This window comes from Schistocerca piceifrons, chromosome 1 (genome assembly GCF_021461385.2).
Source record: "Schistocerca piceifrons isolate TAMUIC-IGC-003096 chromosome 1, iqSchPice1.1, whole genome shotgun sequence".
Lineage (NCBI taxonomy): Eukaryota > Metazoa > Arthropoda > Insecta > Orthoptera > Acrididae > Schistocerca > Schistocerca piceifrons.
In genome coordinates, this window is record NC_060138.1 from 513381347 (window position 1) to 513669704 (window position 288358).

At 41.3% G+C, this 288358-nt stretch overlaps 2 protein-coding genes across 3 annotated transcripts in view; both read left to right on the forward strand.

Moving 5' to 3' along the window:
* Window positions 1–20936: 20936 nt before the first annotated feature.
* Window positions 20937–148361, forward strand: LOC124797560 (inter-alpha-trypsin inhibitor heavy chain H4-like). 2 transcript variants are annotated; one of them, XM_047260795.1, is made up of 17 exons: window positions 20937–21018; window positions 33746–33912; window positions 34029–34139; window positions 35853–35991; window positions 38002–38113; window positions 38663–38823; window positions 41728–41931; window positions 51299–51449; window positions 52942–53297; window positions 60890–61162; window positions 68032–68125; window positions 75535–75573; window positions 103895–103939; window positions 136503–136574; window positions 139696–139814; window positions 146459–146595; window positions 148123–148361. In XM_047260795.1, exons 1-17 carry the CDS (start codon window positions 20938–20940, stop codon window positions 148175–148177), a joined length of 2316 nt encoding a protein of 771 aa, XP_047116751.1. In that variant the 5' UTR covers window position 20937; the 3' UTR covers window positions 148178–148361. The 2 variants fall into 2 exon arrangements, with proteins under 2 accessions (XP_047116751.1, XP_047116752.1); XM_047260796.1 differs by lacking the exon at window positions 103895–103939.
* A 40485-nt stretch (window positions 148362–188846) lies between these two features.
* Window positions 188847–288358, forward strand: part of LOC124743198 (inter-alpha-trypsin inhibitor heavy chain H4-like) — a 106549-nt gene continuing 7037 nt past the window's right edge. The window contains exons 1-8 of the mRNA XM_047248839.1: window positions 188847–188915; window positions 202930–203096; window positions 203207–203317; window positions 223433–223571; window positions 244682–244793; window positions 250052–250212; window positions 280959–281162; window positions 286100–286244. Of these exons, the coding sequence (XP_047104795.1) occupies window positions 188847–188915; window positions 202930–203096; window positions 203207–203317; window positions 223433–223571; window positions 244682–244793; window positions 250052–250212; window positions 280959–281162; window positions 286100–286244 (1108 nt within the window). The remainder of the gene's footprint in view (window positions 188916–202929; window positions 203097–203206; window positions 203318–223432; window positions 223572–244681; window positions 244794–250051; window positions 250213–280958; window positions 281163–286099; window positions 286245–288358) is intronic.

Below are 288358 nucleotides of genomic sequence, written 5' to 3' on the forward strand. Positions count from 1 at the left end.
GCAGAAGTTGCCGTCGAAATTCGCTGTTCGGTGGCCAGATGGCCACGAGAAGTCAGCTTCAGCAGCGTGTTGGTCGCCACTCGGTGTAGCTTGTCTATGCTACTGAAACTCTCACGCAGCTGGAACTGGTGCTGTGTCGAATCACTTCCTAAATGACGTTCTTTGACGTGGCTGCTGGGCTACTCTTTGTCACGTTACTCAACAATAACATTAATCTCTCGTATTATTGCCTACATATCAGTTTATGAGTGCACATCAGTTTGCACGACTTTAAAACACTTTAAAGCCGGTTTCGTGCGTAAAGTCATAGCACAACACTTCTATCACAAGCTTGTAATGAATATGAGATCGGTTATGGTTCAAATGGCTCTGAGCACTATGGGACTTAACATCTATTGTCATGAGTCCCCTAGAACTTAGAACTAATTAAACCTAACTAACCTAAGGACATCACACAACAGCCAGTCATCATGAGGCAGAGAAAATCCCTGACCCCGCCGGGAATGGAACCCGGGAACCCGGGCGTGGGAAGCGAGAACGCTACCGCACGACCACGAGCTGCGGACTGAGATCGGTTACGTCACGATTATGTCTACACATGTCTCTAGTTAATATACACTTGGCACTGTTTTACACACGAATTTCCGTGCTTGTACTCCATAATACAGTTTATTAACACTGTGCCTGTCGTCCGACACGGCCAGTTACTTTTAATTATTAGGTGATAGAACGTTCTATTATCCTGGAATTTTGCAGTTACGTCGTAATACAGTGTCTGAAGTTTCTTACACAGATTTTCACAATGAAAACTATTATAAGGTACTGTTTATCAAAGACCGTTTTTCACACAATTTTTCAATTGTTCCTATGTATGTAACCTAGTGTGAAGTTTTTGTTACCATTTAAACTTTTGCTTAATGTCTTAACACTGCCAAGGTTCTTTCACGATAAGCACACTTAAATCTTTTATTGTTATTCTCCTCCTCTTATCGTCTGTCCGAAAACTGCACAATGTCCCTTCACAGAACGCCACAATGAAACATTCCCTTATTAACCACTGTATTGACTAGTGGATTATAGCCAATCAGTTTAGAATAAATTGACCATGTGCAAATGATAAATGCTGATTGGTTAATATTTTATCGAGGGCTGTTTCGTATCAAATCCAACAAAGCTAATTAGGATGTGATTTAGCAATAATTGGTACATACTTTGTTGTTAATGCTCTATTCTATTGTCTAAACAGCATGAATGAGGCAGTTACTTCCCTCACCTTATAAAGCAATAACGCTTAACTCATCACTGGTCACCCATTAATGTCGTCACACGCCAATATTCCTCATGAGGCACTGAATGCACCGTCCTCATGCAACCCAAATGGTGGGTGCCTGGCGCAGTTGTCGCGTAATCACTGTGAACAAATGAACACTTAAACACATCAACAAATAACTCAGTTAACGCCATTTACGTATTTGCTGCAGGTCAGGCCCCAGGCGTAGGGAGACACACACAGCCGTTCAACAATTGTAAATGCGGTCGTCTGTCCTGCCGAAATCCGCCCTGCTCGCTTAGTACCCAACAACTTACTTGTTCGGAGTCTCAACACTGGCTATTTCCTGGCGCACTCGACTCTCGACTATCGATAGTACCTACTGCGACCAGCGTGAGGCAAAAATATACTGTTCTCCGTACTTAAGGGGCGGCTGACCCCTTACAGTATACAGGGTGTTCGGGGAGGAAAAGTCAATATTTTATACAGTGATAGTATAAGTAATTCTGAACAAAAATGTTACATGAACATAGGTCCGCAAATGCTTGGTTAGGAAAGTATGGGTACTGAAAGGAACTTTAATTCTGCAGAATTGATGTGGACAGCGTGAACGTACACGCAATACGACTATGTTGTGATTTTCTTGAAAAAATGTTACAGAGAAGTACAATTATGTTACACACTTTTACATAATGTTTATTTACTTTGCATTTAGTACATAACGCATTACAATATGCATGATACATGTATCCAATTGAAAAAGACGAACCACATCTTTTACAAACGACCTTAACACTTATCGTACAGCCGGCCGTTGTGGTCGAGCGGTTCTAGGCGCTTCAGTCTGGAACCGCGCTACCGCTACGGTCGCAGGCTCGAGTCCTCCCTCGGGCATGGATGTGTGTGATGTCCTTAGGTTAGTTAGGTTTAAGTAGTTCTAGGTTCTAGGGGACTGATGAACTCAGATGTTAAGTCCCATAGTGCTCAGAGACATTTGAGCCATTTGAACTTATCGTACAGATGTTGAACAGTTCAGAGAACAGGTTCGAATATCCCACCACGAACGTCGATGCACTTTGGCACTCTAGCGATAAGATGTTGTGTTGCTTGTTCAGTTGCCTGTGGTTGGTTCGTAAGCAATTCAGCAGCGTCCATGATGCGACGAAGCAGTTCATCTCGTGTATTCCCTTCACTTCGTGCATCTATGATCATCCAACCCCATAAACAGAAATCAAAAGGTGTAAGGTCAGGTGATCTTGGAGGCCAGTTAATAACACCGCCACGGAAAATCCAGCTATTAGAGTGGGTGCGGTTGAGATGGTCCCTCGCACGTAATGCAACATGTGGAGGGGTACCGTAATGTTGAAAGTACGTTCCACTTCTCTTGGCTAAAGGAACATCTTCCAATAGTTATACAAATGAATTTTCCAAAAAATGCAGTTACCTCTCTACCGTCAATCGCTGATTGATAATAAATGGACCTATCAAAAGGTTACCGATCATGCCGCACCAAACATTTATGGCAAAACGAACTTGGAACTTGCTATCCACTGAAGGGTATGTATTTTCCCGTGATCATTGATGATTATTGGGTGTGATGTTTATTCCATGTCGTGAATAGTATGCATGGAAGCAAATGACTATTCTCTATTACACACTGACAGAATTGAAGTCATTGGGCTCTGAGCACTATGGGACTTAACTTCTGAGATCATCAGCCCCCAGGACTTAGAACTACTTAAACCTAACTAACCTAAGGACATCACACACATCCATGCCCGAGGCAAACTGTAGTGCCTAGAACCGCTCGGCCAACCCGGTCGGCGAAGTCATTGGGTATTGTCGCCAACGTGGAGATTTTGGACACGGTGCATGTGAAATGGATACAGGTTTTCAGCGTGTAATGTTTCCTACACACGTGTCTGTGGGACATAAAAAAAAATGTCGTGTGACGAGGGCCTCCCGTCGGGTAGACCGTTCGTCTGAGGGACATTCTTCGTACGCTACTACTGGGACTTCGTTCAACACTTGCGAGAATTTCTCCCTGTTCTTGCGAAGTTTGTTGACGTGCACACTCGGACGAAAAAATGTGTACCTAGAAGAGAGCCTATTGCACGCAAAGTCATAAATACTTTGGTAAAAACCCTGCGATCAGGTAATCGTCGATTCGGAAAGCGCCTGTGGTATTCTTCATTCGCAGCGGTAGAACTACCGTCGCAGAAGCAATAAACATACACCATATCTGAGTATTTCTCATTACTGCAGACCTATGACATTGTTAGCAGCGCTTGTACGAACACAGTTAACACCATACACTACACAGCTAACCGATCCGTCGCCATTACACTACACAATGTGGCTTACACGGCACAACTGCGCAAACAACGGGTGATTGTACTACGTACGTCACATAACCATAATACGTAGTAGGTTGAATAGAGTAAACATGGCATGTACCCGTGCATTGTTTGCAAGAAAATCACGTTACGGTCCAGTTGGATTGCTTAAACGTTCACGTTGTGCGTGTACGTTTTGCTGAATTAAAGTTCCTTTCAACACCTATAACTCGCCGCCCGGGGTGGCCGAGCGGTTCTAGGCGCTACAGTCTGGAGCCGCGCGACCACTAGGGTCGCAGGTTCGAATCCTGCCTCGGGCATGGATGTATGTGATGTCCTTGGGTTAGTTAGGTTTAAGTAGTTCTAAGTTCTAGGGGACTAATGACCACTGCAGTTGAGTCCCATAGTGCTCAGAGCCATTTGAACCATTTGAACCTATAACTCCCTAACGATGCATTTGCGGACCTATGTTCATATAAATTTTTTTTCAGACTTACGTATACTATCACTCTTTAAAATATTGACCTTTGCTCCCCAAACACCCTGTATACCCATCTCTGGGTTTATGGATCGCCGTCCGTGCGGCTCCCCCCGTTGGAGGTTCGAGTCCTCCCTCGGGCAAGGGTGTGTGTGTTGCTCATAGCGTAAGTTAGTTTAAGTTAGATTAAGTAGTGTGTAGCCTAGGGACCGATGACCTTAGCAGTTTGGTCCCATAAGATCTTGCCGTTTCGTTTCGGTGCCAGTGTGGTCGCTGAAAGAATGAATAGATGATTTTGACCCACTTACTGATGCTACATACGACTATATCTCTCAGGGTTTTTACTCAGGTCGGTCGACAACGTCTTTCTTTCAAAATCATTGAACGTTACTCTCATTGCTCTCCTTACACTCATTTACGCTTCGTTCAGCTTTTGTTTGTCAGTTAGGATTTTACTTCTCTTGAATCTGAGACGAAGTGCTCTTTGTTGACAGCGCTTTTCTAACACGACTATTAAACCATGGTGGATCTTTCCCATCCCTTAAAACCTTACTCAGAACATACTTTTCTAGGGCATATTGGACGATGCCATTGAATTTTTTACATTTGTTCTCCAGATCATATTGGATGCTGACTGCTGAGATATTATGAAATTTGTATCCTGTCACCCTTGCTGAGAAAATATATCTTCCCACCTTTCCTAACATTCCTTGTAGGACCCGTCATCATAAATGCTGTCACAAGCATACGATGACTGATACCGTCCTCTACGTTAACTGATTCGATAAGTTCAGGTCTGTTTGTTGCCAGAAGATCTAAGACGTTACCCTCACGACTTGGAGCTCTATCTGCTCGAGGTAATTTTCGGACAAGACATCCAGAACAATGACATACGATTGCCTGTCTCTGGCACCAGTTTTGATGGCATAACATTTCCAATCTCTGCCTGGCAAGTGGAAGTCAAACCCTATTACAACGGCATGATCATATGTACTCATATAGGCCATAGAGAGCCATACTTCCATATAAGCCTACTATTTATACACTTCGTTGTAGTGAAAGGCGTGTTGAGTTACACATTCTCATTATGAATTACGCTAGTTATAGGTAAATGAAATTTTATGATACTTTCTCAGCTTTGATGTTTATTCTGTGTAAAACTAGGCCACCTTGTGCCACAAAGATATTTTCTGTCACATTTTTGCTATTAAGGTCAGCATTTATTTCATGTAAAACCAGGTCACCGTCAGCATTAAAGAAGATATTTGTCGCATTTTAGTTATTAAGGTCAGCAATTACTTCATGTAAAACTAGGCCACTTTAAACAACAAATATCGTTTCTGTAACATTTTTTTAGCTACTAAGATCATCATTTATGTATGTATAAAAGCCACTTGGAACCTTTGATTGATATTTTCTATTCAGTTGTTTTAGATGTTTAGATCTGCATGTATTTGATGTACAAGATCACTTGGAGCCCCTAACATTTTATAGTTACTAAGATCAGCATTTATGTATTTTCTCAACAATTGTTTTCGTTCTTAAAATTTGCTTGCATTCCAAGTACAAGGTCTGCTGGAGTCATTCAGTTCTTCATTATATTGTTCGGTTCTCAATAGTGCATCTACACAAGCATGGCCGCCGTGGCCGAGTGGTTAGAGGCGCTTTATTCCGGAAGCGCTCTGCTGCTACGGTCTTAGGTTCGAATCCTGCCTCGGACATTGATGTTTGTGATGTCCTTAGGTTAGTTAGGTGTTCTACCACTATACAGCGAGACCTTCAGAGGTGGTGGACCAGACTGCTGTACACAGCAGCACTCTAATACCCAGTAGCACATCTTCTTGCACTGATGCATGCCTGTATGCGTCATGGCATACTATCCACAAGTTCATCAAGGCACTGTTGGTCCACATTGTCCCACTCCTCAACGGCGATTCGGCGTAGATCCCTAACAGTGGTTGGTGGGTCACATCATCCATAAACAGATAAACAGCCCATTGATTCTATCCCAGGCATGTTCGATAGGGTTTATCTCTGGAGAACATGCTGGACACTCTAGTCGAGCGATGTCGTTATCCCGAAGGAAGTCATTCACAAGATGTGAACGATGGGGACGCGAATTGTCGTCCATGAAGACGAATGCCTTGCCAATAAGCTGTCGATATGGTTTCACTATCGATGGGAGGAGTGCATTCACGTATCGTACAGCCGTTACGGCGCCTTCCTTGACCACCAGTGGCGTACGCCAGATCCACATAATGCCACACCAAAACATCAGGGGATCTCCACCTTGCTGCACTCACCGGACAGTGTGTCTAACGCGTTCAGCCTGACCTGGTTGCCTCCAAACACGTCTCCGATGATTGTCTGGTTGAAGGCATATGTGACACTCTTCGCTGAAGAGAACGTGAAGTCAATCCTGAGTGGTCTATTCGGCATGTTGTTGGTCCCGTCTGTACCGCGCTGCATGGTGTCGTGGTTACAATGATGAACCTCGCCATCGACGTCAGGAATGAAGTTGCGCATCATGCAACCTGTTGCGCACAGTCTGAGTCGTAACAAGATGTCCAGTGGCTCCGTGAAAAGCATTATTCAACATAGTGGCGCAGCTGTCAGGCTTCCTCCGAGCCATAATCCGTAAATGGCGGTCATCCCCTGCAGTAGTAGCCCTTGAGCGGCCTGAGCGAGGCATGTCATCGACAGTTCCTGTCTCTCTGTATCTACTCCATGCCCGATCAACATCGCCTTGGTTCACTCCGAGACACTTGGACACTTCCCTTGTTGAGAGCCCTTGCTGGCACAAAGTAACAACGCTGACGCGATCGAACCGCGGTGTTGACCGTCTAGGCATGGTTGAACTACAGAAATCACGGGCGGTGTACCTCCTTCTGGTGGAATGATTGGAACTGATCGGCTGTCGGATCCCCTCCGTCCAATAGGCACTGGTTGTTTACATCTTTTGGCTGGTTTAGTGACATTTCTGAACAGTCAAAGGAACAGTGTCTGTGATACAATATTCACAGAGAACATCTATCTTCAGGAATTCCGGGAACTGGAGTGATGCTAAACATTTTTGATTTGTATACAACGCAATTAAGAGCCACGGTATAATGTTATGAACCAGTGAAGTTCTCTGTCATCTTAGGTTATTTAATGACTATTTGGCAGCCTGATGCCACACTTATTGATTTTGTCTTATTCGGTGCTAACTTCCAGTTTTGCCTATTCCCTTTGATGTAAGGCATTGTTGCTTCATCCAGTCTTTAACCATAATTAGAAACGGTCATGTTCCACTACCTTACCTTTGCTACTTTTTCATACCTTCCATTATCCAGTCTCCTACCTCTGTTCATGGTATTGGAGCAATTTATTACTGGTATTCATACTTCGACATAACTGACTATATATGTCTTTGGATCTCAGAAGGATCTCCACTATGAAGAGCAATGATGATGCTGGTCATCACATTACTGACAGTATGATAATCACCAACTATGGTTGTTGGCAATTTGTTCCCGAGATCCTCTTGTATCTCGGCACATGACTGAGGGAAATTATATGGAGTTCGGATGTCTTGGTACACTGAATGCAATCCACATTGGTCACTACTAAGTTGTTGAACCTGCACAAAACAAAAATAAAGAGACTTTGTGAGGCAGTCACTTCAACATGCTCTTAGGCTTCAGCCATTACTCTTCCTTTCCCTTACCCAATCCTATATCATTATCTTGACAGTTAGGATTGTATACTGATTCTGCTTTACATGATTTATTTGTGAAAATCTTGTTTATGCTACAATTTACTCATAACCAGATTATGATTTATATTAGTGCACCTGAGCACCATCATTTCTATCAAGTTTAATAATGTTATACAGTTAGATATTTACCACACATTTGTTGTACAAGGTACTTCCAAATATGTCTCTACATCTGCATTTGCGTGATTACTCTGCTATTCACAATAAAGTGCCTGGTAGAGGGTTCAATAAACCACCTTCAAGATGTCTCTCTACCGTTTCGCTCTCGAACGGCACGCGGGGGCAGAAAAATTTTTCTGTGCGAGCCCTGATTTCTCTTTTTTTTATCGTGATGATCATTTCTCCCTATGTAGGTGAGTGCCAACAGAATGTTTTCGAAATCGGAGGAGAAAACTGGTGATTGAAATTTCATGAGAAGATGCCGTTGCAACGAGAAACCCCTTTGTTTTACTGATTGCCATTCCAGTTCACGTATCATTTTTACAGCCTTAACATTTGTGTCACGTATCGCGCAAGCGAAATTTAGTGGATTTCTTTTAGTACTCATATAAATAACTTCACACTTTTCTTTATTCAGGGTCAATTGCCACTTTTCGCACCATACAGATATCTTATCTAAATCATTTTGCAACTCGTTTTGGTCATCTGATGACTTTACAAGACGGTAAATGACAGCATCATCTGCAAACAATCTAATAGGGCTACTCAGATTGTCTCCTATGTCATTAATATACACTCCTGGAAATTGAAATAAGAACACCGTGAATTCATTGTCCCAGGAAGGGGAAACTTTATTGACACATTCCTGGGGTCAGATACATCACATGATCACACTGACAGAACCACAGGCACATAGACACAGGCAACAGAGCATGCACAATGTCGGCACTAGTACAGTGTATATCCACCTTTCGCAGCAATGCAGGCTGCTATTCTCCCATGGAGACGATCGTAGAGATGCTGCATGTAGTCCTGTGGAACGGCTTGCCATGCCATTTCCACCTGGCGCCTCAGTTGGACCAGCGTTCGAGCTGGACGTGCAGACCGCGTGAGACGACGCTTCATCCTGTCCCAAACATGCTCAATGGGGGACAGATCCGGAGATCTTGCTGGCCAGGGTAGTTGACTTACACCTTCTAGAGCACGTTGGGTGGCACGGGATACATGCGGACGTGCATTGTCCTGTTGGAACAGCAAGTTCCCTTGCCGGTCTAGGAATGGTAGAACGATGGGTTCGATGACGGTTTGGATGTACCGTGCACTATTCAGTGTCCCCTCGACGATCACCAGTGGTGTACGGCCAGTGTAGGAGATCGCTCCCCACACCATGATGCCGGGTGTTGGCCCTGTGTGCCTCGGTCGTATGAAGTCCTGATTGTGGCGCTCACCTGCACGGCGCCAAACACGCATACGACCATCATTGGCACCAAGGCAGAAGCGACTCTCTTCGCTGAAGACGACACGTCTCCATTCGTCCCTCCATTCACGCCTGTCGCGACACCACTGGAGGCGGGCTGCACGATGTTGGGGCGTGAGCGGAAGACGGCCTAACGGTGTGCGGGACCGTAGCCCAGCTTCATGGAGACGGTTGCGAATGGTCCTCGCCGATACCCCAGGAGCAACAGTGTCCCTAATTTGCTGGGAAGTGGCGGTGCGGTCCCCTACGGCACTGCGTAGGATCCTACGGTCTTGGCGTGAATCCGTGCGTCGCTGCGGTCCGGTCCCAGGTCGACGGGCACGTGCACCTTCCGCCGACCACTGGCGACAACATCGATGTACTGTGGAGATCTCACGCCCCACGTGTTGAGCAATTCGGCGGTACGTCCACCCGGCCTCCCGCATGCCCACTATACGCCCTCGCTCAAAGTCCGTCAACTGCACATACGGTTCACGTCCACGCTGTCGCGGCATGCTACCAGTGTTAAAGACTGCGATGGAGCTCCGTATGCCACGGCAAACTGGCTGACACTGACGGCGGCGGTGCACAAATGCTGCGCAGCTAGCGCCATTCGACGGCCAACACCGCGGTTCCTGGTGTGTCCGCTGTGCCGTGCGTGTGATCATTGCTTGTACAGCCCTCTCACAGTGTCCGGAGCAAGTATGGTGGGTCTGACACACCGGTGTCAATGCGTTCTTTTTTCCATTTCCTGGAGTGTAGATCGAGAACAATAGAGGCTCTGTAACACTTCCTTGGGGAACGCTGGATATTACATCAACTCGATGACTTTCCGTCTATTGCTACGAACTGTGACCTTTCTGACAGGAAACCACAAATCGAATCACACAACTGAGGCGATATTCCATAGGCACGCAGTTTGGTTAGAAGACGCTTGTGAGGAAGGTGTCGAAAGCCTTCTGGAAATAGAACTTTTTAAATCCCGCTGGAGGGTTGTTAAAGGAGTCTACTGGGGCACATTTGTATGTGGCACCCGAGTGTGTTTTTATAAATGATGTATGTCTTTGATAGGCTTTATATCGCTGACTGTGACCAGAGATACTGATTACGGTTTGAGATTATTATGGTGTTGGATTAAGAGAGCACTTGACGCGCAGTTGTAGGTAGCTGTCTGTGAGCGAAACTTGATGGAATAGGCAGTTTTTGAGGTGTGCTGTGTGACGCCCCAAGTGTTAGATTAATCTAGGTATGTCAATATTTTTGAACTTGGAAGCAGAAGTCTTCATGTAAGCAAGGTAAAGATGTTAAATAATTATCATTTTTGTGTTTTCCAGCTCATTATTATTGATGAAATGGCTGATAATTTGAAATTGTTGAGTAACCCCAGAATGTACGTAAATTGTTTTGATAAAAAGGCTAGTTAGATATTTCGCTTTTGTAATGCTTCTAAGATTTGTTAGCAGAGCTATATATAATTTGATGATTTGCATGTATGTTAGATTAATGAAATTAGGTAATACTTGCTGTTTAAATCTCATTGTTCGTGAATTAATTGTGAGTAATGTAAGTTCAGTTGTCAGATGTTTTTGAATAGACAAAATATAATTTTGCCAAAAAAACCTCAGAGTCAGTAATTCAACATAATCAGTCCAGGTCATATATTTTTGAAAGACGTTGGATTTTGTTAAATGTTCTCGTTTATCAACCAAAAGAATTTCATGTGCATTTCGAAGTATTATGGCCAGCATTGCACACTGTTGAGCCTGTAGCTGGCATATATTTGTTTTTCGTGAGAGATCAGAATATACCGCGTCACTCCGTTGCTGCTTTGAAGGTAAGAGATTTTAATTTATTTGTTATGTGCACAGGGACCAAAGTTTTCAGTTTTGAACAGGCCAGATGATTGAATGCCTAAGGAGCTGAATGTATTTTCGAGTGCTGTATTTTTTTAGTGGTATTGGGAGTTGCATTGCCCTATCAGTTCTTGTAAAGTTTTGCTAACAATAACGCAGAGTAAGCACACGGCTTGCAGTTACAACACACTCCGCGATAATTTGAGTTCTGTACCCATTCCACAGATCAGACATTTATTCAATGTAATCCTATAGTTTTCATTTTAAAAAGAACATTCCAACGTCCTGTATCTTGTTTAATGAGACTTGTGGAATATTGAATAAAAGTTACCTGTGCTGCCATAATTATGTGTAACATACTTTTTTGAAGTCCCCTCCAACATTGTCACCTTTTCGTTAATAGCGTTACATTCGCTTCTCCAAAGTTACAGTTAATCTTTCTATACAATGTATCGATGTACTCTACATCTACATGGATACTCTGCAAATCACTTTTAAGTGCCTGGCAGAGGGTTCATCGAACCACTCTCACAATTCTCTATTATTCGAATCTCGTATAGCGCGCGGAAACAATGAACACCTATATCTTTCCGTACGAGCTCTGATTTCCCTTATTTTATCGTGGTGATCGTTTCTCCCTATGTAGGTCGGTGTCAACAAAATATTTTCGCATTCGGAGGAGAAAGTTGGTGTTTGGAGTTTCGCGAGAAGATTCCGTCGCAACGAAAAACGCCTTTCTTTTAATGATTTGCAGCCCAAATCCTGTATCATTTCTGTGACACTCTCTCCCATATTTCGCGATAATACAAAACGTGCTGCCTTTCTTTGAATTTTTACAATGTACTCCGTCAGTCCTACCTGGTAAGGATCCTACACTGTGCATCAGTATTCTAAAAGAGGACGGACAAGCGTAGTGTAGGCAGTCTCCTTAGTAGGTCTCTTACATTTTCCAAGTTTCCTGTCAATTAAACGCAGTCTTTGGATAGCCTTCGCCACAAGATTTTCTATGTGTTCCTTCCAATTTAAGTTGCTTTTAATTGTAATACTTAGGTAAATTAGTTGAATTTACTGCTTTTAGATTAGACTGATTTATCGTGTAACCGAAGTTTAACGAGTTCCTTTTAGCAATAATGTGGATGACCTCACACTTTTCGTTATTTAAGGTCAAATTTTGAAATGTGTGTGAAATCTTAAGGGACTTAACTGCCAAGGTCATCAGTCCCTAAGCGTACACACTACTTAACCTAAATTATCCTAAGGACAAACACACACACCCATGCCCGAGGGAGGACTCGAATCTCCGCCAGGGCCAGCCGCACAGTCCATGACTGCAGCGCCTTAGACCGCTCGGCTAAATTAAAGGTCAACTACCACTTTTCGCACCATTCCGATATTTCTTCTAAATCGTTTTGCAGTTTGTTTTGATCTTTTGATGATAAACGACAGCGTCATCAGCAAACAACCGAAGATGGTTGCTCAGATTGTCTCCCAAATCGTTTATATAGATGAGGAACAGCAAAGGGCCTGTTACAGTACCTTGGGGAACGCCAGAAATCACTTTGTTTTACTCGATGACTTTCCGTCAGTTACTACGAACTGTGACCTCTCTGACAGGAAATCAAAAATCCAGTCACATAACTGAGACAATACTCCATAAGCACGCAATTTCACAACTAGCCGCTTGTGTGGTACAGTGTCAAATGCCTTCCGGAAATCCAGAGATGCGGAATCGATCTGAGATCCGTTGTCAATACCACTCAACGCTTCATGTGAATAAAGTGCTAGGTGTGTTTCACAGCAACGATGGTTTCTAAACCCATGTTGACTGTGTGTCAATAGACTGTTTTCTTCGCAGTAATTCATAATGTTCGAACACAATATATGCTCTAAAACCCTGCTGCTTATCGACGTTAACGATATGGGCCTGTAATTTAGTGGATTACTCCTACTATCTTTCTTGAGTATTGCTGTGACCTGTGAAACTTTCCAGTCTTTGGGTACGGATCTTTCGTCGAGCGAGCGGTTGTATATGATTGTTAAGTTTGGAGCTAATGTATCAGCATACTCCGAAAGAAACCTGATTGGTATACAGTCTGGAACAGAAGACTTGCTTTTATTAAGTGATTTAAGTTGCTTCACTACTCCGAGGGTATTTACTTGTACGATACTCATGTTGGCAGCTGTTCTCGATTCGAATTGTGGAATATTTACTTCGTCTTCTTTTGTGAAGGCATTTCGGAAGGCTGTTTCTAGTAACTCTGATTTGGCAGCACTGTCTTCGATAGTATCTCCATTGCTATCGTGCAGAGAAGGCATTGATTGTTTCTTGCCGCTAACGTACTTCACATACGACCAGAATCTCTTTGGAGTTTCTGCCAGGTTTCGAGACAAAGTTTCGTTGTGGGAACTGTTACAGGCATCTCGCATTGAAGTCCGCGCTAAATTTCGAGCTTCTGTCAAAGATAGCCAATCTTGGAGATTTTCGTCTGTTTAAATTTGGCATGTTTGTTTCGTTGTTTCTGCAACAGTGTTCTAACTCGTTTTGTGTACCAATGAGGATCAGCTCCGTCGTTTGTTAATTTATTTGGTATAAATCTCTCAATTGCTGCCGATACCATTTCTTTGAATTTAAGCCACATCTGGTCTACACTTATACTATTAATATGGAATGAGTCTAGATTGTCTCTCAGGAAGGCGTCAAGTGAATTATTATCTGCTTTTTTGAATAGGTATATCTTTCGCCTATTTTTCGAGGATTTGGGAGTTACAATATTCAGTGCTCTAAGCACTATGGAACTTAACATCTGAGTGCAGCAGCAGTGCGGTTCCGGATTGAAGCGCCTAGAATCGCTCGGCCACAGCGGTCGGCTAATCGGTTTTGATGTTCGTTATTAACTCAGGATTATTTGTTGCTAAGAGGTCAAGTGTGTTTTCACAACTGTTTACTATTCGCGTGGGCTCATGAACTAACTGCTCGAAATAATTTTCAGAGAATGTGTTTAGCACAATTTCGGATGATATTTTAATCGTACTTCCGGAATGAAACGTGTATTTTCGCCAACATATCGAGGGTAAATTAAAGTCACCACCAACTATTATCGTATGAGTCGTGTATATGTTTGAAATCAAACTCGTTTTCTTTGAACCTTTCAGCAACTGTATCATCTGAATTGGGAGGTCGGTAAAAGGATCCAATTATTATTTTATTCCGATTGCCAACAATGACCTCTGCCCATACTCTAACTCACAGGAAGTATCTACTTCACTTTCGCGACAAGTTAAACTACTTCTGACAGCAACAAACGCGCCACACGCCAACCGTGTTTAGCCTGTCTTTTCGGGACACCATTAGGTTCTTCGCAAAACTTTCGGCTGAGCTTAAATCCGGCTTTAGCCAGCTTCCAGTGGCTATAACGATTTGAGCATCAGTGCTTTCTATTAGCACTTGGAGCTCTGGTACTTACCCAACACAGCTACGACAATTTACAATTCTTATACGAATGGTTCCTGTATCTACGTTCTTCCTGTGTTCAGCCTGCACCCTTTGTGACTGAAGCCCTTCTTGTGTTTTCCCGAGATCCTCTAACCTAAAAAAACGACCAGTCGACGCCAAACAGCCCCTGCTACCCCTGTAGCCACCTCCTGCGCATAGTGGACACCTGACCTATCTTGTGTTTTCCCGAGATCCTCTAACCTAAAAAAACGTCCAGTCGACGCCAAACAGCCCCTGCTACCCCTGTAGCCGCCTCCTGCGCATAGTGGACACCTGACCTATTCAGCGGAACCCGAATCCCAACCACCCTTTGGCGCAAGTCGAGGAATCTGCAGCCTACGCGGTCGCAGAACAGCCTGAACCTCTGATTCAGACCCTCCACTCGGCTCTGTACCAGAGGTCCGCAATCGGTCCTGTCGACTATGCTGCAAATGGTCAGCTCTGCTTTTTTCATCTTGCAATCAAGACTGGCAGCCTTTAACACTTCTGTTAGCTGCTCGAAACCACAGAGAATCTCTTCTGATCCAAAGTGACACATATCATTGGTACTGACGTGAGCATCCACCTGCAGTTGGCTGCACCCTGTGCTCTTCATAGCATTCAGTAGGACCCTTTCCACATCTGGAATGACTCCACTCAGTATGCACACAGAGTGCACATTGGTTTTCTTACAGTTCCTGTCAGCGAAGGGGCCCCATACCGCGCCTAACGTTGGAGCTCTCAACTACCGGATCTTGCAGGCTGAGTGGTTTCCTCTGAAACAGGACAGGCGACAGCATCTGGCTCAGCGACAGTGTCAGCCACAGACAGCACCTGGAACTTGTTTGTCAAACCGGGGAGGCCTTACGTGCGGCCGCCTGGGAAGTCTTTCGCCGCATGCTTCGCCCCGGGACTACCTCCCACTCGACCACAGGTGAGGCGTCAGCCCCAGTGCGTACAGTAACTGGTTTGGCCACCTGTGAGGACCGATCGGAGGACTCTGATGTGCTGACGTCCGTTGGATCCCCACGGCCGGCCCACAACAGTGGTGTCCATCCACTGCAGTCTCAAGTTGTGTAACCGAAGCCATCATAGCCTGAAGCTGAGAGCGAAGTGTGACCAACTCAGCTCGCATCCACACACAACAATCGCAGTCCCTGTCCATACTACAGACCGTGGAAAACTAAACTATGCAGATAAAAGGACTATCGGCACGTGTTGCGCATCTCTACTGTAGACCGTGATGAAAACGCACGAACTGTGTCTAGTAATACGCAGATATTCATAAACCTAAGTACCAAAGCGCTCAGGTAAAACTAAATAATTTGCCCCTGATTAGGAACTTGTAATGTCTCACAAAAACGGTTTACTCTCCGACGCAAACGAAAACGCGACAACTGTGGCTATTATATATTAAATTTACACGCAGAAACTCAAGAAACTAAACTATTAAAGCACACAGATGATAAAATAAAATTCGCTCCTGGTTAGGAACTCGTAAATGTCACAAAATCGGTTACTTCCCTGTTACTGCATCTGTGTCGGTCGGCTACTGCTGCCTAACTCATGTCATGACTTTCTTAATATCTTGATGAGTTACTCTCAATCACTCTCATGTTACCTTTTTGCGCTAACTTTTAATTTCGTTTCGAAACAAGATGTACTACTGCCTTGCTACATCATTCTGAAGATCCTTATATTTGCTTTTATTCCGGTAAGCACGAGTATTTCTTGCGTTTCAGCCGTCCTTCCACTATGTCTACCAAGATGTGTTGGCCTTAATGGTTTCCTTTATTTGTTGTACCTCACTCTCCTGCTACAAAACTACCATACACGTGTTTGCTTCGGCAGTTGGTCACTGCCACCGAGAATTCTTTCTACGTCTCATTCTGCCGTAAATGTTTAGAGTTTCGCTACATCGTATACTACTAATATCTTTTTAAATTTCATCGTGCTGCTCGTCATTACTAAGTAACGGTGTTTGTTACGGCTAATGTTGGCATGCTTTGCTAAAAGTACCACTAGCTAGCAATTGATGTTCTTGCATTGCTGTGGCAATCAGAAGACGGGAAGCTGGCGAAGCTTCTGTTTAAACGCGTTATCCCATGACTTGCGAAGCTGATGAGTGCTTCATAGCTGCAAAATAACTCCACACAGACGCAGCAACTAGAGAGGTCACAGAGAAATTCAAGGAAGAGTTGATTGATGTGCAGAAACAGGCGGCCTTGTGTCCGCGCCGTACCAACCCACGACCAGCGCCCGCGGCGCAGGGGCAACGCTAGCTCCGCGCCCTACTCCAGCCTGCGGCAGGAAGGTCCTGTTCCTGGGCACCTTCGAGCAAATTGGCGCTGCTATTAGGGGAAATCTCTTTCCTCCCAGTGACGTCAAAACGGTTTAATCGTGCACGTCATTTCCTGCGATTTCGATGTTATGAACAGTTGACGCAGACGTATGAGATGAATGAACTTTTTACGGAGACATTCTATCCACTTCCTTGACACGGGTATTCAATCAGACATGTAGAATACGGTCATTACTAAAACCTTGAAGAACTGTCCAGAATTACATTTATATTTCTGTTAATTGCTGGCCGGCCGAAGTGGCCGTGCAGTTCTAGGCGCTGCAGTCTGAAACCGCGAGACCGCTACGGTCGCGGGTTCGAATCCTGCCTCGGGCATGGATGTGTGTGATGTCCTTAGGTTAGTTAGGTTTAACTAGTTCTAAGTTCTAGGGGACTAATGACCTCAGAAGTTGAGTCCCATAGTGCTCAGAGCCATTTTTGTTAATTGCTTTTCACTCGTACTATTGGTAAAATGCAAAAGTATGTAACATTAATAACTTGAAATGACAATAGTTGCGAAATATATGTTATAATGACTCTGACGTAATAGGAAGCATGCAATCATAGGACTTTTTGAACTTAACAGATTTTATTTTATTTACTTTTTCTTAAAAATGTACATGCGCAATGACAACCGCAAGAAACTTCTTTTTTCAGGTGGTTACCGGTTTCGATCTGTTTTAGACCGTCTTCAGACCTACCACCATGACGCCAGATGGTGGCGGTAACCGGAGCAGGCGCTTCGACTCCACGAACGCTAGCTGTTTTGTTAGCGTTCGTGGAGTCGTAGCGCCGGGTACAGTATTTGAGATTGAAGCAATCATGTGCACTAAGGATGGGAATAGTTTGCCTTCGCTCATGACGGTTTATTTACATTGCTGTGGGCACTTGGAACTATAATTTCAGCCTATATTTACCTGTTCTTAGTTTGCATACTGAAGACATGCAAAAGGAGTGGTCCTAAGCATAACCGAGAATGGAAATACATTTTATTGGATTAGGCGCTACGACTCCAGGAACGATAACTGCTCAAGCAACGTTCGTGGGCTCGTCGCGTCTGCTCCGTTAACCGCCATCGTCTGCCATCATCGTGGTAGGTCTGAATATGGCCTAAAACAGACCGAAACCAGTAACCTCTTTAAAAAAAGAAGATGAAGAAGTTTCTCCAAGAGAAGAGAAATGTTCTCAAAAATTAATATTTACTTTTTCGTTTAACTGACGTATATAAATGTAATAATATATAATTCTGACCTTATGCTCAAAATTTAGCACTAAATATGACTTAAGAGATAACGATATTACGGTGAACCACAAAAGAATATTAATCTGGTTTAATGATTTCACAAAAAGTTATTAAACAAAATTACAAGAATTATTATTACAGCTTTACAGAATTAACTACCAACTGCACCGTGTGCTTCGCGGCGGCAACGGAATTTAGTTACTGTCTTAAGCTGGAACAATAAACTGAGAAACAAAAGATAAATAGTAAGTGCATAAATAGAACAATGGTTTCTCAAAATGCTTGAGTGATTTTAGCTCGCTAATGACGTTCATGTTTCAAGATTTTTATGTATGACGTATCCCCTCGTGAATTTGCTCCAATATAATGTTATTCAACTCTCGCTTATGCTTAAGAGCTTATGCTTTTACATGCCTTCAGTAAACAAACTAAGAAAAAGTAATCTAGGCTGAACTAATAGTTCCAAGATCCCAAAGCAATATAAATAAACCGTCATGAGCAAAGGCAAACTATTCTCATCCTTAGTGCGCGTGACTGCTTCAATGTCAAACATTATAACAGTTAAAAGTACTATTTATTTTCCTGAGAGCTAGTAGTGGTTCTTAGTTTATTTATTTTCTGAATGATACTGCCGTCATTTGACTGTAATAATTTTTTATTTTTTGTCATATGATACATATTTCAGCCATGGACCATTTTCAAGTACAAAAACTTATTTATGTAGACTTAAGGATGGCCTAAGGCCAAAGTCTGGATGGTATAACAATAAAATAAAAATTATTATACTGAAAGGGCGGTATCATCATTCAAAAAATTTACCATGACTGTGGCTCCAGCCAAAATAAACTTTATCATTTTGGAATACGTTTTATCATAAAGGAGGGAAATGATATCAGGAAGGACAGCCATAGAAAGAGCTATGAAATATAACGTATATTTTTGTTGCATTACAGCATTCCGTCTGTTATGGCGTCATGAAAGATGTAGCGCATGAGCAGACTAAAAGAGAGAACCTCCCATTCTTATGTTTAAAAACTTATTCTAACATTTCGATAAAGCGTGTCAGTGAAATCGTGAACAACTCATGCCTGGCAAGACTATTATTTTTAAAGCTCACACCTTCATTGTTAATCTGTATTAAACAGCGCTGCTTGATAATAAACAATCACTTGGAAGGATTTTCGCAACAGCAGACACGTCAAAATTCAGGGAGTTCTGTTTACTGAACTCAGTATGCAAAAAATAAAAATTATTTTGGTAGGGGGCACAAAAGATCGTAAAATTGAAATTGTATTTAATGCAGCGTCTGAAGAAATAAAAGAAACGGGAAAAAGCTGCATTTAACATATAATTTAAAACATATCCTAATATTAACAGATCCTCGTGAATCGGACCGTATATCAACAACTCACGCTGATAGAGCCCACTGACTTGCTAAACAGACATTCGCAGTTACACATTATGTTGTGTACCACATTGCTAGAAAATGTCGTCAGTTAATGATAATAATCCGTTATTGCTAGACAACAAAGAGTAATAGAGCATAATATGTAATTCAAAATATCAGCATACCTGGAAAGGAAAAATAAGTTTTTCTCTTGCTAACGCTACGTTGAGAAAGAATATCCAGAAGGTGGCTGAACGCAGTGTGTGTGTGTGTGTGTGTGTGTGTGTGTGTGTGTGTGTGTGTGTATGTGTGTGGGTGGATGGGTGGGTGTGTCGGTGTGTAGACTTAACTGTCGTGAGTGTCTCAGTACCGAGACATGCTGATACTGAAACACTTGTACACACACAGCAATCTGATGAAGTCAGGCAGATATGTATGTGTGATATAAATGCAGTTATTTGCAAAAATCAAGCAGTTGCAAATGTACACGTAGTTATTTTTCATACGTAAGCATGTTTTTACATATACTTGTTCCTGCAGTGCGTACTGCTTGTCCACGATAAGCTGACGATTCGCGCGGTGGCTGTTGCAGGCAGTGGGAGACATGGCTTTCTCCACGTTAGGACTGTCGAGAGGAGAGGATCAGTGACATAAAGGTACCACAGAATATGTACCGCAGTGTTCGCAACACTATCCGTGTATTGTCCCTATACGAAACGAGAAGTGACACAGGCGGAAACATTGGTAGCGCTCTGTACAAATGAATATCTTTACAACTAATGCCGATTTTCTGCACTACTGGCGACATCCACAAACTGGTCGCCTTACCGAGGTCAAACTGTACCAGTCAGTTTAATTATCTACAGCAAGACGAGTCACATACTATTGTTCAAAGCTGTCCTACGATAATATTTATCTACTTCGTGCAAACGATGGTCGTTTCCAGCGCTTGCTGTTATGTCGTCTCATTTCTTATGGAAAGTGTCAATTTGAACTCATAAAGTCATACTTGTTGATGAAATGGGGATGTGGTCTAAATCAGACCTTATAATGTGAAAGTATCGTATGTTTTAATCTTCGTCTTAGCTCGCTGTGGAGCTCTTTTGAATACTTTTTTCTAGCAGTTGCCATATTAACGTTTCGTCCTCTTCGAGAACTGTAATCTTCAATGCATCTTCCAGCACAGAAAAACAAGTTGCTGAAAAGCGACATTTCGCGAGGGGATCAAACGAAGTGAATATAACGTGCGCCCATTGAGCATGGCAGAAGCTGCAACAGCGGTCAGGTGTTTCCAGGAATCGGCGTCTGGAGACGTCACGTTCTGCGAAATTGACATGGAGTCGGCCGCTTCTACTGGTTTATATGGAGGCGGCGGCGCGTTCCCGGCCAGTTACAGACAGCATGCGCACCTGGGAGGCAGTTGCTACCGCGGCGCTCGTGGCGGTGTTCGCGCTGGCCTTGGCCGCCGCTGATGACGCGCCGGTGAGTGACCGACTCATTCTTCGTTCACGTGGGGGAGGTATTCTCAAGGAGCTTCTCAGCGCGTCCTGGCACAAAGCCCTTGCACTACTAGTAGGGACTTTCGAAACGTAAACGAGATAAATTTCAGAATCTCTCCGTACAAGATCTCTTGTTTCTCCTTAGGAGTGTGCGAAGTATCTGAGTCACGTGGATATGCTGTGCGTTCGGGAAATTAAATAATCTGTTGTAAAGGAAGCCAAAAAAAGAAAAAGTCGTGTGGTATTGCTGGCTGCGTGACCCCGAAAGCTAGGTTCAGTCGCCCAATGGGAAAGCATTATTTTCCTCCGTGTGCATTAGCCTCTTTCCTCGATCTATATGAGACTTGTGTCGTAAGCGTATCTGTTGAGTGTTTGAGTGTAGGTGACTGTAATGGATGTGTGTGATGTCATGTTTACCCGTATACTGTTTGGTGGTGACAGAAGGGAGACAGTGGAACCTGGTGTGCGCAGTCAGCATACTACTCTAGAATAGCAGTAATTGGCCCACCGAGCTCAACGTCCTCATCCGGGGAGAAGATCACTATCATGATGTGTCACATGCTATCTCACCTTGAGACTCTGCGGACAAGTTTTGAATTTAATCCAGGACATTGGCGCAATATCCTGTGATAAAAAATGTTCACCAAACTGTCTAGCCTCATTGCCCGTAAAAAACTGGTCGTGAAATTTCCTTCTACCAACGAGAATCTCACGGAATGCATCTGAGTCGTGCGCCAACGCACACGCAAGCGTTAATGACCTTGACTAAGTAGACGAAACTCACATTGAAAAATGGTGTCCAATGATAGTTCTCAGTTATTTATCGTTCTAGTGTTCTTTAACGTCAGTGTCTAGAAGTCAGATACAGTAATTTAACTCTGTCGCATTATATTCGTTACATATTCCTAAATGATTATTTCTGTTGTTACTTATTGCTACTCTGGACAATACACAGGATAAAGGGTCTTTCATGACCCACCCCAAACGCGAGGTGGTTTTCAAAATAGCAGCCTCCAGCTTATGAGCCACCTATACATTACCCTAGTCTGATACAATAATAACGCACTGTACCGATACCCGGGAGTTCAAATGGTTCAAATGGCTCTGAGCACTATGGGACTTAACATCTGTGGTCATCAGTCCCCTAGAACTTAGAATTACTTAAACCTAACTAACCTAAGGACATCACACACATCCATGCCTGAGGCAGGATTTGAACCTGCGATCGTAGCGGCCATGCGGTTCCAGACTGAAGCGCCTAGAAACGCACGGCCACACCGGCCGGCGATAACCGGGAGTACGACAGCTCATACCCCCATACGGCCGTCTCTGTTGTTCAAAAATCCGAGTTTGCTGTCCTTCTCAAATCACCTTATGGTCGTTGGGACTTTGAATCCTTATCTTTATTCCTTCCTTCTTTTGCTCTTCTAACACCGCTAGAGTGACAAGAAGGTGCCATGCTACTCAAGTTTACAGCAGACGGGTCAATCACTATTGTTGCGCCATATGATCACTCTCCTTGAGATTTTGAGGTGAGATGAAGAAATAATTTCAGGACAATGACGCAAACTGACGACGAGAAACTTCACGCTACCTTTGTCCCCTCCCTGTTGACCAAATATCAAATTCTAGCGATGCAAATTTCTTCGACCAGCAAGGTTCTAACTGGCTATCTCACAGTCCAGAGTCACCGTACTAGCGGCAGTCACTGAGTTCGCGAATATACCCAAAACACTGAGGGATAAGTTTATTATTCCATTTACTTATTTCTTCATCAAGTTCCGTGGCACCATGTGAGCCACAGCTACTTGGTCGTGGAACTGAGCACTACAAATGTTACAGAATTCTGATTACAGCATTTGTAGACAAAGAATTAAACATTTAACAAAAGACAAAAAGGGAGTTCAGAAATAAATAACACATTACCGAGAAAAGAAGGGTGTTGTGAGCTGTCCTTAGGTTAGTTAGGTTTAAGTAGTTCTAAGTTCTAGGGGACTGATGACCATAGATGTTAATTCCCATAGTGCTCAGAGCCATTTGAACCATTTGAGAAAAGTTATCAACTACAGTGAGGAACTCCTGTACAGAATAGGAGTGTACCGAAAGGAAACCTTTCAACTTCCATTTGAATGCTTGGGGTTTATTACTCAGCTCTTTCAGTTCTGAATAGTGCATACTTTTCTGTACAGTGCATACGGAATAGTTATCCAAGGGTATAGTGTTTTTACGTCTAGTGCTCATGTTGCGGTTCCTTTTCAAAGAATCTCTACTGTCAACAACGTATCTCACGAAGGATATGCGCACGGGGCAGCAGTGTTAGAGTTCGCTAACGTCTGAACAACGGCATACCCGCAGTCCGAGACCTGACGCTGCAGATATGTGTCACTTCCCTTTTCTGCGCTTGATAAATGCACAGAATTGACCCACAATGTAACACCGTACTAAGAAGTAAAGTGAAAGTCAATAAAGTAGAGAAGCCTTCGTGTTCCAGTATCAGAGACAGTGGAGGTCACTTTATAGTGAAGGTAGCAACGTTTAGTTACTGTACAAAATCTTGAATGCAATACTTCCAAGAAACTCTTACACCGATCCTTTATCCTAAGAATTTAAAATGAACGACTTCACTGTCTGATCACTTTCGGACAATAAAATTTCTCTTTTTACAAGAGTTTCGCTACGGAAACTCTATGCACTGTGCGTTGTTACAGTTAAGCGTTAATCTGTTCTCTGAATGTCATGTCGTGTTGTTAATGACTACTTTGTTAGCTATATCATTTATATTACGTTCCACGTATTTTACAATAATACTTGCATCATATGCAAAGAAAATAACTTTTGTGTTATCGTTCACGTTTAGTGGCAGATGATGGACATACAGCAAGGAAAGCAATGGACACAGAACAGAACCCTGCGGTACCCCCTTTCACCCCGCCTCCACGCGTGATTCAGACGTCTTCCCTCTTTGTGGCACTCGAGAACAACATTCTGCTTCCTATTTCCCAGGTATGAAGTAAACCACTGATGAGCTTTCCCCTAAACCTGTACTGTTACAACTTGCGCAAATCTGTTGTGCTGTTCACACAATCAAATGATTTTTGTGACATCGAAGGAACGCCTGCTGTCCTCAACCTGTCGCCTAACCTTGATAGTGCCTCATGCACAAAAATAAATACCGGCTGTATTTCCTGTGGATACTTCCTTCCTAAAGCCAAATTGACACTATGATACAAATTATGTGTATTGATATATGGCAATACCCTCATAGGGACCGAGCGAGTTGACGCAGTGGATAACACACTAGACTCACATTCGGGAGGACGACGGTTCAATCGCGCGTCCGGCCATCCTGATTTACGTTTTCCGAGATTTCCCTAAATAGCTTCAGGCAAATGCCGGAATGGTTCCTTTGGCAGGGTACGGCCAACTTCCTTCCCCATCCTTCCCTAATCCAATGAGACCGATGACCTTGCTGTTTGGTCTCTTCCCCCAAATCAACGCCCAAATTTCATAGACACTGCTTTCCCAAAAGGTCTTGAAGCCACCGGTAGCATAGAAATTGGACAGCAGTTGTCAACATTATCTGTTTCATACTTTTTGTAATGTGTTTTCGCCAACGAGTGTATCAAACCTTCAGGAAACTAACCACACCTGAAAGATCCATTGCACCGGAAACTTAGTAGAAAACCAATATACGGCGCACAGTTCTTCTCAGTCCTATTTGAAATTTCATCACACACTTTGGCATATTTACTCTTTAATGGTGGAACAATTGAATCAGTTTCGTGTTTGCTTGCTTCATGTAACTACATGTGGCATATTTGACTCGGAGCATTAGCTTTCAAGAATTCTACATACTTACCTGTGCTGATAAAATTTTGATTTAACTTGCCAACTGTTCACAAGAAGTGATAATTAAATATTTTGCACAACTCTGGTTGGTCACGAACAATTTCATTCTAACTCAAAATAGGTGTAATATGTCGAGCACCACTATTCTGCCCTGATACCTCTTTCTCGATTGACCATATAGTTTAATTTCTGTTGAGAGTGATTTATGTTCTCTTGGTGTAATACATGGTGTTAGCCTGCCTAGCAAAATTTTGTTACTGGTCTCTGACAGTCCTTTACCTTATGGTACTGCCCCTTTTTCCTCTTATCAGTCAGTTATTAACTGTACATACACTATGTGATCAAAATATACGGACACCCCCAAAAACACACGTTTTTCATATTAGGTGCATTGTGCTGCCACCTACTGCCAGGTACTCCATATCAGCAACCTCATTAGACATAGCGAGAGAGCAGAATGGGACGCTCCGCGGAATTCACGGACTTAAAACATGAGTAGGTGATTGGCTGTCACTTGTGTCATACGTCAATACGCGAGATTTCCACACTCCTAAACATCCCTAGGTCCACTGTTTCCGATGTGATAGTGAAGTGGAAACGTCAAGGGGCACTTACCGACAAAAGCGTACAGGCCGACCTCGTCTGTTATCTCACAGAGACCGTCGACAGTTGAAGAGGGTCGTAATGTGTAATAGGCAGACATCTATACAGACCATCACACAGTAATTTCAAACTGCATCTGGATCCACTGCAAGTGCTATGACTGTTAGGCAGGATGAGAGAAAACTTGGATTTCATGGTCGAGCGGCTGCTCAGAAGCCACACATCATGCCGGTAAATGCCAAACGATGCCTCGCTTGGTGTAAGGAGCGTAACCATTGGACGACTGAACAGTGGAAAAACGTTGTGTGGAGTGACGAATCACGGTACACAATGTGGCGATCAGATGGCAGGGTGTGGGTATGGCGAATGCCCGGTGAACGTCATCTACCGGCGTGTGTAGTACCAACAGTAAAATTCGGAGGCGGTGGTGTTATGGTGTTGTCTTGTTTTTCATGGAAGGGGCTTGCATCCCTTGTTGTTTTGCGTTCAACTATCACAGCACAGGCCTACATAGATACTTTAAGCACCTTCTTGCTTTCCCCACTATTCGGGGATGGCGATTGCATCTTTCAACACGATCGAGCGCGTGTTCATAATGCACCGCCTGCGGCGGAGTTGTTACACTACAATAACATCCCTTTAATGGACTGGCCTGCACAGAGTCCTGACCTGAATCATATAAAACACCTTTGGGATGTTTTGGAACATCGACATGAAAGCTAGGAGTGGGTCAACACCATTTGAATTCCATCATTACTGATGAAGGGTGCCACGAACTTGTAAGTCATTTTCAGCCAGGTTTCCGGATACTTTGATCACAAAGTGTATATACCTGCACTTTCGTAATGGGAAAGAGGTACTGTAGAAAGTGATTAAAGATTTCGAGAAATGTAATTATTATACTTTCCATTGAATTCGTATGCATTATAGACTTCTTTCCACGCTAGCTCTTGGATATCGGTTTTAAACGTATGCATTGCAAATGGACTCATATCTCTAAATATTTCTTTGCTACTTTTGAATATGACTCTGCTTCGATTCTTTTCTGAATTACAATCTGTGCCTCGTGGTCTGATAGTCGGTTATTAATTTTCCTTACACTATGCTCATTAAGTAGAGAGGAAACTACGAATATATTGTCTATGACCATGTTGATGTTTTCCTTAACCCTAGTTGGAAAGTATACTGTCTGCAACAGGTTGTCAGATTCACGTAAATCGATTTACATTCTTGCTTTTCAAGATCAGTCAGAAAGTTTATATTAAAATCGCCATACAAAATCTAGCCTTTCTTAAGAGCCGAGCCTAGGACATCGCCAAGTCTGGAAAGGAAATCTCTGTAAACTGGGGGGAACCGCAGAGGCCTGTAACGACAAGTTTTCCCCTGGAAATTGAAACTCTCCTGCTAAATCTTCCAATATTTGGTCTTTGTAGTCTTTTGATATATATCATTTACCTTGAATATGACTTTGAATTAGGCATAAATGACCACAGTTCCCCTTTGCAAAGAACTCCTTCCATATAAATCAGTAAGATGTACCCCTCTGATGTAAGCGCTAATATTTCGTCCCTAGGTAAATGACTGAGATACAAACAGTGTCAGTATCAAGACCTACTGGCAGTTCGTCTTCTTTGCCTTTAATTTTCGTAATATTTTAGTGAAATAAACTCACTGCACCTTCTGATCTGTTTTCCCATTTATTCAACTATTTCCAGCATCAATGATCCTTAGTCACATAGAAAAAACTACTACATTACTCCATCCTAGGAAGGATCTAGTCCTTCTTCGCACTGTCGCCGGCATTTCACCTCGAATGAGCGCATGCCCAACTAGTGTATTGTCACTTGTAAGATTCGCTAACCATCTCTTCACAATACTTTGTAGGTGAAGGCTGTGTGTCGTAACTCCGGACTTAACGGATTCAGCTTGCACCAGCGCAATGTGTGTCGTATGAGCAGTGATCATCGCCTTCAAGAGCCCCATATTAATTCAGCTCACAGCACTAATGTTGCTTACTACATAAGCCCCTGTGACGAGATTAAGCACTAGAGACAGTTGGGCAATGCATGGATCTCAAACGGTTCTATATGGTCGTAGGATCGGACCGTACATTAGCATACTTTCATATCCAGCAGCTAAACTTCCTTCGGAAATCTTCAGCAAGTTATGCGAATTTAACTAAGTGCAAGTTACAATAAAAGAAAATACCAAAAAAACAGTAAAAAGCGATATATTCTCCTGAATAACTAATGGAGCCAACACCGAAACGTTTATACTGCGATAAACTTGCGATTCTTACATCAGTTAAAGCGTACGTCGTTTGATACTTTAATTCAATACAATTCTAATGTTAAAACTATATTTTTCTCGAAAATAACAGGGAACAACTTAAAGGTGAATCCAAGGTCATTTATGCATTGCTTAAGTGTCAATACGGTTGAGGCTGCACTATTCTGGCACTCTCAGCCATCATGAAAAGAACGTCTCCACGTTATTTCTGCAAAAAGTGTCATCGTTAATACACAAATCAACAAAAGTTTTGCATCACCTCAGTTCCGAGAGTTCCGGAGCCTGTAAAAACAATTGGAACAGAGATCAACATAAACATCATTTCCGCCCTTCTTATTGCTCATGAAAACCACACATTGCATGTTGTACCACCATAGAGCGAGACCTTCATAGGTGGTGATCCAGACTGCTATACACACCAGTACACCTAATATCCAGTAGCATGTCCTCTTGCATTGATGGATGACTGTATTCGTCGTGCCATACTATCCACAACTTCATCACGGAAGTGTTGGTCCTGATTGACCCCTCCTCAACGGCGATTCGGCGTAGATCCATCAGAGTGGTTGATGGGTTACGTCGTCCATAAACAGCCCTTTTCAACCTATCCCAGGTATGTTCGATAGGGCTCATGTCTGGAGAACTTGCTGGCCACTCCATTCGAGCGATGTCGATCCTGAAGGAAGTCATTCACAAGATGTGCACAATGCGGGTGTGAATTGTCGTCCATGAAGACGAATTCCTCGTCAATATGCTGCCGATATGGTTGCACTATCGGTCGGAGGATGGCATTCACGTATCGTACAGCCGTTACGCCGCCTTCCATAACCACCAGCGGCGTACGTCGGTCCCACATAATGCCACCCCAAAACAACAGGGAACCTACACCTTACTGCACTCATTTGACAGTGTGTCTAACGCGTTCAGCCTGACAGGGTTGCCTCCAAACACGTCTCCGATGATTGTCCGGTTGAATGCATATGCGACACTCATCGGTGAAGAGAAGGTGATGCCAATCCTTAGCGGTCCATTTGGCATGTTTTTGAGCGCATCTGTACCGCGCTGCATGGTGTCGTGGTTGAAAAGATAGACCTCGCCATGGACGTCGGCAGTGAAGTTGCGCATCATGTAGTCTATTGCGGACAGTTTGAGTCATGACACGACGTCCTATGGCTGCACGAGAAGTTTTATTCAACATGGTGGCATTGCCGTCAGGGTTCCTCCGAGCCCTAATCCACAGGTAGCGGTCGTCCACTGCAGTAGTAGGCCTTGGGCAGGTATCAGATGTGAGGCTCCATTCGTTCTTTGATTGCCTCAGCAGTTTAAACTTGACACCACTGATAGCCTAGCATTAGGCAACACAGTCACGTATATCAAATTCTGGAGTACAATATACGTGGACTTTCTGAGTCAAGATGATAATGAGGGCGAGGACGGAAAACGTTAGCAGTTAGGTAGCTGAACCAACCACCTGTGTCCACCAGTTTCGGATTACTTTGCCGGTACCTACGCTATGTCACATTAAATTTCGTTTCATATGTAAAATATAATTCAATAGATACATTAACAACTGACAGTCAGAACGAAAATTTAAATAATATAGTACGACACTCTCACTTCAAAGAAGTATACCTGGGCGACCGACGATACATCTGCCACATTCCTTAAGCAAGCAGGAAAACAAACTGGCGTTTAGGGAGGCGCAAGACTATGAAAGAGAGTTAAAAACGGACTCGACTCGTTGAAAATTGTAGCTAGTTGGCGTATAAACCCCTTGGACTGGTGTATGTTCCAGGCCTTTGATGCTTTGGAGAAATGTACATCTACATCTACATCGACATACATACTCCGCAATCCACCATACAGTGCGTGGCGGAGGGTACCTTGTACTACAACTAGCATCTTCTCTCCCTGTTCCACTCCCAAACAGAACAAGGGAAAAATGACTGCCTACATGCCTCTGTACGAGCCCTATCTGTCTTATCTTATCTTTGTGGTCTTTCCGCGAAATATAAGACGGCGGCAGTAAAATTGTACTGCAGTCAGCCTCAAATGCTGGTGTTCTAAATTTCCTCAGTAGCAGTTCACGAAAAGAACGCCTCTTTTCCTCCAGAGACTCCCACCCGATTTCCTGAAGCATTTCCGTAACACTCGCGTGATGATCAAACCTATCAGTAACAAATCTAGCAGCCCGCCTCTAAATTGCTTCTATGTCCTCCCTCAATCCGACCTGATAGGGATCCCAAACGCTCTAGCAGTACTCAAGAATAGGTCGTATTAGTGTTTTATAAGCGGTCTCGTTTACAGATGAATCACATCTTCCCAAAATTCTACCAATGAACCGAAGACGATTATCCGCCTTCCCCACAACTGCCATTATATGCTTGTCCCACTTGATATCGCTCTGCAATTTTACGCCCAAATATTTAATCGAAGTGACTGTGTCAAGCGATACACTACTAATGGAGTATTCAAACATTACGGGATTCTTTTTCCTATTCATCTGCATTAATTTACGTTTATCTATATTTAGAGTTATCTACCATTCTTTACACCTATCACAAATTCTGTCCAAGTCATCTTGTATCCTCCTACAGTCACTCAGCGACGACACCATCCCGTATACCACAGCATCATCAGCAAACAGTCGCTCATTGCTATCCAGCCTATCCAAAAGATCATTTATGTAGACAGAAAACTACAGCGGACCTACCACACTTCCCTGGGGCACTCCAGATGATACCCTCACCTCCGATGAACACTCACCATCGAGAACAACGCACTGGGTTCTATTACTTAAGAAGTCTTCGAGCCCCTCACATATCTGGGAACCAATCCCAAATGCTCGTTCCCTAGTTAGGAGTCTGCAGTGGGATATCGAGTCAAACGCTTTCCGGACGTCAAGGAATATGGAATCCGTCTGATACTCTTCATCCATGGTTCGCAATATATCATGTGAAAAAAAGGCGAGTAGCTTTTCGCAGGGGCGATGCTTTCTAAAGCCGTGCTGATGCATGGACAGCAACTTCTCTGTCTCAAGGAAATTCATTATATTCGAACTGAGAATATGTTCGAGAATCCTGCAACAAACCGATGTTAAGGATATTGGTCTGTAATTTTGAGGATCCGTCCTTCTAACCTTCTTATATACAGTCGTCAGCTGCGTTTTTTTCCATACACTCGGGACTTTACGTTGGGCAAGAGATTCGCGATAAATGCAAGCTAAGTAAGGAGCCAATGCAGTAGAGTACTCTGTAAAACCGAATTGGAATTCCATCAGGACCTGGCGATTTATTTATTTTCAACCCATTCAGCTGCTTCACTATGTCCTCCATACGGGAATCTGTACGAGTCTCAAACGGCGGTATGTTTGTACGATCCTCCTGCGTGAAAGATTTCTCAAATGCTAAATTTAAAATTTCAGCTTTCGTTTTGCTGTCTTCCGTTGCCAGGCCAGACTGATCAGTGAGTGACTGGATGGAAGCCTTCGACCCGCTTTCCGATTTTACGTAAGACCAGAATTTCATTGTGTTTTCTGCAATATCTTTTGCTAAGGTATGACGGTGGTAGTGGTTGTATGTTTTGCGCATCGCTCTGTTTACAGCAGCACGAATCTCTACTAACTTTTGCCTGTCCTCATTCTCCCGATCTTTCAGGTACCGCGAGTGCAACTGTCTTTGCTTCCTGAGCATTCTCCGAATTGCGCTGTTAAACCACGGTGAGCCTTTTCCGTCCGTAACCAACTTTTTCGGCGCATAATTTTCCAATACGTGATTTACAATGTGTTTAAAATTTGCCCATAATTCTTCCACGTCCATCGTACCGGAAGTAAATGAAATCGATTCATTTACTAAGTGGGATGCTACCAACTGCTTATCTGCTCTTTCTAGTAAGAATACTCTCCTAGCCTTCTTGACCGACTTTTTAACTTTCGTAACCATAGTCGTAATGACAACATCATGATCAATAATCCCTGTCTCGACACTGACACCGTCGATGAAGTCTGGTCTGTTCGTGGCTACCAGATCTAAAACATTTCCATTACGCGTTGGCTGTCGATTTAGCTGCTCAAGACAGTTTTCGGATAATGTGTTCAAAAGTAATTCACACGACAGCTTGTCTGTACCACCTGTAATGAATCCATAGACATCCCAGTCTATACTAGGTAGGTTGAAGTCGCCTCCGACTAATATAGCATGGTCCGGGTATTTCTGCGATACAGAGTGTAGACTCCGTTTGAATGATTCTAGAACTGTCACGGTGGAACGTGGTGGCCGGTAATAACACCCAACAATTAACTATATATCTCCTAGCCCTGTTAAACGTGTCCAGATAGCTTCACAATCACACTCTACTTGCTTTGGTTGGTCACCGCTAGTGACGAAATTAATAAATCCGAAGACAACTTTAATTGAACTGGAAATACGAAGGCTGATTCCTGTTGATGATCACAAGCGTATCTGCAACTCGGTTCGTATTCCTGCAGCTTTAGAGACAAATTATGGTTGACCTGTAAATACTGTGTCCCTTACCGTTCAGAATCAGAGTTTGCAATCTACAGTAGGTATTACAGTACTGGCCTGTTCGAGCTTCTTAGGGACAGGTGGAAACATTACAGAAGAAAAACGGAGGTTCTGCACTTTAATTCAGAATCTTTAGTTTGACTTCGTACACATCAGGAATGGTGCGGCAGGTTTCACAATGAGAGAACTGTCACGAATCCACTGTTCTGGACGATTATTGATCCCATTAAAATACCCGATGGAAAAAAAGTGCATGACATACAAGAAAGTAACAAGATTCGTTTCAGCCCTAAGGAAAAATTACTGAGCAACGTGTTTGGAAGAGGCAAGAACGAGGGCTCAGGCGCAGAAGCGCATTGCTAACCGCAAAAAGCATCGGTGAGCTGGTGGTCGGTTACTTTCAGAAACATACACGAGCGCGCATGTTACAGAGATAGCCGAAATATCGAAGACCTTCTAGACAAGTGAGCGAATTACGATCCATGAGTTTCTCATTTACATCTAACCTTAACGTAGTGAAGTTCAGCATAAGTTGCATCTAAGATGGGGGCAGACTTACTCGCCAATTTTCACAGTGCACAGAAACAAAGTGACTGCAACCAGATACTGCTTCCAGCTGTGTTTAGTATTGTAGGTGCCTGGATTTTATTTCTTCGGTGGAGACGAAGTGGAGTGATTCCAGTGGTAAAAAGTCGTTTCTTGTAAGCAATGTGACCAAGGAATGAGCGATGACCATTCTGCGTCGTGTCAGTCAGAGTGTTGGGGAAACTTAGAAAAAGGTCACCATGTACAGAAGCATGAAGACGGACGACGTTGGAATGCAACAGCCGCGGATCGTTATCAATAAACGTGCTATCTTACGATTATTCAAATAAATTGATTTCTAGAAGTCTAAAACTTATCAGACCTTCTCACCTTGTGATCCTGTTCCTTCGCATCACGTCGTTTTTAACTGCGGGGATATTTAGTATTGTAAGGGAAATTTGTCTATCAAAATTACCAATTCATTAATTATGTACAGAATGAACCCGACTTTGCGATTGTTTGACTGGTAATCTTTTCTACAGCTCAAATCTGCACTTGAAATCAACATTAACTAAAAGTTTTTTAAGACTTTACAGTCTGGACTGGATGCCAGAAAAGGCTCCTATTCACTGAACAGTTACATGTGCGATAGCAGTATGACCAAGAGACCAGTTGCCAACAAAGAATCAATTAGTCCATTGATCAGTCAAGTAGCGCAGTCAATAAGATCACATATCCACTGAAGTTCTATTCCATGTGAAATATATTTCCTTTCTATAAAAACTGAGTGAATTCGGATTAATTGAGGGTGAAAGTGGGGGAAATGAGGGGGAAGAATGGGACAGAAAATGAAGAAAACAAGGGGAAAGGGGGAAGCAATGAGAAAGCTTGCTACAGTACTGAAGTTGAGCCTTGTTGCAGGAGTATCCACCGCCGGACGTGTACAGCCTCCATGTGGTGAACCACGTGCGGAACCGGTACGCCAAGACAGTGGTGACCAGCAGGGTGGCCAACACAGCCAACGTGTCCAGAGAAATCAGCTTCGACGCCGTCCTGCCGGAGACTGCCTTCATATCGGGATTCGTCATGTGAGTTGCAGACCCGCTAGCAGCCTGCTATCAGTGAAACTTCTCTTATGTGTGGTGTCACGAATAACGCCAGTGACAGGGTGTGCACTGTAAGGTGACGTGTTGTGTTGTTGCAGAGAGATGGACGGCAAGGCGTACGAGGCGTACGTGAAGGGGAAGGAGGAGGCGCGCGAGGAGTACCAGCAGGCCGTGCAGGCCGGGCAGGGCGCCGCGCACGTGCAGCTCAGGTAGCGGCGGCTGCTCTCACAGCGCTCAGTCGTAATGCGTGGGCTCGCGTGTGTGCACAGCTGAAAGCTTGCCCACAGGTAGCAGTGTTTCTCTTGTTTTCATCCTTAGCTCATGCTTTGAGAAGTCCTAATGTTCACCGCCACAAAGGTAAAATCTCGTAACAAAAATTAGGAAACAGAACAAGAAACAGGATCATTGTCATAATGATGATCCGCATGATAGGTGTAACAATTGATTTGTTTTGCAAAACGTCTGTGGCCATTTCCCCATACCCTATCATGAAAACCAACTATTGAGATATCACTAATTTTGGAGATATGAAACTGCCTGTTTGAGTTTACACATATCACTTAATATGAAGCCACAATTGGTGTTAGCTTAACGTATTACGTTATAAAGGTGAAACACATGTATGAAGTGCATGGACCATAAACATGACTATGCAAGCTATACATATGGGGTTATCAAAATTCCTAGTACGGTTTTCTAGGGCCTGCAGAGGGCACTTACATAAAGATTTGAAAAGGAACCCATCTCCTGAAATGTACCAATAGGTTATAAAACAACATTGGAGATTAAACCACTTAGTTTGTATGTGTGTGCGTGAAAGGGAAACGAGCAGATGACAGAGAAATGATAGCAAACAAAAATTTATTGAATCATTGCTTCTACAGATTAGAATAGAAACTCAAGATTTAGACAATAACCTTCATCAAAAGGAGCTGACTGTAGTAATTGATTCTGAAATGGGCTATTCTATGTAACCTCACCACGTCGTGAGCCCGATTGAGGGCACAATTAAAATTGTAGTTGTTGTTCCAATTATAGTTATTCTTGCGTCTTCCGATCTCTATGTCCTCCTTCATGACAGACCCAATAGGTTGATGGGATAACATTTTGTCCCATCAAACACAGGTTGGTGTTAATTTGTGTTGCTGTGTTGAGCAACTGCTTTTGTGAGTCATTACGATTTGTATTGTATCATTGATGTTCTGCATAACGCTTATGAACAGATTCTGCACTGACAAGGGGCGTTGAAAACTGTATAGACCCTGAGACCAAGTAAATTCGTTATTTTGCAACGGCAGCGATATTCAGCAGTATAACGAAAGCAGTCCGTATAGATCGCAACTAATATTTATTTATCGTGGAGCAGTTGTTGACAGATACCTTTTGGTACGTACAGCGGCTCTATGTACCAGTTCTACAAGTCACCTTGGAGTTATAGGTCTAAAGGTTACCGGAGTAAATAAATATTAAATGATGTCTAGACCGTTGCTGTTGCATCTGAGACCTAAAGTGCCCTCAACCAAGCACAATGTTACAAACTTCGCCAAGAGTCTTTGTCCACAACAACTGAGACATTATATGGTATGTGCAGTGCTTTCCGTTATCTCTGAATCTCGACCTCTTCGGAGGAGACGATTTTCAGTTTGTGGCAGTACCTTGGGGCTATTTGCAGTGATTCCTCCACTCCTACTTTCCAGGTACCTACTTACTCAGTTACTCGCCTTTTTAACTTTTGGTTGCTACTGTGTTTCGCCAAAAATTTTCTTTTATTCTATGCTCTTAAGTCACGAGAGATAGAAAATAGACAGTTTTCTTTCCCTAATGGATGTAATCAAAGCATCTGAAATTTGGTTTGAGACAATTTATTTCTAGGTTCTTATTTTAATCGAGAACATATAAAAATTTACTTATTTTCATTTCAGTGCAAGAGATTCGAACGTGGTGTCCGTGTCGGTGAACGTGGAGGCGCAGAAGAAGGTGACCTTCAACCTGACGTACGAGGAGCTGCTGCAGAGGGAGCTGGGCGCCTACAACCTGCGCATCAACCTCAATCCCGGACAGGTACGTCTGCCCTGAGTAGGTAAACACGAACTAAAAACCGCGAATCTTCAACGTTCCTATTTAGCCGTGACTGCAAAACAGAAACTTGGGTGCTGAGCAATAATTTTTGCTCTTCTCCATTCCTAGTTTTAGTTCTGACACTGTACAAAGTCCTCTCTCCCAGACATTAGCACAGTCTAAAGTGTCTATGAACGCTTTCACATTCTATGGGAACCTAAAGGTACATACACAAATAACATTGTTATTGTTCTGGGAAGAGAAAAATCCGCAAGGCGTCCTAAAGAAAGAAAAATAAATGAAATGATAAAAAGGAAAGAGGTAGGAACGTCCATGACTGAAGGAGTACAGAGAGTGTTCAACCCAGTCGATACCTCATTCATAATACTGTAAGACAAATGTTTCGTTGATTACAATTGCTGCTTAACTTATAAAATCAGGAGGTGATTGCAGAAGTGAAAGCTTGGAACAAGAGCAAATGTAATTAGGAAATGGAGTAACGCGTATTTTTCCTGAAGAAGTTGTCTTTCTGCAGGAAACTAAAGATGACTCTAGGGAAAATAGCAGATATACTACAGAATGAAGAGTTAGGAATTTGGTGCATAATCTGATTGGAAATTCCGTTAGACTAGCATGACGTGACTAAATTTGTGGAGGTACTACCAACCTGGCAGCTAAGGCATGATCTTAAATATTTGCAGGATAGTGACAGAATAATGACATCATTTCTTATAATAGTTATGAAGTGATACAGAATAGCAGATAAAAATAAAACGAAATCGGTATCAAGCTAGTAGATGGGCTGAATATTATAAAAAAAATTTTGAACCTCGTTAGGTTTCCCTAGTTCTAGCATTGTTGTTGCCTTCGGCCCTAAGACTGGTTTTACGCAAATCTCCATGCTGTTCTGTCCTGTGTCTTCGTCTCTGCACGACTACTGTTTCCTACATCGATGTAAACCTGCTGATTGCCGCCCAGCCATTACCTCAGTTACCAAAGTCAATATTCCTTGATGTCTCAGGATCCGTCTTATCCGCCAAATTCCTTCTTAAAGAAGTAGCATAATAACTTCCTTCTTTCCCCATTCCGATTCAGTTCCTCCCCAGTAACGTCCAATCTACCCATCCACTCCCCGGCACTCTCATGTAGTAACACATTTCGAATATTTCTGTTCTCTTCTTATGGTCCGCATTTCAGTTATGTACAAGACTACATTCATAATTCTTTCAGAAAAGACTTCCTAACCATTAAATTTATATAAAATGTTAGCAAATTTTTTTCCGATCTGAAGCACTTTTCTAGTCACGTCTGCAACTTTGCAACCTCGCACAGTTTGCTGTCCAAATAATAAATCTCATCGAATACTTTTAATGTCCCACATCTCGACGTAATTCCCTCAGCATCATCTGATTTAATTCGACTACATTCCATTAACCTTGCACCGCTCTGTTGACGTTCATTGCAAAACGTTTCGACGTTTTTGATACTCATCGTCTTCGTCTCTTCGCCTGAAAATGACGAGTGGTAAACTGTCGAAATGTTCCCACAATACGACGAGAAACATACGATTTACCGAGAAGATTTCATCAATGAAATTCGCAGAGGAAATCAGAGGATCGATCCACTCCTTCCAAATGCCTTTCAAGTATTTTGCCGTCTCTCAGAAAATTACAAGGTAGTCAGCACACCTGAAAGTAACTGAATCTCCTCCCTAAGCTTTAAAGCCTTTTCCTCCACACATTTCTCAGTCAACAGGCTGAACAGCATGAAGGATACGCAACAACACTGCCACTCCCTTACCAACTACTCGCATACTTTCCTGGTTTTCGCCCTTGGTTTCCGTACAAGTTTTAGATTAACTTTCCTTCCTTTACTTTTATTCCTGATAGCTATAGGCTCTCCTAGAGTGTTTTCCAGTAAACATTGTCAAAAGATATCTGTAAACATATGAATGCTGTAAACTTAAGTTTGCCTTTATTCAGTTTCTTTTGTAATTTTCTCTCTTCGCTACAGATCGTGAACGACTTATCTGTGGAGGTGCACATCAACGAGACGAGTGACATCACCCTCCTTGAAGTCCCCAGCCTGCAGCAGAGCAACGACGTCTCAGACGAAGAGAACTCTAGTGAGTACACCGCTTGTCTCAGGCTCAACACACCATTGACGTACTTACCACAATTATGGATGTTTAATCCATGAATACAGGATTTACCCATTCCTTATCTCACGTTGTAGAGAATTCCATCATCTTACTGTATGACGTAGTATTTCAGAAGTATCATCATATACAAAACAAAGCCTGATCAGTTTCTTCGATAGATATTGAACAGAATTATGAATAGTGACTCTTGAAATTTTTCCAACGTAATGAGTATTTCGTGAGGTTTCAATTTACAGCTGAATAAGTCGACATCTCGCCACGGTATTTCGGCTGACAACGAGGTAGCCATCCATGTTCAGGTGAGATTTACAGTGGTAAACTCACCTGAAGATGGCTGCATGTTTGGCAGCCGATACATTGTGGTCAGATGTTGACGACTTCCGGCAGAAATCCCGAAACTTTATGAAGGATTCAGAATCATCAAAACTTTGTACTGAAAATAATTAAATTCTTAAGTCTATTGAGATACCGGCACACGTGTGAATCACTAAAGATAGTAATGCCTGCACGCAGCTAACCCTCTGGCGCACACGGAGAGGCCTTCGCCCACGACAGCCGAGGTGCGGTGGTCTCCCAGCAGGGAGGAGCAGGCGGCGCTGAGGGCGGAGGGCGTGCAGGGACAGCTGCTGGTGCGCTACGACGTCGACCACGCCGCCAGCCCCAACCAGATACTCGTGAGTCAACCCTCTGCTCACTTCTTCCGTATATCACATGTAGTGGACCAACTAGCTCTAAGTAATCCAGTTGGGTATCAAGTACTTCTATACGGACTAACCTACGAATGAACACTAAATGATATGATGAAAACCTTATGTTCTCATTTCGACAGACTGATGCCATTCCACATTTATTCCTACCCTTTGTCAGTCAACTAATGACGACTGCATTCCACATAATAAAATAACAAAACTTCGTGTATCATGCTTCATATTTCCATCATTAAATTAAATAGACGTCAAAGCTTAGTCTTTTCTTATTGTAAGAACTTTACATGCACTGTGATTAACACCTCTTTTATTTCATATTTTAACTATGTTATTGACATACAATATTCTGCAGAAAAACGTCACTCTTCATTTCGTTCATAATCCCCTTTTAGATCAACTCTCTTACTCATATTTGATTCGTACAGAAGAAACAGGTTTTATGGGTGCATCTAGAAATGTCCAACTTAATTCCAGTTAAATGTTAATATCAGCTGGCATCTTCTGTTGAACAAGCTTTGGATGCATGTATCAGTCTTTTATTTTTCTTAACATCGTCTTCTTGTTATTTCAGCTTGTAGTAAGACACGGGCTGTGGGAAAACCGGAACAGAAGGGAACGTAAGCGTCTGAGATGTGGTGCTACAGAAAAATGTTGAAATTTAGGTAGAGTGATAAGTTCTTCAGACATCAGAAATTCTTTGCCTTTGCTTACAGTGCACTTCTGATTTCGTCAATGTTTCAGTTTCATTAATTCATCTCACATTGTGAAATCTTTCACAACTTCCATTACCGCTATTTATGTAAACCCTTTTTAAAAAAACTCTTCTTATGAAGAACAGATACAAACTTTTTCTAAAGATGTGATAAGAACTTTTTCTATAAATCTGATGACGAATATTCAAGTCATAGGTATCAAAGACTATCTGAAAAAAATCGTGGATGCTATCACCACTTGAGTTATGGATTCCTGCTCCTAACATATTCCACGGAATCAAATTTTCAGAGAAGACTCGGCTTTTCAATTTTCTCAAATTATGTGTATACTAGTGGTAAGGATCAAACAAGCAATAAGAATGGTTCGTCACAATAGTTATCAATTTATGCTACAAATTACTAATAATTACACAGATTCTCGATTATGGTTTGATATAAATGCAGCAATATTACAGTCACGAAAACAGGTTTTTATTAAGCCATCCCAAACCGAAATAACCCCATTCTATCTTCCCTGCGTCACCGCAAATAATACTTCTTCCCAAGCTTTCTCACTAGAATTCAGGTGCTTGCCTTCCGACGACGGGCCTACAATTACTCGGAACCTCACACTTCTACATCACATGTTGCTCTCATTTCATTTCCAAGTGGTAGACTAATATAATTCTAACTTAAATTATTTATTCGCATTGAAAGCCTCCCACGTCTTGTAAATGTTTTGAACACGTTGCGCCCAGATTTTTATTTTAAATGTTCAAATATGGAACCCTGGATAAGCCAATCTGACTCGTAAAATTTAGGTAATGGTGTGGTAGAACGTATGAATGCGCAATGGGATGGTTTTCTACAGAGTATTTCTAACTAGAACGGACTGAATATTATGTGTTCTCGCTATCTGAACCAAGTCCAAACTCATCTATCTTGGCTTATGTATTATACGCTTAACGGCACTTTTAGATATCAGTTCAACAATTATTAATGGATGATCTGTTGTGGCCCTGAAAATTATCGAAAAACTACTCCAATCTGCATATCAGGAATTGCATCATAGCGTCCTTGCCTGATTGCTGAAAACTCTTACGGAAGATGAAAGACACGTGCATTAAAGAGTGAATAGGTGCCTTTCTTTCAAAATAATCCACACAGGATAATGGGGTTAGGTCACATGAAGTCACCAAAACAAACTGACTATATGGGTGATAAAGGTAAGATCTCTATCGCAAAAAATATGCGTACGAAAAATCTGAGAAACTGAATATTATAATTTTTCAAAATAAATGCTACAGCAATGGTACTCTGACATGGACACTATTCATCATCAATACAACTCATGCACAAGTTCACATACCACGAAATGACTCCTAAACATCTGTAATGGTAGCAAAAAATGTCTTTGATGAGAGAGAGAGAGATATCGCAAGCCATTTCTTGTCACAGATGAAAACTTTATGAAAGGATATCGTCACCCACGTGTATACCTGTATTCCAATAGCTCACAAAGGAATAATGAAGTCCCCCAGCAAAGCGTCAATACTTTGAATGAAATTTATTTGAAATGGTGTTTGAAACACGAAAACTGTGAATGGGTCATGGATGAAAGAAATGGCTTACGTTTGCAACAAGTAGCGGTCTTACCCCATTGTATGAAACGGCTTGCTGAAACACCAGAACACCATCACCTTCGTCCAGAACATCTAAACTACACCGGAACGACACAAAAGGAAGTGTGTAACTTCCTCTGTTCAGAGGAAGTCGGTACAGCTGAATTTTTGCAGCCTGTGCCCTCACTGGCTCGCCCGGACCAAAATTTCTAAGCTGAAGTAGATACATATGGCACGAGATTCAGAGCGGAGATCTTTGCCGCTGACCTACCAACGCCCAAGGCATGTGATTCGTGGCGAAGAAGCGACTCGCGCAGGATGCAGTTGCGCGGAGTATATGAAACTGCGGAACAGGTCAGACTGCACGTCTCAGATGTGTTTCAACACAAATACTAGTGGTATTTTGAGTTATTTTTAACTGATGATTTCTTCTCCACCTGAAACTTTTTTCTTTAACTTTTATTCAGCGTTGTAACATCGTTGAATGGTGCCATGTCAGTTAGCTTCAGTTTTCGTAATGCCTTCACTAACGGTTTTGAAACATTTCTTGTGTGCAGGTGACTGAAGACGGATACTTCGTGCACTTCTACTCGCCGCCGGACCTGCCACCGCTGGAAAAGTACATCGTGTTCGTGCTGGACGTGAGTGGCTCCATGAGCGGTCACAAGATAGACCAGCTGAGGCAGGCCATGGTCTCCATCCTTGATGAGCTGAGTCCACGTGACAACTTCACGCTCATCACATTCTCCTTTGGATCGCAGGTGAGAAGCAGGTTCCCTCGTTTGTTTACATCATGTTAGTATCCAGCATGTCATTCAATAGACACAAGCAACTAAAGAATGGGAAATAGACAAAAGGCTTTCTCATTTAGAAAGAGAAGAGGTGGCACAGAAGATGAGGAATGAAATCTCATTCAGGTCGAGTATGATTCAAAATCCCGTCTATTGTCCCTCGTACACACACTCACTAAGCTCGTAACCTAAGTAGCATTTGTTCAGTTTAAGTCCATTGAGAGCAGCAGAGCTGCAGTCATCGCCACTGAGTCCATAGAAAATTCATAGTAGATTGTAACCCAAATAAATTGGCAAATAACACAAACAGATCAAATCAGTAAATAATGTTGTTAAAATGAGAGAAGAACCATTAAGGCTTACAGTATATCCATTAAAGAGTATGGAAACATTGTAAAAGAAAGACTATATTTAAAATTTCTATTTAATATTTACGTTTTGTATGTTCAGATAAAATAACAGTAAGCCCATTATTAATAAATAACGCTTCAGGTTGCTTACCAGAGTTTTAGTCCTGGTTCTAAAGAGTCAAAAGCAACTGGGAGGCAGACTTTGATGTTAGTGCTGTAGGGGAAGCTATCTACCGGGCTATAATAGGTCTGCTGGTGACTTGGGCGAATGCGCGCTGGAGTCGGCTCACACAATCTCCCGGCTGCGGCACGGATACGACGGGCAGTACTTACCGTTTGCCAGCATAGCGGGAGCCATATCCGGAAACCAAATTTGATCGAGGCCATCATCGTCTACAAATGAATCTAACTGGGAGTGTCTCCTTTTCTTTGTCGAACAGGCGGTCTCTGCTCTAGCATTCTGGACAGATCATTTCCTGGACGTGGCCGTGCATCCGCCTGACCAGCTCGAATTCTTCGGACAATAAAATTATTTTGCAACATCTTAATTGTTACATACTGCCGACGATTCTCACGGTAGAAGGAACACCCACTCACGAGGAAGTCATACTTAGAGGACATTTCCTTTGCTTGACGAACTGCATCTCGTCCATTAATTGATGTACTGTGACCTCTGGAAGTATCCATTTGTCATCTCTGCCTTCGAAAGCCACATTCACATCTGCAAACACTAACAGTAGCTTGGCAACTTAGGTACATATCGACGACTGGTCCGATTTACATTCAGATACAAAATAGAGACTGCGTGAGCGTCCTGTGGCTTCACTCGGCTTGCCTTTCCAAGTGCCAAGATGTTATTGTAAATGGGGGACTCGCCTGTCCATTATATTACAATTTGAATGAAAAAAAAGGATATTAGTTCAAGAAATAAGCCATTAGTAGAGGCTTTTTTAAAATAGGGTAAAACGAAGTTTCAATAAAAAAAAAGTTTCAAATGGCTCTGAGCACTATGGGACTTAACATCTATGGTCATCAGTCCCCTAGAACTTAGAACTACTTAAACCTAACTAACCTAAGGACACAACACAACACCCATTCATCACGAGGCAGAGAAAATCCCTGACCCCGCCGGGAATCGAACCCGGGAACCCGGGGGCGGGAAGCGAGAACGCTACCGCACGACCACGAGCTGCGGACAAGTTTCAATAAATGTTAACCAATTTTTCCATTAGAATTTTTTACAGTACTTTATTTCTTAGACATGTTAAATTTGTAGCACACTACAATGTTTATCCCATTACAGTTGGGCCTCAGAAGATCCACACTATCCACAAAGTTATTTATAAAAATACTGCTCACAAAACAAATGCACTCGCATATCAGTACTTTTATTATGATGAGTGATGTTCAGTAAATAAGCTGCTGTACGTCCAATAACATCGGCTGCCCTCACATATCTGCTTGTTTGGGTTAGCATAGCTCGTGACGTGTGCGCCCTGCACTCCCACCTCCCAGTTGTCGCAATGCAGGATGCGCCGGCATGTACAGTGTCGTTGCCGAGCAGTGTGTACATAAGGGCATGGCAAAGAGTGCGCAGCTATGCGTCTTGCTGTTGAAGTATTATACAACGTGTACATAGTGTGGAAGTATCAATCAAACACAATGAACATTGTGAAAGCAGTATATTCAATATTTCGAATCGTATCACGTAGCACATATCAACCTATGAAAGTGTTTTCACAAATATGAAAAAAATCGGAAGCCAAAGAGCAAACAGCTTTTTCGAAGAGTACATGTTTTACCCTGATTTGTGCACTATTCTTCAAATCAATAAATATCTCATGCTACGCACTTTCTAAAGTAGCTTTCGTTCTTCCTCAGGGTTCAGGCTATCTCCATAACAAATGTCTTCGAAATTAGTTGAGCGGGTTAGTCGTTAAAACGTAACAGACATAGTTACTTTCACATTTAAAACATCAGGATGGATAAACCTTTAAATTTTTTCTATGGTCCGCTTTTAATAAAATAAAGCATGTACGCTGCACCAACCTATACTTAAGTTGCCTGAGAAAACCTCATTAAAATTCGTCTAACAGTTTTATAGAAGTGTGTTCAAACAGATAAACTGGCAGGCACGACAGTTTTACAGATCTGTTATTAGTAGAGAAGATAATAATATAAAATCATAGCTGGGACTGAGCGTGACTTTAAGGCAGCTGACTGTCTCAAACAAAACACAACAGTGTTTATATAACAAATCTGATACAGCAAATTACATTAAATAGTTTGAGCCATGCGTAGACAGATACTACATCATTATCGGGGAGAGTAGTTATAAACCGAATTCTACTAGTTCATACCTTACTGATTCTAAATAATGTACAATTCGTTTCTATAAAAGAGGGTATAATTATTTCTTTCTATGCACAATACAAGTATTGTTGTTAAACCATGCACAGACACAAGAAATTGGATAACAGGAATTACTCGTTTGTCGAAGTTGTTACCTGACGGTTCACAAATGCTTAAGATTTTGTAATGAAACAATTCAGTTATTGGTACAGTGCAAAAATAGAACACATTCAGTAAATATAGTGTAACAATTACAAACATGGCTGAAAATTTTTACTTATGGACCGTCTGACAGCAACTGAATGAAACACAATTGTAGTGCCATACGCTTTTCGCCTTTATTTTCTGCAAGACATTATCAATATTCCGTAATATTACACGCAACTGAGGAGGACAGGACTACAAAAGTTGAAGATGGCTCAAAATTTTACTTCTTGAGGAAACATGATTATGAGTGTTTCAATTGAAACGTTTCATTAAGGAACTATGATTATATTACTCATATATTTCCATAGCAATAAATGTCTACTTCGTGGAAAACAGCACCAAAAATTTTTGATTTCTTCATTCAATTATATTCTACAGTATAATACAGTATTTAGACGAAATCCCTGGAAAATAAGTATTCACTGACCAAAGGAATGTGATAAAAATTACGTGTAGTACTTCAAGAATAAACTGAACGTACCAATTTCAAAAATGGAGAGTGCTAACATTGATTTGAACTGTGCAGCTATGTTAATCGGGCTGTTGATTTAAAATGCCCGACAAACGGCATGAAACGGTTTAAGTTCAGATGAAAGTTATTTTCTCTGAGTTCAGGCTTAGAAATATGTAGGAAATGACACACCTCTAAATATCCAAAATTTGTGTGGCAATTACATGTAACTGCTTTACAAATGACAAATATTACACCAAAATACTTATTCTGAAATAATCAGTGGAACATGTACGCATGGTATAAGAATGTTATTGGGTTTTTTATGGAATGTTATACATTTTTCTATCAAAACTTCTTTGACAAGTCTTGATAATTATGCAAAAATGGGAATACGCCCTGTGAAATACAGGGTGAGGCAATCAACCGGGAAGATATGAAGACTGCTTGGCTGCCGTGGTGCAGTTTATGGGAGTGGGGGAATCGACATTGGAGTTGTAGACAGGTGGAATTTTAATACCATGGAGCGTTGGTCAACTGTGCAACGTGCGATTGCTCTAACCGAATTACAAAAACGTGAATAATTTTGTTGATGCTCTATTCGCTTTCCGTTTTCCTACGCTATGAAGTTTCGGACGAAACGTTCTCAATCCACTGTTAGCACCACAAAAGCAAAGAGGTAGTAGTGAAAAAAAAGAAGAAAACAGGATCCAAGTGTATATTGATCGGTAGCGTTTTCTCTGCCTGAAGTCTATGAATATCGTCCAGATGAAGAAACACTTTTCCAGCAGGATAGTACAAACAAGCCGTACTGCTGCACTGCCAGTTGATTTGCTTAGATTCGCACCGGAAAAAATGGTGACATTCGGTGGCATCCTCGTTCACCAGATTTGTCCATTCCAGGCGTTTTCCTTGGTTTAGTCTGCCGTTTTCCAGGAAAGCCATTCATGAATCAGACGTGATTGTAAAGGGCCAAATCGCCATGAAATAAACAGTTACATCTGCATGATATTCCGTAAGCCACCTAATGGTGTGTGGCGGAGCCCTCCGACCCTGTTCCAGTCGCGAAGAATGATGGTCAATAAGAATCTGTACTGGCTCTAATTTCGCGAAATTTCTCCTCGTGATCATTACGCGAGATGTACATTTTTCTCCATTAAAACTGCTACACCAAGAAGAAATGCAGATGATAAATGAGTATTCATTGGAAAAATATATTATACTAGAACTGACATGTGATTACATTTTCACGCAATTTGGGTGCATAGATCCTGGGAAATCAGTACCCAGAACAACCACCTCTGTCCGTAATAACGGCCTTGATAGGCCAGGGCATTGAGTCAAACAGAGCTTGGATGGCGTGTACAGGTACAGCTGCCCATGCAGCTTCAACACGATACCACAGTTCATCAGGAGTAGTGGCTGGCGTATTGTGACGAGTCAGTTGCTCAGCCACCATTGACCAGATGTTCTCAATTGGTGAGACATCTGGAGAATGTGCTGACCAGGGCAGCAGTCGAACATTTTCTGTATCCAGAAAGGCCCATACAGGACCTGTAACATGCGGTCGTGCATTATCCTGCTGAAATGTAGGGTTTTGCAGGAATCGAATGAAGAGTAGAGCCACGGGTCGTAACACTTGTGAAATGTAACGTCCACTGTTCAAAGTGTCGTCAATGCGAACAAGAGGTGACCGAGACGTGTAACCAGTGGCACCCCATACCATCACGCCGGGTGATAACCCAGTATGGCGATGACGAATATACGCTTCCAAAGCGTGTTCACCGCGATGTCGCCAAACACGGATGCGACCATCATGATACTGTAAACAGAACCTGGATTCATTCGAAAAAATGACGCTTTGCCATTCGTGCACCCAGGTTCGTCGTTGAGTACAGCATCGCAGGCGCTCCTGTCTGTGATGCAGCGTCAAGGGTAACTGCAGCCATGTCTCCAAGCTGATAGTCCATGCTGCTGCAAACGTCGTCGAACTGTTCGTGCAGATGGTTGTTGTCTTGCAAACGTCCCCATCTGTTGACTCAGGAATCGAGACGTGGCTGCACGATCCGTTATAGCAATGCGGATAAGATGCCTGTCATCTCGACTGCTAGTGATACGAGGCCGTCGGGATCCAGCACAGCGTTCCGTATTACGCTCCTGAACCCACCGATTCCATATTCTGCTAACAGTCATTGGATCTCGACCAACGCGAGTAGCAATGTCGCGTTACGATAAACCGCAATCGCGATAGGCTACAATCCGACCTTTATCAAAGTCGGAAACGTGATGTTACGCCTTTCTCCTCCTTACACGAGGCATTACAACAACGTTTCATCAGGAAACGCCGGTCAACTGCTGTTTGTGTATGAGAAATCGGTTGGAAACTTTCTTCATGTCAGCACGTTGTAGGTGTCGCCACCGGCGCCAACCTTGTGTGAATGCTCTGAAAAGCTAATCATTTGCGTAGCATCTTCTTCGTGTCGGTTAAATTTCGCGTTTGTAGCACGTCATCTTCGTGGTGTAGCAATTTTAATGACCAGTAGTGTATATGAGGGGAGGTAATATGCTGTCCGACTCTTCCCGGAAAGTACTCTCTCCAAATTTGAGTAGTAAATTTCTCCGTGATTCCTCCCTTATAACGTCTGCCAACGGACTTTGTTGAGCATCACCATAACGCTCTCGCGCCGGATAAACGCCCTCGTGATGAAACGCACCGCTCTTCGTTGGATCTTCTCTATCTCTTCTATCAGCCCCACCTGCTAGGGATACCACACATATGAACAGTACTCAAGAATCGGCCGAGCAAGCGCCTTATAAACCACATCCTTCGTGTATGAGTTACATTTCCTTAAGAGCCTTCCTATGATTCTGAATCTGGCATCTGCTTTTCCACTATTTGTTTTATGTGGTCATTCCACTTATCGCCGGTCTTGATAGTTACTCCTAGACGTTTTACTACAGATATTGTTTCCGGCGGTTTGTCATCAATAGCGTAGCTGTACGGTAATACATTTCTTTTCCTGTGTATGCGCGATATGTTACATTCATTTACGTTCAGGGTCAACTGCTGGAGACTGTGCCATTAATCAGTTCTCTGGAGGTCGTTCTGCAAATCGTTACTATCTCCTGGCTTTGCTGGTTTGTTAGAGACAACCGAATCATCTGCGAACAGCCTTAAAGAGCAACCGAAGCGTTCCACTGAATCATTCATATATCGTACATAAACACATCAAAAAGAGTTTTGCATCGCCACGGTTCCGAGAGTTCCGGAAACTGTACAGAAAATTAGAATAGAGATCAACATAAAAATCATTTCCGCCCTTTTTCGTGCTCATGAAAACCACACATTACATATTGTACGACCGTATAGCGAGACCTTCAGAGGTGGTGGCCCAGATTGCTACACACACCGGTACCTCTAATTTCCAGTACCACTTCCTCTTTCATTGATGCATGCCTATGGTCGTCGTGGCATACTGTCCGCAAATTCGTCAAGGCACTGTTGGTCCAGATTATCCCACTCCTCAACGGCTATTCGGCGTAGATCTCTCAGAGTGGTTGGTGGCTCACGTCGTCCATAAACAGCCCTTTGATTCAATTCCCGGCATGTTCAATAGGGCTCATGTCTGGAGAACATACCGGCCACTGTAGTCGAGCGATGTCGTTATCCCGAAGGAAGTCATTCACAAGATGTGAATAGCTTTTGTTGAAATTTCGAGAACATACCTTCACCGAGTAGTCAAGCAATATATTGCTCCCTGCTACGTATATCTCGTGAAGAGACCATGATAATAAAATCAGAGAGAGTAGAGCCCACACAGAGGCATACCGACAATCCTTCTTTCCACGAACAATACGAGACTGGAATAGAAGGGATAACCGATAGAGGTACTCAAGGTACCCTCCACCACACACCGTTAGGTGGCTTGCGGAGTATGGACGTAGATGAAAACATGCACGGCAGGTGCGTGAATTGTCATCCATGAAGACGAATGCCAAACCAATATGCTGCCGATATGGTTGCACTATCGGTCGCAGGATGGCATTCACGTATTGTATAGCCGTTACGGCGCCTTCCATGACCACCAGCGGCGTACGTCGGCCCCACATAACGCCATACCAAAACATCAGGGAATCTCCACCTTGCTGCACTCGCTGGACAGTGAGTCTAAGACGTTCAACCTGACCGGGTTGCCTCCAAACACGTCTCCGACGACTGACTGGTTGAATGCATATGCGACACTCATCGGTGAAGAGAAGGTGATGCCAATCCTGAGCGGTCCATTCGGCATGTTGTTGGGCCCATCTGTACCACGCTGCATGGTGTCGTGGTTGCAAAGATGGACTTCGCTATGGACGTCGTGAGTGAAATTACGCATCATGCAACCTATTGCGTACAGTTTGAGTCGTAACACGACGTCCTGTAGCTGCACGTAAGTAGTATTCAACATGGTGGCGTTGCTGTCAGGGTTCCTCCGAGCCATAATCCGTAGGAAGCGGTCGTCCACTGCAGTAGTAGCCCTTGGGTGGCCTGAACGAGGCATGTCGTCGACAGTTCCTGTCTCTCGGTATCTCCTCCATGCCTGAACAACATCGCTTTGGTTCACTCCGAGACGCTTGGACACTTCTCTTGTTGAGAGCCCTTCCTGGCACAAAGTAACAATGCGGACGCGATCGAACCGCGGTATTGACTCTCTAGGCATGGTTGAACTACAGACAACACGAACCGTGTACCTCCTTCCTGGTGGAATGACTGGAACTGATCGGCTGTCGGCCCCCCTCCATCTAATAGGCGCTGCTCATCCATGGTTGTTTACATTTTTGGAAGGGTTTAGTGACATCTCTGAACAGTCAAACGGACTGTGTCTATGATACAATATCCACAGTCAACGTCTATCTTCAAGAGTTCTCGGAACTGGGGTGATGCGACACTTTTTCGATGTGTGTATATTGTAAACAGTAAAGGTCGTATCAGGCTTCCTTGGAGTACTCAGGAAATTACCTTTACATCTGTAGATTTTGTTTCAATAAGAACGACGAGCTGAATTTTATCTACAAGGAAGTCTTGAGTCTAGTCGGAAATCTGCCCCAATACGTGAAAGCTCGTTTTCTTTTCCACTAAACGGCAGTGCGGGACGATTTCAAATGCCTTCCTGAAGTCAAGGAACACGGCGCTGTGGTTCTCGTGGAGAAACAGACCGAGCTGAGTTTCGCAGGATCTCTGATTGTGGAATCAGTGTTTACTTTAAAACATGAGATTTTCATTCTCCAAAAACGTCATAGTTCTTGAGTGTAAAACATGTTCCATAATTCTACAACGTATTGACGCCAACGATATAGGACTATAATTGTGTGTATCTGTCCTACATCCCTTCTGAAAACTGGAAATGACATGTACCCTTCGTTGCTCAAGCGATCTACGACGGATTACTGTTAGAAGGGGAGCAAGTTCTTCAACATAATCTTGGTAGGATCTTATAGGTATCTCATCTGGTCCTGACGCCTTTCCATTACTAAACGACTTTTGTTGTTTTTGTGTTCTGCGATGGGTTATCACGATATTTGCCATTTCGACATTCGTTCGACGATTGAAAAAAGGGACTGTGTTACGATCTTCCACGGTGAAACAATATTGCGTTGGAGATACCACGAAATGAAATGAGAATATTCACCTTCAGACTGCAACAATGTGTGCAAAACAAAGAATGTCATCTTAGTGATATTATATTCAAAAAATGACAACTTTCAAGATAAACTGTTATTTCCACTCATGTTCACTAGATTCATGTCAGGAAAAAATGGTAAAACTTCTTTAAATCTCTTGTTAGTTTGACATTTTTTTTAATCTTCTGTTTGACCTTTTCAACCTGTGTTTTGTTGGTCACATCTTGATAACGTCTGAAGATGCATAGCCAAAATCTTAAGAAGGTATTTCTTATCTGGAGATATGATTAATGTATCATTTAACCGTCCGTAGGTGTGGTGGCCAGTTACCGGGAACAAGACCTATACATCCTGGTACGAGTGGCCCAACGGACCAGAAAATGATGCTGATGCTGTCGTGCCTGCAACTCCAGAAAATGTTGCTAGTGCCAAAAATTTCGTCAGAGATCTCCATGCAGGAGGAGGTGAGTTCAACATTCTAGATAGTGAGACTCACCATGAAAGTGACAGCCGAAGTTAAAAGTATCCTTGGAATACTGGAGGTTGGATAGAACAAAAGTATGTGGTACAGCGAAGTGCTCAGCATTATGTGTCAGATTCTTTATCAAAAAGGAAAGAAGATGCAAATTGTCAAAGAAATTTTTGAAGTACTATCAATCTTGCTGTACAATTTAGTAACAATACCGTCAGTAAGGTAGCTTCTTTAAGGTAAGTAAAGGATTTTATATTATCATGTTACAGCTAAGAAATTCACTTGTTTGACTTAGGGGTTTCGCAATTCGACAGTGGTATCAAGATTACTGACAGCGTCTGAAACCGAGCACATCAATCCGTTTCACTGTAAACGTTCTTTTGTAAATTTTCCAAACCTTCTTTGTTAATTATAAAACTGAACACCAAAAAAGACATAAAAATAGATTTAATGTAAGGAAAAATTTCCAAACATGCTTTTGACGATTTCACTTTCCCCATTATCAAATGATCAGTGTTTTTAAAACCTACTACATAGTGAAACGTTAACTTCTAGATCTAATATTAGACTGTAACTTCAAACTTTCTAATGACTTGCCTATCAACTGTTTACATCAAAACTGGTACTTATTACTATAGAAGAAAAATGATACGAACTCTCTAACATCAATCAACAAGTTATGAGACAACCAAGAAGACCAAATATAAAGTAATTCTTATTGTCCTTTTTTTAAAGCTGTAAACATTTTCAGCGCCAGGTGTTCGAGAGTGTCATAATGAAATGTCATGTGACATGCCTGTTAATGAATTTTAAGAGTATGTTCTTTGCAGCTTCCATGCAGAAGCAGTTGATATCGAGAATATCGGTTGTCAGTATCTACCGAGCCCAGGTGAACCCATAGTCATAATACGAGTAACTGTTTCTTCAACACCATACTTGGAAACATATGCTGAAACATTATTCTCAATCATACACAACAGCGTGTAGGTGGATGCATAGGAAGATGATTATGCACTTAAAATTATTATGGTGTGGGCATCTAATGTGATTTGACGGATGACCAGGCAATGGTCGTTCAAACCAATGTGTTTTTCAGCGTAGTTACCACAACTGATCCCATCTATAGGAATTGCTTAGGGTAGAGATATTAAACATATGTACGAATATGAGGCATAAGTACCGATTGTTTAGATAAAAAGGGAGATGTTATCTTAGACTTTTTTTAGTGTGTTAGGTGACATTGTTGACAAAAACTGAAAGTGAATGGGGACTTTGGTTGGTACTTTCTTGAAGCATGTAGTTCGATCTGCAGTGGAGAGTCGTTGGTATGTTTCATCTCACTTGGGTAAAGACTTGTTGCAGGGTAAAAACTTCAAAAACACTATGGCTGGATCAATAATCATAAGGTACATGTACATAAAGACGTGAGGCCTCTCAGAGAGCGTAAAATAAGCCTGATGATAGGATGGACCTGCTTGCTACAGGGACCGCGATGCACGACGCGCTGGACACAGCACTGCGAGTATCCAAGGCAGGTGTTTCACGTCCGGATGCGCCACTTGTGATGGTGCTTCTTACGGATGGACTGCCTAATGGAGGGCCAGAAGCCATCTTGCAGGACTTCACCGCCGCCAACTTGGAGCGGGGAGCAGCACTGTTTACGTTGGCGTTCGGTGAAGATGCAGACTTCGGATTTCTCAGGAAGCTGGCGCTGCGCAACGGCGGCTTCGGTAGGCGCATCTACGAGGCGGCGGACGCACACCTGCAGCTGCGCAACTTCTACCGGCAGGTCGCGTCGCCACTCCTCTCCAGCGTCAATTTCACATACGGGGATGGACAGGTGAGCTCGAGTGTCTGAGTCTAAAAGGGCTGAAGGCGTTAACTGTACAAGTCACATGAGTTACTTTGAAATTTGCTAGAGTCATTCTTGTGTTCCCTTTTCAGTCTCAAACAAAACCTAGGATTCTATATAACTGTAAACCAAATTATTATTATTATTATTATTATTATTATTATGGCTTAATACAGCCCACCACGAATTACTCTCCAGTGCCAACCTTTTCTTCTCAGAGTAGCACTTCCAACCTACATCCCCAGTTATTTGCTGGCTGTACTCCAAGCGCTGTTTTCCTATAAACTTTTTACCCTCTACAGCTCCCTTTACTACCATAGAAGTTATTCCCTGAAGTCTTACCAGATATCCTGTCATCATGTCCCATCTTCTTGACAATGTTTTCCATATACTCCTTTCCTCGCCGATTCTGCTGAGAATCTCCTCACTCCTTGCATTATCGATTCACCTTATTTTCAACTTTCTTCTATACCACATCTCAAATGCTTCGATTCTCTTCTATTACAGTTTTGTCACAGTACATGTTTCATTAGCACCCATTCTCAGAAATTTCTTCCTCATATTGAGGGCGTATTTTGATACTAGCAGATTTCTCTTGGTCAGAAATGCCCCTTTTGCCAGTGCTAACGTGCTTTTTCATATCCTCCTCGCTCCATCCACTATGGATTATTGTGCTGCATATGTAGCTGAATTCCTTAACTTGACCTTCTTCGTGATCAACAATCCTGAAGTTAGGTTCCTCACTGTTCGCATTTCTGAATTCATTACTTTCGTCGGTCTTAGATTTCTTCTCAGTCTGTATTCTGTACTCATTCGACCGTTCATTCCATCCAGCACATCCTGTAATTCTCCTACATTTTCACTGAGGGTAGCAATCTCTTCAGCGAATCTGTGATATCCTCCCACCTCGAATTTTAATTCGACTGTTGAACCTATCCTTTATTGCAGTCATTGTGTTTTCGATGTGTAAATTGAACAGTAGGGGCGAAATACTGCACTATGCGATCAAAAGTATCCGGACACCTGGCTGAAAATGACTTACAAATTCGAGGCGGCCTCCATCGGTAATGCTGGAATTCAGTATGGTGTTGGACTATCCTTAGCCATGATAACAGCTTCCCCTCTCGCAGGCATACGTTATGTCAGGTGCTGGAAAGTTTCTTGGGGAATGGCAGCCCATTTTTCACGGAGTGCTGCACTGAGGAGAGGTATCGATGTCGGTTGGTGAGACCTGGCACGAAGTCGGCTTTCCCAAACCTTCGAAACGTGCTCTACAGGATTCAGGGCAGGACTCTATGCAGGTCAGTCCATTACAGGGATGTTATTGTCGTGTAACCGCTCCGTCAAAGGCCGCGCATTATGAACGCGTGGTCGATCTTGTTAAAAGATGCAATCGCCATCCCCGAATTGTGGGGGAAGCAAGAAGGTGCTTAAAACATTTATGTAGGCCTCTACTGTGATAGTGTCACGCAAAACAACAAGGGGTGCAAGACCCCTCCATGAAAAACACGACCACACTGTAACACCACCGCCTCCGAATTTTACTGTTGACACAACACATGCTGGGAGATGTTCACCGGGCATTCGCCGCACTCACATTATGCCATCGGAACGCAACATTGTGTATCGTGGTTTGTCACTCCACACGTTTTTCCACTGTTCAATCGTCCAATGTTTATGCTCACTGCACCAAGCGAGATATCGCTTGGCATTTACCGGCGTGATGTGTGGCTTATGAACAGTCACTCGACCGTGAAATCCAAGTTTTCTCACCTCCTACCTAAATATCATAGTACTTGCAGTGGATACTGATGCAGTTTGTAATTCCTGTGTGATGGTCTGGATAGACGTTTGCCTATTACAGATAACGACCCTCTTCAACTGTCGGCGGTCTCTGTCAGTCAACAGACGAGGTCAGCCTGTAGTCGTTTGTGCTGTACGTGTGCTTTCACGTTTCCACTTCACTATCACATCGAAAACTGTGGACCCAGGGATGTTTAGGAATAAAGAAATCGCGCGTATAGGCGTATGACACAAGTGACACCCAATCACCTGACCACGTTCGAAGTCCGTGAGTTCCGTGGAGCGCCCCACTGTGCTCTCTCACGATGTCTAGTGACTACTGAGTTCGCTGATATGGAATACCTGGCAGTAGGTGGCAGCACAACGCACTTAATATGAAAAACGTAAGTTTTTGGGGGTGTCCGGATACTTTTGATCACGTAGAGTATATCCCTCTTTCACATCCTTTTTAATCCGTGCAATTCTTTCTTGGTCTTCCAGTCTTATTGTTCCCTCTTGCCTCTCGTACACACACTGTATATTACCCGTCTTTCCCTATAGATTACCTCTATTTTTGCGAGAATTTCGTACATCTTGCACCATTCAACACTGCCAAACGCTTTTTCCCGGTTGACAGATCCTTTGAACCAGTCTTCATTTCTCTTTAGTCTTGCTTCCATTATCAGGCGTAACGTCAGAATTGCCTCGTTGGTACCCTTACATTTCCTAAAGTAAAACTGGTCGTCATCTAGTAGTTCTTCAATTTTTATTTCCATTCTTCTCTATATTGTTCTTTGTCAGCAAGTTGGATGCATGACCTGTTAAGCTGATTATGCAATAATTCTCGCACTTGGTAGCTCTTGCCATCTGCGGAATTGTGTGGACGATGTTTTTCATAAAGTCAGATGGTATACTGCCAGACTCATACGTTCTACACATTAACAACAAATAATCGTTTTTTTTTTCCACTTCCCAGTGTTTTAGAAACTCTGATGGAAGGTTATATACCTTTCCGCCTTATCTGATCTCAAGTCCTCCAAAGCACTTTTAAATTCTTATTCTAATACTGGATCCCCTATCTCTTCCATATCGACTCCTGATTCTTCTTCTATCACTTCATCAGCCGAGTCTTCTCCCTCATAGATGTGTTCAGCATACTCTTTATACTCTTTCCTCCTATCTTCTCTCTCCTCTGCATTTAACAGTAGAATTCCCAATGCACTATTTATGTTATCGCCTTTGCTTTTAATTTTATCGAAGGTTGTTTTACCTTTTCTATACGCTGAGTAAGTCCTTCCAACAATTATTTCTTTTTCGATTTCTTCACATTTTTCATTCAGCCGTTTAGCCTTAGCTTGCCTGCGTTTACTATTTATATCATCCCAAAGTGACTTGTATTTCTGTATTCCTGAATTTCCATTATCGTTTTTATACTTCCTTATGTCATAGATCAACTGAAGTATTGTTCCTGTTACCTATGGTTTCTTCGCATTTACCTTGTTTGTACCTATGGTTTTGTTGCCCTCTTTAGAGATGTCCATACCTCTTCAACTGAACTGCCTATTGAGCTCTTCCTTATCGCGGTATCCATAGCCTCAGAGAACTTCAAGCGTATCTCTTCAGCCCTTGGTACTTCCGTATTACACTTCTTTAAACACTGATTCTTCCAGACTAGTCCCTTAAACTTCAACCTACTCTTCATCGTTACGAAATTATGATCTAAGTCTATAGCTACAACTTACTGTCCAGTATCTGATTTTCAAATCTCTGTCTGACGATGATGTAATCTAGCTGAAATCTTCCAGTCTCTCCTGGCCTTTTTCAAGCACATCCTCTCCTCTTGTGATTCTCACAGAGTATTCGCTATTTCTAACTAAAATTTATTACAGAACTGAATTAGTCTTTCTCCTCTCTCATTCCCAATACCAAGCCCATATGCCCCCCATAACCCTTTCCTCTTCCCTTATAACCCTAATGGAGGTCCCCACGACTATTCATTTTCATTTCCCTTAACGTAATGAACTGCCCTTTCAGTATTGTTATATATTGTCTCTATTTCTTGATCAACTATTGTTGTTGGTGTTTGCTGTCGAATCTGATGAGAACAACTCTATCAGAGAACTGTTCACAGTAATTTTCTGCTCAACCTTCCTATTCGTAACGAATTCCATTCCCGTTTGCTGCTACTGTTCATGTTACCCTATACTAATCTGACCAGAAATTATTGTCTTATTTCCATTTCAATTCACTGACCACATTATATCTAGATTCTGCCTTAGCGTTTCCCTTTTCGGATTTTCTAGCTTCCCTACTACAATCTAATTCTGAAATTCCAGGCCCTGACTCTTGGAACGTTATCCTTTCCTTGATTACTTAATCTTTTTCTCATGGTCACTTTCCTTTTGTCAGTAGCCGCCCTAGAAACCGAATGAGGCTAAACCGGAATTTTTTGTCAATGGCGAGATCATCATAACACTTTTTCAATTAGAGACTATATATCCTGTGGATAATCATTATATGTCTATAGTGAAATGGTTTCCATTGCCTTCTGCATCCTGATGCTCTTGATCATTGGTAATTTTTCTTCGTTTAGAGGCAGTTTCTCACCCCAAGGACAAGAAGGTGTCCTGAAGCTCTGTCCGCTTCTAGGCCGTCTTTGACAAGGCCGTTTGCTGAATGTGAGTGACTTCTTATGCTAGAAGTCTTTGGTCACCAATGCTGATGATTTTCGTTCAAAATTAAAGCCATGGTGAGGTTAGAACCCGGGACCGAGGACGTTTTAATTATTTCTGTTAAAAACTGTTAAGTATCTACAACAAGTAACAAGGAAACCTCAAATACCTCCATCCAAACCAGAAAAACCAACTTTTACCTGAAAACGACTGCAATATCTAAGTTTTAATCCATGGAAGATGAAAAACTGATTCCTCACGAATTTTGGAGCTAACTACCAATGGGGAGTGGAAACGAAACGGAAAAAATATTTCTTGCAAAAAGTCGTTGTTTTGAGAACGTCCATAGCATCTCAGAGAGCTGCTGGGGTGAAGATTTGTCGATTTTCAAACCAAATTAGTTTAGTAGCTAGTTTAGCCCAGGGAGATATAAAACATTAACACGAGTCTGGGATAAGACACTGAATCATGTGAAACTTCTTGAAAACTAAATTCCGTCCCAACAGACCTCAAGAGGTCAAACGAAACCGACCGACCGCTGTGTTATCCTCGTTCGAAGCCTGTCACTGGATGTGAATATGGAGGATCATTTAGTCACACAGTGCTCTCCCGGCCACTGTCAGTTTTCACGACCGAAGCCGCTACTTCTCAATCAAGTAGCTCAGAAATTCGCCTCACAATGGCTGACTGCACCCCGCTTGCGAACGGCAATCAACCTTCTCTCCACTGCATAAACCTCACGGTCAGCTGGACCTAAACAAAGGAATTAGCGGGGTGTGGGTCGAAATCCTCCACAGAAGAGGACATGTACACCAATCCCAGAAAACTATTATTAACAATTCTGAGGCGGCCAACTGACGGTGGCGAGTGGGAGGTGAGTGCTCAAGGACACAGGAAAAATACTGGGAGAGGAGAGAAAGTCATTGACAAGAAAGGAACAGCTGATGAATGTGTGCATCGATAGTGAGAGAATGGAGACCTTGGAGAAATGAAGAAGAGTTCAGGCTTGGAGGGTGAGAGTCATCTCATCATTAAAGACAAAAGTAAAATACTAAACTATTTCATCTGTGTTAGACAAGAGTGTCTGGGCATCAAATACTGATGCATTCTAGCATGGGGAAGAGATAGTAATAGAGCCTGGCCTTTTTCATCACTAACTGTAAAGACGCGACACACCTTAAATATGTTTGCAGTGCTGGGAAGATATCCAGAACTGTAGCTGAAAGTTAACGTTGTGCTGAGGAGGAACAGAATCCAATTGCGTTGAATTAAATAAAAATTATTTTATAGTTCTATTTAGGTGTTTCTTTTGCTGTTACTAGCCTATCCTTTCGGTCCCTTTAAGTATTTTTATGCTTTACTGTCACTAAGCTTGTCCACTTCATCACCTGCCTCCACTTAACAATCCAACAAAAGGCGTCTCTGATCGTTGAGATTGAAGTGATTGGAGAGGTTAAGAAGACATAGTAGGTTGACAGCATTCGTCTTTTTGGATGTACAGTGGGACTGGTGACAATAATATACAATCTACTGGTTATGGAGAAAGTGAAACAGCTATAGAACCTTTTTGTTTTTTTTTTTTTTTTGGTGATGCCCCTGAACGGTGTTTCAAGGGAATGTGGCACTGTTTGAAAATCTTAAAAAAATGCAGAAGATATAGTCAAATTACAAGACCCATTCAGATTGTGAAGTGGGTGTATCACAGGACTCAGATTCTTGATCTTATTTATATTCTTTCCAATTCAGATACAACAAAACAGTTGGGTTTTCATTCTTCTAAAACTGAAACAAAATTTTGACATTCTGTAGTGTCAACTACTCCAATTCTTTCTGAAGCAAGTTACTCAGCTGCAGTTCTTCTAAGAACCTCTGCTCTCCCCCCCCCCCCCCCCCTCCCGCTCTCTGCACCACTCCTTCCAACAAGACTCAATCCACTCATTATTCCAAGCCACACACTCTATCGAAAATAAGCACCTAACTTTTATGAAGTCGATGCTGTTTAGTGGTTTCTTTAATTTGATGATATTGTATTCACAACTGGAAGATACCTCTTTGGGTTATATGATATCCATTATCACAGTAATTGTCCAGATATATCTGGACACATTGCAGAACCACCCCCCTTCGAAATTTGTCTACATATATGGGTTGAAAGTCGATGCTCAGGCATCAGTCCTCTAAACACTCAATAACTATAATCTAAAGGTTTTTGGATGTTTTTGAGTATAAAAAATTATAACGGAGTCATCTCTAGCTGGGTGAGTATTCTAATTTTGTAATCACAAGTCTGCTGGTTTGCTTCTCAATACTGTTCCATTATTTTTATTTGGATTCTATATTTATTATCAAGTTGAAATGCTAACTTACAAATGTTGCTCATAATTTTCTGATTAATGTAATACATTTAATTTTTAATTACTAATTGTACTAAAATATAACATTATATTTCAGTTTTGTGCAAGACTGTGAAACATAAAATAGAAAAGAAAATACTTTTTTATTTCCACAGATTATGAGTAAATATAAACATAATTTTAAGAGAGTAATAAGGGCATATGCATATATTCATTTAACAATATGACATTTTGTTTTTGCACCAAATTTTAATTTATTAGGAATATTTGTACTTCCACATGATCCATAATTAAGAATGAAAATTATTATCAGTTTGATTGTAATTACAGAATTGTCAAATAAACATTGAAAACTTTGTATCTAACGAGAATTTATCCACCAACCATGGGATTACAAGACTGGATCGCTCTGCACAGACCTTTTAAAAGCTCTGTTAAAAACACCACCAAGTTTTTTACACATAACACCTGTTATAATGCTTAAAAAGTAATTTCCTTTGAGAATTATTTTAGGAAATTGATGTCAAAGCACTGACCTTAATATACTATAAGTATAAAGGAAATAAAAGAATACAGTCTTCGTCTTCTTGTAAGACACAACACATTAGGCCTCTGTTCAAGTATATCTGTTCACTTCCACCCTTGTCTTATAACATACATTTCAGTTATACAAGTCAAGGACGGAGGCTAATGCACAACCTAAGTCTGTCATTTCTAGAACTGTCCAACTTCCTATGGATTTCTCCTATAGTAATGAGTGTGTGCCTGGCAGGTGGAGGAGGAGTCCCTGACGCAGACCAGGTTCTCGACGCTGTTCCGCGGCAGCGAGCTGGTGGTATGTGGCAGGCTGCAGCCTGCAGCGTCACTGCTGGAGCCCGTGGTGGTGGCGGAGGGCCGCCAGCGCCACAAGTCGCCAGCCAAGCTGGAGAAGGCCTCCACTGGAGAGCGCCTCTGGGCCTTCCTCACTGTGCGCCAGCTGCTGGACATGGACACCGCCACACCCAACCAGACGATCAAGGACAGAGCCAAGGACATCGCTATCAAGGTGAGTGCACTGAAGAGTGCCTGTATTTAATCTTCATCTGTGTTACTGTGGACCTGTGATCAACACGAAGGTTGGTTTGAACACTGCAGTGTATTCCTGTACATTTTCCTGTTGGAGGAGGTACACATTTGCCTTGCTGAAACTTTTGAATTGACTTCCTTTGCCAGACAGTGTAACATGGATTCTAAGTGGCGGCACATTAGGCGTTTTTCCCTTTAGTAAACATGGCCAGAATGTTGTGATAAGCGATGCAACAAAAGTCTCTAACTATCTGGAATCGAATTCCAGAACTGTAGATGATAGAATGGTGCATGGAAAGAACTGCAGGGGCAGATCAAGATATGATTATAAAATGAAGGTTGTTTAAGCTGAAGGGTGTAGCAGTTACAGTGAAATGGATGACTCTTAAGTAAGAGGACTGGACAAAGTGTTTGAAACAAAATTTTTTTTAAGTTTTAAAAATATTCCATAAAATGGTGGATTGGCAAGTGTGCATCTTTCATTTGAACGAGGAGTTCAACATAACTCATTGGAAAAGCATCACATACACACCCTGACAGAAAAAGTGAAATATCCAGAAGACATGATCGTATGTCAATGTAGCTTCAAACACACTACCAGTGTGATTGATTAGAGCTGCAGTTCTCTATGACAGGTAGAATAGCCACCAGAGGACATTAGTGTTATTCATCTTTAATGTTGTTATCAGGACTTGGAGGGTAGATAATGGTGCAAACAGCTTCAGATATTGAATGATCGCTAGAAGGACTAAGAGATGCAGCCTATTCATGTAATACAGCTTTACCAGCACCTGATCCTCATAGTGGCACTCCATTCTGTCGGCTAGTAGAATCGTGCAATTTCCAGACGTGAAGACGATACGGACGTGACTGTGGGGATGTCAAACTGTGATCCCTTCAACGTTCCAGTCCCCCCCCCCTCCACCCCCCCCCTCCACCCCCCCCCCCCCCCCCCGCCTTACCGTCACAAGGGAGGGGCGGTGTAATGTGCACCAAGCACCTCTAACGATTTAAGATTCTGAAACTGTGAATAAGTAACACACTCAATGCGGCATTCTGTGCCATCCGATACTATTGTTTGGAGACTAGTCCTAGTCAGAATCAGGAAGCACCATTGTATGCATGTGCTGCCACTAACACCATAACACGAATGACTGATCTAGAGTTGTGTCGTTGCCGACAAGCATGTTCTGATGGTAAATGTCGTCGCATTGTATTCAGCGATTCTACACCAACCCTGAAAACCAATGTTGGCAGATATGATTTGGAGAGTCCCAGTGGTGTTACTCCCAGCGTCATGTTGTGGGAAGCCGTCGGGTATGACTTCAGGTCAGGTCTTGCAGTAATTGATGGAACTTCCTGCATTCACTTGCCTTACATCCCATGCTAATGTATTGCGGTGCCATTTTTCACAGGACAATGCTCATCTACACAAGGAACATGTCCCTCCGAGCTGTCTGCATGATTCTGAAGTACACCTGTGACCAGCAGTATCCCTGATAGACTGTGTGTTGGATGAGCTTGGAGGTGAACTCCGTCTCAGTATCAATACCCGGGGTATCAAGGAACAGTTATAGCACTTGTGGGACAGGGTGACTCACGAGAGGATGAAATGTATTTATGATACTCATCCCAATGAAATCAGTCCATGCACCTAGGCCAGAGAGAGATTGCAACGCCGGCCGCTGTGGGCGAGCGGTTCTAGGCGCTTCAGTCCGGAACCGCGCTGATGCTACGGTCGTAGGTTCGAATCCTGCCTCGGGCATGGATGTGTGTGATGTCCTTAGGTTAGCTAGGTTTAAGTAGTTCTAAGTCTAGGGGACTGATGACCTCTGATGTTAAGTCCCATAGTGCTTGGAGACATTTGAACCTTTTTTTGGATTGCAATGTCATACTGATAAGTGGGCACCTGCCACTAAGTTCTTTGTAAATCTGACTCGATTTTGTAATCACAGAAATAACATCATATTCCGTTTCAGTTCGTTTCCGTAGCGCATTCTGTTTCACTTTCTTTGTCGCCCAGTGAATTTAACATGTTTCAGCACTGCTCTATAACTATTTGGTGTCGACCTTCTGCATCTCTCGTCTATGACCAACATCACATCCAGGAGGATTGTACTCATTTCACTTTGAGCGTTTCCAACGTCTTCGTATTCTAGACGGTACTGCGCGACTGGCACACAATAATATATCATACTTTTGTAACGTTTATGTGTTTATTTGCCAATGAATATGAAATGCGTAATGTTTGGTTATTCAAATGTAATGTGTGATGTCTTGTTGAGCGAATTAGTTTTACTGTATTCCAAAAAACTTAAACAACTTAATCTGGAAAACCAATTCGCAATGCCCATAATGAAATCAATCTCTCTGATATTTAGGTCTCGTGAGCACCGAGTTCTATGGCCCTGTGCAATAAACTGACAAAATTCCCTGTACAAATGCTGGCCGGTGTGGCCTAGCGGTTCTAGGCGCTACAGTCTGGGACCGCGCGACCGCTACGGTCGCTGATTCGAATCCTGCCTCGGGCATGAATGTGTGTGATGTCTGTAGGTTAGTTCGGTTTAAGTATTTCCAAGTCTAGGGGACTGATGACCGCAGAAGTTAAGTCCCATGGTGCTCAGAGCCATTTGAACCATTTGAACCTGTGCCAATAAACAATGACATACATTTTCCTTAGCTCTAGAGTCGCAACGGATGCAATCTTGGTATTCTGTTCTCTCCACAGTAGGCACAGAAAACATTCAATCTTGGCACAGTGAAGTACAGTGCCGGCCGTAAAACAGCTTTGTACAAATAACATCAGTAGATTGGCTGATAAATGAATAACCTTGTAAATACTCGATAGAGATACTGACTCAGCGCTGTGCAATGCTGCCAGCGTTGGATTTGTTGCAAACATTGAAACTTTTCTGATTCTGATTGAAAAATGATTTCTTTTAGAAAAATATTCATTGGATTTAAATAAATACGACATGGAAGAGGATGAGGTACTGATGAGGGGATATGCTAAGAACAAATGCTTCAGTTTGAAAGTAGCATTCAAAATAAAGTTTCACCTTCACAAAATCTGGTATGAAACATTTTACATTAACTTCAGAATCAGTGAACTTCTCAACTGTTCTACAATTCTCACTTACTGTAGTAATTTAAAACACTTGGATTGTTACATGAGAAAAAGTCTGACATCGTTTGACGAAATAAGTTCCAAAATTTAACTTCCCTATATCAGGATCACAAAACACACAAAATTTTACAAGTCGGATATACCTAATCGACCTAGACATTCAATATGATGGAAAATACTTGGTTCCTACATTCAAGTGTCAGTATTGTAAAATTCAGCCAGATCCACATATCGCGTTGTTGCATACTTAAAACTACATGTACAAAGTTTCATTACCTTACAAATTTGTTGCAGTTGCTTTCTCTTTGAGTTAAAGAATAAATTCATTACTCTTCTATAATTGCCATGGACAATGGTCAGTATTTTTTACGACCAGTATCACTTCAATTCTTGATAGTCTTATAGACTCACAAATTAATATCACACACTTAACACTTTTATAGAAATAACTATTGCCTAACATTTACTGGCTCTGTGTAAGCACAAACAATATCATTCATCACTTCATTTTATAAAAACTGTAGTATGCTGCGTCCGTATACCAGTAACTAAATTCTACCAGCTAGCCACTAGCTTTAGGTCCTGCATCCTACTTATAGCAGAGTGCAACGGCAACTGCTAGTGCGCTCCGCGCGCTCCTACTTCATTCGATTCTGCCACTCAGGCAACATCTTTGCTTCAGTAGCGTCGAAGATACAATCTCTTCTAGACTTGGCAACTGTTTCATGTAATTTTTAATGAATTATACTACAAAAACGGGCTTCGGGTACAAGTGTACATCCCACACAGTGAAACCTTTTATATTAATGACTAACCAAAAGTTGTCACGTTTCGGTGGCTCAGTTTTAACGTGCCAAACTTCGGAACGAAAAATATTGGTTTACAATACTGTTAGTCTAACGATTTTCATCTGTAGTTTACCTCTTCTTTGGTTTCTGGTTATGTTTGTTGATGTACATAGTGCTGACTGGCACCATGATTCGGAATCAATGGCAAATTGATAGTCCCCCTACAATTTCCCTCGTTAAGGCAGTTCTGTACAAGCTGTTATATTCCTGAAGTTTTCGTCTTACTTTCTGAAGCAGAAACTAAGGTGCCTACGCACCATCAAAGCTTTGTAGAAAACCAGTTCAAAACTGTTACCTTTAGAACAGAGATCATTATAACAGTTTGCCTTCTTGAAACTGCCAAATATTATTCTCAGGCTGTTAATGTCCTCTGGAAAGAAGGGAAAAATAATATTTATTCAGAAGGAAATTTCTACATGATGGAAGGATTGTTATTGCAATAAATCATAGAGTGGTACTTCGACATATGGGATGTTATACTTCACAGGCGAGTTTATTCTCTTGGTGGTTCGAAAAGAGGAAATGCTATCATAGAAAATTACATAATCGTATAGCACAGGACCCACACTGTTTTCTTGTAGTCTACAGCACTGCCCTCATATCATATATTATTTCTATTTTGTTTACTGTGTTTTGTAGTGAGTGTTTTACTGTGTTTGAAATCGTTCTGCTTTTTAAAATGAGTATCGCTACTGTTCTTTTGCTCCTGCTGCAACCTCTTTCGGTCATAGTGTCCTCCGAGAAACATTTCCGTCCCATCATAACCTGGTGACTTTCATTGGAGTCCTACCGTACGTAACATACAGAAGTAACCATCACGTCATATTCACTGCTTCTTCTGATTCTGCGCCTCCACTGCTACAAGTAACCTCTTCTTTTATTGGCATATTTACCTACAACTACGCATACTGTTTTCCAACTTAACCAAGTCAACCTAATATTGGAGATACAAGACATGACGTCTTATTTTTAGGTGGTTGCTATAATGTGTCTGATGTTGCTCTGTATCATTCACAATGTAATTCACAACCCATTGCCGCTGTGGTGTACTAAATAAATGAAAGGAAAGAAACTTGTTGATGCTAGAATAAACGGGACATTCTATACTACCTCACTAAAGTCTTTCAACGAGAAAAACCGCTGTTGCCGGCCGATGTGGCCAAGCGGTTCTAGGTGCTTCAGTCTGGAACCGCGCGGCCGCTACGGCCGCAGTTTCGAATCCTGCCTCGGACATGGATATTTGTGATGTCCTTAGGTTAGTTAGGTTCAAGTAGTTCCAACTTTTAGGGGATATGACCTTAGCTGTTAAGTCCCATAGTGCTCAGAGCCATTTGAACCAAAACCGCTGTTAATCATAGTAATTTCCCGGTCGTGATAGCCTTGTAGTTTGGTAATCTGTCGTTATTCTCTGTGGATGTATATTTGCTTCTGATATACGTGGCATTATGGTAGTTCAGTAATAAGCTCAACATAATTAAATGCGTTTTGACTGTTGGCTTGACACTGAGCGTAAAACTTGTACATAACTTCCGTGACTCTCGTTTAGCAACCCAGTTTCACAGAGTAAGACATCCAAATTCATGTTCCATATCACATGTTTCCGCACCCTAGCATAAGGTATTCTGCCAGTGACTCATTTCACTTCTCCTGTCTGTCATCCCTTCGCTTTACCATGACACACAACAGTTTCCTAGACACGTTTCTGCAAAAAGGTTGACACAGTTTCTTCACAATAATGTACAACCAATTACCTTCCATGATTTGTCACTACATTAGGAAAGTACTTGTTTTGTCCATGTACATGTCGAATAATTTCTTGCATACTGATGTTTTCAGTTTAAAGGCCGTCGAGAATCTAAATGAAACGGAATTTCAGAAGAGGTACAGTGACGTTGTTGCACATGCGCAGAATCTGAGAACAAATTCATACGCAACTTATTTTAAATTATTAACGGCGTTTCCTCGCAGTTCACGTAATTACATTTGTGTCTCTACTTGTGTTTATGACCGGTGGCTAACCCAGTATAACACAGGCCGCTAGTCTTTCTAATGACGTTACGAGAACTGTCTTGTAATAATGTCCACTATGAATCGAAAGTCAGTATCTTTTCCCTACGTTTTGGCTGGTACCTCTCATATTTTTCAGTATAGGTAGAGAAAACTGCTTAACTGTTTTGCTCTTACTAGATTTCTTGCTCTGTTGAGTGGATTATTTATTTGAATATCAATTATTTCTACCTTTCATTTATCTGCTTTTGAATTTTAATGGCAGTGGCAATGGCGCCAAAAGAGACTGGGCAGTCTATGTGATAGGCTGAACACGGAGAAAAGATAGTGCCTTCCCATAATAAGCCGTGACTACAATTTCAAGCAGAGCTTCAGGAAAACTTCAAAAGTTGTATGCAGGCGAGCCACGTCATACACCAACAGCCCTCCCAGCTGTTGTATTATTTTCTCAGATCTTAACCCTCTTGTTCGACTTCCTAAAACTACAGATAAAAAGTGAACTGATATTTAATAGGACTGGAGTGGTTACGCAGAGAAGGAACAACTTTCGATAGATAATGCAAATAACGTTTCTCCATCGTGCACGTAGTCCAGAAAATGTCGATTACTTGCGCTGACCACCAAGCTCTACTGTAGTGCTGTATTGTTCATTGTTGTACAGAGATTTCATTGACCATGCTTAAATGAAATGGACATTCTTCACTTGTTTCCACATCCAATGTTCCTCTTCGCGAAGCCTATGGAATAAGATTCATATAGCATAATGCAGCGTAATTATGGCATGATCGTTCACACCAGAGAAACATGTTGATAAACAACCATATAAATTACCAAGGCCTGGAACTGTGACCCCGTGATGTGTTTCAGTACTCCTTTGTGACTCCTGTGACGTCACTGGTCGTGGTGAAACCTAACGACACAGCAGCTGTGGACCTGGAACGCGCTGGTGGAAACGGCGAAGGTAACTATTAAGTATGAGCAACGCTTATTCAGTTAAAATAAGCTATTTTCAAGTTTCCAGGTACCGTAATAACGTCTGTTCCTGTTAGTGCGTTATGATGTAGCTCTATGCACCTGGGGAAAATTTTGTTACTTTCTTAAAGGGTTTAGATTTTCGTATTATTTCCGTTGTTACTGCACTCTGTATATATAACATCTTAAACAGAAACGTAGTTTTTCCTGTCAACTGTGGCCATTGTACGACAGCGGATAACTCACCACGCCATTTTACAAACTACGAGGCCTAATGCTATGCGCAAGGATGCAGCATGCAAGGTTCAATTTCGTAGCCTTGCTTGTTAATGACGGTATCTCAAATTGTGACGAGGGAACTCGTTCTCGATTTGTACGCTATGCAGTAGAGCGATAAATGGCTGACGATATCTCCTGCAGTCCCCCCCTTTTTATGCCCCCCTTTTTTATCCTCTCCCTTTTTTAGGTGTCCTCTCCCTTCATCGGCTCCGCCCCCTTTTGCTCTTTCCTCTCGTCCCCCTTTTTTTTATTTTCTCCTCATCTGTACGGGTCCTCCCCCTCCCCCTCCCCCCCCTCCCCATCTGCCTTAGGCTGTGGTGTGTCATCTTCGGCTGGTCCCGGCGGAGGTTCGAGTCCTCCTTCGGGCATGGGTGTGTGTTTGTTCTTAGGATAATTTAGTTTAAGTAGTGTGTAAGCTTAGGGACTGATGACGTTAGCGGTTAAGTCCCATAAGATTTCACACACATTTGAACATTTTTTTTGTCATCTTCGTGTCTACTCTGTAGTGGAATGTTTCCGTGAGTGTTCATTGTTGTGCAGCCCCTTTTTCAAGTGTTGCGAATAGAAACCAGACTGTCGCGGTGTTTTTTAATTGTGCATGTCTCTTACTGTGTGTCTTCATTAGCATCGTCAACCCCGTGTTTTTATATTTTAACTTCCACAAGTTTCCGCCATTTTACTATTTTTAAAAAGTCACCATTTTATCACCTGTTTTTGTTGTTTGTTATCTTCTCATTACGTTTTTTAACTCTTCAGTAGGGTGCATAGCGGCATATTAAGCTGCTGCCAGCCCGCCCCTCCCCCCTCCACTCTGGCGGGGGGGGGGGGGGGGGGGGGGAATCGAAATTCAATAAAGGAAAAAAGAATTCGTGCAGTCGATCGCTCCCCTCGATACTGCCACACATGGGTGGTTTTCCTAGTGATTTCCACCACTGTTTCTAACGGCGCCCTGTCGTGAAGTTCTGCTACGGAAAACGAAGTGCTGCGCGACATTGGGAGCTGACCTCAATATGTCGACTGATAATTGCAGCTAAATAAATAAATGAGATGGTCATTGAAGCTTGTTAAACTTGTTTTGGAACACTTTTCTTGGGGCCTGTAGGCTATTTTACAGAACATATAAAATTTTTCATCGAGGTCAAATGGGTTCGGTACATCTTCCCAGTTCGTTCTGGCAAATACAGCTTAAAGGCTTCGATTCTTCTTTACATTTTTAATCTTGTAGTGTAAGTACAAGTGTTTGCACAACGCTTTTGCAATGCCTAAGCGTCCATATAGAGTGACTGACAAAAAATAATGCACACAGACACACTCAGATGCGAGTGGAACTTCATGCACGGCGCGTATGTAAATGAGTAGAGTCGCAGTGCCCCGTAACATTTACAACGGCCACCAGAGTACATTATTGTTGTTCTTGTTTATTGTTGCTACCAAGCCTCGGCGGATGCACAACGGACGTGAACAGCATCGGATGGGGATCACTGCGATGGACGTGGAGATGCTGTAACCCTTGTGAGACAGCATTATCAGCAACAGGCTCAATTCAGACCGCACCACTGATCAGAGACTAACAGCAGCCGGAACAGGGAATTATCCATCCCATGTATATGCTGCTGCTAGCACTACACCACAAATGGGTGCGTCTGGAGCGGTGCTGTGAACGGAAAGCATGGACTGCTGTTCAGTGTCGTGGCCATGGCGTGTCGATGTATCGAGTTTCTGCACCACACCGGATCAGCCTAGCCGGCGAGTTTGAAATCGACCTGCCGAGATGTAGACAGGGAACTCTGACGGCAGATCGCTATGTCACAGACATCCTGCGTTCATGTTCTTCACGTTACAGTATCGTGGTGCCCTTTTTCAACAGAACAATGCTCATTCACACATGGCACGCCTGTATATGAACTGTCTATGTGATGCTGAAGAACTCCCATGGCCAGTTAGATCCCCTGATATGTCTCAAATAGAACGTGTGTGGGAGCAGCTCGCATGTTATCTCCATCCCAATGCCATTATCCAACATATCAAGGATTGCCTGACACACTTGTGGTCCTGCTTGCCTCAGGAGAGGCTGCAACGGCCTTATGACGTCATTCCCTACGGAATCGGTGCGTACGTCCAGACCAGAGGGGCGCAACTCCACGCTGTTGAGGAGACTCACACTGCCAAATTATTTATAAATTTGACTCGATGTACTCACTGAAATAACACCACGTACACTCTCTACCCGTGCAGATTCATTTCGTTTCTTCTTCTCCTTCTGGGTGCTTTGTTTTCTTTTTTTTTTCTTTTTTTTCTTTTTTCAGTAAGATTAATGTTGTCAATGGCAGAACTTCTGGTTTATACACGTAAATTACATGAAAAACTTACATCAAATGACGAGGGAGTTAAGTATGGCTGTAGAAAGGTTATGCACTATAGTTTTAATTGAAAGTTCAATTAATTTTAACACTTTCTGTTTAAAAGTTAAAAATTTTAATAAAGTGTCCAGTTATTTCAAAATCACCATCTGGTGCCCAGTATATTTTGGCTGTTACTATGGATTTTCTTTTCACAGCATATCCTTCAAAATGATCACGTCAAGATCTAAGATTGCCAACGTTTTTTAGGTTTGTATTCAAGTAATACAAGTGACAACTTCACTTTTCATAGTGGTTCACGCTCAATAAGTAACTATAAATCTAACGTAAAGTCCTTACGCCACATGGGCATAACGAAAAGAAAAAGAAGTCCATGACCAAGCATAATATCTAAACAAAGCAATCGCAGCGTGGCAGCCGTATTGCCACAAATGTCCGATTCTTTGTTTCTGGATTATCAGATTGCTTGGCGATTACGAGCGATCAACGATCGGTCGCTGCCACCTGCGATCTGCCAGCAGACTGATCGCGTGACCTGGCGACGGACTGCTGCGAAATGTCACTCATGTGTAGGGACCTTGAGGAGACTTTCAGTGACGTCGCTGACGGGAGTAGGTGAATCGACAGAAACCGAAATACGTTAACGGTCGCTAATTGACTTCCAGGTGCTGCAGATGTTAACCAGCAGGCAACGCCGTCCACAGAGTGTAAACCATCATCCAACGCAATATGGAGATAATGATCGCTGAAATATGTATTATTCAGTTCGAAATCATCTTTTTTATCCACATGTTGGAAGGAGTTCTCACTGTGTCGCCTGCTACCTAATAATGTTAGCAACCTGGAAACATCCAAAGATCCAAGAGCCCACAGTATCTTAGTAATGAAAATGCCTACCCTTCAAATTAATCATGACGGAACTCGGAGAGTTATCTGTGTAACACTAAGATATGCGCTTTGGTGTAAACTCGGGGAATAGGCCTTTCTTCCGAGGTTACTCGTGCTCTTGCAGTGTCGTTGTCGCCGCACTGACAAGAAAACCTACTTTTAGGGATACAGTTCGATTTTGATCGCCTTTGAATATGTTTCACTGTAGAGCAAAATAAGACATTTTTTTATACGTGCCCATATGGCCATTAAGAGGGTGAAACACCATCTTGAAAAAAATTGTGTGTATTTCTGGATGAATACCAATGAAACGGTATCAAATACAAAAAGACATTTCAAATAAAATTACTGTCGTTATTTACGAACATTACAACGGTGCACCCAGATTTGTCGAAAAAGTCTTAATCGCCTGTGCTCGGAGTGAAAAATTAGTCAGCATTTTTTGACCAGAACTATTCTGCACTTCCTCATTATTCTAAATATTTACAATACTATTACAACAATAAACTACAAACAATTTCAAATATAAAGTAATTAAATCTGGAAATGTTGCTACTAGAAAACAAAAAAATACGGCAAATGTAAAAGGAAAACACGAGATTAAAAGATAATACATACTTTTGAGTATATTTATCGTGAAGTACTTATGAAACACTCCAAAATAATAATTGACATTGAAGCAGATATATATCAGTTGCGTGTACATTGATATGAAGATATTTCTAGCTTATTTCTGACAAAAGCGTCTTTTGAATACCACAAAATAGTGGGGGGGGGGGGGGGAGGGGGGAGCAGGGGAGAAAGGGGATTTCGGTAAAAATAACTTTTGCGACAGCTCTAGGTGCGTCGTTGTAACGGTCGTTAAAAACGATGGAACTTTCATTTGAAGTTCTTTTATATCTGTTACCGTTTCAACGGTATCCATTCAGAGATATTAAACTCAATTTTTTCAAAGCGGTGTTTCACCGCCTCAACGGCCATATGTTGCGCATAAAAAAATTTCTTTTTTTCCTCTACGTTGCAACATAGTCAGAGGCTATCAAAATCGAAATGTATGCTTTGGATAGATTTACCTCTGAGTAACCGAGTTGGACAATTTGCAACTGAAAGTTCACAACACCCCGAAAGTTGTGGAGAATGTCATTCCGAAGAGAAATATCAAAATCATGTCCTCTTTTCCTAACCACCTTGATGTCAAAGTTATATTTTCATTCATCTCTCTTCATCTTGACACGGGGTGTCTTCAGTTGACTAACAGTTCCTCTACGCAGCTCACTGATGCAGTGTGGCGGTTTTGATGTGTGTTCATGGCGAGAGGCTAAAAGTAATAGGCTCACCTGAGCACCGTGTCAATGAAAATTCTTACATGTTCTCCCTATATGTTGCCTCCTACAATCACGTTTACCACAACAGTTAACCCCTGAAAACTAATGGAATTAATTGATTTTAATGGGAGATGAGAACAGCAGTTACACCACTTCCATCCCATTTCCGGACCTATGTCTTCCGTTACCTACATGGCTTCTGTTTCGCCTATGCTGCGAATGGTTGCCGTCGACTCTCTCTACAGTGAGAATAGCAGGACGCAAGACTCCGATTGGCTGTGTGTCTGGGGTGCTTACGACACCTACAGTTGGTCTGAATTCACGACGGGAATCGTTCCCATTACAGTTAGTTTCTTTTCTCGGAAGTCCAGCGCACATAGTTGCTCGTAATCATGGGAGTGGCACTACTTTTTTGTCTTCGCCAATCTACGGGTCTATCCCCTTCACGAACACAGCTCTCAGCCCTGCTTCTTCAAGGAGTACATCAGTTCTTCCTTTGTTCAATCCCAGGACACAAGTAAGACATACAATCGACTGGATGCAGTCGGCAAAAGCTTCGAAGTCTTCTCTGCTCGCGGATCGTCGACAGCATGTCGGTTAAAAACTCACTCTCTTTTTGTCTTTGCAACAGTTGCATAACCCGCTGGACAATACATCAATACTCAATTATTCGTCTGTCTATACCTAGGGTCTTGCGTCTCCAGCCGACTTTAGCTGCACTATATTCATGTGGAACCAACCAGGCCAAAAACTCTTCCGTCCAAAATTGAGCACGTTTTTCAAGGATGTGGTGATATTTTCATAGTCTTTTCTGAAACAGAGGTAAGAAAGCAACAGCAAGAAAACAGTATCAGATTGGAGTACAAGAGGGGAAATCCCGGCGTACCTGAACGCGTAAGTCTACTTTTCGGTTAGATGGAGGCACGTCCTCTGTTTTCAGCTATTCCCACAGTTCTAAACTCTTCATGGCAATGGCTGTTAATCTGATTTCGCAACGCTTTAAGCGGATCACTACCACTCACCTCTACAGTGCCTATCAGTTTTGACCGGGTAGCAGCCACTTCGTCCACTACAATTAGTGGCAAGGCATGCTCAGAATAAGTTTAGACATAAACACGAAAATGTGCTACGAGTTCTGTCTTAGCCACGGCAGCTGAAAATGTATCAACTGAAAAATATTGTTTTCGTCCCTGAAGACTGTTGCAAACCCATCACCCCTGGCTGGCCAGACTGGCAGCTGTGAAGAGACGATTTAGCTCCACGTACGATAGTCGTCTCGTCATCGAGATGACACGATGTGGCGAATCGTCAACATCTAGGGCGGCGAGGCGTGGACCACCTGGCCACACGTGTGCTGGGACTGTATCTTGCGACATACAGCTGCCGGCTATGTGTGGCGTGGAATGCGCTGTCACGGTACCTGGCTAAACTATGGCGAGCGGCGAACTGACTGCTTGCCGACTCGAGACTCAAACTATCTCTCGCTGTCGCCAGAAGATTTCTGATACTTAACTCACGGCAGATGTTGCCACGGAAGTACCGCCTCCCTTACAGAGCGAAGTCCGACGGTCCAGCAACAGCCAGCACCGAACACATTTCTCTCCCACCCTCCCTATTAGCTACTCATAGGAGTGCGCAGTGGATTGTTCGACACATTCCACACGAACAAAAAACCCCTGTTGAAGCGGTGATCCTACTCGACACGTAGCCCTCTGCAGACATACATTTAAGTAAAAAAGACGGAAATATTGAATATATGTTACACACCCTCGAATGGCTGGACGACCATGAAGGTATCAAAATGTCTCATAAACATTTGAGAAACAATTATTCGGCCTGTCTTGCCCCCTCTTACAAGGGGTGCTTCTACAAAAAGGTTTGACGTGAAAATCTCGTGCCTGTTGCCTGCGCGTGAAGTTACAAGCATTCGTTTTATTTTGATCACAGGAACCATCAGGACTATCCCGACAGCCTTAACTTTGGACTAAATTTTGCTAACTCGTACGTAAAAGTGGTATGTTTAGCCATTCTGTTTAATTTCAAGAAAAAATATTGGAACCTGAGAAACTTTTCAGCATCCCCAGCTTCCCCAGTATCTAAGGGTGTGCATTTCATAAAATTCCACTGAGCAAAAACATGAGCTGTGAAACTTTTGCTGTAACTATAATTCAATACCAGTTTCACATAGCTATGCGTCAATTTAAATTCTAGTATTCATGGCGTTGCAGACGAAACGTCCTGGGAAATTAAATCTGTTATATGACGTGATCCTTACCTGTCACTTGTGATGAACTTATTGAGTTGTCTGAGCATGACTTACGTCCCAACTCACAGTTTAATTCAGAGAATACCTCGCCAATTATATTCAAATTTAATGATCAGCCAGGTAATTTTAATGTATTAGATTTTGTAAGATATTGCTGGTGTTTAGGCATGTCATCAGTTGTAGCAGATATTCATTGTTGACTGTACGTAAGATTTCGTATCTCTGTGTTATCAATAGAGAAAAAGATAGGAACTAATTTTATTTCCTGTCTCTTTTGCAGATTACTTCGCATCAGGAGCGCCAGTATTGTTCTTGGCAGGTGAGATATTGCATCCTTTCATTATCTTTCACCACACTCCTAGCTCAGAAAGTGGTGAACTTTTTTTTCCAACTATAGCTTGTTCACAGGTGAAATACCCGTTAACAACGGGGACTTTTATTTTCAGTAAGAAACTAAGATTTTCAGGTGACAATGTGAGTAGTCTGACTCGTATCCTGAAGTTGCTGGAGGTAAATGCCCAAGCAGACATTCTGATTAGTATTTTTACAGAGTTTCCCGAAAGTTAATTTACACAAATGCCGGTGTGGATGTTTCAACGGCTACCGTTGTCGCCTCGTCCAAATAAGTTACTGCTCAGTCTCTAACGGTCTAGACATCGGCCAAATGTAAACTTCTAGACTTCCCCTTCCTTGTACTACCATTTACCAAAAACGGTTAAAGGAAGATATTAGTACGGTTTCTCTAGACACGAAGGTCTTTATTCGTCATTTGAAGCAGCTCCACAAACAATCAACTGAGCTTATGAAGTAATTTCTTGTTCAAGTAACTTACGGGTTTGCTGCCGGGTGTCGTCGTTGACCACCGCCGATATTTCTACAGGAGCACACCCTGCCATTCTCAAGGCACAACTGCAAGGAGGAAGCAATGTCCAAGAGAATTTAATACCTCGGTTCACAGAGGAGAAACAAGGAAGATACCAAACACAGAACAAGTAACCGCAGAGTCAACACACAGCCAAAGATAACCAACATCAGAAATATCGATAGTTCCCATTAATCAACAGGTGAGGTAGCACTAATTCTGTCCCTCTGTTTTTTGATGAGAGACGGAGCCGGATTCGAAGCAGCATTTAAACAAAATCCATCATCTATGTTTATAAGTTTGCTTGATAGTTTGATTTCAACAGCTTCCTTAATAACACTATCCCAATAGCTGGCGTGCAAGCCAGAATCTCCGTGTTGTTGTATTCCATAGGATGGCCGGTCTCAGGGCAATGTTCTGCAATAGCAGATTTGCTCAGCTGTTGTAAGAGTGTGTGACTCTTATGTTCACTACACCGGTCTTCCACAGTCCTGATTGTCTGACCAATATATGACATGCCACAACTGCAAGGAATACGATAGACGCCAGCCTTACGCAAACAAAGATCATCTTTTACGGACGTCAACAGGGCCTTAGACTTAGAAGGTAGCGAAAAACACATTTCACATCACATTTCCGCAAAATACGGCCAATCCTGTTGGAAACGCTTCCTGCGTAAGGCAAAAAGGCCGTAGACTTAGGTGCCACTTCGTTGCTGTCGTCACTCACCCGTTGCACAGAAGGCTGATAGCGCAACGCACGTTTGATCTGCCTCTCACTATAACCATTCTGACGAAAGATTACTTCGAGATGTCATAGCTCAGCTGCCAAACTTTCAGTGTCCGAGATAACGTGGGCCCTGTGAACCAAGGTACGAAGTACTCCTTCACGCTGAGCTGGATGGTGACAACTATCAGCTCGCAAATACAAGTGTGAGTAGGCTTCCTATAAACAGAATGTCGCAGCGTACCATCAGTCTTCCTTCTGACCAACAGATCAAAGAAGGGAAGGCATCCATTCTTTTCCACCTCCATAGTGAACTGAATATTCGGGTGGATTGAATTCAGGTGTTCCAAAAACCGGTTTAAATTCTCACTACAATGCGGCCAAACAACAAAAGTATCGTCTACATTTCTGAAAAACACACAGGTTTCAAGGTCGCTGACTCCAATGCTCGTTCCTCAAAGTCCTCCATAAACAAATTGGCCACAATAAGTGACAACGGGCTTCCTATTGCAACTCTATCAGTCTGTTCGTAGTACTAACCATTGAATAAAAAGTAGGTGGAAGTCAGCACATGTTGAAACAAATTTCTTAACTCGTCACAAAACTAAACCTCAATTAGCTGCAATGAATCGGAGAGAGGAACGCAAGTGAAAAGAGAAAACACATCAAAACTGACTAAAATATCAGAGTCATTCAAACGCAATCCCTGCAGTCAACGTAAGAAATCTGCAGAGTTCTTAATGTGGCACCGCAAAATCGCAGTTTCGGCTATTGTGCCATTCACAACATATAAAATACTAGTTCAGTTTTAGAAATGCCTACTTTATCATTTTCACTTTCATGCTACATCCGCTTACATTCACGGAAAAAATCGCAACACCAAAAAATGTTTAAACAATAGTAATGAAATTTCGGTAATACATTTGTCTAGGTAAAATATCTAAGTGATAACATTGCAAGATCACAGGTTAATGTAAGCGCGAGATACGCCACTGCAAAGGTGAAATGCTGGTACATTAATAACCGATGTAGCCTTCAAAATGTTGAATGAAATCATGCAAACGGGTACAGACTGCTTTGTGCAGGTGCCGTATGACAGTTTGTGCAATTGAGTTCCATGCCTGTTGCACTTGGTCGGTCAATACAGGAACGGTTAACACTGTTTGTGTATGACGATAGAAGTGTCTGACGACGTCCCACACATGCTCGATTGGAGACAGGTCTGGTAATCGAGCAGGCCAAGGCAACAAAAAAATGTTCAAATGTGTGTGAAGTCCTATGGAACCAAACTGTTGAGGTCATCGTCCGCTAAGCTTACACACTACTTTAACTTAAACTAACTTACACTAAGTACAACACACATACCCATGCCCGAGGGAGAGCTCCGACGGGGAGGGGGGGGGGGGGGCGCAAAAAGTGACAAGTGACAAGGCCCAAGGCAACATGTCGACACTCTGTAGAGCATGTTGGGGTACAACAGCGGAATAGGGGCGAGCGCTGTCCTATTGGAAAATACCCCTAGATCTGTTGCTCATGAATGGTAGCACAACAGGTCGAATCACCAGACTGACGTACAGTTTTTCAGTCAGGGTATGTGGGATAACCACTTGAGAGCTGCTGCTGTCGTACGAAATTGTACTCCAGACCATAACCACAGGTGTAGGTCCAGTCCGTCTAACACGTAGACAGGCTGGCAGCAGGCTCTCAACTGACCTCCTAAACAACGCACGGCCACCATTTAGTCACCGAGGCAGAACTAGTTTTCATCAGAAAACACAACAGGCCTCCCCCCCCCCCCCCCCTCCCTCCCGCTGCCCCCTATGAGCTCTCGCCTGGCACCACTTAAGTCGCAAATGAAGGAACCGATTGGTAACAGTTCGTTGTGTCAGTGTGTGGTGCCAACAGCTGCTCCTATTGGTGCTGCAGATGCAGAACGATGCGCCAGAGCCGTACGCCGAACACGATGACTACCCTGTCGGCACTGCTACGTGGGCTTCCGAAGTCCGGTTTTCTTGCGACTGTACATTCTAATGACCACCGTTGCTTGCAGTCATGTACAGTGGTTACATTCCCGCCAAGTCTTTCTGAGAACAGCGCAGAAGGAACATTCAGTTTGTCGTAGCCGTATTGCACGACCTTTTCAAGCTCGGTGAGGTAGCGCCACTACTATCCGATTGGCGCGAAATTTGAATAGACATATTTCAGATTTAGAAACATGCCTACCAACTTCCGTTTGTATCGCATAATTCTTCTTGTAGTCACGATGTTTTTTCCGTCAGTGTACATACATGACGATGAACCACGGTGGCCGCGCGGTTTAAGGCACTATGTCACGAATTGCGCGGCCCCTCCCGCCGCAAGTCCGAGTCCTCCCTCGGGTATGAGTGTGTCTCTGTGTGTGTGTGTGTGTGTGTGTGTGTGTGGGTATGTATGTGTGTGTATTAGCATAAGTTAAAGTAGAATGTAAGTCTAGGGACCGATGACCTCACCAGCACTTTCGTCCCTTAGGAATTCACACACATTTGAACATTTCTTTTCAACCACGTTGTGCTACTCTTCTATCCATATTACAAAGTCCAGCACTTCATTGTACAGCTGGAAATGGCATAATTTAAAATTTGAATTGGTTTTTACAATTTCTTTAGAACAGACTATATCCCTAAAACTGAATTGATCATTTAATAGTCTCAAACTGCACTCTAGCGTAAATCCTGATCATAAATAAATAACTACATTTAATAACAGTCAGCGGGAATCGTCATGCCTAAAAAAAGTTATTACATGTTCCATTCTGTTTCTATTTCGTCTCTCTTGTCTAAGAATGTTGAAATCTTGTTGAACAGGATATACTAACTGCATGTCCATTGGCATTTTACGCTAAACTGCACCAGTACAATATTCGTAGTTTCGAAGATATTACCGAAAGTGCGCTTACAGAAGGTCTCTCTCGTGGATGTGACGTTATTTACTTTTTTTGCGGCGTGTGTACAGGAGTGCAGGAATCTATCATTCTCCGTTTATTGTTATGTTAGATGCGGTACATGCTGTATAGTCTGATAAGCTAACGATGTTAGTGCTGCGTACGACTTCGTACACAGTGGTAAGAGAGGTGGGCTACAAAGTGGCGCGGCAACAGTCGTCTTAGGGAACTTGGAAGCAGAAATAATTAGCGAACAAATCAACAAAGCAAACAGGAAATTCATGTAACTTTTATTTCTTGAAGCGTACGAAGATTCATTACAAATATTGCATCAAGAAATAAAGTCCAGCTCTCAATGTCAATAAGGATGATACTCTCTGTACTAATGCCCGAACGGTGGAGCTCGAGCCGCAACTGTTCGGTGTCTGCATAGCATCACGTAGCGAAGAGCCTCTAGACACGATTGGGCTGAGTGGCGGCTGCTGCTGGCCGTCTTAAGTTGGGGCTGCAGAGGGAGCCCATGGTACGGAGCCGCTGGAGGCGTAGGCCAGTAGGCGTGGCTCCATTGGGGCCACCAGATCCCGCTTGACCGCTGTCGGCATCTGATGGAAACTTACAATTATGTTGCCAATTTTTGACGCCCATAGGTTGGTATCGATATGTGATACCACAGAAAGCATCCAATATCCGTCAATGAAGTTCGATTTCTATCGTTTCAGCTAATCCCATCAGCAGCCTTGCTGTGAATCTTCTTAAGAGTACGCATGTAGTACGCCACTCGTGGTCCTTATACTGGAACTGCACTGTGCCTTTTCTAATGGTCATTCCTCGAAGTCTATCAGACAGACTGGGAAGTATTTTGAAACTACTCTTCAATAACTTCCATCGACACATTACACTATAATAACGGACACTGTGACAAAATGCAGTTAATAAAGAAATAATGTTTACGGAACCAAGTGTTACTAATGCTTGAGAAACAATTAGCTGGCGCATCTGGCCAGCTCTTGCAAAGTGTGTTTCTGCTACATGGTCTGAGCTCCAACTAATGTGGCCCTACTCTGTGCCTTGCAGAGTTAGAGGCATTCGCATTCTTTTGGTCATGGAAACCATCAGGCGTGACTTCCGACATTATTTTGATAGTCTTTATGTATACGTCATATGTTGAGCGACTTCTTCTAATTTCAACAAGTTTTCCAGCCCAATAACTGATTTTTCATTGTCTTACCTTCCCCAGTGACCCACTACAAACAGCAATAGTAGCGCTTTTCGTTAATCGACACTGAGCAACCACATGACTCGTGAAACTTTTGCTATAATTATCAGACAATACCAGTTTCACATAGCTATCTGTCACTCTAAATCCTGTTATTTCTGGGTGTTGCAATCGACACACTCTGCAAAGTTAAATCTGCTTTGTTACGTGACCCTTACCTGTCGCTGCGAATGAACTTAAAGTGTTATCCAAGCACACCTTATGTCCCAGTTCCCAGTTCCGTTCAGACAATACCCCTCGCATGAATCCAGATTTAACGAACTCAAATGTAATTTTAATAGTTTATATCTCGTAAAATTTTACTGCTGTTCCAGACACATCTTAAATTACACTATATGTTCTTTATTCATTGTATTCTGGAAGTGACGATTAAAACGTTTCCTATGCAGCAGCGAATATGCAAGGTAGCGCGATTCCGATGCGATTATATAAGCAAGATTCTAATGTGGCATTCGTGTCTTTCCGAAGTGCGTGCGGTAACGTGAACTACAGGGCCAACGTGCTGTTTTTCCTTGGCCCCCGAAGTACAAACACTGGCTGACATGCATCGGAGAACTTTGAATGTGTATGGAGCAGCATGTCTGTTTCAAATCACCTTTGTGGAAAGCTGCATGGCAACGCACGTCGCCACATCGCAAATGTCGCAAGACGGGGTTACGCCAACTCAAGAGGGAGACACTCGTGCACTCGGCCCATAAGCCTCTCCCTATGCCATTATCACGCCTGTAGTCCCTTAAAAAAGCCTTCTCGACAGTTCCAGTCGGACGAGGATTTGCAGATGGTAGTTACGGACTTCTTCACATAGCGTGATAGGGTGTGTTTACCGATTGGGTGTCTTCAACTTGGTGCACCGATGAGATGATTGCATCAATGTACACGACGATTTTGCCTGATTGACATACCGAGTTTGAACTGTACGACTTTTGAACGGAAACATTTTGATCGCCCGTTATATGATTTCGTATCTCTATCCAAGAAACAGATAAACGACAGGATCTAATTTTGTTTCCCTGATGTTTTGTAGGCTACTTCCCACCCTTAGCGCCTCCCTCATTGGGCGCACGCATTTCATTCTGTTGCACAGCACTCTCGCTCAAAAATTAGTGTATTAGTTGTAGTCTTATCCACTACGTCACGTACAGGTAATATACCCATTGACTACGGAGAGTTTACCGGCCGAGGAGGAATATGCTTAATTTGGCTCTTGTCCTCGAGCTGCAGGAGGCAAATGCCCATGCTGACATTCTCATTAGGTCTTTTCATCGTGGTGACGGAGCAGCCCTTTCGACAGGCTACTTCGCTTCCTTTCCCAGACCTCGTCCAGGTGAATAGGTATTCAGTCACTAAAGATCTAGACGTCGACGAGACCTTAACCTCTAGCTTCCCTACCTGTTGCGCATATGAAATGTGTAAATATGACTGACACGACGACAATGTTGTTTTAAGATGAATGAATATGCATTGACGTACTTCAGTCAGATCGGAAGTAGTATACCTTTAAACAATTTATTGGCCTTTACAACATTCGAATAATGATGTACCTAGCGGCAGTCTCACATATAAGTGGAAAAAATTTAGTTAGCATACCACAGTCCGGATTCCAGAAGGGTTTCTCGACTGAGAATGCTATTTACTCATTCACCAACCAAATGTTACAAGCCTTAAATAATAAAATGTCGCCAGGCGGTATTTTTTTGTGAAATTTCTAAGATGTTTTTGTGGATCTTTTTACATTCTTAGAAAAACTTAAGTTTTATGGAATTGATGGCCTTGCATGTACACTCCTGGAAATGGAAAAAAGAACACATTGACACCGGTGTGTCAGACCCACCATACTTGCTCCGGACACTGCGAGAGGGCTGTACAAGCAATGATCACACGCACGGCACAGCGGACACACCAGGAACCGCGGTGTTGGCCGTCGAATGGCGCTAGCTGCGCAGCATTTGTGCACCGCCGCCGTCAGTGTCAGCCAGTTTGCCGTGGCATACGGAGCTCCATCGCAGTCTTTAACACTGGTAGCATGCCGCGACAGCGTGGACGTGAACCGTATTTGCAGTTGACGGACTTTGAGCGAGGGCGTATAGTGGGCATGCGGGAGGCCGGGTGGACGTACCGCCGAATTGCTCAACACGTGGGGCGTGAGGTCTCCACAGTACATCGATGTTGTCGCCAGTGGTCGGCGGAAGGTGCACGTGCCCGTCGACCTGGGGCCGGACCGCAGCGACGCACGGATGCACGCCAAGACCGTAGGATCCTACGCAGTGCCGTAGGGGACCGCACCGCCACTTCCCAGCAAATTAGGGACACTGTTGCTCCTGGGGTATCGGCGAGGACCATTCGCAACCGTCTCCATGAAGCTGGGCTACGGTCCCGCACACCGTTAGGCCGTCTTCCGCTCACGCCCCAACATCGTGCAGCCCGCCTCCAGTGGTGTCGCGACAGGCGTGAATGGAGGGACGAATGGAGACGTGTCGTCTTCAGCGATGAGAGTCGCTTCTGCCTTGGTGCCAATGATGGTCGTATGCGTGTTTGGCGCCGTGCAGGTGAGCGCCACAATCAGGACTGCATACGACCGAGGCACACAGGGCCAACACCCGGCATCATGGTGTGGGGAGCGATCTCCTACACTGGCCGTACACCACTGGTGATCGTCGAGGGGACACTGAATAGTGCACGGTACATCCAAACCGTCATCGAACCCATCGTTCTACCATTCCTAGACCGGCAAGGGAACTTGCTGTTCCAACAGGACAATGCACGTCCGCATGTATCCCGTGCCACCCAACGTGCTCTAGAAGGTGTAAGTCAACTACCCTGGCTAGCAAGATCTCCGGATCTGTCCCCCATTGAGCATGTTTGGGACTGGATGAAGCGTCGTCTCACGCGGTCTGCACGTCCAGCACGAACGCTGGTCCAACTGAGGCGCCAGGTGGAAATGGCATGGCAAGTCGTTCCACAGGACTGCATCCAGCATCTCTACGATCGTCTCCATGGGAGAATAGCAGCCTGCATTGCTGCGAAAGGTTGTAACCTCCCCACCGTATTTTTAAAGAAAATGAAAAGACAATACTTAATAGAAATGGGAGCCAAACGTAACCTCCCTAGCAATTAAATTTAATGACAATAAAAGTGAGAATCGCAATCTGACTTAAGTATAAGTTTTTCATAAAAAAATTAAAGTCCATTCAGTGACAAGAAAATTCAATTAAACCGAAATATCGGTCTTTGGCCCTGTGCAAAACAATCAGAATTAAAGTCTTACCTCAGAATAAATGGATGTCACATTTCTGCTCTTGTTGTTGCGCACCGCTTGGAGGAACTGCATTGCAAATAATAATATTCTCTTTTTTTGTGATTTTAGTGAAATTTTTCTTCAAAAGAAGTGGAGTGAAATGGGAAGTGCAACGAAATCTTTAGTTCAATAAAAATTAATTTTTTAAAAAAATGCTTTTGAAATAAAAATTATTATTGGGCGACTTGTTGGACAATAATTACAATAAATAAAATTTTTCATTATCTAATGATTATATTAATTAACAGTATACCTTATCCACCATCTTGACCAGTGTTGCCGACCGCCTACATCACCCGCACTGGACTGCTATCACTGACCGACCGCTCTGCATGACGGCTACTAGCGTACTGCACTGCACGACTACTGACAGAGTACTGCTCTCAACTAGACAGAGCTACAGACTCGCAACGACTACTGACAGACTGAGAACCGCTCGCAACACTCGCGCGGTCAAGCGCATACCCTCTGGTCACAGATGCTACAATGCCTCGCCATCGCTGCTGCGTTACATACGTGTTTCATAACCCTCCACTGGGGGGGCAAAAATTTGGCAGCGATGGTGAGTCATTTGGACTTGCCAATCGCGGCAAAATTTTTAATTAACTAATAAACTTCTACAATTTACAGAATAATTAGATGTAGTACATAAAGTAAATGGTGTGCACACGCACTAAGTACAAGATATATCAGACAAAGACAAAATGTGAGTACAAAACATAGTAACAAATCAGAAAAATGTATATACAAATTATTTGACAGATAACAAAGTGCAGAGGCACTGAAAAAATTCTTTGGCATATTCAGAACAAATAAACAGACTGGCAAAAAATATTATGTTGACAAGTTACATGAGTGCAGGTGCACTGGAGTTGAGAACATATCAGCAAATGATGAAATGTATATACAATTAGTAACAAATGACATAAGTGCATACGCATTGAAGTATTGAATATACAGAATGAGTACAATCATATTGAAAAATGAGAAAAATGCACAGTCACTGAAGTTCAGTAGGAAACATATTAACACCTAACATAAGTGCACATGCACTGTAGTTCAGAACATATCATAAAAATAAAAATGTATATACAATATAAAAGACAAGAGTGTACATACGTATACTGTATACTGTACTTCAGAACAAATCGAAAATTGTCTTTAGCATTTTCGCAATAAATAAATATAATGGCAAAAAATCATGTCGACAAGTGCCATAAGTATACTCGCACTGGAGTTCAGCGAATCGAAAAAAAATGTATAACCCATGAACATAAATGATGCTACCAAAAAAATGATTTTCACTATGTGACAAGAATTAGGATAGGAAAGGGAAGGATTGCATCATGGTTGTAGCACTTTAGATAGCACACAGCTGTTCTGAAAGTCCATATCTTTCCACAGAAGTACAACACCAAGTGACACAACTTGAAGTTCTTTTCCCATCAGAATTTATCAGTGTAGCCAAGACACTGAACTGTCGTAGTAATGTTCCATATTTTCATTTTGGCAGTACATTAGGTACACCAAACAGTGGGACCATAATAATGTCTTCATCGCTCATGGTGGTGGACAGCATGTCGTGTCAACACCACGCTCTTACAAGGCACACCAACGTAGAATTAGTGCAAAAACCAAATATAGTGCTCCATGATCACTGGGATAAACAGGACAAAATGGACATTGCAGTAATTCAGGGTAGTTAGCTCATGAGGTGAAGGACATCAAGTCACATAATATTGACAATTACAGACTTAATTAGTAGTTTGTGGCATTCATAGCCCAGTTATTGAACATTTCTGTACCAAGTATGTAGTATTACAGAAAAATGTTCATTAATTGTTTTACATGGAATCAGTAGTCTTCTTTTCCTAGTTACAAAGCATTATGAAATAATCGCATTCTTTTCAGTTACAGAGTATAATTAAGAATCATTAACCTTCTCCTAATTACAGTTAATCATTTGTCATTCCAATAATAATCATTAGCCTTTTCCTAATTACAGTTAATTAATCATTTGTCGTTAATTAATCATTTGTCTAATTACAGTTAATTAATCATTTGTCGTTAATTAATCATTTGTCATTCCAATAGTAAGAATTATTAGTCTTCTCCTAATTACAGTTAATTAATCATTTGTCATTCTAATAGTATTAATTATTAGCCTTTTCCTAATTACAAAGCATTATTAAACAGTCACATTCATTTCCAATTACAAAGTATGAACATTGAAAACAAGAGCTAATTAATGGCATAATTAATAACAATTCATCGAGTGACATTAATTATTGGCACTCAGTGGCCAGCAAGTATTGAATAGAATAAAACATAGTTCATCATTCAGTATTATTCAGATCATTACGAAGTCATTATTAAAAACAGTTAATTACAGTCATAGCATTAATAATCACAGGCATTATAAGTAGTCTCATTACAATAAACAGTGTTTCTCCTTCAGTAGTATTCAGATCATTACAAAGTCATTATTAAAATCAGTTAATTAGTCATAGCATTAGTAATCATAGGCATTATAAGTAGTCTCATTACAATAAACAGTGGCAGTTATTAACTAGTGACAAAGCATTATTTTAAATACATACTTTTTTTTGTCTCATTAAGAAGTCATTACTCAAGCGACATACTATTCAGAGCTAATCAGTATTATTCAGAATTATCATAAACTAGTGACATTATGTGGGACTGGTAATACATTTTTTTTTTTGTTAGCAATGCATTGCGTTGGGATCGATAATTGATTGCTGAGGCATAACACTATTTGTTTTTGACCTATTGCTGCAAATGAGGATAGGTAACGTCATTCGTCATGAGTCAGCTGTACCAAGGTTATGTAACAAGGCAGTATATGTGATCACATTTATAAATGATAGACACAAATGGGTAAAAAAAAATAAAAATGCAAGTACTAGAACAGGTATAATAACTAACAGGTTTAGTAAGTACCATGAAAAGCTTCTCCTGAAAAAAAATACAAAATGTATTATTGACCTGAAAGAAGAAACGCACACTATGCTGAAAAGTAGTGAACTTCGAATTAACAGGTAGTGAAATGTGTATAAAAATGTGTTCCATAGCTGTCCTTTCCAAAACTTTCCGTCATCCTACTACGCAATATAACACCTGCTGTCAAAACAAACTGCAACAAATACTTAAATAACTACGTAGCATAACTTCAACATTATCCTCATCTGTAAAGAAAAAACTTCATTATCCATATCATCATAACTTCACTATTATCATCACCTGTAAAGAAAAACTTCATTATTCATAATCCTTCATCATTATTCGTCAGCATTCATTATCATCTGCAAAAATCACTTCATTACTCATTATACAACTATTCCTTATCTCTAGCATATTTCATCACTAAAACTAAGATGTGTAGTTCTGTCTGACAGCCTGCATCAATCACCTTGTATTCTGAAAGAAAAAATTAGTTAAGACTGCTATTCTGTGATGAGTATAGTATATTCTTGTTAATGCCTGCCAATCCTGATCCATTTACTCTTCCTCATAAAGTTATTGCATCTTCTTTCGTTTATTCCGCAGGTGAAATTCCCATTTCTGTTGAATTTATTTCTTACATGCATCATTTCTTTCTGAAATTCATGAACAAAGATTAATGTCTTGCATTTAAATCCTATACCCACTAAATAATGACTGGTTTATGGTAACATACTTAAGCATACAGCATATCATGACAGAAAACGTAATATGTCAAAGACATTGACAGTGTTCAGATGCAAAAATGTACACAGAATAATACAATGCAGCAGCAAAAAATGTAAAACAGTCACGATGTTGAGATGTCATAAGGCAAAAAAAAAAATGTCAAAGTCAACTGGTGTGTGTTATATCTTAACTATTTAACTATTTCACAGTGCATACAAACAAAACTGGAATACAATCATACATAAAAAGACAAAAATGTGACGTTCGTTGTGTTCAGCTTGTATAGACTGTAGTTAATAGAGACGAGAATTAAAGCCTTTAATGAAAAAAAAAATTTAATGAAATTAACATGTCATTAGCTAATATTGCATAATTAGTCATAAAATACGTAAGTGTGTCTGAAAAAATATGCACGGTCTGATGTGTAACGACAAGAAAAGCGACCTGCTAACCTTACCTTGTCGGGCACTTGCCAAGAAAAAATACGATAATCATCAGTAATTAGTCAAGTGAAATAATTGCATTAGTAAATGGCATCATCAGTGTGTTGAATCATACAGTGGTTTCACTCAATAAACGGTTTAATGTTTGAGATATGGTGATTGCCTTTCGATTTTCTGGTTCTCAAAGTTTCGACGTGTACAACAATGGGGTGAGGGATGCTGCGAATCCGATATGGACCTGCGTATAGAAGTTCAAATTTACTGCACTTACCTTTTAATTTGCTGGATAAATAGTGTGTACGTATTAGTATCTTCTGTCCAACGTGAAAGACGCGGTGTGTACAAACCTGTTTTTGCTGTCTTCTCCGGCGCTCTGCGGCACGTTTGATGTTGTTCAGCGCAATGTCAATTATTTCGTGGTGTCGTAATCGACGAGATGTAGGAAATGTTATCAATTCTTTAATTTTGTTAGGTGGTTCAGCATTTTTCAGTATAACAGACGGAGATAGCATAGTGGATTCATTTGGAATGGAATTAATTACATCTTGGAATGAGAATATGTGTGTGTCCCAATCAATATGTCTTTTGTGGCAGTATATTCGGCACAGTTTACCAATTTCTTTCATTAATCGTTCACAGGGGTTCGAAGAAGCGTGGTACTTGGATATATAGATCGGAGAAATGTTTCTGGCTCGTAACATGCGTGTCCATACGCTACTACGAAATTGAGATCCATTGTCAGAAATTACTTTCATCACATGCCCTACATGAGATAGAAAATGTTTTACAAATGCTTTCGAAACAGTTTTAGCAGTAGCTTTGCGTAATGGAGTGAAAGTAACAAATTTTGAACTGAGCTCAACAGCGACAAATATGTAGCAAAAACCTCTGTTAGTTCTCGGAATCGGACCAAAAATATCTACAGCGGCCATATGTCTTAATTTAACAGGTATAATGGGATATAATGGAGGAATATGCAAAGTGGTGTCTGATTTAGCTTTCTGGCAAATTTTACAAGACGCTAAAACTCGTCGTATACGTTTCTCCATGTTGCTAAAATAACAGTTCTGTCTCAGTATAAGAAAACATTTTCGTGCTCCGTAATGTGCGTAACTTAAATGAGTGTACCAAATTAATTTGTTAACCAGTTCGTCAGGAATGCATAATAACCAAATGTTGCTGTCAGGATGAGAGCGGCGAAACAGAATGTCATTGCGTACAGTGTAGTGGTTCCTAATCGTAACATTATTCTTATCTTGCCAAAGGTGTTTAATTTCTTTCCACATATTGTCTTTATTTTGTTCTTGTGCTATGTCCTGTAATGACGATGAAATAAAGTTTTCAAATGCAACTTGCTGAATGTACATGACACTGAAATTTGTTTTGCAGAAGTTGGTTGCTACGTCTTGCTGATTGTTGCCGAGAGAACGCGATAGTGCGTCTGCTATAACATTTTGTGTGCCGGGAATGTGAACAATCGTAAAATTAAATTCCTGTAAATAAAGTTTCCATCTACTTAATCTGTCGTGAGTAAATTTAGCTGAAAGCAAAAATTGTATAGCTCTGTGGTCTGTATAAACTGTGGTATGTCTGCCATAAAGAAAGTGCCGAAATCTCGTAAAAGCCCATACAACACATAATGTTTCAAGTTCTGTAACAGAATAATTTCGTTCAGCAGGTGACAAAATGCGACTTGCAAATGCGATGTTTTTAATTACTGTTGAGCCTTCTTCTTCAATTTCCTGGAAAATGTGTACGCCTAAAGCGGTATTGGAACTGTCGGTGGCAATGGAAAAATTTCTGGTAAGATCTGGGTGCGATAAAAGTGGAGCATTCAACAGAGCATGTTTCAGGTTCATGAATTCAGAATGTGCTTGCTTATCCCAAGACCAAATAGTGTTTTTACCTGTTAATTGGCATAGTCTAGGCGTGTCTAAAGCAGAATGGTGAATAAATTTACGAAAAAAGTTAATTAAGCCCAAAAAACTGCGTAATTGTCTCTTCGTCGTAGGAACACTAATGTCACGTAGAGCCTGAAGTTTTTCCGGATCAGGTGCAATGCCTTCTGCTGAAATTACGTGTCCAAGAAATTTTATAGAAGTTTTGCCAAAATGCGACTTACTAAGATTAACTGTAAGTCCTTGTGCATGAAAAGTTTGTAACAGTTGTTCAAGAATCAGATTGTGTTCGGACCAGTTAGCTTCTGCGATAAGAATGTCGTCTACATACGTCGTGATTCTGTCTTTAAGCTCTGTCGGAAGTATTGTGTTCAAACCGCGAATAAAAGCTGCAGAAGAAATAGTTAAGCCGAATGGTAATTTGCAAAATTGATAACAGTCGCCGAAACAGAGAAAAGCTGTATATTTTCTGCAATTTGGATGAAGTTGAATTTGCCAAAATCCCGATTTCAAATCTAATGTAGAATAAATAGCAGTACCATGAAATTTCTGTAAAAGTTCCTCTAGTGTCTGTGGTCGATCTGTTTCATTAATAATAATGTCATTAATGTGACGTGAATCAAGTACAAGGCGAAGTGAGCCATCTTTTTTCTTAACAATATGCAGCGGGTTTATGTACGGACTAACTGCTGGTTCAATAATTCCTTGATCAAGCATATCCTGCAATTCTTTTTTAACTTGTTCTCTGTGAATATATGGAATGGGATAATGCTTTGCTTTAAATGTGTCGTGCGGTTTGACTTGAAATTCATACATAAAGCCGGACATAGTACCAGGAATGTTGTCAAAAACTGGAGCTTGCTGTAAAAGAATTTTATGTAATTGCGTTCGTTCGTCGTCTGTAGTTGCACTGCTTTGTCTAACTTTATCGGAAATCATTTGCATTACGTCGAAGTCAGCTTCGTCTGGAGTATTATAGTTGTGCACGTACGTATCCGTGAACAATGTGGGATTACAGTCTATGTTACGTGTTGCGGAAATGACCTCTGTGCGGTTAATTGTTTGTTCTTCCGCAGATAATGAGTGCTGAAATTCTAAAGCAAGTTGTACGTTTTCATCCTTTAACATTAAATAAGAATTCTGAAAATCAATAACTGCGTCGTGTTGTACCAGAAAATTCGTACCTAAAATAACGTCTGTTGTCAATAAAGGAACAATCCAAAAATTAGAGTGAAAAGTATGACCTCCAATACAAAATGATAAATGCGTCTGTAATTTAACGTCTACACCTTTACTCGGTACTGCTCCTTTCACTTTTGTTTTGCTTAAAGGTAGTGTCGGATAGGTATTCTCTTTGTTGCACTCATTAAAAGTCTCCTCATTTATTACTGATATTGGTGATCCCGAATCGATTACTGCTGAAAATTTCGCTGAACCAATTTTAATTTCGATGACAGGATGTGAAATGGTTTTCTGAATAACTGGTCTTTCCTGCAAGAGAGTGTCTCTGATATCGTCAAAAGTAATTACATTTTCGTGAACAACATTTTGCGTGTCAAACGTAGTGCTTGTGTTATTGGAAGATGTGTCCTGTGCAGTATCTAGTCAGATTCTATCTGACGTGTTATTATCATTAGGAGGATTCTGTGGCATTTCTACTATTTGAACTGTCCTATTACTTCTTCCAGACGGGTTACGCTCTGGATGATACCTACTGTCGGGTTCGTTCATGAGAATATGTTCTTGTTGATTATTGTGTTGCTGGTAAGACCGACTGTTATTAAACGTATGTTGGTAATTATGCTCATTGTTTTTACGTCTGTCGTAATAGTCATTCCTATACGGTGCATTACGATAGGAATTGAAATACTGTCTTCTTTGTACGTAGTTGTTTCCTTGCTGACGTACGTTATTATTTCTTGTATCAGGGACTATACGTGCACGCGGCGAAACATTGAAGCCTGGTTGACCTTGTGCATTCAATTGTTGGTTAGGTATGCTAACCGGCTGGTTTTGATGTTGTTGTTGTGAAACACCTCTATTGTTACTAAAGTGTTGTTCCTGTTGCTGAAAATTTTGACGGTATTGATAATTAGAATTTTGCCTGTTATTAAAGTTTTGGTAGTTGTCGTTCCTATAGCGTCTGTTATCTTTCCGATTGAAATTACGTCCCTGATCATAATTGCAGTACTGTTGTTGACCTTGGTTGTTACTCGAAAAGTTTTTGTTTACAAAAGAATAATCGGATTGCTGTACTTCTAAGAGCTGTAAAAGATCTCTGAACGCTGAAATATTTTCTTTTTGCTGACCTGTTAGGAGTGACACTCGTAATGACCGTGGTAATTTGGAAATGCATAATTGTATCAGTGCGGATTCACTGTACGGTTCACTTAGGTACTGGTTTTGTTGTACCATGTGCTCAAAAAATTGCGTTACACTGGGAAAATTTGAGTTTTCATAGTTTGGCAAACTAATTAGTTGATCTTTAATTCCGCGCTGTGTCGTCTTCGACCAGTACGCTGACAGAAAAGCATTCTGAAATTCCTCTACCGAGTAACACTGTCTCGCGATCGGTCTCATACGAGTTGCCGGTTCGCCTTCCAAAAAACTGCAAATAAATTCAAGTTTATGTGTTACAGGCCAAGTCGGTGGAAGAGCAAAACTAAACTGTTGAATCCAATCCAGTGGGTGAATCTGCGTTCTATCGTTTTTAAAAACTTTAAACTTTCTCACTGACAGAAAATGTTTGTAGTCGAAATTATCATCTCTGTGTAATGGAACAGGTTCAGGATCGTAAGAGAATCTATTGAACTGCGGTTGATCGGAATCTAAGTCCCGTATTCTCTGTAGATTACCCAAATTATACGCGCTGCGTGAGTCTGACACATGTTCATAAAGTGGCATCTGTTGTGGTATATTATTAACTGAAGTGTTTTTCATCTCTGTTACTTCTTGTTGTAAACTCGACAATTTTCTATGCAAACTGTTATTAGACGAATCGATCTCATTAATTGTCTGCTGTAAATTTTGAAATTCAGGTGTTTGGTTAAATGAAACCGGTGCAGTATCGTCTGATTTATTGTCATGAGTATTTTCGATAACATCAATACGACTGGCCAATTCATCACATTTTTCAGTCAGTATTTTAACCTGATCGTCGGTTTTAGAATCAGACGCATTAATCTGTTTTTGCAACTTACGCGTAGTTTCGCTTAGTTTTTTAACATCAGCTTTAATGACATCGCAATCCTGTGTTAGATCTAATTGTTCGAATCTATCTGTCACTGTTTGAATATTTACTGTGTGTGTATCTGTTTTTGATTTAAGATCAGAAATTTCATCCCGTAATTCCGCGTTCAACTGTTCTATGGTATTAATTTTGCCGGACACTGTAGTAATATTATTGTCTACATACGTCTTCGCTTTCGCGAACATTTTACGTTTGTCCTCTTGTCTTTGTGCAGTGATTGTTTCCATAACCTGACGTTTGACTTTATTTTGATCCTGAATAAATTTGCGGAAACGCGTATCACTGTTCTGTATGTGCTGATTAAAGCGCTCGTTAATCTGAATGTTCTGCTGTTCGAATTTCGCGTCTATCTTTGCGTCCATTGTGCGCGAAAGTTCTACCGTCATTGCTTTAAACTCGTCTCGTAATTGTGTAGCTTTTTCAGAGCATTGTTTAGCGACTCCGCTAATTTCGTCTCTGAGTGTTTCTGTTGCAGCTGTTTGCATTTCCCTTAATTCTTGCGCAACAGACTTAATTTCTTCGCTATTTTTTTGTGAACAAGCCTCAATTTCCGTGCGCAACTGTTCCTTAGTGTCATGGCACTGCGCGGCAACGTCTCTAATTTGTTCACTAAGTTTGTCTTGTTTTTTGTCATTATTGTCAAGTTTTTCGTTCTGTTGTTTGAAATTTTCATCAATTTTATTAAATTTTTCATTAAACTGTTTGAAATTTTGCCGCAAAAATGCCATAATTGGATCCGATTCAAAATTAGCATTTCTATTCTCTGTGCTGTTCAATGGTCGATCTGGAATTGTCTCGTTTTGCGTGACCATTTGGTCATTCTGTAATTTACAAAAAGGTTTGCCAGTTAAACATACACTGTCAGACCCTATTTCGGAATTAAATAAATCCGTTGTAATTTCACTACACTGACCATTTTCATTCGAAAAATTTGTTTGTATGTTACTTGAATTTTCCAAATCGGGTGTGTTAAGCTGGACAGCGCTCATTACAATAGAGCGTCCCACGTCATCAATTGTCGTCAAATTAACAGACGAGACAATTGAGTTCGTTTGTTCATCATTAAGGTGAAAGTCATCATTAGTGGTTGGAATGCACTGATTGTTAGTGGACGCAGGATTGTCATCATTACACTGCGTGTCACATGTCCTATCGGTAAAATTGTTTGAGTCGGTAATTTCATTCATAATACCTCGCGATACACTATTCACAGTCTTTCGCGGCATTTTTACAGTAGTCACAAATATTCACAAAACAATAAGCACAATGCAAAAACAACACACAAATACAACAGAGCAACGAATTGCCGTTGACCTGTAGAAAGAAAGTCACAATATTAGTAAAAGCGTTGCGCCAAATCCTAATTATACTTAAGCAAATAAGAGCAGATATCTGACTGTTGTTCAAAAGACTCTCAACGAAATACGATCCTGGACTGGGTGTCGCCAAGTGTAACCTCCCCACCGTATTTTTAAAGAAAATGAAAAGACAATACTTAATAGAAATGGGAGCCAAACGTAACCTCCCTAGCAATTAAATTTAATGACAATAAAAGTGAGAATCGCAATCTGACTTAAGTATAAGTTTTTCATAAAAAAATTAAAGTCCATTCAGTGACAAGAAAATTCAATTAAACCGAAATATCGGTCTTTGGCCCTGTGCAAAACAATCAGAATTAAAGTCTTACCTCAGAATAAATGGATGTCACATTTCTGCTCTTGTTGTTGCGCACCGCTTGGAGGAACTGCATTGCAAATAATAATATTCTCTTTTTTTGTGATTTTAGTGAAATTTTTCTTCAAAAGAAGTGGAGTGAAATGGGAAGTGCAACGAAATCTTTAGTTCAATAAAAATTAATTTTTTAAAAAAATGCTTTTGAAATAAAAATTATTATTGGGCGACTTGTTGGACAATAATTACAATAAATAAAATTTTTCATTATCTAATGATTATATTAATTAACAGTATACCTTATCCACCATCTTGACCAGTGTTGCCGACCGCCTACATCACCCGCACTGGACTGCTATCACTGACCGACCGCTCTGCATGACGGCTACTAGCGTACTGCACTGCACGACTACTGACAGAGTACTGCTCTCAACTAGACAGAGCTACAGACTCGCAACGACTACTGACAGACTGAGAACCGCTCGCAACACTCGCGCGGTCAAGCGCATACCCTCTGGTCACAGATGCTACAATGCCTCGCCATCGCTGCTGCGTTACATACGTGTTTCAAGGTGGATATACACTGTACTAGTGCCGACATTGTGCATGCTCTGTTGCCTGTGTCTATGTGCCTGTGGTTCTGTCAGTGTGATCATGTGATGTATCTGACCCCAGGAATGTGTCAATAAAGTTTCCCCTTCCTGGGACAATGAATTCACGGTGTTCTTATTTCAATTTCCAGGAGTGTATCTGTTTTCAGTCATACTTAAGAAGTAGGATGCAGGAAGTTGTGCTGAATAATTCAAACAATGTTGGAGAAGTGGAAAATTTTTGTGAGTGGGGACACATCACAGAGGGAGTCAATCTTGGATGCACTCCTACCTAACATTCAACAAGGAGAATCGTGCTTTTTGCAGACAATGCTACTATTACCATAAGTCCCATTACAAAGAAAGCAACAAAAGAGATCATTAATGATATTTTCGTAAGAAGTGTTAAGTAGATCTTTGAAAAACGACTCCCCCTTAATTGAGAAAACACACTACATGCAGTTCTGTACATCAGATAGTCATACCAACGACTGATGTAGCACGTTAAGAGAAGGTAATAAGGTAGAATGCTGCAAAGTTTTGGGTGTACATGTTGACGAAAACTTAAACTGGAAGAGGCATTCTACTGACCTTCTCATACAATTACGTTCAGATGCTTTTGCTCTGAATATAATTGCTAGTTTTGGAAACAAACCAATCAGCCTCATGACATATTTTGCATATTTCTACTTAATGATGTCCTATAGAATAATTTTCTCATCACTTAGAAAGTACTGATTGTACAACAGCGAGTATCAGAGTAATGAAATTCGCCGTAAATAATCCATCACAGTTTGAAGGTAATAAGGTAGAATGGTGCAAAGTTTTGGGTGTACATGTTGACGAAAACTTAAACTGGAAGAGGCATTCTACTGACCTTCTCATATAATTACGTTCAGATGCTTTTGCTCTGAATATAATTACTAGTTTTGGAAACAAACCAATCAGCCTCATGACATATTTTGCATATTTCTACTTAATGATGTCCTATAGAATAATTTTCTCATCACTTAGAAAGTGCTGATTGTACAACTGCGAGTATCAGAGTAATGAAATTCGCCGTAAATAATCCACCACAGTTTTAGAGGAGCTGTCATATCTCCACAGTTACAACTCTAGAAGTAAAAGTTACTTTTATCACCCATTAATCAAGCTGTCAGTGACCGAGAAAGGAGTCCAATACGCTAAAACAAAGATGTTTGAACAATTGCCCAATAACATAAAATGTTTGACAGGTAGCTAAGCAAGTCTGAAATCTAATCTGAAATATTTTTTCCTGGACAACTCCTTCTATTCCATGGACTAATTTGTATTTAAAAACTGGCGTCGATAATAAATAAAATAAAAAGCAACTAATTTTTAAGTGTGCTTGCATGAGTAGTGCTAAATAGTATTGTGTTTATTAATATTAACACTAAACAATTACACACTTCCTTTAAACTGATTCGTTGCACGGGAAAAGAATCGTTCATGATATATGGAGAACGTAACTAATTAACAAATTTTTGAGAACGTAAGGCATCCCTAAAACTGAATTTATGTTTTAGCAATTTACCTAGTAACAGTTTGTAGTCTTCGGACGTAGTGTGATAGTGATGTCTTTTTTCAGACTTCGTACCTCCGCTTGAATGTTCAAGTAAGCTTTGTGCAGATTCTCCTTTACATCACGGAAGTCTCTCGGTGAACAGATAACACAAGCAGAGCGGCAGTGTATTAAAAGCTATTGCTTCTGCAGTCTATTCTCTCCACCAACAAAACTTGAGTGTTATGAAATTGGTCCTGTATAAACTGCAAAAACTGTTAACAATTCTCTTTGTAAATAGAATGTAAGGAAACATTCGCAATAATTCTCTCTTGCAAATAATCTGGAATAAGTTCCTGTAAAGGCTGCAGATTATGAAAACCTTGAATCTCACTCAGTGGTTAGTTAAAATCTAACTCAAATTACCCTGACACTGTATTGTATTAACATTAAGAAGTTCAGAAATAATTAAAATGAAACTCTGTGCTGGAAAAGACCTTTACATGTCTCAAACATCTGTGATGAATACACGCAGACTGTAACAACGAACAAAAATTTTTACCAAGGCCAAGATTTTAGCCCAGGTCTGCTGCTCATTAGGCAGGTGCGCTAACCACTACGAACTGAAGTTTAAGATCGCTATTTATTGCATACCTTACTAAATGCGTGACGTATACTGATCAAGGGTGTGCCACAGACTAACTACACCTTTGTTAGTTGTCAAAATGAAAGTTCGCATAACAGTTATATAATTTTTAGCTCTCGTAAATTTCGTGGACAATGCATGCCCGTCTCGGAATCGCGACTGCCTTCAGCTTGCAGTTACTTTTGGTCAGATATACGCGGCCCAGCTCATGAAACAGAGTTAAGACATCCTTTTCTGTAGTAACTTATACATATAAAATACTAATAATAAACACAATGCGTGTGTAGTTCCCTCAGTAATGTCAGCACAAATAAACAAGTCGTACATTCAATCGGCTGCCCTGATAAGTTGGTGTCCTCATAAACCTGGGACACTGCAAGCTTTACTTGAGAATGACACTCCATATGAAATCGTGACCATAAATTTAGTGACAGTGGAGGCGGAAAATGTAATTTCTAAAAAAGTGAATTCTCACTCTACACTATTTCCACTTCGTCTTTCTGGTACAATTTTGGTTAAAACCAACACTTGAGATCGCAATAATATTTGTTCATTGGTTTCGGCTAATGTTAAAGCCATCTTCAGAATTTTTGGTGGCCCCTATGTCTGGTGCTGAAGGCTCCTCGATTTTCTCATGATATCACGATCGTACACTGTGACGAAGGTGATATCATGAGAAAATTGAGGAGCCTTCAGCACCAGACATAGGGGCCACCAAAAATTCTGAAGATGGCTTTAACATTAGCCGAAACCGGTAAATAAACAAATATTATTGCGATCTCGAGTGTTTGTTTTAACTTAACTGTACTCCACAGATAATTTTGTCTTAATTTATTTATGATACAAGGTGAAACTGTTTACGGAATGAAAAACTTGTTCAACAAAATGGACTGCGTGCATGCCTATTATTTTACATGATACCGAAACTTACTTGATATTCGATGTTTCGAAGATGTTAATGAAAAAAATGCCTGCAGAACGTCTCGCTCCAGAAAGTGACTTCAGGTTCCTTGTCACTACGATTGTACACGAGTGCAGGAATCTATCACTTCTTGAAATTCATTTTTTAAATTTTTTTATGGTTACTTAGTCAGCTGAGATCAGTCACCGCATTTTAAAGTTTCGTAATCCATGCAATCTAGGGAATTGTAAAAAAATTAGTTTCTTATATTTTAAGAAATTTATATTTGATTTCACTCTCCTGTTCTGGCCCTGTCATATGTTGTTGTTGTTGTTGTGGTCTTCAGTCCTGAGACTGGTTTGTACCTACTGCAGCCTACATCCTTCTGAATCTGCTTAATGTATTGACCTCTTGGTCTCCCTCTACGATTTTTACCCTCCACGCTGCCCTCCAGTACTAAATTGGTGATCCCTTGATGCCTCAGAACACGTCCTACCAACCGATCCCTTCCTCTAGTCAAGCTGTGCCACAAAATCTTCTTCTCCCCAATTCTATACCTCCTCATTAGTTATGTGAACTACCCATCTAATCTTCAGCATTCTTCTGTAGCACCACATTTCGAAAGCTTCTATTCTCTTCTTGTCTAAACTATTTATCTTCCATGTTTCACTTCCATACATGGCTACACTCCATACAAATACTTTCAGAAACGACTTCCTGACACTTAAATCAATACTCGATATTAACAAATTTTTTCTTCTTCAGAAACGCTTTCCTTGCCATTGCCAGTCTACATTTTATATCATCTCTACTTCGACCATCATCAGTTATTTTGCTCCCCAAATAGCAAAACTCCCTTATTACTTTAAGTGTCTCATTACCTAATCTAATTCCCTCAGCATCACCCGACTTAATTCGACTACATTCCATTATCCTCGTTTTGTTTTTGTTGATGGTCATCTTATATCCTCCTTTCTAGACACTTTCCATTCCGTTCAACTGCTGTTCCAAGTCCTTTGCTGTCTCTGACAGAATTACAATGTCATCGGCGAACCTCAAAATTTTAATTTCTTTTCCATGGATTTTAATACCTACTCCGAATTTTTCTTTTGTTTCCTTTACTGCTTGCTCAATATATAGATTGAATAACTTCGGGGATAGGCTACAATCCTGTCTCACTCCCTTCCCAACCACTGCTTCCCTTTCATGCCCCTCGACTGCCATCTGGTTTCTGTACAAATTGTAAATAGCCTTTCGCTCCCTGTATTCTACCCCTGCCACCTTCAGAATTTGATAGAGAGTATTCCAGTAAACATTGTCAAAAGCTTTCTCCGAGTCTACAAATGCTAGAAACGTAGGTTTGCCTTTCCTTAATCTACCTTCCAAGATAAGTCGTAGGGTCAGTATTGCCTCACGTGTTCCAACATTTCTACGGAATCCAAACCGATCTTCCCTGAGGTCGGCTTCTACCAGTTTTTCTATTCGTCTGTAAAGAATTCGCGTTAGTATTTTGCAGCTGTGACTTATTAAACTGATAGTTCGGTAATTTTCACATCTGTCAACACCTGCTTTCTTTGGGATTGGAATTATTGTATTCTTATTGAAGTCTGAGGGAATTTCGCCTGTCTCATACATCTTGCTCACCAGATGGTATAGTTTAGTCAGGACTGGCTCTCCCAAGGCTGTCAATAGTTCTAATGGAATGTTGTCTATTCCCGGGGCCTTGTTTCGACTTAGGTCTTTCAGTGCTCTGTCAAACTCTTCACGCAGTATCATATCCCCCATTTCATCTTCATCTAGTTCCCCTTCCATTTCCATAATATTGTCCTCAAGAACATCGCCCCTGTATTGACCCTCTATGTACTCCTTCCACATTTCTGCTTTCCCTTCTTTGCTTAGAACTGGGTTTCCATCTGAGCCCTTGATATTCATGCAAGTGGTTCTCTTTTGTACAAAGGTCTCTTTAATTATCCTGTAGGCAGTATCTATCTCACCCCTTGTGAGATTAGCCTCTACAACCTTACATTTGTCCTCTAGCTATCCCTGCTTAGCCATTTTGCACTTCCTGTCGATCTCATTTTTGAGACGTTTGTATTCCTTTTTGTCTGCTTCACTTACTGCATTTTTGTATTTTCTCCTTTCATCAATTAAATTCAGTATCTCTTCTGTTACCCAAGGATTTCTACTAGCCCTCGTCTTTTTACCTACTTGATGCTCTGCTGCCTTCACTATTTCATTCCTCAAAGCTACCCATTCTTCTTCTACTGTATTTCCTTCCCCCAATCCTGTCAATTGTTCCCTTATGCTCTCCCTGAAACTCTGTACAACCTCTGGTTTAGTCAGTTTATCCAGGTAGCATCTCCTTAAATTCCCATCTTTTTGCAGTTTCTTCAGTTTTAATCTACAGTTCATAACCAATAGATTGTGTCAGAGTCCACATCTGCCCCTGGATATGTCTTACAATTTAAAATCTGGTTCCTAAATCTCTTTCTTACCATTATATAATCTATCTAAACCTTCTAGTATCTCCAGGGTTCTTCCATGTATACAACCTTCTTTCATGATTCTTGAAGCAAGTGTTAGCTATGATTAAGTTAATGCTCTGTGCAAAATTCTACCAGGTGGCTTCCTCTTTCATTTCTTAGGCCCAATCCATATTCACCTACTACGTTTCCCTCTCTTCCATTTCCTACTGTCGAATTCTAGTCACCCATGAATATTAAATTTTCGTCTCCCTTCACTACCTGAATAATTTCTTTTATCTCATCATACATTTCATCTATTTCTTCATCTGCAGAGCTGGTTGGCATATAAACTTGTACTATTGTGGTAGGCGTGGGCTTCGTGTCTATCTTTGCCACAATAATGCGTTCACTGTGCTGTTTGTAGTAGCTCACCCACACTCCTATTTTTTTTATTCATTATTAAACCTACTCCTGCATTACCCCTATTTGATTTTGTATTTATAACCCTGTAGTCACCTGACCAGAAGTCTTGTTCCTCCTGCCGCCGAACTTCACTAATTCCCACTATATCTAACTTTAACCTATCCACTTCCCTTTTTAAATTTTCTAACCTACCCGCCCGATTAAGGGATCTGACATTCCACGCTCCGATTCGTAGAATGCCAGTTTTCTTTCTCCTGATAACGACGTCCTCTTGAGTAGTCCCCGCCCGGAGATCTGAATGGGGGACTATTTTACCTCCGGGATATTTTACCCAAGAGGACGCAATCATCATTTAATCATACAGTAAAGCCGCATGACCTCGGGAAAAATTACGGCTGTAGTTTTCCCTTGCTTTCAGCCGTTCGCAGTACCGCAACAGCAAAGCCGTTTTGGTTAGTGTTACAGGGCCAGATCAGTCAATCATCCACACTGTTGCCCCTGCAACTACTGAAAAGGTTGCTGCCCCTCTTCAGCAACCACACGTTTGTCTGGTTCAAATGGTTCAAATGGCTCTGAGCCTATGGGACTTAACATCTATGGTCATCAGTCCCCTAGAACTTAGAACTACTTAAACCTAACTAACCTAAGGACATCACACAACACCCAGTCATCACGAGGCAGAGAAAATCCCTGACCCCGCCGGGAATCGAACCCGGGAACTCGGGTGTTGGAAGCGAGAACGCTACCGCACGACCGTTTGTCTGGTCTGTCAACAGATACCCCTACGTTGTGGTTGCACCTACGGTACGGCTATCTGTATCTTTGAGGCACGCAAGCCTCCCCACCAACGTCAAGGTCCATGGTTCATGGGGGGGAGGCCCTGTCATATATAGATAGGAATTCACCGTTTTCCACCCATCATCTGTCCTTCCTCTGAACAGAAATTTTAATTTCGGTTTCTTCTTTTTTATTGTGTCATATGAAACCGAAAGCCTCTCTGTAAGATTTCGGGATAACTGGAACGTTATCATTTTCATCTTGGCACTCGAAATATTCAACAGCTAATTAATACTTTCTACTGTTAATTATTAGTTCTTATAAATGAAACGGTGGCTTCTGATAATGATAAATGCTTGAAATTTGAGGCAGCAAGAAACACCGAAATGATTTAATGATATGCCTACAATTTAGTGGCTGTTAGTCGCTTTGCAAAAAGACATTTTAAAAATAAAAATACATTACTGTAGTACATCACATATTGTTGCTTGATACTAATCCCAACAGTAAGTTATTCTAAATTTAATTTGTACATTTCTTAGTGACACTACATTTCATTGCTTCCAGTTTATTCCTTTTTAAGATTTCCCACGGACCAAATTTCACTGTAATTCATAGCTTTGTTCCACATTTGCTCCTCAACTCTATTTCAATGTTTGGTACCAGTAAAACTGTTTGGTTAAAGAATGAAAATGAAGGTGACCGAAGGTGATTAAAGTGAATTACTTTTCCTTCTCTAATGAAGAAACCAACGGACAAAATCAGTGGTTGGGTTTTGATATGTAACGTATCGAACTTTGTAACTGTTATTCAGAAATCTGTTGAAGAACGATATGTTGTAGTGTTGTGTCCATTGTTTCTCGGGTCTACATTTGATAATTACAGCGTTCTTTCGGGTTATGTTCTGTCATTAACAGTAAAAAATTAAGTTTATTTCAAATAAAAATAAACATTTTACGCAAAGAAGAATAACATACCAAAACTAATAGTTTGGAGATAAAATTACAGCGTACGCAGGAGAAAACATTTCCTCACAAGAAATTCGTATACAGTACACAAGCAAAGTATAGTTATTCACTGTTTGTTTCTCACTTCTTCCGAAATTCTATCTAAATACACAAATCATGATAAATTAAACTTTCGTTTAACGTAAAAATACGTTACCGTACGGAATCATTGGTCCAAAGAATGTGTTCCGTTATTTTAATAACGAATTGACTTAAGAACGTATGGACACGTTATTTTCTTATTCAGTGTATAAAAATGGATTATTCTTTCATTACAGGAATTGGTACCTCTTCTAGCCTCTTCCCCAACATCTTATTGTCAGGTAAATCGTTCACTCTACTTCTTATCTTTATATGTTGTTATTTCCAATACATAAGCTATAAATCTACGTTTTACACTTTGTATCCATTTAAGCGAAGCATATAGTGTGAACGGAATATGTGTTTTTTTTTCTGACACTTCACAGAGGGTTCCCAATATTATGCATTAATTTAGCTTAGTTCTCGTAAAACGGGGTTTACACAGTTCTGCTTCTATTTTTTACGTTTATAACCTTTCATTAATTTTGTCTTCGCGTACATCTCAGATACGCTTTTTGCAACACAGTCGCCCGGGTTACGATGCAAAGCCTTATAATTTTTAATAAATGTATTCGTAGTTTGCGAATAGTATTATACTGTACAAAAGATTAGTGGCTCATGAAAATATGTGCCTGGTCGTGATTCAAACCCTGATGTCCCGCTTATTGGAAGCTGTTGCGTTAACCGCTTCGGGTATCCGTGTATGTTACGCAAACTCCGTAAGTCGCTGTTTCCATGTCCTATGCTCGCACACCGTTTCATGTGATTGCTGCACAGGGAGGAACGTTATTATTCTCGTCGTATTTGCCTTGCTGGGCAAACGGTACAGGTTTGTAATGTCAGTATTTTACAGTGTCTATAGGGTACCATACACTGGTTCGAGTTCCGGTCTGACACAAATTTTCATGAGCTGCTAATCGTTTGTACAGCTGATGCATATTGGTAACTGAAAACTGCGGATACATTTCTTCAGTCGTCTTTATTGTCAGTTCCTCCAGAAGTGCATGCGTGTCCGGAAGGCATTGTGCAGTACTCTAAGGACACGTAAAATACAGACATTGCAAACCAGTCTAATAATTTTCTGCTCTTGGTTCTTAATACAGATATACTCAGTACGAGCTCCCCGGAATTTCTCTGACTGTGCTTGTAGTTTAGGAGCAGAATGTCAACGGGGCGCATTTGTCCCACAGTAGTTTATTAGAGAACCTATTGGAGTTAGTTGGTTGTTATTGCTCTGTATCAGTGCCCCACTGTAAAAGGGAGACCTACAATGGTTAGCAGAATTCTTATAATGACAGATTGCACCTGTATGTTGTCCTGCTCTTGAGTTTTGTCGTCAACCTTCATCACCGTGTTGTGACATCACATTCGTTCGGACGTGCGGATAGCCCACCCAATTACCATATCCGCAAAGCGTGCTGCATTCGAATCTCCCTAGACACGTCCGGCAACGACTTGCATCCACGAATTGACGCTTTCCACATCCCAAACGAAGCCCATATCGAGCACCTGTAGTCTCATTTATAAACTCTGAGAGACGCTCTCTCCAGTGATGTGTGTCTGTTTTCAATATTTCTTGTAGTTCTTGCGCAGGAGGTATATATGACTAATCCTGTATGTCGTACCCCTAAACCCCTCCACCCTCCCAATCTCCTTAAAAATGAAAAGGTGGGTAATACTCTTTTCTTATTGTTACTTCGAAGACACTGATTAAAATAATCCTTCTTTAATGTTTTTGCTATGAAAAAAAACACAAGGAAAATTCTAGACCAAATCGTAATATGTTATTTATCACAGTGCAATTTCCATTCGCACAATGGACATACATTCCATGCCGCTGTCTTCCATTGTCAAAAAGCACTGCAGTGTTGTGGCCCGAGTACATGGACTGTAATTCTCAAATTACTTCGCTGTTCATTAAAGTCTTCAGGCATTGTCTTTACTCGTCTGCAACAGATCTGCCATGTTTCACATAAAGGATTTCCCGTTCTATGTCCTTCTACAATATCTAAAACACGAACACAAAGAAGCGAGCATACAAAGTAAATTTTACATCTATGGATAGCTGTTGAGGATGGGTGAGACCACGAGTACGCGACAAGAAGTTGGACGCCCCCTCCACGTCACACCTCGGTGGGTTTGGACGGTTGCCCTCTCTGTAAAGCAGAATAGGCGGCGATCTGTGGCAGATTTGACGACAGTGTACAGTGCTGGTGTAGGCACAAAAAAGTGTTTCGGAGCACACCTCTCATTGTACGTTACTGAGCACTGGGCTCCTCAGCAGACGACTTCTAACTGTTCCAGTATTGACTCAACGCAACCATGAACTACGGTTGTAGTGGTCACGGGGTCATCGAGATCGAAGCGTAAAACAGTGGAAACGGTTCGCCTGCTCGGATGAGACGCTTCTTGTTGCACCAGGCCGACAGCCGCCTCCGGAAGCCCCGTCATCCAAGGGAACAGCAGTTCGAAATATGCAGCGACGGATAAACGCAGTCCGACAGGGGCAGAATTGTCCTTGGGGGACACTCACTTGCGCCAGCCTCGGGATGTGTGGTAATAATCGAAGGCACCTCTATAGCAGTGTACTACTTAAACACTATTGCAGACTACCTGCATCCCTTCATGGTTGATGTACTCACCGATGGTGATGACATCTTCCAACAGGATAAGGGTACATGCCACAAGGTCAAAAACTTGATACAATAGTTTGAAAACCATGATAGTGACCTCACATTAATGACTTGGTTACTAAATTCGCCTAAACTGAACCCGATGGAGAACATGTGTGACGCTATAAGCTTCCAGCTCTAAGTCCACAAACCACTGGACAATAACTTACGAGTACTGCGTGGCCAGAGGTAGACCAACATGCTCCTACGTAGGTGACAATAACGTTTTGGGCCATCAGTGTATGTGTGTGTGTGTGTGTGTGTGTGTGTGTGTGTGTGTGTGTGTGTGTGAGAGAGTGAGTGAGTGAGTGAGCGAGTGAGAGAGAGAGAGAATGTACGTGTTTGTGTGCATGTGTGTGTGTCCTCACGGCTGTTTGACGACGCCCCTACGATAGGTCAGTTGCAGCATGTCGTCTCCATCCAAATGGAAGTACGCAACGAATTTGTCTTGTTTAAGTCCCATGGAAAAAAAGTTAGTTGGGGTGATATTAGAGGAACAAAATGTTCCTGCTACTGAATCTCTCGGCAGAATCAACGCCGAGTAAAATGATGGTCCAAATGCAGATGATCTGAGCCTAGCGGCGAGGAGCGCCATCCTGCAAACAAATTACCCTGCGAATGTCTTCCGTCCGTGCAGTAGCAAATCATGTCTTTGGCGCAGGTCACCATGAAAGAAGCGTCACATCTCTCCGTTGGCAGTGAAGCAGCACCTTCGGAACTACTTCGTTTCATTAGCGTAGTTTTCTGTTCGCAATGTTGTGCAACCTTGTACGGTGTGATCAAAAAGTCAGTATAAATTTGAAAACTTAATAAACCACGGAATAATGTAGATAGAGAGGTAAAAATTGACACACATGCTTGGAATGACATGGGGTTTTATTAGAACAAAAAAAAACACCCCATATTGCTAGACGCGTGACTTGCGCGCTCGTTTGGTGATGACCGTGTGCTCAGCCGCCACTTTCGTCATGCTTGGCCTCCCTGGTCCCCAGTCCTTAGTCCGTGCGATTATTGGCTTTGGGGTTACCTGAAGTCACAAATGTATCGTGACCGGCCGACATCTCTAGGGATGCTGAAAGACAACATCCGACGCCAATGCCTCATCGTAACTCCGGACATGATTTACTGTGCTGTTCACAACATTATTTCTCGACTACAGCTATTGTTGAGGAATGATGGTGGACATATTGAGCATTTCCTGTAAAGAACATCATCTTTGATTTGTCTTACTTTGTTATGCTAATTATTGCTATTTTGATAAGATGAAGCGCCATCTGTCAGAGATTTTTTTGAATGTTTGTATTTTTTTGGTTCTAATAAAACCCCATGTCATTCCAAGCATGAGTGTCAATTTGTACTTCTCTATCTACATTATTCCGTGATTTATTCAGTTTTCAAATTTATACTGACTTTTTGATCACCCAGTATCTTTTAGGCCTTGTTAAGAGATCAGCTCTGGAAATATACAATATTAATTTGTCTGCCAAATAGATTCGCCTCATAACTTGGTGCTCTGCGATCAAATTGTTTTCAAGCCACTGTTCGTTTGTCAACCGGACAAATTTTTGCACTCTACAGAATTTATGCGGCTACATACACAGTCGTTCGTGTAAGAACGTGTCTCACTGATGTCCGTGCCATGTCGAGCTGATAGCTGGTAGTATTTGTAGCCTTTTTAGTCTCATTTCAAATCTTTCTTATGTTTTGATTCGGCGGGAAAATGTCAAGATGCGGCTAACGTCAACTACTTCCCGTCACATTACCTTGATTAGAGTTGATGTACACTCTTTGACATAAAACTCGACCGGCGGCCGGCCGCTTCACAGGCTAAGTCCGCGCCGATCGCGACATGGGACAAAAAAACTGGCCAACTCGCTAATTCTCTAAGTCCGGTTATCTGCACAATCTGGCAACACTGTAGACTGCGGCACTTTCTGGAGGAAAACTTGTCCCATGATAGAGAACCCCTACGCTGATTACGACTGTGGTCTACCGGTAGCGTGCGTTGTTTCTGTTCATAATGTCAGTGGATCGAGAGCAGCTAGCATAAATTTTTTTTATAGCCTCTTCTGTGTGAATGCTGGAGACGTGAATGTAATGGTAGCGCAGATTCAATCTGTTTCGCTTTCTGACACACCGATATCAAAATTGTATCCAGTAACGATTTTGCGGCAGATTTCCTGCAGACTGTCCTCTGGACGCCGTATGCGGCAAAGCTCCGGGCAGCGGCCGTGGCGACAGCAGCGGCGCTGCACTCCCCCGTTCTTTATCGAAAACGTCTGCTACCGCTCATCGCTTTTGATGGATTAAAACGCTTTATTATTAAATGTTGCTCCACAGAAAATTTCTACAATTTCCATTCACACTCAAAAGCAACGGAGACAGACGCCCTGATTACTAGGCGGGTATTATATTACATTAATCGGCAAGAGCTGAGTATGGCCCGAAATAGACTGGGACGAAATTAAACCGCCTCCCTACATTCGATGAATTTATAAATGCTTCATACCTCGTTTCTTTACCTTTCAAACTCAATTATTTGTGCAACTTTTTGCTCAATGTTCAGATGTTTTCGTCAAGCCAGAGTGAGCGTCTGTGGTGTAAAGTGTATTACAGTTCTTGTTTCACTCCTTATGGTAAGTCTATGCGATAAACTGTGTGAATACCTTGCAATGTATGCTCTGTAGCAGTGCAGGAACACTGCACATTTGGATTTCCATGTATGGGTTCATGAAGTATTTAATGTTGCTCGGAAGTGACAGTTAAGGTCATCAGATTTAAACCAGAAAAATTTGTCGTTTTGGAGGTTCCAGAGAACGGAAAGGACTTTGCTAACGCCGGTGTTAGAAAACGTCTACAGTTAAATGCTATTACAAAAATTTAGAAGAAGGGAACTGTATTAATCAACATGTGCACTTCATAAACAACCTCCTGACATGTTAGACCTATATGACGAACAAAGCTCAAATTTATATCGTTGACAGTCGGTTTGAATCTTTTCAGGATCTATTTTACAGTGAAGCACCTTGGCATTTGCAAAGCAGACATCCTTGATATTAACTTAATTTACTAAGTCGAAATCGGACGAAGATTGATGTTTAAAGGCATTGTTCAGATTTCGTATAAGGAATTTTTACTAGCAGTTTGCAACTCCATTAATTAAAATGGAAAATAAAAGGTTGTAGTCAGCGGCTTCCACCGAGATTGGAACTGCTATGTCATATAGTACGAGCAGCGCAACGCACAAGGGAACATCTTTTCTTTTTCAATTTTGCTTTTTTTCTTTTACTTTTTTTTTACGATTACCCCTTTTTTCTCTCTTATTTTAAAGCCCCTTAGGAAAATGGCACTAAAAATAGAAGCTAAGTGCCACCGCCACTTTTCATCCTATAACAAAAAAAAAAAAAAAAAAAAAAAAACAAAAAAAAAATCTGGTCCACTTCAGGCGTTGGCTCCTGACTAAACCTACCCCAGAGAGCTGCCTATATACCAGGGGAAATATGGGAATTCAAGGTTAGGACTATCCTTGCAAACAAAGCAAAATCTTCCTTTTTCTGAATTTTACTTTTATTTTCATTTGTTTTTTGTTTATTTTTGTTGTGTAATTGATCAGACGCCTTCTGCGCCCCGCTGGTAATATGTTGAGACACGTCTTCTCGAAATTGATGTGTTCCGTTCAATAGTTCAGAAATGTTCATTGGTTCAAACAGGAAACCTTCTTCACTCTTGGCTTAACACATTCCAGCTGCGAGACGGGTCGTGGAAAGCACTCCCAAGGAAGTTCGAGAAAAATTGTCTGTATTTTGGGTGACGGACAACGATATAATGACGGTCGTTGAGGTATGTCCAAAAAACGAGTACAGAGTCTACAGTTTGTCCAAATAGGTAGTAATGGCATGTCCGCGAATCCAATTCACAGCATTGGTCTTTGTCCGAGGAAAATAGTCACGTCCCGGAACTAATAATGAAAGGGGAGTATTCCGATTCAGAACGTCCCGCGTTAGAAAAGCCACAATACGACGAATAACCTCTGAGCTAACGACACACTGGCGACAACAGACGGACGATAGTCACTGCGATTTTGCCTGAGCCTCAAAACGCAACCTTAAAACACACAAACAGGTGTTACTTATGTGGATAACGCCATTCTTGGGGTCTAGAAATTAAATATACTTTCTAAGTGACTCATCTTACAGTGGATTATATCGTACGAGTCTTCGATGTGGAAAACGAATGTCAAGTGAATTTAGCGAGGTAATGCTGGCCTACACCCGGGAATAAATGCACTATCACAGTGTTGACAAATACTTGCTACGACGCTGCCATTTCTCGGCTCTCTTACGAGGCAGCTCTTCAGCGTAATGCTTGCCGTGATTCTCCGATACGGTTCTTCAGAGTGGAGACGCGCGCGCACATTTGGTTTTTATGCGGCGTTCTACCCTGATGGTTTCTGACGTCGGCTTGTGGGCTATGTATACATTTGAGACATTCAATTATCATTAATACAGAATGATAGAAGTTTCAGATTCCGGCGTGGAAGAAGGCTGTTGACGCCGACATTATATCATTTCAACGTAGGGAAAGCAAAACGGGTCATTCAATGTTTCTCATTCAACATAAAGCATGTGAGATAATTTTCCGTAACGTTCATAATCATCTAAAAATACAAACGAAGTAAAAATACATCGGAAGCTTATTCGAATTGAATATAATGTAAGATACCAAACGCTTTGCACCTCGATGTCGAAAGAAGAGGCAAAGCGGGATGTTACTTTCGTTAACACGAAAGATATGCCGCACATATTGATAACGAGGAAGTCTGCGTCTTCATACGTTTCCTCCTGGAAATATGTATGCTCTATTATATACTAAGTAGCCTGATCATTGTTTCAGTGATGTTATCCTCTTGTTTGACCCCGTAACGATGAACAGATTCCAAATGCATGTCTCTGCATGAAAGTAGCTGTTCGAACCCTTCCTGGGTTGTTTTTTGTGTTTTATTGCTTGGAATTCCTGAAGCAGACCACTGTGCCTTCCCACCTCGTGGGTTAGGTCTCAAAACTAAATTGCTTTTTATCCAATGGCGTAATTTATTGAGACAGCATCAGCACAAGACTATCAAACAAAGCCTTCCATTTACAGTTGCAACACTCTAACCAGGACTGACCGAAGTGTAATCCACGGTCATCGTCCGAAATTAGCAGCTGTCTGCTACTGTGGCAAAATCCGTACTACACTTTCGATTCCGCAGCACCATTTTATCTGGTAACACTGTGTAGTTGCAGAGTTGTGCCAGTATGTCTGCCCTCACACTGTCAACTTTATGTATCTCACTTCTCCTGTAGCGTTGATCACAAGGAGCAGAAGTAAATGAGTGTATTCTGCATGACGTAACATTCAGTATTCCCTTCTTTCATAGCCACTCTTCATGTGCACCGATACTAAATAGGGACGTGAAAACTCTTGAAAGTGAGAGAATGACAATAATAATCGTAACAAGAACAAGCAAATAATGAATGATGTTTATTCCAACGCAGAACGAGAATGGCTTTAAATATAAAAATCTATATCTATATCCATATCTATTGATCTTTGAGTTGGCACAATGCAAATATATTCTTAGCATTTAGTTACTGAATTTAGTTCTGGATGTTTGCAGAGAAAAGGAAAAGTCGGCACTCCTCACTAGTGTAATATAATGTGAACCAGCAACTACCCTTTCCTTAGAACACGACTCAAGCAGGTCCCCAAGTAGGTACCAAAGCACAGCTGCATTCTGTTCCCTGGCATTGTTCTGATGACGGTTAATGCAGATAGTCCCGATTATGAAATACAAAACGTATTGCAGATTAGTTCCTAGGATAGTAACACTAAATTTGCGTTGTAGACGGCACATGAACGTGACGACTATCCATATTACTCATCAATATAAAAAGACAATATTATGGGTATTTAGTAGGATTACTCAACATGAATTCTGAAATTGGGTGACTGACTGCACAGGTGCTAAACGTCGTCAAGAGTATACGATGTCCTAATCGCATTAGGAATATGAAGATCGTCTTCGACAGCTCGCAACTTTCACATTGCTATCTCCACCCTACTCCAGACAGCCCTCGGTGGAGTTGCACTACGTTGCCGATGTAATGGAAGGCCTTCAAACCGACAACAGACCACATATTGAAAAATACAAGCGAATTCTCTTGCAGCGTAAACTTATTGTAACTAATCTAAAAGTTATTGGAGAGGAACATTGTCCTATTCAAAAAAAGTAAAATGTTACATACTGGCCGGCCGCGGTGGCCATACGGTTCTAGGCGCTGCAGTCCGGAACCGCGGGACTGGGACTGCTACGGTCGCAGGTTCGAATCCTGCCTCGGATGTGTGTGATGTCCTTAGGTTATTTAGGTTTAATTAGTTCTAAGTTCTAGGCGATTGATGACCTCAGAAGTTAAGTCGCATAGTGCTCAGAGCCATTCTAATCGCTCCTTGGTACAGTCGTTTGACTGTTGAAAATGGATCCAACAAGTCACCACTAGAAAACACTGCTCTGTATCGCAATAACTCAAGATCTAAAGTAATACCGCGATACTACAAATATCAGGGAACACCTTATCACAGATAAGACTGTCCTTAAGGCTTGTAAGCTCACATTTATTACAATAAATGACATACCTGAGATGTTAGCACTCTCAATATTACGTCAGATTGGTAATGCACGTAGTACGTTCGTCGTATTCATGATTTCCTCTTCAAAGTAACATACCGTACTTATTATTTAACACAAAATGACATTAAAAATTTAAGTTATTCACGAGCAGCTAGTTGAGGATATGTATGAACTTCAAATGACACGACGAACCGTCTTGTTCCGTATATTTATTCAAACCCAGCTTATGCAGACTAAGTAAAGATTTCGTGACTGACGGAAACTAACAGTCATTCCTGATTAGGCATACAGAGAGTGATATACCTCGATTTTAGACAGTATCAGTTAGCAAATATCAACTTTAAATTGCATAACGGAAACATTTTTAACAGACGCGAATTCCTACCCAGCATCTATTGTCCCTGTTAAAGAACTACGAGAGATGTTAAATATTGCTTCTTCACAAGTAACTTACTTGAAATGCCGTGATTTAAAGCTTTGTGTTGGACACGGATTCGAACCCAGTACCTAATCGGATTGCTATCGAAGCACAGTCACATGTGACATATCGGATTTTCGCGGCAGTAGCTAGATGTTTCAACTGAAATGACGAAACGAAACATTAATTTTTTCCTTCCCAGGCACCAACCCGGCATCTATCGCTGTTATATTCTAGAGAAAACGAACGTTAAATATGGGTTTGTTGCACAAGCAGTGACATGTGAGCATGTTTGAACTAGAAATAATATGACGAAGAGTTCAGCGCTCACTGGGAATAGAGCCCCACACATATAGTTGTTGACTACACACAAAGAGACATGAGCTACCGAATTATTCTCCACCAGCTGCTCAGAATAACATCTTGAACTTACAGTCATCTCGCAAATAGTTCTGTGTCTCACTGGGAGTTAAAAACGTCGGATATCGTTAGTGCTGACAACGAATGAGAATACATTAAAAATCAAAATAATTACCCACCAGCAGATAGGTGTTCCCATGCTAGAGCTTGATAATACATAATTAAATCTTTAGTGCCGGGCCAGGATTCGATCCCATTGTGGAGATGTTGAGGAATCTGCATTTTGAACAAACAACAAATTGTAGCCGAGCAGTATTGTCACGAAGGGATCAAATTCCGCGTTAAGGGCGGTCTGAGTTGCATTCCCAGTTCAGAACCAATTTTATCGACATACAGAAGCTCAGATAAAAGATGGAATAAGTGTCCTGTGACCATACATAGCGTTCGTTTCGTCACTTGAAATAAATAGCTAGTATAAGAAAGGTTACTGGTGGTAGAGTTTCTGCATGTCGCCACTCCAGACTTTATTGTGGTTCAACCTACCGTCTTCTTGGTAAAGAAGGAATATCATCTTTAATGTGAATTTACAGACCACACTGCCATTATATCTTCTTCACTTGGTGTAGCCAGGAGAGAATGGAATCTGTCTCTCCCTATCTAAAATCATTGACAGAAGTGGGAATCGAAACCAGACCATAGGTATAACAACCTACCATCCGTCCAACAGACCACGAAATCCTCTTCTCTGCGACTCATTTTTCTATCGTAACGCCGTTGCGCCACACTGGATGAGAATTCTGACACCGGCTCCCTGTAGTAATTTGCAGCATGTTCAGTAAATTCATTTACTTGGTTGACCGAATCACCATGAACTAGCTGCCTCGGCTACCCAGTGCATACATTCGACTCTATTTTGTAATCACCGAAATAAAATCACGTAACTGCCACCTACACAGAACTGCCAACAGTGTATGATTCAGAAGTTTAAATAGGAAGTGTTCCTTTCCACTTGGGCTATTCTATTGCGCTGTCTGTTTGTAGAAAACGTCGTTCAGTCCAAAAGAAAAGCTGTAACTGTTTGTCTCTCAGAAGTCAAGACCTGGCCATATGCATAATCTCACAGTGCTGTGGAATCCAAAAGTTCTGGAGGAATAGTTGTCGAGCTCTGGAGCTGTTGTAGCTACGTGTCAGCTAGTATCGTAGATAAGATGTCGCGAGTTCGAATACATTCAGTGCTACATTTTTTAAAATGCAATTCTGCTGTCTGCTGAAGTTATCAATCTAATGGAACTTTGAACATAATTCCCTTCACTTCTCAACCCAAACTAGTCGCATGTGGAAAAAGGGCTAACTACTGTGACATTTTGTTCTATTCAGGTTTAATAGACACCAGGCAGCAGATGCATCTCGAAGATGTGTAGGGAGAGCGCATCGTGCCATAATATGTCAGAAAAGTATTTTCTACATTAGCTGTCGTGTGGTAGTGAGATTTTATTCTTCTTCAAAACTTTGTTTGACTGCTTTAACTGTATTATAAGAAATGAAATAAAACTAACCACGATAACCTTACGACGAAAGTCTGTTTTAATAAAACCCAGTATCTGTACACAAGCGTGCCTCTATCGACACGAATTAGTAAAATACTACTCACTTAGATTTTGATTGGGTCTGTGTTTAATTGGTATGCTATGTCATACTCAAGAGGTATGCAAATGTGGCATTTCATAAATATAGTTACATACTCCTAGAAACCCAAAATTCGCTTGTCAGCAGCGGAAAGAGGCGTTACCTGTTGTGCAGCATTGTAAGTTTTTCAACATTGCACTATGAGCCGAAAGTATTTTCTTGCGATTTCCTTATTGATGTTTGATCCGACTGCTTGTAGCTCTTTCACAGAAGAGATAAAAACGTTGCAATCAGTGAGACTGGAATTGCGAACCATAATAGACGCTTTTTCACCGGTCAGCACGTTACCACAGAGCTTGCGAAGAGGTATGGGTCTGAGCTTCCTCTTACGAGAGCAATAGTGCCTAGAACTCGTAAACCGCTATTTAAAGGTCGAGATTAGTTGCGATTTCCACCCCCAACGACTTTCCTGGGCTGAAAACCGTAAATTTACAATCTTTTGTTACACTTCAAGCGATAATAACTCAGATTATTCAATGGAAATGACAGGTAAAATCAAGTGAACTTTGAGGCTTAATTCCGTGCACACCAGGAAGTAACTCATCGATCACAGAGTTGCCAAACATACGTTGCCTTGTTGCCAAATCTCAGTTACAGTACCAGCAGGAAGAAGACGAACCGATGTGATCCTACAGCGGGCTGGGAAGTGACCATAGCTGGTGTCTCCAACTCGCGGCTGCTACAGCCTGGAATACGTAATGCGTCTGATTCGCATTTCTGTAACTAGGTTAACGGACTGGAGCGTAGTTACTAATAATACTCAGAACTGACTGCAAACTAAGCATCATAAATCAGTAACTCTCATTGTTGTTTTTATATTTCTTTTGTAAGTGTACTCAAAACTAAGAAACTCATTCACAGGCGTTTTCGTGCCTCGCCGATAGTCGAGCACAACAAACAAATAAAAAAAAAGGATGTGTATGTGTGTATGTGTGAGTTTGTGTGTGTGTGTGTGTGTGTGTGTGTGTGTGTGTGTGTGTGAGAGAGAGAGAGAGAGAGAGAGAGAGAGAGAGAAATAAAAAAGAATGAGAGAGAGTGTAAAAAATTGTTGTAAAGAAATTGAATCATGGTATTTAAAGAAATCTTCCATTAAAATGACACATTCCACATCATTACGAAATGTCGTATTCGTGATGTATGGAACAAGAATTAATCTAATCTAATCTAATCTAATCACATCATATTGATGACTAGCCATGAAGAGTCATGAATTACCGAAATTTTTGCCAATACCAGTAACCAAATCTAAACTTGAAAATAAAAAACGACGATTTTTGTAATAAACCGTGACTCCTATCAAGACCCTTTCGTCCCTGTTATCTAACCACGAAAGATGTCTGATATACCTCCATTCTGAAGTAACAAAGTGTGCATGCATTTAAATATGAAGTGCATGATGTGAATTTCTGTGACGGAGATACGAACCCAACACGTAATCGGATTGTTAACTAAGAAAAATCAAATGTTACGTACCGGTTTTTCTTACGAGCCGCTAGGTGTCTGAATCTAAAATAAGGATACAAACGTTTGTGCCTAAGCGACTATCGAACTGCACACCTACCGTGCATCCACGAATATAGTTTAAGTATCAGTTGCTTACTCACGAACAGTAAGATGTGTGCGTGTTTGACCAGAAATAACGACACCTGTTGCGATTATTGACAACGCATGAACAGACATTAAAAATGCGCGTTAATTTTCACTAGCAGGTGGGTGTGCACTTGATAGAGCTTGAAATGAAATTATGAATACTTTTGTACTGGATCAGGGTTCAGACCCACATACTTACCTTTGGAGGAGACCTAGAGAAGATTGTAGTCTTGGGAAAAGGAACGAAATGATTGAACTATACTGTTCCGAGAGATTCAGACCCTCGAAAGAGGAGATACGGATTCGAATCACAGTCCAGCACCAAATTTTTGAACGTCTCTAGTTCAATCAAGTACAAGTAAAATAAGAGCCCTGTCTCTTTAAATGGCCATCGGTTCATCAAACAAAATAAAATTTTGTAATGTAAGTAAGCTTACTGGCGACGGTATTTCTGTTTGCCATGACTTCCGCTATGTCATTTCCCAACGTAAACCGGCTCTGTCCAGTTGGTAATGAAGGAACGTGATGTTTAATGCGGATTCTGGGTTATAACGTCTTTCTCTTGAGGTTACCAGAGGTAAAATAAATCTGTTTGTGCCTCTTAAAAGTAAATGCCTGAACCCACGCATTGCACCTGTGATAGTTCGTTCCACCAGACCATTGTGGCCACATTTCCCAGCCCCTGGAGTGTGCTGTAACGGCTGATGTGCTTAGCTTACAAAATTAGTCACGGTGGAAAAAATGCGAGTCTATTAAATGGTTAAGTAGAAGCAAGCTTCTGATGCGGCGATTATGATATTCTCATGTCAGCAGGATGTAAAGTTTCTTCTAGGCGTCATAGCCTCGATTTGAAGCCTTTTTGAAATTTTCACTAATTCAGGAAATTTCTTAGTTCCATAAAATCCACTGTGAAGTGTGAAGTTACCGGATAATTTGATTATCACCATCATTATGACTATCATTTTCTTCATACCGCTGCTGTAACACATCTGCTTGAAGATCATTTGAGTCCTTTTGGTTATTATAGAAGTAGTTGCCCAAGAACAGGTTCTTTCCCTGTCTACGGAATCCTTTTCATGTTAATATCAAACACTAGTAATTACTCGTAGATTACATTAAAACTAAAGTAATTGATGAAGACGTTACTTGATAACAAAAACGCGCTGCCTTTCTTCATTTACTTGCGCCTAGAAATGGCTATCGAGTACTGCCAAACCAAAAGGCAAGAGATCTTACTGCCTTCCGATATACGTCACTGTCAGTTCTTCCATATGATTTTTCGACATGACCTGTTTCAAGTTGTGTATGACAGACAATGTTTTAGAAAATCAACTTTCAAAGATATTCATCTCTTGGTCTCCCTCCACAATTTTTACCCTCCACGCTGCCCTCCAATACTAAACTGGTGGTTCCTCGATGCCTCAGAACGTGTCCTACCTACCGATCCCTTTTCTAGTCAAGTTATGCCACAAACTCCTCTTCTCCCCAATCCTATTCAATACCTCCTCCTTAGTTATGTGATCCACCCATCTAATCTTCAACATTCTTCTGCAGTACCACATTTCGAAAGCTTCTATTCTCTTCTTGACCAAACTGGTTATTGTCCATGTTTCACTTCCATACATGGTTACACTCCATACAAATACTTTCAGAAACGACTTCCTAACACTTAAATCTGTACTCGATGTTAACAAAATTTCTCTTCTTCAGAAACGCTTTCCTTGCCATTGCCGGTCTACATTTTATATCCTCTCTACTTCGACCATCATCAGTTATTTTGCTCCCCAAATAGCAAAACTCCTTTACTACTTTAAGTGTCTCATTTCCTAATCTAATACCTCAGCATGACCCGACTTACTTCGACTACATTCCATTATCCTCGTTTTCCTTTTGTTGATGTTCATCTTATATCCTTCCTTCAAGACACTGTCCATTCCGTTCAACTGCTCTTTCAAGTCCTTTGCTGTCTCTGACAGAATTACAATATCATCGGCGAACCTTAAAGTTTTTATTTCTTCTCCATGGATTTTAATACCTACTCCGAATTTTTCTTTTGTTTCCTTACTGCTTACTCAATATACAGATTGAATAACATTCATTCTAAGTATCCAAATACAAAATTTTCGCAGTATTAGTTCAAATTTAATATTCGCTTCTGTGATGTAGGAAAGTATTTCACAGTTGCAAAACTCGCATCCGACTCATTGACCTTGCACTTAGTCGCTGACCATAAATCCTAGCTCAGAGTGACATCAGATTAAGTAACCTAATGTAGTGAATACTGTTTGTCAGTGCTCTTTCTCACCGGAAATTACGCAATTCACTCATTTGGCTCCGTAAGTACACTGTAACAGTAATTTCTGTGTGAAATTTGTCAGTAAGCTTTTGCCTTCCAACCGGCGAAATACGGCAGAGTACGGCCGGTAAACAATTCAGAAACCACGATTTAGTGGCGATAAGACGATTTCCTTAAACATTGTCGAAGCTGAGGGAATTTAGTTTCTGCTTAAATCGTCTTAAGCAGCAACGTTCACAGATATCTCAAATAGGAAAAAGCTCATTATCCAGGTACGAAGGTTGTAAAACAAACTTCCCACAGTTTGTGTCAGGGTGATCTTTTCGTCTGATAACACTGCTTAAGTATTTTGTCTAAGAGGTATCACAAGTAGTGTTCCTGCAGCTGTGGGAATCATTGGTTGAAAACGAGTTTAATACCAATGGGTACAGTGCTGCTGAATATTCAAAATTATTATCAACCTAAGTCAGAGTTCATCCACAAACTGAGGCGTATTTATAATTTTGAGCTAGACTGTGTATCCTTGTCTTCCTTGAGTGGCCATTGGGAGGCGTTTACACACACGTATACAATACTATGAATACTTCTAACGCTATAGTTAACGTTGCTCTCATAAACTACTTTTGTTTTTTAATTCTTCTGGGTCTTCAGCGTGCAATATGTGTTGTAGATACAGTCTTAGACCAAAAAAAATGACCGCCGAGTCGTTCACGTAAGGTGGGCTATACAGTCGTGCTCCTCTCAGGATCCCATGTCCGGCAATATGCTCGATCTGGCAACATTGTAGACTGCGGCACTTCCCAGAGAAAGTCTTGACTCCAGTCTTAGTAGATTACTCTTGGCTACGACCGTAGTCTTGAGGTAAAACGCGAGACCAGCTAATATGATATTGTAGATTTGCATGAATTACACTCATAGCTTCAGCACCGAGAGGAGAGGGGCGATAAAAATTTTGTCGATATGTGCTTTCGGTCGCCAGACGTCATTTTAGCTGGTCTCGCGTTTTACCTCAAGACTACGGTCGTGTTCCATCAGCGGTATGAATAAAATGATAGTAATAATGACAGTAATAATCGAATTATCCGGCAACATCACACTTCACAGTGGATTTTATGGTACTAAGAAATTTCCTGAATTAGTGAAAATTTCAAAAAGGCTTCAAATCGAGGTTATGACGCCTAGAAGAATCTTTACATCCTGCTGACATGAGAATATCATAATCGCCGCATCAGAAGCTTGCTTCTACTTAACCATTTAATAGACTCGCATTTTTTCGACCGTGACTAATTTTGTAAGCTAAGCACATCAGCCGTTACAGCACACTCTAGGGGCTAGAAAATGTGGCCACAATGGTCTGGTGGAACGAACTATCACAGGTGCAATGCGTGGGTTCAGGCATTTACTTTTAAGAGGCACAAAAAGATTTATTTTACCTCTGGTAACCTCAAGAGAAAGACGTTATAATCCAGAATCCGCATTAAACATCACGTTCTTTCATTACCAACTGGGCAGAGCCGGTTTACGTTGGGAAATGACATAGCGGAAGTCATGGCAAACAGAAATACAGTCGTCAGTAAGCTTACTTACATTAAAAAATTTTATTTTGTTTGATGAACCAATGGCCATTTAAAGGGGCAGGGCTCTTATTTTACTTGTACTTGATTGAACTAGAGACGTTCAAAAATTTGGTGCTGGACTGTGATTCGAATCCGTATCTCCTCTTTCGAGGGTCTGAATCTCTCGTAACAGTATAGTTCAATAATTTCGTTCCTTTTCCCAAAACTGCAATCTTCTCTAGATCTCCTCCAAAGGTAAGTATGTGGGTCTGAGCCCTGATCCAGTACAAAAATATTCATAATTTCATTTCAAGCTCTATCAAGTGCACACCCACCTGCTAGTGAAAATTAACGCTCATTTTTAATGTCAGTTCATGTGTTGCCAACACTGGGTTTCGATTCCCACTTCTGTCAATGATTTTACATCTACATCTACATCTACATTTATACTCCGCAAGCCACCCAACGGTGTGTGGCGGATGGCACTTTACGTGCCACTGTCATTACCTCCCTTTCCTGTTCCAGTCGCGTATGGTTCGCGGGAAGAACGACTGTCTGAAAGCCTCCGTGCGCGTTCTAATCTCTCTAATTTTACATTCGTGATCTCCTCGGGAGGAATAAGTAGGGGGAAGCAATATATTCGATACCTCATCCAGAAATGCACCCTCTCGAATTCTGGCGGGCAAGCTACACCGCGATGCAGAGCGCCTCTCTTGCAGAGTCTGCCACTTGAGTTTGTTAAACATCTCCGTAACGCTATCATGGTTGCCAAATAACCCTGTGACGAAACGCGCCGCTCTTCTTTGGATCTTCTCTATCTCCTCCGTCAGACCGATCTGGTACGGATCCCACACTGATGAGCAATACTCAAGTATAGGTCGAACGAGTGTTTTGTAAGCCACCTCCTTTGTTGATGGACTACATTTTCTAAGGGCTCTCCCAATGAATCTCAACCTGGCACCCGCCTTTCCAACAATTAATTTTATATGATCATTCCACTTCAAATCGTTCCGCACGCATACTCCCAGATATTTTACAGAAGTAACTGCTACCAGTGTTTGTTCCGCTATCATATAATCGTACAATAAAGGATCCTTCCTTCTATGTATTCGCAATACATTACATTTGTCTATGTTAAGGGTCAGTTGCCACTCCCTGCACCAAGTGCCTATCCGCTGCAGATCTTCCTGCATTTCGCTACAATTTTCTAATGCTGCAACTTCTGTGTATACTACAGCATCATCCGCGAAAAGCTTCATGGGACTTCCGACACTATCTACTAGGTCATTTATATATATTGTGAGAAGCAATGCTCCCATAACACTCCCCTGTGGCACGCCAGAGGTTACTTTGACGTCTGTAGATGTCTCTCCATTGATAACAATATGCTATGTTCTGTTTGCTAAAAACTCTTCAATCCAGCCACACAGCTGGTCTGATATTCCGTAGGCTCTTACTTTGTTTATCAGGCGACAGTGCGGAACTGTATCGAACGTCTTCCGGAAGTCAAGAAAAATAGCATCTACCTGGGAGCCTGTATCTAATATTTTCTGGATCTCATGAACAAATAAAGCGAGTTGGGTCTCACACGATCGCCGCTTCCGGAATCCATGTTGATTCCTACATAGTAGATTCTGGGTTTCCAAAAGCGACATGATACTCGAGCAAAAAACATGTTCTAAAACTCTACAACAGATCGACGTCGGAGATATAGGTCTATAGTTTTGCGCATCTGCTCGACGACCCTTATTGAAGGCTGGGACTACCTGTGCTCTTTTCCACTCATTTGGAACCTTCCGTTCCTCTAGAGACTTGCGGTACACGGCTGTTAGAAGGGGGACAAGTTCTTTCGCGTACTCTGTGTAGAATCGAATTGGTATCCCGTCAGATCCAGTGGACTTTCCTCTTTTGAGTGATTCCAGTTGCTTTTCTATTCCTTGGACACTTATTTCGATGTCAGCCATTTTTTCGTTTGTGCGAGGATTTAGAGAAGGAACTGCAGTGCGGTCTTCCTCTGTGAAACAGCTTTGGAAAAAGGTGTTTAGTATTTCAGCTTTACGCGTGTCATCCTCTGTTTCAATGCCATCATCATCCCGGAGTGTCTGGATATGCTGTTTCGAGGCACTTACTGATTTAACGTAAGACCAGAACTTCCTAGGATTTTCTGTCAAGTCGGTACATAGAATTTTACTTTCGAATTCACTGAACGCTTCACGCATAGCCCTCCTTACGCTAACTTTGACATCGTTTAGCTTCTGTTTGTCTGAGAGGTTTTGGCTGCGTTTAAACTTAGAGTGAAGCTCTCTTTGCTTTCGCAGTAGTTTCCTAACTTTGTTGTTGTACCACGGTGGGTTTTTCCCGTCCCTCACAGTTTTACTCGGCACGTACCTGTCTAAAACGCATTTTACGATTGCCTTGAACTTTTTCCATAAACACTCAACATTGTCAGTGTCAGAACAGAAATTTTCGCTTTGATCTGTTAAGTAGTCTGAAATCTGCCTTCTATTACTCTTGCTAAACAGATAAACCTTCCTCCCTTTTTTTATATTCCTACTAACTTCCATATTCAGGGATGCTGCAATGGCCTTATGATCACTGATTCCCTGTTCTGTACATACAGAGTCGAAAAGTTCGGGTCTGTTTGTTATCAGTAGGTCCAAGATGTTATCTCCACGAGTCGGTTCTCTGTTTAATTGCTCCAGGTAATTTTCGGATAGTGCACTCAGTATAATGTCACTCGATGCTCTGTCCCTACCACCCGTCCTAAACATCTGAGTGCCCCAGTCTATATCTGGTAAATTGAAATCTCCACCTAAGACTATAACATGCTGGAATGTTTATGTGAAATGTATTCCAAATTTTCTCTCAGTTGTTCTGCCACTAATGCTGCTGAGGGGAGGTCGGTAAAAGGAGTCAATTATTAACCTATCTCGGTTGTTGAGTGTAACCTCTACCCATAATAATTCACAGGAACTATCCACTTCTATTTCACTACAGGATAAACTACTACTAACAGCGACGAACACTCCACCACCGGTTGCATGCAATCTATCCTTTCTAAACACCGTCTGTACCCTTGTAAAAATTTCGGCAGAATTTATCTCTGGCTTCAACCAGCTTTCTGTACCTATAACGATTTCGGCTTCGGTGCTTTCTATCAGCGCTTGAAGTTCCGGTACTTTACCAACGCAGCTTCGACAGTTTACAATTACAATACCGATTGCTGCTTGGTCCCCGCATGTCCTGACTTTGCCCTGCACCCGTTGAGGCTGTTGCCCTTTCTCTACTTGCCCAAGGCCATCTAACCTAAAAAAACCGCCCAGCCCACGCCACACAACCCCTGCTACCCGTGTAGCCGCTTGTTGCGTGTAGTGGACAGACAGGGAGAGACAGATTCCATTCTCTCCTGGCTACACCAAGTGAAGAAGATATAATGGCAGTGTGGTCTGTAAATTCACATTAAAGATGATATTCCTTCTCTACGAAGAAGACGGTAGGTTGAACCACAGTAAAGTCTGGAGTGGCGACATGTAGAAACTCTATCACCAGTAACCCTCCCTATACTAGTTATTTATTTCAAGTGACACTTATTCTATCTTTTATCTGAGCTTCTGTATGTCGATAAAATTGTTTCTGAACTGGGAAAGCAACTCAGACCGACCTTAACGCGGAATTTGATCCCTTCGTGACAATACTGCTCGGCTACAATTTGTTGTTTGTTCAAAATGCAGATTCCTCAACATCTCCACAATGGGATCGAATCCTGGCCCGGCACTAAAGATTTAATTATGTATTATCAAGCTCTAGCATGAGAACACCTATCTGCTGGTGGGTAATTATTTTGATTTTTAATGTATTTTCATTCGTTGTCAAAACTAACGATATCCGACGTTTTTAACTCCCAGTGAGACACAGAACTATTTGCGAGATGACTGTAAGTTCAAGATGTTATTCTGAGCAGCTGGTGGAGAATAATTCGGTAGCTCATGTCTCTTTGTGTGTAGTCAACAACTATATGTGTGGGGCTCTATTCCCAGTGAGCGCTGAACTCTCCGTCATATTATTTCTAGATCAAACATGCTCACATGTCACTGCTGGTGCAACAAACCCATATTTAACGTTCGTTTTCTCTAGAATATAACAGCGATAGATGCCGGGTTGGTGCCTGGGAAGGAAAAAATTAATGTTTCGTTTCGTCATTTCAGTTGAAACATCTAGCTACTGCCGCGAAAATCCGATATGTCACATTTGACTGTGCTTCGATAGCAATCCGATTAGGTACTGGGTTCGAATCCGTGTCCAACACAAAGCTTTAAATGACGGCATTTCAAGTAAGTTGCCGGCCGCGGTGGTCTAGCGGTTCTAGGCGCGCAGTCCGGAACCGCGCGACTGCTACGGTCGCAGGTTCGAATCCTGCCTCGGGCATGGATGTGTGTGATGTCCTTAGGTTAGTTAGCTTTAAGTAGTTCTAAGTTCTAGGGGACTCATGACCACAGTAGTTAAGTCCCTTAGTGCTCAGAGCCATTTGAACCATTTTTGAACCAAGTAAGTTACTTGTGAAGAAGCAATATTTAACATCTCTCGTAGTTCGTTACTGTCTAAAATCGAGGTATATCACTCTCTGTATGCCTAATCAGGAATGACTGTTAGTTTCCGTCAGTCACGAAATCTTTACTTAGTCTGCGTAAGTTGGGTTTGAATAAATATACGGAACAAGACGGTTCGTCGTGTCATTTGAAGTTCATACATATCCTCAACTAGCTGCTCCTGAATAACTTAAATTTTTAATGTCATTTTGTTTTAAATAATAAGTACGGTATGTTACTTTGAAGAGGAAATCATGAATACGACGAACTTACTACGTGCATTACCAATCTGACGTAATAATGAGAGCGCTAACGTTTCAGGTATGTCATTTATTGTAATAAATGTGAGCTTACAAGCCTTAAGGACAGTCTTATCTGTGATAAGGTGTTCCCTGATATTTGTAGTATCGTGGTATTACTTTAGATCTTGAGTTATTGCGATACAGAGCAGTGTTTTCTAGTGGTGACTTGTTGGATCCATTTTCAACAGTCAAACGACTGTACCAAGGAGCGATTAGAATGGCTCTGAGCACTATGCGACTTAACTTCTGAGGTCATCAATCGCCTAGAACTTAGCACTAATTAAACCTAATTAACCTAAGGACATCACACACATCCGAGGCAGGATTCGAACCTGCGACCGTAGCAGTCCCAGTCCCGCGGTTCCGGACTGCAGCGCCTAGAACCGTATGGCCACCGCGGCCGGCCAGTGTGTAACATTTTACTTTTTTTGAATAGGACAATGTTCCTCTCCAATAACTTTTAGATTAGTTACAATAAGTTTACGCTGCAAGAGAATTCGCTTGTATTTTTCAATATGTGGTCTGTTGTCGGTTTGAAGGCCTTCCATTACATCGGCAACGTAGTGCAACTCCACCGAGGGCTGTCTGGAGTAGGGTGGAGATAGCAATGTGAAAGTTGCGAGCCGTCGAAGACGATCTTCATATTCCTAATGCGATTAGGACATCGTATACTCTTGACGACGTTTAGCACCTGTGCAGTCAGTCACCCAATTTCAGAATTCATTTTGAGTAATCCTGCTAAATACCCATAATATTGTCTTTTTATATTGATGAGTAATATGGATAGTCGTCACGTTCATGTGCCGTCTACAACGCAAATTTAATGTTACTATCCTAGGAACTAATCTGCAATACGTTTTGTATTTCATAATCGGGACTATCTGCATTAACCGTCATCAGAACAATGCCAGGGAACAGAATGCAGCTGTGCTTTGGTACCTACTTGGGGACCTGCTTGAGTCGTGTTCTAAGGAAAGGGTAGTTGCTGGTTCACATTATATTACACTAGTGAGGAGTACCGACTTTTCCTTTTCTCTGCAAACATCCAGAACTAAATTCAGTAACTAAATGCTAAGAATATATTTGCATTGTGCCAACTCAAAGATCAATAGATATGGATATAGATATAGATTTTTATATTTAAAGCCATTCTCGTTCTGCGTTGGAATAAACATCATTCATTATCTGCTTGTTCTTGTTACGATTATTATTGTCATTCTCTCACTTTCAAGAGTTTTTACATCCCTATTTAGTATCGGTGCACATGAAGAGTGGCTATGAATGAAGGGAATACTGAATGTTACGTCATGCAGAATACACTCATTTACTTCTGCTCCTTGTGATCAACGCTACAGGAGAAGTGAGATACATAAAGTTGACAGTGTGAGGGCAGACATGCTGGCACAACTCTGCAACTACACAGTGTTACCAGATAAAATGGTGCTGCGGAATCGAAAGTGTAGTACGGATTTTGCCACAGTAGCAGACAGCTGCTAATTTCGGACGATGACCGTGGATTACACTTCGGTCAGTCCTGGTTAGAGTGTTGCAACTGTAAATGGAAGGCTTTGTTTGATAGTCTTGTGCTGATGCTGTCTCAATAAATTATGCCATTGGATAAAAAGCGGTTTAGTTTTGAGACCTAACCCACGAGGTGGGAAGGAACAGTGGTCTGCTTCAGGAATTTCAAGCAATAAAACACAAAAAACAACCCAGGAAGGGTTCGAACAGCTACTTTCATGCAGAGACATGCATTTGAAATCTGTTCATCGTTACGGGGTCAAACAAGAGGATAACATCACTGAAACAATGATCAGGCTACTTAGTATATAATAGAGCATACATATTTCCAGGAGGAAACGTATGAAGACGCAGACTTCCTCGTTATCAATATGTGCGGCATATCTTTCGTGTTAACGAAAGTAACATCCCGCTTTGCCTCTTCTTTCGACATCGAGGTGCAAAGCGTTTGGTATCTTACATTATATTCAATTCGAATAAGCTTCCGATGTATTTTTACTTCGTTTGTATTTTTAGATGATTATGAACGTTACGGAAAATTATCTCACATGCTTTATGTTGAATGAGAAACATTGAATGACCCGTTTTGCTTTCCCTACGTTGAAATGATATAATGTCGGCGTCAACAGCCTTCTTCCACGCCGGAAGCTGAAACTTCTATCATTCTGTATTAATGATAATTGAATGTCTCAAATGTATACATAGCCCACAAGGCGACGTCAGAAACCATCAGGGGAGAACGCCGCATAAAAACCAAATGTGCGCGCGCGTCTCCACTCTGAAGAACCGTATCGGAGAATCACGGCAAACATTTCGCTGAAGAGCTGCCTCGTAAGAGAGCCGAGAAATGGCAGCGTCGTAGCAAGTATTTGTCAACACTGTGATAGTGCATTTATTCCCGGGTGTAGGCCAGCATTACCTCGCTAAATTCACTTGACATTCGTTTTCCACATCGAAGACTCGTACGATATAATCCACTGTAAGATGAGTCACTTAGAAAGTATATTTAATTTCTGGACTCCAAGAACGGCGTTCTCCACATAAGTAACACCTGTTTGTGTGTTTTAAGGTTGCGTTTTGAGGCTCAGGCAAAATCGCAGTGACTATAGTCCGTCTGTTGTCGCCAATGTGTCGTTAGCTCAGAGGTTATTCGTCGTATTGTGGCTTTTCTAACGCGGGACATTCTGATTCGGAATACTCCCCTTTCATTATTAGTTCCGGGACGTGACTATTTTCCTCGGACAAAGACCAATGCTGTGAATTGGATTCGCGGACATGCCATTCACTACCTATTTGGACAAACTGTAGACTCTGTACTCGATTTTTGGACATACCTCAACGACCGTCATTACGTCGTTGTCCGTCACCCAAAATACAGACAAATTTTCTCGAACTTCCCTGGGAGTGCTTTCCACGACCCGCCTCGCAGCTGGAATGTGTTAAGCCAAGAGTGAAGAAGGTTTCCTGTTTGAACCAATGAACATTTCTGAACTATTGAACGGAACACATCAATTTCGAGAAGACGTGTCTCAACATATTACCAGCGGGGCGCAGAAGGCGTCTGATCAATTACACAACAAAAATATACAAAAAACAAATGAAAATAAATGTAAAATTCAGAAAAAGGAAGATTTTGCTTTGTTTGCAAGGATAGTCCTAACCTTGAATTCCCATATTTCCCCTGGTATATAGGCAGCTCTCTGGGGTAGGTTTAGTCAGGAGCCAACGCCTGAAGTGGACCAGATTTTTTTTTTTTTTTTTGTTACAGGATGAAAAGTGGCGGTGGCACTTAGTTTCTATTTTTAGTGCCATTTTCCTAAGGGGCTTTAAAATAAGAGAGAAAAAAGGGGTAATCGTAAAAAAAAGTAAAAGAAAAAAAGCAAAATTGAGAAAGAAAAGATGTTCCCTTGTGCGTTGCGGTGCTCGTACTATATGACATAGCAGTTCCAATCTCGGTGGAAGCCACTGACTACAACCTTTTATTTTCCATTTTAATTAATGGAGTTGCAAACTGCTAGTAAAAATTCCTTATACGAAATCCGAAGAATGCCTTTAAACATTAATCTTCGTCCGATTTCGACTTAGTAAATTAAGTTAATATCAAGGATGTCTGCTTTGCAAATGCCAAGGTGCTTCACTGTAAAATAGATCCTGAAAAGATTCAAACCGACTGTCAACGATATAAATTTGAGCTTTGTTCGTCATATAGGTCTAACATGTCAGGAGGTTGTTTATGAAGTGCACATGTTGATTAATATAGTTCCCTTCTTCTAAATTTTTGTAATAGCATTTAACTGTAGACGTTTTCTAACACCGGCGTTAGCAATTCCTTTCCGTTCTCTGGAACCTCCAAAACGACAAGTTTTTCTGATTTAAATCTGATGACCTTAACTATCACTTCCGATCAACATTAAATACTTCATGAACCCATACATGGAACTCCAAATGTGCAGTGTTCCTGCACTGCTACAGAGCATGCATTGCAAAGTATTCACACAGTTTATCGCATAGACTTACCATAAGGAATGAAACAAGAACTGTAATACACTTTACACCACAGACGCTCACTCTAGCTTGACGAAAACATCCGAACATTGACCAAATGTTGCACAAATAATTGAGTTTGAAAGGAAAAGAAACGAGGTATGAAGCATTTATAAATTCATCGAATGTAGCGAGGTGGTTTAATTTCGTCCCAGTCTATTTCGGGCCATACTCAGCTCTTGCCGATTAATGTAAAATAATACCCGCCTACTAATCAGGGCGTCTGTCTCCGTGGCTTTTGAGTGTGAATGGAAATTGTAGAAATTTTCTGTGGAGCAACATTTAATAATAAAGCGTTTTAAATCATCATAAGCGATGAGCGGTAGCAGGCGTTTTCGATAAAGAACGGGGGAGTGCAGCGCCGCTGCTGTCGCCACGGCCGCTGCCGGTAGCCAGCCAGTGGATTCCGGAGCTTTGGCGCATACGGCGTCCACAGGAGGACAGTCTGCAGGAAATCTGCCGCAAAATCGTTACTGGATAAAATTTTGATATCGGTGTGTCAGAAAGCGAAATAGATTGAATCTGCGCTACCATTACATTCACGTCTCCAGCATTCACACAGAAGAGGCTATAAAAAAAATTTACGCCAGCTGCTCTCGATCAACTGACATTATGAACAGAAACAACGCACGCTACCGCTACCGCTAGACCACAGGCGTAATCAGCGTAGGGTTTTTCTATCATGGAACAAGTTTTCCTCCAGGAAGTTCTGCAGTCTACATTGTTGCCAGATTGCGCAGATAACCGGACTTAGAGAATTAGCGAGTTGGCCAGTTGTTTTGTCCCATGTCGCGATCGGCGCGGGCTTAGCCTGTGAAGCGGCCGGCTGCCGGTCGAGTTTTATGTCAAAGAGTGTACATCATTTTTCTGTGTATTTACAGGGACGTGGTACTGCATACGTTTTCTGTATATATTGTAACGGTAACACCGACCACCTCAAACGGCAGTAGATGCTAACGTTAAATCTCTGCGAGGAATTTTTGAGGAAGGTTGTGACCGTGAGATAACCTAATGAGAACAGAACAACCATACTGGGATTCGTTTCCGAACCGCTCCAGCACTCAAAAGCCTGTTGTAATATTACGTACTAATATCGTTCGCCAGCCTAAGTAGGCGTTCTTGTGTCAAGAAATATAATAAAGCAGAAAGCACTGCAAAGGCTAACTTAACCTTCCTTGGCACACACGCACTGAACTCTATATTTGTTCACACTACTACACAGTACCCTAACCTTGCAGATAAATGCACTACTAACTGGAAAGTCAGACAAACAAATGACCAAAGGGATAGAAAACCATAACATATGTCTCTCAACGACACGAGCCTTAAATGAACTAGACGCAGCAGTTTATAGAACCAATCACCGACACACATGAAACTAATAGCAATACTAAACAGAGAAGGGGTTGAAATGATTCTGGCTTAAATCAGGGGGCTATTAATGATCATACTCTATGACATCATTGCTTACTGCAGGGTCTCTATGCCTGTGCATTAACCAACTTACAATAAAATAGCTAACACAAAAAATATTTCTTTCTTAAGCTCAGTTTGAAGCAATGAAACACAATGCAAATGTAACTACACTGGCTCTGAAAGACCCTTTGCTTTGCTTTGCTTGATTAACTAACTAGCCTAGTACATGAGGAAACTTAAACTTTCATAGTTTGAAGAACCTTACTCATTAACAAAACTACATAAGTATGAATGAAAAATGGTAAGTTTTGTCATAAATAATTATTAATTAAATAAAGCACAACAAACTCTTTAAATAACAAACGTGCTTTGATCAGCAGTCTTTTAACCTACTCAAAATATGGTTGGCTGTGCAAATGCCAAGCACTCAAAGCACTCTGTCTTCAGGCCATGAGTGACCTACCGGGACCATCCGACCGCCATGTCATTCTCAGTGGACGCTGCTGTTAGGAGGGGCTTAGGGTCAGCACACTGCTCTCCCGGTCGTTATGATGGTATTCTTGACAGAAGCCGCTAGTATTCGGTCAAGTAACTCCTCATTTGGCATCAAGAGGCTGAGTGCACCCCGATAAATGGCAACAGCGCATGGCGGCCTGGATGGTCACCCATCCAAGTGCCGACCACGCCCGACAGCGCTTAACTTCGGTGAACTGACGGGAACCGGTCTATCCACTGCGGCAAGGTCGTTGCCGTGAAAATGCCATGACAACATTAAATTCAGTTTCGAAAACTTTCTCACGAAATGAGCACTGATAAAACTTTGTAATTCTGCATAAACGCAACAATTAATAATCTTCTTCACGTCACATCAATATCATTGTTCTTTTAACTAACAACTTTGCTATTTTCAGGCAGCTTTTCAAGTAAGGCAAATTGTTTAAGAAAATGACTGCAGATTGATTTAAAAATTCACTGGAAGTGGAGTATTTCTCAAACTATAAAACTGAACTTTCTACACTGTAGCTCCACATATTAGAAAGCAATCACAAATATTTTTACATCTGCCGAACAAGTCTTTTCACTCGGAATTAAATTCACTAGGATAGGATTCCTGTCCATGTTTGTGATTTTGGATAATTATAGGTGAAAGATTTTTAGAAAAGCCACGATTATTGTTACAATCAAACGAATTTCGCAAATACCTTAGTCCATTTACAGAGTGTCAAATATAAACAAATTAGTGGAAGGCTGGTGGCACTGGTGGCGTAATTTGCAGTGGTTGTTAACATGGCGGCGGTGCAGTCATGGCAGTACTGTTGGCTCGCCCTGTTACAGATCTTCATAGCGTCCGAATTATATTTTTGCAGGGCCAAAAACCATTCAATGATAATAGTATCACCAAATGCAGTATCTGAGACCCGTACATACTGCTCTTAAGCTCCTTTGGTCTCAAAATCCAAGAATATGTGCCATAATGATCCGCTACTGCTAGCGAGATGTTAACCACAGCACTGCTCGGCCCAGACTCCGTACCCTTCACGAAGGACGAGTTGCCACTTGCGCGTCATTACATAGTCAAAGAATTTCCATGACAGATACAACATTCTACATAAGCAATACTGCAAACCGACATAGAAATATCGATACACAGGTGTTACAATATTTCTAGGGCGGAGAAATTTCAAGAGTTATGTTAGTAACAGCGTCCGAAAAATCCTTAGTTTCTAAGGATATAAACATTTATTGACGCATGTGTGATTTTATGTTCAGATTCACAAGAATGTCATCAGATTCCGTTTTACAGCGGGCCCCAGGCCTTTGCATCCATCCCCACTCTTCTTCCACCCTCCTGTTTCGTGTGACTTGCATGTTAGTGTTTTTTTTTATTATTATTTGACTCAAAAGAAAAATAATAGCCAAAGCACATGAAATGTACATGATGGGAAACGCATTCGTTTTTCAGTTACTGTATTTCCGAGATCAGAAGTAGTACTTAGTGAAGACTGTAATCTGTATTGATATATGTACTACTAAAAGATGAAACAAGCTGGGTCTTACCTACATCTGGATCTACACCGGTATTCTGCAAGCCAACGTACAGAGTTTTATTAGTAAGATTCATAAGATGCACAAGTTCTTTCTTTTGGAGTCTCCCATTAGAGAAAGTTGAAAATTACTGTGATGCTCTCCGATTGACTTAATAGAGAAAAATATTAGGCTCTTCTCTGAGTTTTCTCTACCTCTTTTGTTAATTCAAGATGGTAAGTATCCCACGAAGATGGATTAACTCAGCAATCGTTGTGTTAGCTTTGTGTGCCATCTTATTCCCAGAATACGTCCACTTCTTTATTATTATTCGTGAGCGTCCCATTGCCGGTACAACTAGATCCACGCGGTCGTTCCACACGAAATCGCTTCGTATGGAGTCCAAAGAATATTTGACCGATGTAATTGATTCCATTGTTTGCTCGGCTAGGATGTAAAAACGTAAATTGGAAGTGTCTGGTTTCTCTTCGTCAGATGACAACTTACTTCATCAAAAGACAAAAGAATGTGTGTTTGGTACCTAATTCCACGACGCATGGAAAATTATAAAGCATTATTAGTGACAGTAATCGTTATAAAATGTCGAGAATTGAAATTAATTTAGGTTTAACTGAGATTTAGTTTAGTTTCTAATAATTATGCCCTTAAAATAAATTTCTCCGGTCCCCTGCCTCTCTCTCTCTCTCTCTCTCTCTCTCTCTCTCTCTCTGTATGTCTAAGATGCAGTGCATAACAAGTTTGACGCTTCATGGTAACACATTTTTAACATGCTTTCGTTTCCATTCAGGAACAGACTCAGGGGAAAGTAACTGCCCATGTATGTTACTATTAAGCTACTGTTGGCGTTCTTCAAGGGAGCTGTACATTGGGGGTAGAAGGTATTTGGAAATTAGGCACTGGAAACCGGTTCCCTCAATATTGTTACTGCAGTTTCGCGGACGTATCCGGGAGAGAGCGTTAGGGACATGATAAGCTCGTTAGGATGAAACTCACTCAAGTAAAGGCGAAATATTTTCATAAAATTTAAATCAATAACTTTTTCTTTATATTTGAATTGGGAGCAATGGCCATCGCGATAATAACAGAAATGGCCCAGGAACGGTAGAGGGTGTCTTGTACGTTGTAATTCTAAAATTTTAACTGCACAGAAAATATTTAGATGTATATTTACTCAGAATTTTTCCTATAATGTCTATTAATAAAAACATAGTTAAAAATTAGTGAAAAATTTCTAGCAACAAAATGAAAATGATGCCATTCCAAGGAATTATCCAGTCAGATCTAAAATTGTTTTAAATAACTCAGTTTTAGAACAAACCTCTCAAATCTTATATTTAGGTTGTGATTTTGACTCTGCCACTGAAAATAAAATACACAAATTCCAAGTTCCAAATAACTTCCGGGAATTCAGCCAGGTAACACTTTCAGCGACCGCCGACACTTCGGCGGGAGAACACCCCGCCATTTTCTCCCGCCGAAGTGTCGGCGGTCGCTGAAAGTGTTACCTGGCTGAATTCCCGGAAGTTATTTGAAAGTTGTATACGCCAGGAGAAACTCAGGTCTCAAATTCCAAGTTATCTGCGTTACTGTTAGCAGAACGTTGGGCCAAAAACTACATAAAGAGAGCACCATAAAATTTCATAAAGAGATGGCTGTTGATGTGATGGCCGATGGAAGCAAAAGCTTGTTTACCACGAAAAAACAAGAAAATAAATTTCGTACGGCAGAGATTCCTATTGAGGTCAAAATACTGCACGACAAGAGACATGATTAGAAATGACGACATTAGAGCAGAATTAAATATTTTTGTTTTGAAAGAAAAAATTCCAAAGTATCGTGAAAATTGGAGACACCTCATGTGAATGTCAGGTCACAGAATTCCCCAGAAGATCCTGAAATGCAAACCGAATGGGAAGAGAGATATTGGAAGATCTCGGGAAACATAGGAATGATTTTTTTCTGTGGGTTCGGAACAGGCAACAGCATAATTGTTGAAAGGAAGTTTATGATGATCATGATAATGTTGATGATGAGGACGTTGTCTGTTAGTGTAAGCCGGCCGAAGTGGCCGTGCGGTTAAAGGCGCTGCAGTCTGGAACCGCAAGACCGCTACGGTCCCAGGTTCGAATCCTGCCTCGGGCATGGATGTTTGTGATGGCCTTAGGTTAGTTAGGTTTAACTAGTTCTAAGTTCTAGGGGACTAATGACCTCAGCAGTTGAGTCCCATAGTGCTCAGAGCCATTTGAACCATTTTGTTAGTGTAAATTTTCATCACAGTTTTTTCGTAAGTCCAAGAACCGGTGAATTCTGTGCAACACCTCCTTTTCTAATCCTCATTTTCAAAAGTAGCATAATTCCTGACAATTTAGTATGAAACTATCACATAAACAGGCCCAGTGATCCAAGAAATGTCAGTCCTTTTCTTAGCCACAGTGGAGCTTCCCAACATCCTGAAAAAGAATTGCAATCTAATAATTTCACTCACGATGAAACTAATACGATGTTCAAGAATCAAAATTATGTTATTTTGTATTACATTGTATGAATCGTATCCCATGGATACCACAAACAGAAATCTTTATTATGTGGATAAGTGCCAAAGGCGTAAATTTTTTGAAGTGTAGCGTAATAGATTTCAATTAAAGAATATATCGCGAATATGAGCTAAACTGTAATGTTACGAATTCATTTTAAGAGACGTTATGAAAAGTTTCTTTCATTCAGTCGAAGATGCTGCACAGTTTAAAATCGTTTAATTGGGGCAGATTGCATGTGTATCCGTATATCTGATTCACTCAAATTCCAAATTCTCGGCATATTGTCAGAATCAGTGAAACACCTGCAGTTACAAGTGGCGTTAAAATAGACTAGGTGTATGTTCACTTGCTATAATGTTACAGTGTGGTGGGATAATGCATTCCTTATACATTCCGCGTATTTGATGATTTTAGCATCACACTTTGGCAGGGTAAGTGTACCTGTATGTGTCTCTGTCTAAATTCGTTATTATAGAGGAAATGTAACACTTTTGCTGGCAACAACATGAAAAATCTTTGTAGTTTCTAAGGGTACAAACAACTATTGTTGTATGTTTAATTTAATGTTCAGATTTGCGTGAATGTTGTCTGATTTTGTTTTGCAGACAGGTTTGAGGAAGCAGACGAGCCTTTATACTCAACCACAAGTTTTCCACCTGGTGCTGTGGCTTCTGCCGGTGAGTAAAATGTTAACAATTCCAATTACACAGAAACGAAAGGCATGAGTCAAATTGCGCGGACCGAAGATGCTAGAAAACGTGCGTGTACCATCCATTGGTATTAACGTGACCAGTCGTTGGAGAAGCCTGTGAAGAAACCTTTTTTTCTTTTTCAAAGCACCTGTCGCTGAACGGTAAAATCAACCTATTAGCGCAGATCTTTTGTGCTTATCGGAAACTTCCGTGAGCAGAGAAGTTGTGAAATCCTTAATAATTCTTCATTCATAATCCGTGATTCTATATTTCGAAATCACTGTTCAGAGGCAAGTCCTGAAATCCCGTACAATCGATGCACCAACAATTTTAATCATAGATAAATAGTATATTCCCAATATTTCTCACCAAGAACCCTGGGTTACTAAACCCTCGTAAAATATACGATTGCAATAGAGTATAAAACGGGATATTTTGTATTTATTTTGGTATTTAACGTACCAATCATAATAATAATAATAAATCTATTAACTGTAATAACTAATGCGTGGCCTACAAATTATGATCTCGTTTGAATGAAATACGGAGTAGTAAACTTGACGACGGTTTAGTAGCAATGCAACATTTTCCCCAATGCAGTGCTCTACGGTTAAATCGAAGTCACCCACCTACTTCACTCATTTACAGAAAAGAGAAACATTTGTATAAAAAGCGTTTAATTACTGTACGTACCACGAAGTAGTTGTCAAAAAACAGTACTTTACAACTCTCTGTGTAGAACCAGCATCAATTTAACTCTTCTAAAACCCCTCTTTTTTCAGATAATTCTCTCTCTGTACACTGAATTTTACCAAAAAATAATTCAGAATAAATTATTTTTTCATTAAATAATCTGTAGCTGTAGTCATGCTTATTCCAAATGCAGCTTAAATAATTCACTTAATTAAGCGTGAGGCGAGTTATCTATTTGAGGTTGTAATCATCATGTTTTTTTTATTTCATTCTACGAACAAATACCGTACTGGTTTTAGGTTGTAGCTGTTTGGTAGTTACTGAGCTGTTTGTGGTTAATCTTAGCAAATTCATGGAAAATCCTCTTTCCTTAAACTGTTTTCTAACGGTTAGTAGCATTTTGTTTGGTGCCTCCGTAAGTGGGCCTGTGATTATTTACACCTGCACTTGCATCACCTGCAAAAGGACAAAATTTGTGTCTGATGAGGACGTCATCCGTTCATGTGACAGTAAACAGAGTGAGACGACGAACTTTTTCACTTCAGATTTCTTTGCAAAAGGGTCCCAAGGGCATATTTTCTAATAACAAAGGTACCGTATTTGTCAAGAAATGTGTGTACTTTTCTCCTTTCAGTGTAGTTTACACATGGACGAACAGTGGCCAGGGACTCACAAAACAAATAGCAATGCGTTCTCGCAACTTTATTAATAACTGAGAAGGCACCACTTTGTTTTCCTTTAACGTAACTATGTTCTTTTTTTTGCGCCGGAATAGTAGATCTCGGTGACAGTAATTCAGTGACATCGAAGTTTCACTGAGCTAATAAGAAATCACGGAGTAAAAATAATTGAATTTAGGGATTTTTTTGTGCAGAAGGGCTCAAGATACACCGCAGAGGAAGAAATCTAACGGCTTCGTTCACGCGACCGTCCCGAGTGTCTCTGAATAAGACTGCCTCTTCCTACCCGCCAGTTTAGCAATTGATGGCTTATTAATGCACGTACTGCTACTGAAAAGTTACGAACAGGACATCCATCACGAGGGAACCACAACATCTGACTAGGTCCCAAGGGCATATTTTCTAGTAACAAGGGTACCGTATTTGTCAACAATTGTGTGTACTTTTCCCCTTTCAGTGTAGCATTAATGGAATGACTAATCACCACCTGTCCGATTATATTACACCACACATTCGCGCTCCACAGTCGGTTAAACACATGACAAAGCACGTGTACACCAACCGTTGCGCAGAAGAGGAGGAATCTCTCACATATAATCCAGTGAATTGTCGAAGTGGCCTCATCTTTAAGCATACTAACAGCAGAAAATTTATTGTCTTGCTAAAGAATCTACTGACAGCATTCAAAGTGATGTTGTAAATCGCTGTCATGTAGCACTTTATGTAGAGAAACGTAGAAACGTTTATATTTTTGTCTATGAAGAATACGCTGAACTCTTCTTTGGTTGTTACCAGTCACTATGTATTTGACAAGAAGTAACATAGGGATTAACTGTAGCAACTGAAAGAACAGTTACTTCTGCAGGTTCGTTGATGGCCGTCTTCCTTCGTATACCGGTACGTTTTCTGGGGGAAAAACTTCTATTCTCGCGAAGGCTTTTCGTTGTTTCAGCGGAGGTGGGACAAACTTCCAGCTTTTGGATGGGAACTGTTCTGCATACTCGACGGCAGTTCTTGATGTATTTACGTGACGACTCATCTCGGGTATCGGCCACACGTTTCCTTCGATAGTACCGTAATATCACATACCTATGCCTCAACGCCGCAAGTTTCCATGGCGAGAAGCGTAAACCTCCGGATGGCCGGCCATTCAATGGTAGCAGCAGGAGAACGAAAATCACTGTGTTCCACGTATTATTACTCCGTAATTTCTTCTCAGATCTACAAAAAAAGTTATCTCTGAATCTGTCTCATCGATATCTGCTATTCTGTCAGCAAAAGAAGTGTAGATCCATTTCAAAAAATTAAAATTGAGGCTTTGAGAATGAAAACATGATCCAAGTAGACTGTAATTTTCTTTTTAAGTAGAGCCTACTTCGACGATGTTGTCATTTTCATATCACGTCGAGACTGTGGACCCCCACAAAAATAAATTATTATGTTGAGGCCTTTATCACGGTTATTAATGAAGCTCAAGAGAGGTGTTGATCTTTTGTCTGATGAGCCCGCAGTCACTGCCGTCTTAGGTGGCAGATTACAAGTGTGGGTACTGCGTGAAAGTCAGTATTACATGAGCAATTTAGGCATCTCATTCTGTACATTAGCGTGACATGACAGAATTTTGTTGCTACTTGTTAATCATACGTAGAGCTTAAAACAGAAACAGAGTTGTGGCTTTATTTATTCTGTCGCTTATTACACATGAAAGATCATTGCTGTTGAACGCTTTACAGGACAACCGCAGGCGCTGCACATATCCGAGATCACCTGGCTAGGCGGTATCTCCAACTCCTCACACGTTACACTCGAAGTGAATGGTACGGCAGAGACCTACGAATTGGCCCTCAACAAGGTAAGAAAGTAGTTCAAACTAGACAGTACTGATATGGTCACGTATTTTTTTTAATTATGTGATGGTAGATTAACAGTAATCAAAGCAGTTTGTTTCTGTAGATGTCCAAAAGCATCACTTGCAGAAGATAGCTGTATAATATCTGGAGCAGAGAACCTAACTTTCCACGGAGAGGGTGAAATATGAAGTGTTTTCTTTCTGAGGGACATATGACGACGAGTTAGAACTGTAAATTTCCGGAGAGTTTCTCACACTTTTTATTTCTTACCCAAAAACATCATGTGTTTCATAGTTTTTACAACGTCTACGTTTACAGATTTCTGCCTCTGCCGTACGCACCACTAATCTGTGTTGATGAGGCCAACGGACGCCACCCTGAATACATTTTCTGTTAAATGAAGATAAGCATATAATGTGAAGACACAATGTGGAGGGTTGCCTTTCAGAATCAGTTCACAGGGGAAACTTAGTGTGTTCATTTGAAGCGTGACGGTAGGTTCCACAAGTTAGGGAATTCCGTCAAACAGAGTTTCTTAGATCTTGGCCGTACTCTACTAAATTGTACTTCACTATCTAGTCTGCAGAAATTTTTTTTTAGCTGTTACACCGTTGCAAATAAGTAAGCTGCCCTGAAAAGCTTCGTACTAACCTCGTAACTTGCGTATTTAGTACTTTGTTCATTGTTTAACGAGAGCTTGGCCCTCAATACTCTTTTGATCACACGAAGATGCTAAGTACAGCCACGTGTGAAATGAAACAGAAAGTAAATTTGCTTTCTCAGTGCAGGTGAGTAAAGCTCTGTGTCTCCAAACGTGAACTAGAGAATGCGTTTTTTGGTGACTGTCCCTTCGTGTGGTTGGGTGTAGTCGACAGAACATGCTGATAACTCAAACGTTTTGGGTTGTCAGTAGGTTGCGGCAGAAATGCGCGATGCCTGATTGGAGACAACTGGGAGGGCCATGAAGACCAAAACCGAACGTAAGTGGCTCAACTCGGTCATTACGGCCTCTAGGAGTCCATTACAAACAACAGTAAGAACGCCCTAATGCCGAAGTTCCAAGAACACGTCAAGGGAACACCTGGAATGGAATCTCAGTCAGTGCATAGGGTTCTCTTCGCCGACGAATGCAGGGTTTGTCTGACGTCAGATTATCGTGGTAGAAGAGTGCCCAGGCGAGCATGCACAGTCGCACTTCTCCAGGCAAGTTGTGTGTGTGTGTGTGTGTGTGTGTGTGTGTGTGTGTGTGTGTGAATTCCTAAAGGACCAAACTGCTGAGGTCATCGGTCCCTAGTCTTACACACTACTTTAACTAACTTATGCTAAGAACGACACATACACCCATGCCCGAGGGAGGACTCGAATCTCCGGCGGGAGATGCCGCGCAGTCCGTGACATGACGCCTCAAACCACGTGGCCACTCCGCTCCTACGGCCGCAGGTTCGAATTCTGCCTCGGGCATGGAAGTGTGTAATGTCCTTAGGTTAGTTAGGTTTAGTTAGTTCTAAGTTCTAGGCGACTAATGACCTCAGAAGTTAAGTCGCATAGTGCTCAGAGCCACTCCGCGCGGCCCAGGCAAATTGACTGACCGTGCTTTGGGCCAGTTGAAAATAATAGTGCATAGCCATAGGGGCCTTCCTCAGACACTGAATGACCTCCAGAGGGCTGCCGTCGAACAGTCGAACAGCCTTAAGCAGTGTCTTGATCACCAAACGAGATAAGAGTATGTTACAATGCACGGGTTAGAGGGACACGGTATTGAAGTTACCCGACAGCAGATTTTTATTTCAAAAATGTGCAAAGATGAGAACTTTTTAAAATACTTCCTCTATTTTATGAGCGTAAGCTTTCACAACCGGAGTCTGTTTGAGTAAGACTGTTCGCGGTGTGTGGCCGCGTTATATAAAACTGCAGAGAGTACGGCTGCTTTTGCAGGAGGACTGCATGCAGAAGCAGTTCAAAACTTGGTGGTCCTACCACTCAGGACGCGGACGCACGCCCAGAAGGATTTTATTGACGTACTTTTGTTTTGGCTAATTTTAAATTTTATTTCACATTATAACATCATTCTTGGTTTCATAAGGCTGAGTCTTTCTTCTCCTTGAATCTAATCCCACCTCATTCCCAGATATGTAGGCGGTGCCAGCCTTTTGCTGGGAAGCTGAGGTTGGTGATAGCAGAATGTTTCGAAATGCTGTAAACTTTGATCGAGCAGCAGTTTGCTAACCTCAATAGCATGCATAGTGGAAAGGTGGTATTCCATTATTGCGAGGCGATTACCCCAATCAGACCGCTTGTTTCCAAACCGATAGCACGATCGCCTGAACTGACGGCATTAGGCTTCTTCCACAGGGACCATGTAAGGCATGTGACCCACAACGGAGTCCCAACAAGTACGGAACACATGAGGGAGCGACTGACTACTACGTGTAAAGCGATTACTTCAGATATGTTAAGAGCAGTGTGTCCGTTTGCGACTGACAAAGTTGTTTTTGCAGTGACTCATACTACTCAGGGACTAATGGAAACGGACAAAACGTGTCCGAGCACTTTCCCCAGAAAACCTCTCACTGCAGACAAGGGCATGGTGTTTATTTACGTATCCGAGCCGCTAATGAAAATAAAACTTTGTTTCCTTTTTCGTTTTACGCCCCAGCACAAAAAAGTCGCGCTACGAAGGGCTTATTCAGATTAGTCACAAATTAATATTCATCAAGGTATCGGCAGAAAAAGTAAAATTTTAAACTTTGGCGGCCGATGGATGAATCTGTGCAGTGCATTTTCACCTTGCAGCTGGAAAGGACAGTAAACAGGGAACATGTCAATGCCAGGGCATAAAGTCTTGGCAACTTTCATCCCGCGTACTCAGTTGGACAATAACTACTCGTATGCCTCACAGACATACGCGTGAACAATATGCGCAGACGTCAGCATTTGAGAGAGGACATGTAGTTGGGCTCAGAGAAGCCGGTTGGAGTAACTGGCGAACCGCTAGACATTTGAATAGGCCCAATACCACTCGTCGACGACGTTGGCAGGTAAGGGTGAACCACTGCCGAACACAGTGTGAAGAAGGAAGCGGTCGACCCAGAGAGACGACAGAACTTGAAGGTCGGAACAATCGCCAGAGAGGAATTCAGACTTTGGATTCATCATTATCATCGATCCGACGTGCAACTGGTGTTTCAGTGACCATAAGGACAATAATAGGCGGTTTTGCAGAACGAGGGCTGAGTTTACGGTGCCCCCAGTTCTGACTACCACTAACCTCTGTACACCAACAAGCCCATTTGCACTGGTGTTGGGCACATTAGGCCTGCAGTCTCATCGGCTGGAGCAGAATTATGTTCAGTGATGAGTCCCGCTTCTCACTGAGCCCCGATAATCAGCGAAGACGCGTTTGGAGACGCCCTCAGCGTTGGTGGGACACCAGATTGACTGTCGCCAGCCATTCGGCCCGACAACCAGGTGTGGTGGTCTGGGGTGCCATTTCTTTTTGTAGCAGGTACCTTCTGCACGTCATCCAAGGTACTCTTACAGCACAGTGTTCGTCAGCGATCTTCTACGTCCCGTTTTGTTGGCTTTCATGTCAAGTCATCCTGAGGTTACATTTCGGCAAGATAAAGACTGCCTGCACACGGCGAGAGCCTCTACTGCTTGTCTTCTTGCTTGCCAAAACCTGCCATCGCCAGCAAGGTCGCTGGATCTCTCATCCAATTGAGAATGTTTAGAGCATTGTGGACAGGGCCCTCCAACCAACTAGGGATTTTCACGATACAACGCGCCAGTTGCGCAGAATTTGGCACGATATCCCACAGGACGACATCCAACGAGTCTATCAATCAATGCCAAGCCGAATAACTGCTTGTATATGGGCCATAAGTGGATCAACACGTTACTGACTTGGTCAATTTGTGAAGCTCTTCCTCTTGAATAAATCATTCAATTTTTCTGAAACTGTAATTATTTGCTTGTCTGTATATGTTCACCACATCTACCGATTTCCGTCTCATTCAGATAATTCGTTCATGGTACATCGTTTTATTTTTTTTATTTTTTATTTTTTCTTAGAATTGATGAATTTTTATGTGTTATGTTTTTTTGTCCATAACAAAAATAAATCATCGAAATTCGGTACGTTTCGGCATCTATCTGCATTTTGCCTCTTTCGTGCGCCTCAGTTTGTTTCTCAATGTGTGTTATGTCATCATTCGTCAGTTAATTATGCACTGACAGCATATTAAATATTATTTTCATCACTTTCGTTCTAGGTGTATGCAACACTCTTTATTCTTTATTCCCTTCACTTTTAGCTTGGTTTCGCTAGTAAGCGCTAAAAAGCGAAGGAAGACGTATTAGATGTTACATCTGCGATAGTTGTTTCCACTCTGCTGCTGATTCTGATTAACGCTTGTGAGCAGCAGAAGTAAAATAAACAGGATGGTCCATATGTGTGTTAGCATGCTTTTAAAATCAAAACAGGTGGATAATCAGAAATTTAATGTAAAGGAACATGAGATGGGAGAGGGGGAAGACCTGTAAGAGTATCGGAAGCTGCCCTCTTGGATTCAACTCTTAATTTTGAAACAGAAGTCCAAGTGACATTTCAAACAAAGAGATAATTACACGAGAAAAACAATTATGCCACAACTTTTCCAAACAGTCTCTGTGTTTTTGGTTTTTCTTTTCTGAGCCCACTCGTTGTGTCTGGATTTCTGGGACATTTTGTTTAGGGTTCATAATGCTGTACTCGAGTTTCGTTTGAAGTCATGACTTTGTGGAGAAAAACTTCACATTTAATCTCGTAACTTGTGAAATGCTGCTCACCAGATACGAAATAAAATTGTGGCAGCTGATGAAAAATGGATCCTAAGCGTCGGAAAGCATGGGTGAATGAAGGCAAGCTATCGACATCCACTGCAAGACCAAATCACTTTGGAATGAAGACAATGCTCTGTGTTTGGTGGGATCAGGAAGGTGTCATCTACTACGAGCTTCTAAACCTGGTGAAACCGTTAACACCTATCGCTACCAACAGGAAATGATCGATTTAAATCACGCATTACTTGAAAAACTACCGGAATATGGGAAAAGGCAACCAAAGTCATGCGGCTCCATGCTCACACACAGCAAAACGGCTCAGGGAAACGATCGAGCTGTCCGTTGGGAAATATTAGGTCAGGTGGCTTATTCTCCAGACTTGATTCCGTCCGATTACATCTATTTGCATCACTGGGACAGCCTCTTGCTGAACAGCGCTTGAATTCGCATGAAAATGTAAGAAAATGGCTCGCTGACTGGTTCGCTTCAAAAGAGGAACCGTTTCTTTGGGGTGGCATTCATAGCCTCCCGGAGAGGTGGGAGAAATTTATAAATGGCAATGGAGATTATTTTCAATAAAATACTGTTTATCAGTTTCAAACAATGGACATGTAATTATCGCAACCAAATTCTGGTTTCATACTTCTACTCCTGGTATATACGGGGGCAAGGAACAGCTCTGCGACAGCTTCCCGGCGCGTAGCCCAGCTCTGCTCTGTTGCGCCGCTCCACAGTAAGTTGCGACTCACACAGGAAGCAAAGTTGTCTAAAACAATAAATTAATTTGAATTAGTGCACATCATTGTTCTGAAGGGGTACTTTGTACTGAACTCACTGCATCCAATTCATTATAAATACATTTTATGCTATATAAACGTTTAGCTCTGAAAAGGTAGGGTGTTCATTTCACTCCTGCTACTCATCTGGAAGAGGTCAGTATCGTCATTTTGGGTTACGTATTGGTGTGTCTTCATCACAGCTGATTTGTCCTTTTCGTTCTTTAAACCTTCCTCTTCAATATTTTGTCCATGATTTTTCTACTTTCTTCTTAGTGATGCTGTATTTTATAACGCATTGCCATGTTGTGGGAGTGGTTTTCCCTCCCTCGAGTATGCCACCATGCATAGCATACATGAACACACAAATGCGTGTGTGTAGTGTGTTGGGGGGAGGGATGTGTCCACATGCAGAAAGAGATGATCTAAGCAAGAACACTAAAAACGGTGGTTCATGTAACATGGGCTTGTATATATATCAGCGTGGGTGTGTCCACATGCAGGAAGAGATGATCTGTGCAAGACGACGATAAAGATTGGTTCACGTACCATGGGAACATATATATGAGCTCATGGTTCATCAACCACTCTTTCTCGTGGTTTTGCACAGATCATCTCTTCGTGCATGTGGACACACCAAGCCCCCACACTAGATACACTCACACACACACACGCACGCACACGCACGCACACACACACAAACACACACACACACACACACACATACGCTTATAAGGGCGTCGCAGCGCAGATTGTGCTCAGAAATAATTGCTAAGAAAAAATTACATACGTTGCACCATTTACACGAATTAATTAGCGTTGAAATTAGCCATTCAGGCCCTTGGGGCGAAAATTCATGTGGAACTAAACGAAGAACGCGTTTGGCGACAGCGTCTCTGGTGGGCCGCTTGACTTAAGTGTTTCCATTTAGCCTCGCGGTAGACTGTTGTTTCATGAATATCGTTTTCGGGTAGCGTGCTGCGATTTTAAGTTATGAAGTAGGTCTGCTAGACATCTCAGAACTGAAAGGCTTTTTCTTTCCTTCACAGACGGAGACGCAGCTGGAGGAGTGTGTGACACCTGGTGGAGGTTCCGGGCAGTGCCGCCACCTGGCCAACTGCGTGCTGCCCAACTTCACTGACAGCCTGGATGACTTCCTGCCCTACCGCTGTATGGTCGACGGCAGGTCGGTACTTGCTTACAGTGTATGGCTATTTCGAAAAACGTTGCCGCGTTACTTGTGCAGAATAGAAACCCTCGTCTCGGTTGGCGATGTTGTCTGCTGAATCACAAAAGGTTGAGGCTGTTTATAAGGAAGCTGTGTAAATACAGTGGGCGGAGAGTCTCTCAGCTGAGGCGAGGGCTTCGATCTCGATAACTGAAGGAAACCAATCACTTCATGTCTGCGCTCTCGAATTATTCGTCTTCGGTTTCCGAGCTTAAACTGCCATCCATTATAATTACCAAGCACATAATTTGTAAGCGCTGACGATTTCCAAACTCGACGCTTCCTACATTTTCATGTCAAACACATAAGTTTCATCTAAGACTTACGCTGTTTTGCCAACTGACTTATATGTGAAACTTTATTATTTTACTCTACAGTATATCGATGTGTGATATGGTTTTAGAATTTTAGCACACTCAGAATTCTAAGTCACCAGCTCGTCTTGATGGCTGTGCGCTGAATAGCCAAAATATCGGAAGATGAAGCATTTCTGTCCCTGATGCGCACCCGAAAGATTGTGAAATAACTTTATGTTCATATTTTAACAATTTCCTGTCAAGTCCAGAAGAAAAATTAATTAATTTTACGCGAGCTCTCAGAAGAAAATATTTTAGAATAATTTAAAATCACAGTGACAACATGATCCCTAATCGTGTGCTAAACCGGGTATCCTGATTCGTTCTCTACAGTATTTCGGCTATCCCAAATAGTAAATAATCAAAAACATCTGAATATCGTCTCGAAAATGAACACTTCATTTCACTGAAAACATGCTATAACCAGTGAGGAACCGAGTACATGGCCATAAAAAGTTTTAAATTAAGAGTATCTCGCTTTCAGTTACTAATGACAACTTTTGATAAAGCGACAAATTCGTTTCATACACTGGGTAAATAAATGAAAAATTCGAATCTTTGGAAGAAGCCGTACAATAGACACAAGGCTGCTATTGTAGTTGCCTGATTTCTGGCTGTATTTTGGACTTTTAGCTGCTCAGGTCGCAGTCACATGAGCTTCTTATAAACATGTCATTTGAGGAGCTTTGTATATCAAAATGAACATTTTGTTACAGACGGAAAGTACAGTGAAATATCAATTAAGTATGACATTTTAACGTTACGTATGGCTTAGCGGAAAATGACATGATTTCAGCAGGATATTTGTACAAAAAATCTGCAACAGTCTATCAATGACGTCTTTACTTGTCCGTGCTGCGATCTGAATACGAACTGCCTCAACACGAAACCGCTCATTTTGTATGACAGCGTTTTCTTTCAATTCCATGACTCTTTAGAGTGTTGTAGTACTTTTACATATTCCTTAATATAGTAGTCTTGCGCGTCCGTCATCGGTTTTAGAGAAATTACTGAACTGGAAAAGTCTGAGATGCGAGGGAGTCAGAACTACTCAGACACCTTCTCTGTTCTAGTAAACGAGTGGATTGTGCACTTATTTTTTTGAACAACGTTTGTATTTCTGTTCCAGCTATGTCGGCGTTTGCTGTCCGAACGACGCATTGCCCACAGCGCTCGTTGAATGAGGCTCACGCTGACTGTCGAGACCGCTACTCTAAGCAGAGGTCTGCTCCAGAAATTGCCTTCCACAGCTATGGAGAGCAAAATATGAATTTTTGACGATCGTGCAAAGGCCAAAGCTTGTTGAAAAATTTGTGAAGTATTGTTCTTTTCCGGTTATTCAGAGAAATTAAATAATGTCACAATGGAGAGGTAGTTCCATTTTATTTTGATAATACTGATTTCTTTCCCTGAATAACGCCATTTCTCTGCAGCACTTTACTATAACATCATCAATAACGACACAAAGCCACTGTTTGCTGACGACGTAAAACAAAGTCATGGTACGGTCATGACGCAAATGCATAAACTTATGACAGTTGACATTCGTCTACCAGTGAAGAAGTTGGCCTTCACCACCAGGGAAGACTACAGAAATAAATGGAATATTTACGAGAAATTACAGTAAATCTCAGACGTAACGGACTTTCCACATCCACAGTTAAGCAGGTCTTTCTAATTCTACGCTGTCTCACATGCACAGTGAGAATTACCAAAGACATCCAAGAAGGCTTCATCGAAGTTAACACAAGCTACGAGGTAGAAAAACTGAAGTTCATTCAAGATGCACTAGGTAACATGTGCGAAATCCCCTGCTTTTGAAAAGCTATCGCGTCCCAGAAAGTTAACGGTGAGCTGGGTACGCATTTAAGATGTATGATTATTTAAATGAGTTCAATTTTAATGGATTGCACCAAAGGGACTAACTATAGATTCCAGTGTGGATATTTACACAAATCTTTATTTTAACATTAACAGAGGGTGCCTGACAGAAACAATATTTCGATAAACACAATAACCGTTCATTGGGCAATGTAGTTTCCAAGCAACGTCAAAACTGCGCAGTTTCCTGCAATATTTTTTAGTTTCATCCTTGGACGGGAAATGACGCTTACGATCAACTTTGAAGATAATGTTTCACATCTAGTTTTCCTTTAAAGAGGAATAGCCCTATATATTTCCTTCATTTATCGTAAATTAACTCTGTTTTCTAGTTTAATAGGAACTATAGGTAACTTCAAAACGTTTTAAAAAACTATTGGTTTCTAACAAAGGTTTTTATGTTGCCTTAATACAAATCTCGTTTTGGGTATTTGCTTCAATTCTTATAGGTAATTAGTAACTTTTAGCTTAATAGATTAAAAGATGATCAGCTGGCTTAATTTACTGTTATTTGTTCAGTGACATGTAACACTTTGTACCAGCCAAAATGCATCCCCACTGTGAATGCTGTTCTCGAACACAGGATGAGTTGGTTGACATTAGTAAGCAGCAGGAAATCGCCATGACTACTGTCAAACGACTGGCAGATCTGTGTGTTCGAAGAGCTCTTGAGAGCCGTGAACCTGTGATTCCTGTACCAGAGCTCTCCTGTGGATACTGTCTCCTCTGAAGAGAGCACAGGATCTGTCATTACTGGTTCACTTGACTGTGAGTCGTGTTTCAGTGGAAGAGCTAGGCAGGAACGAGGATCAGGGAGGACTCAGGATGTTGTATTGATCCCACTTACCAATAAATCTGAAGTGCTGTCTTTCACTGAAACTGAAACTGGGCCAGTGGGACTCACTTAACCCGTTATTGGGAAACTTGTTCTGGCCGGTATTAAATGGAGGCAAACACCAATGACGGGGGGGGGGGGGGAGGGGGGGAGGGGGTCCGTTAGCCGTCGGCAGTTCAGACGTATGGCAAGTGATGGTGCCCCTTAGAGAAATGGCAGCAAGGGACAGGGAAGGTCACTAGATGCACTTAATGTGTATACCTGGGGCCTTATTCAATACATTGAAAAGCCTACTCCAGCAGCCATTGAGGGAACAGGGTGCAACCAGCTGCAGTTTGTTGTGCAAGGTAGAACAAATGATGGCTGCCGCTCTGCCGCCTGGGCTCCAAAGTCATACTTGGGTCAGAGATATCTGAGAAGACCAGCCTTGTGCATGGTTTAGATGATGCTCACAATTTGCGGCATTGCCCACAGAACTGATCGTGGCCCTTTGGTTCTGGATCGAATGGAAAGACTGAACCAGAGACTTCGAAAATTCTGTGACGAGCTTGGCTGCAATTTCCTTAACTTGCGCTATGGGGTTGAGAACTGTAAGGGCTTCCTAAATGGGTCAGGTCAGAGGCTGCTACTCAGCTGACTGTCTGTGTGTGGGTGTAAACAAGGCCTTTTTAGATTAGGCGGTTCTCCATCTAGTCCAGGTAGCGATAGCTGTAGGAAATACTGAAGTATCAGTGTAAGATCGAAACAAACACATCCCACATATCGTTATTAAAACCCTAGAGGTAAATTGCCGAAGCACTAGCAACAAAGTGCCAGAGTTTGAAGCGCTCATGAAAAGCAGTGAAGCTCACATAATACTAGGTTCAGAAAGTTGGTTACAACCTGAAACTGATAACAGTGAGATTTTTGGGGAAAATTTAAGTGTCTATCGAAAGGATACGCAAATGAGAAATGATGGTAGTGTAGGAGTATTTATCGCAATAGACAAGAAATTCAAATCCACCGAGGTAGAAGTTCAAGCTGCATATGAGACACTTTGGGCAAGACTCAGTGTCAAAGGTTGGCATAAAATGGTAACTGGATCCTTCTATTGACCACCACACTCATCTCCTGATGTCACGGAAAACTTTAAACAAAAGCTCAATTCACTTGTATGAAAGTTCCCCAATCATATTGTAATCATCGGTGGAGACTTTAATCAACCAACAATTAATTGGGAAAATTATAGTTTCGTTAGTGATGGGCATGGTAAGACATCCTGTGAAACTTCACTAAATGCCTTCTCTGAAACTACCTAGAACAGATAGTTAGGAAGTCCGCTCACGAATATATTGTATTTTTTTTATTTATAGACACAGTCACATTCTTATGACACAATCATAACCGGTTTCGGCCATACAATGACCATCTTCAGATTCTATAACAATACAAAAGAAAATTTATGTTAAAACCTAAAAATAAGTGAAGTATTTAACCAGGCTTATTAGTAATCAAACTGAATTTATGAGAAATACGTATAGTTCATACCTAAAGGCGGCATACACTGAACACAAGTTCATGCGTTGTCAAACTAGCTATAAAATGTAAAAACCAGTATTATATAGATATAAAAATTTGGTAGACTATGTTCCCTCTCTTTGCGCTAGATGCGTGCGCCCTCTATAAGGTAGTCTTTATTTTTCAAAAGCCTAAAATATGACAAATTTACTATTAATATTTAGGTCAAATGTATATAAAATTTAAAATTACCGAACAGATCGTTAAATCATTTAAATAATTCAGAACAAAGAGAAAACATTACTATAGGTGAAAATAGTAGTAGCGCTAGTAGAGTGTATTTCTGACACCCGATGGCGCTGTATTTCCGGCTATTGCCTGTTTATACCGTTGTCCATTAGTACGGCAGGGACGACACGGGCAGGTGGATGGCACGCTCCTCCGCCTTAGAGATTGTTGACATCTGCTGCGGCCTGCACTAGACAGTGCAATACTCGACCGCCGGAAGGCTCCATCCTCAGCTGAAGCAAAACGATTCGCTAGGTGAACAGATCGTCAGTTAGATTACTAATAAGTCTGGTTAAATATCGCACTTATTTTTAAGTTTTGATATAAGTTTTCTGTTGTATTGTTTAGAATCTGACGATGATCGTTGTATGGCCGAAAGAATGTGATTGCGCCTACAAATAAACAAAATTTTTTTACAAAATAACCAATCACTCACTCCAATGACAAAACGTCGTTTTTTCGAAAATGGAAATATGTATTCGATATAGTGGCAATAAATAGACCTGAGCTCTTTGAAGATACCAATATCGAAACTTAATCGGTGGCAATGATGCGATTGTGGAAATAATGATTGCCAAAGAACAAAGGACAACTAAAACAAGCAGAAACATATATATGTTCAGTAAACTAGATAAAAAATCAGTAGTGTCATATCTCACTGAGGAAATTGCAACTTTCAGCACAGGGCAGGGCCATGTAGAGGAACTCCGGTTCAAGTTTAAAAGAAAAGACCGTGCACTGGGTAGACATGTACCCAGTAGAACAGTTCATAATGGGAGGGAAATTCCGTGGTATATAGCCACTGTAAAAAAACTTCTAAAGAAAAAGAGATTACCGCATAATGATGTACAACAAAGCATAGGGCGATAGATAGAGAGATACTGAATGAAAACGTTAGGCGTCGAGAGAGAAAAGCGTGATGCCTTCAGTGACTATCGTAGCAGAATGTTGTCAAGTGATCTTTCACAGAACCCAAGGAAGTTCTGGTCGTACTGACAGGCTGTAAGTGGCACCAAAGTTCCAGTAGATGCTGTATCTCTTGATTCCCAAAAAGCATTTGACTCAGTACCACATCTGCACTTATTGTCAGAAGTAAGTGCAGAACTACGATCATATTGGCTATCAAGTGAAATTTGCGACTGGATTGAGGATTTATTGGTAGTGAGGACGCGGCATGTTATCTAGGATGCAGAGTCATCGTCAGCTGTAGAAGTAATTTTAGGAGTGCCCCAGGGAAGTGTGTTGGGACCCTTGATGTTCCTGCTGTATATTAATGACCTTGTAGACAATAGTAAAATCAGGTTTTTCGCAGATTATGCAGTTATCTATAATCAAGTACAGTGAGCTTTCAAAGTGGTACAGAGTTTGGGACCGTCCTTTAAAAGTTCAAAAATGTAAAATTTTGCAGTTCACCAAACGAGAAAACCTAGTAACCCACGATTAATTATAATATCAATGAGTCACTGTTAGAATCGGCCAATTAATACAAATACCTGGGTGTAACATTTTATACGGATATGAAATGGAATGATCACATAGGTTCCATCGTGTGTACGGCAAGCGGTAGACTTTGGTTTATTAGTAGAATACTGGAGAAGATCAATCAATCTACAAAGCGGTTGCTTACGAATCACTCGTGAAACCAATTCTAGAATATCTCTGAGCTGCATGGGACCCATACCAGACAGGCCTAACAGGGGATACTGAAAGTATACACCGAAAGGCAGCATGAATGGTCACAGGTTTGTTTAATCCATGGGAGAGTGTCACAGGGATACTGAAGCAACTGAACTGGAAAACTCCTGAAGATATAAGTAAACTATCCCGAGAAAGTTTATTAACAAAGTTTTAAGAACTGACTTCAAATGATGACTCTAGAAATATACTATAACCCCTACCTATCACTCACACAGAGATCGTGAGGATAAGATTAGTAGAAGTACTGTTCGCGCAGAGGCATTCAAACAATCATTCTTCCTGTGCTCCGTATGTGAATGGAACAGGAAGAAACACTAATAACTGGGATATTGGGACGTACCCTCTGCCTCTTCATGGTAGTTTGCAGAGCACAGATGTAGATGTCGATGTAGTAAACTGCTATTAGGCCTGTTAACATGGGGCTTGAGAAGGCAATGACGTCGGAAGGCATGGCTCACGTTGCAGTGGTGCCAGTTGAATCTATCAATAGATCGAGTTTTACTTGGCCTGCACCTCAGTAGGCATGGGGAGGGGAAGTTGGCAAAGCTTGTGAGTGAGTGTGTAGTAGACGGTGGTGGGATCACCCATGGGAAAATTCTTGTAGTTGGTATTAGAGCTGCACCTTTTTTTAGACTGAAGTCAGCTGATAGGTACACCTGCTTAAAGGAAGTCTCTCCAACAAAGGAACCTCATTCGAAGAAATCCTGGTATTCAAGTATTGAAGGAATTAACATGTTTCATCAAATTAGGAATATAAAAAGTAATAGAGATAAAGTTAGTGACCTGCTTGTAGATATCGACACATATCATTAGTATATCAGAGCACCTCTCAAATAATGTGACAATTGAAAGGTTTCCTGTTTGTTTCTCAAGAAATTCTTTGCAGGATGTGGGAGTGGCCATGTACGTAAAAAACAGAATTCCATTTGAGTCTGCATATGTATCAAAGCACTGTAATCAATAGGTATTTGAATGTTGTGAAGGAGCGGCTGTATTTAGTGAACCTTAAGTTCCAATTGTTGCTTACAGGTCCCCTAACTCTGACTTCAGAGCATTACTGCTCAAGTTAGAGAGGGTTTCTTTGTTTACTTTATAGGAAGTACCAAAAATTTGTTATATATGGTGGCTTCAATATTAATTTTTTATGTGATTGTGCAAGAAAAAGGATGCTTGAAGGTCTCCTAAATTCATATAATCTGATGCAGACAGTATTTTTTTTCAACCAGGGTGCAGGAGAAGAGTCGCACAACTATAGACAATATTTTTATTCGCTCTTCATTACCAGATGCGCATTTTGTTATTAAAAGGGTGAATGGCCTTCCAGACTATGATGCACAACTTTTAACGCTAAAAGGTTTTTGTACTCAAACAAATGTTATATATAACTACAAACTATGTAGAAAAGCTAATCCAACGGCAATAGAGAGTTGTTTATTCCTCGTTAAGGTCACGAGTGGCAACATATGTATAGCGCTGATATCATAGATACCAAATATAATGCTTTCCATAACACGTTTCTCATGCTCTCTTAAATGTGATTTCCACGAGAATTTTCTAAACAGGTTACTAGCAGCAAAAGGCAGCTCGTGTGGCTGACTGGTGGGTCTAAGGATATAATGTAGAAGAAACTGGGAATTATTTCAAAATGTTAGAAATAGTCACAATCGAGCTACAGTAACCAATTACTATGAGTACTGTAAGGTACTTAAAATGTTATTAGGAAGATAAAGAGTATGTGGTAAGCTAATAGGATAGCTAATTCGCAGGATAAAATTGAAACCACACGGTCAGTCATGAAGGAGGTGTCTGGTCACCAGCTCAAGGTTGAGGATATAAACTCAGTACACAGTAAAAAATGTCTGTGATGTGTAGGTCAGAGTGGGGCACAGGTAAAAGGGGGGGGGGGGGGCGGGGGAAGGGCAGCCACGGATCAGTGCTGCGGCTACTCTTCTTCTTTCTTTATATAAATGATATACCATCCAGTATTACAAGTAATCCCAAAATATTTCTGTTTGATGATGACACTAGCTTGGTAGTAAAGGATATTTTGTTCAGTTCAAGACAAAAGTTCATGAGTTGTAGAAAATAAACTAACGCTAAATCATATTAAGATTCAGTTTTTACAGTTTTTAATACACAATTCAACAAAACCTGACGTTTTAATTACACAGAATGGTCATATGGTTAGTAAGACACAACAGTTCAGATTTATAGGTGGTCAGATAGATAACTGTTATGGAAAGCCCATGTTCAGGATCTTGTTCAAAGACTTAATGCTGTCGGTTTTACTATTAGAACAGTATCTGAAGTAAGTTATAGTTCGACACGAAAAGTTGTCTACTTATTTTCATTCGGTTATGACGCATGGTATTATATTTTGGGCTAACTCTTCCCATACTCAAAGGACATTTTTGGCTCGGAATCGGGCGGTTCCGGCAATAAGTGGTGTAAGTTCGCGAAATCTTGATATTGGCCTCTTTACTGTCGTTTCTTGTTAATAATATCAGCTTATCACCAAGAATTAGCAGCTTTCACTCAGTTAACTCTAAGCAGAAATCCAGTCTGCATTTGGATCGCGCCTCCCTTACTTTTGTGCAGAAAGGAGTATAGTGTTCTGCTGTATCCATTTTCAATAAGCTATTACAAGAATTCAAAAATCCTACCAGTAATCCACGCCCTTTCTGATCAAAACTGATGAATTTCCTCATGGGTCACTCCTTCTATTCTGTCGAGGATTTCTTGAAAAACTAAGCTGATTTCATTGTTACATTATTGACTGTGTTTACATAAACTTATAGCTTGACGTCTTTTTAGGATTAATTAACGTTTTATCTGTTACTACTTTCCTGCTATAGTTTGGTCCTACGGAACTAGACGTGTAAAAAAAAAAAAAGAGAAGAAAGAAACAGTGTGACAGCTGATATACCTTTTGTGTGTATGACAGTGATTCGGCAAATACGCCACTGCAGTATATGAAAACATTCCTTACAAAATGGTTTTATGGGCACATCTATTGCGGAAACTAAGGCGTATTCAGTGCAGCAGATGACTGTAACTGCCAAAACAAACACGAGTGAAGTGAAGTAGTTCACCGGTATGCTCACTTATATGGACATTGTAAGATTACTGGGCAGTCAAAAACCTCGATAAAATTTCAAGTAATATGAGCTTGAAATGTTTCAAGAAATTTTGTATGTATATAAATTTTGCAACGAATGAGCTAGAAATTTTGCAACGAATGAGCTAGCAACCAACAGTAATAACAGACTATTGAAGATCAGAACACTTAATTTCTCTGTAGTAGAAAACTGCAGTCAACAATAAGAAACTGAACAGTCTGTTGATGAGATTATGGTGCCTTATAAGGGCACAAGGCTGGTAACCTGCATCATTATATTCAAAGCAAACCCATAAAGGGGGTCTCATAATTTTTGTAAGTCTGATGTGTCAGTCATTGTGTACGATTTTATTCCTTGTACATGCAAAGAATGTTGCCAGATGCTACAGGAGAGGAAAAGAAGTGTGTAACTGGTGAGCAGGATGCACGACCAGTCCATAAGAAGAAGAAAACAGGAGCTCCCGTGCCAGTAAACGATCTACGTTATGACAGTATTGGTCACTCATCAAGATGTCAGCTTTGGCCTCAGGGATATTTGACTGTATGGAACTATTCTGTACTTTATTCGAAAGGAGAATTGTTTTAAGACATTTCACATGAAATGAACTAAAGTGCAACCATTTTTTTCATCTACAGGAACAACACTTCTGTATTTCACAATTTAGTATCCATGGGCCTTTTACAGGCAATTTTGTGTGCAAGTAACAAGCAGCTTTTCCAAAAAAAGGATTGAAAAATTACATATGCATGTAAAATTGCTCACAGGAGCACATACATCTAATTTAAGTAACGTAGTATGTTTTATCATAATATCTCTTGCTTAGCATACTGAGAAATGAGCAGATTAAGCAAGATTGGTGAACTTAATGCATATAATATTTACTGGATTTTGAATGATTTGTGGAGTTACGTTTCCCAACGAAGCAACTAAGTCCTTATAACGTAAGATAACAAACAGTAATTTGGACAGAGAATTTATTAACCCTAAAGGAACACAGTGAGTGGATACCTGCTCGTTAATCAACTAAGCAACTAAGTCCTTATAACGTAAGATAACAAACAGTAATTTGGACAGAGAATTTATTAACCCTAAAGGAACACAGTGAGTGGATACCTGCTCGTTAATCAAGAGGCTTATGCACTCAATACAGCAACTTTGCATCTAAGTAAGTCAGGTTGTCGTTCAGAAATCTTCAGGTATGAACTTACAATGTTATCATGCCAGTGCTGCAACTTACGCTAACCATAATTGGACAGCTGCACTGGCTGCCGCTTATGTGCAGATGGCTCTGCTGTAGGGGACGCGGGCGCGGTGCTGCGGCTGCAGCTCCGAACCACCGCCGCCTGCTAAGATGCGCTCTCCGTACCACGACTTCAGCATTACCGAGCGGTGTGGCGCAGTGGTTAGCACACTCCTCTCGTTTTCGGGAGGATGACGGTTCAAACCCGCGTCCGGCTATCCTCATTTAAGTTTTCTGTGATTTCTCTAAGTCGCTTCAGGCAAATGCCGAAATGGTTCCCTTGAAAGGACACTGCCGACTTTCTTCCCCATCCATCCCTAATCCGCTGGGACTGATGACCTCACTGTTTGGTCCTCTCTCCCAAACCAACCAACCAATCAACTTCAGCATCCCAACCATGCACTCCAGACTCCGCCCACCATGAACTCTAATGACCGACTCCCATTTTCTAGCGTCTTCTTACGCCCAGCAATATTTTCTGCCAATAATGAAAAGTGCAAACATGGTGATCACACAGATCCCACTAAGACAACGTATAATGATGGATGGTTCAAATGACTCTAAGCACTTTGGGACTTAACATCTGAGGTCATAGTCCCATAGACTTAGAAGTACGTAAACCTAACTACCTAAGGACATCACACACATCCATGCCCGAGGCAGGATTCGAACCTGCGGCTCTAGCAGCAGCGCGGTTTCGGACTGAAGCGGCTAGAACCGCTCGGCCATATATTGATGGTAACCTAATTACATCGCAAAACTGCCTTCCCACTTCTGAGAAACATTCACTCAAGCTCCATTTTCATGTTGTCACCACTTTGCCAATGGCACAGTTTCACGGCCGTTACTAGCCTCGCATCAGAGATCCTGTGAAATTAGAGAGCTTTACATCAGGCTAGGCCCATTATTTCAGCTCTCTGTGTTTATTTCGGAAAGTGAATGATGGTTATCCACAAAAGCTTTTCTCACACAGTGGACCGCTGCACTGTACTGCTGCTTGCGTGGGTGACTCAGCCACAGTTCCGAAAGAACAGATACCTATTAGTATATATATAGTTAAGGCTCACCGGTCACTTGACCATCTTCTTCTTCTGTGCGAATGCACAAACAGTGCCCGAACTCGTACGGGAATCGGCAAGGCGCCGCGAGTAATGAGTATAATGGACGAGGGCACTACGAATGTAGTGCGGGACAATACGTTGAGAATGTGGGTTTCGCGGGAGGCGTGCCACAGATAAATCCCTGCAGTCGCGCTATCCTCTGTGTCCTCGGTGGCACCGATGGATAGAGCGTCTGCCATGTAAGCAGGAGATCCCGGGTTCGATTCCCGGTCGGGGCACACATTTTCGTCTGTCACCGTTGACGTGTGTCAACACCTGTAAGCAGCTAAGGGTGTTCACTTCATTGTAACAGTTCTGCTTTCCTAACTTCCACGAACACAGGCACATCAGGCCACAGTCCGTCCTGCCCCAAATCCGAGTATATGTGCCTTTCCACAGTCACAAAAGACATCCAGAAAACAGGCCAGTCCAGCACCAAGTTACAAAGAAAGGAAAGGAGACTAGAATGAGCGCTGAAAGCCCAGCCCAGGGATTCGATGTACTTCCACACTTTCGCTGTTGCAGATGTGCTCTTTGCATTCAGCAATGCTGCTCACCATATGCTGGCGCCTGTGTTTAGAAATGGCGTTCCGGCCGATGTCAAATGCTTATCACCCGATTTTTCGATAACACTAAGCGAAAAAATTGATTTTAGCACGTCTTACAATCTGAAGCCTTCAGTCGACAAGGAACTGAATTTCTTTTCGTTATCCATCATACATACTGCACTGCATCAAATTAAGTAAAACATTGCACGAAATTTTAAAGATTTCGCAGAGGTAAAACCGCATTGTGTAAACTTTGCGTATGATTGATTTTAGCTGACGCGTTGCAATGAATGAAATGAATATAACACATGGAAATTTTATCCAAAAATTGAGAACAGAAAGATATCTCATTTCATTTCCCAGTTATTGGTCACTCGTGACAGACTAGTTCATGCCCTTGCACATCGCGAATCATGTGGTCATAAGAATCGTCATAAACGATTCAAGATGCCGAAACGAGGTTGTTTGCAAATGATGGCACACAATGAGACACGTGTATTTTACGGTAAAGTCTCGAAACCTTTTTATGCACCGAGATGTGGAAGACGTGAGACGTTGGCGGCACAGGGACGTCAGTAGCAGTGTAGGAAAACGCAAGGATATGCATACAGATTCACAGCAGCGAAATGGTTAACAAACATTGCCTAAGCAACCTGCACTACACCTAGAACAGCGAAAGTTTTTATAAACAATTCGTAAGCAATCTGCACTGTTATCCTCCTATTCTTCCTTAACTGGCTTCATAAAAAGGCATGCAAAATAGCTTGCCGCATTTCATACAGTCTCATAATTTTATGCAACAGCTACGAGATGTGAGAGTGACGGGGAAGTGAAGCTTTCATCAGTGTTGTTGCAAATCAGACCTGGCAACACTGGAGGCAGCACATTGGTTGGGCTTTCGATGTCTTTTACTTTTCCTGGAGACGGGCTTAGCTTACCTAGTGCCCTCAGGTGACGAAGTTTACGAGCTAATGAAGCCCCAGTATTCAAAAATGTATTGGTATACTAATGTCCTTTCAGGAACTAAACAGAAATACATTCCATAGAATATTCATTTATAATTGTGTCTACAAGACTAAAAACGAAATAATTAGTACTCCAAAGCAAAAAATAATTACACAAAATCTACTTTCTGAGCTTTAGCGATGCGAAGCGGTTAAGCCACGTGGCTCACTAACCTCTACGCAAAACTGGAACCTGCATCCAGCAAAGGATGTGAATATTTTCAACATCAGAAGTATTTAAACGGTAAATTATTCATGGCAGTATTGTTAACAGTCAAATTGTGGGTCTGATTCAGAATAACACTGCGAGCATTGTAAACCAAATACAAAGTACAAATTCAAAGACAAAAATTCAACAGTCAAATCAATGAAAAACAAGGCAGAACATAAGAAAATTGTATTTTCCTAACTTACATTTGAAATTAATATTTTAACGGGGAATAAAAATCCAAATGTAACTGGACCGTTACACTAATTATACCAGAGAACTATTACATTTTTCACAGAAAGTACAGAAACACGTATAATTCAACATCACGCCACAACGAAAGCATACATACCTAATTCTGATGGCTGTTGGACTCTTGCAGCGAATTTGTAGTAGATTGAGATATTTTACTTGTAACTATACGGCTCCAGATAAATTCATAAAATCACGCATTGAATTTTGAACATCGGCACTGCCTAAGGTTATTGACAGTTTCGCTGATAATAGTCACATCCTTCGCAAAACGCGGCATACAAATTAGTGGAAGTAATTCAGATCAACGACTTTTAATCGTAAGTACAGGGCTATTACAAATGATTGAAGCGATTTCATAAATTCACTGTAGCTCCATTCATTGACATATGGTCACGACACACTACAGATACGTAGAAAAACTCATAAAGTTTTGTTCGGCTGAAGCCGCACTTCAGGTTTCTGCCGCCAGAGCGCTCGAGAGCGCAGTGAGACAAAATGGCGACAGGAGCCGAGAAAGCGTATGTCGTGCTTGAAATGCACTCACATGAGTCAGTCATAACAGTGCAACGACACTTCAGGACGAAGTTCAACAAAGATCCACCAACTGCTAACTCCATTCGGCGATGGTATGCGCAGTTTAAAGCTTCTGGATGCCTCACGGTTTAAAGTTTACGGCCCCTTTTTCTTCTGCGAAAAAAACTTTACAGGACACGTGTATCTGGACATGCTGGAAAAAACTTTTTGAGTTTTTGTATGTGTGTGCAAAGCATTGTGAAAATATCTCAAATAATAAAGTTATTGTAGAGCTGTGAAATCGCTTCAATCATTTGTGATAACCCTGTAGATTATACACGAAAACGAAAAGCCAAACAATAAAAATGACATGTAGAAGAAGCAATTCTTCGCATTCTTACCGAGCGCTATACTAAACACACGCACTATATGAAACAAGGAGAGTTGGATAACTTGAGTCATTAACTTTAAATTCTGAAAATGATAAGGATGGGGAGCGCGCGGGGGGGGGGGGGGGGGGGGAGTGATGGCAGCCGTCAGGAGCTCGACATTTATAATCGAAAGCCGAGACTTGAAAACAGAATGAATTTTATTGCAAGTGAAGGATCCTCGCTCAGTGCAGTGTCAGCACGGGGATTAACTGTTCATATAGCATTTTCACTTGTCAGTGTCCGTATTCTACTTCTCATTCATGACCAACCATTGGAAAGACGCTACACTATTCAGTACATTTAAAATAATTTAACGTACACAGTTCAAAGGATTTCAGCAAACTTAACGTACCGGAAGAAAAATACTACAGTTATGAGGTAGATTTTGAGGTAAATTCTGGGTCCCATTAAAGAAAAATGCGGACACGGAAGTGTATACGCACTTGGAGGTGATAAGTGACACGAGTCAAAAAGGAGCTGAAGCACTTTATGTCCATTCCACACGAATAAGCCCAGTAAGGATGTCTGAAATCACATTAACCTATTTTTGATATAAGAAAACCAAATTGACATGGTTCACAAGAGAAAAAGATACACAATGTCTGGAAATTCCTCCTACTGACATACAGCAGTGTATCCGCTTAGTAAAAAAAATGAATAAACAAGGATTTCCAGGAAAATAGTAAGTTGGAGTCAGGTAAGGCGTGGACCTAAAACTGAAAAGAACAACACCGGAAACGAATCCAGGAGCATTGGCTGTAAAGAAAAGCCAGTTCAGTTGACGTGGTTCCTAGTTGTCCGACACGAAGGAAGAAGAACACTGCAGTTATTAGCTTCAGTAGGACTAGTTAGATTCGTCATGAGCTTTTTACTTAAATAAACTACTTTTACACAGGCCATTTGAAACAGGAATACTAAGTTGTATTGATGCAGGACGTCATCATTACACAGAATTGGAGATTATTTTGAATCTATGAACATCTGTTTGATATTTAATCTACATTTAAATATTCAACTGTGACATAAGCACAAAAAAGGCGAATATGACCTGAACAGAGTTAGGTATCCGCAAGAAGAGAACTAGCTTTCCGACTTATCTAGCAGCTTCAAAGACATTTAAATCAAAACATCTTGAAATACTTGCGTTTTTTATTTCTTAGTATTAGTACCCATGTCATGAAATATATTGCATCGTGTCAAGCAAAGTAACATGATACATGTCATGGCACCACGAACAAATCCACCTCCAGAAATTTTATCCTCCCTTAACATCCTCTTCATTTATTACATGTACGCTCTGCAACCATATGACATTACACATTATTTACTGTGGCTGGCGAATATTCTGGATTTTGGGCACAGGATCAGGGACCTAGGCTAAAAATTGCAAATTGCAAGACGCAGGTGTGCCAGCACCTTGCAGCTAAGCGAGCTCATTGCACTGAGGAAGTAGGGTTAAGTCTTAAAATTGCGCGAATATGTCAAGATGTTTTGATTGAAATGTCTTTAAAGCTGCCAGATAACTCGAAGAACTAGTTCCTTCTTTTACATCCCTAACTCTGCACAGAACGCATTCACATTATTTGTGCTATAGTAAGAGTAATTTTCATTCTGGTTCCCAACTTTTACTCCACCATAATTCTGATATTACACAGCCGTGGCTTGGCAACCGATGTAGGTTTTTGTTGTCTCTTGGGACGACTGATCCGGTATAGGTATTTTTAATTGCCTTTCGAACCATGTTGCTTATATAGCTGCAAGGGACAAAACTTCCACAAAACGTCAAGATGGCCATCAATTATATGTGTCATCTTACAAAATTTGAAGCGGTTCTCAACACAGTCTGCGACATAGAACAGCGCTTGTAAAAAAACTCACAAAAACGTGTTTTTTTCAGTTAAAAGTCGAACGATGCTAGATTTTTGAAATCAAGTTTTCAATATTATCGTTTTTTTTTTTGTCATTAGGCTACTGACTGGTTTGATGCGGCCCGCCACGAATTCCTTTCCTTTTTCATTTATTTGTATCACATTAAATCGTTCCCATGCATTCAATTCAATTAAAAATGATTTTTATGTGCTACTTATGCCTCGAATTTAAACCTTCGTTATATCGACAACGGATAAAGATTATTGGAGAAAAAAAATTCGTTTTCACTTTATTCATTTACCTTCCTTACTGTAAAGCTTTAAACGATTCGTACAAGTTTAAAATATAGAAGTGACACTTCGAAATCTCCGGGAAAAACGTGCTTTTTGCACTAAAATCCGAACGGTGCACTTACAAATGATGGAATTAGCTGAGCATTAGTTTCAGCTCAGTTAATCTCTTTTGAAAACGAATTAATCGATTCGCTCAATATGTCTGTGCGCCAGCTCCTGTACGTCGATCAAACTTTGGTTAATATACCGGGTGATCAAAAAGTCAGTATAAATTTGAAAACTGAATAAATCACGGAATAATGTAGATAGAGAGGTACAAATTGACACACATGCTTGGAATGACATGGGGTTTTATTAGAACCAAAAAAATACAAAAGTTCAAAAAATTTCCGACAAATGGCGCTTCATCTGATCAGAATAGCAATAATTAGCATAACAACGCAAGACAAAGCAAAGATGATGTTCTTTACAGGAAATGCTCAATACGTCCACCATCATTCCTCAACAATAGCTGTAGTCGAGGAATAATGTTGTGAACAGCACTGTAAAGCATGTCCGGAGTTATGGTGAAGCATTGGCATCGGATGTTGTCTTTCAGCATCCATAGAAATGTCGGTCGATCACGATGCACTTGCGGCTTCAGGTAACCCCAAAGCCAATAATCGTACGGACCGAGGTCTGGGGACCTGGGAGGCCAAGCATGACGAAAGTGGCGGCTGAGCACACGATCATAACCAAACGACGCGCCCATCTGTCGGACATTTTGTGAACTTAGTTTTTTTTTTGGTTCCTATAAAACCCCATGTCATTCCAAGCATGTGTGTCAATTTTTACCTCTCTATCTATATTATTCCGTGGTTTATTAAGTTTTCAAATTTATACTGATTTTTAATCACCCTGTATTTTAACGCAGCTACAGTTAGACAAATGTCCACTGGTCCAGTCTAAACAAAAGAACTTTTCACCCATGTTTCTAGTCAGATAGGAATCCCTCTACCTCTAAATCGCGATCTTGCGCGCGACCTTCTCAAACATATTTGTTACAATAATTAACAATAAACAATTAAGATTACTGAAACTGACGGCTCTACTTAATTTTACACCTAAATTTATCCAAGTTATATGGAACGTTTTCAGGACTGATTATAAATTTATGAAATAATTTCTACTGCTTGGGTCAGTTTTCACTAATATTTAAATTAGCACAACGCATTTAGGCTGCATACTGTCATCATCAGTTACAGTACAGCTACAGTGCGCATTACATTAATTTGAAGTGTGATTCGGTTCATTCTGTGTGTGCCATTAAGGTTACGTATCAAAATACAGACATTTTGCTGGAAAATTACATGCATGGCACACAGAGCACAGCAACAAAATCGTCATAACTTAACACTTTCACATTCAGATGTTCTGGTACACACAGCAAATGAAGCTAATCACACTTCAGACTAAAGTAAAGTAATTGAATTATACTGAATATGATGATGGCAGAACGCTGCTAAAACGCGCCGTGCTACTTAAATGGTACCAGTTGACTAAAGCACTAGAAATTATTTCATAAACTTCCTGAATTTGCTTTGATCATCTCTCACAATCCGTTAGTGTCAAATGTTTGGAGGGCTACTACGACGAACGTGGAGATAAAAACTACTCATTTTGGATTTCGATTAGGTCATTAAGAAACATGATTCTGCCCCAATTTACGTGGGCATAAAGGATTCTGTAGTGCTGAACCTCGTCAGGCGTGAATGCAAATGCAGATCCCATCGTCATTTCGAGAGTGATCAAAAGGTAATATGTGGACTTTGAGCAACAGCTGACAGGTGCAGTCAAATGAAAGCGAGGCAGATGGGAAAAATGTAAGTAAACTGTGGGCGGGACGCCGTGCTGACAAGGCTGTTTCGACTACGCTGCAGATTGGTTCATTTCTCTGCCTCGTGATTACTGGGTGTTGTGTGATGTCCTTAGGTTAGTTAGGTTTAAGTAGTTCTAAGTTCTAGGGGACTGATGACCATAGATGTTATGTCCCATAGTGCTCAGAGCCATTTGAACCATTTAGATTGGTTCAAATGGCTCTGAGCACTATGGGACTTAACTTCTGAGGTCATCAGTCCCCTAGAACTTAGAACTACTGATACCTAACTAACCTAAGGACATCACACACATCCATACTCGAGGCAGGATTTGAACCTGCGACCGTAGCGGTCGCGCGGTTCCAGACTGTAGCGCCTAGAACCGCTCGGCCACTCTGGCCGGCACGCTGCAGATGTTACACTTGGAAGCCCTTACACATCCTTCATACAACCCGGTCTGTCCCGATGCGATTTTCATATTTCTGGAGCCATGAACAAAGAACTCATGGCTGTCGATTTGCTTAGGACGAATAGGTGCACGCCTGGGTACAATGTTGGTTCCCTACGCAGCCGCAAATTTTTTTTTTCCGTAAAGGCATTAATCGTTTCATCTCACTGTGGCACAAATATGTTAACTGTTATGGTGATTACTTTTAAAATAATAGAGTTTGCGTACTATTTTCCATTTGTCTCGTTTTGATCTCACTGCCCCTTAAATGTCTTTCTCTTCACTTATTGCTGACTTAACTATTACCCTTTGCTTTGCATTCCTGTGTCGATTATGTATAAAGCGCAGTGAAATACGGGTAATCTAGACTAATGTATAACGATGAGTTGGTGTCTATGAGTAACTGTTGCTTTTAGTCATCCATGCATAAACTACAGAACTGATTGGGTTGAAATCTCGCATGAACATAGCTAATATATTTCGTTCCAACATAAGCCGATTGCGGATGTGGAAGTTATTACCACCGCAAAACAAAGGCTGTTTATAGGATGCTAACACAAATTTTCAACAACAGTATTCAAACTGCAATGCACAGGTGTTTTTTAGAAACACCAGTTCGACAGATTGCACTATACTGACAGTATTATGTTTTCAAGATTGCAATAGCCAAGGGTTGGCATTGAAGGAACGACTCTGTAACGGTCGTATTGATTCCTTGACGTCCCAACTAAAGATAGTTTCTAAATAAGCTGCACACTCCAACGGGGATATTTGTGTTTCTGGCTGTAGACAGCTACGTGCTTCACTCTAGAACAATCGTCTTCTTTTCTTGACATCGTCGTATGTCTGCACTTGCGTAAGTTTCAGTTGTTTCAGTCAGAAATGCCTGACAGAGATAATAAAAATCAAGAGGAGTGGTAACAACATAATGCTCAGGATGTACAAACATTGAATTTGCAGCGGTGATGGACTTGCTCTCTCGAACTCGTTTTTCAACGTTTATGGAAGCAGCTGACAATTCCATCTTGCTTACGGGCTGTTACGAAACCTTTGAGCGCTGGAAAACAAATTGCCTCCCGTTACCACACCGTATCTTCGCTGCAGGAAACTCTCTAATGTCCCTCACCGTCGTCAACAGCCCTGGATGCGTCCACAACTTTCCTGGAGCTCAGGGAAGTTCTAAATCGACTGCCCCCTGGAATGTTTCTTGTCTCAGTAAAAATTCCTCTCGAGTTAATTGAATGACATGGCTTGCCTATAAAGACGAGCTTCTTGCAGCCTCCATTGTAAGTTTTGATCCAGAGAAATACCTAGCTAATTCAAAAATATTCAGGGAACGTGACTGGAATCTCTTTGACAACGATCGTGGTACTTTGGTCCTGTCCATCTCAAGTAAAATTTTTGCTGAACTGCCAACGAGTTATATCTGAGATCGTGGTTCCAGATTGTCAGTATGGTTTCAGGACTTACAGAGGTAAATTCGGCACGATGTTTTGTGAGAGGCAACTCCAAGAAACATGCAGAGAGACTTGTTTCCAGTACTTACTTTGTGGGCAGTGTTGAAACACCTTCGCTGTCGCAGCATTTTATTGATCTGATTCAAGCTTTCCACGATAGAAATACGTGTTTCGTTTATTTTTCACATAATCTGCGTGATCCAATTCAGATCACCCATGATCTGAATTTTATGTTTTGTGTTGGCACCAAGACTATTTTCTCTATACTTCACAGTCATTGTTCATAAAATCCAGTTGAACTAAGACGCCATTTCGGTGGAACAGCTTCCAAACTTTCCAGACTTACATAAAAAGATGACCACAGGCATGGAAGTAACGTGACTGTAGTATGAACAAGACGATACATCATCTGCTCTCATATTAGAAGGGTTAAAGCACTCTGTGAATGGTTCCAAGGGTTCGTATAGTCACATTGGACTTAACATCAATATGCAAAACTTTCCATATGTTGAGGAAAATTTATCTGAGAATGGTATCCAGACACATAGTGGGGAGAAGAGCTTACGTTAATACATCTCTTGGAAAACTAACACGTCCCCATGAACGAAGATCTTCGAGCGAACACCGCACTTAACAATGTGGTTATTATTTCACAACTATATGTTTGTAAAATATGTGTTCAGAACAGTGTCACTTACATAGAGATGGGAACAAACGAATGAAAACTCTCGACTCATCCCTTTCTTCTATATTCCGACATAACTGTCGTAAAGGAGTGTGACTATGATATAAGTGAAACGTTTATTTGACACTGCATTACTGCAGCCACAGTCACAGTACATTATTTTTTGTAACCCTTTTTTTAAAGAAAAAAATTATTTACTGTGACAATGGCTTCATTATTGTAGCGTCAAATAATCATCCCTTTGTAGTTAGACGTATCGGTTGAATTCTATTCTGTTGAGTTAAACTTGTCTACGACAGCAAGCGAATGAAAACAACCGATACAGTGCATTGTAGTTTTGCGTATTAACAGAATTATTCATTCTTTTCAAGTGAGTCCCACGCTTTCTGTACACGTTGCCTCAACATTTACTGAAAGATACTAAACGGTCAATGAGTCCAAACCAGCGGTAATATAGAGACATAATTTCAATAAATTTAGATTAAACGGTAATTGTTAAACCATTTAAACAAAAATTAACAGTGCAGAAACAGCCATTAGATGTTTAAAACCAATATTGATATTTAATCCTGGAACTATGAAAAATTCGTATTCAAGTAAATAAACACATGAATTTTGGAAGTACGTCATTTACAGAAATACAACTTTTATTTATCTCTTCCTGACATAAGATGCCTTAATTGTCTCTAAAATGTTGGCTACCCTACTCAAGATTCATGTACACGGCGCAAATCAATTAAAGTGTCTCCTTTTCGAAACGACGAAATTGTCTCCCATTGTTACGTAGAAATTTGAAAACTGGCTGAAATGTACTTAAAACTTCCTTCTGTAATGGAAATGAAATGAACGTATGGCATCGTTGGCCGGGTGGACCCATCCGGGGAAGTTCGGCCGCCAAGTGCAAGTCTTATTTCAGTCGACACCACATTGGGCGACTTGCGCGACGGTGATGAGGATGAAATGATGATGAGGACAACACAAAACCCAGTCACCTGCCGGGAATCGAACCCGGGCCCGCTTGCACGGGAGGTGAGCATGTTAGTCACAGCTAAGCAGGCGGAGTTCATCTGTAATAATGGTGCAAAAGTGTGGCTCCTGCTAAGGCACTCTCGGGCTCGACAAGGCTTCAAGCACCGCGGTTCGACACATGAGAAAAAAAAGGAAAGTCAGAGCTCACAGTCAACAGTAAGGTGGGTTAATGCTACCATGGGCATCAAATTTCGTCATTATTCGGCCAAACGCCACCGTGGACGTGTCACATGATGGGAAGGTCGTGGCACACTGTGTTACCCACATTTCACCCCCTCTTCTGACGTCTCTGCGGTGGAGGTCAGAACCGCGACACCCAGCGTTGAATTCACGCGGTTTTCTTATGATTGGCCGAGGAAAACATTTCAGACACACCGGCGCTCAGAATCTACACGAAAAGGCCTTAGGCGGTGGCATAAACAGCAATAATGAAACAGCCCTTTCCTTGTGGCGTTGGTTCCAACACATTTCGCATTCGAAAACCACAGAGTGTAGTGTCACGGTGTTTCAAAAAGAGATCCTTTACCTGTGTTGTGCAGAGTATAACCGGAAAAGCTGAACAAGCACGTAAGTGAGACCACTCAAACTTGGAGACCGAATGAAAATAAATAACTGACTAAACCGTAAGAGACTTATCTTAGGCTGTAGTCATACGTTAAGTCAAACCACTCAAATCCAAAAAAAGAGTGAAAAGCGTTCACATAGTCGTGGCCGTAGTGACTAGCTTCCTTCGGTTGTTTCGTTCGACTGAACAAACCAGATGAATTTTAAAAAATCAACAGTCAATTTTGTTGGTAAAACCATTGGCAGTAATTCGAAGCAAGACGGAAGGAGTGACAAGTAGCAGAAGATCAGAACATCAGAATTGAGGATCACGCAGTAGACCTAGGCAGCAAAATAAAACCTTGAAGGATGGAGCAAGTACAACATAAAGAGCAGACTACCACTGCTAAAAAGGGTATTCCTGGCCAAGAGATGTCTACTAGTATCAAACATGCGCCTTAATTTGTGGAAGAAATTTCTCTGAATGTACGTTTGGAGCGTTGCATTGTATGGTAGTGAAACACAGACTGTCGCAAAACCGGGACAGAAGACAATCGAAACATCTGAGATGTGCAGCTACAGAGGACTGTTATTAGATGGACTGATAAGGAATGAGGAAATTCTCCGCGAAATCGGCGAGGAAAGAAACATGCAGAAAACACTGACAGGATGGGGGTACAGGATGATAGGACACCTGTTAAGACATCAGAGAATAACTTCCATGGTACTAGACGGAGCTGTAGAGGACAGAAACTATAGAGGAACCCAGAGATTGGAATAAATTCAACAAATAATTGAGGACGTAGGTTTCAAGTGTTACTCCGAGATGAAAAGGTTTACACAGAAGAGTAATTCGGGGCGCGATGCATCAAACCAGTCACTAAACTGATGACTTAACAAATAATAACACTAATGAAGTAAAGGTACAACATTAATTGACTTCCATACACTATTCGTTGATTTCGGTCCTCATCCTCTTGCAAATGGTACGAGGGTTATAATGTATCTAAATGATATGCTTATGATATTGGGCATCTCGCAATTGAAAATCATAGTTTACAACTGATGGAAGAACTCCTTGCTAAAGTGGTAAACTGTATTTATGTACACAAATTCCAGTGGAATAAGGGTGTTGAAAATTGGTAGAGTATCCTCGTGAAGACAAAATAGTTTCACAATAGCGTAATGCATGAGATAAAAGACAAAATTATTATTCCTGAATGCTCTCCCTAGAACAACATGTTCCGCTAACTGATGGGAAGTTTTGGTACGTCAGACCAAGGTGATTCTGCTTATCACCTGTGCTGCTGAGTGCCAAGTCAGCAGAGGACACATGACCCTATGGCTTATAACTCGACTGGCCAGTGGTGTGAGGACTGTAGCGAAGGTCTCTGGCACTTCCTGACCACCTGACTCACACTTCCGCTAAGCTTAAGATATGCTCTATCCCGTCTCCCATTGGCTCACCCGTGGTGCACTTGCATACAGCCTCTGCATCCATCTACTAGTTGCCGTTGCGCTCTCCCAGTGATGCTGATAAAGTGTTTTCGTCTCAAAATGCTGAACACAACCAGGACTTTCACTGACCATTGGTAAAATGTGGTTTTATTTCAACACGTGTTTTTGTGGTGTTTTTGATGGTCATTCCTGCTTCGTATAAAAGTGTTTAGATGATAAAATTTGGTTGATATGTGCCTGGTATGCATAACTTCATGCAATTTTTATGGAAAAAGGAAGTTGGCTTTTGACGGAACCTGTTCGTCTAATATCTGTCACTCCTGGTTAATCTTAAAAGCATAAAACCTGAACATTTCAGCTCTTGAGCCATGCACAAGTCCCTACCAGGGAATGAGCGTGCATCTATGATTATCAATTTTTCTCCATGACAATGAACTAATATAGTCTTGTGGGACGTGTGTGGGCTGTAGCACAACAGATAGCACGTTAAAAGTAGAACAATTTTGAATTTCCCAACATTTTTCGATATGGAACAAAGCATGAGTGCGTTTCTTGAATTTTCAAATTTCCCCACCATTTTAAATTAGGTTACAGGGACTGTTATGTCAGATGGTTTTTTTGAGGGTGACTGCAGTGTCACCATAATAAATGCACTAGTGATGGAAATCGAACCTACTGTCATGGGTTTTTAAATTCCCCGCAGTTTTGAACTGAGATCTTGGATACGTCAAATGATCTGTGATATCACAGGAAAACTCAATGATAGTATTGGATTCTATACTTATTCCAACGGACCTGGCGACCATATAGCCTTGGCCCAGATCCAAAGGTCTGCCACCTTCGATTGTGATGTGAGAGGATTGGGGTCATCCAGTGGTCATTTTAGATACGATACCATATAGCCTTGGCCCAGATCCAAAGGTCTGCCACCTTCGATTGTGATGTGAGAGGATTGGGGTCGTCCAGTGGTCATTTTAGATACGATACTTACATGGAAACAATATAGGCTGGCCAAATATCTTCAAGTTCTAATCTTGTAAGACTGGGGGATAGCCCAGGAAATCTGACTAACATACAGGGTGGCCCATCATCCTCAGATTCGCCATTTTGGATTTCCTGCCAATAGGACAACTGCCCTTCTTGGATTTTTTAAAATATCCCATCAGTTTACACTTAGGACAATCAGACTCTTAGCAGAAGTGGCCTGTGGCATCATAAGAGTTGGAAAAACCATGATTCTTTGAATTGCCTCCAAATTTTTAATTTCCTCAAATTTTATATATGAGGCACCAGAGGTTGAAAATGCCGCTTCAGATGTAAATTTCTTTCATTATCAGGACCGGTTTCGGGCTCTCAAAAGCCCATCCTCAGCTGTCGTACTGAAAATAGCAGGAGGCAGAAGGTAATTTTCAGACCCTGCAACACATATAAAAACAAAAAATTTAAAAAAAGTTTTAAAAAACTTTTAAAAAATCATTTCGAAACCGCCGGTCAGGTCTAGGTGCTGCGAAACCTATGTCAATGTGAAAGTGACACCCGACAGTAGTACGGACGACTGTCTGGGTAGGGACATGTACAAATAATAGCAGGACACTTACACCGTGCTGTGGCCCCCGAGCACCGCGGTGGACGTGTACTGGGCGCGGCGTGCTACCTATGAGCGCAGAACCGGGAGTAGCGGACGCGAACGAGGAAGCAAATTGGTAAACCAGAGTGGCGAAAGTGCTGCCATCTATTGACGGAGAGAAAAGTGCGGGACCACTAGCCCGGCAGTTCACAAGTTGAATTAGTGGTTTACATTTAAAGTGAAGGAAAAACAAAATATTACATAAAAATACATGAAATAAAGTAAAAGTGAATTATGCTTAGTAAAGGAGCGTATTGAACAGGTCGGTAGAGAACTGTGGTAAAATTGAGTGGAAGCTGTGATATAAGATTGTTATATAAACCGTAAAGCACAATGAAACTTTTCTTTTACATGAAGGGCAAACAAGTTTTAAATTTAGTGGGGATATATAAGTGGCAACGTGGAACAACGCGCCACAGTGACGTCCCCTCAAGTAAGACTTGCAACCGGGCAGCCGAAATTCCCCGGTTGGGGTTTCCCGGCCAACAATGCCACACGATCATTTTCCTATCCTGCCAATGAGGTCAGATCAGTTTAATCATGCCTGTCATGTCGATATTTTCGATGTTACGAGAAACAAGTACAAGAATATGATTAACGTGCGCATACCAGATGCATGCAATTCCTTTTTGAATCAAAACTTCTGTAGTGACGCCCGATTTAGACTTTTTGCCACGCATGTGTAATCAGAGATGTTAGCTGTGTCCGCTATTTAAAAGTTGAAAAATTGCCAGATTGTAAGCTCTGTGTCTTGCATCAAGAAAAAGAAATACATTTATGTATTTTTCAATGGCTTAAAACATAAATAGATTATAGAGACAGTAGTTGTGGTGCAGGAGCTGCAAAGACCAATAGCTTGTAAGAGGGATACGGCCAAAGCTCATTTTAAACGGTTTACATTTTATTTCATTTCATTTTCGTTTAAACGGGACATCTGAGGAACTGAAAATTATAAGCAACGATAAAAAATATTATTTCAGTTAAAGGATCTGCTAAAGTGCTTGTTAGACAATAATTATTCTTCCAGGGTGAAGTATTAATACCATCGCAAGTCTCGAGTACAGAAATGAATTATGGAAAAATAAATTCTAATAGACGTGCACATAAATAAAATACAATTTTAGCCATAACGCTTGATCGGTTTTTGCACACTAATAATGTTTATTTTTACGATTTATTTGTAAGAGGGGCGTTCAGTAAGTATTGCAATACATTTTTTTAAGCTGATTGGTTTTATTCAGGGCTCCAATTCATCATTTAATTCCCCACATTTTTGGCTACAAAACCCTATTTTTCCACACATTCCTGCATGGTACCACGCTACTGCTCGACGTCGGAGCCAACGTCTTGCTGTATCAGTAACCTACCCTCATCCATCTACTACTTCCTGCGGTGTGCATCCTCAAAAATGGTTCAGATGGCTCTAAGCACTATGGGACTTAACATCTGAGGTCATCAGTCTCCTAGACTTAGAACTACTTAAACCTAACGAATCTAAGGCCATACCACACGACCATGCCAGAGGCAGGATTCGAACCTGTGACCGTAGCAGCCGCGTGATTCCGGACTGGAGCGCCTAGAACCGCTCGGTCACAGCAACCGGCCATGCATCCTCCATTGGGCCAGACAGATTAAAGCCGGAACGGGCGAGATCCGGGCTGTAGAATGGATGAGGAAGAACAGCCCAATAACGTTTCGTGAGCTGCTCTCGGGTGGGCAGACTTGTATGAGGCCTTGCGGTGTCATGGAGAAGTTCGCTTGCGCTTTTGTGTCGACGAAGATGCTATGCCGTTTCTTCAGTTTCCTGAGGGTAACGCAGTACACTTCAGAGATCGGACAGGTTTCCACGACCTTGTTGCGATGATGACAGATCTCTGCAGACATTCCGCGAGCTTCTATGAATATCTGGCTTTCCGCAAAAAGAAGCTCATTGGCAGCTCTTTGCTTGGAACATTGCCAATTTGTTTCATTAAACTGTATTTCCCCTCTCCCTTAGGGTTAAGAGTCCTCCATCTACATTTATTCAGTACTTTGGTTATCATATTTCATAACACGAGCAATTAAATCTGGGAAGAACTTACGGTTGTAAATAACAATCTGGCAACATAATAAACCACCACGTCCAAAGACGAGCTATTTCAATCCTTAAGGCACATGAAAACCATAGGTAACGTTCTTAAATGTCAAATGCTATAGTGGTTAATAGTAAAAGTTGTTCATTTTACTGAGAATATAGCGTTCATTCAATCTTAAAAGAGGAAATGGATCTCAGGGAAAACAGCCAATGAAAAACCTATTTACTCAAATGATTATTGTCCTTGTTCTACATCATCCAATCAACAGTGACATCATTAAAGTCTAGTTGAGAAACCCAACGTTTCCTGGTTTCCTGGGTATTTATTTGCAGCTATGCCCGAAAAATACAAGTGGGATTTATTATTGAGCTATAAAGGTACTTTGTACACAACGTTTGAAACAGTATGATTGGAGCCATGAATGAAGAGCTTGCTTGCTTCACTAACACGGGAGAGAGCCACGTCAAGTTGGCCTTCCGACGAGCAACTATCGCTAAGAGACATGTCTGTAATACCCAGGCCTGGCCTTGTGCTTTGTTTATGCTCATGGCTTAACATAAGCTCAACGGGAAGTGTACACGTTTAAAGTGAAATTGTACATTGATAGGAGTAGCTGGATTGAAGGTATAAAACCTCGTCCGCCTGCGCCACTACCCGTTCAACTTTTCCGCTTCTATGATGCTACGTTGGAGAGAAATAAATTTAAGTCTCTGTAAACGAGAGTTTCTGACGAGCGAAGTGATGCATGACGTTCTCAATTAATAATTACGTCGCTTCTCACTTTCGGACTGAGTTTCCAGATAGTGAGTTTAAGCCTTATGTTCTTGAACCGCAGCGAGTTTCACCTTACGATCTTCATTGGATTCTTGAGACCGTATAGTCCTCAGTCTTTTAGCCATTCTGGTGTACTCAGAAAGACTCGACGTTTTCCCGGCAATTTTCATAAACAAAACGAAATTAAAATGTAGTGACTACGCATTCAAATCACGAAACAAACTCAATAAACTTGTTTTTCCTCGCAAAGAATATAAATAAGATCTGTTGAAAGAAGCAAAGCAATGTCGTCAAGTGTTTAATATACAAAGCGAAACAAATAAATTCAGTGTTAGTTTATATTATTTAAGATAAGATAAAATAAGACTGTGGTGCTTAATACTGTCACTGACGTAAACTTCCGAAAATACTTCTATCAGTGAGAAAAACACTTTCTTGAGAAAGAAGTCTAATATAAATAAAACCTATTGTAAGAAGTAAAGCATTTTCGTCAATTTTTTAATACACAAAGTGAAATTAATAAATTCTTATATCCTCAGCAAGTATATTCGCTGTTGTTCGTAAAGATAACACTGCGACATTTAATTCCGTCACTGACTTAAACTACCGAAAATACAAACCGAATTAAAGAAAAGTAACAGCGTACGTCTACTTGCTCTTTGGTGTACAAAGAAACTAACAGCGCCATCTGTTAGTTTAAAATTCGAATTGGTAAGCTGAGCGGAAGCTTTTCGATAAACTTTAAAATATGATATTTCTTCCGCGTCCCGATTTTGAATAAGTAAGCCCTATATTTCGCCCTAAGCTGCATTCAAGTGGCCTGTGGAGAGGCCCTGAAAATTCGTCTACTACTTGTGGAGGTTAGCGTGTTCAAGCGACGGTTTTACGGTTTTATTTCTAGCGTAAAAGATGAAGGGCAAAGCCAGCCTGAAGGAGAGAGCCTCTCATCGTTACATAAGAAAGGGTTCCTAACTTTACTCTAGAGTATTTCAACAAAATTATGAACATTCCAAGTTTTACTCCACAGTATTTCAAGAAAGTTATGAACAAATCATGACTTCTTCCTCGTGAATCTACAATAAAGAACGCTCCTTAACAATAAACATCCACATGGATGGACGTGTTGAACGCTTCTCATGTTAAATGTAGCGAGCTCTCTTGACTGAGCTCGTTATTCATATTCAAGAAACTACAAATAAATATTGCGTTAGTGGAGAAGTGCATAGAGCGGACATGCGTCAGAAAATAATACATTCAGTACATTAATGAAGAAGTAAAATATATTGGCAAATTCAGATTTTTAAGAAATAATTTAAATATGTATGCTAGTAGTAATTGATTATCGAAGACAGAAAAGTATATGAACTATCCACACTGATAAAGGCTTCTAGTTTTTTAGACATACAGTTACAATATAGTATGTACGGTAGATTTTCATGCTGATAGAAAATGACTTCAATTGGTGATAAGATTCTCATAATTCTGGACAATAAACTGAAAAATAGCGCAAAATGTCATTCGAAAGCCAAGGATATTTACAAAAAAACAACAAATGCAAGTAGGGCTCGCACTCTGAGGGTTCAGTAGAATCTTAATTATGTACATACATAGTTACACTACTGGCCATTAAAATTGCTGTACCACGAAGATGACGTGCTACAGACGCGAAAATTAACCGACAGGAAGAAGATGGTGTGATATGCGAATGATTAGCTTTTCAGAGCATTCACACAAGTTTGGCGCCGATGGCGACACGTGCAACATGCTAACATGACGGAAGTTTCCAACCGATTTCTCATACACAAACAGCAGTTGACCGGCGTTGCCTGGTGAAACGTTCTTGTGATGTCTCGTGTAAGGAGGAGAAATGCGTACCATCACGTTTCCGACTTTGATAAAGGTCGGATTGTAGCCTATCGCAATTGCGTTTTATCGTATTGCGACATTGCTGCTCGCGTTGGTCGAGATCCAATGACTGTTAGCAGAATATGGAATCGGTGGGTTCAGGAGGGTAATACGGAACGCCGTGCTGGATCCCAACGGCCTCATATCACTAGCAGTCGAGATGAGAGGAATCTTATCCGCATGACTGTAACAGATCGTGCAACCACGCCTCCATCCCTGAGTCAACAGATAGGGACGTTTGCAAGACAACAACCATCTGCAGGAACAGTTCGACGACGTTTGCAGCAGCATGGACTATCAGCTCGGAGATAATGGCTGCGGTTACCCTTGACTCTGCATCACAGACAGGAGCGCCTGCGATGGTGTACTCAACGACGAACCTGGGTGCACGAATGGTAAAACGTCATTTTTTCGGATGATTCCAGGTTCTGTTTACAGCATCATGATCGTCGCATCCGTGTTTGGAGACATCACGGTGAACGCACATTAAAAGCGTGTATTAGTCATCACCTGGCGTATCACCGGGCGTGATGGTATGGGGTGCTATTGGTTACATGTCTCGGTCATCTCTTGTTAGCATTAACGGCACTTTGAACAGTGGACATTACATTTCAGATGTGTTACGACCCGTGGCTCTACCCTTCATTCGATCCCTGCGAAACCCTACATTTCAGCAGGATAATGCACGACCGCATGTTGCAGGTCCTGTACGGGCCTTTCTGGATACAGAAAATGTTCCACTGCTGCCCTGGCCAGCACATCCTCCAGATCTTTCACCAATTGACAACGTCTGGTCAATGGTGGCCGAGCAACTGGCTCGTCACAAAACGCCAATCACTACTCTTGATTAACTGTGGTATCGTGTTGAATATGCATGGGCAGCTGTACCTGTATACGCCATCCAAGCTCTGTTTGACTCAATGCCCAGGCGTATAAAAGCCGTTATTACGGCCAGAGATGGTTGTTCTGGGTACTGATTTCTCGGGATCTATGCACCTACATTGCGTGACATGTAAATACATGTCAGTTCTAGTATAATATATTTGTCCAATGAATACCTGTTTATCATCTGCATTTCTTCTTGGTGTAGCAATTTTAATGGCCAGTAGTGTAGTTCATCGATAGTTTTTAATGAGTCAGTTTTCGAGTATCAAAACATGTGACATAAATGGATAACATAGAAGCTTAAATGTTTTACACCGCCAGGGTACTGTAGACTTAGTATTTTACACAAATTTCAACTTGAGACCGTTACCCTGCCTTGACTAAGATGGACAGCAAAGTAATCCTGTAAGGGTTCCTTTTTTACCAACAGAGGTACAGAACACTATTAAACAATAGTTCAACATCTCACCTTATCTTCCCATGAGAAAATGTGTCCAGAAGATGGCTGTACAAAGAGCATGATTGTGAGAGCGTGCATGTGGGGATGGGGGAACACTGTAGATGTGCGGGGCACATAGCATAGAAGTTAATTGTAAGGCCTTTCAGACATGCGAACCATGTTAAGTTTTCCCCTCCCTCTGGGTACCCACAACCACAGAGGGGCTGGTCACTCCACACTACTCGTACAGGACATGGGGAATGAAATTTCAGGTTATCCGAACTGCCAAAAAAAAAATTAGTATTTAGATAAAGTAGAGCTACATCTGTGTGTGTAGTGAAGAGTCTCAGCAAAAGTCTTGCTTTTCTCATAAACAATAAAAGCTACTGTTTTGGGATTCGTGCGTGTACTCCGCTATGCAAGCCTCTCATTCGATTTTGAGGTGACTGTTCAGTAACAAAAGAATTATTTTTTACATCTTTTAGCTATCCGCGATGGTATTGCCAGCTATGCACCACACGCGCAGTTATTACCGCCAGTGTCCGCCCCCGGTATCTGAGTGGTCAGCGCGACAGAATGTTAATCCTCAGGGTCTGGGTTCGATTCCCGGCTGAGTTGGAGATTTTCTCCGCTCAGCGACTGCGTGTTGTGTTGTCCTAATCATCAACATTCATCCCCATCGACGCGCAAATCGTTGAAGTGGCGTCAAATCTAGAGACTTGCACCCGGTGAATGGTCTACCCGACGGGAGGCCCTGGTCACACGACATTTCCTTTACCGCCAGCCATGTGGAGTGGAGAACTATCCCTCGTTTCTCTACTTCGTATGTTGCCGATACAAACCGAAGCTGGAAATGAAGGAGGAACTTAATGAAATGAGAAGACAATAGGAATCATCAGTTCATGAGGCTGACGGCATATTTTTTTCAGTTTATGCTGCCTGGTTTCAGGAAACAATGTTACCTGTATTATTATGCTCACAACGATGCCTACTGTATGTTATTGAATTTGTTCGCTCATGGCTTTAGCGGAGCGGGCTGTGAACTGTTGACGTGTTCCGCTGTTGGTTGTTTCGAATGACGAACGAGGGAAACAACTGCGCTCAGTCCAAATGTAACACGGTTCCTGAACTGTATTTGGTATCGTGCAGCAGATAAAACAAACATGCCTTCTTTAACACATTCTTCTACAGCAAAAATATCGAAATGAACAGTAGAAAAACAAAACTTATTTTATGGTCGAACAATGAAGCTGTGTGTGTAGGAGACCACGGTACTTTCGAATTTAATATATTCTTCAACAAGAAGACGTAGAAGACAAAAAAATTAAACTGCTGTGTTACTGTATAATAACTGAAGCGAACGTGTAATAATCGCTATTAATACATTGTTCTTCAGAAAAACGAACGAAATTAAAATAAAATTGTTGTTTTACGATTTAGTAATTGGAGTTGGCGTTCAGATCATAGCTATAGGTTTCTTCGAACTTTTCTCATTTTCTCTCATTGTTACAAGAAAGCGAGCACGTCATACTACTACCAGAGATGTTATGTTTATAGATTTTTTTTAAAACGAAGAAAAACTTTTCTGTTTTTCCTATCGACAGAACTGAACTACGTTATTTATCAACACTTTTCCATCTGAGCGCACACTTCGTTAACGTATATTTGCGCGCTGACTATCAGTTTCAGCAGTCGCTAAGTAAACGCATAAGTGATAACGCAATGCGACGATAACGTGACGGTACGGTGCCGAGCCATGTGCGTCAGTAGTGAACAGTCGAGTACTGTCGGAAGGCTGTCGGCCCCCGCCTGTGCGTAAAACGATACACAGCGACCTGGCGAGGTCGGGCTGATAGATGTGTGTAACGTAAACGGGGACGATTCTAGAAGTCGGTCAATAGGGGAGGGTGTGGCTAATGAGGGGGGGGGGGGAGAATGGGGTTTGGGGGAATGGAATATGGTTTAACAAAAGGAGAGTTGGTGTCCTCTACCGACAAATTGTGTTGCTTAACGTTGTTTTTGGTAACGGTTTTGGAGTTTAGGTAAATAATTTGTATTAGTAAATAATAAGACGCCTATTTTAAGTTAAATGATATTTATTGGTATAGGTAGTAAGCTATTTGCCGCTCTTCTTCTTTTGTTAAAATGTGTTTGGAATACATTGCAACCCATATTGCTATACCCCCATAGCCCCTTACACTTGCCAACTTGCCACCATCCCTCAACGTAAGTATAGTTGATTGCAAAATCACACAGTTCTAGTTCTCTTTTTGTCAACATAACACTGATTGCAACCAGTCAGTCTATATGTAATATCTTGCTACAGGCTAGAAGCACTTTATGTCAACCTAAATGTTTGCTTTATTTAAACATCGCTGACATTTCTGTTTGAAATTATTCCTTATTTTTCAATTCGACTTCTCACGTGCATTTATTTTATCGGCTATCATCGTGTGATTGAAATTGTCGCACTTGGTCCTCCCTTCATAATTTATTGCCGATATTAGTAGCATTGTTGGAAGCCAGAACAAGCCTTGATTTACAGTGACGTATCAGGTACTGTGGGGGACGGCTCCCATGAGCTAATCCCACCATACCTCATAAGAGGGCACAGCTGTGTTTACTTTTTGATAGTTAAAAAAAGCACTTTATTGGGACATGACAGCCGAAGTACGATGTCAAAATACCTCGATGCATCTAACTGTTTTGATAAGAAAGACTATTTTTTAATTCATATCAGTTTATTAAAATATCTGTCCAAATGTACTGATAATATTCCAACTACTTTGCCTTGGCAAAATCCGATTGCAGATTTTCAATGTGCATTTGTGTGCAACACTTTGTCTCACTGATAAAAACACAACTCGGTGAAACATGGAACCCACATACGAGGAAGTGTGACAGTATATTACAGAAGGTAACTGAATGAAATACGTAACGAGACAACCGAAATGACATTTTTATTCAAAGATCACAATTACTCTGAAGTCACTGCGATTCATGACGGTTCGTTGGAGATTGAAAAAGGTAGGACATGCTTCTTAAGGTTCTTGATAGAGCATGTGGTCACGAAGGACGCCAATGCGTGCTCTGCAATGTGCCCCCATGCTGGCCACGAGCTACGTAAGGAGCTCTTGTGGTAGGCCGTTCCATTCCAGGGGAATTCATAAACATGGTTAGATCCCGTTTTATAATATGGAAGATTTAAGTTAAAATCGTAAAATACATTTGGCCAGCTTGAAGAATGAGTTTCTTTCTTCTCTCCAAATACATACCCTTTCACGAAAATGTTTTATTTTTCATTATTCAGGTCTTCATAATGATTTAACACAACTCTTTAATGGCCATTTACACAAACAATCAGTTGAAGAGTATCTTGTAGTTAAGTTTTGATATTCATTATCTCGGATGAGTACAGGGATGGCTTGAGTGTTGAAGTACGTCCCTCCAACGCATCCCACAAGTGCTCGATGGCAGTTAAGTCGGGGGAACAGGCAGGCCAGTCCATTCGCCGAGAATCCATTTCTTCCAAGACCTCCTCCACCTGCGCTCGTCATACGGTCACGCAGTATTTTCGTCCGTAAAAATGAAGCCAGGGACGAATGCAGTGGTGAAAAATAAACTCAGGAGTACAGGTCACAATGACGTTGACCAGTGAGTCTGCCGTGTTCATATATTTTGAGGTCAATATGACCGTGCAATATTATGCCTGCATACACCATAATACCGCCACCACCAAAACGATCATATTCGACAATGCTGGACGAGAGATGGGAACACGTAATACGCCAAGTAACGTGGTCGAACGTGATTATGCTGGTAGTCCAAATCTTACGGTGTGTGGAGGCATACTGTCGCATGGGCATACTGACTTCCAACGGTTTCAACACGGTGTAGTCACCCGTGAATGTGATTGTGGCGCTATACTCCTTCCCCACGTACGTCTTTTCTAGGGTGCATTCGGCTCTGACTTCATTCTTATGGATGACAATGTGCTGTCACATCGAACAGCGCAGGTAGAGGAAGTGTTGGAAAGAGAGGATATCGGCGAACTCACTGGCCAGCCCCTTCCCCCCACGTAAACCCCACTGCGTAGGGTGCGTGGGGGAGACGTATTGTAGCACGTCCTCACGCAGCAACGACCATCCAGAAGTTGCCAGCCACACTGGGGCCATATTCTATATTGTTCATACCGATCGGTGCAGTATGTCAGTCTCAGTAGTGACATCATTTTTGGTTCTTTATACGAAGTTCCTATTCAGTAAGCTTCTGAGACTGGTTATCGATCGCCGGCCGGAGTGGCCGTGCGGTTCTAGGCGCTACAGTCTGGAGCCGAGCGACCGCTCCGGTCGCTGGTTCGAATCCTGCCTCGGGCATGGATGTGTGTGATGCCCTTAGGTTAGTTAGGTTTAATTAGTTCTAGGCGATTGATGACCTCAGAAGTTAAGTCGCACAGTGCTCAGAGCCCATTTTGAATCGGTTATCGATCGGTCTCCCGCTGATTTTTTGACAACTGTACCGAGAGGTTTTGGATTTCGGTATGGCCATCTCGTTCAGTTCGGTGTGGTTTATTTACTCCTAGGATGTGTTATTTTAAACATATTGAGTGGTTTTAGCTTCGGATTTAGTGATTGTGTTATTTTAAGAATCACCAGGACGCGTCCAGGTGGAATGTGAGTTTATAATAAACTATTTTCCCTTGTTAGAAATATGTATTGTTGTTACTGTAAATGATTATAAAATTAAGAAACAGTTTCGGTCAATACTCTCACAAAATACCTGTTACTTTTACGTAATTAAGAGTTTAAAAAATAATTAAATTTCAAAATTTCGGCTCTGCTTACGTACATCACACGAGTGCTACTTGGAACCATTAGTGTCTTGTACTTTTTTCCACAAATGGCTTACTTATCAATCATCTAAACGTGTTTAAAACTTTTAAGTAATAACGCAAAAGAATTTTGTGAAACCTGATAGAGGAAACCTTGCAAAATTTCATGCATATACGGCTTACAACCCCATTATTCGGCAACGAAGTCATCCTGCGTCTCTCACGACTCGAATTATGTCAAATAAAGCGCTACACACATGCAGGTTGTAGTACCGAAGTTGGTAAGGCAACGAACTGCCGTGTCCGATGTCGTAGGTTCGCATAGTGCTGGGTAGGAAAATACTTTTTTCCTCTTCGTGTCTGTAACCCACTCTGAGACTTCGTCAATCGTCAAAGTTCAAAATTTTTTCTGAAATATTCGTTGTTATTTACAAGTAAGAGCGCTCTTTCTCAGGAACGAGTAGTTTCGATTTCGTGACTTCCATATGTTTAAGAATTGAAAGATGAAACTGCTCTGCGTGGTACAACTGACAGTGACATTTATACTTTTTCTTGTCACAAATAATTCACCACTTTTTTCTGAATACGTATTGATTTCCAAGAGTAAGGTTGGAGAGGAATCTAAGAGCAAAAATTACTGTGAATGAAACTAGCACCAATCAACTTTATACTCTAGCTTGTCACAAATATTTATCTGCCATCGAATTCTTAACAACAGTAGACAGAGATGAAAGATTCCCGCCACAATATTTTCAGACTATACCACCATATATGAACCATTGTGATTCGTCAGATACGTGTTGTAAACTACAACGAATAGCTGCACTCGCTCCACGCTCTTGAAAAGGCGTTTTTTTTTTTTAATTTTATTTTTATGAAGCAAATCGTTGATGTATCATGTAGGGAAGTAGGCTACTTCATCTTTCGGATCTCTACGAGCGAGTTACAACCACATTCTATGCCCCGTCTTATTCTTTGATACTTTCATAAACAATTTTTCGGATTCGTGGAGATACTTTTCGTATATAAACCTAATTGAAGGCAATTTGTTTATTTGGTTCAAATGGCTCTGAGCACTATGGGACGTCACATCTATGGTCATCAGTCCCCTAGAACTTAGAACTACTTAAACCTAACTAACCTAAGGACATCACACAACACCCGGTCATCACGAGGCAGAGAAAATCCCATTTGTTTATTGCCATACGCGTTTCGCTTCTTTTATTTATGAAGCATCTTCACAACAACACAATCAAATGCCTTAGGTAAATTTAAAAATATGCCTAGCATTCGAAACCTTTTGGTTAACCCATCCAGTACCTCACAGAGAAAAGAGAATATAGCATTTTCAGTTGCTAAACGACTTCTAAAGCCGGACTGTACATTTGATAGTGAATCGTGTGACATAAATTGATCTATTATCTTTACATATACAGCCTTTTCAATAATTTTAGTAAGCACTGAAGGCATAGAAATAGGTCTAAAATTGTCTACATTATCCCTTTCTCTCTTTTTATAATGCAGCTTTACTACTGAGTACTTTAATTGTTCAGAAAACTGATCATTCCTGAAGGAAAAATTACAAATATGGCTAAATACAGGGATAACATGTGCAGAAAACCAATCGCGAACAATTGCGACCCGGTGACATGTCTTCCATAAAAATTCCATTCTTGTTTGAGAACATGAAGTCCATCAACAAACGTAAATGGTCTCCAAGCAGCCGAACATAGCCGGTTTCAATCTTTGATCGATTCAGTTGGACCAGAGGACCCAGTCCTTGCCACGCATCTTTATGGAGCCACCACCAACTTGCACAGTGTCTTGTTGACAACTTGGGTCCATCGCATCGTGGAGTCTGCGCCATACTCGAACATTATGAACTGAAATCTGGACTCATCAGATCAGGTCAGAGATTTCCTGTCGCCTAGGGTCCAAATGATATCGTTGCGAAGCCAGGAGGGGCGCTGCAGGTCTCGTGCTGTTAGCAAAGGCACTCGTATCGGTCGTCTGCTGTCATAGCCCATTAACGCCAGATTTCGCCGCAATGTCCTAACGTATACGTTCGTCGTACCTCCCACATTGATTTTTCGATTCTTTCTCGCAGTGTTGTTTGTCTGTTAGTACTGACAACTCTACGCCAGTGCCGCTGGTCTCAGTCGTTAAGTGAAGGCCGTCGGAGACTGCTTTGCCGGTGATGAAAGTAATGCTTGCTATTTGCTATTGTTGGCACACTCCTGACACTGTGGATGCCGAAATTCTGAATTCCCTAACGATTTCAGAAATGAAATGTGGCTCTCGTTTAGCGCCGAGTGCCATTCCGCGTTCGAAGTCTGTTAATTCCCGTCGTGTGGGCATAATCACATCGGGAACCCTCTCACATGAATCACCTGAGTACAAATGACAGCTCCGCCACTGTGCTACCCTTTTATATTTTAAGCACGCTATACTACCGCCATCTGTATGTGTGCATATCAGTATCTCATGACTTTTGTCCCCTACGTGTAGTACACCAGCCTCCCAGTATGGCGGCCATCACTGAACCCAACGTACTGTTTGTCAGAATCAAATATTCGCAGTCTCGTACTAAGCTGTCAAACCAGACCACCAGCCTTCGCTCCAATCACTTCCATAATTCACAGAAAAACTGGCACTCTCAGCTGAGGCAGCTGAGCTTTCTTATGGGGACATCCGAGTTATACGGCTGAATAACCGTGTCTTTTGAACCAGATTATTATTTATGCCGTTTCAAAAGACACTGAAGACCAATTTCTACGACGATCTAGTGGGTATAAATAATATATGGGGACTTTCACAGATTGCCGCTCCTGTTGTCACGCTAATCGTGTTTATAACATATTTATTGAATCTGAATCAGGACGGGATGGCAGGACAAAAAAGTAGTATATCACTACAAAAATGCCATAATAAATGTTGAGTAGAATGTGGATGATATGTTTTTGAAAAGATGGCATTTACTTAGTATATTGGTGTTCAAAGCTTAAGGATGAAATAACTTTCGCATGTCGTATCTTTGTCAAGTGACATACCTCGATGAAACTTGAACCATATACAGAAAGAACTGCTGCAGTGCAGTTGAGACGTTAACTGAAAGAAGTACATAATGAGACAAGTTGTTGTTGTTGTTGTGGTTTTGAGTCCAAACACTGGTTTGATGCAGCTCCCCACGCTGCTCTGTCCTGTGAAACCTCTTCGTCTCTGAGTACCTACTGCAACCTACATCCTTCTGAATCTGCTTAGTATGTTCATCTCTTGATCTCCTTCTGCTAGTTTTACCCTCCATGCTTCCCTCCAATACTAAACTGGTGATTCCTTGATGCCTCACAACTCGTCCTACCAACCGGTCCCTTCTTCTAGTCAAGTTGTGCCACAAATTCTTCTTCTCCCCAACTCTAATCAGTACCTCCTCATTAGCTACGTGATCTTCTATCCATCTAATCTTCAGCATTCTTCTGTGGTACCACATTTCAAAAGCTTCTATTCTCTTCTCGTCTAAACCATTCATCGTTCATTTTTGCTTCCATACATAGCTACACTCCATACAAATACTTTTAGAAAAGACTTCCTGTCACTTAAATCTACACTCGTTGTTAACAAATTCCTCTTCTTCAGAAACTGACCGCTCCCCACGAGGTGGGACGGGGGCTGTTCTAAGTAACGTAGCTTGACATGGTACCACGGTACTTTAGCTCTTTATGTTTGACCATGCCTTATTCTGGCACGTATTAGTTTATTTTATGCTTCTCAAGAAGACTAGATTACTCCAGCTGAAACCTGGGAAAAGATCAGTAACATTTTGACATATTAATTTATCACAGTTGCTGACAGGGCTGAAACATGTTAAAAATTCTTAGAAACGCTTTCCTTGCCACAGCCAGTCTATATTTTATATCCTCTCTACTTCGACCATCATCGGTTATTTTCCTTGCCAAATACGTACAAAGTTATTCTACTGTTAATAATAACGATTGTCTTTGTTACCTTCACAGAAATAATGCCCATTTCCGCAGCATGCTTTCATATACCATATCTGTTGTCGACTGCGACAAGTCCACTTCAGATAAGGTTTTGTTTGCTCGTTAGTCAAACCTTATGAAGATGGTTCTAATGGCTCTGAGCACTATGGGACTTAACTTCTGAGGTCATCAGTCCCCTAGAACTTAGAACTATTTAAACGTAACTAACCTAAGGACTTCACACACATCCATGCCCGAGGCAGGATTCGAACCTGCGACCGCCGGCCGGAGTGGCCGTGCGGTTCTAGCCGCTACAGTCTGAACTACTCAAACCTAACTAACCTAAGGACTTCACACACATCCATGCCCGAGGCAGGATTCGAACCTGCGACCGCCGGCCGGAGTGGCCGTGCGGTTCTAGGCGCTACAGTCTGGAACCGAGCGACCACTACGGTCGCAGGTTTGAATCCTGCCTCGGGCATGGATGTGTGTGATGTCCTTAGGTTAGTTAGGTTTAATTAGTTCTAAGTTCCAGGCCACCTCAGAAGGTAAGTCGCATAGTGCTCAGAGCCATTTGAACCATTTTTTGAACCTGCGACCGTAGGGGTCGTGCGGTTCCAGACTGTAGCGCCTAGAACCGCTCGGCCACTCCGGCCGGCCCTTATAAAGAAATGAGCCTGTTATGACAAGTACATCCAGTAGTACAAAAGGAAACATTTGTTTTACTCGTCTTATTATATCACTGTGGAAATGTTTCGAAATCACATTCGATCACCTGCCACATAGATGTTTCGTTTTCTACGAGAACAGTAGTCCTTGACGTAACCTCCTGCACAGAGAGAGAAGTTGTTGAGATGCGCCCATTCGCGAGCTGATCGACCGAAATTTGTATAGCGTGCGCCCTATTGAGAATACACCCAGAAACTGCAGCAACAGGCAGATGCTTCCTGAACCGTTTTGGCAGCGGAGGAAGGCGTCATCTGAGAGAACCAGTTCCGGGCCTGCTCCTCCTAATGGTTTATATGGCCGCGGCTGCGCGTCCGCGGCCAGTTCCAAACATGCGGACCTCCAAAGCAGCCGCTGCGATGACCGTGGCGGCGCTCGTTCTGGCCGCCGCCGCCGCCGTGGCCGTGGCCGCCGCTGACGACGCGCAGGTGAGTGACCACCTGTCCTTTATATTGGCGCGGGAGACCCATGCGTCTTGTCAGAGTGCCCTGCCACTTGGTGACGGGAGCGGAGATGGGTCTACTTAACAGCATCTGTTAACATACAGGGTGATCCTTATTACGTTTAAAAACTCCCGAAGCGACGTAGAAGACGCTGAGACAAGTAATTTAATATAAGACACACGGGGCGGCAAACGTCGGGAAATAGCCCTAAAATGTCTGAGAAATGTTGAACATATTACCTCACCAGATGACGTACCTCGACGGCATGTGCAGCGCTCGGGCTTGAGCGCGAAGGAATGCTTAAGCGCTGCTACACTTGCATTCGAACAACAGTACAATTTCGAACACCTTTTCTAAAGGTGATCTGTTGTAAGCGCAGAAGTTATCACTCGTTGTAACCGACTAAGGCCGCGTCCCACGTAAGCGACAGAAGCGACCATCAGCGCGCGACAACTTCAGACTGCAAAACACAACCGCAGGTGTAGTTACGGAAGTGTCCTAGGTGAGCGACGTGAGTGGCGCTTGCTGTCCACTGCTACAGCTTGCGACGCCTGAATTCAAACGTGTTTGAATCTCGTCGCAGCAGCATGTGCGAAAGTGAGGACGACAACACCGTGTCTCATTTTAAGAAAGCTATTTGGTGAAAAAAATTGATTGTTAGGCATCTTACAGCTCAATGAAGCACTGAATTTATTTTCGTTATCCGTCATAGATTCTGTGCTGTACGAAACTAAGCAAACGATGGCACGAAATTTTTAAGACTTTGCAGAGAGAAAATCACATTGCGTAGACTTTGCGTATGGTTCATTTTAGGCAATGCATTCAAATGGTTCAAATGGCTCTGAGCACTATGGGATTTAACGTCTCAGGTCATCAGTCCCCTAGAACTTAGAACTACTTGAACCTAACTCACCTAAGGACACCACACACATCCATGCCCGAGGCAGAATTCGAACCTGCGACCGTGCGGTCGCGCCTTTCCAGACTGAAGCGGCTAGAACCGCTCGGCCACACCGGCCAGCGGCAATGCATTATCGCATATCAAATGTAACCAAACAAAGAAATTGTATTTAAAGTTGAGAGCGGAGTGATATCTCTTTTCATTCTCCAGATATGAAACAAGGGTTTTTTGGAAGTGACACCACGCAAAAAAAACTTTTGTTGTCCTATGATTAACACTCGAAATCTTTTGGTCGAATGTTTGAGCGAAGCCCTATAAACTATACAATGACTGTTTGTTCAAATTTTCATAGACAAATAAAAATTTAAAAATGGCCAAATGAGGTATCAAAGTGAGCACCGTGAAGTGTAGTGCTGCAAGACAATATCTAACTGGTTGAAAGTAATCAGGGTAATTAAGGAAACTTAATCACCGATTTGAGGGAAAAAACTGAAATATTTCATAAACCGCTGCTGCTAGTCTAGCTACGCAAACGAAGTGTCGAAAAGTCCATCACTTCAAGGCCTACCTATTTAGAACACAAAACATATATGTTGGTATGATATTTAGCTGTCAAAAAGGCTTCCTTCGGATTTAAGTACTAAATTTAAGAATTTCGAGAAGATGATAGGATTGCAAATGAGGTGTAAGTAAGTTACGCCTTCTGAATAAAACTGGAAAATAAAACAAGGAAGAAATCGATAAAATATTTTGCGAAATGATTTGTGTAAAATGAAAATAGATCATAGAAACATGTGACGCGTCTTTGAACGATGCTCGAAATCATATACAGAAAATGAGGTGCATCAATTGTTTCTCTAATGTGTTTCATTTATTAGTGTTAGACAAATCGTTTCACTTTCTTTTCAAAAATTACTTATGTACACTATTTAGATTAATTGGAGAGCTTGGCCTTAACATTGATTGCTCATTAATTATGTTCCCAACAATGAAATATCGGTAATATTTCATGGCGGTTCATTGTGTTTTATTTGGAATTGAATGTGTGTGATGTTCTGAGGTAGATTTGTACACACTTGAAGATCAATAACTTTGGCGAGATGTGAAAAATATACGTTGAGATGCAGTAAACAGTATAGATAAAACTTAGTACACTGCACGTGACAGGATTGTAACAAAGTCAGTTCAAATATTAGTTACCATCAGGATAGAATAATACCGCTTATGAGCCTATGACGCTACCGTCACATCACACATCGTGCGGTGAAGCATAACAAATTATTCTATATTTATCGTAGTTGGTCATTCTTCTGCACTTACCGGTTGTTAAAGGTTTTTGGTCATGTAAGAAACATTTTTCTTTAATTTCTTGGTGAGACAGTCGAACGTCTTTTGGTCATCAACGTATTTTCGAAGTATTTGTCTGGTGATCTTCGTAGTTGATGATATAAATGACGAAATTCTCCGTGAAGATCCTTCCCTAAATTTCATGTACAATGCCCCTTTATCGTCTTATTTTCCTAAGTAAAGCTAATTTTGTTGCCGTACTCTCGAGCTACAGTATTCTACTGCTTAGGGGCACAGTTTAACAGAAGCAGCTGGTGGGCCCTAGTTGCCATCTTGCAGCGGGAGATCGTCGCTCGCACGCAGGACACCTGAGCGTATTACCCGATGGTGCCGCTTGTTTCCGGATTGTCGCATATCCAGCCGTCGCTCGCTGCCGGTCGCTTTTGATGCTTGGGTTGGACAGAGCCCAAAGGCTGTTCGTATTTTGTGTTTGCTTCCTTTTGTTACATACGTTATTTAGTAAAGGAAACGTAAGTCATTTACTGGTAACGACGGAATTCTGAAGCGTATACTCATCTACTTACGAAGCAATACAAAAGGTTTTTGTTGTGCTGTACTTTGCAATAAACCAGCGGAGGCAGTGAGATCGTTAAATAATAAATCTTACCTCAATGTTAACATATAACCGTTTAATGCAATGAAAAAAATACAACCTGCCACATGCAAGACTCGAATCCTAAGCCCCACACGCCAAAGCCACGCACGTGGGCCCAGAGCCACTCCGACGTGAATTACTTCAGTTAGGTTGGGATGATCAGGTGCTACAGACAGATAGGCTCAACAACTACATGTACGGCGAGGTACATCATCTGATGACGTCACATTTTCAACCATTATCATCCACTTTTGGGATATTTCCGACATTTGTCACCCCATGTGTCGAATTAAATTACTTGTCATAGCGTCATCTACGTCACTTCGAAGGTTTTTAAACGTTAATAAGAATGACCCTGCGTAAACGAATTAAAAACTTTCACTCCCTGCACTTCCCTAGTTATCAGGTTAAGAGTTCCTTAGTGCCTTAGTATGTGTTCTACCAACCGATCCCCTTTTTCAGTCTCGTGTCACGTATTTTTTTCTTCCCAATAAGATTCAGTACTTCTTTATTAATTATCCATTTTACCCACCTAATCTTCAGCATGCTTCTGTGGCATTACTTTTGAAAAGCTTCTATTCTCTTGTCTGAATTGTTTAGCGCCCCTCTTTAACTTCTGTACAAGGCAACACTCTAGGGAAACACCGTTACAAAAACTTCTCAACGCTTACATTTGCAATCCACGTTAACAAATTCCTGTTTTTCACTAAATGTTTTTCAGTCTGCGTATTATACTCTTTCTATTTCGGCCACTTATTTTGTTGTACAAACAATAAAACCCATCTGCTACTTTTTCAGTCTTTTTTTTCTAATTCAGTTCCCTCAACATCGTGTGATGTAATATGACTTCATTTCATTGCACTTTGTTTACCTTTGTTGATGCCCATCTTACAGTCCTTCTTCAACACGTTATAGATTCCGTTCAACTGCTTTTCCAAGTCCTTTGTTGTCACTGGTAGACTTACAATGGCATTGGTAAACCACAAGCATTTTATCTCTTCTCCATAAACACCAATTCCTTATCCCAAATTCTCGTTAGTTTTATCTACTACGTCCACAAACAGACAAATTGACGTACAGGCTAGGTTATAAGCTTGTCTCACTCCCTTCTTAACTACTGCTTCCTTTTCATGTTCTTCGAATGTTCATAACTGATGTCTGGTTTCCGTACCAGCTGTACGCAATCTTTCGGTCCCCTTACTTTATCCCTGCTGCCGTCAGAATTTCAGTCAACATTCTCAAAAGCTTTCTCTAAATGTAAAAACTTTAGATTCAACCGAACTTATAATTCATAGAGCCAATATAGCCTTGCATATTCCTACATTCCTCCGCAACCCATTTCAGTCTTCTCCGAGGTTGATTTCCACATGTGTTTCTATACTCCTCTAAATAATTCGTGCAAGGATTTCGTAACCATGAATGATTGCAGTAGGGGAGACTCTTCTACCTTGAATACTTGCCGGACTTCGCCTCTAACCAGCCAAGTAATAAAAGTTTATTTTCTTATTTCATTTTTAAACGTTGGCATTCACTTTTTGTTTTCTGCTGTCTTTTACTGAATCTACAATAATTACCCCGTAAAATAAATGTTTTCCAAATGTGAAAAAAGGTTCCGAGGCACAACGTGGTCATGTATCTGGGAACCAATATTCTACTGAAGTTTAAAAGCGTTACGATCGAGAAGTTACTAGTTTGGCATTTAGTCGTTGTTTGCTATATAATAACGATTTTGCATACCAATAATCAGTAACCGAAATCAAATCAAGAAGAAGTATGATCAAAAAACAATTACAATTTAAATTCATTTTGAAATCGAAGCTGCTAGAAAACTGACATAAATTTCCATTTCCAAGACAGGTACAGTTGTTAAGACACTGACGAAACTCAGTGAATTTACGAATGTGTCATGTTCCAAGGTACAAGATGGTGCACGACCGGTGAAGTATGATTCAACCATCCACATATTATGCAATTAGTTTTAAAAATATGAAGAACTTTATTTGCCATAAAAATCTGTATCTGAAGAATGGACAATACATTCCAAATAGCTTTTATATATTATGTACCACTTCAATATGTAGAACACGAAATGTTTAGAAATGCTGCACGAAACACAACCTCATCTCTAGCACCAACATAAACTAGAAAATGGAGGAAACTGCTTGTGTTGGTCTCTAGTGTGCATTCCTTCACGTGATTTTAAAGTTAGTCACTACATTGAAATACCGACCAAAACACATAATGCTGTCCTAATTACACTATCATCTAGGTACATCACTCCCCTCTACTTGTCATGGACGAATATAAAACAGTTCTTTTCTGCTTATTGTGCATTAGTAACTTCCGAATGTTTTGCGTTCGATACTAAATATAAAAATAGTTCAAATGGCTCTCAGCACTATGGGACTTAACTTCTGAGGTCATCAGTCCCCTAGAACTTAGAACTACTTAAACCTAACTAACCTAAGGACATCACACACATCGATGCCCGAGGCAGGATTCGAACCTGAGACCGTAGCGGTCGCGCGGTTCCAGACTGTAGCGCCTAGAACCGCTCGGCCACCCCGGCCGGCTGCTAAATATAGCCTATAACACGCTTATCGTCACGGATATAATGTAAAACATGTAGAATTCCTAGTGAGATCTAAGAGATGGCCTGACATCCCTAATCTTACTGGGTTAAATACATAGACATTAAATTGATAGATCTGTAATATTCACAGCATCTGCTTTCTTTGCAATTTGAGCTGTTACATACTTCTTGGAATCTAACGGTAATACGCCTGTCTCGTACTTCTTCCTTTGCTGTACCTGTACCAGAGTGTGACGTCACCACTGCTGCACTTAGATCGATAGGAGAATAAATATATCCTCTGTGAGCTACGGCATCTCTACCCACAGTACTCAGACATTCAGTTGCTCGCTTTCGGGTGCGCAGCGCAGCAGTGTAAGTTGTCGTCCAGAGTCGGCTGGGGTCGTTTGGCAGAAGCGTTACGAGGAAGTCATTCAGAGACATCGTTAAAATGATGCCATAATGCGTGTTTGATAGCGTGCACGAATAATATTTAAGACTAGCTCGAGTGTAGGGAAAGTCGTCCAGGACTGAACCATTTATGAAAGCAAGGTGTTATTGGAATCTTGTGGCAGGATTTCATTACTCTGATTTCAAATAAATGTTGCCGAGGAAGGAACTAATAAATGAGTAGTGCATCTTAGCCTCTTGTACTCCCTGAACTTCATCCACTGGTCATTAAATGCCATTAATTAAGAAAAATTGATCATCGAAATGGAGAGGTGTTACTCGGCCTTAAAAGGTGGAATAATTTTGCTATGATAAATTTTTCCAAAGATCTCAGTAACCCTAAGGCATTGTCGTCTTGCACTTATTTGATTACTTCTGTCGTTATTTTGTGTTACTACGAAGAATAATCGGAAAAAGGATAATTTATGAGCCAGAAACACTACTCTTAGAGCAACACAGCGGTAAGACAATGGCAGTTCAAATTCGCATTTGGTCATCAAGATTTAGGCTTCCCTGAGTTCTTTACATCGCTTAAAACGAGTGGCGAAATGGTTCTTTGAAAAGGGTACAGCATATTTCCCTTTGCCACACATCATAAAGTGGCTTTCGGAGTGTGTATGAAAATGTAGAGCTTACTCTCGAAGTCCCCCCGACGTCAAAGTCCTATCTTCCTTCACTTGCTACCCGAGCCCTCGAAAGTCGGCTCCTGTCACTCAAGAATTACACGGAGAGAACAGCCTAGTTCAGCATCCTCAGCGGAAACAATTTTCTTTCATCTACATCTACATCCATACTCCGCAAGCCACCTGACGGTGTGTTGCTGAGCGTACCTTGAGTACCTCTATCGGTTCTCCCTTCTATTGCAGTCTCGTATTGTTCGTGGAAAGAAAGATTGTCGATATGCCTCTCTGTGAGCTCTAATCTCTCTGGTTTTATCCTCATGGTCTCTTTGCGAGATATACGTAAGAGGGAGGAATATACTGCTTGACTCCTCGGTGAAGGTATGTTCTCGAAATTTCAACAAAAGCCTGTACCGAGCTACTGAGCGTCTCTCCTGCAGAGTCTTCCACTGGAGTTTATCTATCATCTCCGTAACGCTTTCGCGATTACTAAATGATCCTGTAACGAAGCGCGCTGCTCTCCGTTGGATCTTCTCTATCTCTTCTATCAACCCTATCTGGTACGGATCCCACACCCGTGAGCAGTATTCAAACAGTGGGCGAACGAGTGTACTGTAACCTACTTCCTTTGTTTTCAGATTGCATTTCCTTAGGATTCTTCCAATGAATCTCAGTCTGGCATCTGCTTTATTGACGATTAATTTTAGATGGTCATTCCATTTTAAATCACTCCTAATGCCTACTCCCAGATCATTTATGGAATTAACTGCTTCCAGGTGCTGAACTGCTATATTGTAGCTAAATGATAAAGGATCTTTCTTTCTATGTATTTGTAGTACATTACACTTGTCTACATTGAGATTCAATTGCCATTCCCTGCACCATGCGTCAATTCGTTGCAAATCCTCCTGCATTTCAGTACAATTTTCCATTGTTACAACCTCTCGATATACTACGGCATCATCCGCAAAAAGCCTCAGTGAACTTCCGATGTTATCCACAAGGTGTCGAGGAGAGATTCTCAAATGAACCCAGGGCACTGATAAAATTTGATTACGCTAGCCAGCGTGAGCAAAGTACCGAGTGTCAGCGACTACACACAAACATTTAATACTTCATGTTCAAGATATCTAAAAGTGGCTTTCGATAACCTAGAATATTGAGAGATGAGTTGTTTAGTTCATGATAGTACTTTTTTCTGTACGAAGATGTCAGGATATTAACTTTTGTGCGGAACGAATGTAATTTTGAAAGTCGTTTGACTGCTCCAAGAAAAAGCAGTACTGCTTCATAACAATGTTTAATGTAAGTACCGACGGATTTATCAATAATGACAAAATGGTTCAAATGGCTCTGAGCACTATGGGACTCAACATCTGAGGTCATCAGTCCCCTAGAACTTAGAACTACTTAAACCTAACGAACCTTAGGACATCACACACATCCATGCCCGAGGCAGGATCCGAACCTGCGACCATAGCGGTCGCGCGTTTCCAGACTGAAGCGCCTAGAACCGCTCGCCCACCCCGGCCGGCTCAATAATGACAACGAGATGTCGAGGGTCGCTGCAGACCCCAGTTTCCGTGCCGATATGCATTGTTTATGTGAGAGTATAGTGGAGACTGTATCCTCAGCCTTCATGTGTAGGACGTCTCCTGATTCCTCTCTGCAGAAATTATCATTTTTAATGTCATCAAACTTTATGACACTATATCAAATTTTCTGCAACCCTCTAATGCCAGCAGGAAGTACATTGCTCCATAAAAAATATTCAGTAGCTCAAAAGTAAAAAAAAAAGGTAATGGTATTACTCACAATCCAACCAGTTCCCCCGTGTGCACTTGTCTAAAACTATTACGGTAGAGTGAACCTGCTGTGAAATATACGAGGGGCGTTCAATACGTAATGCAACTCTTTCTGTTCTGGAAGTAGGTTGGTTTTATTCAGCAGTACACAACGGTATATTATTCCTTCCCTTTTGGCTACAAAACCCTACAGTTCCACATAACACCCCTTCAGTGCGACAGTCTTGTGCCAGCTTACTAGGAGGGCATGTATGTCGGTATGGTACCTCTCTACTGGCAGGCGCCGGAGCCAATGTCTTGCTGCATCAATAACCTCCGCATCATCCACTCACTGCTTCCGGCGGAGTGCATCCTCCATTTGGCCAAACAGATGGAAGTCGGAAGCTGCGAGATCCGAGCTGTACAGAGGATGAGGAAAAAGAGTCCAATGAAGTTTTATGAGCTCCTCTTGAGTGTACAGACATGTGTGTGAGGCCTTGCACTGTCATAGAGACGGAGAAGTTCGTGTGCATTTTTGTGGCCACGAACGCGCTGAAATCGTTTCTTCAATTTCCTGAGGGTGGCACAATACACTTCAGAGTTGGCGTTGCATCGTCAATGAGGACATCAAACAGAATAACACCTTCAGAGTATCAGGAGACCGTCGCTATGACTATACTGGTTGAGGATGCGGCTTTGAAATTTTTCTTCAGATGAGACGTGGTGTGGCACCACTCCTTGGATTGTTTTTTTGTTTCTGGTTCAAAGAGATGACCCACGTTTCATCACTTGTGACGCTGATCGACAAAGAATTGTCGCAGTCAGCTTCGTAACGTGCAAGCAATTCCACACAGGTGGTCCTTCGTTGCTCTTTATGGTTTCCTGATAGGCGGCGAGGGACCCAGCGGCCCCACGCCTTTGACTTCTTCAACTGGTGGCCGAGGGTGTCAGCACCACCAACAGGGACGCCCGGTAGTGCAGCGTGGGGTACGTAATTCGCCGGTCACTTCGAATGAGACTGTCTGCACGTTCCAAATGGTAGAAGTCACATCTGAGTACGGCCAGCCGGCACCAGAAGATCGGACAGGTTTGTGCGCCTTGTTGCTATGATAGATGCCTCGCCCAACGTCTCACTGCGGTTTTGTTCACTGCCGGATCTGCCTAGACAACTGCAAGCTCCTGTGAATATCTGTAATACTCTGGTTTTCCGTCAAAAGAAACTCAGTGACAGCTCTCTTTCTGCGATCCACCCCCGTTACAGCCGCCATTTTGTAGACTGTGTGTAGCACCACCAACATCAGGAACTTCACGAAGCGATACGGCCTGAAGTGTGAATATTCCATAATTTCCCACAGTAAATCCCCCATTTTTTCACCTGAAGCTGGCCGAGACAAGAATGTGTTGCATTACTTATTGAACGTCCCCCGTAATAGACAATGTTACCTGGAATTGTACACCGTAATACCTCGTTTACGTACATCATCAGTCTTGTCTCTTGCACAAGTGTAATAACTGTTCGTGTTGTAACAGGTGTAGGTAAATACAGGCCGACCAGTCTTTGAAATATGGCGCATAGCGTGTGCGCAATTGCTCTGGAAATGTCTGTGCTCAGTCAGTTTTCTGGATAACGACGAAGATATTTGTTTGGCAGAAATGAGCTGTGCGGTCATTATTGTAGTAGGGCTGACGCAAATCCAACTCTTATATAAATGAGAGGTCACTCCAAGAATATTACAATTTCAAAAATAATTCGTACCCGTAGGTGCAGAGGAGAATTAACATACGCCAAACTTTCCCACCTAACGAGGTGGCACACTACCAAGACACGGGACTGGCGTTTAGGAGGATGGTGACTCGTATCCCCCACAGGCAATCCAGACTGAAGTTTTTCGTCGTTCCCCTAAATCGCTTAACGCATCACGGCGGTTTCCTTAACAAGGGCATAGTCTTGTCCTTCTCCATTGTGGAGGGTTTTGTAAGATGCTTTTCTTTCAGATCCTTCCAGAAATTCTGTGTTTGCCATCTGCCTTTCGCCCATTTAACTTCATTTAGTCGTTTCAGTTTAGATAGATCACTGTGTGTTTCAGACTTGAGCCAAGTTCCGGTAACCAATCAGTCATTAGGCCTATTCACATACAACGCATCACAATGTTTAATGTTGAAATTCAATTGGCATTTTCGAGCGTTGATCTCCTCGAAGTATTCCGGCATTTCACTATAATTGTACAATGTTCTGATGTTGTGATTACCATATATATAATCTGCATCTCTTTTTGAAATGGAGAAAATTTCACTTCGACGAACTTAGTCAAACTTGGCCTGTAGCTATAATGTGTGTTCCCTGACTAACCAAAGTCTTACGACGCAATTATAGGTCTCGATGTGAGTGATAATAGCTTCAACACTAGTGACCTATCCACATGGAAAAATTCTCGCTCTGCGACTTGTATTGTACAAACTGAAAATTAGAACACATCTCAAGTACTTTTCCGTTTTCAGCTATCTGATGTCTCTTCTGCCTTCGTAGATCAGGCACGTATGACATGCATTTTACGTGGACCAATTATTGAAGACTTCTCTTGTTTATACGAAACAAAGGCAGATTGATATTGTAGTCATACATAACAGAACTTGATGATAGAAACTACAAAACAAAAGGACGTTTTTACAAATGATTATTATTTAACTTCTAGTTCTTCAACATTTACGAAACTTTTGCAACTTTAAGAATAAGGTCAGAAGTTTAACTATTTAAATCCCTACTGCTTAGAGATTATTAGAAATGCACCATAAGTACAGCTTGGACAAGATGTGGAAGAAAACTGTCTGCATCTTACTAGAGGGGAACGTCCCAACATTTGTCTGAAGAGATTTAGAGATACGTGGAAGACCTAAACAAGGATGACTGTTTCAACCCTTGTCCAGTGTAACTGTACTGAGGGTAGTCGGTATGGAAACAAAAGTAAGAAAGATTAGGGTTTAACGTTCCTTTCATATCGAGAACATTAAAAGAAGACTGAACGAGGCTACGAAGGAAAATCGGCTGCGTCATTTTCAAAAGGACTATCCAGAGATTTTTCATTAGTGTTCTAGGAAAGCTAACAAACCTGGCGCCGAGCGGAGATTACTCGTGCTGCAGTGTCCAGTAACTTAAGCATTTCGCTTCCTCGCTCCGAGCAGCATGTTCGCTTCATTGCTACAGAATAAAAGCACACTGCCTCTACGTAACTTTACGCTAGCACAGAAGTGGTGGGTTAAATATCCGGATTTGCAGTCCTTGCCATCAGCGTCCTAGGTTTCAAGTTCAAACCTTTCTGCAGCTTCTCATGGCGTAACAGGTGACGATTATGATCAAGATGAAACGTATAAACCTTGGTAGACTTGTTATTTGAGAGAAGTAACAATGTGCAAACATCTTCTTTCCGCCTCTTCCTTCTTTCCTTCGTCACCTCAGCAATATAAACATCGCACAGTCTACCCTCACACAGCATAGGCGCCTACATAAATCTCGACGATACAAGTTCTTTGCTGGGAAAGATCCACTGTGAGTGAGAAATGGAAACTTTAGAATTTAGGCCGCTTTATCTCTCGGAAACTCCAAGCCAACAATGTAGATTACTTTGGGGGTGGTCACATCCTTCATGTTCAGATGGACATTTTATTTGTACAAAACAGTGTAAAACTGCAAAATTCATCTCACAAAAATCATAAATTTCGTTTCATAGGTGAAACACAGTTCGGTAGATCCATTAATATATGAAACTCATAATGAAGAAGTAAGGGAGGATACACTACATATAATTTTCGTGGTTCCAAAAATAGATTAAGGCAAATCCTGCGATGGTTCCCATGATAAATAAGTGACAGATGTTTTGCTTGTCCATCGCCAGTTTGTACTTGCCTAACAGCATGTCGTCAACTTCGCTTTCGAAGGTGGGATAGGTAAAACATGTGTGTAAATGCGCACTCAAGTCGGAGACAGCCTAACAGGCTCACTATGCCGAGGTCCCAGATTAAACTCCTAGACTCGTCGAGTGGGATAAAGTGACACCGTTGGTGGTAATCTGTTCGTCCAATAGAGGCGTTTCCCTCGGCGTCCACCTTTGTGCTGTTAGAGAGTTTAGGATATATGATGCACGCTTTAACCCTCTCCCTTCCCGATGTATTTTACACCAAACACGCGCCATTAACACTCTACTCACTCTAATCACAGTCGCCTACATAATTCTCACACTTTGCGAAAGAAATGTGCCATTTTACTCTAATCACAATCACCTACACAATTCTCACACTTAGCGAAAGATATGTGCCACTTTGTGTGGAAAGAGAAAACACTTCGATTTAAGCGACTAAAGTAATCCATCGGGATCTCCCAACCAGCCATCTAATTCTTCTTCATTTAGCTCGTCGTCATGAGGACGTTACACCACAATCTTAATTTTTTTCCATTAAAAATTTTCGCTTTGGTTGAACAATGAAGCAAATTAATGCTTCTACATAAAGTTGTTTAGAATAGTTAACTGGGAGTTCCACGAATGATCACACAAGACGAATGTGGTATTCTGGTCTAAGGAAAATCGCCATTACGAGCGAGAGTTGAGAATGAACCCACACTGTGATACATTCCAGGATGTCATCACGATAGCTGTTTCCACTATATTTTTTTGAACGGTACACGAATGTAAATTCATATCTACATATGTTGCAAACATGATTAATATCTCAGGTTGAAGACAACGGAATCATTGATCATGTGTGATAACAGTAGAGCTATTTAGTTCCTAGGTGAACAATTTCGATACCACTGAGTTGAGTGTGGTTCAGCAACACCTTCAATCTTACTGAAATCGTTACCACGAACCCGGACCTCACCATACAACTCACGTCTATGTGGTTCAAAATGGTTCAAATGGCTCTAAGCACTATGCGCCTCAACTTCTGAGGTCAGCAGTCCCCTAGAATTTAGAACTACTTAAACCTAACTAACCTAAGGACATCACACACAGCCATGCCCGAGGCAGGATTCGAATCTGCGACCGTAGCGGTCGCGCGGTTCCAGACTGTAGCGCCTAGAACCGCTCGGCCACCCCGGTCGGCCTATGTGGTTCAACATCATTATGTGACTAACGAAAAATTGCTCAAAAATGATGAGGAGGCTTTAGGAAGCATGATGCCTGTTGGCAACACTTCTGTGTAAGTCACGAAGTTGTACGTATAGATGTGCTGGAGATGTGATTTTTTTTGTGTACCTATTTCAACATACAACGCACAATTTTGACCTAGGGATATAGGGTTGGTTGGTCGATTTAGGGGAGGGGACCAAACAGCGATGACATTGGTCTCATCGGATTAGGGACTGGTGGAGAAGGAAAGCGGCAGTGCTCTTTCAGAGGAACCATTCTGTCATTTGCAGGAAGTGATTTAGGGAAATCACGGAATACCTAAATCAGGATGTCCGGACGCGGCTTTGAACCGTCATCCTCCCGAATCTAGGACAGGAGTCCTATGTGCTAACCACTGCGCCACCTCGCTCGGTCTGGGGTACAGTTACTTCTCAAACCCAGTGTACAATATTTTCACCTACGAAAGAGAATTTAGTGGCTGCGCCTTAGTTGGGAGTGGAAATGGGAAGGAACGGGAGGAATGAAAGTGACAAACCAAAGGAAATATTTTGAAATGGAGAAGCAGTCAAACACTTGACTATAACACTGAAACTGATATTTGTTTCAGAGCTATCCACCGCCAGATGTGTACCGCTTCCATGTGGTGAGCCACGTGCGGAACCGGTACGCCAAGACAGTGGTGACCAGCAGGGTGGCCAACACAGCCAACGTGTCCAGAGAAATCAGCTTCGACGCCGTCCTGCCGGAGACTGCCTTCATATCGGGATTCGTCATGTGAGACCCTCTAGCAGCCTGCTATTAGTGCAACTTCTCTTATGTGTGGTGTCACGAATAACGCCAGTGACAGGGTGTGCACTACAAGGTGACGCGTTGTGTTGTTGCAGAGAGATGGACGGCAAGGCGTACGAGGCGTACGTGAAGGGGAAGGAGGAGGCGCGCGAGGAGTACCAGCAGGCCGTGCAGGCCGGGCAGGGCGCCGCGCACGTGCAGCTCAGGTAGCGGCGGCTGCTCTCGCGTACAAAGCACGGCCTAGATGTATGTACTGGCGTCTCTGTTTCCTCTTGAGCTGTCACTGCCACTTGTTCGGCATCACAAGGGTAAATGACGGCGCGAGTGAGGTAGTAGTGAGTGAGTGTGCCTACGTTGGTAACCCTTTTACCCATATTCGTTTCTTTTAATATTTGTAAGGGGCTGATAACTTTGCCGTTTAGCGCCTGTAAGCTACAAAATGAACAACGGTAAAAGACGGAAAGGAAGATGGAGCAATAGAAAAGGTACTGCGAGAGGGCCTCACCGGCTGATCTGGCCTCTATGATTGTCTTCATACTTAGAGGATTTAAAGGTCAATGTCTGGATATCAACTTCGTAAAGCAGTATATGCAATTTTCACACAAGCTCAAAATAATATCCCATGGTGATTATAAGATTCCTGAACACTTAAGTGTACGTTTATAGACTTATCAAATTCGTCGCTAGTTCAACGCCTAATGTAATCGGATTGCAATCAGAAAGTCACTGGTTTGTATCTTGTTATTAGCATACTTTTTTCCTTATTTGTTAACACATGGAAATGTACTATTCACATGAAACTGTGAGTATTCACAAGAAATGAAAATTTGATAAAAAAAATGGGAAACATCAAATACAAAATCAAATACTATTTAATTTCTAGAAATTAAGAACACTGTTGATACATATAATTTATTACGTCTAACAAAAAGGCATTTCGCCTGTCTGTATCGAATTTAACACATTTTCCTATGGCCACTAATTAAGAATAAAAAGACGTTTTTATTATAAAATTGTGATTCAGTTTTTATTAATTCTCCATTTGTTAATAAAATAAATAATTTGCTACATGCAGGGTTAGCAGCAGTGAATCTCGGAAATCTACTCACCAAAGGTGGTTTTTTTTTCGATACTTTTGAGCAATGCGTCGTACTGTTTGAACTGATGTCCAGGCACTGACTTTCAAATCTTGTATGGTACCCTCGTTCGCCGTAACGATAATCCGCAAGGAACTTCAAAAAGTAAGCTACACATTATTTTGGCAGGTCATGTACCTAACTTTAATTGAATTCTTCACTACGCTTCAGAGTGACGCAGATACACGACAGTATTTTTCAATACAGTCACCAAGTCTTTGTAAACAAGTGTCGGATACAGAATGAGATTTTCACTCTGCAGCGGAGTGTGCGCTGGTATGAAACTTGCCCGCGAAAGGCAAAGGTCCGGAGTTCGAGTCTCGGTCCGGCACACAGTTTTAATCTGTGAGGAAGTTTCAAGTGTCGGATATTTTACCAGTCGTCCAATTATTCCACCACAGAACTCTGCCCCTTGAATACGGGTCAATTCGAGCACCACTGCGTGAATGTCCTCTTCACTGGAAATTCTCTTCCCACAGATCTTCGTTCAGCTTGCCGAAGAGATGGAAACCGCATGGTGCAAGGTACGGACTATGCGGTGGCTGGTTGCAAACGTCTTATCCATAACGTTGGAGCAAAGCTTCTGCTGCATGTGCTGTATGTGGTGTTGCAGTGTCGAGCGGGAAAACTATTTGCTTAATTTTTTAAGCCTCTTGGTCATCATAGCGTTAGACATTGATGTCAATGTTGACCAGTACAACAAAATGGTGTCCTTCCCTACTGATGACGCAACTTTGCATCATCTCTGCCATGGAGGCGAACAGTTTCGTCTCCGTTCTATAGAAGCTCTCTTTCTTGCAAGTATGAAATGACAGATACATGTCTGCTCGACAATGATACTGCTTAGGAAATCATTGCCTTCAAAAAAGTCCGTAGGCATCATAGCCCATGAGTCTTTATGCAGGTCACAGTGGTTGTGGAACCCAGGGAATTTCCGATACTGCAGATAATCTCAGACAATGGCATGAGCACCGCCTACTGAGACGCGCATTTGCTGATAATATCCGCGATAGTCACTCTGCCAGTCAGTCCCTCCGCTACCTGATCATTATCGCTTGTGGCCTTTCTTCACCCGTGACTTTGCCCCTTGATCCAGTTGTTGGCGCCATTTCACTGAGGTCACGTGCGACATTGCATCTGATTCCTATACCACCAGAATTTCACAATGAATCTCTGTGCAGCTTATACAATCTGCAGTAAGAACAGTAGTGTTCAGCGCACTTCACCTTCGTACTACATCTACAGTTTCTGAGTCCACTCACTCGCTCATTGTGATGCACCTGATATCCACACCATACTAGCACTGTGTCTGCAGGAAACACGGACCATATACTCCCTTCTGACGATGTGTCACACTTCTTGTGCAGTAGTCTCAGCTTGAGAATTATACTGAAGTCCTTACGTGCGTAGTGGGAGTAGGCGGATATGGGTCTACAGGCATCACAGCTGCATCGCTGCCAGATTTCTAGTAACCTTATCCCCCCCCTCCCCCTTTCGCACCCCACCCACAGGACTCACAAAGGATTTTCGCCTCCTCCCTAGTCCTGGACAGAACGGGCAAAGCCTGTATTTTTGCGAGCCCAATAGTGTGAAGTATGGAGTTATATTACTACGTTCTGTTGTCAGAATTCAATATCGCTGAAGCCTGACAGGTAGGATGGGAATCTCAAGTTCACCTTTAGGAGTTCTGTGTGGTCCCTTGACGACTTGTGTAAAGTTGAAATTCAGTTTGTACAGTTGAGGGCCTTGCTGTTCCCATGTTGTACAGACATTATTTGCCAAAAATTATGGTGTCTTTTTTATTATAAAGAACTGTAGAGGCTCCGCCACGCCTTCACATACTGCATCATGCATCAGCACAAATGAGCCACTCAAATACATTTAACTGCTAAACTGATCTCTTTCCCCTCATTCCAAGGTGATGGAACTAGCACACTTATCCTGTCCTGCTATATTTATTGTTTAAGCAACTTGGATGGGTATCACCTCTCCCCACCAGGAATAGTAGAAACTATGAGTCTTAGCGCGTTATTCATAAACAATTAAACCGTTCTTTGCAGTCATACTGCACCACAGAAGACCCATTCAGGAGTAGCATGAAAAAAAGGCGTTGGGTTGTTACTTGTACTTATGGAGCTTTTATTATAAGTATCTATGGCTGCTGTGGTGCACCATGCGCATACACACACTCACACACACATATGTTCGAAAAAGAACGAAAACTGGAGCATCAGGCTGCCTGAACCACAGTATCCACTCCTCATGTTCACACACGTAAAAACACACTTGTCTGTGATGTGTTAACCAAGATATAAGAATGTAAAATGAGTATCACATTTGTTAGGTGGAGATCCAGTCAGGCTGCGAGATATGTATGAATCAGTAACTATAAAGCTGCATTTAAGACAAAGTCAGCACACTCGTCTGTGAGTCTGTGATTCACTAACAGTGTAATGCACGCCACCTCCACGACAATCTAGGCGTTTAAGTGTATGTACGAGCCTACTTTGGGAGCTAGCATTGTTTTGAGAGGCCTTTCTCTGGATACACATTTGGAAGAAGAAATGTACATGCAAACACTTTGTATATATTTGGGCATTGAGTGCGATCCAAATCACTGTTGAATATAAGGAAACGAACCCACAGCTGGCAAAGAAACAAATCAGAAATATTTTTCTACAAAAATTTATACATTTTTGTATATACATTTACACACAGAAAACAATCTTTCTTTGTTTTCAGTTCATAAAGTTTTAATATAATTTTTAACTTACCGTTTAAATCTACATCTGAATTGTATAAATCTTTCTCCAACCAGTAATGGCATAAATGCAAAGAATGTAAGGTATATACTCATATTCTGATACACATCTATTTTTTTCAGTGAACTATGTCTTGTATTCACTTAACAATTAGCTCCATTCCTTCTTGCAATTCTGCTAGTCGAGATCATTCACGTATTTTAATTCTGCGTTTTATTTCCTACATTACAGTATTGTTAAAGTATTTGACATCTGCTTGGGTGTACATTACCAACTCTCAGCTTCCACATTCTTCTGGAATTTCCACATAGAACTTTAAGTTTATTACTTTTGCAAATGTATGTCAGTTAAATATATTGGTTCTGTAGGTTTTAAAAACTTCAGTCGGCTTTTCAGTTGCTAGATTTAAAACGTCCAGTATGCTATATTTAAATACAATGTTACTATCAATTTTAAGCAATTGGAGCATTATAAACAAATTTTTCATGTCTCTTTTATAGAGTAAATAACTTAGAACATATATTTTCTATTAGTACACTAACATACGGCCACCTTCCATTACTAATTACAGTAAATGCTCATATCCTGCATTCTCCAGTTGTTTCCAGATTTTTCTATATACTGTGCTTAAAGTAATTTGTAAGCATTGCCTGCACACCTTCAGTGGTTTATTTGTTTTCTACTAGCGGTTTATATTCTTCCTTTCTAGACTTTTTTTGCTAAATACTTCGGTTTTCGCTTTTTTACTTTGATCTCTTCCATTCTCACTTTTGTTTTCTGTACATATAACACATTAACTGTACTCAAATGAGTCTTTTATTTAATGGCAAATGTTTTACGTCTGTTCAAAACATTGGTCCTTAATATCTCTGAAATGACATTATTTGTCCTATTTTGGTAGTATATGTATTTGATGGTGTTGTGGAGAAAAATGTCGTAGATAGAGAAAAAAATACGTTCTCCAGCTTAAATGCAACAATTGTGTATAATCCGAGTACTTATGTCGTTTCCGTTGAAGTCTTTGTTAACAATTTCCGCATGATTAAAACTATAGGTAGACAGAACATAATTATGATCTTTACTTGATCTTGATTGGTTGGAGAACTAACTTGTACACCAATCATCTTCCACTTATTCTTATTATTCCAGTAGACAAATTTCAGAACACTGTTAAATACGACACAGAAACTGTTCCGTAATTTATCCAAAAATTTGCATCAAACAGAAGTATCTCTACAGTGTACAATAAATTACACAGTCTTCCAAGGGATCAAACGCAGCATCCACTCTGAGTTATAAATCGTAGCGTCCAGTCTGCTCTTTAGCCAAGGAAGATGTAAAAGTTTTTGCAGACGCATATCAGGACACTTTACAAAATCTATGAGATGGTCCCCAACACTTTTGTTCGTTACTGGGCTAGTGATTTGACATATAAATTTCTTATATACAGCTCTATTCTACAACTAGCGCTCGTTCATATCAAACAGTTTACTTCCAATTTCTTATCATTGTTTCTGATCGCACTGCCGATTGCTTGGTTGTCTTCTTGGATGTTAAGCTGTGGTTTGATGTTATTTAATCTTATATCTCCATTTTGTTAAAAATTCCAGCGAAATCTTGCTTTATATCAAGTTGCACATGGTAACAGTCGTCCATAGAGAGCTGTTGCAATATTCCAGGCAGTTCTTCCATTGCTACAGTTATTTTAACGTCAGTCAGTACTGCTTTGTACAGCACAGCCACAGGATTTTTATGTTTTCTTCAGTGGTTTCCAGTGCCTCCTCGCCGATTTTTGCAATTTTCATCTTGTTGACACATTGCCGTTCCCGTGTAAGAACACAAGGTAGGTTTATCTTAATACTGTGTCTCGCAGAGATGAATTTGGAGAATTTACCACGTGGATTATTATTAAATGGACCAGACATTTCCTTCTTCAACAGTACAGTCGTCCATTCTCTTAATCATTATTCGCAGTCTACTTAATTGCAGATTTTAACCGCCATAACATTATCGTAAAACGGTTCTGAAATGGGCGTAAGCCCTTTAAATTTTCCTTCCTAATCAGCCTACCATTTTCGGTGTAATTTATGCTACCAATGGCAGTAACAAGATGGTTTAGGTCCTTCAATAACAACCATAAACCACAGCGTTCATAGATTGGTCGTTTTTTCCCTAATAGTTGAGTCATATTCAGCACTTCGGCGGAAGACAAGTTGACACTTTGAACTAGCTTGAAATTCTGATCAGTTGCAGCTAAAACACTTCTTACATTATCTAAAGGTATAATATGGTGATATTTCCAGTCACGTGGTCATGGTGTCACTTACGGCTACAACTCCTAAATACAGAATGTTTCTGGGTGCTGTTTCACAAGAGTCGCCGCTAGTTCTGCATAGTTAAAAAGATCATTACATAGATGTGTATGCAAAATGTTCAAATAAAATAAAATAATTTTTAAAAAACATTCCATTATTTTTCAGATCAAATTTCATTCATATATGCCTTCTGCCACATTCATCCGGGACGGACACAAGTCTTCAATATGGAGACGACTACGATAATGTGTTTCCTGTTCTCATCTACCAGTATATGTGTCATAACCAGTGAAACCCCACGTAGCAATTCTGTATACTGACAGATTATTTTTCTGCAAGCTGCACTTTATTATCAGACGAAGCAAGATTTGTGGGCATTGTTTAAGGCTTCTTATATACTAAAAAAATCCAAAATGGTAGCCCTTTCTGTGGTACGTGGTTGATCCTACATATAGCCACGACTCACGTGTGTCGTACGCATTTGGGGGTGAAAAATTGACCATGAGACAAACCGAACCACAACGTCCAAAAACAGTACATGGAGGATTGGAGTAGGTAACAGTACCCGTGGTCTAGGGGTAGCATTCTTTGATTTATAACCAAAACGCGTTCGATCCCCGCTTCTGCCTAAATTTTGATAAATAATCAGCATTGGCGGCCGAAGACTTCCCGCATAAGAAGTCAGCCTCATTCTTCCAACGGCCTTGTCAAAGAGGGCGGAGGAGCGGATAGAGGTTCAGGGCACTCTCTTGTCCTAGGGGTTGGAAATTGCCCCTAAAGGCGGAAGAATCAGCAATGATCAACGACATGAGGATGCAGAAGGCAATGGAAACCGCTGCATTAAAGACACGTAACGTGTATCCACAGGATATGTGGCCTGTAATTGAAGAAGTGTCATGATGGTCTCTCCATTGGCAAAAGATTCCGGAATAGTCCCCCATTCGGATTTCCTGGAGGGGACTGCCAAGGGGAAGGTTACCATCAGAAAAAGATTGAATAATCTACGAAAAGATAACGTTCTACGAGTCGGGGCGTGGAATGTCAGAAGCTTGAACGTGGTAGGGAAACTAGAAATCTGAAAAGGGAAATGCAAAGGCTCAATCTAGATATAGTAGGGGTCAGTGAAGTGAAGTGGAAGGAAGACAAGGATTTCTGGTCAGATGAGTATCGGGTAATAGCAGCAGAAAATGGTATAACAGGTGTAGGATTCGTTATGAATAGGAAGGTAGGGCAGAGGGTGTGTTACTGTGAACAGTTCAATGACTGGGTTGTTCTAATCAGAATCGACAGCAGACCAACACCGACAACGACAGTTCAGGTATACATGGCGACGTCGCAAGCTGAAGATGAACAGATCGAGAAAGTGTTTGAGGATATTGAAAGGGTAATGCAGTATGTAAAGGGGGACGAAAATCTAATAGTCATGGGCGACTGGAATGCAGTTGTAGGTGAAGGGGTAGAAGAAAAGGTTACAGGAGAATATGGGCTTGGGACAAGGAATGAAAGAGGAGAAAGACTAATTGAGTTCTGTAACAAGTTTCAGCTAGTAATAGCGAATACCCTGTTCAAGAATCACAAGAGGAGGAGGTATACTTGGAAAAGGCCGGGAGATACGGGAAGATTTCAATTAGATTACATCATGGTCAGACAGAGATTCCGAAATCAGATACTGGATTGTAAGGCGTACCCAGTCAGATCACAATATAGTAGTGATGAAGAGTAGGCTGAAGTTCAAGACATTAATCAGGAAGAATCAATACGCAAAGAAGTGGTATACGGAAGTACTAAGGAATGACGAGATACGTTTGAAGTTCTCTAACGCTATAGATACAGCAATAAGGAATAGCGCAGTAGGCAGTACAGTTGAAGAGGAATGGACATCTCTAAAAAGGGCCATCACAGAAGTTGGGAAGGAAAACATAGGTACAAAGAAGGTAGCTGCGAAGAAACCATGGGTAACAGAAGAAATACTTCAGTTGATTGATGAAAGGAGGAAGTACAAACATGTTCTGGGAAAATCAGGAATACAGAAATACAACTCGCTGAGGAATGAAATAAAGAGGAACTGCAGGGAAGCTAAGACGAAATGGCTGCAGGAAACATGTGAAGACATCGACAAAGATATGATTGTCGGAAGGACAGACTCTGCATACAGGAAAGTCAAAACAACCTTCGGTGACATTAAAAGCAACGATACCATTAAGAGTGCAACGGCAATTCCACTGTTAAATGCAGAGGAGAGAGCAGATAGGTGGAAAGAATACATTGAAAGCCTCTATGAGGGTGAAGATTTGTCTGATGGGATAGAAGAAGAAACAGGAGTCGATTTAGAAGAGATAGGGGATCCAGTATTAGAATCGGAATTTAAAAGAGCTTTGGAGGACTTACGGTCAAATAAGGCAGAAGGGATAGATAACATTCCATCAGAATTTCTAAAATCATTGGGGGAAGTGGCAACAAAGCGACTATTCACGTTGGTGTGTAGAATATATGAGTCTGGCGATATACCATCTGACTTTCGGAAAAGCATCATCCACACAATTACGAAGACGGCAAGTGCTGACAAGTGCGAGAATTATCGCACAATCAGCTTAACAGCTCATGCATCGAAGCTGCTTACAAGAATAATATACAGAAGAATGGAAAAGAAAATTGAGAATGCACTAGGTGACGATCAGTTTGGCTTTAGCAAAAGTAAAGGGACGAGAGAGGCAATTCTGACGTTACGGCTAATAATGGAAGCAAAGGCTAAAGAAAAATCAAGACACTTTCATAGGATTTGTCGACCTGGAAAAAGCGTTCGACAATATAAAATGGTGCAAGCTGTTCGAGATTCTGAAAAAAAGTAGGGGTGAGCTATAGGGAGAGACGGGTCATATACAATATGTACAACAACCTAGAGGGAATAATAAGAGTGGACGATCAAGAACGAGGTGCTCGTATTAAGAAGGGTGTAAGACAAGGCTGTAGCCTTTCGCCCCTACTCTTCAATCTGTACATCGAGGACGCAATGATGGAAATAAAAGAAAGGTTCAGGAGTGGAATTAATATACAAGGTGAAAGGATATCAATGATACGATTCGCTGATGACATTGCTATCCCGAGTGAAAGTGAAGAAGAATTAAATGATCTGCTGAACGGAATGAACAATCTAATGAGTACACAGTATGGTTTGAGAGTGAATCGGAGAAAGGCGAAGGTAATGAGAAGTAGTAGAAATGAGAACAGCGAGAAACTTAACATCAGGATTGATGGTCACGAAGTCAATGAAGTTAAGGAATTCTGCTACCTAGGCAGTAAAATAACCAATGACGGACGGAGCAAGGAGGACATCAAAAGCAGACTCGCTATGGCAAAAAAGGCATTTCTGGCCAAGAGAAGTCTACTAATATCAAATACCGGCCTTAATTTGAGGAAGAAACTTCTGAGGATGTACGTCTGGAGTACAGCATTGTATGGTAGTGAAACATGGACTGTGGGAAAACCGGAACAGAAGAGAATCGAAGCATTTGAGATGTGGTGCTATAGACGAATGTTGAAAATTAGGTGGACTGATAAGGTAAGGAATGAGGAGATTCTACGCAGAATCGGAGAGGAAAGGAATATGTGGAAAACACTGATAAGGAGAAGGGACAGGATAGGTTAGCACAGAAATTTGTGGCGGGCCGCATCAAACCAGTCAGTAGACTGATTACCAAAAAAAAAAAAAAAAAAACGCTTTACTGTCCAAGCTATCAAGCTGCAATATAAGTGAAAGGTATCGTCACATGGTATCTGTGCTTTAGTAAATATACAACAGCAAAATCTCCCCCATATGTAGATGTTTTGGGGCAGAGAATAATATTAGACTATGCATCAGAATCTGGTGGCACGGAATTGCCCGACAGCTGAATCAAGTATTAAAAATCTGTACCATTAGATTAGACCACAAATAATGGTTGTGTAAATTGTAAACAGGCTTTATTTGTCAAAAGTGATGCCTGCAAGACTAAGAACAATGTTACAAAGTATAGCTGTGGTATGGAACATGTTATAATTTTTTGCCATATTCTATGCATGCCCACTGAACTTAGTTCGAAGCCTGTTCTTCATCGGATAAATAAATGTCATTAACGCTCCTTCTCCATATTCTTTCAGCATCATGTACGTATGATGGGATCAAAGAGCACATAGTAAATGTGTTTGTTTGGTGAATGAGCCGGCTCTTTTTCTCCCGTATCCTGATAGGATCTATGCTAGTTAGTGCCACAAACCACGTAACGCTGACGTATTTTACGCTTGATATTGTTTCTGATGATTTATTTTCCACAAGTAGAATAAGATAACAGTTACGGCCTATTTATACACAGTACGTCACATTTATTTGCGTTCGGGGTCGACTGCAAGTGCCCGCCCCAATCATCACCCTCTGTAGGTCTCCTCATATACACACACAGTCTTCTAGCGGTGCAGATTTCGTATAGACAACATATCGTCTGAGAATAGGTTTATGGAGTTTCCAATTTTATCTCTCTTACAGAGGACGCACTGCGCTGTCAGTGATATTAATGCAGTCTATAGCGCTGCATAGCGCTGCCAACATACAAACACATAAACGGGCTACTTACAACAGTAACAACCCTATAACAACCCTTTGACTCGAAATTACGGTTACATGTGTCGATTTTGTACCACTAAGGACGGTGTATTGAAGTGCTATCCGGCCGGCCGTTGTGGCCGTGCGGTTCTAGGCGCTACAGTCTGGAACCGCGCAACTGCTACGGTCGCAGGTTCGAATCCTGCCTCGGGCATGGATGTGTGTGATGTCCTTAGGTTAGTTAGGTTTAAGTAGTTCTAAGTTCTAGGGGACTAATGACTTCAGATGTTAAATCTCATAATGCTCAGAGCCATTTGAACCATTTTTGAGGTGCTATCCGCAGTCACAAATCTGTCCTGAAGCTCGCATTTCTGTTCGCTAAACGGTTCAGTGCGATCAAACAGACCGTCCTTTGAATGATACGCAACTTGAAAAAAGCGCGTATACTGTGCATCTCGATAAATTAAAAATGCGAGCATTGAGAAAATTAGAAAGCTCCGTGACTCTCTGCGGCTTTACTACAGAATGGAACAAATAAAAGTGGCCCAAACGAGTGGCAGCATGATCGGAGGAGGAAAAGTCCTATAGCTACTTCCAGCAGGATGGAGCAACTGCTCATACAGCCGGCCGAACCTTGTAGCATATGTACAAAGTCTTCACGCCTGACAGAATTGTTTTCGGATGTCAGTCTGGCCACCCTAAACCTGATCTGGTCAGTGTGCGATTACTTTGCGTGGGGAGCCCTCAAGTCTGAGATGTATAACAAAAAAGCCTCATGGTCTTCAAGAACTGCAGCAGAACATTTCGGTTGAAGTTGCAGCAATTCCAGAAATCCAGTGTCGATCCGCCTTCACCAACTTGCTGGCCATGGCCCAAAAGGGCCAAGAGATGAAACTCTAGATGTAGGGAGTGGTGCAAAATGAGAAAATATGCCAGTTTTTTTCCTGGGGGGCGAGGGGGAGGGTCCATATCACCCAGCTTATGTATGGTCTCCACTCCTTTTCTATTTCCACTGTCTCCTCTCTCTTTTGCTCCCACTGCTACTACCTCCATCCATCTCTCTTTCTTTCTTACTGCCATTCTCTGTCACTGACCATCACTGTCTTCTCTGTCTTTGGCTCATACTGCTTTTGTCTGTATCCAACTCTCTTTCGCTTTTAGTGTCACTTTCTGTTTCCCACCATCATTGTCTTCTCTCTTTCGCTCCCACTGGCACTGTCTTCACACTTTTTCACCTCACTCTTTCTCTGGTACCCTCTTTCAACGCAAAACAGGACGAATATGTTAGCATACCAAAATTTTTTTGTGAGGAACGCGGAATGGGAACTGAGGCAGCGTTCCCCACTTTTCTGTCAGAGTCTTTTAACAAGTAGCATACTCACCTTTTCTGTGCACCGACATGAGTATTTTCCAACTGATTCCTTGCTACAGCATGGTGTACTGTTTATATAAAGTGAATTCTGTACATCAGTATAATTTTCACAATTTACTTATATACTTTGGCACATTTAGATACTTTAAATCACAAGAACAACAAATAAGTAAAAGTTTAACACAAAATCGTCTCCCACCCAATACAACTTCACTTTCACTACTTTGCTTAAAAATGCACAACACTTTCAGGTAGTAGGGTAGGTAGGGATAAGAGCGTGGATTTTTGGTTTTACTAAGTATTTAAAAAATCTTGCAGCAACATTGTATGAGCTACGCAAGTAACACCTAGTTTGACTACACCTTGGTAACATTATGTAAAAGTTTCATTGTCAGGCAGTTACTATTAGAGGAGTAACTAAAGTTTTCCTAAAAAAGAAGTTTGGTCACACTTGCGGTGGGGTAAGAGTACGTGGGCTAGGGGAAGGGTATGCAGTAATACTTTTACCCCTAACTGAGAAAAATAAAAAGGATTACAAATAAATACACGACAAAACAAATTAGGAACTCTATTTTTTGGGAAATTCAAAATGTAAATGTTGTAATGATCTGATAGTATGGCCGAAAAATCGTTTATCGAGGTAAATGTAGTGCTGGACTGTTGCATATTCTTCCTCGATGAAGTTTTTGTAAATCAGCCGGTTCTAAGACATTTTCTTAACGTAGCCTCTAAAAACCCGATAGCTTTGGATGCTTACCGTATTGAGCTCCCACTTTCAATAAGGCCAGGAGCTTGATGGTAGAGAATGGCTCTGTCAATGGCTGTCGAACAGATGTTCGCGGTCGGTTCCTGAAAAAACATGCCACTATGGACTACGTGATCATATTCGAAGTGTGAGCGGTATGTATGTTTGAAAAAACCACTACCCACCGAAAGGAAACCTACAGGAAAGAAAAACTGGTTTAACTTCTCTAAGGGGACCAATGAGGCATCCAAGGTATATGAAAACCAACAGAAAATGCTTGAATATCCTACAAGCAACTACACAAGTCAAAGTATAGGTTATGGGACAAAACGTCGCAAATAGTTTCTAGATGGGGTAAAAGTATGCACTGCGAACTACTAGCCAATTAGACCAGCGTACTTTTATCACATTCCACTGTTTTATTTTTCGGAAATCTACAGTAGCACACACAACTGCAGTCGCGGAGATCAGGGAAGATATTGGAAGCTGATAGCCGCCATCTCCGGTATTGATTTTATGTAATTTTTAAACATATTTAGGTTCGCCTAGCACTCAAACAAAACTGTACTAACTTTACATCGAAAACATACAAAAGTGACTTGTATTTTCTCCACTTGTAAGCGTCCGACTGCCGCGAGGTCCCACAACAGAACTGAGAAGTGATGTATGCGTTGCCTACTGGGAGTATGGTGAACTTCCGTTTTACGGAATTGAGAGTATAATGCGTATTCTTTCCCCACGTGTACTTTAACCACCTACTCTATTTTTACAAGTCTGTCTTTATCACACACATTTTTTACACTTTATTACCGGTTTCGGCTACTGCCATCTTCAGATCTGTTACAAAAATAAGTATTGTGTAAGCGACAGGTTCAATTAGTTAACTCTAAATCTAACAGGTACTAGTGGTACACAGAATATAAAAGTATAAAGTATAAAATGTTTATAGCCATATATAGCAGCCATACATACGATTAAAATATTCTGATGTAAATCATCGTCAAGTTAAATATGTGAGTACATGGTACGTGCTGGTAATACTCAAACTGCGTCTGGTATTTATACAAGAAACTAATGCCAGCAGAGGGCACTTTAGCTATAGCGCATACTACCTATATCAACAATGCGCATTTTAATTTGCAAGTACAGAGGACTTCGTACGATAAAATAATTTTTTGTAAGGTTCTTATGCCGCCAGGTGACACCATCGAATAATTAGTGGGAATAATTTCCAGGCCAATACAGTTGGGTTACCTCAGGAAACTTGCAGTGACATGCTTGCCATACTTGCGATGACACTTGCCATGTGGTCACTACATCAGTTAGACTACATTTGCGCCTCAGACAGGATATTACATGCATATTTCACGTGCGTAAGTACAGTAACTTTGAACCTCTGGATTTCGGTAACAGATAATGACACCAAAAAAGGTTCAGAGCTCCACGAGAGCACAACTTTGAGAACATAGGCTAAAAATTTCGATGATTTGCGATAAACTGAAATTGTAGAAGTACTTTTGGTACTAAAAAAATCATGGTTTTTTGGGTGTACCTTGATAAAGGTTTACCATTTTCTATAGATATGTATTAAAAGCGACATTTGAACTCAAAGAACAACCAGTACTCAGGCAGTGGCAGCACTGCACTGCCCCACACTGACTGCAACTGTCATTCAACACCGCTACTCTTTCGCTGCTGGCGTATTGATTATTCTTAGTGTTTTACTGTCAATGTTAACACACATCGATAGAAGGAATATCGCATTAGAGTCATCTGACATCTCCCGACAGAATGGGCATGTAAACCTTTGTTTTAAAACTTAATTTGTTCCTAACTGGAAACAAACCACGCTTTCCGTGAACTCTGGACGGCTCATGAAAGACGTGACGAGCAGTATTTGTTTGAGTTGACTCAATCTACACTGGCAAAACCTAAACTTTAGATATCTTCGAAATACCATACAAAACGCTGCTGACGACTCTTAGGAGAGACACCCAGTATTATACACTGACGGGAAGTAATCGCTCCACCATAAATTAATTAATGTGGAACAATGAAAATTAAGGGAATACATTTGTCTAGGTAACATCTTTAAGCGTTTAACGGTGCAAGACTACTAGTTAATGTAAGCGCTAGATAATACATTGCGAATGTGGTACGTTCGTACGTTAATAACCGATGTAACCGCCAGAATGTTGTATGCAAGAAAGCAAACGCGCATGCACTGTATTGCACAGGTGCCGTGTGTCACTTTGTGTGATTGAGTTCCATGTCTGCTGCACTTGGTCGGTCAATAAAGGGACGGTTAATTCTGATTGTGGATGACGATGGAGTTGTCGTCGGATGGTGTCCCGTAAGTGCTCGAATGGCGACAGATCTGGTGTTCGAGCAGGCCAAGGCAACATGTCGGCACGAGCGTTAACCTGCTGGAAAGCACCCCATCGATTGAAGTTCATGAATGGAAGTACTTCAGACCGAATCACCAGACTGACGTACAGTTTTGCGCTCAGGGTACGTAGTATAACCACCAGAGTGCTCCTGCTGTCATACGAAATCAGACCCCAGACCGTAACTCCAGGTGTAGATCCATCATTGGCAGTGAGGCAGAAACAGCTTTCATCAGAAAACGTAACAGCCCTCCACCCTGCCCTCCAGTAAGCTCCTGCTGGACACAACTAAAATTGCAAATGGCGCTATTTTGGGGTCAGTGGAACGCACATTACAGGGCGTCTGGCTCGGAGCTGTCCTTGAAGTAACTGATTTGTAACAGTTCGTTGTATCACTGTGATGCCAAATGCTGCTGCAGTTGCAGTACGACGAGACAGAGGTATTCACCGAACACAACGGTCTTCCCTCTCGCCAGAGCAACGTGGCCATCCGAAGCCCGGTCTTGTTGCGATCGTACATTCTCCACACCACCACTGCCAGAAATCATGTATAGTGGCTCAAGTCTTTCCGCGGTGTCGTTGAAGGAACACCCAGATTCTCGTTGAAATTCAGTGAGGTATTGACAATGGCGTCTTTGTCGTCTTAAAGGTATTCTTTACTTACATCAACTCACCACGTCCATTCTCTAAGGTAGCTAACGCTTACGACCGTTTGAGCGTGTCTTTAAACCAAACCTCATTTGCATCCTCATAGTGGTGTCACTAGCACCACTCTTATGCGACTGGAGCTAAATCTGAGTATACGTCGTCTTTCAGGTTGTAACGGAACCTATTAAAGGCTTTACTTTACCGAAGTATGCGATACCCTCCAAATTCAACCAGTTTAGCGAATATTTATGATTAAAGAAAAGTTATTGTGTATGTTAACAATGATTGCATAACATGTCTCCATAAACAGTCAACCCATTAAATTATACTGAATAACTGACCCACACAAAAATTAATATCACTTGATCACTGATACAGCAAATGTCATCATGTAAAAACACTAAGTTCATCTTAAATAATTAATATGAAGTACGAAAAATAGTGGTCAACTTACGTATTTTGGATCTCCTTAAATAAAAACTTATTTGTTCACTAGGACCGTTTTCACTCAGTATTCTCGTCAAAACACCTATTTAGACGAAAACCAATGTAATTCTTAATAATTCATGTTATTTACATATTTATGCAAATTAGAGAAGTCAATTGACAAACTTCTAAAGAACGGTCTTTTTGTAACAAAGAATTATTCTGTCAAGTCAACAAATCTCTCTGTCATTTTAATAACCTGTTAAATTATGTCACTCGATATAAATTAATAACTTTTCTGCACAAATTACGATAACAGATGTACATGTGACTTATAAACTATATCTCTTCTTAGTAGTTCTTTGACAAGGTTATAAATACAAGCAGCAAGAAGGGTCGGGAGCGGAGTCTGAATGTCACTTTGGTAAAGTGTACGTGTGTTATTGTTCGAGGTGGATAAACATTGCAAAGAACATGCAAAAGAAGTGCTACTTTGTGTTGTGTCATTGTCTTTGGTGGACAGTGGAATTTAGATGGCCACCAGAGTAATAAATATTTGAAGTTTAAATATTTGTTGGTTTCGTTCATTATTTATCATCAAAAGCACATCAAAAACACGGGACCTCATCTTTTTACCCCTAGACAACCAGACTTAGAGCCAGCATTAGCATCGAGACACAGCAGCGATCCAGCAAGCAGCAGCGATTATCACACTGCATTTTAATGGCGCCAACCTAACATCAAGTGCTAACAAGCTCCTTAAATTGGAGTGAAATAGTGCGATTATAACAATATCTACGGCTAGGCGACCATTATAAGGTGTAGAAACATGCCTATCAACTTTCCTTTACGTGGCGCAATTCCTTCTTGGTGTTGTGATTTTTTTCCCGTCATTGAATATCTGTCCCTCCGAAGAGTCGTGTTTCGACAGACCTTTGAAATTTTATTTTTGCAATATGCAGCTGGAGTCAGCCCAAACAAATACCGCTCGTCGTTTCTTTCATGCAACGCCTAATGTCGACAGAAACCATGGGTTTGGTTTCAGTTACAAATAAAATTATTTTTAAAGCGGACTGTAATGACCTCATTTGATAGAGCGGTCCCAGATTGGTCTAAGGCGATATCAGTTTTATTGATATACATGAACGGCGACAGTAAAACACGAGGAAAAACGACTTCTCCGGCAGCGATAGCCCGTCCTGACCCACGCTGACTGTTGCCGCCATGTGGCAGCACTGCTCATTCGCTGTTGGAATAATTGTTATTCTTCACGTTTTATTTTCTCTGTTCATAGATATCCATAAAACTGATCGCCATAAACTTATCTGGGACCGCTCTTTTGAATGGGCACGCTAAATTCGGTTTTAAAAATCGTTTTCTTTGTAACAGCAGAGAAACTGATGCTTTCCATCGACACTGTGTGCAACAGAGAGAGATAAATTATTGCACACAGAAATGAGTAAAGTCATATTGGAAATAAATATAACATTGAATTTGTTGATAAAAGACTTTCACAAAATGCTGAACTGGCTGTATGACCAAGCAGCCAGCTATAAAGTTCAAAAAGATGAGTTCTTTCAATTAGTTCCAATGAAGAATTTTATTGTGCTTCCCCAAAATATTTATGGTATTACTGAAACGTGACCCGTATTTGTCGGAAAGAACCTACTGCCGTTATTCTTCGGCGACAGTATTTTCTCTGTTGTCCCTCAGTGCCTTGAGCCTGCTTCCATATAACACTAATACTGTAGCCGGTGTTCCGATTACTGTTATTGTTGCATACCATGATCTTTGCAGCTTCTTTAATAACAGTCTCAGTAGGTTTCTGGAATAAAGTCTTTCATCAAACATTTTTATATTTACTTGGGAAGCTTTGTTGAGATGACACTGATTTTTCCAAATCATAATTTTTAGCGCATCTCTGATGTGCCGCACGACTTTCGGAACCTGATAGAGGTGCTCCTGTATTAAGAAGAGATGTTCCAGATTAAAAGGATAAGACTGTCCTTAACTCGGCTTAGCGTTGCAAACTTCATGAAGAGTCTCTGCTTGCAACTAGAGTGCGAACCCGACTGAGTGCAAATGCAGTGCTTTTCGTTGTCTCTCGTTATCTTGAACCTCTTCAAAGCAGGAAGTACTTCTCTCCTGTATGGTTCTCAAGCTGTGGGAATATGTTGCGCTTATTTACAGAGATTACTCACTTTCTTTTTCTTTCCATTTTCCTCTTATTTTTATTTATTTATTTAGCGTATGGCATCTACAGAGTAAAATTGCACACATACTATTAATTAATATAATAAACGAATTACAAATATATTATTAAATGATTGATAGCAAACAATATGCGAAAGATTAGGGAGACAGCCACTGCAGCTATTATGAGTCCACATCTAAGGAGGTCACCCACTGAACAGCACGTGGATTAGCATTCATGATATCCCTCCATTCTCCTTCAAACCTCCTCGCAGGACATTCGAAGATCGAGTGAGGGATTGTCTCTTCTTCTGCACCACAGTCGCATCGTGGGTCATCAGTGAGTTTCCATTTGTGGAGGATGGCTTTACACCTGCCGTAGTTAGTCCTCACACGATTAAGTCTGCACCAAGTTCTTCTGGGCATTTGCATTCCTTCCACCGGTATCGAAGGATCAAAATCAATGATGAGAGGATGGTGATTATCCAGCGACCAGTGTTGCCTCCATTCCCTTGCTATGTCGTACCTTTCTGGGAATTTGAGGACTTCGTCTTTCGCCGGCCGAAGTGGCCGTGCGGTTAAAGGCGCTGCAGTCTGGAACCGCAAGACCGCTACGGTCGCAGGTTCGAATCCTGCCTCGGGCATGGATGTTTGTGATGTCCTTAGGTTAGTTAGGTTTAACTAGTTCTAAGTTCTAGGGGACTAATGACCTCAGCAGTTGAGTCCCATAGTGCTCAGAGCCATTTGAACCAACTTCGTCTTTCCATATACGTTTCCTGGATTTTAGGCGGGTAGTTGGTAGATGGTCCAATATTTTTCGGATAGGCATACCTTCAGAGAGAGAGGGATCATTAATTTTCTTCCATTCTCGGATAGTTGCTTGTTGCCTTCTGAGGGAGGGAGGAGTTATATTGCAAAGGGCATGAAGGCAGGGAAGTGGAGTTGACTGCAGAGTTCCTGAGACAATCCTCATGGTGGTATTAAGCTGGACATCAATTTTCTTCATGTGTGTGCTGTTGTACCAGACTGGAGTGCAGTATTCTGACACCGAGTAAACAAGAGATTGTGTTGCGGTGCGTAGGGTGTTAGCTTGAGCGCCCCAGGAGCTTCCAGTCAGCTTTCTTAATATGTTATTTCGATTTTTTATCTTTTGACTGGTTATTTCTAGGTGTTTTTTATAGGTTAGTGACTGGTCAAGAGTTATTCCTAGATATTTTGGATGGCTGTTGTGCGTCAATCGCTCATTGTAGGATGTTACTTGTAACTCTCGTCTTGCCTCATGATTCCTCAGGTGGAATACGCTTACCTCACTTTTATTCGAATTTGGGCAGAGCCTCCATTTCGTATAATACTGGTTAAGAAGTTTAGTCCGTTGACAGAATAACTTCCCCGTCTTCGAATGTCTTGCTCTGAGTGGCTATTGCAGTGTCGTCTACATAGCAGAATTTTTGCGATTTAGTTGCTGGCATGTCACTCGTGTATAGGTTGAAGAGAAGGGGAGCCCACACTGATCCCTGTGGGAGCCCATTTTTATTCAGTAGGCTTTACTCGTAGATTGACCTAATTTCCCTCTTAATTATTTATAACTTTTGGTGAGTAGTGTTCGTTACTGAAAAATGATTGCTCAGCACAAAACACCAACAGAAAATTTTATTTCTTCATGTTTATATATAATACTCAGAGTCCCTGAAATCGGTTCGAGTTCGTACGAGGATTTTTTCGATTCATTAGGTACGGGAATGAACTTATTTTTTGTTTCAGTGCGAGAGATTCAAACGTGGTGTCCGTGTCGGTTAACGTGGAAGCACAGAAGAAGGTGACCTTCAACTTGACGTACGAGGAGCTGCTGCAGAGGGAACTGGGCGCCTACCACCTACGCATCAACCTTAATCCCGGACAGGTACGTCAGCCCTCAACAGTTACACGGGGAGAAAGACATAACGGCTTGTCTGTTTCATATGAAAGCAACAAAAGAAATACACTGCCGAAAAAGAAATCGCTACACCCTTTTAGAGGTTTTCCTTTTATCCAAGACTTATTGTTGCAACGCCGGCCGCAGTGGCCGAGCGGTTCTAGACGCTACAGTCTGTCACCAAGCGACCGCTACGGTCGCAGGTTCGAATCCTGCCTCGGGCATGGATGTGTGTGATGTCCTTAGGTTAGTTAGGTTTATGTAGTTCTAAGTTCTAGGGGACTGATGACCTCAGCATCCGTAGTGCTCAGAGGCATTTGAACCATTGTTGCAACAGTGCATTTCGAGTACATGAAATTATTAATTAACAGACCAACATTACAATCAGTTCTAAGGTACCACGTATCGACCCATGTTGAAACACCCACATCTGTACCGTGTGTGGCCCTCTTGGGCGGTAATGCAGGCACTGACTCCTGCATTCAGTCGATCGTATGGGTGGTGAATACGGTCCTGGGATATATTATGCCACGCCTGCTCGACCTTTTCACGCATTTCTGTAAGAGTTGCTTGTTGTTGTTTACGGGGAGTGTGTCGGCAAGCATTGTCCCGTTCGAGCAACACACCACCTTCCTGTTCCAAGAACAGCAAAAGAATAGGTTTAACAACATTCAGTGCGTTTCGAGCGATGATTAGCTTCCCCTCCAGGAACACCAAAGGTGACCGACAGTTGTAGCTTATGCACCCCGGACAATAAGGCCTGGGGTGGGGCTAGTGTGTCTAGGGTGAATGTACTCTGCAGGACAGTGCTCACCAAGTCTACATCGTACAAGCAAACTACCGTCACGTGCGTGCAGACAGAATCTGCTTTCATTACCAAAGATCGCGGAGGACCACTCAGTCTGCCATGTGGTCCTCTGACGGCACCATTTGAGCTGTGGACGTCGATGCTGTGGCGTGAGTGGAACACTGGCTAGAGGCGTGCGTGCCTATAATCACACTGCTAATGACCGCAACCGTTCCTGTTGACACGTCTGGGCTCATAATCCCTCTTATCTGTGCTGTGGTAGTTGTACGATCTGCCTTTGTTGCCTGTACAATTCGACGACTGGTGGGTGTCTGCGCCGCGTGGACTTGCAGAACCTCGTGTATAGGTGTGAGAATATACACGTGATCACTGATACCAGCATCGTTTTACAACTGACTCAGCAAGTCCAACTTCTCCGAGTGGACCAACCCACCTCTCGGAAGGCCACAATTTGACTCCTTTCAAACTCTCTCGGTTGGCTGCAGGAAACAGCAGTCCGTCTCCATGGCATGGTTACCTCCTTCCTTTCCACGTTTGCACTACACAGAACTTTCTGACTGTGAGCGTTCCCTATTAAAGGGTAGACACAGACGGCGCACTCGTAGCTATGTCACTTTGCGATCTGTTAGCGGACGACGTTGAAACCATTGTTAGTACACCTACTACCCTTCAGGTGGCATAGGCTGTCATCGGATCAAACACTAAACTCTCTTTCCAGGTACACTATTTTTTTCTGACGGTGTACATTATACAAATATATTATACTATATAATTATTATATACATATATATATATATATTACATCATTATTATAAAATTATGTAAGGAGGAGGGGGAGGAATAACACCTCGTCAAATACCCTGGTTCACCTGGACCGGGTTAGGGTCCTAGTCAGGGATACCGTGAAGACCTCAACGGCAGTGAAGGCGGAGATGAAGATCATAGGTACGGTGGAACTGGCGAAAGAGGCAGCCCAAATCCACTAGCGATTGCTCTGGAATCCAACAGGTAGTGGTCAGCGTCTGTTCACCTATTGGTGCGGCTGCTCCATGCTCTCCTTGATCTCAACAATCAAGTCGTAAACATGTGACCTTCATAGAAGATCACCACAAAACAAGTTTCATCTTGAATAAGCATGATGGATCAAAAGGAAAGAAATCCACTACCGCAGGCATCAGTCTCTAGACTGAATCTTCCTCGTCATCGGGTCCTGGGGGACCAGGAACGTCTCGCGCAGAAGAGTTGGAGCTTTTCAAAATCTCTAAGCCCAAAACAGAAAAACTTCATAGGAACTCTCAACACAAACACGCTCTTCAAAGCAGGTAAACTCAAACAACTCACAAATACTATGGAAAAATTTCAATAAAAATCCTTGCAATTCAAGAAACACGATTTACTAACGAAAATCATATTCATTCAGGAAACTTCAGAATCTACAAAGGAAAACCTGAAGTCCAGTTGAACAAGGGACCCAAACAATTTGGCACAACTTTTGTTGTGCACAAATCAACTATTATTCCGATTCTAATACTGGATCCCCTATCACTTCTAAATCGACTCCTGTTTCTTCTTCTATCACATCAGACAAATCTTCACCCTCATAGAGGCTTTCAATGTTTTCTTTCCACCTATCTGCTCTCTCCTCTGAATTTAACAGTGGAATTCCCGTTGCACTCTTAATGCTACCACCGTTGCTTTTAATGTCACCAAAGGTTGTTTTGACTTTCCTGTATGCTGAGTCTGTCCTTCCGACAATCATATCTTTTTCGATGTCTTCACATTTTTCCTGCAGCCATTTTGTCTTAGCTTCCCTGCAGTTCCTATTTATTTCATTCCTCAGCGACTTGTATTTCTGTATTCCTGATTTTCCCGGAGCATGTTTGAACTTCCTCCTTTCATCAATCAACTGAAGTATTTCTTCTGTTAGCCATGGTTTCTTCGCAGCTACCTTCTTTGTACCTATGTTTTCCTTCCCAACTTCTGTGATGGCCCTTTTTAGAGATGTCCATTCCTCTTCAACTGTACTACCTACTGCGCTATTCCTTATTGCTGTATCTATAGCGTTAGAGAACTTCAAACGTATCTCGTCATTCCTTAGTACTTCCGTATCCCACTTCTTTGCGTATTGATTCTTCCTGATTAATGTCTTGAACTTCAGCCTACTCTTCATCACTACTATATTGTGATCTGACTCTATATCTGCTCCTGGGTACGCCTTACAATCCAGTATCTGATTTCGGAATCTCTGTCTGACCATGATGTAATCTAATTGAAATCTTCCCGTATCTCCCGGCCTTTTCCAAGTATACCTCCTCCTCTTGTGATTCTTGAACAGGGTATTCGCTATTACTAGCTGAAACTTGTTACAGAACTCAATTAGTCTTTCTCCTCTTTCATTCCTTGTCCCAAACCCATATCCTCCTGTAACCTTTTCTTCTACTCCTTCTCCTACAACTGCATTCCATTCGCCCATGACTATTAGATTTTCGTCCCACTTTACATACTGCATTACCCTTTCAATATCCTCATACATCTGTTCATCTACAGCTTGCGACGTCGGCATGTATACCTGAACTGTCGTTGTCGGTGTTGGTCTGCTGTCGAGTCTGATTAGAACAACCTGGTCACTAAACTGTTGACAGTAACACACCCTCTGCCCTACCTTCCTATTCATAACGAATCCTACAACTGTTATACCATTTTCTGCTGCTGTTGATATTACCCGATACTCATCTGACCAGAAATCCTTGTCTTCCTTCCACTTCACTTCACTGACCCCTACTATATCTAGATTGATCCTTTGCATTTCCCTTTTCAGATTTTTAGTTTCCCTAACACGTTCGAGCTTCTGACATTCCACGCCCCGACTCGTAGAACGTTATCCTTTCGTAGATTATTCAATCTTTTTCTGATGGTAACCTCCCCCTTGGCAGTCCCCTCCCGGAGATCCGAATGGGGGACTATTCCGGAATATTTTGCCAATGGAGAGGTCATCATGACACTTCTTCAAATACAGGCCACATGTCCTGTGGATACACGTTACGTGTCTTTAATTCACTGGTTTCCATTGCCTTCTGCATCCTCATGTCGTTGATCATTGCTGATTCTTCCGCCTTTAGGGGCAATTTCCCACCCCCAGGACAAGAGAGTGCCCTGAACCTCTATCCGCTCCTCCACCCTCTTTGACAGGCCGTTGGCAGAATGAGGCTGACTTCTTATGCTGTAAGTCTTCGGCCGCCAATGCTGATTATCTATCAAAATTTAGGCAGTAGCGGGGATCGAACCCGGGACCGAAGACTTTACGTATCAAAGACGCTACCCCTAGACCACGGTGCCCCCACGGGTACCATATCTAATAAGAATTCCAAAGAAATACTCAACGAACGAACAAGAAAGCGTTTTTTTGATTCAGACCACCATCTTCTGGAAATAAAGATTAGATTTCAACCTAACAGAAAGATGCCACTAATGAACAAAACAGAATTGATCCAGATTACCTTTAACTTAACAAGATGTAAATTATCCAGGAAATTGGGCAATCAAACGCAACGAACTGGAAGGAACTTGCCGAAGTAGTGAAAAACACTATGAAATTTGGCAAACCACCAAGACAGAGAAAACACATATGGTGGAACAGTGCATGTGCTCAAGCAATAGAAAAAGGAATACAAGTTTGGAAAACTTTCAGTAGCAACAAAACTACAGAAAAATGGCAGGAATTTTTGAGAATACAGAAGAGTTCATCCAAGGCAATATGAAGAGAGAAACGTAGATATGATATAAACCGGCTTAAAGAAATTGAACAAGAGTTTATCAAGAGCAACACCAGAATTTTTTACAAAATTTTCAAAGAAAACCTAACAGGGTATCAACCACCTGATCTGTGCTTTCGCCGGCCCGATGGATCACTGGAAACCAACCCTAAAAAGAACTGTCAAATTTTAGCTAAATATTTTCAGTCACTTCTCAACTGCGAGCCTCCGACAGAACAACTATATTTCGAAAAATCCACATCCAATCCCGATTCAAATCCACAATCACTTACAGAGGTAAAGGGAACAAACAATTCTTTGAAGAACAAGTCTCCAGGGGAAGGCGAAATCATAGCAGAAGTATTGAATTAAATGACAATAATCTCACAAAGGCAACTCACAGAATTGTATCAAATATTTAGGAAACTGAACAAATACCTGTAGCGTGGAAATGTGCATTAACTCACCCTCTTGGCAAGAAAGGTGGAAAAACCGATCCAAATAATTACAGGGGAATTTCACTGCTCCATCTAATATGCAAAATTCTTTCAAAGGCCCTGTTAAACAGACAAGAGGAACAAGTGGACCAGTTAATAGGGGAGTATCAGGCAGGGTTTCGCAAAGGTCGATCTTGCATTGAACAGATATGGAACTTGAAAACAATTTTGCAAATGAGAAAATGTAGAAATACTGTGGTAACTTTTTTCGATTTTAAAAAGGCTTACGATTCAATAGATAGACAAACATTATTTTACACTTTAGAGGAGTTCAGGATTGACAGGAAAACTAGGACAATTATTCAACAGACCTTAACAGATACAACCTCCAAAGCTAAATTGATGAGAGAAACATTAGAAGCATTTCATATCCACAACTGTCTTCGGCAAGGAGATGGAATGTCCCCCTTCTGTTTCATATGGTTCTGGAAAAATTTGTGAGGACATGGGAAAAGGAAATATTAGGAGTTCAGCTTGGGATTAAAAAAGAGCAGAGAATTAGGGTGAAGTGTCTGGCTTTCGCGGACGATCTTGTCATTCTAACGAAAAAAAGAGAGGAAGCCAAACTTGTATTGGAAAAACTACACGAAATCTCACAGAAAACTGGGCTACAAATCTCCTTCCAGAAAACACAGTATAAGGAAAACAAACCTATAGATAATCTCTCCATTACTACTCAATACGGGAAAGTGGCACAAGTTGCCCACTTCAAATATCTGGGAGAGATAATCCAACATCAGGACTGAACTCAACAGCCAATAAAGATAGAATCTCCAGATTACAAAAAACATATAAGCTCACTTAGAATCACTATAATAAGAAATCTATTTGTGTCAATGCGAAGCTAAGGCATTACAACACAATAGTCCTACCACAAGCACTTTATGCTGCAGAAACCACAGTGATTCATGGTCATAAGAAGATCAGAGAGATCGAAACGCAGGAAAAAAATTCTCAGAAAAATATATGGACCAGTGTTTCGGGAAGGAATGTGGATGAAAAGGCCAACTAGAGAGATTTAAAAAGACATATCAGCAGGATGATTAAAAGAAGACTCACAAAACAAATCTTTGAGACAGTAAACAAGTGCAATAACAAGACAAAGTGGATCACTGAAGCAGAAGACATTAAAGAACTGGGGATCACACAAGACAACATAAACAATAGAGAAAAGTTTAGAAACATCATAAAGAAACACACTTATACAAGAACATACGGAGAACAGAACGGGAAAAATATGGTCGGAAGAACGCAAGAGAGAACACAGTGAATGTATGAAGAGAATTTGGAAAGAAAGAAGAAAGAAGAAGAAATCATGACTACTCAAGTTCAATCGCTCTCTCAAAAGGGAACAATTGAAAATAATAATAATAATATTTAGTACCAGTATTTCAGTGTCTAACATTAACCTGGAGTTGAGAAAGAACATTCTCAAATATTGAAATAAGTAACTACAGATTAGAAAAACACATTAAATCGGTCAACAGAGGAAAGATCACAGTACATGATGGGATACCAATATGGTTCTACACAGGGTATGCAGTAGTGTACCGTAGGTAGCTGAAGGAGGAAAGCGTCCCTGCTCATTGGATAAAAACACAGATCATGCGTGTTTTCAAGAAGAATAGGCTAAGAGTCACACAAAACCATAGGCCTATACCCCTGACGTCGGTCTGTTGTAGAATTCTGGAACATGTTTTATGCTCGCGTGTTATGATATTTGTGGAGACCGAAAATTTCCTCTGTAGGAATCAACATGGGTTCCGAAAGCGATTGTGTGACAACAAGCTCGCTCTGTTCGTCCACGTGACCCAGAAACTAGCAGACATCGGCGCTCGTGCTGATGCTGTGTTTCTTTACTTCCAGATGGCGTTCTGTATAATTCCACACTACCACCTCTTGAATTACATACGAGCGCACGTAATATAAAACTGTATGACTGGACTGGAGAGTTCCTCGCAAACGGATGTAAAAGTAACTTTGGGCATATCCGAATGGAGTTTTAAAAGACCATTACTATTAAAAATATATAAAAATGACGGAGTGGATAACGTCGAAAAATGCATGAGTGGATAATGTTGGAAAATGCATGAGACTTCTTCCGGATGCTGCAGTTGCATACGAAGAAGTCGCAAAACCAGAAGAATGTAGCGAAACGCAGGAAAAACTGTAGAAGATGGCACGGATTGGCCGTTGACCCTCAACATAAACCAATGTAACGTATGCGCATAAACAGACAGGCGGTTCTATTATTGTATGATCACACGGTTACAGAACAGTCACTCTTGGAACTTCCTGGCAGGCTAAAACTGTGTGTCGGTCCGAGACTCGAAGTCGAGATCTTTGCCTTTCGCAGGCAAGCGCTCTACCAACTTTTTTTTGTTGATCTCATTTTGTTCTATATTGTTCGTTGCATTTGTCCAGGGCGGACGTCGGATGGCACCCGTTTAGGGTCTTCGTTGATCCATTCACTGAGCTTTTTATTACAGGAGATAGCTAACCCTCAGACGGAACACGCTGAGGTATCGTACCGGCACCAACTGAGCTAACCAAGGACGACTAACGACCCCTCTTCACAGCTTCACTTCCGACATTACCTAGTCTCCTACCTTCCATACTTCACAGAAGCTGTCCTGTGAACCTTGCATTCGCAGTTTAAAATGGAACGAAAATAAAGAACTAATCGCATGTAAGGCACGTGCCAGACTGAGGTTCATTGGAAGAATTCTCAAGAAACGTAGTCTACAGGCAACGTAGGTGTCCGGTTTCCGTACAAGATAGGATAGATAACGGAAACAGAGAAGATCCAAAGAGAAACTGCGTTACGAATTCATTCAGAAAGCGCGGAAACGTCGTGGTGGCTGCCAGACAACTCAAGTGGGAGACGCTGCAAGAGCAGCGTTCTTCATCTGGGTGTGGTTCACTGTTATGATCCCTAGAGGCTACGTTCCTTGAAGAGTCAACCAATATACAGCTTGAAACTTCCTGGCAGATTAAATCTGTGTGCCCGACCGAGACTCGAACTCGGGACCTTTGCCTTTCGCGGGCAAGTGCTCTACCAACTGAGCTACCGAAGCACGACTCACGCCCGCTACTCACAGCTTTACTTCTGCCAGTACCTCGTCTCCTACCTTCCAAACTTTGCAGAAGCTCTCCTGCGAACCTTGCAGAACTAGCACTCCTGAAAGAAAGGATATTGCGGAGACATGGCTTAGCCACAGCCTGGGGGATGTTTCCAGAATGAGATTTTCACTCTGCAGCGGAGTGTGCGCTGATATGAAACTTCCTCGCAGATTAAAACTGTGTGCCCGACCGAGATACTTGCCCGCGAAAGGCAAAGGTCCCGAGTTCGAGTCTCAGTCGGGCACACAGTTTTAATCTGCCAGGAAGTTTCATATCAGCGCACACTCCGCTGCAGAGTGAAAATCTCATTCTGGAATATACAGCTTCTTCCGACGTACATCTCGCGAGAAGATCATGAACGTAAAATTAGATAGATTCCCGCTCACACGGAGCTCACCAACAATCGTTCTTCCCGCAAACCATTCGTGAGTGGAAGAGCATTGGGGAGAAGCGACAGCGGTCCACGAAGTAATCTCCCTGACGCAAAGTTAGGCTTTCAGAGTACGCGTGCAGGTACAGAAATGGGAATAGGCGAAAAATCGAAATGTTTAACATAATGCTTCTCTCTGGACAGGCAGATCATCGAACAAACATCTAACCAGGGACTCCTTGAGTGCGAGGTCGCAAAAGACTAACGATCTTTACGGCATCCGACGCTTCACATATTGTCTATCAGGAAACCTTAGATGACGAGTAATTCACAACAGCGCTACTGGTGTTGATGCAGATCAGATCAATGGCAACGATAAAACAAAGCAAACATTGCATCACATTATAGCACTTGCCTGATATTTCATCAGAAAAGAACCAAGGGAAATTCTCAGAGTTAGAAAGAAATGGCAAATGAAATATTAGCGTTATTGCAAGATGAGTCAGTGGAATGTGCAACGTCGCATACGCTCGACTGTGCAGACGATGTACATGAGGAGTACAATGATGATGATACGTACTTAACAAGTGAAAGTGATACTGAAACAGATCTCGAGCCAAGTAGTTCATCATTCTTGTCGGCCACGGATCCCAAAATCACGTCTCTGAAAAGTAGTAAATGACAGTCGTCCAACAGCAGGTGCTAAACATACATGGAAGATCATCCGCATTACAGTATTTAAAAAATATGAACAGATTTCGAATAAGTCCGCTTCAATATGGCCGTGTAGTGCGCAACAAAAAATACGGATCTCCAAGAGAGGAGAAGGCGCACTTGTTACAAAAACTGGTGTTTGCGCATTTCAAGGATGCTCGATACAGTTTACAGGGTGTGTATGACAGTAACCTACTACGTTGTACACATCAAATTAGGTGCGACGTAGATTACAGGGATTTCAAGGAAAGCGGCGAATGGTTGTATAATTTGAGGCAGCGCTACAGAACTGGAAGACGTAAGATAACGAAATTTCAAACAAAGCATCAACTTGATAATGCAAGGAAACGGCAGAATCGGCCCGAAAATTTGTAAATGAGATAAACAAATTTATCCCATCGTTCAGTAAGAAATTTGTTTTGAACTTCGACCATTCGGAATTTGAAGAGGATATACATATGAAAGGAAACCTACAAATTGGAGGTACCAAGTGATAAGTATCAAGACCAACTAACATCAATGTCTTAAGGCCGCGCGGTCCGATGACCTCAGCGGTTTGGTCCCATAGGAATGTCTTAACACATTCATATACAGTTATGAAGACTGTTAATCAGGATGGTAAATTCGCTGGAAAGTTATTTATTGTGCTGCGAGAAGCTGGAGTTCTTACTCGCATGCGTGATCTTGCAAGGACAGTGGAGAATATTTACGTCACCGCAAGCAAGAGTGGGAAAAGAGGCGAAATAGATCTATAACTATGGTGTGATCGTTGCTTCTGGCCGATAATTGATCTGTGTGCATATACCATACTCCTTCAGAGAAAACTATCGCTCCTGAATGTGTGAAGTTGCAATTGATACCATCTGGAACCACTGGATAAATTCAGCCTCTGGATGTTTGTTTTCCCTGTGATTATAAAACGTATTATCGCACTATCTGCAGCTACGCCTTAATGGATAGCCAGTTTCACAAGCTACACGACAAACTGTTTCACATTTCGTTGCATGCCATCACATTCCATCAGTTCTCATCACCCCGTTACATCAATATGGTTCTATATCCATTCTTTAAGAGTGGATACCTAGCTTAGTGTCCTGTTCCCAAGCAGCTCGCCTTGGATCTTGGTGATGTCAACCTTTGTGATCACTGTGGTGCGCCATTTTTCATTCGTTGTTCATGGTGCAATTTAATGGTTTATTTTGAACATTTCTTGAATGTCGACTATGTCCATTCTGTGAAATGTAATAGACAGATTCCATAGAAGATTGATCTTAGCACCTCCCAGACACTCGTTTTCTGTCGCCCTCTTGCACATGCCGAGTCATTAGAAGTTAATATTTTTCCTTTCATAATTGTTAATACAACACTTTCAAACGAGCCTTACTGAGGACTGAACTTGCATCCTCGCACTCAAGGGATTCCTTATATGTTGCTTTTAGGATACCCTGACAGGAAAATGGGATACATTAGTGTGACGTGACTAAACTTATATAGGTACTATCAGTTTGATAAACTATTTGTAGGTAATATATGTAACGAAGAGGCAGAAAAAATAGCAGATATCAGTTACAAAGAGAAAAATAATCAGATACGTATATCGAATGAAATTAAGGGGGCATCAAACCAATGGATGGACTAGAGGTTATAGAAAAGTACTTAGCACTATAACTCCATATTTGTTAGGCAGAATGACAGAACTCAAGCACTGTTATTGCTGAGGCATTGGATCCGAATATTGGTTTAAGGCAGTTCTCCACTCTTATTCTATGTTGTACAAGCTTCTTCATCGCTGCAAAACTACTAATATCCACGTCCATCTTTCCTGTTTACTGTAGTCAAGTAATGATTTCTGTCTGCAATTTTTACATCCACATTGCTCTATATTACGAAATTAACTATTTGTTGATTCCTCATGATGTATCCCACCAACAAGTCCATTCTTTTAGTCAACTTGTGTCCTAATTTCGTTTTTCCCCATGTAATGGTCCTCTGGGAACAATAAATATTTATTTTAACGAATTCTGGCAAATATATGCTGTAATTTGTAACTAAACCACTTATTTCACTAGCGGTGGCATACCCACACGCGTGATAATTTAATTGTAGGTTTTTCTCAGAGATTAATATTGTGCTGTATTGCGCGAGTTGTAATTGGTATTGTTGGCTGCCATTTGTAAGATGGCGAATTCTTGTTCAAATTAATCGAATATTAAGTGGCATAAAGAAAATTGAAGACGGTCTGTGGCCAAGATAGACACGAAGCCCACGCCTACTACAGAAGTATAAGTTTATATGCCAACTAGCTCTGCAGATGACGAAGAAATTGAGGAAAAGTATGACGAGAAAAGAAATTATTCAGATAGTGAAGGGAGACGAAAATTTAATAGTCATGGGTGACTGGAATTCGATAGTAGGAAAAGGAAGAGAAGGAAACGTAGTAGGTGAATATGGATTGGGGGTAAGAAATGAAAGAGGAAGCCGCCGGGTAGAATTTTGCACACAGCATAACTTAATCATAGCTAACACTTGGTTCAAGAATCATGAAAGAAGGTTGTATATATGGAAGACTCCTGGAGATACTAGTAGGTATCAGATAGATTATATAATGGTAAGACAGAGATTTAGGAACCTGGTCTTAAATTGTAAGACATTTCCAGGGGCAGATGTGGACTCTGACCACAATCTATTGGTTATGAACTGTAGATTAAATCTGAAGAAACTGCAAAAAGGTGGGAATTTAAGGAGATGGGACTTGGATAAACTGACAAAACCAGAGGTTGTACAGAGATTCAGGGAGAGCATAAGGGAACAATTGACAAGAATGGGTGAAAGAAATGCAGTAGAAGAAGAATGGGTAGCTTTGAGGGATGAAGTAGTGAAGGCAGCAGAGGATCAAGATGGTAAAAAGACGAGGGCTACTAGAAATCCGTGGGTGACAGAAGAAATATTGTATTTAATTGATGAAAGAAGAAAATATAAAAATGCAGGAAATCAAGCAGGCAAAAGGGAATACAAACGACTAAAAAATGAGATCGACAGGAAGCGCAAAATGGCTAAGCAGACATGGCTTGAGGACAAATGTAAGAATGTAGAGGCTTATCTCACTAGGGGTAAGATAAATACTGCCTAAAGGAAAATTAAAAAGACCTTTGAAGAAAAGAGAACCATTTGTATGAATATCAAGAGCTCAGATTGAAACCTAGTTCTAAGCAAAGAAGGGAAAGCAGAAAGGTGGAAGGAGTATATAGAGGGTCTGTACAAGGGCGATGTACTTCAGGGCAATATTATGGAAATGAAAGAGGATGTAGATGAAGATGAAATGGGAGATATGATACTGCGTGAAGAGTTTGACGGAGCACTGAAAGACCTAAATCGAAACAAGGCCCCGGGAGTAGACAACATTCCATTAGAACTACTGACAGCCTTGGGAGAGCCAGTCCTGACAAAACTCTACCATCTGGTGAGCAGAATGTATGAGACAGGCGAAATACCCTCAGACTTCAAGAAGAATATAATAATTCCAATACCAAAGAAAGCAGGCGACGACAGATGTGAAAATTACCAAACTATCAGTTTAATAAGTCACGCCTGCAAAATACTAACACGAATTCTTTATAGATGAATGAAAAAAACTAGTAGAAGCTGACCTAGGGGAAGATCAGTTTGGATTCCGTAGAAATATTGGAACACGTGAGGCAATACTGACCCTACAACTCATATTAGAAGCTAAATTAAGCAAAGGCAAACCTACGTTTCTAGCATTTGTAGACTTAGAGAAAGCTTTTGCCAATATTGACTGGAATCCTCTCTTTCAAATTCTAAAGGTGACAGGGGTAAAATACAGGGAGCGAAAGGCTATTTACAATTTGTACAGAAACCAGATGGCAGTTATAAGAGTCGAGGGACACGAAAGGAAAGCAGTGCTTCGTAAGGGAGTGAGACAGGGTTGTAGCCTCTCACCGATGTTATTCAATCTGTATATTGAGTAAGCAGTAAAGGAAACAAAAGAAAAATTCGGAGTAGGTATTAAAATCCATGGAAAAGAAATAAAAACATTGAGGTTCACCGATGATATTGTAATTCTGTCAGAGGCAGCAAAGGACCTGGAAGAGCAGTTGAACGGAATGGATAGTGTCTTGAAAGGAGGATATAAGATGAACATCAACAAAAGCAAAACGAGGATAATGGAATGTAGTCGAATTAAGTCGGGTGATGCTGAGGGAATCAGATTAGGAAATGAGACGCTTAAAGTAGTAAATGAATTTTGCCGTATGGGGAGCAAAATAACTGATGATGGTCGAAGTATAGAGGATATAAAATGTAGACTGGCAATGGCAAGGAAAGCGTTCCTGAAGAAGAGAAATTTGTTAACATCGAGTATAGATTTAATTGTCAGGAAGTCGTTTCTAAACGTAATTGTATGGAGTGTAGCCATGTATGGAAGTGAAACGTATACGATAAATAGTTTGGACAAGAAGAGAATAGAAGCGTTCGAAATGTGCTGCTATAGAAGAATGCTGAAGATTAGATGGGTAGATCACATAACTAATGAGGAGGCTTTGAATAGAATTGGGGAGTAGAGTAATTTGTGGCACAACTTGACTAGAAAAAGGGATCGGTTGGTAGGTCATGTTCTGAGGCATCAAGGGATCACCAATTTACTATTGGAGGGCAGCGTGGAGGGCAAAAATCGTAGAGTGAGACCAAGAGATGAATACATTAAACAGATTCAGAAGGATGTAGGTTGCAGTACGTACTGGGAGATGAAGTGTCTTGCACAGGACTGAGCAGAATGGAGAGCTGCATAAAACCAGTCTAAGGACTGAAGACCACAACAACAACAAATAATTCTTGCGTAAGAAAGTAAAGTTAACTTTATTCATTTTGCAAAGAGTCGTATCGATTTTGAACATTCTTGTGGTTGCCGCTTCCGGCTATCTTTTGTTCAAGTGACGAGATTTTCACCGTTAAGAAAGTAATCAGTTTTCAATTCATAATAAGTGTACCATACAAAATGTTTTTCTCAACGCGAACCAATGAAAATAAAATTATTATCTGAATGAAAAAATATTTAATTACAACCCTGAAATCTTTCTAAATGTAAAAACTTAAGGTGCTCACAGTGATCTGTTCTTAATTTATTTTATGTATATACCAACATTCCAAGATGGTTTATTTAGGGGGCACTTGAATATAGAAAGAGTTAACAATATCAAAAATAATAATACTCGCTCGTGATAAGAAGTTGTAGAGAATATGTTTTGTGTAGTGTTATGTGATCTTACGAGGTATCTATAATTAACGTCCAAGTATACGCACACTCACACACAACAAACAAAAACACACGAAAAAGAAATCACTTTCATCCACTTCATTTCAGCACCTCTTCATTATCCGACCTACCTTTCTAATATCTTGCATTTTCATGTAGCACCACATTTCGAAAGCCTCCTATTCTTCTTTCTAGTGAACTGTTTATCGTCCGCTCATCACTCGAGTAGAAAGGTTCGCCTCATATAAATACTTTATAATCAATTACTGCAGACGGGCTGCTTCTTCCTTACTACCAGCTAGTTTCAGCTCTAGCACCATTCCCATGTAAACCTGTAGACGTTAGAGTTAAAAAGTTGTACGTAAAGGCTAGTTTCTATATGCACTTCCGTCTAGTTGGTATCGACGTCCATATTGCATCAGTTTCGTCCCGTTTGATCGATATAGAATTGAGTGCAGTTGTTACACGAAATTTTGTATATGCTTGGGTAGACAAAATCAGGCATATACTAAATTTCATGTAACGACTGCACTAAATTCTATATCGATCAAACAGGAACGTACTTCAGCATTAGATTTGAAGAACACGCAAAAATTGCGACAAGTAAGTCAAGCTTTAACATACGCCTAAGAAACTACATTCGCGAAGCAGATCATTTCGAAAATGCATTACAAGTTCTACACAAAATACCAAAAGGACATGCTATGAACATTCTGTAAGAATTAGAAATATGTACGGACACGAAAAATCATCCAAACGATATTTTCGATGAACAAATCTCTCTTAAACACAAAACCTATCTACGAATTTTATTGACATTTTGAAAATCGATAACAGATAAAAACACACAGTAAATTAAAACAAACAACCATAGATGTAAATCATAACACAATTAAAATGTCAATGAAACACAACCAACATCAATGGCTAGCAAGGGTTACACCGGAGACATAAAGCATCAACGATAATAAACTGTTAATGCAGTTTCACCAAGAAATTCTGTCAAATACAAATTACGCGACTTACAATACTCTATCAATAAATAGATACTGAAGCATGTGAGGTAACGGGCGAGTTGTGGCGTCCTATTTTATGTTCGGAGTTGGGGCGGCCGCGCAGGACGCCCGTAAAAGCCGCAGCTCGTTAGCAACCACGTGATGCCGCACAATAGCTGGACTACGTGGTGCCAAACGTTGGCCGTGGTCCAGGCGTGGCGTGGTAGGGAATTCCATAGTGGCGCTGTGTCTGTGAAAGAGACTTGTATGTCGGTAGTGCCAGAGATGGCGGACTTTGTGAAACCATCATGGCAGACATTCCACAGTTCGTATAGAAATTAATAGTAGTCAGATGAATCATCATACCTCAAAAAGAAACATGCACATTACTATTACTTGCACCACGATTCTGATGGTGTAATCAGATTTTCAGTACCTTTATTAGTTTAAAGTGTAGTATCTGATGGTAAATTATACAAGTAACACCCAGCAACGAATTTCCAAAAACGAAACGCTTCATCCGATTTCGTTCTGTCGTGTCGTCTACTTCTACTATCGTACTCATCTTTTAAAGTCGTTAAAATAGTACCTGTAGATTTTATTTAATTGCAATCTTTCATTTATAAATTTCTGTGTTAATTCGCAACTGCCGAGTGATAAGAACATTCGATTCATGGGTGTATTCATATTGTATACTGTGGAATCAGCAGTATTTGACTTGTAATGCGGCAACTACGTATCCCAGCCCCTAGACAACGAAACCAGCCAAAACTTCTAATATTGCAACTTAGTCAGTGAGTACGTAGTTGAGAGATACCACCTCACTCCCAACAACACATTTTTATTTGAAAGCTCGCAAGCAATATGGACGTCTATTCCAACCAGAGGTGTTTTTTTTTTTTTTTTTTTTTTTTTTTTTTTTTTTTTTTTTTTTTTTTTTTCATCAGTCTACTGACTGGTTTGATGCAGCCCGCCACAAATTTCTGTGCTAACCTCTTCATCTCAGAGTAGCACTTGCAACCTACGTCCTCAATTATTTGCTGGACGTATTCCAATCTCTGTCTTCCTCTACAGTTTTTGCTCTCTACAGCTCCCTCTAGTACCATGGAAGTCATTCCTTCATGTCTTAGCAGATGTCCTATGATCCTGTCCCTTCTCCTTATCAGTGTTTTCCACATATTCCTTTCCTCTCCGATTCTGCGTAGAACCTCCTCATTCCTTACCTTATCAGTCCACCTAATTTTCAACATTCGTCTATAGCACCACATCTCAAATGCTTCGATTCTCTTCTGTTCCGGTTTTCCTACATTCCATGTTTCACTACCATACAATCGTGTACTCCAGACGTACATCCTCAGAAATTTCTTCCTCAAATTAAGGCCGGTATTTGATATTAGTAGACTTCTCTTGGCCAGAAATGCATTTCTTGCCATAGCGAGTCTGCTTTTGATTTCCTCCTTGCTCCGTCCGTCTTTGGTTATTTTACTGCCTAGGTAGCAGAATTCCTTAACTTCATTGACTTCGTGACCATCAATCCTGATGTTAAGTTTCTCGCTGTTCTCATTTCTACTACATCTCATTACCTTCGTCTTTCTCCGATTTACTCTCAAACCATACTGTGTACTCATTAAACTGTTCATTCCGTTCAGCAGATCATTTAATTCTTCTTCACTTTCACTCAGGATAGCAATGTCATCAGCGAATCGTATCATTGATATCCTTTCACCTTGTATTTTAATTCCACTCCTGAAAATTTCTTTTATTTCCATCATTGCTTCCTCGATGTACAGATTGAAGAGTAGGGGCGAAAGGCTACAGCCTTGTCTTGCACCCTTCTTAATACGAGCACTTCGTTCTTGATCGTCCACTCTTATTATTCCCTCTTGGTTGTTGTACGTATTGTATATGACCCATCTCTCCCTATAGCTTACCCCTACTTTTTTCAGAATCTCGAACAGCTTGCACCATTTTATATTGTCAAACGCTTTTTCCAGGTCGACAAATCCTATGAAAGTGTCTTGATTTTTCTTTAGCCTTGCTTCCATTATTAGCCGTAACGTCAGAATTGCCTCTCTCGTCCCTTTACTTTTGCTAAAGCCAAACTGATCGTCACCTAGTGCATTCTCAATTTTCTTTTCCATTCTTCTGTATATTATTCTTGTAAGCAGCTTCGATGCATGAGCTGTTAAGCTGATTGTGCGATAATTCTCGCAATTGTCAGCTCTTGCCGTCTTCGGAATTGTGTGGATGATGCTTTTCCGAAAGTCAGATGGTATATCGCCAGACTCATATATTCTACACACCAACGTGAATAGTCGTTTTGTTGCCACTTCCCCCAATGATTTTAGAAATTCTGATGGAATGTTATCTATCCCTTCTGCCTTATTTGACCGTAAGTCCTCCAAAGCTCTTTTAAATTCCGATTCTAATACTGGATCCCCTATCTCTTCTAAATCGACTCCTGTTTCTTCTTCTATCCCATCAGACAAATCTTCACCCTCATAGAGGCTTTCAATGTATTCTTTCCGCCTATCTGCTCTCTGCTCTGCATTTAACAGTGGAATTCCCGTTGCACTCTTAATGTTATCACCGTTGCTTTTAATGTCTCCGTAGGTTGTTTTGACTTTCCTGTATGCTGAGTCTGTCCTTCCGACAATCATATCTTTGTCGATGTCTTCACATTTTTCCTGCAGCCATTTCGTCTTAGCTTCCCTGCAGTTCCTATTTATTTCATTCCTCAGCGACTTGTATGTCTGTATTCCTGATTTTCCTGGAACATATTACGGTATATTAATAATTTTTACTTATGGACCGTCTGACAGCAACTGAATAAAACACAATTTTAGTGCCATACGCGTTTCGCCTTTATTTTCTGCAAGGCATCATCAGGGGCAGGTTGCGTGGACAATTTCCAACATATTACGCTCCTGTTGCATTTTTGGTGTTGTTCTTCTTCTTACGAACGCCAATTTGCGGTTTTTTTCTCCATTCCACAACACTATGCACTGAACGCTTGTTTTAAAGCAATATGCTCCTTTTAAAGCAATATGCCTTGCAGAAAATAAAGGCGAAACGCGTATGGCACTAAAATGGTGTTTTATTCAGTTGCTGTCAGACGGTCCATAAGTAAAAATTATTAATATACCGTAATATTACACGCAACTGAGGAAGACAGGACTATAAAAGTTGAAGATGTCAAAACAGCTATGTCAAGCATTCCTAGAACATATTTTTACTTCCTCCTTTCATCAATCAACTGAAGTATTTCTTCTGTTACCCATGGTTTCTTCGCAGCTACCTTCTTTGTACCTATGTTTTCCTTCCCAACTTCTGTGATGGCCCTTTTTAGAGATGTCTATTCCTCTTCATCTGTACTGCCTACTACGCTATTCCTTATTGCTGTATCTATAGCGTTAGAGAACTTCAAACGTACTTCCGTATCCCACTTCTTTGCGTATTGATTCTTCCTGACTAATGTCTTGAACTTCAGCCTACTCTTCATCACTACTATATTGTGATCTGACTCTATATCTGCTCCTGGGTACGCCTTACAATCCAGTATCTGAGTTCGGAATCTCTGTCTGACCATGATGTAATCTAATTGAAATCTTCCCGTATCTCCCGGCCTTTTCCAAGTATACCTCCTCCTCTTGTGATTCTTGAACAGGGTATTCGCTATTACTAGCTGAAACTTGTTACAGAACTCAATTAGTCTTTCTCCTCTTTCATTCCTTGTCCCAAGCCCATATTCTCCTGTAACCTTTTCTTCTACCCCTTCCCCTACAACTGCATTCCAGTCGCCCATGACTATTAGATTTTCGTCCCCCTTCACATGCTGCATTACCCTTTCAATATCCTCATACACTTTCTCGATCTGTTCATCTTCAGTTTGCGACGTCGGCATGTATACCTGAGCTATCGTTGTCGGTGTTGGTCTGCTGTCGATTCTGATTAGAACAACCCGGTCATTGAACTGTTCACAGTAACACACCCTCTGCCCTACCTTCCTATTCATAACGAATCCTACACCTGTTATACCATTTTCTGCTGCTATTACCCGATACTCATCTGACCAGAAATCCTTGTCTTCCTTCCACTTCACTTCACTGACCCCCACTATATCTAGATTGAGCCTTTGCATTTCCCTTTTCAGATTTCTAGTTTCCCTACCACGTTCAAGCTTCTGACATTCCACGCCCCGACTCGTAGAACGTTATCCTTTCGTTGATTATTCAATCTTTTTTCTGATGGTAACCTCCCCCTTGGCAGTCCCCTCCCGGAGATCCGAATGGGGGACTATTCCGGAATCTTTTGCCAATGGAGAGGCCATCATGACACTTCTTCAATTACAGGCCACTTGTCCTGTGGATACACGTTACGTGTCTTTAATGCAGTGGTTTCCATCGCCTTCTGCATCCTCATGTCGTCGATCATTACTGATTTTTCCGCAATTTCCCACCCCTAGGACAAGAGAAGACCCTGAACCTCTATCCGCTCCTCCGCCCTCTTTGACAAGGCCGTTGGCAGAATGAGGCTGACTTCTTATGCCGGAAGTCTTCGGCCGCCAATGCTGGTTATTTATCAAAATTTAGGCAGTGGCGGGGATCGAACCCGGGACCGAAGACGTTTTTGATTATGAATCAAAGACGCTACCCCTAGACCACGTGTATGCATAATCTAACCTTTATGTACAACTTTTGCAGACGTAAGTAGACTCACCAACATCTACAGGTTTATGTGAGAATCGCGCTGTAGCCGAAACAAGCTTGTAGTAAGGAAGAAGCACTATAATTAAAGTAACTGCAACTCGCCTGGAATTATTCATTATAAAATGCCATTATGACATATTCTATGCTGCGGGCCTGGTCGAAAAGAAAATGATAAGTTCCTTCAGGATAAATTTTCTAGCATTTGGATTTATATTCAATGTTAACAAATTCATCTTTTTGAGCAATGCTTTTCTTGCTATTACCAGTCTGCATTTTGTACCCTTTCTACTTCGGTCATCGGGACTTATTTTTCTTCCCTAACAATAATATTCACCTCAACTTTCAGTGTCTGATTTTCTAACATCTCTTCTCTCAGCATAGCCTGATTTAATTTCATTGCGCTTGTTTTTATTTCTGCTAATATTCGTCTAATATAAGCCTCTACATAGTCTGTTCAAATGAGCTGCCAATTCCTTCGTCTTCTCTGACAAAATTATGTCATCGGCAAATATTGAAGTTATTATTTCTTCTACCTTGTCTTTAATGTGCTTTCCAAGTTTCTCTTTGGGTCCTTTACTGTCTTCACAATTTACTGACTCGTCTTAGTCAAGGGTAGGCTACAACCCTGTCTAACTCCCTTCTCAACTTCTGCCTACCTTTCATGCCCTCCGACTCATATAACAGCAGTCTCATTTCTGTAGAAGGCGTTTCCTGTATTTTATCCCTGCTGCCCTCAGAATTTCTAAGTGTGTTTTCCAGTTCTCACTGTCAAAAACTTTCTCTAAATATGAAAATACTATAAAATATGTAGGCTTGACATAATTAAGACTATCTTATAACTTTATTTTTCCTCTACAGATCGTGAACGATTTATTGGTGGAAGTGCACATCAACGAGACGAGCGATATCACTCTGCTTGAAGTCCCCAGCTTGCAGCAGAGCAACGACGTCTCAGAGGAAGAGAATTCTAGTGAGTACATTCTCCGATACTTCAGACACTTCCTGATGTCTCACTCATAAACACAGCTTCTGCACTTCCCTTAGCTCACTATATGGAACATCGTCATCCTACTGTTTCACGTGTTTTCAGATGTGCTATCATGTTCAGAAGTATCCGAGCGACTTGAATGTTTTTGTCATATTGGTGACTACAAGAGACCGCAAGAGAACATTGCTCTGTATTGCTATCAATCAAGATCCAAATTAATACCAGCAAACACGTTAGAGATGACACATTTTAAAAGTACGTTTCAAGTTAAAAAAATTGGCCTGGTAACTGGGACTCCACCAACTACTGTATCTGTTAAATCACCAAGAAAAATGACGTGACGTAAGGTTTGTGTTACACGGGTATTCGAACCAAGCACTGGTTCTGATAATTAACTAAGCCCCATAAATGTTAGATGCCGAATTTTTTCCATCGGCACTAAGATTATTAAAACTCAAATTACGAGACGAAAAAGTTTTGCCTTACCAGGATTCGAAACCGGCACACGCCGCAGTAGTTTTATAGCCGTAAGTAGATGTTATATATCGGTTTATTCCATCAGCACTGATATGTGAGCAGGTCTCAACTGCAAATGACGTTACGAAATTTCTGTACTGACTGTGGCACAAACCCCGCACATATCATCGCTGATCACTAGACACAAATGACGTTAACTACTGAATTCTTTTTCACCAGCAGCTAGGAGCGGCTTGTTTGAAGCTTAAATGATGTTATGAAAACTTTTGTCTCAATGGCAGTCGTAACAGACACAGTCTGTTGAATACACTCATTCCCATGTTCGTCCCCATCGCCGTTCTCCAGCTGCCTCTGCTACCCTGTGGGTATTTTCGACTTGATTTTGTAATCACTGTATAAAATCACATAACCATCATCAGCACAAAGTGGCAACACTGTGGGATGCGGAAATTTCTGTGGGAAGTGTTGCGAGGGCGTAGTGTCCTTTTCTCATGCAGCATATGATGCGAAGAATATTGAAGTATGTAATCTGCCAGAGTAAAAATTAGGTGATAAAATGTAGGCTGGTGCGCAAGTTCGTGGAAATTTATTTTCAAGCACGTTGCTGTTAAAGTATTTTTCTAGTGGCATTTTTTTGTTGACGTTCTACAATCGTTATTCCGGTGCCTTGTTGAATATTGCGCATTTGTTTAAGCTTTAAAATGGAGTTTTAAATGGATAAAGTCTTACATTTCTGACATTTGGTTCTCTTCGGACCTAACAGAAAGTTGCATATGGCGGAGGCAACTGGAAATACCTGTGCTGAGCGTGGGGGAAAGTGCACCGAAGAAATCACGTCAGAAATATTTTTCTCGTTTCAGGCAGGATAATTACGACGTGAATTACGCGCCACATTCAAGAAGTCCAACAACTTTGAAGAAGGACTTAGCAACAGTTTACCACTACGGTTAGTGGTGACAAATGTGATGAATTACGAGCATTTAACCTTCGAAAGACTCTTGCATTCGGTGAAAAATGTTGGGTAAAATAGAAAAAAAAGGATATTAGTGTTAAACGTCCCGTCGACAAGAAGGTGATTAGACACAAAGCAGAAGCTAGGGTTATAAGGGATAGGGAAGGAAACCGACTGCGCCCTTTCAAAGGAAATATCCCAGAATTTGCTTTATTAGACTTAAGGAAATAAAAGAAAACCAAAATCAGACTGGGATTTGAACTACTATGTACTATCTTCATAAAAACGAAATGATATTTGGCCCTAAAAAATAACTGAAGCAATGATCAGAGTGTACATAACGTGATGCATCTGGTAGCACAAAGAAGGTGCTTTGTACTACGAACTTCATCCCAGATGTGTATCTATCGCAGTTTGCATCTTGCAGTGGCCATATACAAAACTGACGAAGAATAATGCATTAGGTGTTATTACTGTGCGAGAACACTCGTCTGCACTCTGCTGATTTCACTATGTAACCTACTCTGGAACTTGGCTAGAAAACCAGCCCTAATCTTGTGCGCTTAAATCTAACCTTTCTAGGTCTTTATAGAACAACCATTAATAAAAATTATTTGTACTCTTAAAGTGTACGTTGATATCTCCTAATCACTGAATTATTGGTTTTCTGTTGGCGTGGAATCCAAAACCTCCGGATGTCCCAGTTAATGTGACGGAACATATCGATGATAATGAGTTTCTCTCTCATGTATTTACGTTACAATAAACCAACGACAAACGTTACAAAACTGTTCACTGCTCTACCATAAATAAATCACATATTACTGTAATTACCTTTCAACGAAGGTCTAAATAATCTAAAAGTATCTGTAACAGGAGCCTACACAAAACATCACCCATCAGTAAGATATTACGCACTTCTAAACTCTGTATCGTCTTTGTGTAAAGTTTTAATAAGGGTGCAGCGTCACACCTCCTAAATTTTTTCTTCGTATCTAGGAGTACAAAAATAAAGGTTGCGAAAAGACTCAGGATGGAGAAATTAAGATTTTTTTAATAATTCTTGTTCTGGAAGGCTGTAACTCTGTAAGAGAAGAGATAAAAAGCTGACAAATTGTCTAACCTCCAGAAATGTTAGAATCAGGAACTAATGCATGTTTTCCGTCACATAGCGGCAGCTTATCACTTGCCTAGGGAGCCGGTAGTTCTTGCAATACGCTCTTATTGCCATGGTGATAACGTTTTCAAGATAGCCCCTCGCCCATCAGCTTCTCTCCTGATACCAGGTCTCATCAGCCCTCGCTTAACTATATTTGGGGATCATATAAATAAGGCAAAACCAGAACGACAAACAGATGTGGAGACTTGGGACCCCACGCCTGACATCAGCGTGCAATAAGCTGAAAAAATCTAATACTGGTAAGGTAAATGATTTACGTGGTATGAGGTTCAGGAAACAAACTAAGCGTTTCGAGATCAAACACAACTCACTGCTTCCGTCAGTATTCCCGTCTTGAACTCACCGCTGCCTGGCGGTCGAACACTAAATAAGTGTCATTGTAGCCTCTTCAAGTCGTTACAGACACTTACATGGTTAACTCGAGGTCGTGGTGGGGAGTGTCGCCCATCCTCTACCATCGTCATGGCAGTCCCGGTGCGTCGCAGCAAGCGGTGTCATTATGTCACGCAATTATACTATTGAAGGAAAAACTTTTCGTCGGACTCGGATTACCCTGCAAGTTCCAAATTCATAATACTAAACCGGAATCATGCGCCGTTTCCAGTCTCCACATAACGTCCAACTAGCACGTTACACTATCATTGGAAACCTCTGTAGAGGTATAGTTTGAAAAAGACACCCAAGAAACTGAAAATCGATGAAAATCGACAGAGGGGATATCCCTGCGCAAACAAGAAAAGCTGATTAAAATTCAGAAAAGTTGGGTGATTCATTCAAGAGAAAGAGCTTCACAAATCGAGCAAGTCAGTAGCGCGTTTGCCTACCTCTGGCCCTCATGCAAGCAGTTATTCGGCTTTTCATTGAATGATAGAATTGTTGGATATCTTCCTGAGGGATATCGTGCCAAATTCTGTCCAACTGGAGAGTTAGATCGTTGAAATCCGGGATTGATGAATTGGGGAGACATCCGGCGACCTTTCTGGCCAAAGCAGAATTTGTGAAGCACGAAGGCAAGCTGCAGGAACGCTCGCTATGTACGGTCGGTCATTATCTTGCTGAAATGTAAGCCGAAAGCCGGCCGGGGTGGCCGAGCGGTTCTAGGCGCTACAGTCTGGAACCGCGCGACCGCTACGGTCGCAGGTTCGAATCCTGCCTCGGGCATGGATGTGTGTGATGTCCTTAGGTTAGTTAGGTTTAATTAGTTCTAAGTTCTAGGGGACTGATAACCTCAGAAGTTAAGTCCCATAGTTCTCAGAGCCATTTGAACCATTTTTGTAAGCCGAAAAGAGCTTGCCTCGAAGTGCAATAAAACGCGAAGTAGAATATCGTCTGGTGCTGCACTGGGATTCGTATTAAAATCTACCCGTTCACAGGATTCGACTCGTTTGGGACGATACAGTTCCATAGTTGCGTTGTTTCCAATTACTATATGTATCGACGAAGCGAGTACTCGTTTCCCGAAAATTCCAAACTCCACAAGATATCTATGAGAGGAGCATGTTTAGGTGCGATTTCTAAGGTGGCACAAATATTTGCATCATACCACTTCATGTTTTGGTTGGTTCGTTTGGGGGAGGGGATCAACCAGCGAGGTCATCGGTCCCATCAGAGTAGTGAAAGTTGGGGTAGGAAATCGGCCGTGCCCTTTCAAAGGAACCATCCCGGCATGTGCCTGGAGTGATTTAGGGAAATCACGGAAAACCTAAATCTGGATGGCCGGACGCGGGTTGGAACCGTCATCCTCCCGAATGTGAGTCCAGAGTGCTGACCACTGCGCCACCCCGGTCGGTTTCATGTTTTGGTATTTGCGCATCAAACTACAGGTGAAAATTTATTATCAAGTTCAATATCTCTTCGCGTGTTGTCAAAAATAACGACAGTTGCCTGTTTCGGCTGCCATTTAGGCATAAAAGTTTTCATCATGTCATTTACGGCTCAATCATGGCAATCCTAGCTACTGATGAGAAAGAATTCAATAGTTAACGTCTCTTGCTGTATAGTCAACAAATATGACACGTGCAGGGTTCGATTTTCACTCCGTACAGAAACTTCATTTTTTTTACAATTCAGGCAAGCGCACATCTCAGTACGGGTGAAATAAATCGATATTTAACGTCCATTTGTGCCTAGTTAAGGACGGCGATACGTGCAGCGTCCGAAACTTTTTCGTCTCGTAATTTCGGTTTTAGTCATCTTAGTACCGGAGAAAAACTTTGTCCAACGCGGGCAAGTGCTCTACCGACTGAGCTTCCCAAATACGACTCAGGAGCCATCCTCACAGCTTTACTTCCGCCAGTACCTCATCTCTACCTAATAGCAGAGTACTTGCCCGCGAAGGAAACAAAGTTCACGAGTTCGCATCTCGGCCGTTTTCTGGTGAGTTTCTCACTGCTAAACACATCTGACGATGGCAGTCTGGTTGTCAGCCTAAATGACATGGCACAGATGTATCGACGTCATCTGGATGAAATTCTGAAACCTTGTAAAAATTCAGAATTGTTAAATTCTTCCCGTAACATACACTTCTCTTATGTCCAGCTAACCCTTTGTACTGGAAAATACTATGTTCTTAATCCTATCGAGATACCGGCACACTTGTGAACCACTGTAAATAGTAATGCCTGCACGCAGCTAACCCTCTGGCGCACACGGAGAGGCCTTCGCCCACGACAGCCGTGGTGCGGTGGTCTCCCAGCAGGGAGGAGCAGGCGGCGCTGAGGGCGGAGGGCGTGCAGGGGCAGCTGCTGGTGCGCTACGACGTCGACCACGCCGCCAACAACAACCAGATACTCGTGAGTCAACCCCCTGCTTACTTCTTCCGTATATCACATATAGTGGGTCATCTAGCAATGTCATGCAGTTTGGTTTTAGGTACCACTGTATACACTAACTCACGTACAGCATTAGGTGATAAACTGTTTTCATTTTGACAGACTGATGTTTCTCCTCTGTGTCAGTCTCCTAATACCGACTGCACTCCACAAAATATAAGGGGCAGTCAAATGAAAACGGGGCACATGGAAAAAACTTAAATAAACTATGTATTATTTCAAAAGTAATCATCATAACTGTTAATACATTTATCCTACCGTGAGACAAGACGATCAATGCCTTCATGGAAAAATGTTTGCAGTTGACTACGAATAGTTGTACCCAAGCGTGCTCCTCTTCCCGGAAGGAAATCAAATGTTCAAAAAAAGTGGTTCAAATGGCTCTGAGCACTTTGGGACTTAACATATATGGTCATCAGTCCCCTAGAACTTAGAACTACTTAAACCTAACTAACCTATGGACATTGCACAACACCCAGTCATCACGAGGCAGAGAAAATCCCTGACCCCGCCGGGAATCGAACCCGGGAACCCGGGCGTGGGAAGCGAGAACGCTACCGCTCGACCATGAGGTGCGGACTCAAATGTTCAGATGTGTGTGAAATCTTTACTGCTGCTAAGGTCATCAGTCCCTAAGCTTACACATTACTTAACCTAAATTATCCCAAGGACAAACATACACACCCATGCCCGAAGGAGGACTCGAACCTCCGCCGGGATCAGCCGCACAGTCCATGGCTGCAGCGCCTGAGACCGCTCGGATAATGCCGCGCGGCCCGGAAGGAAATCGAAGACCACTAATGTATTTCTTTGGGAGTCCAAACATACGGTAGTCTCATGTGTAACGGCTTCTCAGCCTAACTTCTGCAGCGTAGTTGCAACACACTTGGCAACACGTGGGCAGGCGTCATCCTGCAATAGAATGATGCCGTCCGTCAACATTCCTGGGCGTTTCCACTTTACGGTGTGCTTCAGTTTTTGCCGTGTGTCCACGTTCTGTTGTGCCTTAATTGTGGCACCGTGTTCCAGAGATCCAATGAGCAGCAGACGCTTGCAGTCAAAGAATAAATTCATCATTACTTTCCCGCAGCTGGTGTCCCTGTCGTTTCGTCTACGCTGCTGAAGTTTCGTTAGGAAGCCCTTAGGCATCCACCTTAAAACGATCTCTCCCCATGCAATTTACGTACTAAATTTTAATTCATAAGCACTTTATTCACTTTTTTCCATTTGTCTCGGTTTCATTTGACTGCCTCGTATAAATAACCACCATCAATGTTTCTTTGCCGGCCGAAGTGGCCGTGCGGATAAAGGCGCTGCAGTCTGGAACCGCAAGACCGCTACGGTCGCAGGTTCGATTCCTGCCTCGGGCATGGATGTTTGTGATGTCCTTAGGTTAGTTAGGTTTAACTAGTTCTAAGTTCTAGGGGACTAATGACCTCAGCAGTTGAGTCCCATAGTGCTCAGAGCCATTTGAACCAATATTTCTTTTCTTTTTTCCCCACTGTTAAATGAAACAGTCGCCGATGCTTTAGGACTTACAGCAGCGGTTATATCTTTCACACAATGACAGCTTTTCCCCAGAAGTCTTTCTAATCAGCAGATCTTTTGTTTAGTATTTTACCCATTTAACCGCTTAGTTCCAGTCAAATGTTTCTGTAAGTCTGCATCTTCTGATGGTTTCTGCAAGGCTTCGTCTTTTTTGATCGTCTGTTTCTTTTCTCTTCTTCGTATCGACCACTTTTGATATTTCACCTAGTATTAACATTTCGCTTTTAATTCAGTAGTCTCATCCACCGTTTATATGATCAACAGGTAATAATTCTCGTTTCTCTGTTCCTATGTATCATTGTTTTTTTCCTTTCTTCCAAATCTTTATTCATCCCACTGCGTTCAGAAATGGTAACTGTGATATCCTTACATTTTTATGCGTGTTCTATTTGTTATCCCGTTTCCTCATGGCTTTTTCAGTTTATTGATGACAGAAACGAGCAAAAAATTCTAACCATTTCATTCCGCTTCAATAAGACGAGACCATCAACGTTGCTTGAGTTCCATTATTACTGTTACCACTTTTCTTTCATCAGATAACAGATGTTACTTGGTTCGCTGGTAGTTACTTATACTTTAATAATGGTTTTAACTTCATTAGTCCATCGCGCACAGCTAAATCTTACAGTGCTTTCATTAACGCTTGTTATTGTTGTGGTCTTCAGTCCTGAGACTGGTTTGATGCAGCTCTCCATGCTACTCTATCCTGTGCAAGCTTCTTCATCTCCCAGTACCTACTGCAACCTACATCCTTCTGAATCTGCTTAGTGTATTCATCTCTTGGTCTCCCTCTACGATTTTTACCCTCCACGCTGCCCCCAATACTAAATTGGTGATCCCCTGATGCCTCAGAACATGTCCTACCAACCGATCCCTTCTTCGGGTCAAGTTGTGCCACAAACTTCTCTTCTCCCCAATCCTATTCAGTACTTCCTCATTAGTTATGTGATCTACCCATCTAATCTTCAGCATTCTTCTGTAGCACCACATTTCGAAAGCTTCTATTCTCTTCTTATCCAAACTAGTTATTGTCCATGTTTCACTTCCATACATGGCTACACTCCATACAAATACTTTCAGAAATGACTTCCTGACACTTAAATCTATACTCGATGTTAACAAATTTCTCTTCTTCAGAAACGCTTTCCTTGCCTTTGCCAGTCTACATTTTATATCCTCTCTACTTCGACCATCATCAGTTATTTTGCTCCCCAAATAGCAAAACTCCTTTACTACTTTAAGTGTCCCATTTCCTAATCTAATACCCTCAACATCACGCGACTTAATTCGACTACATTCAATTATCCTCGTTTTGCTTTTGTTGATGTTCATCTTATATCCTCCCTTTAAGACACCATCCATTCCGTTCAACTGCTCTTCCAAGTCCTTTGCTGTCTCTGACAGAATTACAATGTCATCAGCGAACCTCAACGTTTTTATTTCTTCTCCATGGATTTTAATACCTACTCCGAATTTTTCTTTTGTTTCCTTTACTGCTTGCTCAATATACAGATTGAATAACATCGGGGAGCGGCTAAAACCCTGTCTTACTCCCTTCCCAACCACTACTTCCCTTTCATGTCCCTCGACTCTTATAACTGCCATCTGGTTTCTGTACAAATTGTAAATAGCCTTTCGCTCCCTGTATTTTACCCCTGCCACCTTTAGAATTTGAAAGAGAGTATTCCAGTCTATATTGTCAAAAGCTTTCTCTAAGTCTACAAATGCTAGAAACGTAGGTTTGCCTTTCCTTAATCTTTCTTCTAAGATAAGTCGTAAGGTCAGTATTGCCTCACGTGTTCATGTGTTTCTACGGAATCCAAACTGATCTTCCCCGAGGTCGGCTTCTATTAGTTTTTCCATTCGTCTGTAAAGAATTCGTGTTAGTATTTTGCAGCTGTGACTTATTAAACTGATTGTTCGGTAATTTTCATATCTGTCAACACCTGCTTTCTTTGGGATTGGAATTATTATATTGTTCTTGAAGTCTGAGGGTATTTCGCCTGTTTCATACATCTTGCTCACCAGATGGCAGAGTTTTGTCATTCATCTTCATCTACATCCTCTTCCATTTCCATAATATTGTCCTCAAGTGCATCGCCCTTGTATAGACCCTCTATATACTCCTTACACCTTTCTGCTTTCCCTTCTTTGCTTAGAACTGGGTTTCCATCTGAGCTCTTGATGTTCATACAAGTGGTTCTCTTCTCTCCAAAGGTCTCTTTAATTTTCCTGTAGGCAGTATCTATCTTACCCCTAGTGAGATACGCCTCTTCATCCTTACATTTGTCCTCTAGCCATCCCTGCTTAGCCATTTTGCACTTCCTGTCGATCTCATTTTTGAGACGTTTGTATTCCTTTTTGCCTGCTTCATTTACTGCATTTTTTATATTTTCTCCTTTCATCAATTAAATTCAATATTTCTTCTGTTACCCAAGGATTTCTGCTAGCCCTCGTATTTTTACCTACTTCATCCTCTGCTGCCTTCACTACTTCATCCCTCAAAGCTACCCATTCTTCTTATACTGTATTTCTTTCCCCCATTCCTGTCAATTGTTCCCTTATGCTCTCCCTGAAACTCTGTACAACCTCTGGTTCTTTCAGTTTATCCAGGTCCCATCTCCTTAAATTGCCACCTTTTTGCAGTTTCTTCAGTTTTAATCTACAGATCATAACCAATAGATTGTGGTCAGAGTCCACATCTGCCCCTGGAAATGTCTTACAATTTAAAACCTGGTTCCTAAATCTCTGTCTTACCATTATATAATCTATCTGATACCTTTTAGTATCTCCAGGGTTCTACCATGTATACAACCTTCTATTATGATTCTTAAACCAAGTGTTAGCTATGATTAAGTTGTGCTCTGTGCAAAACTCTACCAGGTGGCTTCCTCTTTCATTTTTTAGCCCCAATCCATTTTCACCTACTACGTTTCTTCCCTCCCTTTTCCTACACTCGAATTCCAGTCACCTATGACTATTAAATTTTCGTCTCCCTTCACTATCTGAATAATTTCTTTTATTGCATCATACATTTCTTCAATTTCTTCGTCATCTGCAGAGCTAGTTGGCATATAAACTTGTACTACTGTAGTAGGTGTGGGCTTCGTATCTATTTTGGCCACAATAATGCTTTCACTATGCTGTTTGTAGTAGCTTACCCGAATTCCTATTTTCCTGTTCATTATTAAACCTACTCCTGCATTACCCCTATTTGACTTTGTGTTTATAACCCTATATTCACCTGACCAAAAGTCTTGTTCCTCCTGCCACCGAACTTCGCTAATTCCCACTATATCTAACTTCAACCTATCCATTTCCCTTTTTAAATTTTCTAACCTACCTGCCCGATTAAGGGATCTGACATTCCACGCTCCGATCCGTAGAACGCCAGTTTTCTTTCTCCTGATAACGACATCCTCTTGAGTAGTCCCCGCCCGGAGATCCGAATGGGGGACTATTTTACCTCCGGAATATTTTACCCAAGAGGACGCCATCATCATTTAATCATACAGTAAAGCTGCATGCCCTCGGGAAAAATTACGGCCGTAGTTTCCCCTTTCTTTCAGCCGTTCGCAGTACCAGCACAGCAAGGCCGTTTTGGTTATTGTTACAAGGCCAGATCAGTCAATTATCCAGATTGTTGCCCTTGCACTACTAAAAAGGCTGCTGCCCCTCTTCAGGAACCACACGTTTGTCTGTCCTCTCAACAGATACCCCTCCGTTGTGGTTGTACCTACGGTACGGCTATCTGTGTCGCTGAGGCACGCAAGCCCCCCCACCAACGGCAAGGTCCATGGTTCATGGGGGGGTCATTAACGCTACTTACCCAATTAAATTCTGTTAATTTCCTCCCACTTATATCTCATTGTAGACCAGAATTACTTTCATAGTCCTCTTTTTTATACCTTCTCTGAAGCTCCTTTCTCTTCTCCTGCTTCTTTCTCGCTATTTTTACAGTTTCCGCATTTGTTTGCTTGTGAACTCCTATCCTGACAAATATAGTGGATACCACAGTACTAAAGTTACGGACTCTTGCTGCCTTGAGATCAAGTTTTTATATATAAATTTAAGATCTCTACACTGAATCGTTTCCCTCCTGTTACTCCCTCTCCCTCTATCCTGGCCGCACCCCAGTTTACAACTGAACAGCCATTCTCACGCGGCATCTGAATAGCATTGGGAACTACTCAGCTTCTCATTGTTCGCAAATTATGTGTATATTTCTGGAAGGAAATATCCACTATCACGAAGCGTTCATCACAGTACGTACCAATTTATGCTACAAATTACGAATACTTATACAAATTCTCGACTGCAGTTCGATACAAGCGCAACTACATTACTGTTACAAAGTAGGTTTTTATTACGCCATCCTAATTAGAATTAGTCCCTCCATTACATCAGAATAGCGGAACAGATAAAGGTTATTTAATATTTTTTAGTTATCTTCCCAGCAATTACGATCTAAGTGCACATCTCACTAGCACTAACTCGCATAAGACAACTCAATGGACAGGTGCCACATGTTAGTCCTAAGGGTAAGGCGGAAATTGTAAAAACTACGTGTAATTAATATCAATAAGTGAACATGTGGTGTAGATGGTAGAAACTGAAGGTCTAGCGTTCTTACAGTAGCGAACATCTGGAATGTCAGTGGGTCTGAGGCTAAGAAAGGCCGTGGAATTTCGGTATAACGCACAACTACGCCGTACGGTGTGCAGCCAGTGGCTCAAGAAGAAAATAAAGGCCAGCACTATACTACTCTCATAATGTAAGACTTTAGCACTCATGGCCAGAATGTGGCTATCTTCCTTGCGTAATACAGGAAATACTGTTCCACTGTGTGCCCCTCACGGGCACACTAGAGACTGGATTGTTTCTAGTGTGTCCGTGAGGGGCTTATGATTGCTAAGGATTTCTCACTCCCTCTTCACATGTTGCTTTCATTTCTTCTCTAAGCAGTATGGTCAATTAATTATAACATAAATTAATTTATTTACATTGTAAGTCTGCGTCTTGTAAAGCCTTAAGTACAACTACAAACAAGTTTTGAACAATTTTCACACTAATTTTTAAAATTAATTTTCTAATATGGAACCCTCGACAACGCAGTCTGACTTGTACAATTTAGGTAATGACATGGTGGTGTCTTCGCAAGGGCAACTTGTTTTTTTTTGTGTGTGTGTGTAAAGCATCGCCTTAACATTATATGTACTTGCTGCCTAAACAAGGGCCAAACGTTTTATGAATCTTGACATATAGGCTCGATTTGTGCATGGCAAATGTGTTTCCCAACTGTTGTAAATATCACCTCAGCAATTACTAAACGGTAAGCTGTGGTGGATCTGAAAATTATCAAAATACTATTGCAATCTGCATCTCATGAGCTGCACCAAGCTTCCATACCCTATTGCTGAGAAATCTTACAAACGGTGGCAGATAAGTGCATTGCAAATTTAATAGATGATTTACTTTCAAAATAAAAATCGCAAGTGTTAGGTGGCATGAGACCATCTTCTATCATAGTGCTCAGAGCCATTTGAACCATCTTGTGTCAATGTGAATCAAGGAAGCCGAGTGGCTATGCCCGGTGTATAGAGAAAATTTTCTACTGTAATAAATATGCGTATGAAAATTATGAGAACAGAAATTTTACAATGTTTAAAAAAATAGTACAGAAATGATAGTCCCACGTGTAGAGTTTAGCTCAGAGGTGCAACTGGTGCACTAGTTCTCAAATCATGTTATCACTTGATAACATCCATAATGATTTACGAGAGACAGGGAGAGAGAGAGAGAGAGAGAGAGAGAGAGAGAGAGAGAGGGAGAAACATATCCAAGTCTTTTTTGTCCGCAGACGGAAAAATTGTAGCTGGATATCGCCACCGAGATGGGCATGTGGATTACAACAGCTCACAAAGCAATAAGGAAAGGGAAATACGGAAGCGTCCGATCCCACCCGTCTGCTTTGACCCATGACGTCACAAATACGGCGGAAACAAAAACAAACACACACACTTTCCACAAGAAGCCTAATGACACTAACGGGACAAGCGCGGGAAATGGGGTGTTTTGGGTGGGGGCAAACTAAATATAAACAAATTTAGACGCCTTGCGTAGCTACAACGTGAAGTGAAGACAGCCATGCATGAATACCCACCCACCTCCCCAGGGGTCGTAACCCCTGCAACCCATAGAAGATAAAGATGCTTCAGTAGCTGATTAGTGTTTTTTGTCTTTTTAAAAAAAAATCTCACGGGATAGAACGAACAGATCAGAAAAGTAAATAAAATAAGATAAAACAGAACTGGAGACAGCCACACTCAAACCAAACTCCGCGCCGTCATGACGTCACACACAACACCCTTACGTCACGGGTCAAAGCCGACGCGTTGGAGCGTTGGAGCAGATAGATCAAATATGCGGTACGAGGAGTTACTCTGAGTGAACATTATTTGATGTAACACGAGAACTGTGAACGGATCGCAAATGAGTGGCGTTGTTAGCGCTTGCAACACACAGCAGTCTTATCTACTTGCACCAAATAGGAAGATGAAGCACAGAAACATCACCACCTTCCTCCAGAATGTCTAAAATACACAGAAGCAGGACCCAGCAGTAAGTTCTTTTGTTCAGAGCATATCGATAAAACTCAACTTTGGCAGCCTACGCCCTTATTGGCTCATCCCGGCCATGGGTCTAACAAGGGGACGCCGCCAATTGTGAAATTCAGATTCGATTCATACTGCGCATAATAAAAGCTCATGGCCAGAGGTGTAATGTGGCAAAGCACCAAGATGCACTTCTCAGCCGTTGTCGAGAAAATCGACAGTTAGAAGAAACCGTTGCGGTGAAGTACTCTCTACGGTTAGTAATTTTCTACAGCGTCGTGGCGCAGCGGTAAGCGCTCGGGTTCGTAATCCGAAGGTCGCCGTATCGAATCTCGCGCCATGAAACATTATTTTTTATTATTAGTTTTTGTAATTTATATATATATATATATATATATATATATATATAAACTATTATTGAATTGTTTATGCATGTTGGTGAAGGCGGATCGCTCTCCAATTGTACCGCCTCCATTATTCCGTTTGTTTAACAGGGTGTACCAAAGCTCTCACGTCCGCACTGATATTCGACAATGTTATAAGTTGCGCTAGGGACCGTATCTACCTTCTTTCGAAGTTAGCAGGCAACTACGCTGTTATGCGGCGGCTCGTTTCGGCCCATTCAACATCTGTCCTTGAAGTGTAACGAGCGAGTAATGGAGTTTCATACCTGCCACAGCAAATTAGTGTTCGTGGAGTTTCTATTCTAATTCGAACGTTTGACTTACGCTATACGTATTCGTTTCGGAATATCGTTTCTACGTCTTCCGTTAACTATACGTGGTTAACATTATGAAGACAATTAATAACATTTGTGAAATACAACTTTGTTTGCGGAAAACATAATGATGTTCGAAGTCGCCAGTTTTTCCACGACAAACGACTTTCAACAACTTATTATATGCATAATTGTTTCAACTGATTGCCGGGAATTTTATATATATATATATATATATATATATATATATATATATATATATGTGTGTGTGTGTGTGTGTGTGTGTGTGTGTGTGTGTGTGTGTATGTGTGTGTGTGTATACACACATTTGAATTACAAAAAACAAATACTAAAAAAAAAAAAATTGCATGGCGCGAGATTCGATCCGGCGACCTTCGGATTACGAACCCGAGCGCTTACCGCTGCGCCACGACACTGTTGAAAATTACTAATCGTAACGATATTTCACCGCAACGGATTCTTTTAACTGTCGATTTTCTCGACAATGGCTGAGAAGTGCATCTTGGTGCTTTGCCACATTACACCTCTGGCCATGAGCTTTTATTATGCGCAGTATGAATCGAATCTGAATTTCACAATTGGCGGCCTCCCCTTGTAAGATGATCTAGATATGACACGCACAGTGTCACCACAGCGATCTTTCCGCTAGCATTTGGTGATTTCCTTATCAGTCGGTCTCGTATTTATTATGGAAATAGTTGTTCGATCAGTCCTTGAAACCTGAGGGCTTCTAGTTGTAATTATCGCCTCAGGCGGAGCCACACAACCAAGGCCTGGACTTCAAAAGTATAATCCCGTGCACGTAAACGATTTTTCGCTATTCGTGAACAGGCCCTGACAAACTCTGGCTATTCAGAGGAAGTCAAGTGTAATAAATTATTACTTTAACCACTCGTGAGGAAAAATTCACAGCACACATCTCACAACGCCCTGCAACCTGACTTCATTTTGACGTCACATGCAATATCCACAACCCCACCAACTATGTCGACTTTATGACAGCAATTTAAGATGTCGTCTTAGGTTCCTGTCTAACCATACATAATAGCGATATATTTGGAACTAAAGAGCCAAATATTTGTTAGAAGGAAGAACATGAATTTTATTGCTGCTCGTTTCAGACTCATAGTTAAAGCTGTCCTCTCAGGGACCTACCTAAGCATACACTTGGAAATCGCCACATATTTCTTTCATCTGTCGTTCTCTAATCACACAGAAATTTAAATACATCGAATGTTGCAGAACATACTTGTATTACATTCATAAAAAGAGTCCCACGTTATGTTAACAACCCTAAACAGAAAAAAAACTCGCTTACAGCAGGACATAAACATACATCGTTCAGATCCTCAATCCACTGCTGTATCCATTCCTTTAGCAGCTGGACGTTGATCGTAGTCTCCTGTCTTTGTTATGATGGTATCTCTTGAAGGCTTACACTGAGACAACAAATAGCGTGGGATAAATACCAGTATAGAGACGGACCTCCTTCTATCCGGCGTGTTTCAGCAGCTCGACTACCATGGATTCAAGAAGTCGGTAGAAGTCCTCTGCAGAAATATTCAGCCATGCTGCCTCTACAGCCGTCCGTAATTACGATGATATTGTCGGTGCAGGATTTTCTGCACGAACTGATCTCCCGATGATATCACACAAATGTTCGATGAGATTCATGTCGGATGATATGGGTGGCCAATTCGTTACTTCCAGTTGTCCAGAATGTTCATCAAACCAATAGCGAACAACTGGGTCTGGGTAACATGAGGCATTGTCACCCATCGTTGTTTGGGAATGTTAAGTCCATGAATGGCTGTAGGTGGCCTCCAAGTAGCCAAACGTAACCATTTCCAGTCAATGATCGGTTGAATTGGACCAGAAGATCCAGTACATTCTACGTAAACACAGCCCACACAATTATGGAGCCACCAACAGCTTTCACAGTGCCTTGTTGACAACTTCGGTCCATGGCTTCGTGGATCTGAGCCATATTCGAACCCTACCATCAGCTCTTACCACGTCAAATCGGAGCTCATTTGACCAGTCGTCTGGGGTCTGACCAGTATGGTGAACGAGCTCAGGAGAGGCGCTACAGGCGATGTAGTATTGTTAGCAAAAGCACTATCGTACATCGTCTGCTGCCATAGCCCGTTGACACCAAACTTCGCCGCACTGTTCTAACAGATACGTTTGTTATATATCCCACAATCATTTCTGCGGTTATTCCACGCATTGTTGCTTGTCTGTTAGCACTGATTACGCAAACGCCGCTGCTCTGGTTCGTTAAGTGAAGACCGTCGAACACTATGTTGTCAGTGATGAGAAGTAACGCCTGAAATATGGTATTCTCGGCATCTTCATCAAACTTTGGATCACTGGATACTGAGTTCCCTAACTATTACCATCGTCTAGCTGCAAGTAGCATTCCATGTTCAAAGTCTTTTAGTTCCAGTCGTGCATCCAAAATCACGCCAGAAACCTTTACAAATGAATCCCCTTTATTACAAATGACAGCCCTGCCAACAAACTGCCCTTTTGTGCCTTGTATAAGCGATACTACCCCCATCTATAAGTAGTAGGACAGAGGCGCCACGAGCAAAGTTTTGATTTCTAATTGATATCAAATTGATAAAGGGAATTAATTAATTGATCAATTAATTACCCCTCAACCCCAGATGACGCTCTGGGTTTTCCCCAGCTGACAAATGGGCTCTCCCACTCATTCCCTCCCCTCCCCAACCTCTCTTATTGACAGGAATTTCGAATTTTGGCGGGAAAATCAAAACATGATGGGAATTTCAAAAATGGCAGGTACTTCTTTGTCCCAAGGCTGTGCTGACGTCAGACTCCCACCCCAAATTCGGGAATCGGCGGGAAATTGAAAATGGCAGGTGCCTTTCTGGGACTCGAACCCTGGTCCTTCTGGGTGGGAAGCCCAAGCACACCTCCCTTCACAAAGAAATGGTAAGTTTCTGTCCAACTACAGGAGAGTCAGATTAGTTTAACGTACTTTATTTGTTTTGAATGGGAAACTGAAGTAATGATCAGTCCTAATTATCTAATGAATCGTAATTGTCGGTCTTAATTACACATCTCTATGCATAGCCCTACACAAGGAGCACCTAAAATCGCAGTATATCTCAAAAATTGACAATGTCATACAACTGGTGTTATCCTGCCGGAAAAAATTCGCAATACCACTCGAAACTAGTAGCACATGTACTCCAAATAAATTGTAACTCTACATAGGATGATCCCTTTACCTATAGGTTGAAATAAATCTCTCTGCTCCACTTTGGAATTGATGGGAAGATGGCTGGAGTGGAAAGTACTATCTTTACTTTTGGCAGGAAATGTGTTCAACTGACGAGATTTTGGTGTTTGACAGAGAGGAGTTTAATAAGTGTGTTACCCGTAATCATACAGTTGTGAACTGTGTCTATAGCCTCCTACATGAGGAATTGAAGGAGGTGATAACGGACGAGCGTAAGGTGAATACTTTTCAACAAACAACGGTATGCAGAGGCATGGATTGAAGATGCATATCAAAACTCACAGAGACTACTGCCTGCACTTAATTGCTGTTTGTGTTTCTGAAGTGGCCGGTCAGTCCACAGTACAGGGGACGACTTCGCGCGCCCACCGTCATCCCTTTTTACCGATCATGTTTCGCTGTTTGACGTTGGAGTTCACTACAGCCGCCTTCCACGGCTTTGTTGTATGCCCTACTCGACAAACATCCTTCAAATAAACGGTGCTCTCTCTATTTCTTGAGAACTTCAATCTTTTCCACTGCTCCGTCGAGAGTTCACCCTGGTATAGCTGCTGACTAACTTGTACACTGATACATAGGCAGAAGAGACAAGGCAAAAAACCATCACTCTGAAGTGTAGAAAAACCAATACACACTACCACAACTCATGTAAAATGCTTCTCTGTTCAAATTACACATCCAAATTGTCATCATAAAATGAGACCACAACTCATAAACAATGGGTCATAATGCAACACATGTACTGGGGATTGAGAAAAATCATTGTAATAAAACAACTACCGCAAACACCAACCCTAAAAGATCGCAACAGAAGAGATAGATGGCAGCTGCACGTATGTTCTCTTCAATGTGCGATCATGGACTAACCAGCTTAGAGCTAGTATTACTTCCCCTCCTACCACCCCTCATCCCTCCCTCCCCTCGCCGTAGGTAAGGATGCAGTCCTGTTCTATCCTATTGCTGATTGTACACAAAGAGTGGCAGTGACACACTGTCTCTGGTCAACAGAAATCAGTCACAGATGAACAAAAGACTCTAGAACAGGTCACTTCAAGCAAGTCATTAAACGAATTGCTCAGAAAGACTGCTGGAACAACAATGAAATTCCGGAGAACCCTCTAAAACACTTTTTATGATATCCACTGCCGCCCACCACCGCCATCCACAATCCGCTGCTGATTGCCATGGCTGAGAGCAATGTCTTCAGCCAACCTAGAGGCACTGTCTCCAGCCAAGAACGTGGTTGGGCTGCCAGTGCTCCAAATGCCGACAAATGCTACACATACACAATAGACAGTGACACCAGCGGGCACAGAACAAAGTGAGATAAATGACTGCTCTCCTGAGTAGAGACGACTGCTTGTTGTTCGTCTAAAAGTGCAGATGTGGCATCCTATGAGACACACCCCACCTCACACCACCAGCAGTGGCCTCCGCAAGCACACACCGTTATGAGACAGAAAACGTTTCAATGTAACAATTGTATTTAACGTCAACGCACCTCTTATAAGCGAGCACCTAAAAAAGAAAAAAATAGGCGCAGTCTATTTTCCTTTATTTTGACGATCAAAATCGGTATAATTTGATGTTCGACTGCAGGATGCAGTTCACATCTCCCCTCCCCTCCCCCCCTCTCTCTCTCTCTTCCACCCTCCGCCCCCAGTTATTTTGTGACATCCACTGACGTGAAAACAAAAAACAAAAAAATTACAGCACTGTTGTCGATTACAGATGCAGAGATAGGAGCTCTATCGCAAGACATCTGACAGACGTATTAACTTATCTCAAATCTCCTATACATGTCCAACCTATGTAAAATAGAAGAAACTTCCACTATTTTTCTGCTGAAGCTACCGATCACGGTTGAATGTCCTTGTTAATTGGAAACTTTCATTCGAGTTAACAAAAAGAGAGAATTTGAACTCCAAAGGAAAAAGACATATAATTGACAAAACATCTATGTTAACTTGTTTGTTTCAGTTTGTGGACAAAATTTTGAGGGGGTCCCTGGCGTTCAAATCAGTGTTCGTAAATAAACTGTCATACATGTTGGTATTACAAATATTTCAGACATGTGAAACAACATTACAGAATACAGCCTTTCACGCTATCTGTTCACTTGTCGGAAAAAAACACAATAATTTTACGTTCGGCAACAGCAAGCTGTAATTCAAGACACTGTTGTTTTGTACACTATGGCGGGTCCCGTTTCGTCAATGTTCAAATGTTAAAATGTGTGTGAAATCGTATGGGACTTAACTGCTAAGGTCATCAGTCCCTAAGCTTACACACTACTTAACCTAAATTACCCTAAGGACAAACACACACACCCATGCCCGAGGGAGGACTCGAACCCCCGTTTCGTCAATGCAATGATATATCACATGGCATTTATGAAACGGAAAAAACAAGTTGTGAGGTTATGTCTTGTAATAGAACCTCTTTCCGTCACATAGTTGAGAACCATATAAGATTCCACGGACACGTCGGAAATAAATACCATCTGCGTGCTGCCATCTGACATGTTTGCTGCATAACTCACCTCTGCTGACCTGTGTGTAAAATTTCTGTCGCTCGTCGTTGAAGAGGAAGACCACACCCTGCATACCATCATTCGCCATTTCACCAGATTCTTGTGTTGTAGTTTCGTAAGGAATTTGGTCATCACAGAACAGCCCGTTTCACACAGTCTACTCACGTGTCAGGAAAAACACTATCATTTCTAGGTTCCACAATGGGCTATAATTCAAGTGGTGGCTGCTTTATAATTAGAGGTTATTAAGAATGAAATAACCAAGTACTTGTGGTAATACATATTTTGAAACCACAATCATGATGAAAATAATTAAAACAGTGATGATTTCACAAGAGTAGATACAATCTATTTCTATCAGTTTTATAGGCAAAATCGATATAGTTTGAGAGCATTCTTCATGTTCAAATTGTAAACTGTCATGCACGGGGGCGTTGCATTCATTTCAGATACATGAATTCTGATACAGATCAGCATCTATACAGTCATTAATTACGTTCAACAGCATTTCTCTTCGTTATTTTGTATCATATATAATAGGTAAAAAAAATATAAACTATCTGCATCCAAACTTAAACCAGCCACACCTCTCTTTGTAATAGAATCTCCTAACGTCACCCTAAAACATTTTACTGCATCTGTCTTCCAAAAAATCGAAAAACGAATACTGTCATCAAGCTCAGTAACTCGCTTTCATGGACCTACATGTGTTTATTGCATTGTAAAACTTTGTTACCAGTGCAGGAAAGACCATATCCAGCTGGCTATCACTTGCAACAGATGATTCTTTTGTTACAACGACAGGTAACAGATATGCAGATGTTCCGTCTCGAAGAGCCAAAAGAACTACATGCTCATATTAGAGACATGTACACGATCACTGTTCCAGTGTTGACCTTTCCCGGACGGTCCTGTTCACAACACGCGTCGGGCATTGGAAATAAAAAGAGAGGTTATGTTGTCTTATCGGCGAAAAATATATGGCTGGTATATCAGGATATGGAAACAGGACAATCTGCAGCATTGAGGAACGTCTCCAAACAGCTGTCTGAAGGTGATGACCTCTACATTTAATCCTGTGTTCCACAGCGACAGGCAGCAGATGTCTAGTGTTCCACCAGGGCTCTCCAAAGTAATGGTGTCAGTCAATCGTCATGTGATAACCAACAGCGTACCAGTAAACGGATGAGACGGAAAAGATACCACCGACATAGGATGAAGTACTGTAATATGCACCACAGTTGATAGCGCGATCAGTTTTAGCGATTTCTCCAATTTTTCCGTAATTTCAGTGCCAGCCAATGACACAGCAGAATTCTTCCCAGTTTCGGTATCATCGCTAAACCACCCCTCCACTACTTTGCCAGTAACATATACTAGACTGCAAATGTAGACAGATGACTATGCAGTACGTCAATTCGGCCTTATACACCGAAGTATACCAAACTGCGTCCTATACCGAAGCAGTCAGCTTATCTACATATTTCTGGCGCATCGATTGTGGTGTGCAATTTACGATTATGACTGAACATCTTGTGGAAGGGAGTCAGAGATTATTCTCGCATCCATACGATAAAGTCGGAGATTGAAAGAGCTCATTGAATTGTCATTGACCAACCCTTCTTGTAACACTGTTATCGATTTCATTTGCAACTGAACAATAGTAGGAGGGTACTATACCCACTACAATCCACTTCTCATGAAGGAACAGAGCGAGCTGATTCCACAACCGCTGTTCACCGAAGACTGTTCCACATCAGTCTTACCTAGCCAGGTGGCGCAGTGGTTAGACACTGGCATTCGAAAGGACGACGGTTCAATGCCGCGTCCGGCCATCCTGATTTAGGTTTTCCATGATTTCCCTAAATCACTCCAGGCAAATGCCGGGATGGTTCCCCTGAAAGGGCACGGCCGAATTCCTTCCCCATCCTTCCCTAATCCGATGAGACCGATGGCCACGCTGTCTGATCTCCTTCCCCAAAGCAACCAACCAACCAACCAACCAACATCAGTCTTACTTACGGCACCTATCCAAGTGAACAAGACCTCTCCAGGTGCGCACATCTCAAGGAATTAGCATCCTTTATCGGTGTATTGTAGACTTGAGAGTGTTGTGGTGATATGACACACGGTTAAAAAGGAACGTGTGGTTTATGCATGACGGAGCTCCAAATGGTTGGAGGTTGAAACATTTTACGCAAATCAACTGTCATGCATGTTGCTACTACAAATATTTGAGACACGTGAAACTACATTACAGAATACAGCCTTTCACGCTATCTGTTCACATGTCGGGAAAACGCACTTATTTTACGTTCGGCAACCACAAGCTGTAATTCAAGAGCACATTGTTGTTTTGTACACTAAAGTGGGTCCAGTTTCATCAATGCAGTGTTATATCACATGGTATTTACGAAACGTAAAAAAACAAGTTGTGAGAGTGTCTTGTAATAGAACCTCCTTACGTCACATAGTGGAGAACCTTATAAGATTCCACCAACACTCGGAAATAAATACCATCTGCGTGCTGCCATGTGACATGTTTGCTTGATAACTCACCTCTGCTGACGTGTGTGTTAAGTTTCTGTCACCCGACGTTGAAGAGGAAGACCACACCCAGCATACCATCATTCGTAATAGCAGCAGATTCTTGTGTTGTAGTTTCGTAAGGTATTTGTTCATCACAGAACAGCCTGTTTCACACAGTCTACTCACATGCCGGGAAAAACACAATCATTTCTAGGTTCCACAATGAATTGATAAATTCTCAGTATGATTCTAGTTTCTAGAGTCAGTACCAAGAAGGAACCGGCAAGAGAGAATTGATTATAGAACATAAACACTCACACGCCTAAGGCTAACCGGTTTTGCACTTAAAAACTCTATGATCTTACAAGCCGTATGGTTTCCAAGTATTAGTCGTGCGGAATACAGTGCTCTTAATACTCTAATGCAGGACATATACGTCAAACATCTGACATATAACTACCCTGCAAGTTTTCTGTTTCAATCACTATGATTAAAAACTTTAAAATGATAAAACTACTTCCTTCTACATCATTCTGGTTCCTAGGAAGTGATCGAGCTGTTCCTCAATATGAAGGTACTGTTAGTGTATATCCGCTGTCAGATTTGTTTATACTAGAAGTTGGGAGACTGCTGTTCTATCTCTTAGGTAACACACGTAGTAGCAGTAGTAGTAGCAGTTTTGACAGATACGGCCATGCCTCACTAAAAAACAGAACGAGGAAAAACGTCATGAATATTTTCGTTAGCTTACACATTCAATTACCAACCGCGCCCAGCTGCATGAAAATGCACGCGAAGAAACAGCGACTTCTTATGATGGATTAAACACCATGATGAGCAGCCAGAGGAGATGTAAAAGTCTTACTGCTGCTTACAGTAGCAACACCACGGCCCTGATAGCCTTCCTCTTGCACACAGATATCACGGTCTGATGTTAGGTAGTTTTGCTCATGTGTAGGATAATTTAGGTACTTTTACTCATGTGTAGGATAGTATAGCAATTTCATGCTACCACCACGTCTCTCGAGTACACTCTCTCCCTCCTCGCCCCCCCCCCCCCCCCCGACATCCCTTCACGCTATTAAAGCTGATATATGTGACACCAGTCCACCCACTCTCCTACAGAGAGCCTAAGTCTGTTAAGTGCATTGATTCCGCTCCTTAATACTTATGGAATGACATTGCTTATGAGAACGAACCCTAATTCGGTAATATCTATACACAACTGCATGTGTGAGAACACTATCCTGGATTGGAATACTTACGTTTTGCCTGCTTTAATATAGTGCTTCTATTGTTGAAGTATGTATTACGTAAACCCACGTAGTTTTCATGGGGAGGGGGAAATGAAAACCGAATGCAGACAAAGCATAATTTTTCAGCCTTTATCGATCTTGAGTGTCCAGGTACCCGCAGCCCACCACAGTTCATCGTATTTCATGGTATTTCTTCTCTAATTTTATGTATTCTCGGTCAAGTTACCTAATATTGCTAGGTTTTCACGGTTTTACATACATCGTCGTATATCCCTCAACTTTACGTCTTTCCCATCAATCTGTTTAATTACAGTCAGTTCCACAAGTAAGTGTACGCCGTTATCTGTATGAAATAAAACACACTATTATAAATGTATGTTTACATGAAAATACACTTTATTGCTAATTGCACAATTATGTAGTAGTTAATCCAATCGTTGCCATGATCGATTATAGGTTGGTACCTTTTTGGTATGCTTTTCATCAGATTTTCTGCGTGTTCTCTCGGTAACGATCCCCATATTGTCCTGATTTGATACGACAGCAATTTCAAAGTATGTATTGGCTTTCCTTCAAGCTTCATCCTAAAGTACGGCCAAACGTTTTCGATCGGATAAGCATCAGGAGACATTGCAGGCCAATCCATTGTGGACATCTCATTGTCTTGTTTCCATGCAGCAATGTTTCAAATCTTTCTTGAAGCACCCAGTTTGCCTCGATCGAACCAAATGGCTTCTTAACAGACCTCATAAGGCATTTTTGATAAATATATAAATTTAAAAATTAATAAGTGACGCTTCAGATATTTTGCACTCATTTCAAACTGCAAACAACAAAGCAAAACATTCAACTCTCACACTGTTTATCTATACACTGTGCAAAAGTGTGTTGATTACAGATGCGAGACCACTATCAGAGATGTCGCTACAGACGTTACATTTAAAATTATGCCTTACACTTTCTTGTGGAACTGAGTGTATACTAGTTTTTCTTCGATTTTTACCGATTGTATGTCATCTTTCGTATTTTTTGCTATAGTTTTCCATGTATATGGTCACATTGCAGACATACCCATGTGTTATTTGATTTTGTATGAGGATATTTGCCTGTCTTATACACCAACCTACAAAAAAAATCCTAAGGATTTCACTCTTCTCAATGATCTACAAGCGTGCATTTTCGATAGCGCGATCGTGAAAAGTACAGTAACACTCTTTTCGTGCCTAGACGAGACTCAACAAGAGGTGTAGATAATGGATACATTGGAAACTTTAAGTTTGAAACAATTCCGTGTATGGCTACGACACATCAAAGAACTTATCTGAAGACTCATGTGGTGATGCACTGGCGTCTGGAGTGAACTCCAATGTCAAACAGCGAAATATACATGCGCTCGGTAAAAAGGCATGGCGGTGGGCGCACGAAGTCTTCTCCTGCACTGTGGATTGACCGGCCACTTCAGAAACAGGAACAGCTCCAATGCAGGCAAAAGTCTGTGAGTTTTGATATGCATCGTCATTCCATCCCACTGCATGACCAGTATTTGCTGAAAAGTATTCCCCTACGTTCGTCCATTATCACTTCCTTCGATTCCTCATGTAGGAGGCTATAGATACAATTCGCAGCTCTATGCTTACAAGTAATACACTTACTCCTCTCTGTGGAACATCAAAATCTCGTCAGCTGAACGCATTTCCTGCCGAATAGATAGGGCCTTCCACGCCAGCCTCTTTTCCTCCAATTTACAAGTAGAGCAGAGAGACTTATTTCGATTTCTAGGTAAGGGTATCACCTTATGTAGAGCAATTTTTTATTTTGAGTACGTCCGCTACTATTTCGAGTGGTATTGTGATTTTTTCCCAGCAGAATAACACCAGTTGCATGACACTGTTAATTTTTCAACTGTGTTGTGATTTTAAGAGCTCCTACTGTGGTGTTATGCATATAAATGTGCAATTATTACCGATCTTCATGATTAATTACATAATTAGGACCGATCTTCGCTTCAGTTTCCCACCCGCAATAAATGAAGTACACTAACCTAACCTTCCTCTCCTGCACTTGGACAGAGGCTTACCGTTTCCCTGTGTAAGGGACTCCACTTCGACTGTCCACCCAGAAGGACCTGTCATTTTGAATTTCCCTCCAATTCCCAAATGTGAGGTGGGGGTTTGACTTCAGCACAGCCTTAGGACAAAGAAATACCTGTCATTTTTTAAAATTCCGACCATGTTTTGATTTTCCCGCCAAAATTGGAAGTTCCCGCCGAAATTCGAAATTTCTGTCAGTAGGGCAGATGGGAGAGGGGGAGGGATTGAGGTGGGGAGGGAGGGGGCGCGACGGATGCGGAAACCCATAACGTTATCTGGAGGGGGTAATTAATTAACAATTAATTAATTTGATATCAACTTGATATCAAACCTGTGTTCGCGGCAGCTGTGTCCTCCTACTTCTGTATATGTGCATATCGATATCCGATGACTTCCGTCATCTCAGTGTATACGTCGATGCATTAATTGACATATAATGAGAAGCGTGACGTATTTGTGATAGATTTTCGTTTCACTTTTACCTTGCAATGGGATCTTGTAAGTAATAAAACAAGCATGTTTCATGCTTATGTGAAACCACTAACCACCGATAACACTGAACAACAAATTTTAAGTGAAAGTGTGTAAATTGTATGATTTTGACTTAGTTATGTTTATTTCATTATAAAATGATAAAAAAAATCTTCATCTTTATAAATATTTATCTCAAGTTTTTTAAAAAGGGAATCTACATTTTTGTATAAATAACTCACTAACTAAATATCCACTCATGTTCCAAGATTCAACACGACAAATTTTAAGTGAATAATGACTTGAATTACGTTATGTGTTGTGCATTGATAAATTTCACTTCCATTCTGGAAGTACAGAAGTAAAATATTAAGAAAAAGTGAATGTAATATTACATGAATGAAAGTACTTTGTAAGTTACTTTGTGCCAGAACTATGCAAAGTACAAAGGAAAATATATAAATTAACTGGTGACAAATGTATATAAAGAATTACAAATGTTAAATTTCTATATGCACAGTATATACAATTAGATATTTTGTGCAGGGATAAATTCAAAAGACGACCGTTTTCGCTTGGCTTGACGTTTATATACATACTCGGGAACATCCCTTATTATAGTCCAGCAGTAATCTGCTAAAATAGTAGGGCTCCACTTTCCGGCATACCTCTTCTCAAATGTGGCAATATCTTGATGAAATCGCTCCCCATGTTCATCTCTTACTGCACCACAATCTTTGGGGAAGAAGTCAAGATCAACCATGTAAGAAATGCATTTTCATTGACATGCTGCAACCAAGTTTTTTATAAGACAACAACGTGTTATCTACGATTTCCTTGTAATTTATTGCTCGTTTGTTCCCTAAGAACTGTAAACAGGCTGTCTTAAAGCATTCCCATGCATGCTTCTCATCACCTTGTATGATTCCAGCAAAAGTATGGTCTTCAAATAGCTCTCGAATCTGTGGGGCTACAAAGATGCCCTCCTTTACTTAAGTAAGGGAATTTTTGCCTTAAGTACTTAAACGCGTCACCATCATTGCTCATTCCCTTAACAATGTTTTTCATGAGACGTAACGTGATGTGCAAGGGCGGGAGCTGAATCTTTTTACGGTCTACTAGAGGTTCACTCTTAATGTTCTTTGTATCTGGTTGAAGCGATTTTCTGGTGGGTCATTCATGTTTACTGTAATGAGATGCACGAGCTCGGCTATCCCATTCACAGAGAAAGCAGCAATATTTAGTATACCCTAACCCCATACCTAATAGCAGTGCAAGCACTTTCAGGTCACCACAAATATGCTATTGAGAGTCATTATACTTGATGGCTTGTAGTAAAATTTTCATGGTTTGGTATGACTCTTTGATATGCACATTATTCCCAACTGGAATAGAATGAAGCTCATTACCAATATGCAAAAGCACTGCTTTTAAGCTCAACTTTGACGAATCAATAAAGAGTCTCCACTCATCAGGGTTGTAATTAATTCTGAGAGCCTTCATTAGACCATTTATGTCCACACATGCCACAAGACTAACTTGCATGTTAAAAAAAGGAGTGAATTGTTTCTCTCTTCTGTGGTAGTATGAAACATTTACACTGCTTTCCATAAAATTGCGCAGCTGCAGCTTCATGCTAAAATCTCAGCCTTAGCTTTAGAGAGCTCCAAATCTCTAATGAAATCACTTAACTCATTTTGAGACAATTTTTGTGGATCATCAGTTGATGATACAGTTGGAAGAAACTCTTGATCACTGTTCGCTTCTTCTTCTAAGATATTCCCTTCTTGATAGGAGGAACCACACAAAAGTAGCAGTCACTGACATGGTTAGTTTGATAACACCAGATCATGGACACTGCAAATGGCATTGAACGTCCTTTCCCATGCATCCAGTTCCTGAGGTTGCTGGCACAAGTGTTGCAGATCACATGTGGAGCCCAGGGTTTATCCTGATCACCTATTTTGCACTCAAAATAACAAATGTAAGCTTTTTTAATCAGTGGAGTTATTTGCTGTTTTTTGTGAAGCAAATGTCACTTCTCCACACACATAGCAAAATGTGTTAGCACTGTTAACACGAACTCGTGTCTTTTTTGTTCACTTCAGTAGCAGTCAACTTGAACAACTGCTAGTTAATCTGGAAACAAATGTGTAAAAATTCTTGCATGCATTAATGAAGTCACTGAAGTTGAAAAGGAGGGAGACAAAAAGATCACTAAAATTGGTATCAAAATGTTGCATACAAGTAAGACCAGGGCCAATAATACAATCTATTGTTACTAGTTATCATGACCATTATAAGATTTGATTTTAAACTTAACATGAGGATCGTTGTGTAATTATCTCACCGTAAGACAACAGTGTAAAATGAAAACTAGGCATAATTTTGAATAGTCTTTGTGATATTCGCCATCGGAACATTAGAATTGATAGTAATTGGCTACTATCATTCGATTTACATTTTCGTTGTTGCACAGTTAATCATTAAGTCGCGTTCAATTAGAATAACAACTACAACAAATCGTACCAAGAAAGATGTGCTTTTATAAATTTCCAATATGGGCGCGTGAAGTTTTGTTAGAGGTCCTTATCAAACGCTAACGAAAGTCTATAGCAGTTCTTGTGGTCGTCGATGTTGTGTGTGACGTCAAAATGACGTCATGTTTCCAGTAAGTCTTGTGAGACCAGTGTTATCTATGCAGATAAATAAAGGAGGCAGTTACCGTTGTATCACAAACTTGAAGCCGACAGACGCCATCTTACATAGCCCAAAAAGTTAGGCTCACTGCTTTTACACCTCCGGTTTACCGCTGTGATACTAACCGTGGCGTCACTCTCACGTGCCCGTGCCTGCTTTCTACTATTGAGAATATCTATTTATTGCATATTTCCATCCAATATTGGCATATGTGGTAATGTTCAGATGTTCTGGGGTAACTTAAAGAAAGAAGATATTCTTTTCTGAAAAACATGGTGTAAGAATATGATGTGGTGATCACCAACGATTGTAGATATCTGTATAAGGCGCTAGTCATTTTTACTACCACTTCGCAATATATCAAACAGTGGAATAGAAAGTACAGTCTGGAGTATCAACAATATTGTGAAAAGAATAGTTTGCTAAGAAGACACATCGAGCAGCGGAGAGGCACGACAAAAAGAGCCTTCACAGCAGCTTTCGGCCGAACAGCTCCTCAGAAAAGAGGGAAAAGACGAACACACATTCGTACAAACACATACACAAAACTCACACACACATGACAATTGTCTAAGTCTGCTGTAGCTAGAATCGGCGAATATTTTTAATATTCCATCCAGGACATCCCACTATTTCATACTGCCTAACGGCTTTTCGTCTATCCCACAAACTGTGATGTTTTACTTTTTTTTCTAGAGTTCTTCCTCTTATTTCCTGTGTATTTCATTACCTTCCAAACCGCAAACGCTCCGACATCTGAGCCACACTGTTTGGACTTTCTCGTCTCCGCACAACACACAGCGACGTGCCCACGTCGATTGTCGGTTCATGGCCTAAATTCCTCTCGCTGATAATTGCTCATTGTTCACATTTCCTCCATTTTTTAAAAAAAGATTCTGGCTGGAACAGCTGGAGACAGCGATAATGTGTGTGTGAATTTTGTGTTTATGACTGTATGAATACACTATGTGATCAAAAGTATCCGGACATTCGGCTGAAAATTACTTACAAGTTCGTGGCGCCCTCCGTCGGTAATGATGGAATTCAATATGGTGTTGACCCACCCTTAGCCTTGATGACAGCTTCCACTCTCGCAGACATACTTTCAATTAGGTGCTGCAAGACTTCTTGGGGAATGGCAGCCCATTCTTCACGGAGTGCTGTACTGAGGAGAGGTGAGGCCTGGCAAGAAGTCGGCGTTCCAAAACAATCCAAAGGTGTTCAGTAGGATACAGGTCAGGACACTGTGCAGGCCAATCCATTACAGTGATGTTATTGTCAGGTAACCACTCCGCCACGGGCTGTGCATTATAAACAGGTGCTCGATAGTATTGAAAGATGCAGTCGCCATCCCCGAATTGCTCTTCAACAGTGGAAAGCAACAAGATGCTTACAACATCAGTATAGGCCTGTGCTGTGATAGTGCCACGCAGAACAACAAGGAGTGCAAGCCTCCTCAATGAAAAACACGACCACACCATAACACTACCGTCTCCAAATTCTACTGTTGGCACTACACACGCTGGCAGATGACGTTCACCGGGCATTCGCCATATCCACACCCTGCCATCGGATCCCCACATTGTGTACTGTCATTCGTCACTCCACACAACGTTTTTCCACTGTTCATTACGCTCCTTACACCAAGCAAGACACGATGTGTGGCATATGAGCAGCTGCTCGATCATGAAATCCAAGTTTTCTCACCTCCCGTGTAACTGTCATAGTACTTGCAGCTGATCCTGATGCGTTTGGAATTCCTATGTGATGGTTTTGATAGATGTCTGTCTATGACACATTACGACCCTCTTCAAGTGTCGGCGGTCTCTGTCAGTCAACAGACGAGGTCTGCCTGTACGCTTTTGTGCTGTACGTGTTCCTTCACGTTTCCACTTCCTTATCACATCGGAAACAGAGGACGTAGGGATTTTTAGGAGTGTGAAAATCTCGCGTACAGACTTATGACATAAGTGACACCCGATCACCTGACGACGTTCCGAGGAACGCCCATTCTCCTCTCTCACGATGTCTAATGACTACTGAGGTCGCTGATATGGAGTACCTGGCAGTACGTGGCAGCACAATGCATGTAATATGTAGAATTTATGTTTTTGGGGGTGTTCAAAAAAATGGTTCAAAATGCTTGATATTTATTAAAAACAGATGGCGTTAGTTTAGTACTTGAGCCGAGCTCGTAACATTATTTTGCAATACCGGGAAAAATTGAGTCTTGTCGGGATTTCGGGACAAGAAAGTCCATAACGGTGACGATCTTCATATACCGGGATAGATGGCAACCATACTAGTGATAAAATACCTGAAAGACAGCAGAGTAAAATCTGAAACTAAATTGAAAACGTTTCTCTTAGGCAACTCCTCCAATTCCGCAGAAGACTAGCTAGTATTGTAATGTGTAATAGGTGTTGGGTAGGAATTACTAACGTCTGCCTGTCTTTAACCGAAAAACAAAAGAAAGCTAATGGATGATCAACATGAAAACATGTTAACAAAAAACGATGTTAATACAAAATTATTCGTTTCACATCGTTACGATTTATCCTGCAAATCATACGTGGATCGTGAAACTAACTAACAATTGGTCCAACACAAAGCTTTCTGTAGGCTTACATACTTTGAAAACCTCAAAACGAATTCAAAATTCAAACTGACGATCAAAGTAGATGCACATTACTTTTGTGACATGTTTGATTATTCCTGAAAAAATGAGAGAGTTACCGGTGAGAAAAACGAATATTCCGAGAAAAGAAGCAAACAGACTATTGTTGGAAATGGAAATATCAATTTTACGGAGTCTAAGCGGTTGAGACCATTCCCTCAATGACATTTACAGCATTGCACTATGCTGGAACATTTTTTTACCCTGAAAATTGCTATTATCGGCCACACATTGAACGACGGATCATAGGGAAGATTTCAAAGTGACTTGAGCGGTTATAGAATACAGGTTCCGCTTAACCTATAATTTAACTGCAAATGCGGAAAGAAAGGACAAGAGTTGCAGATCCAGAAGACAAATATGATCTCAGCAAATTTTTTACTGTGGGCACCCACAGCTACAGACTGTATTTGAGAGTGGGAATACGTTTAAACCACAGATAGACTAATGCGCTCACAATGTAATAAACAACAACTCTTGTTCTGCATGGAGGTATACCTCTAAACAGTTCTGTTTCTTCGAGATTTCAATAATCTTTCGCTTTCTTAAAGTGCGTAAGATGGATAAAAGCCTTCCTTGTTTCTTCATTGTATGCATTATGGGCTAGCAAAGAACACGTAGGTAAGTTTTTTGCAAACTTGAACGTTGAAAATGTTGTGCATACGAGTTGAAATCTGAAAATGTAACTAACATCAAACAGCATCAGTAAGTAAACAAGCATTGGTTTCGGAGTTCCAGCTTCAATTGCTGTTGATACAAATGCAACACAGTTGGAATTAAATGGATTACGAAAGCGTTCTTTTCACATCGCGTCTATCTCTTCTTGGTTGTTCTAAGTATATCAACAAAAAAACAAGTTACATTTACGAGGCCAAATGTGTCGTATTAATAGGGCGCATATACATTAAGAACATTAAAAAATCCGAAACTGACTTCCTGATACTGTGTTATTCGTGTCAGCAGTGTAATTCTTAGTATTTAAAGCAGCTTTTTTGTGCACACGACAGAAATAACGAACAATGATCAATCCTAAATATTAGTCTGGAAATGTTTTGGGCTATTTAAGATGCGACAGGCCAGCCCACTCTGACTTCAAAACAACGTAAAGCGTAATTCTCTCAGAGGTAAGAAAAGAAGGGAGATGTCATTCCGTCACAAACTTGAAGCGATCTCCACCATCTTAGATAGCCCACAACGTTAGGTTCACCGCATCCATACCTCCTTGGTTCACCGCGGTGACACTTCCCCGTGAAGTCACTCTGAGGTGTCTGTGCCCAGTTTCTACCGTGCTGGGTACTTTGATTTTGCAGAGACATAGTACTTTCACCAAACATGGGAGCTTGCTTTGTTTTCGGTTGTGCTAACCCATACGATCGCAATCTGAAGTTTAATGGAATCACATTTCGTTCATAAGTGAAGCTGTTCAAGCAATATTTTCTTTTGTATACACGAATTACAAATGCACTGTTTACTTTTATTGTAGTGGTTTTATTTCTGTCATTTAACTTTAGATTGGCCTTACCTTACTTAGTGTCCGTTCTTTCCCTTATTTCATTGCCTTGCAAATCGCACACACTCCAACATCCGAGGCACACTGCATCAACCGTCTCATCCCAGCACAATACACAGTTACATAGCCGCTCTGATTGTTGGGGCAGCATCTCATGCCTTGATTCCACTCACCGATAATTTTTCATTGTTCACATTTCGTCTCTCTTTAAACCAGATTCTGACTAGAACAGTCGGAGACAGCGGTTAGGTGCCTGTGAGTTTTGTGTGTATGTGTGCTTTGCTTCCAGTCTGAAGAAGGCTTTGGCTCAAAACTTGCTTGAGCTCTCTTTTCGTCGTGTGCGCCCGCTGCTTGGCGTGTGAGTAGCAATCTGTCCGTTACACAGTATAGCTATTCCCCCATGAATTCTGTATTAAATAACCCACTGCACTTTAGCTGGGCCGCGCGGGATTAGCCGAGCGGTTTATGGCGCTGCAGTCATGGACTGAGCGGCTGGTCCCGGCGGACGTTCGAGTCCTCCCTCGGGCATGGGTGTGTGTGTTTGCCTTTAGCATAACTTAGGTTAAGTAGTGTGTAAGCTTAGGGACTGATGACCTTAGCAGTTAAGTCCCATAAGATTTCACACACATTTAAACATTTGAACTTCAGCAGAAACAATGATTTACATAATTGCAATACCAGAAGAAAAATAACATTCATTACACGACATTAAGGCTATCTGTAGCAAAAAAGGCGTTCGCAATCCTGCAGCAAAAAGTCTGATCATTTACCCATAGATATAAAATGCCTGACAGACAGCAAGGTAAAATTTGAAACGAAACTGAAAACGTTTCTCTTTGACAACTCCTTCTATCCCGCAGAATATCCATTACTGTGGTGTGTAGATGGTGATGGGTAGAAATTACTGACTAAAATGTCTGTCTTTAATTTAAAAAACGAAAAAACTAAATAAATGATCAGCATGGAGGGAAGTTTAGAAAAAAAAGATGTCAGTATATAATGACTGGTTCAACATCATTACGATTTATGGTGCAGACGGACATGGAACATGAAACTAATTAGCTAACTAATGATGTATCACAAAGAGTGGTATAAGTTTCTGTACTTTAAAAACCTCAGAATGAAATTCAAAAGTAAAACCAAGCACATGATCAAAGTAGACCTAAATTCCAACTGAGCTATGTTTAGTTACTGCTGAAAAGCTGATAGAATTACTGACGAGAAATATTCCCAGACAAGAAACAAACAGGCTATTATTGGAAAGGTATACCTACATCTTACACAGGATGGGCTATCACAATTAAAAAAATTGCTTACACACATGTCAATGGAAAATAACCATTTTACGGGGTCTTCAGCATTTGAGACCATTCCCTCAATTACATTCCACTAAGCTGGAAGTTGTTTAAAAAAATATACATTTTTTCTCTGTAAATTGCTATTATTGGTCACACACTGAATGGAGCATCGTAAAAAAGATTTCAAAGCGAGAAAATGTGCAAACTACAGTGAGACTAATGCACTGAAAATCTAGTAAAACAAGAATTCTATTCTGCGTAGGCGTATATCTCTATGCATTTGTGTTTCTTTGACATTTCAATAATTATTCACTTTGTTGACATATCCGAGATGCTACAGCACGCCTTGCTTCTTTCCTCATTGCACACTTTTATGGGCTAAGAAAAAAATACGTAGGCAAGTTTTTTTACACAAGTGAACTTTAAAAATGTTGTGCACACGAGCTGAAAATATGACAAACATTTGGCAAACAAGAGTTGGTTTCGAAATTACAGCTTCATTAGTTATCGATACAAATGTAGTAAAAGCGGAATAAAATGCATTACGAAAGCATCCTTTTCAAATCACATCCTTCTCGTCTTGCTTGTTCGAAATATATGACCAAAAACATGGTACATTGACGGCGTCAAATGTGTCGTATTACTATAACAGATAATCATTCAAGAACAGAAAAACGTTCAAAATTGCCTTCCTTACACTATGTTATAAGTGTAGGCACTGTAAGTTTTAGCACGTAAGACAACTGTTGCGTGCACACGACGGAAATGATGAACAAAAAGCAATCGTAAACAATAGTGTACTAATGTTTTGGGCTGTTTAATACGGCGGCAGGCCCCACCCAGCACAAATCTATTGTGTCCTATTCCTTCTTTTTTTGCTTCCATGGTAATTCTGTAGTGCCATCTCTCTCCTTTTTTTTTTACCTCCATGGTGTTACCTGTCGAAAATCCTTCTCTTTGACGTCAGTTGCTTCCTCGACTGATCGTCAGTTATATGCTGCTATTAACCAGGTATTAAATCCCCTTGTCGTGGCTGACAACATTGCCCACAAGTATCTCACCATTCTGTAACATATTTCATACTGTTAATAAAAGGAAATTCCTCCTCTTGGACCATGACTGTATACTCGGCTGCCCATTTACCACTCATTCGACGAATCCCGTCTCTAAAAGGTAAGAAAAGAGCGCAATAGGTGACCCTTACAAGCCTATGGAACCGCAAGGCACGTGATCCTTCGCAAAGAAATGATTCGTTCAGGCTGCACTTGCCTGGAGAAAATGAAATTATGACACAGGTCGGAACACGTGCCGCCTACCGGTTTAAACACTAACATCAGTGATTTTTTGCATCAACGACGATTCCTTCTTATTCAGTTGAAACTTCTTTTTACTGACGTAATGGTGTCATGTCACTATGCCTTAGTTATCACATCGATACCACTGACAATGCTGAAACGTTTCTTCTGGACAGGTGACTGATGATGGATACTTCGTGCACTTCTACTCACCACCAGACCTGCCACCGCTGGAAAAGTACATCGTGTTCGTGCTGGACGTGAGCGGCTCGATGAACGGTCACAAGATAGACCAGCTGAGGCAGGCCATGGTCTCCATCCTTGATGAGCTGAGTCCAAGCGACAACTTCACGCTCATCGTATTCTCCTCTGGTTCGTGGGTAAGACTGAGACGCACTCATTTGTTTAAATCATTGTTGGTTCCAGCATGTTGCTCAGTAGATACAAGTGACCACATGTACTACACAAATCGCAATTTCATTCTGCTCTAAACTGAATTTACATTTGTTTTCTACAGAACAGAAAATAGTTGGAAGGATTTCTCATCTCAAAGAAAAAGAGTTAGCATCGTAATTCAGACAAATTTCAAGGAGAACATGCTTCAAAATCGGATCTGCTTTGCTGCGGAGACACAATCTCTGAGCTGGTAAGGCAAGTAGTAGTTGCTGTGTACGAGCACGTCGAGAGCATTACAGATATGCGCTACTGAGTCCGTTACAAATGCCGAGTAGATTGCGTGAATAACTGAGTCACCCAATCGTAGTAAAGTCAAATAGACACTTCGCAACGTAATTAAAAGATAACTTGTGATTCTTGAGTTTCTCCCGGCGTATTTGATAATCAAAATATCCACGGGTGTACTGCCGGTCTACAGTGTCCAACGGGCACAATATTTCGGCGATCATACATGTCGCCATCATCAGGTGAACTGACAGACTGAGCTCCTTTGAACGTGCCGGCACGGAGATCCGTACGCTATGGCTGCTCAGGGGGAACTGGTTTCGGTCGCGGCGAAGGCAGATTTAAATACCCTCCGTCGGCGGCGCACCCCCTCCGCCGTCCGCGCCCCGGTGGTTCCAACCTGTAAACGAGAGCAAAAATTTCGGTTCCGCTGCACTCCAGAGGAGTGCGGGCACTTTCAACGGGGATGCGAAAAAGAAAAAGGAAAGAAGATTGGGTTTAACTTCCCGGTGACATCGAGGTCATGAGAGACGGAGCAGAAACTCGGATTTATCCAAGAATGGGGAAGAAAGGCGGCCGTGCCCCGTGCATTTACCTGGAATGATGTAGGGAAATCACGGAAAACCTAAATCAGGATGGCGGGACGTGGGTTTGAATCGTCGTCCTCCCGAATGCGAGACTAGTGTGCTACCCACTGCGCCATCTCGCTCGGTCAGTAGGATTGCAGCCCCTTAATGTCCTTAGAGAAGCGTCGAAACGTCCGAGGTTGTAAGCAGTGTGAAAGGTTTTCAAGAACCTCCTGCTGTTGCTCATCGTACTACGAACTGTTGTTTTCAAGCCAGCGGGTGTCGCCGAGCGGTTCTAGGCGCTTCAATCTGGAACCACGAGACAGCAACTGTCGCAGGTTCGAATCCTGCCTCGGGCATGGATGCGTGTGATGTCCTTAGATTAGTTAGGTTTAAGTAGTTCTACGTCTAGGGGACTGATGACCTCAGATGTTAAGTCCCACAGCGCTCAGAGCCATTTGAACCAATTTTTGTAGTTTTCAAACGCGAAATGTGTGCGAATCAACGCCCCAGGCAAAGCGATGGTTCCATTGACGCTCTTAATGCCACCCTCTGATTCTGAGAGGATGTGTGTGAAATGTTTCCCTCGGCTGCCTGTACGAAAATCGCGTGTTCTCAACGCTGGCCGTCGCAGTTCTGATCTCCATCGCTGAGGCATCAGTAAGGGGTGATATGCGGGTAAGGGGGCTGTGACGATCTTCTCTCCGCGGTGGTGTTAGCAATACGTGGTGAAATTTGGTGACTATGTAAAATATCAACCCGACTCGCAACTCGCATAAATTTCTGAGCTATCGCCTTTTTTCCCACTCGTCGTCAACTTGCTATCTGAAGCGTCGACGAGCCTGAGGGAGCGGTCGCAGGGCGCCACGCTTTTGCACCATTACAGACGACGCTTGCAGGCACCTTTGAGTCTCACTTCAATGAATTACGGGATTTCAGAAAAGTGATCCTTTAATTTTATTGCGCACTGTAGTATGCCCAAATGGAAACCTAAAAATTAAAATTAATGTGTCCAGCTTAAACCAGTTGACATTATTATATGAAAAGTCATTTCGTATTGTAGTTTACAGGTTTCCCCTAGCAATTTCAGGTATTGTCCAGAAATATTCCTAAGTATGTAGCTCATGAGAATAGTCCCCTAGTCGAAGATGTAGTCACACAAGGAGTAGAAATTAAAGAAACGCATACAGGGTTGTCAGAAATACTCTGAAAAGTTCGTAAAGCTTTGCAGGGGAGGGTGTGCTGAGAAATAATTCTGAAGAAACATTCGATCTGTTGCGTTTCTTCAGAGTTATGTAACAGTGAAGTGAGCCCATGAGATCGTCGCTCGCGCAAATTAAAGCAGCCTGCCAGAGATGGTGTCGCCAACCGTGTTCTTCGTTCGGATTCCGAAAATCGAACAAACGTAGCTTTCGTTCACATAGCTTAAATTTATCACTACGGAAAAAAGCACCTTTAACTGATAGTCAATGTTTCAGAAAGTAACAACTCACAGACTCACAGACGTTTGTGCATAACCGCGTTTTAACGCATGCAATTCCTTGAATTTTCACACGCATTTATGTATCGAATTTTTTTTCTTGGCGATTATTTCTCAGCACAACCTCTCCTGCAACATCCTTACAAGTTTTTCATACTGTTTCTGGCCGTCCTGTATGTGCTTCTTTAACTTCTACTCATTGTGCGACTATATTTTCAACTCGGGCACTATTTTCATGAGCTACACGCTAAGAAATTTTTCTGGACAATACCCGAAACTGCGAGAGCAAACTTGAAAACTGCCATCCTGTATGTTCCATAAGACAAATGAATGGTTAAATTATGAAGCATAGTCTCCATATTGAGGAATATAGTTTACAAACAAAAAATAAACATATTAAGCCGAATAAAAAATATAACATAACTTATTACCTAAATTTCAGAAAATTACTTTAAATTTTTCTGTCACGACAAGCATCAAATTTTCTTCAGCAGAAAGAAGGAAACGCTATAAAACGGACAAACAATCGTTAACGATGTGTTTGTATTTTAAGCAGTTTTACAACATAAGGGAAAAGAGGTAAAAGTGCACAGTGCACATCATATTAAAAACTGACCAATAAAATAACAAGATAAAATCAGTTAGAACCATTGTCAAAGAAAGAGGAAAGTTCTGAAGGTAACAGCATATCCGTTTAAGGAATGAAAACGTTATAAAACAAATTGTATTTTTAACTTTTGTATTTAATGGTTATCTTTTATACGTTGAAATACAGTGATAGTATGCCCTTTACTAATAAATATAGCTCTCAGGGTCGTTACCGGAGATTTAATCATGTTGGCTAAGAAACAAACAGAACTGGTAGGCGGACTGTGATGCTAGAACTGTAGATGTCCAGTGTTAGGTGCAGTCATAATGAGGAAACACGTCTCTTGGCTTGCCACTCCATACTGCAGAGCTGCACATCGCTTTGCCTCCAGGAAGCTATTTTATAAAGGCGGCAGGTTAAGTGTTCCGTCTGGTCATTGTATTACAATGTGCATGAAAAAAGGAAAAGTGGAGCAGTTCAACAAATAAGCCATTTGTTGGCACCTTTGTAAGACAGGCTTCAATAAAGTTTCAATAATGTATACAAAACTCTCTCTTAGCATCTTTTTTTGAATATAATATTTCTTAGACATGTTATTTTCGTGCAACGGTAGGACAGTTATAGAATCACATCGTGGACCTCGACAGATTCATTCTATTCATAGAGCTATTTGCAGCTTTACTGTTCACAAGACAAGTATATTAAATAATGTAAATTCATTAAAACATCCTGTCGTAGAAATCATATTTTTATGCGCTTACAGGATTTATCAATTTGATACAGAAAGTTGTACTAAATAATTTAAGTGACCCAAAGGCAGATGGCACATCATTATCAGGGGGAGAACTCATAAAGAGAGTCAGATCACAGGCTGTCTACCATTCTTATTGTATACGAGTGATGTACATTATACAGAGTTGATCCTTTCTGTGAACAGTACAAGTATCATTGTTAAAGTAATCAAAGAAACAAAAAATTAAATATCACTAATTATGCTTATGTGGAAGTTGGTATTTGAATTTGTGCAAATGCTTAAAGCTTTGAAATGACACAACTCAACTACTTGTGTAGTACTAAAATAGAACTTCTCCTTTTCTGTGGAAACATATGTATGAATATGTAATTTGAGACATTTAATTTATAATATGTGACTCAATTACCATTCCATAGTAATAAATGTCCACTTTGTGATAAACAGTATCCAGTAAAATATTTTTGATATTTTCGTTCGATGATATTATACAATATAATATTTCGGTATCTTTTCCTGAAAGAAAGAAATGTTATTACTTATGTGTGGAGCTCAAGAACAAACTGAGTGTACTATTTGAAAAATGGTGGGTGCTACCATTGATATTGACTATACAGCCATGACAATCGACCTGTAGATTTAAAATGTCTGACAGCGTAAATTGGTGTATGTGCTGAAGAAAGATTCTCACTCTGTGTCAGAGTTCATGTGTACTAAGATATAGTCCATTACATATCTTCAAATAGCTGGTACATGTATGGTAAATATATGTAACTGCTTTACAACTGACAAATGTAACATCAAAACACTAATTCTCAAAACAATCTATAGAACAAGTGATTATGAGAAAATGAAAAGTAATGATCTTTTCTGTTGAGGCTTGTTTTCTTTTACTACCAGTATATCTTGAAAAATCCTAACACTTACTCTTAAAATAATCGGTAGACAATGTGACTATGGGAAAATGAAAGTAATGACCTTTCTTATGGATGATTGTGTTCTTTTACTACCAGGACATCTTGAAAAGTTTTAATACTTATGAAAAATGTTAATATACTCAGTGAAATATTTTGTAAGTACATCTAACTTGAATTTTGTTCCATACAGTATTGTCAATAAGTACAAGTACCAGCAGTAATTATTGTTGATGATGTGAAATATATGTCACCATCTTTGCAGAGGCATAACCAATTTCGAAAGATGGCACTTTGTATCTGGAAATAAAAGCCTTGTGTATCACTTAACCCTAGGTGTGGTGGCCAGATTCCAGCATCTATACATTCTGGTATGACTCGCCCTATGGACCAGAAAATGATACTGATGCTGTCGTACCTGCAACTCCAGCAAATGTTGCCAGAGCCAAAGAGTTTGTGAGCGGTCTCGGTGCTGGAGGAGGTGAGTTCAGTATTGTAGGTGGGGGTGGTGGTGGTGGTGGTGGTGAAAAGGTTCATGTCAAAATAGAAGAAGATAAATTATACTTGTAACGCAATATCCACAGATAAAGTAGGGACAGAGAAAAAGTAAATGGTACATTAAAATGCTTTGCATTCTATGTCACATTCTCCATCAAAATAGAGAGAAGTTGCAAGCTGTTGATAAAATTCTTGAACTACTGTGAATCTTATGGTATTGTTTGAATAACAGCGGAGTAAGTAATGTAAGAAACTTATCTAATATTACTATGTTATTGCAATGTGTTACTAAGACTTCAGTTTCTTTACTTTAATATTGTGGTTTTGCAATTCGACACTGGAATCTAGATTAATGTCATCTTCTGAAACTGAGTACATCACACAATTTACTTGTAAATTTTCTTTTGTAGTTTTCAGCTCTCGTTACTAATTCTAACAACATACACCAAAAGAATATAAAAGCAGATTTGAACTGACATAGTATCCTTAGACTTTCTGGTGATGTTATCACACTCCCCTGCATCATATAATAAGTATTTTAGGAGCTACTACAAAATATATCAAAGATACCAGCCTAATGCGACCCCAGACTTTCTCAGGTATTGCCTGTCAAACTGCTTTCATCAAAATGCGTACAAACAAGCAAGCCAGGTACAAAGTAATTCCTATTGTCGTGTTACTAAGTTGTAGCCACTTTGAGCGCTAGGTTGTTGGACAGTATGACAATAAAAATTTCTGATAGATGTGTGCTGAACGACTTTTAAGTTTTCCTGTTTATAGCTTCCATGTAGCAGTAGTTGATACTGAAAATTTAAATTGTGTGCAGCTGCCAACAATAGCCCACAAATCCCATCATCATCATAATCATTGTGATTCTTGAAATTTTCAAAATGTAATGAGTGTTCCAAGAGGATTCTGGTCTGAGCTGGATGACGTCGACATCTTGCCACGATATTTCGGCTGACAATCATTCAGTCATCTTAATGTGTGTTTACACTAGAGATGCTGTTGCATGTCGCTGACTTTATACCCAAAATTCGTGTGGTGACACATGCACGTAGGTTTTCACTGTATGACAGCCCTCTCTCGAATTTACTGTCCTCTGTGGGCTATTGCTCCATTTATGTTAAGAAAATCTTGGCCACTACGAGATCGTTCTGAGTTCAGTTATTAAAAAACCTGTTTAAGTTCTTTGGAAGATGTTATTAACAGCTATCCATTAATTTCTCTGATATCTTCAGAAAGACCAAATTTTACACCTAATGACCCACCTGGTGACTGATAATTTTATTATTCTGATAAATGAATTTTAAATTTGCGCTCCCTCAATCTGACATACAGGTGCATGCAATATCGCCATATATGCCTGAGTGCCATAGATGGAGCAATGTCGGACAAAGGGCAGAGAATGGACATGCAGTGAAGACTTCTGCGCTTTTCTGTATAAAGTTAACTGCAAGCACCACTAATGTCCAGTGTAAATTCACCTGAAGCTCGCGGATGGTTGTCAGCCCAAATTCCGTGGTAAGTTGTTGCCATTATCTGACTGCCTGAACAAAACTTCATCAACCAAAATTATTGTTTCTCCAACATGATACTTGCAAAGACTTGTAGAAAACTTACTTTCAATCAAATGCTAGGGTGTCTAGGAGAATGCATAAGAAGACGATTTGTTACTTAGCTGGATTGTGATATGGGCAATTAATGCGACTTTTTGGAGGGTCACTCCAGGATCGTTCAAAGACATGTGTGTTTTCACAACCATTGACACAAATAATCTCTTCTTCAGTAAGTTCTGAACGTAAGGACTGCTTGGGGTGAAGATATGTATGGGCTACATAATTTCGACCAATTTAGCTTTCTTAGGAAAGGTAGAAGTTACCTTAAACTTTTGTGAATATAGGAGATGGTAGTGTTTACAAGTATTGGAAGTGCATGAACACTGTAGGTTAGGAGCCGCCCGTGGTGGCCGCGCGGATCTAGGCGCTACAGTCTGGAACCGCGCGACAGCTACAGTCGCAGGTTCGAATCCTGCCTTGGGCATGGATATGTGTGACGTCCTTAGGTTAGTTAGGTTTAAGTAGTTCTAAGTTCTAG

What these genes read in the sequence shown, in the direction of transcription:
- LOC124797560 (XM_047260795.1), top strand. Translation starts at nt 20,938, where the DNA reads ATGCGCACCTGGGAGGCAGTTGCTACCGCGGCGCTCGTGGCGGTGTTC. An exon ending in CCAAGGACATCGCTATCAAG is followed by an intron (nt 61,163 to 68,031) that starts GTGAGTGCACTG and finishes GATGTGTTTCAG; the next exon opens with TACTCCTTTGTGACTCCTGT. An exon ending in CGCTGGTGGAAACGGCGAAG is followed by an intron (nt 68,126 to 75,534) that starts GTAACTATTAAG and finishes TCTCTTTTGCAG; the next exon opens with ATTACTTCGCATCAGGAGCG.